The sequence below is a fragment of the Rissa tridactyla genome, chromosome 9 (assembly GCF_028500815.1).
Source record: "Rissa tridactyla isolate bRisTri1 chromosome 9, bRisTri1.patW.cur.20221130, whole genome shotgun sequence".
Taxonomy (NCBI): domain Eukaryota; kingdom Metazoa; phylum Chordata; class Aves; order Charadriiformes; family Laridae; genus Rissa; species Rissa tridactyla.
The window spans coordinates 6862940-7151297 of NC_071474.1; the positions used below are offsets into that span (position 1 = coordinate 6862940).

General features: G+C 42.8%; 1 protein-coding gene and 2 long non-coding RNA genes across 7 annotated transcripts in view; all 3 read right to left on the bottom strand.

The window, feature by feature from the left end:
* LOC128915134 (uncharacterized) overlaps nucleotides 1–2479 on the bottom strand; it is a 4293-nt gene extending 1814 nt beyond the window's left edge. Inside the window, exon 1 of the long non-coding RNA XR_008468534.1 lies at nucleotides 2239–2479. This is a non-coding gene — a long non-coding RNA (uncharacterized LOC128915134). The remainder of the gene's footprint in view (nucleotides 1–2238) is intronic.
* A 2155-nt stretch (nucleotides 2480–4634) lies between these two features.
* Nucleotides 4635–7480, bottom strand: LOC128915137 (uncharacterized). The gene is made up of 3 exons (XR_008468535.1): nucleotides 6949–7480; nucleotides 5239–5362; nucleotides 4635–4743 (listed from the first exon to the last, which is right to left on the bottom strand). It is a non-coding gene; the product is annotated as an uncharacterized LOC128915137 (long non-coding RNA).
* A 14127-nt stretch (nucleotides 7481–21607) lies between these two features.
* Nucleotides 21608–147848, bottom strand: MCTP2 (multiple C2 and transmembrane domain containing 2). 5 transcript variants are annotated; one of them, XM_054214601.1, is made up of 24 exons: nucleotides 147726–147848; nucleotides 130632–130738; nucleotides 129291–129827; nucleotides 124496–124558; nucleotides 123230–123338; nucleotides 110564–110706; nucleotides 109691–109767; nucleotides 108360–108471; nucleotides 106269–106304; nucleotides 97574–97738; nucleotides 95604–95734; nucleotides 88577–88763; nucleotides 87548–87641; nucleotides 83685–83787; nucleotides 80719–80821; nucleotides 71631–71732; nucleotides 70810–70884; nucleotides 69881–70000; nucleotides 45619–45741; nucleotides 42804–42845; nucleotides 31894–32003; nucleotides 29017–29126; nucleotides 26580–26677; nucleotides 21608–24299 (listed from the first exon to the last, which is right to left on the bottom strand). In XM_054214601.1, exons 3-24 carry the CDS (start codon nucleotides 129762–129764, stop codon nucleotides 24231–24233), a joined length of 2646 nt encoding a protein of 881 aa, XP_054070576.1. In that variant the 5' UTR covers nucleotides 129765–129827; nucleotides 130632–130738; nucleotides 147726–147848; the 3' UTR covers nucleotides 21608–24230. The 5 variants fall into 5 exon arrangements, with proteins under 5 accessions (XP_054070576.1, XP_054070575.1, XP_054070577.1 ...); XM_054214600.1 differs by lacking the exon at nucleotides 147726–147848 and adding an exon at nucleotides 147056–147136; XM_054214602.1 differs by lacking the exons at nucleotides 129291–129827; nucleotides 130632–130738; nucleotides 147726–147848 and adding an exon at nucleotides 126938–126990 and having other exon boundaries at nucleotides 21610–24299.
* Nucleotides 147849–288358: the final 140510 nt, after the last annotated feature.

Here is a 288358-nt window from a genome sequence, read left to right on the forward strand (position 1 = left end):
CTAGGGGGAAAAAGCTAACTTTAATTTGGCACCTGAGGGTTGTAGCATACACTGTTTGACAACTAGCTCCAGACCCCAGCTGATACTATGGCCTTTTTGCTTGAGATGAGGAGATGCTGCATTCCCAGAGCTCCTGCAGCCTCACAGGCTGGACTTCACGTGGTCCAGTGGGACCTTACATACTTCCTTCAGCACGCTGTTTTCCTTGCCAAAGAAGGCAAGACGGTTCTTCAGTGAAAAGTTGCTGTTTCACTGTTTATTAATCACCACTTAATTTACCTTTTTGAGTTTATTCAGTGCAAGTAGTTTCATATAACGTTTTCACTAGTAGGTTTCTATATCTGCAGACATATACTTAGTGAATCCCTAACCAAACGTGGTTGGAATAGGCTTTAGTGCAGGTCCATCTCATAAAAAAGGGTCTGTCTTTGCCCTCTGATTTCACGCTGCAATCAGCATACACAACAGTCTTCCATAGACATGAATTTGGCAGGGAATTTTGAGTATTTTGGAAGTTGTATGTTATGATTGACAAATATCTGAAAAGATATTCTGAGATTAACATTTAGGTCCTAGGTAGAAGTTGTTCATTTTCCTTACGTGGGAAAATGGAGCAGAAACCAGGAGAAGAACCCAAGGACAAACAGACCCCACTATACTAAATATCCAAATCATTCAATATTCAGGTGTTGCTAATTATTACGAATAGATGTCAAATTTGATAATGGAACATATTTTGAAACTTTATTGGCCTTTATATGTCCTGTTTGACTTCCAGTGAGGGGGTTCGTACCTCTTCATTGCCCTGGGGAAGAGAAATAAGGAGTCCTGCATCCTCTAAAGAAACTCCTGTTAAAGGGCACGTACAACTCAGTGACCGCGGTGCCAGTGAGAACTCATCCACAGGGAAAGACTTTGTGAACTGTTTGGGGCAAGGACAGTACATGGTTGTGTAGCACCTGATGCAAGGGAGGCATGACATGTGACCCTTATCACAAATGGAAAAATAAACATCAACAAGACAGATTGAAGAACACATCAGAAACAGTAAAAATAAAGTTAAAAATAATCACTGATAACATTTAGCCTGGAGTGCTTTTCGCTTTGTTATTCTATATTGACAATCCCACCTAGAAATGGGTCTCAGACTTTTTGACTCGTAGACAACCCATTTTGCTCTACAGACCCCAGTGTATTCATTGTCACCCATGGGAGGGCCCCAGGGCCCTTGCTACGCTGCGTCTTTGGGGACAGATCAAATGGCTCCCAGACGAGAACAGAACCAGACATTTTCCAACCAAATACCTCTCAGGTCACTGAGCAATGCTCTGGTGGCTCTGCCTTGCCAGCAAATGCCCATGCTGAGGCACATCAATAAGTAGCTTTGCCTGAGGAACCTTCCTCCTCTGGGGTTTTTGTGCTGACGGCGGGAGGAGGTGCGTGCCCCGGCCTCGGCCAGCACCATGCATGGTCCAGCGAGCTGGCTGAAACCGCTGACGCGGGCTGGGCATCTGCTGAGATCCCGACCTGCGAAGTGGGGCACTGGTGGCAGGCACATGGGCTTTGATCCACCAGCACTGCTCGTGAGGAAGGTAGAGAGGGCAGAGTTGTAGCTGGCTGAGGGAGAGCAAACGAGGAAGAGCAGAAGCCCCCCGAATTGCCACAGCTCCTCAATCATTGCTGATGGTGCTACCAGACTTTGCAGAGCAGGAACACAGGAAGATTTCACATGAAGGGGTTTCAAAGTGGACTTTGGGGTGAATTGCACCAGCACCTGCCTGTTGCTGTACTGAAGTCCCAGAGACCAGAGCCCCCATGCAAATGCTGTAAAACCAAAACAAAGCCCTGACTATAACAACTTACAACCTCGGGATATATAATCATTCTTTCAGACAAGGCTTTATGTCAACAGCTACCGCTTTAGAAGGCAATCGGACGATTGCCACGGCAAGGATACTTGGGGAATCTCTCAAGATCACCCAGTGAGTGCTGCCATAGGATCCAGAGCACAGCTGCTTCGACTCTCCATTCCTGGCTCTCATGTCAAAGGGCAGTAAAATAATATCACATAGTTGCTCGTACTCCATGGAAATAAGCCGTAATACCTCTACAGGGAAACAAATCTCTTCTACAGCTAAATCACACGGCATGGATGCATGTAGAGTGACTCCTAGAGCTCCTCACGAAAGAACAGCAAGGTTTTACAGGGCATCAAATCCTTGTCCCCAGACATCTCACCTGACAGACTGGACAGTGGCAGTTGTACCATGCCCACGCTCCACGTTACGGGATCCCAGACAGACTCTAAGAACCACTGCTGGCTTTTCTTTCTTTGTGTCCTGGAAAATCCACCAACAGTGGCTGATGGATTGGAATTGCCTACTCTGGATGGGCGAAGCTGATCAAAGGATACTTTGAACATTGGGCAGCTTTTCCATCTCTTCTAAGCAGCTCCAGGACACCAGTGGCGCAAAGATGAACTGCCCGAGTCCCTCAGTGTGAAAGTCTCCAGGTTAATTTTTGAAGCTTTTTCGAAGCAGTGAAAGAGAAGTTTACTGAGGTGGCAGGCACTGAAAACCATCTCAGACCAACAACATTCCTTTTCCCCTTCATCTCTTGCCTGCCCCACCACAGCCAGTGGCTTCAACATCTCTCCTTCCTCACCATCCACGGCACGAGCAGCAGACCACGTACCCAGCAAACCCAGAAAGGGGCAGCTCCAAATCTTTGTCCAAAGCCAGGCGGTTTCTCCTTCCCCAGTCAGAATCGGCATGACTTTAATATGATAATGATGTTCTGCATTAACTTGTTCTCCAAACAAGGACCAGTTTGTCATCAGACAGAAATGGAAAAGGGTCAACCTTTCCTGCCCCTTCCGCACATAACAATTCCTCCTTTCAGGGGCGAATGGCTTGAAAGCTCCAGTTATCTAAGTCTGTTTTCGACAAAGAGCGACACCTCCACAACCAGACTCCTCCTCGCCCTTTTTTAGGCTATGAACAAGTCCTTGGTGTTCTGACCAGGCCATTTCTCCAATACCACTTCTGTCATTATGAAAAAATAGAGGGGGGAAAAAAAAAGAGAGAAAAAGAAAAAAATCTGCTTTTTTTGGAAAGTTCTGCAAATATTTTATGCCCCCTCTTTCTTCCTTTTTTTTTTTTTATTTTATTTTTTTTTATTTTTTCCCCCTTCTTACATTCACATGAGCGAAACAACAAGAGGGTCCTCTGATGAATGTGGCGGATCGCCATGGTTACGGTTCAGAGATGCGGCAAAAAGCAATTATGGTAGGACATAGCGGAGAAGGAAAAAAAAAAAAGAGAGAGAAGAGGAGAGAAATGCACCTCTTTGTCAGAATTTCAGAACAGCTGTAATAACACTTCTGCACCCCAACCAGTGCAAAGTAACTGAAATATTGTGGCATGTTAAATGCCAACGCATTAAATACCGGGATTTCAATGTCACATTATTTAAAAAGACAGGAAGCATTAATTTCCAGCTGCACTTTCAGCTTGTTAAGTCATCTAGGGGGAATAGGGAAAAAGGAGCAAGTCCGTGGCACAGGGCCTCACATTTTGAGGTGTGAAATAAAACACTGTTCAGCGAGGCAGTGGAATGCACTTGTAACAGATTTAATCTGACAGCAGCTGCGGTTTCCTATTTAAGCTTTGTGTGATTTATTTTTCCCCTTGGTGTTGGAGCTCCTGAAAGAGATGGCGATGCTCTCCTGACCTTTCCCCACCGGAGGATCTCAAAGCGCTTTCCCCCCACGCGCTCGTTTTCACAGCCCGCGGTGGGCGAGGGAGGTGGGTTCTCGCTGTTCTCACGCAGTAGGTGAGACTCGCCCGGGTCTGATCTTCCTAGCCCTGGGGTCACAGATGAGCTGTCTTGGCTTGGACCTCCGCAAGGACTGGGAGAAGCGGGAAATTCTCATTTTACACACTGTTATTTTAAGATTATACTGAAAACAAAACCTGCATATCACAGGCTGGGATTATCTGTGAAGCACACGTATGTCTGTAACATTTATTCCTCTGCTGCCAGCAAAAAAGTAAGATTTACTTCTGCTCTTTCTTATCTGCCTTTAATCTTGAGGGTTTCTATCATTGGTCTTAAAGATCTATTTCTGGTGACAACAGCAGCATAAAGCGTCCCCCTTCCTTCTCATACCTGTTGCACACCGCAGCCGCGAGCTGTGCTCTTGTCTTCCAGGCTAGGAATCCTGCCAGGGATGAGATCCTGCTGAATTTTAACCCACGGAAAGAGGTAGAAAGTGAGGAACTACTGAAATGGATCTGTCTTCTCATCCTGTTCACCAAGAGGTTCTGCAAGCTGTAGTGCCAACGGCTGTGGAAAATGTGAAAGGTATAAGCGGCGATGCGCATGGTACACCTTCTTCCAGCAAAGAAGGACGGGCAGAGAAATACAGCGATGAATTCACAAAACAGCCCAAAAAGGACAAAGATTAACCACTTCACAGTTTATTTACCTCTTCGCTGAACGCTTCCCTCCAGTTATGTTTCCTGCCTCTTCACGGAAAAGAGCTCTCCGATTGCACATCCCGGTTCCAGCTTTCCTCCATCTGGTCACGAGAACAAGCTCCTCCATCCAGCCAGCACTGACTCACCGATGGACGGAGACAAAAATTAGTTTTCCCAGTCATGGCAATGGCCCACCGTTCCTCTCTTCAGCAAAGCTGAAGGCTCCAGGCTGCTTCCTCAAGCAAAAGAAATCTGAGGAAACCTGTGTGTGAAAAGAAGGTGCCAAAATTTGAAGGAAAATGAAGTATTGCCAAGTCTTGTGGTTATGTATCACAAGTGTCATGATATTTTGATTTAATTTTTTTTTTTATTTTTTTTTAGCACTGGCTTCCAAAAGCAAAAAACACTATGAACATCTTAGTATGAGAACAGTAGAGAAATCGTGAAAAATTGAAAGAAGGGACTGCTAAAGGTTCAGTAGTGAGATGGAGCCTAAAAGAAGCCCCACAGAGCCTTAAATTCTTTTGTTGTTTTGTTGGGTTTTTTTTAAAGTAATCCGTGATTTAGATGATCCTGTCGCAACTCCTGAACACTGGGGCTGCGCCATGTCCCGGTACGTACTTGCGAAGGACCGAGTAGTTGGGTTTTAGGAGAATTTGTCACAGGAGAAGAGCTCTGTGGAGTGAAACCGCGATGAGATGTTGCAAGGTTGTGCCTTTATTGACAGCAACAGCAGAAGTCTCAAGAGCAAACTCACCTGCAAAATAAACTCTCCTCCAAATCCAACAGATGGATGCCCACGACAGTTGCGGTGTCTCAGAGCACTTCCCTGCTCATGCACCTTTCAAGGCTTGTAATCTCTCAGCACTGGAAATGTAAATCTGAAAAGAAATAATAAAATTTACTTCCAGTTTACATTTGCACAGGAAAAAAAAAAAAAAGAAAAGACAGCCTCAATTTCCCTAGGCAACTTGATGAAATGTGGTGTTTGAACCCATTAAAGCATTTTCCTGTATAGCTACGTATTGAGAATGGAAAGGATAAACGAAACGCCATTGGAGACTGTTTTCCGGTTAAATTAAATTTTGGCCCAAAGCAGCTTCTTTTTATAAACTCTCGGAGGAATTATCAACAACCCACATGCCAGGGAGGTGGGTTTAACCTTTCCTTTGATAATTCATACCTTTGGAAATTTGATTTCCACTCCATTTTCTCCCATGTTCTGAGCGGTTCCCAAACCAGAGGTAACCAGTGGGGCTGGATGACCATCTCACCCATCCTGGGGCTTCACCAGGAGCATGGTACCTTGTCGGCAAACGCCAGAGCCAAAAATCAACTGATGAGGTTCCAAGCAAGAAGAGTGGCCAAGGTGGGTGAAAGAAGCTCAGCTTCTAAGTGAGGCTCAAAACTGGGAGAAAGCAGAGGGCGTTTGCAGAACATGGGTCTGAAAGGCTGAAAGTAGGAGCTGTTTTAAAAGTTTCAAAATCCAAAATCTCCTTCCAAAAGAGATGAGACATACCAAAGACTGGAAACCTCACAAGTGGGCAATTTAGGAAGCTCTGGTTTTGAACGTGGTTGTGCTTCAGCTCAGCCCCTGAACCGACCGCAGGGGGCTCCAAGAGGAAAGGATCATTGAGCTGACTGAATGCCAAGTTGCAGCAGCAGACCCAGCCCTGCAAGGTGCTGAAATACCCGAAATCGGTAGGATCTAGAAGCACACAGAGCCATTTCTGACCAAACGCCCAGGGTCCGAGTGGGTAACTCCCTAGGGATGGAGTCTGGAGACGGAAAGCCGATCAGAATAACCAAAAGCGCCACAACCCTCTGCAGCAGCCAGTACCATTGTGAAGGCATCCTTTGTGCTGGCTGCGCTCGACATTTATACGAGAGAGAGATAAAAGAAGGAATTTTAAAACAAAGGTTTCATTGCAGATTGCTATTTTCTCATTGCTTTATTATTTGCTCTTTGCACATGTCAGATAAGTGGGCTTGCGAATAGCCTTAATTAGAAATGCGGATTACGCTGGGCCAGAATACAGTGGACACTGTTTCCCTCCAGCAATCCTGCTGGGAATACACATGGCCAATTCGCTAAGAAACAAACTGAAAGTCAAAGTTAGCTTCATTTTTAGGCTACACGGGACGCTCAGTTGCTGTGCCGGGTTCATAAATCCCCCAGCTGTGAATAATTCCTCATTCTTGAAGAATTTAACGGAAGAAAAAAACCCCTGCATTTCCAGTAGAAAGGCCCACTAAAAGAGGTGTGCAGCTTCTGGTAGTGGTTTTGTCCCCCGGGGTAGGATCAGACATGACCGATGCCGGGTTGGAGAGCTGCAACCAGAAAAGCAGCGTGCTGTCTCAGACCTGGCAACGGGCTCAAATACCTGAAAAGCTTGTGTCCCCACCCACAACTGAGATCAGTTTGTCGAATTAAAGATATTAGGTTTCTCCACGCCCCTTGGCTTACTTGGTTTACTAACGCTCCTCCTACGAGTTGGACTTTTCCCTCTGAGCACGACAGTCCGTGTAAGCACAATTATCCACAAGCGGGGCTGCAAGCCGTTGAAAGCAATAGCCATTTTAATTCCCACCGGCCGTTTGAAGTTTTGCAGGGGAGTTCTTTGAGGGTGGCCCATAGCTTCTTTTGATTTTAGCAATGCTTAAAATCCTCCTCGTATTCCTCAAGAAGTGTGCCTGTTTCCCTAGCTGCTGCTTCACGGTCGTTGTCGAGCTCTGAAGCAAAGAAAACCGGACAAAAGTAAGGGATGAAAACAAGATGTTTTCCACGGTACTCACCTGCAGAATTAAAACGGCTCCAGCCAAAGCCAGGTCCATTTGCTTCCGAGGCAGAAGCTGTTCGGTGTTGCGCTCCCGTGCATCACGTGGCAGAGCTGCAAGGTGGGACCAAACCCCAGTGGAGTCCTGGCTTAATCTGAAGATTGAACCTGGGAGAAAAAAAAAAAGCCCTGGCAAAGAGGCTGTATAAATAGAATCATAGAATCATAGAATTGCTGAGGTTGGAAGGGACCTTTAAGATCATCGAGTCCAACCTTTAACCTACCCTGACAAAAGCCACTTCTAAACCATGTCCCTAAGTGCCCCATCTACCCTTTTTTGAAACACCTCCAGGGATGGTGAATCCACCACCTCCCTGGGCAGCCAGGGAGGTGTTATGCTGAAAAGAAAAAGTTGCTTGGAATGACCGGCTATCCGTATTTGGGGGGCATTTTTGCTTTTGTTAAGTGCTTATTAATTGTTGTGACTTTGCTGAAGAAAGGTAGACCTTTCCTTAAAGGCAAGGATAAAAGCTGGTTTCAAATAAGCCGTGGAACATTTCAAGCCGAAGGGAGCTGTGGATGCACATCCAAAAAGTCTGCAAAGGTTCTTGCGAAGATCGAGCCCGTTCTCACAGGTTCCCATTTATAGAGGAATCCTCCTCTCCACTGGTAACATTTTATGGGTCCACAAGTTGAAAAAAGATCAGCAATCTGCTCAAAAGGAGAGTATAATGGTTACAGCACTGGGCTGACTGTCAGGAGGCCACAACTCCATCCCTAGCCAGGTTACAGCCCCGCCGCGTGACCACGGATAAGTCGGTCAGACCTGGCCCAGGAGGAGTTAACCCTGCTACGTACCCAGCTCCTCAGGCAGATAGTGCAGCCTGCACCGAGCTCCCGCAGCAAAAGTATAAAATAGCGATTTGATGCTTTCAGGTAAGGCTGAAATTCAGATGAGAGCTGGTGTCCTCCATTTATCAAATTTGCACCTGAGTTGACACAATTTTGCAGACACTAATCAGAGAGCAACTCTTAAATTTTTAAATGCGGCGGATTAAATTTCAGACCTAAACCTGGTCAATCACACCTTGTAAACGCTGCAATTTAAGCAACACATGTGAGCAGAACTGGCAGGTACACAGGGGATGGGAAAGGCATTAGCAAATCATTTCAGAAAAAGGAAAGGTACAAACCTTTCAGAGTAGAAAGGAGAGCTGCTCGAGAGAGCTCAGTGGCCCAGAGTGGTCTTCGTGCTCCAAAATACCTCTCCTTCCATAAGGTTTTGAAGGACATTTCTGACTTTGAAACTTTCCTCATTTATTTACTTATTACATTTTTGTCCAGGAAGGTCTGTTGAGAGGATGCATTTGCTCCAGAGGGGTATGGAAAGGAAAGAACAGACCAGGAGAAGGGAATGGAACGAGCGCTGGAAATGCACAGACACGCTATTGAAACTCTGACCTTTCTGACAGCTCCTGGCTTCCCGTCGGCGTTGTGTCAGGGCCACGGCTATCGCGTTTCAGCCTGTGCATTGCCTGCAGCAGAGTGTGAACATTTCTTTACAATCAGGGGATATTTTTTTCTCATTGCATCACGATGGCACTTGAGCAGAGATTTTCGGGGGGGTGCGAGCAGAGGGTGAGAACCTCCACTGAGGTGAACTGGGAGCTGCCCAATTCAGGTTAGAAGGAGCTGGGCTTATTTATAACAACTACATTTCAGCCCAAGATCCACTAACAGCTGAACTACTCCTCTCTGCTAATGCAAAAATTAAGGGGTTAAACGTTGCTTCTCTTCGAGTCAATGATAAAACTCCCTTTGGCAATAGTGGGAGTAAAATGCCATTAAAAATTTCTAATGCTGCTTCTAAGAAAAGGTTTGGGTGGGAAGGATAATTGTTGAGAATTTTTTTTTTTTTTTCCCCTATGATACCTTAGGTTGACTTATTATAAGAACTATTGCACTGTCACAAAATATTTTCCGAAGTCCCGTAATGAAACATAGCTGGAGATTTAAATAAAACATATGAAATGTGATTAGAAGTTTTACCTGACAGTTCGCCACTTTCCATTTGGGAAATGGCAAAAAAAAAGACCTTGGAATTTCAGAGCAACACGTAAAGCTGTATTTGTATCACAGCACTTACTATCAGGTTACGAACCGATTTGCTCCTCATACGTAACTGCCTGGACACCTGCAAATTTAGAAGTAAAAGAGAAAAAAACTGGAAGCATTACTGATAAAACTATGTGATATAAAGTCAAGACCTGTAACTATAAAGACACAGAGGTAACTTCTAGCAGCACGTGCCTGTATGTCACTGCTGCGTTACCAGGAGCTCCTTAAGAGAAACAACTTACTGAGTAGCAAGAGATGAGATTTCTTGATAATGCTTGTTCTCCAATAAATTTCACAAAGTATTAGACCTAGGTAAGGGTTTTAAACAATGTTTTCCAGATATTCGAATTAAGCTGAATTGCTTCAGTGGTGCTGATGCTTCGGTGTTTTGTATGGCCAGTGTAACAGGGAAAGAATTTGATATGTAGTAAGAAAATTCAAGATACTTGGAAAATATGAGCAACCACAAGTGAACATCTGTATCAGAAACACGACTTCAAAAATACGCTCAAGAAGCCAAAAAGCTCCACAGGTAAGAACGCACTGGAAATGATGTGAAATACAAGCGGAACTGGCTATGAACTTCTCAAGAACTTCATTACCTCAGAGTCCAGGACCACGACCATCTTGCAGGCTGCTAGGGACGAGGCACCGGGACAAGGTCTCCATGCGACATCATTCAGCATTTTCAACTGTTCATTTGAAAAAGTTCAGAACAATATTTTCCAAGCTTTATGAACAGAAAATGTAGAAGAAAAAAAATAAATCTAAACTATACTCTAAGTATTCATTTTTGTGGACCATGCCAGCAAAACTTCATCATCCTCTCTCTAGACACCACCTCTGCCCTGGCTGATGTCAGTAATTCTCTCGTCCTTCCATCTGTGAGCATCCAGACCCGTTTCTTTTCAAGGAGGTGTTCAGGTCTCTGAAGTCTATCTCTGCCACCATCCTCTGCTCCCAGTGTGACCTTGCAGACGAGCCCCAGCAAGTACTCAAGTGTACACAACTAAGGAAACACAGAAACTCTAATCCCACTGGATTTCTAGAGCAAGAGACACAAAACTCTTCCATCTCCCACCTACCAGAAACATTAATTCTCTTGCACTATAAAATCACCCATTAGCTTCTATAACTAAGAATTAGCCAGGACCAAACAATCAAATCCCTGTGTATTAACTGGTTTCTTAAAAGTCACATTATTTCGTACATCTTCCTGTCTCTAACCTTTCATTTTCTTCTATTCTGTGATTTCAGTGTTTTAATATTTCAGGAGGAAACTCACAGTAAATATGAGGTTTTAAGCAAGTTGTGTTATTGCATTAATGACCTCAGTAATATTTTTTTTTTTTTAAAGGAGGACCAAAAGCAAACAAGCATTTTTCCCCAGGTCTCCTCTGTAAATCAGGAAAGTGAGTTTATAATAATGAAACATTCTATTTCGGTGGTCCTTTTGGCACTTTTCCAAAACTCCAATGCCTAATATAAGGCACACGGCCACGGATTGCCAAAAGCACTAAAGTTTCACTCCTAAAAGCTGGCATTAAACTTGATTGGGCAGCTATCTCCAATCTTCAGTTTAATCTATAACTCTAGGATTAAGGAGGCAAACTTGCATAAATTTGGTCCCCAAATGTTAGGACCATAACAAGTATCCAGTTCCGCTTGCAGAAAGGTGGCCTCACTTGGGCGGGTGCTCATCAACACGTACGTCCAAGCTTGGAATTCAAATATTCATGGGCTTGCTCTACTGGTTGAAGTAGGAGAAATAGCCCCGAAAATGTAAAGGCAAGTGAATCTCCCCCGCAACAAAACAAAAAATGAAAACCAAAGACAAGATTCTAACTCCAGGCTCTATTAAGGAGCAGAAAAAATCTTTTTCTTACCATTTCGCACAAGGCCAGATGTGAATGTGCTACAGATTTTGCGCAAGGGGTATTGGGTGACAACCTTCATTGACTATCTTGGACTTGCAAAACTGGGGCAGAAAAATGGCCTGAATCTGTTTTGGCAGCTCCTTGGGACTCCAGGTCCCTGAAGTTTTTCTGTCCTCAGCTCTGACCTTGTCAGCGTTTTCCTTCTATTTGGAAAGGACAGTTAAAACAAGTGCTGCAGTGTTGCAGTCTGCAGTCTGGAACGCTGGGATATTTTAATGCAACAGGCTGCACTTTGGTGGCAGCGGTGGTTGGGGAGGGAATTGTCACATCCCTCCGAAGGTACGTCACCCCCACTCACAGGTCCAAACCCTTCGATCCACCAGCTCCAAAGGATGCAAATTCATTTCTCAGCGGTATTGCTTGAGACGAAGTTTTGCCCCGTGATGTCAGTCATTGGATTTCCAGACGATAGACTCCCACCAGGGGTCAGCTGCTCTCAGTGCTGGTATTTTACCTCGCAGAGGATGGAAAACACACTAGCAGAGGGTTTGTTTTGGCCCCACAAGACAGGGCCGGTCGCGTTCTGCATCCAGCAGAAGATTGTTGTTCCGACAATGGAAAACGGAAGGGGGGGAAGGGATGAACTCGGAGCACGCAGCGCACCGAAGCCAAAACACGCATTGCAGACGTTTCTGCTACAGTGGGATACGCAGGTTAAGCCAAGTCAACGCTCTGCAAGTCTAAAAACTCACAGCCCAGCAAGCACCAGCCCTCGGCGGATCCTGACAGAGCAAAGGCATGTTACTCTGGCAAAGCAACCAGTAGAGGGGAAGCTTGAGGTTTTTTAATAAGTTGCTCGAAAGAAGACTTAATATTATATCTCCTTCCCTGATGCATTCCCGTCCTACAGCCAAGCCCTCCCAGAGTTAAGTCATTTGGCTGCGAGACGAAGTAAGAGGAGGGTAAAGAGCAACTGAGGGAGCGAAAGACGGGAGAGGTGGGAAGGCAAGGCACGGCAAAGGAGAGCGCTCTGCCGGCTGCGCGAGGGAGCTGCTGAGGGCAAAGACGGGAGGGAGCGGGATCACGCAAGAGAAGCCACTGGCACAGGCAGGTTTGTCCTCCCCTGACTCTGCACATCAGTTACAACCCAAGGATGTCTGGAGCGAGTCCCTCCGGATTCCAAAGGCGCTCAGATTCGCTCGTGGCGAAACCAGAGGAGCTACACTCGGCTGCGGTTTACCCAGCCTTGTCAGCGGGAGAAAATATAGCCGTGCGTAGCCCCAGCTCGTTGCAGGGAGGTGCAAACGGCCGGAGGCTGCGTCCCGGTGCTGGCTCAGCCGCAGGCAGCGGGAGGTTTGCCAAAGCATCCTCACCGAGCGCGTCAGCACACCAACACCACCCCGCCGCATCTGCACACCCCGTTACGCATCTGAAGGCCCGAACCAGCAGTACCCTTTGACTAGGACGTCTCAGCCCCTCCCTTACCCAGCTGAAGCTCCAGAGAGATAATTAAAGCAGAACAGTTTTGGGGTTTTTTTTCCTATCTCTGACTTCTAGGCAAAGGGTGGGAGCTGGACCGTGGAGATATAAACTGCTCCATCCCAAACACTGAGGACAGGCCCGTATGTCTGCTTTAGCACTGCACATACCCTGGATTTTATACCACACCTCTTTCTTTGCTTTTTTTCCCTCCCTACCTCACTCCCCTTTCATCTTTTCCACCGGCACAGGCTGAAATCAGCCCCCCTTCTACCCCACACTCCCTCAGCGTCCTTTCTTTGCGCTGTGATCACTCCTGTTTGTCCGCTGGCTTTGTCCTCCATGCTCTCCCCAAGCCCAGTGCAACATCCCAGCGTCAGCTGAGTTCAATCTAAAGCGCTCAAATATACCATCTTGGACTGGATGCAAACTCAAGCTTGGGAATTCTGCATATCCTCCACGTACTCAGCTTGTACAAACAGCAGTGGATATTTCTGTCCCTTCCACACAGGCACACGCTTGCTCCTGCGGCTCCCGTCCCTACGGGCGTTCCCCAAAAGCCATCTGAAAATTATTGTAAATGCAACACCACATTATGTCTTCTAAAAAATAAAATAAAATAAAATAAAAGAGTCAACCCCTGGCGTATCTCCAGAGAGGAAAGCGTCAGATCTCAGCTGGTAAATAAGATGTTACTGCGAAGCTTGTAAAGGCAACGTTATTTCTCCTTTGTAAAGGCTCTACCTGCATAACATGAAGGGGGCTCAGTGACAGACACATTAAAACACCATTAAACTGTGAAATAGAACACAGTGTGAAAATAGATTTAACCTTCACAGCATATTGATCTCTACCCTGCGCCGTGCCTAAGTTCTTGGACAACTGTTTTATAATAGGTTTTACTTATTTTCCTGTTGCTATTCTGACTTCCTCAGAGGAGGGTGTTATTTCTAAAAGCTCCTGACAGCTAAGGGAAAAGTGGGCTTGTTTCTTAGTCATTGCTCAGCGCTCGAGCGTCGCTGCTGCCAGCTGCTCCATAAACAGAAATCAGTTTTGTGCGAGTGAAGGATGGGTCTGGGCAGCAGTGATTGCGGTGGGATGGGAGGAGGAGGAAGGGGAAGCGGAAAGGGAAGAGGAGATGGGCTGTTTGCAAGGACTCTGCTGAACAAAACCCTGCAGGATGCAGGCCACCAGGCTGAACCCGAAATGCCTTCTGAGAGGGACAGCGCCAAGATTTATTTAAGCGTGCAGGGACGTGGGCTGTGTTTGTGAAGATAGGTAAAATAATTGTGCACACATCTGCATATTCGGACGGGAAATCCTTCTGATGAATTGACTGCTAGGGGTCACGCTGCTGCCGGCCAGTCCTCGTACTTTCACTGTGAGACAGGGACTTCTCGCGGCCATGAGTTATGCTGTAGGACCTTTGACCCCCCCTCCCCGTCACCTCCCCTCCGACCATCCATCCATCTCCCAGAGCCTTATGCTAAGAGTTCAAAGCCTTCCAAACGGCCAGGTATTTTTCACATCAGTTCAACAAAAACGTTCCACCCGCCTCTACGCCGGGATTTCCTTTCTGACCACCCCAAAATAAACCCAGCCGGAACACGGGACAGATAGTGTCCAGCCACGTCCCGTAGCCATGAATGAGGGTTTTGTAACACCCGTGCCCAAACTAGATAAATTTTTAGGGGTGGGGAGGGGTTATATTTACGGAAATATTTCTGATGCCTTCCCCACCGTGGTCATCTGGCAAATCCTGGCCTGGCTGGAGATCTCTAAACACATGCGAAGGGGAGGCCGAGCCCATCCGTCAGCCGTCCCTGACACGCCGCAGAGAAATCAAATCTCTAAACCGGCTGCCGGGCACGGCTGAAGCTCTCCCCGAGCAGCGTGTTGGATCTGCGCACCCAGACCTTGCCAGTAAATTAGCACCATACCAGACACGTTTGTACACAAGGTTCACGGACAATTTGCAAATTATCTACGCGGCAACCACGCAAGCGCCACAGAGCTGACCACCCAGCAACGCTGTCACGGGCTAATTTCAGAGCAACGGGCGAGTCGCGTCGACTTCGGCAGGAGTGGGATGGTGCCTCATGAATTTAAGGCGACTGCCCACTGAATATCTCCATATACGTCCCCTTTGGTTAGGTATTCCAGTTTTCCATAACATTGCACATTTTGACATAGCATGGATGCCAACCGCCGCCAACCCCCCAAACCTGCAGTCAATTAAAATGTACAGCAAGGTTAAAGTTATCCCATAGACACTTGAACTATAACGATAATAATAATGAAAGTAACAACAATCCAAAAAATGGGAAGGCTGATGGGAAGCAAACTGACCTTAAGAGCTGGCAGGGGAAGAATTATTTCTGGCAAAAAATTCTGGGGCAAGCATATATTTTATAGAAGGAGTCTCCTGTTCTGAATTACCTTAATCCAAGTCAAGCGGTGAGGATGGAAAAGACTGAGCACAGGGGAAAATGGAAAATAACGATTTGGAAAGGAACTCCCTGTAAAAAAAAAAAAGCCTAATGCTATGTATGCGGAATGGAAAAGTTGCAGAAAGCCCACTCGCGTCCCCAGGCTCCTCGCTTTCTGAGCACGTCTGTGCGCTGCCTCTGGCGAGCGGCAGCTCTGCAGAGCTTCAGGGGACAACCAAAACCCCTCAGCGCCCCTTTCCCAGGAAGGAGGGAGGTGACAACCTGAAAAGCAGCAAGCTTGAATTGTGTGTCGCGCAGAGGTAAGGCCAGGACCGAGGGCTGAAATCGCCAGGGCCCTGCGGGCACAGGCAGGAGAGATGCAGTCCCTTCTGGCAGCGCACAGCGCCGCGGTGGGGCAGAAAACGGGCCACGCCTGCACAATTTGAGCTGTGCAACAGCTCTCTCCTGGCTGACCCCGCGCGAAGAGGCTCGTTCAGAGGGTTCAGAGCAAGGGGTTTTAAGCCAGAGGTGTTTTCGGGGGCTGCCAGCTCTTCTCCTGCGCTGCCACCTGCAAATCCGGGGCAGATCGGTTTGGTCTGGCTGACACGATCCTGCATCGCGTCACATTCTGGGTACGGTCAACTTCTCTGCGTGGGCACGGTGGCAGGCACCTGCCATGCAAAGCTTGTTTTCACAGCCCCGGCCTATCGGGGGTGGCAGGGGGATTTGCGGAGTTTTGTGCTCCCCAAAACCCCGTCGCCTACGGAGAGGTTCTGCTCTGCTGGTTCGCGATGCGAGCGGAAGGCAGGCAATAGGCTCACGGGGCCTTGGATCCCGATGGGTCCAAATTAAATATTTAACCTCTTGGCTGCAGCAGGTCCTACCCCTGCCTTTGGGTGAAGCTCCACCCAAATGAGCATCTTTCTTAAGCTTGGGGCTCTTGAGGATCCCTGCGCCCTTTGAAGCACAGCTGCTGCCCAATTCTTCGCCACTGGATCGAGGCGAAGTTTTTCCGCTCTTCAGAAAACGGGGATGCCCTGGCACAGTGACAGCAGGCCTGGCCACTAACTGAGACCCAATTAGCCTTCACCCCCTTGAAGCATAAGGTGGACAGAAGGACTGAGAGCAGAGCACAAGCTCCAGCCCTCTCCTCCATGCTGGCAGGAACACAGGGGAGAGCTCCTTACAGCAACGTCTGCTCCTCCTCCCTCATTCGGCAGCCGGCACCGCCCAATTAGAAGAATCATTTCCAAGGAGCACCACCTTGCATTCAGGAAAGCTCTTCCAGGGCATCACCATCCTCTCCGCATTAGGTGCACCTAATTTATCAGCAGCAAATTTGGCCACCATTTATCCCTTTCATAGAAGCAGCCAGACCGATCCAAAGCCTTTGAGCTCAGCAGGCGTTTGACTCCAGCGCACTTCAGGTGCAGCTCATAAAGAACGACACTTCAGTGCAGCAAAGCAATTGCAAAACACTCAACTCTTAATTTCTTTTTCATGTAGAGAGGTGGCTGTATTTCCCTACAGGAATCCTGACGCTGCTTCTGTTCCCTAAAAGGAATTTACCCCCGAGGTCTTTGAGAGAGCAAACGCTCCTCCCCAGCACAGCTGAAGGAGCCATTTCCATTTTTGATGATGCTGGATGAGAAGGACATGGCCCTCAGCCATTTGACTGAAGGGCAGTGAAAATGAAGACCTTCACCTTTTCCCTGTGCTTCATCCATTTGCGGACACCACCATTCCGTTTTCAGAAACTCCCCAGAAACTTCTGTCTCACTGTGGTGTCCTTCACAGTTGGTCCACAGCCTCTATCCGTGTACCCAGTCAATACGATATAATTCCAACACTTTCTAGCTTACCCCGTTCCCAAACAGACACCCCAATTGACTTTTTTGGGGTTACCCGCTTTTTAAAGAGCTCTTTCAAATAATCCTATCCTTCTTTATCTGTTGCAACTTTTACCTGCTGTTACCTCTACAGCCAGTGGGGCTGGAGGGCCTTTCCCGGGGTCTGCACCCACTTGTCCCAGCAGGACTCGGGCGCGAGGCTGTTGCTAACCCTGGACTTCCCCGTGGGTAGCACAGGCCAGCAGACAGCGAGGGGCAGCAGATCCTGATGTTGGATCAACGCCCCATGGAGGACGATAAAACCGGTTTGGCACATAAGTAGGAGAAAATGTAAGAAGAAGACAAAGGAAAGTAGACAGCTTGGAACAGGAAAGCATAACCCACAATAACCCAGGGTGTTAGTTCTTTTTTTGCCAGACTTGCTCTGCCACCTCGGGGCAAACGATTCCTCGGTAAATGGCTCAAGTTTCTCCACTTGCCCTCTGGTCTTCTGAGCGAAATGCCACAATCTTCAGGGTAGCACCTGAAGGTTACTCATTGTATTTGGATCTCCGAGCTCAACCACTTAATGAACCCATTTAACCGTAATCTCAAGTGCAAAGCCCGAGACGCAAATATGTCATTCAGAAACATATTTTGAAGCAATGGTCGCACATGACTATGGGAAGAGGACGATAATAGTGGCTGCTTACAGCAAATGGCATTGCTCAAATTGATATCATATCATACTCAAAAGGTCTGAACAGAAGCATCTGGGCCATCATGGTAGAGTTAAAAACAAGCCCATCGAAAATGGATAAACAATTAAAAATGTATTGAAAGAAGAAAGAAAAAGAGAAATCATTCCTAATTAATTCTAGTGCCCTGTACAACCCCAGACTATTTGTAATCCTACAGGGAACATCTTTATTGATCTGGGGGACGCTGCAGCAGACTTCTGATGCTTATCTCAGCATAAAAATAGGCTCTTGTGATGAGCAGTGATTTAATTACATGACAATCACTGCTAACAATGCATGGCGAATACCAAAAATATGCAGAGCAAGAGTGGCATTGATAAATGCAAGGGAATGGCATTGACTTTCAGTAAAGTCGTCTATTGCCGGAGATGGAGGGAGACTTCCCCCCCTCCCTGCCCCGTCTTCTAAGGTTGTAGCTGCTGTGCTGCTCCAGATACTCCCTCTGTGGAGTGAGCCAACCACAGGCAGACAGAAGGTGGAGGGAGAAATCAGACAGCCATGATCAAAGCAAAATTTAGCACACAAGTCAATGAAGCTAAGTCGTCTTTTTTTTTTTTTTTTTTTTTTAATGTCTGTAGGAACATATGCTCTTTCCGCTGTGCATCTCCACTTGGAAATGAAGGCAAGGTTTGTACTCTGCTTTGGGAGGTGGCGGTACTGAGCAAGTGAATAAAACATGGGGTTGCTATGCACAGACTTAGAACCTTAGAAGCAGTCAAATCCCATCTTCCACATACAGCAACTAGAAGTAGAAGCAAGTATTTGCTAAAGACATAAAAATAAAAAAAACACTTTTTTTTTTTTTCTGCTTCTTTTCAGTTGATCTCCTTCAAAAAATACCCACAGTAGGAATAAAGAGTAGTGTCATTAAGAAAAAAAACCCTTTTATTCACTTACCCCTATTGAGGATGCAACTGAAGTGTTTGCTAGTGTCTTTGAAACCACTGTAACGCTACTGCTGAGCAGACTTCACGCTTCTCTGAAGAAGTTTGGTTCCAGCACCATTTTATCCCCACATGCCTTTGGGACTGAGGGAGAATCCAGGCCGACCACGCATTTGGACGTGTAAGTCCCAAGTCTTTAGGTTTTGTCATCTCCAGTTGGTAGACAATAGTTAAACATTTAATATTCTTCCCAGTTACAAAAGTAACTTACCAAAAATGCAGAGATCAAGAGCAGAAACATTATTCGTTCATCTGCTAGAAATTTGATCGCAACAAATCAGGTGTCGAGGAGAAATCCCTGCTAAGCAGTCCCAGTGCCCTGGGGAAGCACTCCTTAGCACAGGCTCCCTACTCATACCCATCCATCTACCCCACACATCATTGAAGCCCAGCGACTTACCCTTCCATCGTGGGCTGAAGGCCGCTCTTTAAATGCGCTAGCTGGGGGCACGTGGCTTCACGGAGCCATTCTAGCAGCCAATGAGCACTAGTACAAGGCACAATCTGTTGACCATCTAAATCTGACCACAGTTGGCCCTGGAAGACCCAGAACCAGATTTATGTGCCCAGTCTATGAGCCTGTCCCACCTTCCTTCTGCAGGAAGTCCTCAAGAGGTTAGAAGGCTGATTGCACTAGGACATCAGCTCAAATGAAGTTTACATCAGCATGTCTTCCAGTTCTTACTTTCTTTCCCTGCAAGAGGTGTATCATCTTGTTGAGCCAAGAGGGAAATCGCAGGTGTTCAATCCAACATGCAGGAACCGATTGGCAACATTCCTTCACGTAAAATTTAACAAGAATCACCAGCCCTCAGGTTAAAGCCACACTGAGAACTTGAACTCATGCCCGCCCAGGTGCTGCTGCTGTTGCGAACACCGAGACCTGAATGCCACCTCCTGCTTCCCCAAGCTCAGTTTCATGATTCATGTCAGAAGAGCATGTCTTTTATTCAAAACAAAATGACCTTCTAAATTCTCTTGAAATACTGCACTGTTTTAAGTCAAAGCATCCCAGAGAAAAGTAGATTAAAAATGGTATAATCTCAAGAGGCTTTTTTTCTTTTTACTGTTATTTCTAAATGCTTGCGAATATTTACATTAATCATAAACATATCTTTTGCTCACGTATTCCCTGAACTATATAATTACTGTTGCCGCTAAGAGTCTTCCCCACTGATAAACTGTCAGGCAGATATTTTGTCCCAAAATTGTGGAATTTCATCTGGCTTCATTTACCCCAACTTGAGAATGATTAAAACACTCCATCTGCAATACAGCAGATTAACAATCACTTGTAGTATCTCAGCTTCCTTCTGAGCTGCTAACTTTTACGGATGCTGAAGAGCAGATATTCTTATCATGTCCCCGTGCGATTTGAAGGGGTAGATGCACCAGGGCCCTGACACACGTAGCTTTACAGATAAAACACACACACACACAGTATTAAGCCAGAACAGGATTCACTTCTAACACACGCCATAGTCTCTAAAGTCAAAGCTAACATTTCCCAAACAGTCTATCAGCTTAGTTTAAAGGACGGAGAATCTAAAGGTTAAGGTTTGATTAGAATGTATTTTGCCGATTTTTTTTCTTAACACATCAGAGCCGCCAAATTCCTTCCTGGTCGGAACCTACCGGTCTAATAGGAAAACAACTCCAGTTCCACTTGTGGCAATGCCTGCAGGATCAGGCCCTCCAAATTAAAAAAAAAAAACAAAAAAAAAAAACATAGCCCCATGTAGAGTACAGGAAATTAAATGGCAAGTCTCTGTTTTCTAGGGGGACAGGCCGATTCAGGGAGTTGTTAGTACTCTTACCCCAGGCAGGGAATTAGCAGCAGCCAGTCGGATTTCCAGGGGAGAAGCGCTTTCCCATGCAATCGGGGGCAGGGCGGCTGGTCTTGGTGGGAGCCCCCGGTCGGCGGGGCAGAGCCTGGGCTCTCCACCGCTTTGTGGGTGGCTGGGGAGAGGACTGAGGGGGAAGCAGAGGGAGGAAGGGCTACAGCTGAAGGTTAAAATCTTTGCAAGCAGAAAGAAAAAAAAAAAAGGTACATGACATTTCCACCGACTTTGCTTTATTCAGCTGTTTGCTTGCTTTCCACGAGGTGCGTTTCAGTGACTGAGTTTTACTGACGGTGATCCATAGGGGAGCTGCGTCCTCAGCCCTGTTCATGAGTATTCAAGAAACCAACCTTCAGCAGCGGCTTATGTTTGGGCAAGCATGAGTACGTATTGCATTTGCATGTATATGTCAAATCCAGTTATTTACACACTGTACAAGTAGTGGACATGTTCGGCCATATTCTGGTATCTCCATCGTATCATCCACATAATCCACAGTCATCCAAAAGACCCATAGTTAGACTTAAATTTCCGACTGCCTCCTGGTCTTACAGACTTCAGAATACAAACGTATAGATTGTTGCGCTGAAATGACTACCTTAAACTGCAAATGTAAGTTTATCATTTCCATGCTCTCCACTGAATTGATTAACAACGTAAAAACCAATCATTTGCATGGGCAAATGGACACACGGAGATATATATCAATGTTCTCGCTTTAACAATCAAATGAAAAATCTGAATAAAGAGTTTGATTACTGGAGCGTGCAGTAAATGCACAGAACCCTCCTTTCCTTTAGGTAGGGCCTAGGAAATCCCACTAAATAGGTGTAAGCAGGCGGGGTAAGACTTTACATCTCCTGCTGCAGCACCGTCTCCATTTCAAGTAACCTCCAGCATTAGTTACTTCACTGCACTGTAAAGAAATGTATTTGCCTACCTAGTCAGATATTAAATATTATAGCACAGTAAGCATTTTGAAGAAAAAAAAAAAAAAAAAAAAAAAAAAAAAGGGAAACATATCTCCTAATCCAGATAAATTAAAAGCATCCGCTTAACCTGAAATGTTTATTGCACTTCAAAGAGCATTTATCAAAACAAAGAGCTCATTACAACCTATATAGGTACTGGACCACCCAAACCCCTTCATTTGGTACGTCTCCAGCATAACAATCTAATACAAGTTATTGTGAAACACAACCTATCTACGTTGAAAAAAAAAATAATAAAAAAAGAAGACATCACCCTGTCTCCTGAACAGAAATCAGTTCCACGTGGAAAAATCTATAGGAAAAAAATTAAAGTATCAGTCCCAACTTCTGAATAAATAAACAATTTTTCCTGCAGTTGAATGTTTTCACTCAAATCAACAATCAGATCTCACATGCCTGCTTAAATATGTCTGACTTTGGTCCTTATGAAATGACGAGACTACAGTATGATAAACCAGATGATAGTTTAAAGCGAGACAATGAGGCATTGTTTACACAGAAGATTGAGAAACTGGTTTAACAAAAGGAGTCCGTGGACATCTATTGTATGTACAAGGAGGAGATTTACTGGAGATTTTATAATTTCTACAAGGCTCTTTCCAACCAGCTTCATTAACTTGAAGTAAATCAAATCATGCAGAGATCTGGCTCAGCCAGAGAGACATGCCGGGAAAGATACAAAATGAAGAAGAACAGACGCAAGATGATAAGCTTTAGAATCTTTGGCATTTTTCATAAACATTTTCAAGGTTTTTAAATCCGTATATTCACCCATTTTCCCACACACGCTCGCCTATAAATACATTATACATGTACTCTTCTTTATACACAACTCTGTATATGCATGGGCACACAAGCACACGTGCACACAAAGAGGCATTTTTGTGGCTTTTTAAACAGGGATAATCTTTTTTCTGTCTTTCCATTGCAGCTACGCACAGCTTTGCAGGAGCAAAATACATTTTTTATCCAATCAAGTGTATGAAAATGTGCCTCTCCTTATTCAAAGGCACAGTGGGGCTTGTTACTTTGAAAAATAAACTTCTTGAAAAATCTCTGAATCTGGCTAATAATCCAGCAGAAGATACTCTGGTGTTAGTTCTCCTTCTGCAAAATTCATGCAGCAGGCCCACAAGATTGCATTACTGAACCGCGCAGCGTGGCTCTGTTTGGATAGCCGACCCCTCAGCAAGGTTTTATGTGTTTTACCTTCAATTAGATGACTTCCAAAGTCTTTTGTTAAAAAGAATCCTGTCTCTCCGAATTCTCTATTTCTTTGTACTGCGAACTAACCGGGGGATGCAGGTGGTAACCCCTGGCTTGGCAATCACAAGAAGCAACTCCAGCTCTCGTGCTACCAATGAATTCTTGTGGTGGCAAGTCACTCCCCCAATCTTCTACAGCACCTAAAGGACCGAGGGCCACACTCTCACCAAAATTAAGCAGGTTTGCACAAGACTCTGTGTTTCAGTTTCCCCAGTCAAACAAGAGTAAAGCTAGTTATCTGAATTGCATAAAGCAAAAGCACAACAGCTAAAAGACTGGTAAGCAAGCAAGGAATCACATTCTCCTCAGAACAGAAAACAAGGTCCTTTCTTCTGTCTCTTCATTGCTCAGTTTCCATATGACTCCACTTTCCGATCCTCTCCTTGTGAACCACCAGGAAAGACTCCAGGAAGACGTCAGTGGTGGACCAAAGCCTGCACACTATTGCACAACCACGTCTTTTGGCATGGTGCTCTCTATCTGCACAAGCACTTATTTCTTTAAGGCTATAAAGTGTTTTTTTTCTCTTGGATCTGTAGTGTTGATCCCTCTGGATTTAGACCGGAAAACAACAGCTATGCTGAAAATATCTGATAAGATGGAATTATAAAAGGCAAGTCAACGGAGTCTTTTCAGGTCAGTGAGTTAGGCTTTTCTACAGTCTCTTAATCCTTTCATGGCAGAGGGTTCTCATGCATCCATTGCCAGCAATGGATCTCCGATGATTCCAGCATCCAAAGAGTTAACCACAGGGTGGGCTTTAAAAAAAAAGAAGAAAAAAAGAAGAAAAAGGAAAAAGAAAAACCCACAAGTGCTGGATGAAATATTGAGATACTGTTGGAGCTCCTAGCTCTTTCTGCTAATTATGATAAAAAACTTTTTAAAATGTACACTGCTTGAACAGAAGATGGGTATCAAAGGCTCGTTAATTCAGAGCTTAAACCTTTCTAGGCACAGTGATTTAACTCAGAAAAGAATAGCTTTCATATCTTAATGTAAATCTGTTGGATATGTTAAAAACTGGTTCAGAGCATCTCCTCACATCAGCTCAGCTGATCTGCTACACTAAGCGGAATTATCTCTTCCTACATAAAACCCGGAGTGCTGCCACATCCAGCCTTGCCTCTGCAATCGGGGGGAAAAATAAGAAAAGAAAAAAGAAAAAGGTGCAGTCGCACCATCCTCACCCGCTCTCCTCCCCACCCCACAAACTAGTTCATACGTTCCACCTTGCTCTTTTTTGGGCTACGACTCCATGCCCAAAAGAGAACCCAAGATAGGTGTTTATCAGAAACCATGTCTTCCAGGAAAAAAAAAAAAGTCTGTGGCAGTGATTATAGTGTTGTTCTGAACCAAGAAGAAGGGGAGGGGAGCAGCGCGTGTGCACGCACGGGGGGTACGGAGGGAGATGCTGCATTCCAAAATCACGCTGCATCCTATAGCGCACTCCGCTTCCTCCTAATGGGACTGGAGCTGCTGTATGGTTTCAATTCAGCACGCTGCACCTGTAAAAACAAATAGACATGACGTTTGCAGTTAGGTAACTCTAGCTCACTACAGTGTGTGTTAATGGCTCCCCGAGGACAAACCAAGGGAAACTAGGAAGGTTCAAAAGTAATGAATCATTTTCTAAACACAGGAACATGGGGGATTAATTGCAGGAAGGATTTGAGAAGTCATGCATCATTTCTTGAAACGAAAATATTAAAAGCAGATTTTTCTAATGAGATACATGGGGTTCTACCTGATTTCAGCAACATAGGATAGACCCTTTAGGTTTGTTTTGGTTTGGGAGTTGTTTTTCTTCTTCTTCTGTCATTAACCTAGAAGTTTAATAAACTTCTCTCAGGAGTTTCAATTCAAGAAGATCCCAATACATGGTAAGATGACAGTCGTCAAAACCACACACGGATCTTGGGATGCTGACATATTTAATCATTTCCAAAAAAGGAAAATATTTTCCCAAATAGAACCTGGACAAAGCTGCCTCCACCTTTAAAAAAAATTCCATATACAATATAATGGTTAAAACACGTGTGATAAACTGACTAGGACGGTGTAATCTCCAAATTGTCTGTTGTGCTACAGAAAAGTACTCCCGTCGAAATCACGGGTAAACTTTTGCTGAACATGCCATCTTTTTCACTCCTCCTCTGCCTTTTGTCCAACACATGTGCATTGCAAATGGCTAACGTATAGACAGAGGTAATTTCTAACTCATTGCAGTGCCCCAGCGAAAGGATGATGCATTGATAGCACGTAAAATGAAGCAGACAGAGGGGCAGACAGAGCCGCCGTGGACGACTTTGCACTAGAGTGCGTGGCTGACACAGGATCACTATTTTTAGCACTGGTGGAAAAGTCTGAGGTTTGTCCCATCCGAGGAACTTTTACCACTCCTCCCTCATAGAAAATGGTTATCATTTTCCTCAGAGAGCTCAAAAATGATAGAAACCACTCAAGGAAATGTTATAAATGTACACGTTAAATAAAGCATAAATAGAAAAGCAGCTTATCTTTAAACATAAACACTAAGAGGGCATATGCAAACCATCACTGCAAATCCAGCGCGCTCTACCAGAGCAATGACAAAAAATAAAAATACAGTGAAGCTTAATGTCTCTATGATCATTTCTGCTTAGCTTTTTTTCCTCCCACCAGTCTATGGCAAGATTTCTCTCAAGTTATTAGTCCTGCCACCAACCAATCTGGAGGCCTCTTGAGATAAATGTCACCAGAAGCTTTTTCCAACCTTGTTTCTACCAGATGCCTCGACACTGCATGTGGGCAATTATTTTTCTGTCTCCAACAGAGTAAAAACACTACAGGCGAGATTGTGATCCCCTTATTCACAGTGAGCAGCACCTCACTGTGAGAGTACCACGATTCACAGAGGAAGGTGCAATGTCAGTGGGATCCGGGGCATCGGGATCAGGGCCCGAGGACACAGATTCCAGTTGATTAAAACAAAAGAAAGAATCCTTTATATCGTGTGGCTTCGTTACCCAGCAAGACTATTTTCCTTCCTCCAAGAGAAATAAACAGATCTTGACATTCTAAAGGACTTATTGTTCAAATAATTTCCAGGAAGATAGGCGAGATTACTGAAGACAGTGTTGTTGTTTAAAAGAAACATGAGAAGAGACGAGACTTGACTGAAATTGAGGGAGGACAGATTCTGGTTAGATTAAAAGTTATAATTCCATAATGGCAGAAGATTGATCTGATTGACCACAGCGTATTTTATACACATCTCAAGGCTTTCTCTGAAGAAAAAGACGAGCGGAGCATTGTCCAAGAGAGGACTGCAGCTCAAAGTGGGTGAGGAGGAAGAATTTTGAAGGACAGCTGATGTGAAAAAAAATACAGCAAGCACAAAGTCAAGGAAATAATGCCCACTCCTCCATCTTGAGAAAAGTGAGAATTCAGCAAATCCCTTTGGATGGTTATCTCTATCAAAGAGACTACTTTTCTCTCCCCTCCGCACAAATACCGGAGCAGAAAGGTGACAGAAACCATAGTTCAGTAACCACGCTGGGTGATTTTCCAGATCATTTTTAAGTAGGTCTTTTCAGGATAATTTTTCTGCAATCATTTTATCCTTCTGACAAAGGATTTTGGCTCCTCTCTCCTCTAACACCCTCCCCCTCCTCCCTGTGTGGGTTCTTCCCAGTTCCTTATCCGCGTTATTCAAACATGCGCTGGCATCGTATCCCCAAGCAGAGCACCCAGCCGCTCTCCGTGCCGCTTGTTGCCTCTGTTGGCGGTGGCCATTCATTACCTACCTTTTGAACATCAGATGGTACCCTGGAGAGGAAATCTAGTAGCTCATTATTGTCGATGGCATAGGGATTTCTAAGCTTCTTAGTAAATTTATTTATGCCTAGGAAATAAAAAAAGCAAACAAAATAATACAACCCCTTTCTATTCCCTCTCTCCTAAATTGTTCAGGTAAGGTGAAAAAGGGAAGAGGAATTCACAAGTGAAAATTAGTGTGAAAACAGTGCCTTGGACCTAAAGCCATGCACACGTTCCCTGTCATGGGGAACCATTCACAAGTGCCTGCTGAAGGAAGTAGAGGGCATTATTTCTAATGGTATTTCTCTACTTTGGGGATCATCTGTTGTCAACAACATGGCAAAAAAAGATTGCAGCTTGCATCCATTCTGGAGGATACTGCGGGGAGAATATACAAATTTGCAGCTGAGACTACTGTTAAATCTGCTATTCTATGTGACCAAAGATATTCCCTCTCCTCTTGCCCAGGGAACTGCAGGGCTCTGAAAATAATTGGGCAGGATAAAGGCTTTTTTTATTTCCATTTCTTCTCAAAATGAAAGCCTCCCTTCCCCATCATGTCTTATAGCTTGTCCTCTCTTTGCAGAACCAGATTTGACAAGCTGGTCATACTACGATGCTGTGGGAAACTAAAAACTTATCGTAAGGTTTATTTTATTTTGATCTCAGGGCAAATAATTTGGCTTATTAACTGCAGCGACAGTGCTACTAGTGTTCTCCATGGACTTAGTTATGCTTCAGCTGTCAGAGGTGATCCCTGGTGGGAGAAGATCCATAGGACTGTATTGTTTACAGTATTGTGGGGATCGTGAGCCCTTGTCTTCTCCTACCTTTGAGAAAGGGGAGTGATGAGTAGCCCTCAGCCAGCGCCATCTCTATGGACCGGGACGAGAAAGCGAGCGACCTGAGCACCCTTCCCAGCTCTCCCCTTGTGCCAGTGCAGCCACTTGACACTCTGCTGCCACCACTTCCCCACTGAGAAATAGCAACTAGGCATTGAGACGTAAAGGTGTGGTAGAAGAGCAAAGGATCATTAGGCGAAGAAAGTCAGCGAACCCATTTTAAAGAACAGCAAAAATTCCAATGTTGGTTGCCTCCGAGGATCATAATACAACATTCAATTCCATCATGCCCCTGTCCAAAATCTCATAGTAGTCTCCCTGAAAGTGATTTCAAATGTGATGGCTGCTCCAGCCTTCTCCTCTCTCTGAAATGTACCTGCTTCACATCTGAGATTCAGCTTTTAAGCCATACACTTGTAGCAAAATGCCAACACAATTTTCTGTGTACTTGATTTTTAAAAAACAGAAAATACCATAAGGTCTTTCAAGGCCTTGCCACAGGGTAGTTGTTTAACATGTATCATATTTGAAGGCCCTGTCAGTCTAGATGATGTTGAACGGATGTATAGTTCTCATGTACTCACCGTGTCTTCCATGCAAGAACAGCAATATTTTGTTACTGAACTTTTTACTCCTAGCAATTTCTCTCCTTCCTTTTTGCCCTTTCTTTCATTGGATTTAATCCTTTATTTCATTTATTTTTTGCCCAACAGTGGCTTTTTGTACTGCCACCTTCTCATTCCCTCCCTTTTCTGCATCCAGGAGAGCCAAGGCGGCAGCAGCAGCAGATGGCTCAGCCCTGGAAGGGTGACGGGGGGTCCCTACAGCCCAGATCCACGCTGGGGCTGAGCTTCAGTGCTTCGGTGAGGATTACTTGCACTATGTTCTCAGGCATTGTACCTCCAGGCCGAGATAAAAACTATCCCCCTAAATGAGACAGAAGACCATTTTGAGATGAAGAAAGTCTTCAGCAGGTGGAATGCCATTTCCTTGTGTGAAAGACATCATTATGTCATCTTACTCTTCTTCGAAACACAACCAGGAAGGTTTTCATTTTCAAAAGCTCCTCTTTTACTTCATGATGCACCTCATACAAATACTTTGCAACCCACAACACAAAGAGATGCTCAGTGCCTCCAGCTGGACCACGGGGTCCTGGGCACATTGCTCCTCCTGATTGCAGGGGAGTTAAGACCCAAAAGGCTCCTGGGGTCCAGGCCTCCGTGGTCCAGCTCTTCAAACACACCTTGTCCACTCCCTACCATTTCCCAACTGGAGGGCTTCAGAATGAGGAAGCTAATTACTCTCCTGCAGAATAATAATATTGAAAGTAGCTTATCTAGACTAATACTCTTCTTGTGGTGCTCTTGGAAACTTATAAAGAACCCTAAGAAAAGCAGATCATTGTATCACCCGGGGGGAAAAAATTGGTAATTTTAAGAAGTTCACAGCATATTTATTTACCTCTGAGCAACAGCACTTGATTGTCTGTGTAACAGGTCTTTTAAAAGCTTGTTTGATTTCATTCTGCAGATATATATTGTATTGATTGCATGCAAATGAGACACCATGGAGTACTTACCCCAGATTAAAACAATGTACCTCAGTGGTATAAAATACAAAACGACTGTTGCAGCTGCCAGGACCAAGCAGGCCAGGACAGAGAGGAAAGGCACCGTCCAGTTGAACGTGCTGTAAAGAAAAGCAATAATCCTTCTTAACATTTCTGCTCTTGGACGCTGCTTGTACTCTGCTACCCAATAATAATTTAATGACTTTGCAGTGCTCGGCTCTTTAAAACGCACTGTAAATTGCAGGCCCTTTGGAAGGTGGATAAGCAGATTCCCGCATCTGGATGCTATAATGGATTAAGGGAGATATCCGAGAGGCAGATATCATGATAAGGAGAGAGAAGATAGTCTCTGGGGAGCTCAGTGAAGTTGTTAGGCATGTAGCGAGTTGTTTTTGTTTCTTCTTATACGTGTCACACTTGTTACACATCTCTGCTCACCAGTCAGCTCTCCATTATTCATGGGCAGATTATCTGATCGGGAGACGAGGCCATGCCGCAGGTGCAAGCCACCGGAGCTGGCTCCACCGCGGAGCTGACATGGCATGTGTGTCTGTGCACGACCCAAATGTGGCAGGTAGCCCAGATTCAACCCCGCCAATAACTTGGAATGGATTAATTATGATTGATGCTAAACCTTAAAAGAGCAGCTAAAGTCATTTCTCTGTATACTATTAGGGAATAATATTATACATAAATCTCTCTTAATATTTATATATTTGCTTCTATTTCCTTACGTATTCAACAGTTCCTTACTACACTGTCTATCGGAAGCTGTCTTGGGTAAGCTACAGTATTGCCAGCAGCAGTCCAAGCTTCTGCAGACCACCAGCCTGCATCAGACTTTTCCCAAGGGGAGCGCTCTCAAGAGGCTCAGTTACTACGGTCATTCAGACTTTTGCAGCATTATAGCACAAAACAGGACTTCCTCAGACCACTCATCTGTAAAGCCCACAATGGACTTAAGGTGAACAGCTATTGCTAACACATCTTTGAAGTTATTTTGTCCCCCTGTGCCCTTGTAAAATACATCTCCACAGCATGCGCCAAATATCGAGATACCTGGACTGCAATGAACGCTGATTAGCCCACAGGTGGATTTACAGATCTGGGCATCTCTTTCACACAATCTGCCTGCTAACTACATCACATCATGATGATGGGGAGTAGGAACAAGAGAGAATGCATGTGGTCCACTTATCAGACTATAGAATAAGACTAACTTCCCTTGACAGATAAAATTAATAAGACGCTAAAAGAATTACTTTTAAGCTTCAATAGACGTATTAAATATTAAGTAAAGATAGGTGGGAAAGGGACCCATCATTATCAATCAATGTAGCTTAAGTTAAAGTAAAAAAAAATAGCAAAACAGCTCAATTCAGTTAAACTATTAAAACTCCCTATGATTGTATAACTAGAGTGACAGACGGAAACTGTAGCACAATTCAGTCTGTCACTTACAGAAAAACTTTGGTGGCAATTCTTTAATGGTACATTACTGTTGAGTTACAATGGAATTCTTCTGAAATTACATCGGGCACCCACATTAATACCCAATGTGTTCTCTAAGACCATTGTTACCAAAATGAATACAAGAATTAATAGTGCTTAAGCACTCTGAGTCTTCCTGCCATGCAGCTGGGCAGAACAGTGCCCTGTTCATAGACTGGAATACATCTCTGGGCCACTTCCACCCCAGCTGGGGTGTCCAGCATGGAACCACAGCACATGCGTTTGCTGTATTTTTAGCTTGAACCCAACTCCTCATTAAAGTGTGACTCGATCACAAACCATCACTGTATTCAAAACAGAAAACAATGTGGGTCAACTAAGCTCCAATAAAGATTGGGTTATAAAAGTTTGTGTGTGTTTGTGTGTGGGATTTTATTTTTTTCTCTAGGCTTTTCACCTCCCTTCTTTGTAAGGTCAGGAATACCCTATGTGCCTCCCCTTACGATGAGACCCAGAAAACCCCCTTCGGGCTTCCTTGTGGCACCAGCAGGAAGCAGACAGATCAAAATCAATGTGATGGGCAGGGAAATAAGTGACTGGTAACCTCTGTAACCAGACCGGGATGGGGAGGGCGTGGGAAAGGCAACATCAACCATCCATTCCTACCTACATTCTGTGAAGGAAATGAAAAGAAATGCCTGATACTTCTGTGCCCAAATGTTCAAGCAATATCTTCCCTCGTGTGGCATCATGACTCTCTACCCCACCATAGACAAGACCAGAAATCCCGGCAAATGTGGGAGCTACAGCAGTGGAGCACATGGCTTTTCTCCTCTACGCTTTGGAAAGGTTTTTGGAGTAAGAAACTCCTAGAGAAGAAGCAGCGGTGGGACTGGCCAGGTTCTCCTGCTGCACCTTTCAGTCATTTTTGGAGCAAGACATTCATTCTGCCTTAATCCTCCTGGCTCTGCTTCATTGCAAATGGGCCTAGAGAACAAATCTTATGGGGATTGATTGAAGGAGCTGGGACTGTTTAGTTTGAGGAAGAGGAGGCTGAGGGGAGACCTCATCACTCTCTACCACTACTTGAAAGGCCATTGTAGAGAGGTTGGTGCTGGTCTCTTCTCACAGGTAATTAGCGATAGAAGAAGAGGGAATGGCTTCAAGCTGCAACAGGGTCGGTTTAGACTGGACATTAGGAAAAAATTCTTCACAGAAAGAGTGGTCAGACACTGGAATAGGCTGCCCAGGGAGGTGGTGGAGTCACCATCCCTGAATGTGTTTAAGACTCGTTTAGATGTGGTGTTAAGGGATATGGTGTAAGGGAGAACTTTGTAGAGTGGGGCTGATGGTTGGACTTGATGATCCCAAGGGTCTTTTCCAACCTAAATGATTCTATGATTCTATGGCTAAGCAAAAAAAATTATCACTTACTTTTTAATCCTCTCTCCAAATGATGCTATTTCCTCTAGGATGCCTTGAACAGCTATGATGATCTCTTGGACCATGTGGATTCTGTCAATTAACCCCTTTTTCTCAGATTCCTAGCCAAAAAAAAAAAAAAAAAAAGGAAAACCAAAACTTTTTATACATTCGGTATTTGTTAACACGTTCCCATGAAGGGAGTAAGATTCCCAGTACCGCTGATTCATCCATGAACTCAAGTATATCACTGAAGGAAGGACAGAACACACCCCCTGGGTTTATCACATACAATTAACACAAAGACGTACAGTTCCCTACATTTTCTTTCTCTTCCTCAGCACATGGGCAGAGGTTTCTACATCTTTGAACACAAATCGACTGCAGGATCTCAAACCAAGCTTTCACTGAAGAACCCAGCTGTATGCCAGACCAGAAGAGACGCTGAGCACCCCTGAGTCCAGCTGACCTGCAGGGGAGCGCTGGGTGCTCAGCGCTTCTCGAGAACAAGAGTATTCTTGTGCAGAACTTGTGAATATCACTTTTCTGAGCTTTGCAGGCTCCCAACAGCCATGTTGTTTTCTGTATATAAATTAGCAGCAAGATAGTGAATGCAACATTTTTTTGAACTTTCTGTATACAGAGACCTATTCTTTTAGTGGGGGGAAAAAAAAAAGAATCAAAGGAAAAAATGTCATTTTCCTTTTACAGCAGCCATCTCACAACTTCATTTCGTACTGCTTATTTTAGGCAACAACATTACAGGACATTACTACACATGTGCAGAAATAAAAAGGAAGCACAGAATGAATTAAAAATCAAAATGACTTAAATCAGCCTTGGAAATCAGTATACAATTATCAGCATTCAGCATTTCTTTGCCAGCAATCTAACACACATACAGGCATGCAAATTGGTGTGGTTGCAGATATTCTAGCAAGAAATCAGCAAAACATTCACTTATTACAAAATGCAGAGCCCTGGACACTGATTTTACATCACATTTAGACTCTCCAAAAATCAGCCCAATTTAGGGAAAAAAAAGACATTTTAAGTTGTGTTTTAACCAGTCAGTGCCCAGAGAGGGGAGATGCTGGTAAAAAGCAAGTTGCATCCGTGTTCTCTGTGGTCCTCACCAGCCGGGGCAGGGGAAAGGGTGGGTGGGAATAAGCAGGGGCCGGAGACAGTTGGATCAACACTGCCGCAATCCTGCTTCTGTGTTGTGAACCCACGTTATTTCTCCGTGCAGGAGAGAAGGTCAGAGGGTACTTAAAGTCCTGCTGGGCCAGGGAGGTGGAGGCTCGTTGCTACAGCCTTTTGGCACTGCTCTGCTGTGAGAGGGTCTGGGTGCATTGGAGAGGGCACCGCACTACGTCGTCGTGTGCTGGAAGAACATGTGAACCATCCTTGGATGCTGAGAGGCAGACATGACAGTACAGCCCTTGTAACCCTTTGAATTACTTACCGCCCGTTTCTCTTCACAGTAATTTTTGAGTTTAAAAAGCCAGCCAAAACCACCGCGGAGTTATCGAGCTGCAGACATCTGAATATTTGCCTTTAGGTTGCAAGTGAGTACACAATGAATAGAGGCAGCATTTTAAATAATCACACATTTGGGTGTGAAAATGAGTATTTTTACATTAATAAAACAACCAACAAAAATGAAACCCTTGGGGTGTGAAACAACCCCAGAACAAAATAAATAAATAAATAGTCAGTTTATGTGAAAATAGCACCAAAAAGTCATTTTCACACAACTCCAGTTATAACCTTGTTAGGCTCAAATGTAAATGACACATTAAGATTATATTTAACTATTCACTCACTAGAATGGTACAACGGCCCCTTAGCCACAGTTGGCTTTTTTGCACCAAACTTGGAAGTAGAAGTTGGGGAGCAGTTCACAGAAAACCAGCCAGTGGGAATTTCAATTCTGTCCAAATTCAGAGGAGGTGAAAAAACCACTTTATCTAAAGTGATATTCCAGGGCAAGCCTACTCTTGCTACCCAGAGCCGCCAGGAAGATCATCTTTCAGCTCTATCTGCATCATGCTGACTTCATTTACACGTCTTCGATTGAGCTTAGAACGGTGGGGATAATGCAGTTTAACCAATACAACGTAACTTCTGCTGCAGCCACCAAGCAGACCAAGAAAATAAAACAGAAACTACCACTTTCCAGGAAATAATGACAATTGCATGCATATTCTTACCTAGCATGCATGCTAAAATCACCCTTAGACAAAGGCATTTTCAATTCATAACACAAAATATGCCCAATCAAGAAAAAGGCAGAGACAGACAGGGATTAGAAAGCCTTGTAAATGAAATCAGTTATTAGAGAGTAAAATAGGCTAGCAACTGTCCTTGCAGCGTGCACTGCAATATGTGTGTGCAGAATCATTTGAAAATCCTGGAAATTTGTCAACATCTTTTCTTTGTTATTATTGTCTTGTTCTGGAAACCTGCAGATTAATCACATCTACAGGATGATTAGGTCACTGGTTAAGCAAGAGAGAAGCAGACAAATGAAGTACGACAAACGGGATTTTCCAAATTATTTAGGTTTTGGAGTGCTGTTTATGCTTTCTGAAGTCAGCACCTCACAAAACACTGTTGGAGGCAGTAAGAGAGTTCATAGTCCATCAAAACGACAGTGACTGGTCCATATTTGTTAGCGAATGAGCAACTGTCATGCAGAAAGCTGTATTTGAATGTTACCATATTTATGGAAGATGTAAAAAACGATCCTAAATACATCTTCCACTAAACACACTTTCCCATCTGTGCAAGGTCCCACTACCCGGACAATTTTTCTCCATCCTCCTCAGGTATCATTCCTTTCTGATTTCTTTTGTATTCAACGTATTATGCTGCTTGAAAACAGGATTTGGATACCCACGGTTCAAAATCACAGCTCAGAAGCTTTTGCTTGAATTAAAAATAAAATATCCTGCGTGTTTCTGGCATTTTTTTTTCCCTAAAACCGGTCGTGAAACTTCCATTCCCTCAAGACCTTTTTCTTCTTTATTTCTTAGCTGATTACAGCACTGTGGGTGGACCAAAACTAGTCTTCAGCCTCTGGGAAAGAATTAACTCCATCAAAATGAATTTACAACTGAGAATTAATTATATAATCAGTGTGCTACTTCAAATCTTCCTTGCATATCCTGATTTAAGAAACCTTCATTTCTACATTAATTGCCTGAACAAAAACACCAAAGGGGTCTTACACAAGATTAAGCATGTCAGGGGAAGAAGGAAAAAAAAAAAAAACACAACACCCAGCAAATTCCGAAATTACGTCTTTTGTGTCCACCTAATGTACATCAACTTAAACTTGTAAATGAAGACACCAAATCTCTGCCATACTGAATGAAAGGTACTTCTAGATTTTTCTATTTCTGAAATACGTAAGAGTTAATAAACAGGATGTGTAAGCGCACCCAAAGGGTTAATACAGGTCTGTGATCTTCCTTCCCTTCCCTACGACATTATGCTGCTCTGAGACATTCAGGGACAGTTGCAAAAGCAGCTGTCACACGACCGCAAAATTGAGGTACTTCCAACAATGAAGACTTGGAAAGTGCGTGAACTATGGGGCAGCCAGGAGGGGACGTCTCCAGCATTAACGCGGCAATTCACGAGGGGCGAGCTGCAATTGTCAGAGCTGGGCTTGCAAGGGGAAATGATAAGACCTATGGAGGTAGAGACTGAAGGCAAAAATTACCCATCGTCTGCTCTGCAACAAAGACCAAATAATGCTAGCTCCTGCTTCTGCTCTAGCAAAGCATCCCTTACTGAATTGAAAACCTGGATGGTGGAGATCTCCTAACTTCTTGTGATCCATTTGCTTCAATGATAAACAGCTTTCATCTTTACAAAAAGCTGTTCCCTATATTTTAAATCTGTCCTTCAGATATTCTTCATCTGGATACATCCAAACCAGTAAGCAACGCTCCAAACGCACAGACAATTTTTTGTTATTCTCTAAGTGTATTTCTGATGTATACTGCAAACATCACATACACACAACTAAAAACTTAGGCTTGAAGTCATGAGCAAGTTCTAAATACTTGCTCATTTGGATTTCATATAAAACACTCGCACAAATAGAAATCTTGCATGCAACTTCCAAACAAGTGGTATTCATCAGCAGATTTTTGGCATGCCAAGGGAAACTCAATATGTAAAGCTGAGGAACGCTTTGGGGCAAGGACAAGGAAAAGAGAAGGAAAAAATTAAATAGGGATTAATCAAAAAGGAGGAAGAAAACAGGATACAGGCAACTAAGTCAGGAATGAAAATCTTGAGTATCTTCAGGAATCCAAAGAGTTAGGCTGCCTAGCCCTGGGCCCGCCGAACTTTCGGGATTAGCTTTTTCACAGTAGCTATCTCATCATGCCACTGATGCTACAAGCACATTAGGGCAATGTTTTCCCAAGATTTATCCCACGTACCAGATATGAATTCTCCAGTGTATTAGCAACAAACAAGATTGCTGGAAAGGGGAAAGAAAGGAAAAAAGCTCAGGCATGCATGCCTTTTGGCTCCACTATTATTCTGCTTGGGTTTGTTTTAAAAAAAACCATGCTGTAGTTATTTGGAGAAAAGGAGACTTAGCCAAAGTTGGATTTAACTTGCAACTTGCTTTGTGCTAGACTACAAAACCCTGACCTTACCGGTGTCCAGCACAACCTGTGCCAAACAACATCCTAAGGCCAAAACGCTCATAGATGAAGAACTTCTGAAACCAAAAAGATTTTATTGGGTATAAACAGCAGACCACTGGCCTCTATTGTCTGCAGGGAACCGTTCACTAACAGCTTCAGTCTAGCAGCAGAATGAAGCTCTTGTGGGAGGTGGTAGCCATGGAGTGACAGACAGTCTCTTGGTAGCTAAAATGAATTCCAGGCAGAGCTTTGAAAATAGTCACCACAGCAACCTTGAACTGGATCCTGCCTTCGATGGGAGCCAAAGGCGGCTTGAAACAATCCCAGCAATCTGCCTTGCTGAGTCACTGTCTCGCCCTGCGCTGCGATGTCTGCTGAGGGTCGAGGAGGGCTTCTCGGCACTTCCAGGAGGATGGGTACCCAGAGAGGATGGCTGCCAAACTCTCAGCGATTGCCTCGTGCAGTCCCGAAACTGTGCATCACAGGATCTTTTTGTTTATTAACACCATGCTGCAAATGTGCCTGCCTGGCTGTGGAAATTTAGCGAATCTGAATGTACTTGAAATAATTACCAAATAGAGGAAATGCAACACATACAGGTCAATTTATGCTCTCAGTTAAAAAGGTGTGAAATCTGGAATAATTCCACCAGAGCCAATAGAATTACTTCAGACTGATATGAAGGAGAGCACCATCAGCTTTAAAAGGACACGTTTTAAAAGCAGGGCACAACATCCTGCTTTTAAGGCTGGAGGACCACTGGCTAAAAGGCAGAAGACGACCACTTCACGCCTTGTTCAGCAATGCTTACACTTTCTTTGCTTACATTAGACAAATTTCATCTGTACCCAGAGGACCAGCAAAAGTCTCCTAAGCCCAACCCAGGAAAAAGATTATGTGGAGAGGCTTAGGTCATAATTCTGTTGCTCTCTCTCTGCACAGGCGTGAAATGTAGAGGGTTTAAGAAGCATTTTCTGTACTTGTTCACGTTTGCATAGGGATGTAAAGTAACGCAAAGTCTGGCGGTATGGCTCCAAGTCTTAAAGCAATACTAGTAGTCACAGCAAAATAAAACAGCATTCAGGTGAGGAACATGTGTGTAAGAAGCAACAAGAAAGAAGCGTGAATGGAGATTAAAAGTCATCAGTCATCTTTGATTTAAAAAAGGGAAGGGGAAAGAAAAAAGCTTTGGTCAAAATAAGTGCTTTCTCCTGGAGATACACGAGACCTAAGAACAACCACATGGTGATTAGACCTAAACTACAGGATCATCATCTGTAATCTAGGTAATGATCTTCAGCAATTTGGGGTACAGGAGAAAGATAGACCTATTCATACATCTGGCCAATTCAAAATAAATTTTAACAACATTTTAAATAGTCGGAATGTTTAAGGGGCAAGAACTCCCTGAGGTGTAGGTGCTCAGTCCGGCGGCCTGCCTAGTGCTACTTCGTATTTCTCCAGAGATTTAGAGAAGCTACACTGTTGGCTTACCCACCTCCAGGACGAGACGGAGAATTTCAGACCGCCATAGGGCTGCTAAGGTTTCTATGGGGAGAGAGCCATACCACAGTCCGCTGGATATCTAAAAGCCCTCTGCGAATCCCTCCTTTCACCTCCTCTTTCCCACCACTCCTAAACCTATGAATCATGAACCTAGGGCATGATGCTGGGACAAGGATTGTGCCAGTTTATGGGATGCCTACGGATAAGAGCAGTCCTAAACAATGCTGCAGCGTAAATAAGACAACAGACCATTTATCTTCAGCTTCTTGCACACAGGAGGCTCCCAAACAAAGAGAAAAGCACAACCAGAGGAACTCCTGCACTCTGTCTTAACCAGACATTGATCAGGTTAATAAGAAGCTTGGAGAAAACTTACAGAAGCTATAATTGTGTTTTAAGTGATACCTGGAAACACTCTAGTCAAGATGGTTGCAAGACCAGATGATTAGGTGTGCCATCCTCCAGCTTTGCACCAAGCATAACTCAGGCAAGCAGCAGAATCTGTCCCTTAGGCTTCTCCATCACTAACGTATGCCTGGTCTGTGAGTAGACTCATTAGGAAGCAGCGAGAGAGAAGCCACAAAGAACTGAAAGACTGAAGCCACAAAGACTGAAGAAAGAGCAGCAATTTAAGGGAGTCCATGCCTACACAAACGCACACCTTGTGGCTTTTTCTAGGACATGATCTTGCCCATAATTTTGTGGAGGAGATAGGTGCCCCTTGTTAGCCTGAACATATCCTGTGTATCATGGGGTATTTTCAAGTCTTTACCATCATTTCTCTTCAGCAATCTTAATGGGAGATGTTGAAATATTATATTGCAATTGTTGTACTGAGGAGAAAAAGAAAAACTAATGAAATTATTTATACTTCCAGGGAAGAAAACAATGAGATGATATTGTCTTCAATGACCTTTCCTAAGTATGGGGATATAGCATCTTACACAATAGACTCTTGGTTCATGTTTCAATTACTGACCTTTACTGTGGAGAAAATTAATGCAATTTTCATCGTAATCCACCCGTACAAATAAGATCCATACGGAAGGTTTCCACATGCTGAATCTAACTCAAATGGAAAATGTCAGCTGTTTGCTACTGGATGAATTTGACTTTAATTTGTTCGGCTGAAGTCTTTTTGAACTCTGTTCATAAAACTTTGTATATTTTTGGTAGCTATTTTTGACAGAGAATTTCCTACATTAGAAACATTGGATGTTTCTTCTTTGGGGATTTTTTTCCCCACTTTTCTTTTTTCCAATACACGAGATACTAAACATTTCTTGGAAGCTGCCAAATAACTTGGCTTAAAGCCACAGTGTCATCTGATCCTTCCCTATTACATCCCACTAGCCAAGCAGGGCTAGATTGGCTCACCACTGGATAGACACCCCCCCCACCCCAAAAAAAAAAAAAAAAAAAGACAAAAAAAACCCAAAACAAAACAGGAATTTTTGCTGATTTAGTTTGTGTCTCTGATTTTCTTTTGAATGAGTTACCAGACCTGGAAATAGTAGTAATTTCAGTTTTGTCTGTTTTAGAGTAGCTGCAAACTTTTATCCAGGCAACTTAAGATCATGAGAAGACTCCAAGACCCCTCCCAGTCGGATGCTACGATACATTCATTCAACAGGCTAACTGTCTGCTCTTGAAGCTCTACAGTCGTTGTCAAAAAAAGGAGAAAAAAAGTAAAATAAATAGAAATGGTCAACGATCAGACAACTTACATTGAGCTGCATGTAACTTGTCTATACCTTTCTACTGGCAGGCGAAAGATGTTTCAGTGATGTAATTTTAAAACAATCTTTATTCGGACAGCTTGACAGACCCCAGAGCTGACACGACACAGCCTGAACTCTATGTCCAAGATGGCACAAATCCGAGAAGGCATTCATCCACCAAAGAGCTTGTGCCAAAGGGACAGAGCTCTCTTATCTCTTACAGTCCTCCATGCTGGTATTTGGGGAGGGAAGAGGGGGGAAAAAAGGGGGAGTTGGCAATTAAGCCCTGTCATTTGAGACAGATAGTTTAGGTGGAGGGAGTTAATCTGCTCTTGGGTTTTTGAACTAAGCGTCTGTGTATTTATAATTTGTAAACAGTTCATCTCTTAGAGGGTGCGTTACAATTCCCAGAAGCATGGTCTGTTATGTCTAACATGCAGCAGAACCCAGAAAGGCTATGTGTGTGAGTATTTTGATACAGCATGATGATAGGAAACAGAAACAGTGACCTCGTATACCACAACCCAACTAGCAGATTTCAACTTTAGGAGCTCTTGTGTTAGAGAGGGGGAAAAAAAAAAACCCACACAGACTTCTTTTTAAAGTATAGTTGTCTGTTTAAATGTTGACATTGCCATGAGATAATGTCATAAAATTACATTTTTCTTACACTCCCTAGAGAGCATTGGCCACCCTCAGACTTGGAAAAGTCCCTCAGAATAACCTAATGTACTGAAAGATGCAAGTCATCAGAGTGCAAGCCTGGTCCATCACTGATGCAAGGGGGACACAGCCAGGACAGGATGGAGACACTAAGGTAGTGCTGCGCAGAGATTGACATGGGACACATGTAGTGACTGTCGATTCTCTCTCCCGGTAATCCTGTGTCAGAATCCCATAGACTCATAACACTATTAAATCAATTAATACAAGTTATGAATTATTATTAATACAAGTTATGAATTACGATGGGGTTTTGAGTAACCTGGTCCAGTGGGAGGTGTCCCTGCCCATGGCAGGGGGTTGGAACTAGATGATCTTTAAGGTCCCTTCCAACCCAAACCATTCTATGATTCTATGATTATTGCTGTAGTGTTGGGATATAAAGTGTTATCTTGATGAGAAAGCCTGCTGGAATTGTGAGTATTGTGAGTAGCTTTAGCCAGTTCTACCAGTTCTCCATTTCAAAGAGTCATGAAATGGAGACAGAGGCAACGCTGATTAAAAAATGGTAGGGCCAAGTTATCACCAGCTCAACATTGACTCTCAGGAGTATTCCCAAACCTGCATACTTGGTCAAAAGAAACCAAGGAAGAAAATGACAGTGAAGTTGTTTGGCTGGGGGAGGGGGGGGAAGGGAGGAGAGGGGACGTGGCAAAAATGCAAAGTGGTTAAATCCATATTTAAGTTACATAGTTGTATTTATAGAGAGAGCCAAAGTCATCAGAGCTATATCTAGGGTAAACTCAACCTAGAATATTTCGTCTGTGCAGCAATGATTCTGTTGCACAGCACATGAAATAGAGGATTAAATACCTATTTAATAAATTTTTTACCTTTTTTTTCCCACCTCAGCACTTGCAAATGAAAAAGAGGAATATTAAAAATGAAGAATGTAAATGGATTTGTTCCAGTGAATAATTTACACCTTTAGGCATCACACAAATAAGACGTAGGGTCAACATTTACAGGTGTTTAGCTTTGGGTACCCACAAAACAGAAATTACTGACTTTTAGAGATACACAGTATTCTTTTGAAAAGGGTGCAACTTTCATTTAGCACCTTCTGATGAGTTCCAGATATTGGTCCACGTAGTTGACCAATTTCACGATGCAAAGAGTGAATTATAAATGAGAACATTTAAACAATTATCGTGTGTTGCAAGAAATCTGTAATTCAACTAAATTGTCTAAAGTTCAGCTTTATAACTTTGATGAACTTCTGGTTGCTCATTAAAATATAACCACCACAGAAGAGCAGGTTAAATTTAAATAACTATTCCCAGCAATTAGTCTGCTGAGCTTCAATTCTAGCAGCTGTGACTGAGAGAAGCTAAGGTGCACTTGCTAACTGTGGTATTGATTTACTTCTCAATGATCAACAATTTCACTGTAACAAGTCTTAAAACATAGAATATTCAAGAAGAGGCTTATTAACTTAGTATGCAATTTGAAAGTTTCACATTGCCGTGTGAACATTTTTTTCCTAACAGCTAATGTTCCTTTGCATGCTGTTGCTCGTTAAATAATTCCTCACCTTTTAGCTTTAAAGTATTTATAGATTATCAGATCCTCCTGCACTTACTTATGTTTTTTCAAGCTGTATACATTAAGTTCTCTTAATCTTTCTTCATATGTCATGCCCTCTAATCCTTTTATCATTTGTCACTGTGGTTTGATAAACTTGAAAAAAATCCAATGAATTTTTCATAGTGAGAAGAGTAAGTAAGTACACTCCAATAAAATAAGAAACAGGCCTTGCCAATTCCAATTCTTTTTACATTTCATCCGATGAACTAAAACTATTTCTCTTCCAGGCTTTGAAAGAAATGTAGAGAAAATTCTAACCAGTCCTCCACAAATAACACCAATTCTGGCCTACAGAAATGGAAATGCCAAACCATTTGGGGAAAACCATTCGTACAGAATGTCATCCAGCACTTGAAATGGAAGCAATGGGGGATTTTACGTACTCAGGCATGTCTTTGCACCTCATCCACCCATATACACACACCCGGCAGTGCACACACGTGAACATGTGCCTGTTATGATTTCAAGCACAAACTGGGGACTGCTCAGATTCAATCCATGTTGAGAGGTCTCATGTAGGTAACGCCATTGTTGACTGATAGACAAACCAAGCTTTTTCATACATTCAAATTTGCCAATCAGCAAACTGGTAACAATTGCTTTCCCAGTTAATACAGATAAATAATGAAGATCTCATGAGGACAGAATGGGGGGTTTGTGCTCTCCCATGTTCCTTCTGAATGTAGCTAAAGCAATCATGAGATACGCTTACCTTATCATCTTCATCCTCATCTTCATCCAAGCCCATAAGTTCCTGCAAAAGCAGATGTCCATATTACAAAACATTACACTTATTTTTCAGTGACAGGCAGTGTTCAAAAAGCTTATGATACTCCCACAACATTTCACTACATGTTTTCTCCCACTTCTATTGCAAGTCATCAAAAAAACCCACCACTTTCACCTTTCAGAAACAACATTTTGTGTTCAAGGACTTTTATATTTTTTTTTTGTGATAACATGAACAAAGCATGCAAGACCCTATACAAATTTTAATTCTAAATAAAGCATTAGTGGCTGTGTCCAGTAGTTTGAAGGCAACAGGCTTTCTTACTGTCTGTAAACAGCTTTGTTCGTAGTTTGATAAATGAACCAGGCGGTACGTTAAGGCTGAGGACTCTAAAGCCAGTTTGTTCCATCCTCACTGCCACAATGACTGCTCCCTCCCTTTAGGGCCACTACTGAAACACTAGACGTTAGGAAATACATTAGTATGAAAGTACTCTCATGAATAACAGTCAGATTTCTATGCAGCATTATTTCCTCCCTGTAAGTTCTATGCTGACAGGTAGGGGAGAAAACAAAAGACTTGGCTAAGGCTTGAAATGAGGAGGCACTTGGCCTTCAATTCAGCTATTTCATAAGCTGAGCCTTTAACACAGTCCTCCAAGTTTTTCTTGGTTATTTAATAGGTACATTTGAATCAGTGTACTACAAGTTTAAATACAGCAAACATGCAAAGAATGTGAAGAATCATAATAAAAGGTGTTTTGGATTTGGGGTTTTTTGTAGGGCTGGGTGTTTCTGTTTTGGTTTGGGTTGGTTTCTTCCCTGGGTTTTTTTGTTTGTTTGTTTGTTTTCCCCAGAAAAGCAGTTGCATCTAGAACACAGAAGGTACTGAGAGCTCAGACACCCAGGGAATACCCTGAGCAGCTGAATTAATACCAATCATGGTCTACATTTCTATAGAAGCTCCCCATCTGTAAATCATAAACCATTTTACCAATATTCACGAATTTAGCCTCCTGGCAACTGGATCATGCGTACAAGGTTAATACTGTTATTCCCATTTTATAGCGCAGAAATCAGAGAGTATTAGAGGTCTACTTTTGCAAATACCGTTGCTCACATTCTTCTATGTACACGAAATGTGCGTGCTGGCACACAAAAACCAAAGGCAGTGCACATGCAGCCAAGGTCTGAAGAAGCGAAAAACAAATAAATGACTGTGTAAAAAGCGTCAGTATTTTGAAGAAAACATTTTCTCATCTGCAGGACAGATGTGGCTAAGGGTAGCACCTGATTGTCTATTTTTGACCTACAGATGGTTAGAATCATAGGCACACATAAAAAAGAAATCAGGTAATATTAAAGGCACTTTGACTACTTGTTCCATATGATCCCAATCCTGCAAAGCACTTAGGCAGATGTGTAACTTTGCTTATGCAAAATACACCCCTGAATTTCACGGGATTGCATTGCTCACAGGATGTGTGACAGCAAAAGGGCCAACTTTCTGATGGACCTTTCTTCAGCATCACTACAATTAACTTGTATTTTCAGATACAGCCTTTTTGCAGTATCCACCTAAATGATGTATTGCTCAATTTTGCTGACTTATGTGAGACTCTCCTCACTTGAACATGCAACAAACTCACCATAGGATGAGTGATGGGTGCTGGAAGGTGTTCTCTCTGTATTTTTTCCTGGGTAAATCATTATTATTTTATCTCGTCTTTTGTACTAAAATCAAAAACACCCGTTTGCCTGTGGTTCTCCCACATGGGAAGTTCTTATTTTCTTGATGAAATAAAGTAGTCACTGAAGACACAGAATATCTTTCTACGTTATTCTGGACTTGGCTAAAATTGGAGAAAAACATTTATTTTGCCTTTTTTTTTTCAACTCAAGTCTATTTCCTAGTCTGGATAATGCAACTTTCCCTACTTTCTAACAATCTTTCCATTTGAGAATGGATGAAAACTGAGCAAGGAGTAACTTTTCTTGCTAAAACTAATAAAGCAGCTATTGACCTTTTTAATTCTAGAACATTATTTCTTTATATAAAATCCATGTGATTCGTTTGAGTAAAGGTATTCTTCACGGGTACAAATGTCAACCATCTTTTTATCAAAAGTTAGAAAGGTGCTGTAATTTGGCCTGCACTTCATTACTGTACTTGTTACACATTTAAAAACAGAATATTATGGATATCCATTAATTTACTAATTTCTAAATGTAATTATCATTGTTATGCAAGTAAAGACAGCGGTCAACATCAAACAGTATCTCGTACCCCAAGAGTAGTGCTTTGCCACACATGCGGAAATTATTTTTGTTTTTAAATCTTTTTTTCTCCCAGATCAAGTTAAAAAAACGGACGTTAAGTTTCAGGGGGGGAAAAGCATTTGTCATTTAACAGTGAGGCATCGGGAGGAGTAATAAGGGCTTCTTGAATTCTCAGAACGCAGGACAAGGTTTAAAAACAACTAACTTCTCTCTTGGCTTCTATTGACTTTCCTCTTCTGTGAATCATGAATTATCAGTGTTTGTAAAGTGTTTGTAGTTATTTAGTAAGTGAAATCCCCCTCCTACACACTCTCTTCATCTTCTCCTACTACTCTGAATGGTTTATTGCTTGAATTGAATCCTCAGAATTGAGAGGCTTAAGGTTTCTTTTCAGTAACTTTGAAACAAAAATGCTGTTAGCTACACAACTAGCTTAATACCATTAAAATGCATGACATTTTGCTCAAGGGCAAATTCAAGCTGGGGGCTGCCAGAAATGTTACTGCCACTTTACTTGCCTGGGCATCTTGGGTGTTGTTGACCTTCCCTGTTGTGACGAGGGAGAAGTTGTATGCAAAGAGCACCAGCAGAGCCAGCGGCACCATGTACAGTTCCACGCTCCAGACGGTGACCACGAATACCTGGGAGAAATAAAGCAGCAGAAGGGAACACAAACAAGTGTTTAAAGCGAAAGCCATATAAGAAAGCCTTTCAGTCATTATCCCTATATACATTCATCCTTGAATCTCTGTTAACCTCATTCATATTATCATTTTGGCAATGAAAATCTGCTCGCAAAGCATGCTCTCCTATTCTGTTTGAATCCATTAGGCTGCCATTTGTTAGCTTCTCCTCCCCTGTTTCTGGCGAAGCACAAGGCCACAAACATAAGGTTAGTCTGAAGGCTTTATTCACTCCTTCTCGGGACCCCCTGAAGCCTGAAAGCCTTTTGTCCTTAGTGTATAACAGACCCACTTACAGAGGTAAACCTGCTCATCCGCTTCATCAAACCCTAATTACCAGGGGGTCTTTCACAGGCTAGAGGAGAGTTTCTTCCTCTTGTGCAACAGGAGCCATCCAGCTCCCTCGTCACTCCACAGGGGACTCAGCAAATGCATCTTCGCCATTAATCCACCCATGTTCTTGGCACAGCAGCACAGAGAAAGGACCATCACCTTCCAGGAGGCAAGGCTCTAGGATGCATGTGATGCACTATTTTGGAAAGGGATCCCAGTAAGCCTAGTCTCCATTCCCATACCCTTGCCATTTTTCAGCACAGCATATTCTGATTTCACCAGTTGCTCGGAGCGTCTCTGCCCAGAAACGGTATGAGTTTGTGCATTTGGAGCGGTATCTGACAAAATCCGCTAATAGCAAAACCAGAAGCCAAATTCTGAAGGTCTGTTCTGCAAATCATATCAGCAGAACATTTAACTAACATGATGGGGATTTAAAAAGCACTTAGGATTTAAAAAAAAAAAAAAAAAAAAAGATACCAAGCCAAACTGCAATCCTATCTTACAAGTACCAACGATACCTGAACAGACTTCAAACTTAGAGTGGTTGGCAATGCAAAGTTAATAAACTAAATCCAGAACTGCCATAAAATGCATGTTGTGATCCCATTTCCTTTTCTACTCATACATAGTGTTTCCAGAAGAACTGCCTAATGCTGGTAGTAACTTGAAGCTATTTTAAACACTCTCCTTTAAAGACAAGGCACAAACACATTTATCTGATTTTTCTTTCCCCAAAGGAACCTGGAACGATCAGAAACAAAAAAATACATTTTTAGAATAATAGAGGTAGGAGAAAATTAGTCAGATCCAGTTAATGTATCTCAAACTGCAACGAATGGAAAACTCTAGGGGTGATCAGAAAGCTAAATCTCTACCTCGCTTCATCTTTGGCCTGTCAGACACTACACATAAAGGCAACGCTGGCACTTGCAGAATGGGATATTTATGGCAATGTATTTTGTGTTATGGACCTGAAAGTCTAACCACACTGTACCGAAGCAGCACTTCCCACTACATTCAGTGGGGTGAGAATTTATACCCCTACAAAACAGCAGCTGTTGTAACTTTTCAACAAAAAGACTTGTCTGACGTGGGACGAATGGACAGTTAATATCTACCAGGGGCTAAACATAAACCAAGAAACAATGACTGTATCCATAATCCTGCCCAAACAGCAGCTGCATTTTCTAGAGCGAACGTGATTTTATGTTAGCTGTTGCTATGCAAGGAATTAGACTGTCATCCTGTTCTTGGCATTTGTAGGCCAGTAAAACAATCTTTGAGATATATTCATTTATAAAATGGGCTGACATCCAGACAATATATCCCCATACTATTGATTTGCAGCATAGGAACACAGAAGAAGATTTGGGTTTGATTTTTTTTTTTATTTTTGATCCTCCTGTTCAACACACTAAAAAATTAGAAGTGATAATGATTCCAACAGCCACATTTCACATGTAAGCAAAGCAACAGAAACACAAGAATCCTGGCCAAGAAGGCGCAGTACTTGATCTGTCTTACAGGAGTCTTGCATGGCTTCAGTTAATAAAGACTTCAAAAACCGTGATATTCCAAGCTAAAGAGTTTTCCATAAATGAAAAGTTCTAACCTGAATGAGTTCCTCTGAAGCTATTCCAGCTCCCTTGGATGAATCTCTACTTGCTTTGTAAGACAAACTGAAGGTGATACCATCTTCTGTCCTACCTCAAATGTCACTCTAAAGAACAAGGACCTGTCATTGTACGTATCTACAGAGATATCTATCTCAGGTATATATAGACAGATAAAAATAGACACACGCATATATACATACATTTGATCCTTATGTAAACCCCTTCATGGAAATTCATATTGCCAGGTACTAATTCAAAACATTTGCTTCAGCCTGCTGGAGGAGGTTGCATTTACATCATCTCCCTGGGTATTAGCAAACTCAGTCTTCTCTTAACGCAGCAAAAACACTCCACTGGCAGGCAGCTAGGCAAAGTCCTACAGGAGTCAATGAAGCTCTTGAGGAACCTCTCTTCATTCATTCACTTGCAGGACTTGAACCAATTTTAGTGCATCTGCCACCATCCTATATGAACACCATTCTGCTCAGTCGCAAGTATAATACAAACTTGCAATCACAGGTCATTTAGGCAAGATACAAAATCAAGACCTTGGTGATTTTCGATCCAACAGTACATTTCGTGTATTATTAAGTTTCAGATCTTAAATAAAACTCAAAACTGAACTACAAAATCTCACTGCAGTCTCAACTGATAGCTGAGGCATGCTGCCGCTTCCTTTCTAATGCTGACTGGTTCATCAGTTGCTGAGTTATAACTCAGACAGCGATGCTTTGATAGAGTTCCCACATCCCCTGAAGAAGAGTTGCTTTACTGCTGCCATGGCAGTGGAGAGAACTTTCATTACCGTGACACAACACAGACACAAGACAAATTGATTTTGCTATTCAGAAATTATTTAGCCTCGGAGGTATGGGAAATGATTGCTATGAACATACAGTACATAATAAAAGTTCTGAGGGTGTTTACACAGCGAATAGAAATATTTCTGCATTCTAACAGCCTTTTGAGTACTTCTGCAGCATCAGCTTTCCAAGCAGTTCTCCAACAGGCCCATGTCCTATTTTATCAACTCTCGTGAAGCTCCTTGACACTGACTACAGCATCAGCAGCCCTGTGATATAGACACACACCCCAAATTACAAGCGCCTCAATCACGCATGTTTTTATTTTCTCCCCAGTGATACCTTATGCCTGGGAGAAGCTCTGGCATTATCCTCCCTAAATTATTTTCTGAGCAGTACCTTTTGCCAAAACTCAAGAACGGTTCACCCACTGATGTATATGATGGCTATCGTAAGGAACAATTTCTTCTTGATTTCTTGTAATCCCTAGAGTATCTTTTGCCTAAATACACAGGCTGGTAAGGGAAGTCATTAATAGGTTCAGATCACTTGCTCAATATTACAGAAGTCAGGGACAGAATCCAAGTCCCCATTTCAAATGATCCAGTTTTAACAAACCGTAAGTTTTTCAATGTTTCACATCATCGTTAGACCAAGTTCTGTCAGATATAATCCATTACATCACTGACACCTTTTCTGTTGGGCTTCATACTGTGCATGAGAGAATTTAAAAGGACGGTAGCCAACTTCTAAAAAAAAAAAAAAAAAGTCAAACAAGTGGAAGCTAGTTTTCTGCGTTACTTCTTTTAATGCAATTTGAGAGTATAAAAGCCTATTATAGAACTGAACGATTTAATTCACAGCATTGTAAAGCAATGATCAAAATAGAAACAGAAATGAGATAGACAGATCTAGAGGGGGGAAAAAAAAAGAGCTCTTGAAACTAATATTTAGACTAGAGTTCTACCTAGAAGAGAACAGCAATATCACAGCCTTGGAGAAAGGACCACTTGATTTCAGCTGATTAATGTGTTGCTATTTCAAAGGGCCTAATAACTACAAGTTAAAGCTCTGGAGGTTTGGAAGCCGTTTCATCTGAAAATCATTGAAGAGGGGTCCAACTGTTCCTGTCAAGAAGCATGGAGTTTGAACAACCATGAGAGTGGCCCTTTTGACAGCAGTACAAAAGATGAGAGAAGGCAGTCTCAACTGAAAGTAAAAACAAACCCTTAGAAACACGTTTCAAATCTGGTTTTTCTGCCCCTCTGGTTTCCATTTAGGATCTGACTATTAAGAACAGATTTTAGACGGGTGTCTACTAAAGTATGCCCATAAAACATTTGTCACCAGCAAACCCACAGTCGTGGGATAGAACAGTTTTAAGAGGTTTAGAAACCTAGCATTAGATAGGATTTTCTGTGTAATGTTTCTACACAGTAATTATAACTTTTTTAACTCTACGAAACAAGCTCTTTTTGACCTGGTATGTCTTCGTGGAAAAGTAAGAGATACTGTGTTGTGGGACAGAATAACTCTTGGAAAACAACAGTGATGGGAGAAGGAGAGGGATACATTCCATCAGATGGAAAAAATAAAAGTGAAAGGAGATTAAATGCATGCAAGGAACCTATGGTAAAAGGTTATTTTCTCAGCCAGTGTAGGCTCCAATGCTAATGAAATGCCTCATCAGCGGAGCTGTGAAAAATATTATTTGAGACTCCAAGTTTCAAAACCACACACAATTTAACTGAACTCTAAACTACTAACAGCTTCGTCAAAAGTTTCCTTGCAATTTATAAACACGGTCTATGCAATTCCTGAAGCCAGGAGAAAAACCTGAGCTGATACTGCTCTGAATGTCCGAGTTATGTTTTTAATTAAACCAAAACATTGATTTTGATTTGAGACAAAGACGTGCTCCCCTTTATTTACAGGGGAGAGGAATTACAAATTTTTAACTTATCTCTGGTTATGTAGCCTCAAGTTGCCGTGTACACACAAACGGTCTCTATAAAAAAGAAGAAATTTCTGCAGCTAAATATTCAGGGACAAACTCTTGAGCGTTTTTTTTTTCTTAAGCTTTCAATCCCTCTGCCCCAAACAAAATACAGAATATTAGCCAATAACGTAAGATACTGGCTCCCCAAAAAGGGCATTCAAATCCCTTGGAGGCAATAAGCCTGTCAACAACAAATTATTTCTGACAGATACTTATTCCTGCCCTCAGAAAGGGAGAGTAAAAGAGTAAAGAGGAGAATGAACACGCTGACATAGAGCAGGACATTCGTGTACATGCGTATATATATCTGTATATACAGAGGTATCTCTTCCAGCTACCGGCAATATGGATGCATGAATACGGTGGTGTTGGGCCAACACAATCAGAAATCAGGGTACACGGTGTGGGCTCAGCCTGGTGTTGAGTGCAGTAACGAGGCTCTTGAGCTGGCTTGTGCACTGGACTAGTGAGAATATTTTAAAAAAGAAGCCTATAACAATTATGGAAATTAGTCTAATATAGCCCCACCTCAGGGCATGGCAGATAAAGGTTGAGGCAGTCACGTAGCCTGTATTTCCCACTGAAGTCCCTCTCCCAAAGATTTCTTTTTTAAGAACAGATCCTTTTCCAAAGATGCATTTCAGAATCGCTCTTACCAATACTCTCCTTCCAGCATCCGTACAATGCTTTCTCACTGCACCATGCTCACCTACACCACTCATAGCCACCAAGCTGGAGCTCAAGGAGGGGTCAGTTGTGAGCAGAGTCGCTCCCTCATTGTGATGCAATAACGAAGAACATGGCAGGAAAAGAAATTATACTTAAATAAACCGGCACTGTCAGAAGAAACCTATTTACTTTAGATTCAATTTGCTTTTTGTGTCCCCAGCAAAAGAACACAGAGCATCTCGACGGCGGTATGAAACGTGTGCTGTATTGAATGGCGATGACCAAAATCAAAAATGACCTGCAGGAAGAGAGATCTTTAAATATTTATGCCACATTACAAATTATCTCTGCATTGCTCCACACATACAACTTCCTAATTTTTTAAGGGTGTACCACAGGCAAAAAGCTTAGCTCTTCTACACAAGCTCCCTGTTGCAAGCACAAACACAATTGGAATCTAAAAACACAGACTGACACACATAAAAAATCCACCTATACAACACAAAGCTAAACCAAAACATCGAATATTCTGCCCCAAAATAACTCAATCTGTATTACATGCATGAGTGCACAGAAGTGAGAAGTAGCAATAAAGGATGTGTTTGTACAATTTGCTGTTATGTAGATCTACCTGATTTTTTATTTTCAGAAGATGCTTTGGGTTAACAGAAACAACGTGGCCACGTTTGCCCACCTCAGTTACCTGCGTGGGCTGAATGTCCTGCTGCCATACCCATGTGTCTCACATGCCTGCTTGTCCCATCTGCAGCTTGCTGAGAAAGTGGCCCAGGATGAGGTTGGGGGAGGGAGGAAACCCAAGACACCCAACTTCGGCGTCACAATTTACATTACATGTGAGGATGCAACAAGGGAAAGGTGCACTAGAATAAAGCCTTCGAAGGATAGGAACTATGGTCATCAGGGTCACAACTTTAACACCAGTTTGAACATTCGAAAAGAAAAGAAAAAACCCATCATCCCCCACTCCAACAAAATAAGGCATAAAACAATCAACAACAAAAAAAATCCCCAAAGAACTTACGAAAAATCTCATACTGTTTAAGTCAATATGTGTTAGGGCCGTTTTTATCACTGTCTGGTTTAGACTCTTCAGGGGGATCTCATTTTCTTTGCTGCTGCTAGGAAGTAGAAACTCATTTGTGTTTTAAATGAAAGCTGTGATTCATGTGCAATCACAGGACTCTAAGAAATGGCGCTTTAAGAAAAAGCATGTTAGTCTGCAAAAGTTGCAGTGAAATCAGAAGAGTTGACAATATTACAATCTGTTCTCCACCATCCTCTTGGGACACTGCCGTTGGTAATTTCATCAGGGAAGGTTTGGATGCTACGCTTAAGACTGCAAACACTTAGAAAATGTCCTCACTCTGATCCTGAATTACTTGTGTCATTACCACGTTCGATGGATTTATTCTTTATTCAAAACAATGCTTGGAATCAGTAAGAGAGAAACAGCAAGAAAATAAAATCAAAGCAACTAAGAAGTGAGGGTTTTCCTTTATTTTTATTGTTTTGGTTACATTAATGAGACTGGCCAGCCTAGGAAATTAAAAACAAGATCCTGAGAGATCTTTCTTCCGTGAGAGGTCAGGGAAGAGCTGCTCGGTTCACGTTTATTTTGCCGAACTCATCCCCTGTTAAATTTATAAGTTAAGATTTATACAGTGCTTTCCAGATATTTGAAGATTATCCATCAAATTGGTGCGGATGACAAATTTCAGCACCAAAAGGTGCGTGTCTGGGGGTGTCGTCTTTGTCCTTTACGACACATACATTTAGATCCCAAAGCCAATCAGCCCATCCCCAAGTCTAACGGGGTGCCCTTATCCAGTTTTCTTGTGGCTGCTACTTTCTCTTTATCCCTAACCCCAAAAGGGGTTAATCAAAACAAAACCGACTACAACAACACAGGGTTTGGGTTCCATATTTATGTAGGTACAACAGTTTCAGAGTCAAAGACTTCAAATCCTTTCAGGCTGCAGACACTGAATAAGGAGCTGTTTGCTAGCATGCTGACTGGTCTAATTTTTCCCTCATGTTTTTATCTAACATTATTTTACACTTCCTGTGCCAAGTAAAATACAGTTAAGACCCTCAAGCAATAAAGCTTAAGATTGAAAAAACAGGGAAAAGAAATATTCCAACAGTTTTCTATCTTTTGGGGTAATCCGCTGGGAGTGGGTCAGGGGAATAAATCTGCATGTTATTCCTAAAGAGGTAACTATCACAGACAACGGCAATGAGGGAAGATCCTAAAACAAAGAGGGGTGGCATGCCAAAAAAAAAAAACCCCTCTGTTGTTTTATATCGTAGCTAAATTAAATGGTCATTTTTATCTCGAATGTTTTGGTTTGTTTATCAGCAGGGTCGTAGTTTTGGAATTACTTTCATACAGAAAGTTATGATCCATTTGCGGGGAAGACAAGCATTATGCAAGTTAAAAGCCTGATCTTATAGTAAATAATTCTTCCCAAAAGTGTCAGAAAAAAAATATCCGTGCTATTTAAAAGGAGGCAAAAACGTAGGTTAATTTTATTTATTCTGGATAAGGTGAATACCTTAAAAGGGTCACGAAAAAATTTATCATTAGCTGAGCTGATAAATGTCCACTTACTTCGGAGACGTATTTGTTAACATTGTGAGAAACATCAGCAGTGAGGGTCAGGCGGTGACGTAATTGTACAGCGCCTGGAAAGAGACTTTGGTGGAAGCGTTCCTTGACTTTGGGCTCCCAACACAGGGTTACAATTGGTAGCAAATGGGAGGCATAAACGATATGTTTAAACTACTTTAATGACTTCCTCCTTGACGTACATGGCGTCTATTAGAGCCGAATAAGTAAAGGAAAAAGGGCTCTCTAATAAAGCAAATATGTTTAATTAGACTTAATTCAGTGTTCAGTGGCAGGAGGATCACACACGAGGTTACTTCCCTGGCAGTCTCCAGCTATGGCATAAAAAAAAAAGAAAAAAATCAGGTTGCAGTAAACTCACATTAATGAGAAATGGATGCTGGTACACACTAATGCTGCAAAACAGTCTGGTACCCTCTTTTCCAAAACCTCCAGCCCTAAAGAAATGTTTCCATACTGAAACAGAGCAGAAGGAGCAAAAAAATTCAATTAAAAAAATTAAATTAAAAAAAAATTCCAGTAAACCCAGATCACAAATGCAGACATCTAAAAACACCCATAAAGCACATATAAAGCAATAAAATGACATCCTTTCAGGCAAAGAATTTCAGATTATTCTCATTCCTTATGCTGTACATGGGATTCCCCACCACAGCCCGGTGCCGGAGCCCAGAAGGTCTCTTCACCTACCGGAGACCCATCTCCCACAGCCAATAGTAGAGCAAAAATCGTAACTGAACCCCAGCCCTTGCCATTCCCGACACACACCCCGAACACGAGAACAGTGAGTGCGATTACAACACACTTAAACCATTTCAGCAGGTTCATCATCTGCAGTGTGACAAAACTGCTGCATTACAGAACAAATGCATGAAGATGACTGGGAGACTCACTGTAATTATACCCTAAATACATTACTATTGTAAGCTAGCAACAACAGCGGTGACACAAAAAAATCCTAAGCATTGACAGCATGACTATGTCATAGAGATTTTCCACTAGCAGACCTATAGCATCTTGCTTTCCAAAATACAGAACAATCTTAAAAAAAAAAAAAAAAAAAAAAGTTGCAAGAGTCTTGCAATTTCAAGCAGCTGTTCAGGTAAAACCAAAGCCAGAAGATTGTTTATTTTAATAAAGCTATTATATGTGTAGCTCCAAATTGGGAATGGCAGGAGACTAAGGGATGCCTAAACCATCACCACCTGTTTGCCCTGAAAATCAATTAAAGTCACACTATCACAGCAATCCCTTCTTAGCTAATAAAAGTTATACAGCTTCAACGTGCGACTTTAGGTGTTTTGTGGGAATGTGCCTGAAATCTAAATCCTTAGTCTCACGTTACTTCGATACTAAACACAACTCTGAACTAACCACTGTAAAACTTGCCTTTTTGGGGTTAGAGAAGGTGTTAAGGGAAAAGAGATCCCAAACTGCTGTTTTGATGCAGTGGATTGAACTAATATTCGGTAAATTCTAACAATCCAGCCAAGAACATTATATAGAGTTTTAAGTAGGAGAAAACTGAAGTCCTTTATGACACATGCCTGTTCAACATATTCTGTGCTGCAGAACAGATCCAACTTTACAAGTTGAAAGCAAGGGCAGTAGAGACATCCCAAGTGTTTTAGTAATTAAACGAATATGCATAATGAACCATATGCCCAAAGGGCCTGTTCTTCATGTGGGCCAGATTTTTGTTTGAATTTTTAATTTTTATATACAGATGAAACATTTCATGTAATATAGCAACAGTGCAAAGGAACATGCTATGCAGGAAGGGAAGGAGGAACTACCCATGTGAGAACGATCAGAATACACTTGATGAATTCTGCTCCTCAATTTCCGATTCAGAGCCAAGAGGGCTTTTTCTTAAAAAAAAAAAAAAAAAAAAAAAGATAAAAAAATATCCTTTTCTCCTTTGAACAGCTGCATTAGTCATCTGCTCAGAGTCTAGAAAAGAGGCATTAAATGTATGTATATTTATATAGGTCATATTTATACATTTATATGTGTGAAATGGATTATATACACCAACACATTTAGATGCTGCAAGACTAGCAAAAACACAGACACTATCTCAAATTAAAAAGCTTCTGATCCACCAGAAAAAATAACTACAGGCCGGCTCTCTGTTCGGCAGGACCTGGCATGTTGAGTGAGCTGCAGGGAAACGGCACACTCACACGTGTCTGCAAAACAGGAACGGACATTTTTAAAAAGATGGGTCAAATTCCACTCTCGTTACAATAATATTACCCTACTGTCAACGTTAGGATACCACGGCCCCGTCGCAGAAATATTACATCTTCCAAATTCTCTGGGGGTTGAGTCGTGCTGCTCCTTTCTCAGTAACATTCACCCTTTTTCATCCCTTGCTCTTAAAGTGCTTTCCCAAGCAGAAGCAGCACCCTTTACAAACGTAAGCCATTACAGTAGGTTAGTCTTCCAAACCAGCAACAAAACTATTTGGTGCTTCAAAGTGATTTTCAAATAGCTAAGGCTGCACAGTAACAGTCTGGTTCTTTTAAGTGGTTCTGATCCATTGGATGTAAAACCAGTGATGGGAGCCGGCACTTGACAGCACGGGCAGGCTGGTTAAGCAGCAGAAAAACTTCCCTGCATGAGCTTTAGCAGATTTCTGAGCTGGTGTTTTTTGGGTTTTTTTTAATACGTGATTTAGGCTCTATGAACCAGGAGAAATCAAATCGTTATGAGACTTAGCGAGGGAATGGAAAATTTTGGGGTAAATAGCAACGAGAACCTGGCAGCAGCTCAGAGCGAGCACTGCGCCTGGGTACACGAGCACTGGTAGATACAACTGCAGTGGCTCTCGCATGCCCTGACTCCGTACTGCAGAGATGCGGTGGGAAAGCACCAGCCGTGCTCCAAGGGAGGCAGACAATAACCTGATCCACTTCAGAACCCAAAGGGTGCCTTTTCATCCAACTCAGCCAGTTAAACTTTTCGTGGGACTTTGGGATTTCCCATCACCAAATGTAAATGCAATGGCATGTAAGAGCAATCTGCTCCCTGATCCTTAAAGTATTTAAAAGCTGAAATAATGAAGTTGTAAATAATGGCATTCGTTGGTCTCAGTCCTAATTCAGGGTTCATGCTTTTGACACTGCCTGCTTTACGTGATCTAGTGGTCTCTGTGGAAAGACAGATAAACTTCAACGGCTGTCAGAAGACAAAAATTGACAAGGAGCATCACCTTTCCTGACTGTTTAAATCCTTTAAGGAAGTGTTGGAGCAATTAGAGAGGGAGTCTAATCTTTGCAGAGTGCATTAACACTCTCCGACCTCCCAGACAATAGATCAGACCTCAGACACATAATGCTTCCCTAAGGCTTTTTAACCAGAGCATTTGATCTCATAGTCACTCCGTGCGTGTTACTGTAGGTATCCGTGTGTAAGACAGCATTCACTGGGCACTAAAGGATCACTATCTCTGCTACTATTCATACAACTTTTAAAATAGAAAGCAGGAAAGCCATTGCAATGCATGCTGTTACTGAAGTAGTACTTCCCAGCAAAAAAGAAAACAAAGAAAAGAAAAAAAAAAAAGATTAAAACAATCCAGAGTAGCTCTGCAAAATGTCTTCATTTTTATTAATCTCATATTTTCTTTCTACCACCACTATTTATTTCCCAGCTTTGGAATAGAAATCTATTTTTAAAAAAAGCAGAGATTAGGTTTTTATTCATAGAAACAGTTATCTGATCATAATTTTAAAATACTTCATTTCTTAACCCCCCGTGGAGGGACTTGAAGGGAGGGGAATTAGGAGGACAGGTCTAGTTTATAAAGGAAATTGAAATATATCATTGCAAATAATTTTCCCAAATGTGTACATGGAGGTATCTGGGGAAGTTTTCTTAACCGCTAGAACAAGTCATCATCTAATTCCTGATGGGCGTGTTTGGGTAAAAAAAAAAAAACAAAAATGCTAATATCACTGTATCAATTATGCATTTCCCATTTAATATTCTAAACATTTTAAGAAAATTTGCTCTGTGCATTTTTTTTAATGGAATTAGACTTCCCTGTTATCGTGTTCTGACAGAGGCCATGTCTGAACCGGTCTCGTATGGTCAATGAATAATGGGGTTTTAAAACCAGCTAACTGGATTCCCACCCACTGCAAAAATCGGGTGCTGCAGCCTCACTAATCAGTGGTTTTTTTCCCCCCCATACAATGTATTTGAGGTACAGTGCTAGCTAACAATACTTTATATGAATCTATCAATGTTTTGTATTAGCTGCAGGATTTTGTTTCACTTTTCTAGATGTACAAAACCTGCCTTTTGTGAAGTACCTGCATCACAAATAGTTTTTGCTGCTCTTTAAATGGGTATCTCAAATTTGTCAAGCCAAGTGCATCACAAATGACAAAAAGGTCACATATACCTAGTATATTTAAAAACAAACAAGCCTTCAAAGTCAAAGTGTAATGCAGTTATTTCTAATCTGAACAAACAATAGACTGCATCTAATGAAAGTTGACAACTGGCTTTGATACAGAGCTGTGCAGCTCCTCTGTTCCATTAAAAGATGAAAGCTGAAGGAAAGCGCAGAAGACAGCGACTTCTCCCAAAAAGCAAGTAGAAAGTTCTGAACCGGAGCTAGTAGAATAGATTTTTAGTGGAGACATATGACACTCATCTTTCAGTAAACACGCTGACTTTACATGGGTTATGTTAAGGCTTAAAAAAAAAAATAATCAGCATAATAGACTAGGACAAAACACTGCATGTTTTACATATTTATTAAACTTCTCAAAAATCACAGCACTGCCTTTAAAACGGAAAAGCACCTGAAACCAAGCTATGCTTGACTACAACGTGGATATTACAATTAAGATTAATAGATTTAATTTTAATGAAGTGGTGGGGGAAGAGATCAAAACTCTATTGATGCTACTTTACCAGTGTAACCCATTACTGTGGCAGTAGTCACATTTATTTATTATTAATAGGACATATTCTTTTTAAATCAAATTTATGGGATTTTGTAGTCATCCCATTGCTCCAGCTTTATTTCCTGATGAACGCTAAAAAAAACTAAAAATGGAAGGGAAATATCCTGACTTAAGTATTTTTATTACTATTGCTATCCTTAAACAACCCAAGAACTTCCTGGTTACTTAAGACTAAGTCAAAGAAAAGTAAAACTAAAAGAAAACAGGCTTTTAAAAAATGTATTTGCTCTGTAGCTTCTCTACTAAGCCCCTTTTATTTCAGATCTTATAAAGCATCCAACTCTTATTTAAAAAAAAAAAAAAAAGGCAAAAGTAGCCCCACAAGAAGTAGAATGCCTTAAGAGAAACCCCTCAAGGTGCATCTGTCTCCATCATAAAACCAAAATGTTGCATTACCTTCAAATAGGAAATTTCTTCCAGTTGTCAAGATTTCTGCAACTAGTGTTAGATTAGAGCTGAGAGAACGGGGGGAATTAAATTAAAAATAAAATAGTTCAAGCAAGAGAAAGAAAATCTGCCAGAAAAAATCTGACAAAAGCCTGAATGCCAGAGCTGGCTCATTCATGGGGGTCCATCGCCACCTACAGGATTTTCCTCCTCCAGGAAACCTGCTACTCCTATTCACACAGGATTTGCCCCAAGATGAGGATGGAGATTTTTAACGCATGTTAAATAACGTAGGTTTTCTAAAGTCAATGGAGTTGCAGTGATTTAAACCACCTACAGACATGTCTTCACTTATTCCCCCATTTTAGAAGAATAAAAACTGACTATAACTTTCAAGGGAATGCACTGTTCTAAGCTTGTATCTGTGTTAAAAATAAAGGATTTGCCTTTTTAAAGGTAAAAAAAAAAAAGGATGAAAAGAACACAAAATACTGATAGGATTTCTCCACCAATGACAGGGGAGATAAGAGTCAAGTCTACAATCTTCCTGTAAAACTAAGTGCTTTAAAGTACTTTCTAAGAGGTGCCAGGTCAAAGTAATGTGAATAATGAGACAAAACCAAGCAGATCCTGACTGAAAGAAAATCAATACACCTGGGGTTCTGGAGAAAAAAGCACACCCTAAGAAAGGAAAAGAATTTTTACTTTTCGTGACAATTTCACTTCCTAATACATACCTTTTTCATATTAGATGCCACGGGTTTCCTACCTTTTTCTTTTTTTTTGTTTGGGCGGAGCTGCATACCTTCTTCTAAACGGCTTGCATAGTGCAAACCCATGCCAAACTTTGGGAATTTTACACATAAGCTTCTCAAATTCTGGTATTTCCAATAGTGGTGGGTAAGTAGCTTCTCTCACGCTCCTGTTTCATGCGTATCACACAGATGCAGTATTCATTAAACTTAGAATACTAATTTCATCTTTGTTTATGCAATTTCTAATCTATGAATACAGTGAACTTTCAGAAAAGGCACCAGGCAAATTGGGAAAATAAAAGTGACTGGATTCTGATTTGGAACATTGTCTCTTTAGGACCAGACAAGCTAGCAAATGGTTACAAATAAATTCCTCTTGTTTTTCAACCTACCAGTCAATTGATAAGAATTACAAATTACTTCTTTCTCACAAATTCAGAGATTCTTGAGACATTTAATCTTAAATTCCTCTAAAGAATCTAAAACTGGAAAGTAAATACACCAAAACAAAACAAAACAAACAAACAACAAAAAACCAGCTTTCAGACAGTGTAGACTTCAGTCTTTCCCACATGTTTTGTAGCAAATTCCTAACATTGGGATGTGGATTTGTAAGGCAACAGTAAAGAATCGTGAGCTGAATTCACCTTTGGCATACGCAAGTATTGCAATTCCAGGGGGAGCAAAGGAACCAGCGCTGCCCTTTGGGGATAGTGAATTTGATCTTTTATAAAACAGTTAAATAATGGTCAAAGACAAGAAAAACCATAATTAAATGCTAATCTGTGATTAGTGTCACAACTAGGAGAACACAGCATACCTGCTAACATGTGGTTAGAGAAAGGAGTTCAATGATGTTAAATATACAAATAAAACCGGCAACAGGCATTTTACCCTGCCGGCCAAAGCAAAATAAATACAAGATATGCAAAAGTAAAGAGAAAATGTGCAAAACGGCATAAGATCTACACTAATCTCTCACAAAACTTCAGAACTTCAAAAGACACAAGATGTTATATATCAGGACGGGGCGGGGGGGGGGGAATCAAACCAAAAAACGGGCTTCATAAATCAAACTGCTAAAGTACAAAACAATATAGCAAACTCCAGCCAGACCACAAAGAGGGTTCGCTCTTCATAAACATCAGATCAGGCAGCTAAAATTATTACCAAAGCTCTCTTGTAACTGTCACCTGTGGTGGGTATAATTACAGGCTACTGCTGCAAGCACGCCCACGTCATATGGCAATAAAAGGACCTACAGCTTGCCAAGACCAGGCAGACAATGGAGAACATACACCACCTGACGAGAGCCCAAAAAGATCAGCCAGGGAGACTAATAAAAATGACAGCTTCGAAACAAATGACAACGCTTCGACCACAAAAAAAAAAAAAAAAAAAACCAAAAAAAAACCGGTTATCAAATTAGCTGGAAACGCAAACGCCGAGCAGCGTTCTCCAACAGGTCACAACTGGAGCAGAAAGGCAATGAGAACTCTTTGCGGATGTATTTAGTTCGGGTTTTAGCTATAAAGATTCCTTTTTTTCCATCAGTTTTGTTTTGTTTTTTTTGTTTTATTAGATAAAATGTTTGCACATTTGGGCTTGGCTTTGTGGGCTGTCATGAGATAGCCAAACAGCTGAAAACTATGTATTTCTAATTCAGTTCCGGAGACAGACGGATCACTAGATAAATATGCGTATCTTAATGCAGGCACCTTCTAGGGATACATCTATATACTATAACAAACCTGAATTTCTTTCTCATTGCCTTAATTCTCAACTGGATGCCTGCGTACACATTCCTGCTGACCAGCTGTACAGAGGCTTATCCTCCAGCAGGACTGCGCTTTTACCTGTATGCTTAGTCTACGGAGCTTAACACATATTAAAAGGCTTTATCATCAACTAAAAACAACATAATGCAATTAAAGAGCGAGAGGCAATGATTTAGGTCTCTCTCATTACCGGGGGGGAAGGAATCATTCCTATGTGATGCATGCAAGTTTTGAGTCTGCTCAAAAATACGAGCGCAGCACAGGCTTAATTTAAGAGGAAGCTTCCCGATCCCAAAAGCCGGGGACTCTCTATACAGGGCAAGCGCCTTGTTAAACAGGCCCACAGGAAATAAGTATTATTCCTCAGACGCAAAACATAGTTTTGCTTTTATTTTTATTTTGGAACATTTCACTGGTAAAGAGCAAATCCCCAAAATCCCTGAGCGGCAAACATAAGATCATCTATGTTTTTTCCAAAGTTAAAAGGGATATTTGTACCGGTCTCTGCTCAGCTCCATCTCACCCCGACTCCAAAGCTTCAAACTTTGCTTTTTAAATCTTGTTTACCGTGTTGTCAAGCTCCTAAGTGGTTATTTCCCTATTAACTTTGTCCTTGTTTGTTCTTGCATTTTTGAAAGAGCTGGAAATAACATGTGTTTACTTTGCTGTGTGTCTCTCAGCATCATCAATATCACTGTTGCTATTCCAGGAATTTTAACTGCTGCAGCAAAGCAGAGCCTGGGATCTCAAGCTTAAATCGTATTCCCCTCGACCACAGAAGAATAATACTGGAAATGTAAAAATTGCTGGGAGAAAGGTAAAACCATCTCCTTGAATTGTCTAGAGAAGCCTGTTTCTCATCTGAGCAGTGACTTGCATGTGTCAGGTAACGTGCTCCTAACGGCTTTGAATTCAGAAATAGGGAATTTTCACAGGCGCTGCCGTGAGCAGCGTGGAGGAAGGAGGATGTAAACGTTTCCTCCGTCATTAGGAAAACGCTTTTACTGGGATATAATAGCTTGAAGTAAAAACATACCTCCGATCCAGCCTTTCCACTGGAGTTTAAGACAGTAATTTTAAAGATGTGCCTTTGCCAGGGATTTACAGAGGGAAAGAGAGGAGGAAATATTAGGGGCTCTGAAGAATTACTAGGTCAAATTCCTGGAACCCTGCCTTTCACTGCTCCTCCAGCACTAGCTCTGGCCTTAAATATGAACAAATTTTTGTACCAGAGTGTTATTTTACAGCTTCCCTATTTAAATAGGAACTGCATTTGTCCCTTTGCCGGCTGCTTCTTTAAAACTGTAGCAAAACACAAGCTGCAAATGGGCTGAGAAAAGCCCTTAGCAAAAGCTCTACAGTAAAGTGGAAGTAAAGACCATCTCTTTTGCATTAATACTTTTTTTTCTTTTTTTAAAGCTTTTTCTTTTTCCAAGTTCCCTATTCAGTGTTTGAAGAATACTCATTCTTCTCTCTTTAGGATTACATCTATTCATTTTATTTAGCTTTTTAATGTGGAGACATTTTAATCTACCATTACTTTAATGCTGTTCCCGAATAGTTTGGGAACAATGATTTATATTTCGTCTTCAGCTACGAGGATGAAAAAAAAAGGGGGGGGGGGGGGAGAAAAAAAGACTATACCCTTCTCATCAGTTACACATGTAGTCATGGCGGGGTGGTTTGTGCTTTGCATCAGGGAACTGCTTGTTCAAAATTAGCGGACAATTCATGGGGAAAATAAGAAAGATTTTAGGGAAGCTCATGTGAGAGCACATCTTCCTTCCCCACTCTATAGAAAAGTGAATTATTATCATCTACTGGTAAATCACAAGCAAAGTCTCAGTGAAAATTTTCCTCTGTCCTCTGCTTGGTTGGCCAGAGGTCCAAGAGATGCTTGGTGACTCGGCCTCTGTCCTAAGCTGTTTGGACTTCATAGCTGTTACTGGTTTCCCTTCTCCATAGGTTCCTCATGTTCCCTATTAGACTTTTGTCCCAAGAATTTCCCTTTATTGATCTATAACTTTCCTCCCATCAAGGAAAATAAAATAAAAAAAAAAAAATCACTGTGTTACAAAACAACGCATGAGTTAAACTGGATGTTTTACCCGTATATTATTGTCATGTCCAGGGTTGAATTATGCTTAGAACAAACAGGACTGGAACATTTTGTGTTTTGCTTGGGAAAGTCTAACCATAACATGCAGAAAACACTTTTCCACATGCAAAATAAAAGATTTACCCCAAGTAAACTCCAGAAGGCTTAGAATTTGAGTTAAGAAACATCTTTCCTGAGGGAAAAGAACATTTCCTTCTTACTGATACGCAATTAGCAATTTTAGAGGATACTGTCAACAAGCTAATGGCCTTTTCCCTGTAGGTCATCGGTATAAATATAGCCCAGCTCAACAGGGATTAAAAATTGTTCATGTCTAATAAGGCGGTTGGTGTCTCCTCTATGAGATGAGTTTAACTGGGCTCAGATCCAGCTCCCGTATCACAAGCTTAAGCGGCAGCGTGTTAAACGGCACACTCAGCAGAGATGCCCAGAAGTTCATGGGCTGCAGAGTCTAACCTATCTCTCTGCTGCTATCCCAGATTAGGACTGAAGCAAACGGGCCCAGTAATGCACATATGTGCAGCCTCACCCAGTTTACCCTGTGACTCCTCAGGCTTCCAGTTCCCACGGCCCAAGATGCCAGCACCAAAAAATGGGGCGTCCTCCAGCCCTCTCTGGATTTGAAAAGCTTTGGAGATCTTAATGGAGAAAGGTGCCAAAATCTCACCTCTGCAGCAAGGAGCTCCAAAGCTTAAGTCTGGGTTTCCTGCTGTATCCACAACTCCAAGCAGCTCTGCTGGGCATCCAGAAAACCCAGGGCTTCCCTACTTTTGCATCAGCTGTTTTTTTGGGAAGCCCAAACTGCTCCAAAATAATCCCACGCCTGTCATTTTCCCAGCTGCCCACCATTAAATAACCGCAGTCAGTTTGACCAGAAACTCTACATTCCCCACACATTACATTGCATCACCACATATTCCTTCCTTTCCTCCCGGTACTAACCCATCATAAAATAATTATCAGGCACACTGCAATGTCACTACAAAATAAATAAATACTGCCTGTGCATGCTGCATTCCTTCTCTGGCTGACCCAGGCTGCCAGATAGGGCTGAACCTGAAAAATAGCTCCCACCTGTACCCACCCTGGCAGCAGCCTTGATTAGCAGGAAGCCTAAACCTGATATAGTGGGACATGCTGCCAGTAAAAATGAAGTATGCTGGCATGGGTGAGTGTGCAGGGACCCTGAAGCAAATCAGCAGCGAGCACTGCCAGTCACACCGGAGGTGCGACGGTGGCTGGTTTCCCGTCGTTTGCCTGATCCTGTCAATGTCTCTTGCAACTATCGTGCAAACTTTAAAAAAAAAAAAAAAAGACGGTAAAAATTCCAGTCAATATATCCTTTTAATTTGCACCAGATTATAGTGGGTTTTTTAATGCAATTACTGTAATTTCATTAAATGACATAATTATCATTAATGCAGAAAAAACTGTCAATAGAAGGTGCAATTATGTTGTACAAAATCACAAGCACAATGTGCAATGATGCATAATTCCTCATGAAAATCATTCTGTGACTAAAATTAACTTTTAAAATATTTTTAAAATACATATTGTACAGTAAGAATGATTCAGTTATTACGGACTTAACTTCCACGACCAGGGAAGAAGGGGGAGCAGAGCAAGCAGGGAGTGTTTGCACACAGAAGGAAGGGCCAGAAATTCAGTTTAAAAGTGGATCAGAAAGGTAAAAACACAAGTTTTTGTATGCACAAGGGGGGAAAACAGCTTATAATCACACAGATATACAAGATGACTTGTGAGCAGGTATTCCCCTAGGCACATTTCACCACGCAACTCCAGCTTTTTGGACACCAATAACAGAGCACGGAAGTGATGTCTCAATGGAGAAAGGTGTGACAAGAGGAAGGAGTGATGAGGACCAGGCTAAAAACACAACATTCACCCTGGAAACTGGGAGCAAACTGTCCAGGGTAGGAGATCAAGAATGTCAGACACACGAGAACCACCATACAAGGATGTACTAGAGTATGTCTCTGAGTGTCTTCAAAATAAAGCCCTTTTTGAGTGGCATGTTTCAGTCAGAATGCAAAATATTTGGTTGAATACAGAGGTAACTACACCAAAATTAAATAAACAGATTAGAATGCCTGAAGAGTTTTTGGTCTACAAATCCCCTCAAATCCTGAACTGATGGAGGAGAACACACGGACAAAGTCGTTTAAGATCTCTCCTGGTATATGAACACTATTAACTCTACAGGCAACATTTTCCACATGTGGGAATATTCCTGATATTCGCAGGCAGGCACAAAGATGTGTGTCCATTTTTCACACAAGAGCAATGATGAAATGTACACTATAAAGAATCCAGAAAACCTAAGTGTGACTACTTCGTCCAAGCCAGGATGTTATTTCTAGAATTTGTGTAACACAATTTCCACCAAACTCTGCGTGCACAGGGCAAACATCACCAAAAGCGCAATTCTGCTTTTCACCTCACCTCCCTTTTCAACCCTCTTTCCAAAACTTCTAAACCTGAAAAATTTCTGATTTTACTTGTGCTTGAGCAGGCCCGATCTGTGTCCTCTGTGCCTATACAATTAACTCAGACTGAAAATCATCAGATTAAAAACCCAGAATGCCGATGAAAAATATGATTTCATTTTTATAACACAAAAAAATTAATCTGCTCACATGTTCTTGGATTGTCTCCTTTCACCACTACAAAGTAATAAAGAAATTTAGCTTGGGATGATGTATCTTACAAATGAGAAAACATGGTGACACCATTTTTCTCATTCACTTGTGTCCTGCCTGGGCTGTCCCCTGTTTCCTCCCTCTTTATCTGTCCCTCTCTTTCCCTTGTGCACCCAGAAGTAGCAGCTAATGTCCTTGTCACACTCCAGAGCTGTCAGCACTAATGGGGAGGGAGGTGCGCTGTAATGAAGACTAAACCAGGAAGGTGTAAGATACCACGTCCTTGCCTACTGCCATGCTCTGATGATCTCACAAATATTTTCTTCTGTCTGGCAGTGGTTTTTGTCGGATTGCTTAAGAAAACAAGGTTCACATGATTATACTGTCTGCTTGTCTTTCTCCTCCTCCCTCCCTTTACTTCCCCTTGGAGGAAGGGGCATGGGCTACTTGCAGAGGGAAACCAAGGGCAATACAACAGTCTCTGGGATTATCACAGTGAAGATACATGGATTATGTAGAATATGGTCACAAGAGTTACTGCCAGTGGCCCAAGAGATAACGTCTGTAAGAAAAAAAGAAAAAAAAAAAAAAAAAGGCATTTTATGGTTTCAGGGCCTGGCTGGCACCTAAGCTACCAGCCATGGTTTTACAAACCCAGCTGAAAAACGGATGAGAAGCTTTGTGCATCTTCCTCACGTCTGGTAGTCAGTGTCAACTGCAAGCAAGTCATCAATAAGGACAAATTTGGTACAGGCTAAGCTGATACAAAACCAGGTACTGAACGTACATAGATGTTGCTTGCCAGGGAACGATGATTTTAAAATTGTGATATTTGGTATACCTTTTATTTAACCTGTGGATTTTACATACAGATTGGGGCTGGGAGGGATGCTGCACCTGCCATGCTGTGTGAGTATTTTCAATACTATTAAGACACACGCTGGAAATAGTGAGAGAGAGAGATATAATTAGCACTTCATTTTAAGTGCCAAAGCTGAATTATTTCCATGTGGAAAAAGTCAGACAGACTTACATTTTGGTTTGTAGAAGAAACCAGCTGTAATTATTCTTAGAATCATACATTTTTACTCTTTTCCCATTACCCGCTTTCTTTCAGGAAACCGGGAGCGTTATGGTATCCAGTAAAGACAATAATAATCTGAAACTTGTAACCTTTTGTAATCCTTTTCATTAGGAATCCATTCCTTTTTCTGTTGTCGTGGGTTGGGCCGGGTTGGCCAATGACAAGATGACAGATGCTCTACCCCACCTCTCGCTCCAAGGAGAGGAAGACGAAAGATAAAGAGATTTATGAGTTTAGGAAAAACTGAACTCCCTTAATGAAATATTAATAATAAAATGAAAAGGAAACAATGAAATAGATACAATACATACAAGTATACACAAAACCGGATCAAGTTCCTTGTAAGACATCACTGACAGGGACTGGGAAAGTTCCAGACTGGACTCAGGGACAAATGGGAGCCGGAACACACTGACCAGAATCAAAAGGCAGACGAGGTGACGGGGTCTTCCTCAGACGCCAGTCATCAAAGACAAGCAGGCCATTGGAGAAGGGCCAACAGAGAAGACCCAAAGACGAAGAGCCAACCTGACCCCTTTGGTCCCTCGGCTTCTATACTGGGCATGGCGGATGGGATGGAGCACCCCATTGGTCAGTTTGGGTCACCTGACCTGTCCGCCCCGCCACAGGGTAAACACCTGAGTCAGCTGACCCTGGTCGCCACGGCAACGAGCGTGCGCAGGGCTCTGCCTGAGCAGAAGTTGTCCCCGCTCCACCCCAAACCAGGACATCTCTAGACCCACTCTCCCACCGCCTTCTTTTTCTGCCTCGCCACCACTTCCAAACTTTTCCTAAATCTACGAAAATGAACTTCACGGCTATAACTTTGCAAGTATTTTGGTGCAAAATCTCTTAAGTGCGTGCCTGGATTCTTGCTGGGCGGTGATGGCAGGACTTCAGCACTGGGATTTTAATTACGTCCCTCCCTTTCCAGCCCCAGCGCGGATGACCATCCAATTCCCCTGTGCACAATCATAGAGCTGCCCTGCACAGCCGTACCTGCTTCAGCGAGGGACCGTCTGCTCTGCTCTCCAGCAGCTCTTCAACCATTAACTCCAGATATGGTCTAAATAAACTTCAAGCAACGGGAGAAAAAAAAGTACAGAGAAAAGACCCTCTTGTCTTCCCTACTCCTACGTGCTAGTCATCCCTCTAACCTGCAGGGTGAAAGACAGCTCCTCTGTCTTTGCTCTGGAGCTTCTGTCAACCAGACATGATCCATTTTACTCATCTGTAGCGAATACACTGGGAAGTGTTTTCCTGAAAAGAACCTTTAAGAGACTTATAATTCACAGACAGTAAAAGTGGGGGGGGAAATCTTGGAGATGTGGCTGTTATTTTGCTTAATAAACACTGAACTCAAAAACTTTCTTTCTGCATGCTGGACCACCACAAAACGATTTTGCAACCTTTAATGGCATGCCAAACATTTCAAGCATGAAGAAAATGTCACACCGCAGAATAAAAAGCAGGCAAAACCTTTTTGTGCTTGAGTGGATTATGAGAAAACTGCAAATGGGGTGTTTACTACCAAGAGGAAAAAGGAGAGAGCTGAAAAGTGGGACAGGCAGGTGGAGAACTTGGCTTTTTGTTCACAGAGCGCAGCACAACTCACTGACCAGTGAGTTTTGCTTTTTTCCTTTAAAGCAACGTATTATTACCATCAAGAGAATAGATTTGCAACGGGCAATGTCAACAGAGCTGTTTAGGTGCCATAGGGACACAGGCATAGCAGACATCAATAACCTACAGCAAAGTGCCACCGAATTGCAATGGGAGATGGAAGGGACAAGACCCATCAGCTCACTGCATCAGCCAAATCAAAGTCATCTCCCTGCATCAGCCAAATCAAAGTCATCTCCCTGCACTGCGCTCTTGGCCACCACCTCCCTCCTTTCCTACCACCCAGTTGCCATGTTTTTTAAAAAAAAAAAAAAAAAAAAAAAAAAACAAAACAGAATCATCACATGGTCACAGCCTTTACAGGGTGGCATCGCCCACCACGGACATGAGCATCCTAGGTGCAGGTTGGTGAACATCTCTGCACCAAAGCTATTCCTGAAGGTCTAATTTCCGTGCCCGTCAGGCCCAACGTGGCCCAAGCTGCCTTGAAACCCGCAGCCTTGCAGCTACGAAATACCAATAACGGCAAATGATAAAGGGCTTTGTGGAGAGGAGGAGTGGAGAGGAAGGCATTGTAACACTCAAGATCTTATATCACTTAGCCTCATGCAATAAAAGAAGAAATCCACTTACCACAAATGCTATCACGCTCTTTACCGTGGACTCCCAGAGAAAGCAGCTCCGAAGGAATTGTATTGTATTCCATATTGCCATGGTGATTTTTTTCACGCGATCAACATTTCTTGATAAGATCTGATAAATATTGAGTGGGAGGAGGGGAGGAGAAAAGGAGTTTAATCAAACACTCTAATATCCTACTATTGCTTCAGAAACAGGGGTAATTTAAGCTAGAAACGCATGCCAGGGCACATATTACAAATAAAGCCTCTGTTTCAGAGACACGCTCCAGCTCCTGCCTGCTTTCTGATTACACCCAAACCTTCCAGATTTTCCTCATCCCTTAGAAAAAAAAAAAGAAAAAGGAAAAAAGAAAACAACGCATCTTGATGTCAAAACTAAATAAAACTGTAACACAAACCTCCCTTCGTTCACCTCCAATTCTCAAAATATAACGTCGTCTTAGGAAAAGGAACAGAGAGAATGTAATCAAAACACTGAATCTCTTCTCTACGTGTTTGGGATTAGTCCGTAGAAATAAATATGGAATTTTAGCCTTATTATAGGGCACCTTTATTTAAAAAAAAAAAAAATGGCCATTTTTCTAAAATCCTATGGACTTTTAAAATAAATAATTTAGAACTGGTTTCTTCCTTCCCAATGAAGGGAATAAGGCTCTCATTGAGCTTTAGATGCTGCGAACCGCGCAACAGCCACAGCTACCTTTTTCACTCTGAAGCATGAAGCAGAACTACTGCTGCAAACTAGATCAGAAAGCAATTTTGTGTTAACACAAACAAACCTTTTAATATATACAGAAATACACAGAATTTACACGTGTTCAGCATTTTATGCGTAAATAGGGTTTGTTCTTGCAACTGTACTACAGCAATTCAAATCTTTGCAAAAGAGATGCGAGAGCTGAGCCCAGACACAATGTTCACCTTTTTGGAAAATTTGCGGTTCTCCTCAGTAAAGCGCTTTTCTCGGGGCCTGAATGTTCTAATACTTGCTTTAATCTAATAAAAAAAAAAAAAAAGAAAAGAAAAGAAATTAAAAAGGTATCATGTAGTTTTAAGTGCATTATTTCAGCTTTGTATCACCAGTGTTGACGAGGAATTTCTTTCACTCTTTTCAGCCTCTGTGTGACTTAGGAGAAGCTGCTAGGACAAACATGGATGGGTTAAATTGGGCAAGGCTGGACTCACTTCAGCAAGAGCAGGGCTGCAGTGTAGCCCACGTTGGCCTTAATAAATAGGATTTAACTCGGTAAAAGGCTGTAGGGCATAAACAATTGAGACTGACTCAGCCACCTAAAAACTAAGTGCACCAGGTACATGCCTCATTAATTTTCCTGTCAACACCCTGGGAAGAGAACATCGTGGGTCAGCTTTTTGGGAGGAAGTAGGTGTTAAAAGTAATGTATAATAATCTAAACATTAAGCCCTTTTTTGGCTGTTGCAAATGAAGCTGTGGTGTACAGCAATCAGCATCTTCTTCTTAAGGCGTCTGTGGTCACTTGTCAGTCCCAAAACGCCCCTGCATTGTCCCATCCACCTGGATCGGCCATCAGAGAGCTCTGATGCCCCAGTACTTCTCCACCCACGGCGTGAAACCCCCCTCCACCACCAGATGCAACCGGGTCGGGACTTTTCTTGCTTGGCTCCTGGTTTTCACCGGATCACCCTCTCCGCCCACCCCCATCCTTGCAGATTCGCACATTTCTTCCACCAGCAATAAACAAAGAGAAAATATTTCAACTTACAGGATTAAATAGAACATCCAGCTCCAAGTAAATTACTCCTTTTGAAGCACGTTCCAAGTCTTTATTCTTCAGCGTGTAACAACTTTGTTTACCATTTCTAATCTATAGTTTGGGGGGGGGGAGGAAAAAGCATCAATATTTTCCCAGCTGTAATACACAATATAGTTGAAAGACACTACAAACAAATAAATAAATAAATAAATCCCAAGCACAACAAAACCCCTCCCCAAACCCTGATAATGTACTTGGAGCCTGAAATACAAAATGACCGTTGGATTAGAGACCTATAAAATTGCAGATTAAATCTCTTATGGTCCAACTTTAATTTACAGACCTTGTACTTTATAGTAGAGCAGTGCACGCAATAACCAGTCAGAAAATTCTGCCCTGGAAGCCAGTGAGTTGATGGGAAGTAATCAGCCTCAGTTATTACAGGTTTAAAATGGTTTTTTTCTTCCAAAGTTCAGGAAAAGAGCCACAAACAACAGTTTACCTACCTATTGCACACTCCAGTACACGAACCCACTTCTTAACGCTTAGTTTATTGCAAGGTTGTCAAATTATTACCCAGGAAACAAACGCAATCCAAAGAAATTAATCAGCTTAAGTGGAGCAAATGCTAATGTAACAAATGCTCAAAATTAACTAATTCATGTAAAAGACTTCTCCCCCCACCCCACCCCTGAATTTCAATACCATTTCTATGCTCTAATCTGCCGGTTGGCCCTATCGCATTAAACGTCTATTAAAAAAAAAAACCTCCCTCACCATTTTGTAAACTATTTGGCTCAAATCAAAAGCATTCTCTCTTCAAAAAGTGATGGCAGAAATATATTTATTATACACAGTAGGATATGTATTGATTAAACATTTGGCTTTTTAGGAAGCAGACCAGTTAATTCTAAACAGCAGTAACATAAAAAACTGCAGCTTACCAAAAAGCTACATTCAGGGACTGTAATGATCAAAGATTAAAGATAACGGAGGAAATTTGGGGGCATGAAATTGCAACCATATTTAAAACGGCTATTGCTGCTGCGGCATTTAGAAGAGGCACTCATATAAACCACGGCAGAAATGAGTAAGGGGAAGAAAAAAAAAAAAAAAGGCATAATGGGAACCAAGTGATTTCACGAGACAAGGGAAAGGTCACTTCCATTCCCAATGCTGCTCCACCCTTTCTGCACCAAGTAGCTCGTCAAAGGCTAGATGGGTTTTCTGGCTAACGGTTGAAAGGGAAGAGGGCTCTCCACAAGGACCAACTTTGCATTCTCTGTGGTGTCCAACCAGGAGCTCCAGCAAATGAACTCTGCTTTCACTGCAAGAGAGTACATGCAGGGTTGGAGCTGATGGCAAAGGATGCTGCAGCTCCCAAGAAAGGGGCAGGCAAAAAACTATTTTGCAGACCAGCAGGCTCAGACAACCTGCAGCCCCAAAACAGAAGAGCTGCTGAAGTGGCTGGCCCCTCTTCTAGGGCCAAATGAACTGGCATCAGAAGGTCCTCAGGCCAACTGCCACACACAGTATTGTCGGCCCATCATAAAGGATTCTGCTGTTTCAGCAGTTTGCTTTCCCCCTCCTCAAGCAAAAGCAAAAAATAATTTTAAAAGCTACTGAAAGAAAACAAAACCAAAATTTATTCAGAAATTCAAGATTTTGTTCAGTTTCCCGAATTGAGTGAAAAATGGATTTACTGATGTAGAGATACAGGACCAGAAGGACATGGTTTGCAGTTGTTGTCCCTTTGGATCAAGGGGGTGCCACCAGCAGCAGATTTAGACTGAGTTTTGATTCACGGACTCTCCTGCAACAGGATAGAAGGTATGTTGTTCCCAGTGTGTCTGCAGAGATGTAGGTGTCCAATACATGTCACAATATCATAATTCTGCGTTCTCCGTAGTTATTAATTCGGGGGCTGAATTTCCATATATTTCAATTAATTACACCTATTTCTCATAACATTTCATCTTATTACCCTAGGAGCAACGACTAGTGGGAAGTTCTCTTTACATTCCTTGCGATACACTTCTTTCTTACATCTTTCAAGAGCGTTAACAAACAAGGAAAAAAAGGTCACATGCTGCTAAACTGATAGAAAACCAAAAAGAAATGGTGTCACTACTGAGAAGGTCCGCGTGTGATATCGTGGTCTTCCGTGCTCAAAAAATACTTCTGACTTTGGGGAAAAGACTCTTCATTTTAAGAGCTGGAGCTGAATCAAACATTTTGGGTGTGTCTGCAGGTGTGTTCGCACAGCAAGTTTCTAATCAGCAACAATAACTTCCATCTCTGTCTTTGGAAATGGGGGTTGTTAGTTGCTTGGAAAATAATTTTTAAATTGTGTCCTTATTATTGTTGCTGCTGTTTTAAAATTGAACAGGCAGAAAGTAATGCAGTGCAAATACAGCTTTATAGTCAGCTTCATCTGGCATCTTTAATTCTAAGTGTTTGACTTGTCTGGTAAAAGATGTGCAATTATAACTCAGCCTAAGACTAAACATTCATGCAGATATCCTAGCTTTTGACCTTCTTCAGAGTCAAAAAAGCACATCAGAGAACAACTGGCTATGAAACGGTGTTTCTCCATTGCATTTGCATTTGGATAAAAAGAAAAAACCCTGCAAAAAAGTCAAGGGAAAATATCTCTTACAGTTTTGGCAGTGTGCTAATCCAGTGCGGTTCAACAAAAGGTGTAGGGTAATTCTAACACCCATGACTGCATGGAGATTAGATCGGTGGCATGTCTCAACTGTGCCCAGAAGAAAACATCCAAAAGAGCTTTTAGTACTCTACGTTTTCATTGCATGCTGTTCTTGGGCAAGAGTTCAGATTCTGTTCAACGTCTCCCTCAGTCTCGAGAGACAGCCAGTCATATTAATTTCATTTTGGATCTCTCTCTTTCTCCTCTCTGGGTTCTCTTCCCTAAGTCTCTGCTGTTCGCAAAGACTGCTGAAACGCTTTCTCCAGCTGTGGAAAAGGTGAGCAGCCAGGACTGGGATCCTAGGATGAACCTAAATGTCAGAAAGATCAGTTTTCTTCTATCACCCAAACATCTTTTGCTACATACCTGATCTCACGTGGATTTCACTCAATAGATATCCCTGACAGTTGTATCTAAAATAGGTTATCTTTCCCATGAATGTTTACATCTACTTATGGGGAAAGGAACGTTCAAATTAAAAGTGAAAATATCTGCAGGTGAGGTCCTTAAAGAGACGTAATCAATATTATTCCTCTATTGATGATGTTTTATATCCTCACTGAATACTAATGCCTGCATTCTCTGAAAGCGTCTTAATAGCATACAACACACCAGGGCTCAATCGCCAACCACGAGTGCCCGTAACCACATGATTAACATGAGGACAGTAGTGCCTACCCCGCTGACATGCTTCATTTTGCAAGGTCACCATCATAAAAAAAAGTCAGGATTTTGATCCCGTGGGAATTTCTGATATTTGAGGCCTTTCCCTGTTCTGAATCAATTCAGAAAGACAAGAGATCAGTATCAGTTTTTTCACAGAGCAACTCATATATTCTGTATCACAGTCTCTTCTCCATACAGGACCATGCAAAGGAAATTATCAGTTGAAAGGAAAAGCTAAAATTCTTTGTGCATTAAATATTTCGACCTACAGAGGCACTTCAGACAGAGGCAACTTCTGGCAGTGCTTTAGCTGAAGAAAACGTTCAGGTACGCGAGACCACCGTACAGTCAAGGCCCAAAGTGCACCAGGTTCCTTTCAAATGAATGAATATTATTTGCTAAACTCTTCCCACAGATGTCCCCAGTAAAACAAATGTGACTAAACACAGTATTGATGTAGCCAGCCAATGCTAAATCTATTAAGCAACAACCTTCTGACCGCTTGGGAATTTTAATGAAATAGCGAAAGCCGAGATTGATATGACATGAAACACGGAGAAGACAGGACCCTTACGCAGCAAAGGGTGTTTTTTCATTGCTCTTGTCTCAAAGAAATATGGTTTAGTGGCTTTTTTTTTTACATTGATTTTAAGAAAACTTCACTCTGTATCCAGCTTTGATGCAGATTCAATGTCACATATTGATGACCTGACAGAAGAACGCTGGGTTAAACCTCTGTACATCAACACCCGTGACGTGTGGAAAGGGTAATGGCTACTCTCCAAGGGTAATTCATCTAAAGCATTTGGAACCTCTGATATTCCTGCTTGAGCTCATTGCTGATGCACAATGTCATACCATTTGCCCTGAATAACATAAAGCTGTCTTGTAATAGACACACACCTACCCTTATTCAAAGGACATATTTCCCCAGGAAAAGATGAAAGCAAGCCACATATTTGATCCACCTGGACATGAATAAAGAGGTTTTTTGTTTCTCTCCAGTCTTGCAATATATATTGATCGGATTTTCTACGAAATGCCTATTCATTCATCCCAAAACTCTTTGCCCCAAACATTTCACTTGTAACAACATTCTGTGGGATCCAATGTTGAATGGACATTTGGATTCTTGGCAAAGGATTGGTATCTAAAGACCAAATAGATACGGAGCTGACGGTCTGAAAGAAATCAGGCAGCCACGCGTGGGCCTCCAGGCAATCTGAGGAGGAGCTGAAAACCTCACAAGGTTCCCAGGTGCTACTTGAGAAAAACATTCCTGTTGTTTCCATTTCAGTGAGTAGTACACGGTCAGGGGAGAATTTAATTTCAAAAACAAGGTGTAATTTTTTCCAGAAGAGATACTGTGTTTTTTCCCTATTCCAAAATTTCTGCTTCATGACAGGGATAAAAGTCAGAATGGACTATCCACTTCACAGCTGCCTCCATCGAATAAATGCAGCATTTTCACTTTTCTCAAACTCTAAAGCTTTCTCCTGGAAAAGGCTGTGCACTTATGGTCAAGTGCTAAGTAATTGCAATCGTCAGGTGTCTGCTCTCTGAATCCAGGCCATGTTTTAGATAATTAAGCTTGCAAAAGTCATACTGCTTGTTTTCACTGTGTCGTTGGCTACCGACCTTGCTTGGCACTTGAAAACATTTCATAGACCTCTTCCTGTTTGCTGAAAAAAGGGTGCAGCTGAAGACTACTCTGAGCTGATAATTCAGCAGATAAAAAACATTCCATTCTGCGATACCGCTCTTCACTCAAAGGTCTTTCTATGTGAGGATATTTGATATACTCTGCTTTCGAATTCATTGAAGCACACTACATGCTCCCATGTCTCTAATAACTTGGGGCCTTCTAGGAGACAGGAGTCTCTTGAAGCAAAACAAAAAAGACAGACCCTCACAAAGAGAAACACGGTTACTTTTGCTAAGATCTAGGGCACAAAGGAACACAGAGATGGAAAGGACTTCTTTGATAATTAGTTCAAGTCCCCCAAAACCTACAAAACTTCTAAACCTATCAAACTCCTTTCTTGAAGCAATGAAGTTTTTGCCCTACTTCTTCTTTCCCCAGGATCATCTTCAGTGTCTAGCACAAAAGCCTGCTCTGTTCAGTGGTGTAAATGGTCTTCTCTTTCATTCCCCAGACTCTGTATGTCACCTCTGGCAAGAAAGGGATCCATTTTGTTGAATATCTTGGCAGCACTAATCTGTCTTTTCCACTTTAAATTCTGCTTTTGTGAACGTGGCTGACCAGAGCTGTATTTGAGATGAGGTCTCTTATACATGGAGGACAGTAGTTTGATGTAAAGATGGGCAGGAGAAATAAAATACAATAGGTTGATTAACACGGAAAAGCTAAAGATAAAATGCAAGCAAATAACCACTTCTCTCCCTCTGTCCCCCACCTACCTACAAATAGAGAAAATTCCATATTCACTGTAATGCTATCAAAATCAATGTCTCTACAGTGCATTAATAGAGATGTATGAGACACAAATCAAATTGTGTATTCATCCAATATTACTTCATCATGCCTATCAAAATAACATGAAGTTTTCAGCTTTATTCATCATCTGACGCTTTAAAACTCTTCCCATGCTGCCCAGTTTTTTATGTTTCTTATTTGGTGCCTGCAATGAGCCTAGATCACAGTCAAGGATGAATGGAAAGCATAAGTAATTTCCCTGTCTCTGAATTTTTGTGTAGTAAGGTTATTCGAGTGTTAATGTGATGATGAACGTGTACACTAGTTTGCAAAACGCCGATGTAAAACTCCTGTACACATTTAAACCAAAATTCATTGTCAAATTAATTAAACATTTCATATCCCTCAAACATATACTTTATTCAAGGCAGTTTTTCATTAAGAAAAGAATTTAGTCATCCATGAACAATTCCTGAAGTAAACTTACTTCATGTGCTGACAGCTCACGAGTCAAATTTGTGCGTTTTTAACAGGGAATAAAAACGCGGGTACTTCTATTTTCGAAAGGGAGTTTAATGCAAGGCAAATATTAGGCCTGATTACCTAGGAGAAATTAAACCTATATGATTTGTGACGCTTCCTTGAGTCTTTAACTATTGTTCTCTTTCAGCATATTTATCTAAATGGTTCAAAGAATACATTCAAATTTATAGTGAAAATTATAACATACATTAAAATTCCCATTTCAAGAAAAAGAGCTTAGAAAATTACAGTTCTCTGTCTCAGCAGACTAAGTTAATAGGTGCAAAATGTTTTTTAATCAGAAGCAGAGACGAATATATTTACACTAGATTTGACTGAAATAGGAGGCAGAGAAGTTTGGACGAGACGGAAGAAGATCAATTGGCAAGGGGAAGCATAAACAATTTTTTTCTTTTTTTATTTTTTTTTTTGTCTCAAACCTTGGACAAAAAACCTACGCTGAATAGTTTGGACATTACCACACACATGCACTCCCCTCCTCTGCCTTGTTACATGCTTCCTAAGGGATACTTGACAAATGCCTATAAAATCAACAGAAAATCCAAATCTAACATCTTCTCACTGTGAGCCCACACAGCCTGCTGCCGATCATGCCGACCATTTGGCAAGGACTGGATCTGCAGGAGAGCAGCTGCTCCAGCCACTCTCTTCCAGTAACATCAGAGATACGAGGACTTGGGGAAAAATTAACCAAGTGATCAAAAATGGAATAAAAGATGTTAAGAGGTTTTTTCCTCCCTGTAAACATCAAATCATCCTCCATGCCCAACTGACTCTAATATTGTTCTAAAACTGGAGATATCGACAACTCAAGCCACTAAAATAGACAAACAATCTAAAATATACCCAGCCTCAAAAAGAGCTTGCAGTCCGAGCCACGGAGGGAAGACGGTTGCAAAGCACACAAGAGTGTGTGGGCTACCAAAAGCCCAGTATTTACTCCTCAGCTTCTATAGCTTAGGCTTTTCTTACCCCCAAATTGCAGGGGCTCCCCTGTTCTGGACTCCAGTATAACTTGGAAAGAGCACACAGTGGATGAAAACAAACACACTTTCGCGAAGAGATTCAGAAGCTACATTGCTTTTAATTCGCGTATACAAGAAATACACTTATTTAGACAAAATAATAACAAAACTGGAGCACCCTGGCCTATTTCTTTACCGCTATAAAGCATTCCTTAGGTTGGGTTCATATCCTCTAAGAGTTTTCTGGGCAGTTCGTTATTTATTTGGAAACATCAAATATTTGCAGTTCCCCTCTCTGATCTTGATTGGTCCCTTACCTAAACTATGCTGACTCCGTCGGGCTTATATTGCCTGCTTTGATCAGATGGGACTTTTGCTTTTCCTCAAGAAACCTCCCATTTCTCCAGTCTCTGCTACGACAGAGCCGCACTAAACCGTTATTGCAACGTTGCCTTTCCTGCAGCAGCCCACCTCTAAAACTCAAAGACAAACTCTTGCCTTAACCATAAGAGAAGCGTGCCAGCCTTTCTGCAGAGGTGAATATGCTTTCACAGAGATGTTTCCAAACAATACTGCAGTTTTTTTACTCTGTAATTTCAGTCAGGATTCACCGGCTGCCTATTCGAGAGTGCTGTTACTCACAGGATCACACTGTGTGTCACCGAAAGCATTGCACTACTGCGTGTATCGCTTGAATCACGTTCTGTATTGCAAGTGTGAATGTTTGTACAAGGTTCGACGTGGTACTCACCGCATAAATATCTGACACACCCTCTCCTCTGCCTATGGAGCCTACTGCAAAATGGCAGTGCCCCAAAACTCAAGGAAACCCCCACACTTAGATGTGTTTACACGACTTGACTGATCCGAGCACGAGAGTCCTGTATCGTTTCACGCCTCATCTACTAACTGATTTAATAAAAGCCACAGCCTAGAAAGTTCTCAAACTTTACTGCGAAAGTTACCAGAATCTTCTGTGATACTGCACATACACATGGAGCTGTTTACATCCTCTTCATCTGGTTTACTCATTCTATTACCACCAGCCTTGTTCCAAAATTAAATCAGCCTTACCAAACACAAAGCTGCTTTTCCCCTATTTCTCTATTAATGTCTTTTAATGACCCTTTTATGGCCCCCTCTCTTTAGCCTGGCCTTTTTTGGCCATTTCTGAAAAAGCTTCAACTCTCCTTAATCTCCAGAGCAACCACTTTCCCCTGAGCTCGCTTTGTTTCCAGTTTTGATTTTATACTCCCATGGTAGCGCTCACTCTTCACATATTTGTTTACAGAACAAAAGCCACCAGTCTTTAAAAGCACTGTGGAGTAGAAAACACCCCTTTTAGGTAATTTTATTCAGCTGTGCCAATAACAACAGCTATCTCTAGTCAATCCTACTGTGATGTGCAATTACTTTCTTGGAGTAAAAAGAAGCAAGACAGAACAAAGACATGCTTAAAATGTTACCTTCAGAAGATGATGTGGAAACATACAGAACAACTCAATTATGTTTTCAGACCTACACGGCATATAGTACTGATGAAGTACAGACACTTCTGCAATTTTCTTTCCAATCAACCAAATTTGTACTAAAATGGGTTGGCAACGCTCGTTACACTAAGGAGAACTATAAACACTGCCAACTAAAGCATATATAGATCACAAAGCCTGTTTATCTCTAAATCTGTGTTGCTTTGTGCTATGGGGAAAAGAAATGAAGCTCGTTCCCAGCGAAACCATCAATGTTTGAATGATATGCGTGGCAAAGGTAACTTACAGACAGCAAAGGGATGGCAACTTTTCCAAGGAAATCAGGGGGTTTATCTCCATCTTCATCAAACACTGTCACTTCCAGAACATCATGAATATCTTTAATAGGGCTGGAACAAAAAGTGCAGACACATAAAAAAATAACATTCGATACACATGCATACAGTCTCCTCCACAAAGATCTGAGAATACTGTTTTACTAATTAAGTTTGTATTACCTTGGAGTATAAAACTAGCATTTAATTAAATTCCCCTAAAAAAGGAATCAAATTATGGGTATTCCCCAAGCTTTCCCCTCATGTTTCAGTCCCATAACTAGATGAAGAAAATAACTACCAGACAGTGACACTTTTTGTGCGTCGATATTGATGCCAACGGTGTAGAACTCAGCTCTCCAACAGGGAAAGCTGGTGACTGGGAGAGGTCAAGGCCTGAATTCAAAACCAGGCTTCAGGACATTAAAGAAATAATACAGGAAACAAAACTTACGCAAGTTCATTTGACCTGAACAATTATTGAAAAATTGTCTCCCTTTTTAAGGTTCTAACAAAACTAATTACTTTAATATAAACCTAACAACCCTAATTAAGGACCAAATGTACAATATTTTTGTTTTGTTCAGTGCAAATGCTCTACTGAGGTGACAGTGGGGACGATCCTGAGCATTTATTAGGTCATTAATAAATCAGTCTCATCTTAGAAAAATTGTGTGCCTGCAAAAGCACGTGTAACTGGAGACGACTTATGAGTTGCATTCATTATCTCCTCTTTTCCTTTTTCCATGGGCAAGAGTTAAAGAAAGAGTTACATGGTACAGTGCGTGTTTCTTATTTAACTAAATGCAGCCGTTCTGCTCGAAAGAAGGTTGTTTCAGAGCTGTCCTGCTCCCAGAACCTCTGCCTGCAACACAGTGGAGTTGCTCCTCGCGTAGCAAGTCTGAACCTCAAAGCCACCTGGTTGCCTCTCCAGCTGGCAGCCACAGCATGTTCTGTGATGTGACCAGCAGCCGAACCACCATGAAAGGCACTGTTTTCAAGACATTATAGCTTTAAAATACACTGAAACCTGCCACTTCTGCAACTAGATATCCACATTCCTCACCAAGGCATTATCATTTCCCATATGATAAAGCTACCAGTGGTATAAAATATTAAAACCCCTACAGTGACACACGCAGATAAGTGTGTTGCAGAAAATCTGAGTATGATGGGAAGGGCTCTCTGGTGGTCTTGAACACTCTGGCTGAAATGCATTCGTTCACTCAAAATAATCCACTCTGCTCCAAAATAAATCTAAATCATCAATAGCTTTTAAGGTGCTTAATTGAAATTTTTTTAAATGGCCAAAAATCTAAGGAGAGCTGTGAGAGCCTGACTGGCTCTGCAGATTTGGTGCTTGGACTAGCCGTGCAACAGCAATGAGAAAGTTAGAGGGAGTCCACAGCTGACATTTCTGAGACCCACAGGAAGTACAGACACAGCTTTCTTTTTAAATGAAATAATTCTGAATTCTTGTTAGGTCTATTTTTTTGTATGAACATCCGACAAGACTCAGCTGCTGGCACAATCTCAGAATAAACAGTGATGAGTGGAAGCTTCTTGAGAACAGACAAAGTAAGAGAAAGGACTCGGAGAGAGACGCATTCAGCTGCAGCCATGAATTAAACAGAAATCTGGCAAGGTACTTCTATCAAAGAGACCAGATACTTTTTATTGTGTTCCCATCCAGCCCAGTATTTATGAATGTTGCTTTTGCAAGATGTCCATCATTCTCAAACTGCTCTTCCAGCGGACAGGTGCAAATGTCATAAACGCTCCGTTGCCAGCCCTCGCGATTGCCTTCCTTGCCACAGACTACCACAGTCTTGGAGACGTTTATCTCACTCAGTCATTGGGCTGTTGGGGGTTGTTCAGCCTGAAGAAGAGGAGGCTCCGGGGAGACCTTATAGCATGAAGGGGGCTACAGGAAGGCCGGGGAGGGGCTGTTTGCAAGGGCACGTAGCGATAGGACGAGGGGCAGTGGCTTTAAACTAGAGCAGGGCAGGTTTAGATCAGACATTAGGAAGAAGTTCTTTACGCTGAGGGTGGTGAGACACTGGCCCAGGTTGCCCAGAGAGGTGGTGGAGGCCCCATCCCTGGAGACATTCAAGGCCAGGCTTGATGAGGCTCTGAGCAACCTGATCTAGTTGAAGATGTCCCTGCTTACTGCAGGGGGGTTGGACTAGGTGACCTTTAAAGGTCCCTTCCAACCCAACACATTCTATGATTCTATGATTCACAAAAATCTTTGTCAGCGTAAATCAAGATGAAAAAATTGTGCTTTTTTTGCTTTTTATAGTTTATACATAAAATATATATAAGTATATATATGTATTGTATATATATTTTATATATATATTATATATATATTGTGTGTATATATATATAATGCTTTTTACAGCATTTTTGCTATTAATAAAGTCACCAAAAAAGAATACTTTGATTTCCATAAAAATTTAAGCTTCTAATTTGGGGTAAACTGCGTTTGGCTAGTTTAAATTCAGAAAGTACACCAGGAACAACATGAGCTCTAATTTTCTGCTTACTTACAAATTAAACAAGGATTCTACCATGGTTCAATGAAACATTTTTCATTTTAAATTACGGAAAATGTAGGCGTGAGTATCTGCTCTCTACTTTCTGTTATATTATCTCTTGGATCCAGCTATGACTCCATTATGTCTAGTCATGATTCTTCCTATAAATATCACAGTAATTTTTCTTTTAATGACTTCTATTAATAAACTCCATGTAAGAACTAGTAAAAGGCAAAAGGCTTTAATTGAGTTATATTTGATATTTCTCCTACATCCTCTCTGACTGTGAAAAAATGACATGTCTTAAACTTGACCTTTGTATTTTCCCAAAGTCGATAGCTTTTATAGTTACGCTGCTGTTTGGTGTTGCAGCATGTTTTCAAAATCAATCCACTTACAATGTGAAAACTTTGTTCCACTCTGGATTGAGGTTCTTGTAAACGGTGTGTGTTTGAAGACTGTCGTTTCCCAGCTCTAATACACAGAAAGGATCGCTTTTACCTAGGGAAGGATCAGATAGACAAGAAAGGAAAAAAAAAAAAAAATGAAGTGGACCAGTTATTGTATTTAGTATGCCTGCTCTTTCTTTGCAATAGGGCTGAGGAAGTGATTGGTCGAATAAAATAAGATCCGTTAATACAACTGCAAACTGCCTCGCTCTGTTGGAATGACTCGCTAAATAAACAATACCTCCAAGGCATCCTCAGTTCTGGAAACTCCAATACTTACTTTGCAACACATTCAGGTAGCTTCATTCTAATACCCGAAACCTGAGACTTAGTCATCTCTAAGTCTTTATAGCAAGAAAAATCTGCTCATGTTGGTAATTACTCAGGTAACATTACAAAAGGACTACCATCACTCTGACCCAGGTAAGCATCAGTGCTGCAGCTCTCTGTTTTATCCTCTGCTTAGGGTCTGTTGTCTTCCTCAGTTTATTACAGGATTAAATACCCACGCCATGAGAAAAGCAGCACAGCACTGTCTGTATCAGCAGCATTTCTTCAGTCAGTTCCACGTGAGCAAGTCCTTGGAACTATGAAGGCCCTACACAGTGCCACAGTTTAAACAAAACCCAACATCAACTGGAGAATCCGTGCGCGAACCAGGTATCGTACTTAAAGTGAACAAACAAAACAAATGCCCAAAACCCCACAAAACCCAAACTCCTCTCAAAAGAAGGATGTTAACGTGGAACTTACTATGGTGAAGACGTGTTTGCTAATGTAATTTTTTGATAACTCACATCACATGAATTTGTAGCTTTCACAACTTATTGCAGCTCAGCAGTTCCCATCGTGAACGGAGTACCCTTTATCAGCACGTCTGTCTCACTATCTGATTTAATCTCATCTTCAGTGTTCATGTATAACTTGGCCATAGACACTCCAGCCTAACTGCTATGTAGGCAACTAAATACCTCAGCAATGCAGGGATTTAGATAGCAGACCAAAAAAAAAAAAAAATATACGTATATTTAAGCAAAAGCTCTCTTCTTCTTAATCCTTCTTTTCGGTGTTATTAATGCAGCCCTTTTAAGGTCCTTACTCTGAGAAGTTTATAAACTAAACAGGAATCTTTCCAGTATGTAAACAGTGAGTATTAACTAGTCAATATTGGTAAAGTTTAAAGACCATGTGTATTACTGGAATCTATTTGTCTTCTCCTTTTCAGCTTACATGCCCATTCCCTGATAAGCGTGGAAACGCGTGTAGCCTTTCAGAGAAACTGCTTGAAATGCAAACTGGTATATGCCAAAAACAATCCCACTGTATAATTTGGTATTCTGAATGCTATTTTTTTTGGTCAGTGAGCAAATGCAGTGTTTGAGAAGAACTCTCATGCGTACACAGAAAACATCCAACAAAGCAGAAAAAGTCATTTTCACGTCAACAAAACTATTATCTGGGAATACAAAAGTATGGAAGGCTCAAACTGGGTGAGCAATGGCTGAAAATCTTCTACATATTTGATATAGCTGCATGGAAACTAGCCTAAAATTTATGTCAAATGGCAAAATATGGATTTTCAAAACACTGTTCAAAACCAAAGCAGATACCATGTTGTTTTCCGATAACTATTATTATAGTAGGCTAAAAACTTACAATTAAAGTTTGTATTGCCAACATATAATCATCTGACAACAGAAATCCCAATTGCACCAAAACCCAATCTTTACTGTGGGAATAAGGTATAAGGTGGCATTTCACGTGTCATCAGATGACTGGGCTGCAGAAGCCAACAGGAGACTCACGGCTGCTCTGGGACAGGACAGGGAGGGAACTCTACCTGCTCATCCTGCTCCTCTATTAACCCTTGGAAAACCTTGTACCTCTTATTGTCTCTGTGATTTTCTCTTTATCAGATTTTTTAGCTAGACTTCGAATTTACTTATATCAATAACAATAAATCTGAGCAGTCTCTCTGGCAATGCAGGAAATATGGCACTACTCTAGGAGGGCTCTATTATGGAAGCCCATAATTGCTGCACTAATCATTTATGAATGGCTCAGAACAGATAATTAATCTTTATGTCTCTCATTTCACGATCAGAAATTATGCTATTTTTACCTAAAATGGCTGCATCCTTTTGCAATTTGGTGGGTCTATTACAGCATAATACTAGGATATTTTCAGCACTGCCATTGAAAAACAATTTGTCATTTGCTTCATGAATCAGGCTCAAAGCCTGGGTTATTTTGAATATAATGACAGACTGAGTAACCTTTTACTTAAGCAGAATTTCATTCTGTGCTATGCACAAGGAATGTGTGTCACATACTCTGCATGAAAAGTCTTTGAATTGCAGAATCAAGAACCTGCGCGTCTCTTCCAATGTTCATTATCCACCCACATGCTGCTGTTTAAGTATTGAGGGAAAGGGGGCCAAATCCATCACTGATTCAAACACATTAGCATCAGTGAAGTCTTCCAAAGGGTAGATAACCTTCTGGGCTCAGCTCTTTCCCTGGACACTGTCTGTATTAAAGCCTCACACATTTCTAGATAGCCTTAGCCTTGCCATTTGCCAAAGGTTCTGCTTTGCTGTGGTACACTACTTATTTAATTTGTTAGTAAAGTGCAGTTACATGCCTAATTCCGTATAGACTTATACATTATGTCAATTTAGAAATGCATTTCTGTACAAGCTGCCTTTCGTTATTGGCAGATTTTTTGTTTGTTTTCAAATTAAGTTCCTCAGTCCTTTAAAGTACTGCTCTCTGCACTAACTTTTTTTTTCCCCCATTGCAGGGTTAAGTAGATAATTGAAGCTGGAATAGTATTGTGATTCATACTGGGCTTTCTCCTTTGGTCCTTAGTTTAGGAGCAACGTTCTCTTATGTCACAATGTCCTCATGAATACCAGGGTATGGGGCAAGAGTGTTTTCTCTCTAGCATCCTTCCTGCCTTTATCAACAAGTTATCTTAAAAAATGACTGTGTCAGCAAATATACAACACACAATGCTCTGTCTGTGAATTACGAGCTGCTCAAGATACAGAGGGGAATTAAAAGGTCTCCAGAATCCTGGAGAAAATCATAATAAAAATAATAATATCCGGGCAGTCGCTGCAGAGAAGTATCAATTCCCTAGACCTTCCCTGAAGAAACAATATAAAGTTGTCTTTTTAAACGGTGTTACTGTCCATTGCTGTCAGGACCAAACACAATTTGAGGGAAAGCCCGATGAAAAATCCATCCTTTTCTTGGAGTAAGAGTGCCAAAAAGATCACCCCAAATCGAATCCTGAAACGAGCTGTAAGAGAAACCATCACACTCGCACCCCCATCGCTTTCTTTTTCGGGTGACAGCCTGCAGCACCACCCAAACCCACACACTCAGCACCGTGTCAGATGCCCCCAAAATCCTTCAGTCTTGTTCACGAACTCACAAGGCACCCGACAAAAGATGCAGAGGCTGCTTTGAAGGCACCATCACTTTATACTGACTCTTATTTTATATATTCCTGCTGGAAAATACAACAGCACATCATGCTAACTGCTAAGTTACTGGTCACACTGCTCAGATCTAAAGGGGAAATCGGATCTCCATCCACCGGACCTTCCCACATACTTTTGGGAGTCAAAACCATTTGGTATCGCAGTTCCCTGAGGCAGGTTTCGCCACTGGGGAAATGATGAGCTATTTATTTTCCTTGATCAACTGACAGTACTGAACAAAGTCTAAGTAGCACTCACAATGTATTATGGCACTCACAATATATTATAGCATCTTATACTGGAAAAATAGAAATAAAATACCTGCAAAATCTGCTGCCAACAGGTCCACCGCCTTTAAAACTTTGACTTGTAAGAAGCCAACATCCTTTATGTCTCTAAAGGAATTCTTTATACACTGCAAGGAGGAAAGCATAAAGATATATTTAATTCACTAAGAAACAGAAAATAATGAACTACTAAAAGACTTACATTTTTATATCCATCGCTATTTCTGTGGTGTTTCAGTTCAGGAGCTGATAACACCCATAAATACATCTCCACTATCCCAGTCTCACTGCATCATGACCCCGAGGTTCACAACTTCATAAGCTACCTGCTCCCAAGGAAATTCTCCATTCGCATAAGTTACACGTTAACTTCATGGTGGAGACTGAAAGAAGCCCTGCATGTTCATGCAAGTATCAGCTGCCAATTAAAACAGAAAATGGGACGTAGGTAGACCTGGAGAAGCAGCATGGGTCAGGAGGGCAGCACATTCAATCAGGAGTGAGGAATCTGTCCTCAAAAGTAACTTTGACTTGTGTTGTTCAAATTCCTTAGACTTGCACTCTATTTTCGAGATATACATGCTTATTTCTTCTTGCCCCATTTTCGAGAGATAGACACTTATTTCTTCTTGCCCAGGTTTTCAGGACTGAGGTGTGGAAGCCATCATTGGCTTTATCCTCCAAAAGTTGGAAGTCCAGAACATATCCTCCCCAAAGGAAGAACAAAAGCTAAGCATACTATAAGCTCTCTGTGGTGCTCAATGTCTCTTATTCCCCACGATAATCTCTTAATACAATTCAAGTTTGCAAAGAAAAGTATTAGTTTAAAACTCAACAAATACAAGCAGCCAAATCGCTTGGGTCTATCTGCCCTGCAAACCTCCTTGTCATTCGAAACGTAATAACTGTTCCGTGTGATAGTTTTCTCTGGTAGGAGACATGTTATTGTGACTGGCCAAATCTTTTTTTTTATTTTTATTTTTCCCTGCAATTTTGACTACTTTCAAAACTAAAGGAGGAAAAAAAAAAAAAAAAAGGAAGGAAAAAAAAACCGCAAACTCACATAGCGCTGTGAAATCTGTTGCCTTTCACTGGGGTCTCCCAAAGGGCAGACACACAGATCAGAGATAGACACTCCCGTACACGGGGAAACCACGATCAGCATTAGCAGGGACCCTGGATATTTTTCCAGAGGCAGCTCTAAGCAATTGGTTCGCTTCATCGGCAGGGCAGTAATATCAACTTGGCACCTAGAATGACATGACCAACGGGTTAATAAGAAGAAGGAGCTGGAAAAAAAAAATAAAGTGATATTTATATTGATTTCAGTAGCAAGCAGGCACCAAAACTTATTGGTTGTTCAGGATGGAAAAGAACGCAAGAAAAAGTATCTCAAAATTAAACATGGAAAACCAATTAGCCAGTTTCTGTTGCACTTATTGTCAAGTTTTGCTTTCTGGTTCACCTATTGGTAAGCAGAGGTAAAAGGTTTGGGCTACAAGTACAGTAGGAAAACTTAACTCTGGCCTGCCTCACTTCCCCTCTAAAATCCCCTAGTGCTTTGTGATGGATTCGAAACACAACTTGTATTTCACCTGGGGGAAAAGAAAAGAGGCAAACGCAAAATTTAAAACATTAGCCTAAAATAGATTAGTTTCTTTAAAGTCACATACTCCATTTTATGCTACATTATACTGTATGCCCCAATCTCTTTTACAAGCCTTACTCAAGCTGCATTTTCGGTGTACTACTTCCCAAAGGGAAGGATTGTCTTAAAAAGTCCCCCTCCCATCCCCTGCATGTAATATGTATCATTAACCTGATACTTCACCAAAAAATAAAAGTAAGGAGGAAAAAAGAGAAACATTTATAAAGAGACAATAATAAAAGACGAGCACGGGCTAAAGCAGAGAGATATCACTAGACAGCCAGTTACATGTGAAGGGAGCGGTTAAATGCAAGAGAAAGCCTAATCACTTGGCTCGGCTAAATGCCTTCTATTTAGCAGTCCAGTAAATGGAGTGGAACTTTTTTGAACCTCCGTAGGGCTTGGCTTTTAAGATCAGGCTGAACAAAAGTCACAGATGAAAAAGGGAAAAACAAAACTAAGGAAGGAGAAGCTTTGTTGCCACAGTGCAAGGGGAGTCGCATTTCTCAAAGGGACGGCGAGCGGATGACGGAGAGGGAGAGCTTTCGCTCCGCTTAATGCCTGCCGACAAGTTTTTATTTAAACTAAACTTGTTAAGGTGTTGCCTTAATAGGCTAAAATTCCACAGGGTTCCCCCAGGTGGGTTTCTTCTGGGTAAATGGTGCATGTAGTGTTCCTGATTGATCCCATTCCAGTAGTAGAGCTGGAGCGGTTTATACCCATCTGCTATAAATTGCATGCTTTCCGCTTCTTAACAGCCTATTTTCTGTGAATGCTAAGGGGGGTGAAAAAAAAAAAAAAAATCCCAAAACATTTCAGCCTGAAAAGCCAAGAAGCTGTGTTACGAAGTAAAAGTCATTGCTCTGATGAGTTTGTAAGTCATCCAGTAGCTCCGTGTATTAAAACACAGCTCTTTGTGTAAGTTTCTTCTGACCAGAATCAATGGGAATGACTCTGCCTTAAGTGTGCTCTTTGCTATTCACTGCACCGAATGTACAACAGGTTGCAAGTTTACTCTTATTAACTGCTTTCAAGTGCTTTGAAAGAGGAAGAAAATAAACCAGGAAGAGTACCAACACTGCTCGGCGCGTAGGCTGCCTCTCAACACAGTTTCCAAGTGTGAGAGGCTGCATTTAAAGCTCATTGCTACGCCTAGACTCTTCAGAAAGATATGACAAGAGAAGTTACAGCAGAAAGGAAAATAAAACAACAACAAAAAAAGGCAAACATTTGAGAAAAAGACCTTATCACTTCCACACTGGAGGTCAACACCACCTTGGCTGCATTAACAGAGTTGCTTCTCAGACTGCAGCAGTTTTGCACTGATACCTAAAGTATCATTAAAAGGGGGGATGTATCGTTATCTTGGGGTTTTTTGTTTGGTTGGGGTTTCTTTGGGGTTTTTTTGTTTTGGTTTTTTTTTTTTTTTTTTTTACAGATGAAGAAACTGAAGAAAGGAGAGGGGAAAATTCAGGGTCACCCAGCTGGTCTGCAGTTCTGCTGGCAACAGAGGCCACATCTCCCACATCAGCATTTCATCCACCACCCACTCAACACAGCCCGCAACTGGGAAAAGCTGCATTTGCTTTTTTATATTAAGAACTTTCCACAGGGTAAGAGAGAAAAGACAACTCGTTCAGACAATGGTGTATCTCCCACCTATAGATAACCTCAGAAATCTCTCGTATCTCACAGGCAAAGTTAAATATAATTGTAGCTTGTTTTGGCAAATTGGAATTGTTTCTCTTATTAAAAGAATTTGATTAGCCAAAGGTCAAAGAAAAGATTGAATATAAGGGTGTGGGGGTAGGAGAGATGCACATGTGGAGGGGAAGACAGCAGGAGGTGGAGTATAAGCATTTCTTCCTCAAATCATGTCTGATTTCCGTGCAAACTAACTTCCTTAAAACATCTGTGTTCACTCAAGGTGATGGTATGCCTCTGTATTTTCTTTTGAGGAGCTGAAAAGAAAATCTGCATTTGCACTTGCAAATGGCAAAAGGCTTAAGAAAAGAAAAGACAATCTGTTTCATTTTGGTTATACAACATAATTGATCAGACTGCAAAGAATGCAGCTTGGTAGAACAATTAGACGTTCAATTTACTATATAAATTCTGCAGTTTCCACACAAACGCTTCTACGCTATTAACACGAGTCTAATGATTTCCAAACTACTTCCCCCATCCTCTTGAAACTCTTCCTTTCCTTCTTTCTCAGCTTTCTATATGCAAGACCTTATTACAGGTAAGTATTTCACAGGAAAGTGGTAAGAGACTACGGTGACGGGCACAGTATGAAGCTAATGGAAGCAATCCACTGTTTGCTCAAAAGTTGCCCGATCTGAATGCAAAGGGCAAGACTCTCGGGTTATATTTTAGGTAACGCAAACGACCTCCTGAGTTAAATTCTCAACATAGTATTCCTATCTCAGAATAGGATAGCTCTGCTTGTTATCTGTTGCTACATTACATATTAAATCCAGGTATAGACCTTCACACACATGGCTACATTCATGATCTGGACGGGATACGGTTCTGTAAGTTAAGAGTGCCTTGTGCACACAAATGTATCGCTTTTTTTTAACCACAATTAAATGCTTTCCTTCCGCCTCCTGATCAATATCGAGGTCTACACCTCTATGTTAACCTCTCGTCCCATAAAGGATTACACCACAGCTTTAGTTTTCATTTAAGACTGTTATTTTTACTTACAGCCCTCATCTTTAGCTGCCAGACTTCCCCACACACACCCCCCTTTTTTATTCAATTTGAAGAGAAATATTACTTGAGAGCCCTACATAGTAAATTTGGGGGTAAAATTATTTGTTTATCAGGGAATCAAGTGTTAAAGTTTCACTAAAAAGTGCAGAGCTTAGCCTCTTACCAGTAATTATAGAGTTGTATTTTATTACCCAATCCACAGTTCATCAAATTATAAGTAGCTTTAAATATATATAAATACATATGAAAAAATCCACACACAACATTGCCATTTTTTCCGCCTGCGGAATTCTTGAAAGCCCTTCACAAAGGAGGTCAGAATCATTATCACAGTATACAGTAAGATACACCTATGATTAATATTTGGAAAGGAATTTCAAATACCACAGGTGTAAAGGAGACAATTAAATAAGGTCTTATTCTGACTTATTCTACAGGTGAGTTTTGGTTGTCTGATTCTTCCTATAGCTCGGTGAAATTTAAATGAAAGGTTTGTACGCAGTCATAGTCGATTTTACTGCTCCATCCCAACAGCATGGCCTTTAAAATACGGATTGTTTCTTGTTGCAAAGACACTGTTTCCTGGAGACATTCATCATAAAGCTATTGGATGCACTCCAATCCCATAGCTCACGGTCTTAACTCTAGCAGGTTTTGTAAAATCTCTTTCTTGAGGTAAATATGTGAAGGAAAAAAAAACCCCAACATTTTGCAGCATCTCTTTTTCAAAACATATCCCTTAATGCAGAAACACTCTGTAACCACTTGGCATAAACAATTTAACTCTGCCTGGACAAATTCTGCACACGTTAACACCTTTGTTATATTAATATACATTAACATCATCTCCTGTTTATAGCATGCCTCTTATCCCAAAGGACACAAAAAGCACTCAATAAATGTTACTAACAGTTCTGCGCAGACCAAATAGAGGGATTATCTCATCCAGCACCAAAACACAGCCACCCCTCGGTGTCGCAGCTGAACCATTCAATGCCGCGGGATTTTAAGCGAGGAAGAGAAACTGGATCCAGTTGAAAACCTAAGAAGGACGCGGGTAGGCTGAACGTAATAATTTAGCTTGCGATGTGCACTGACAGCGAGGGTTTGTTTCGTGATAGAAGGGTGACACAAAATCACACCGAATGTTTCCTTACTAATTCAGAAGCAGACAAAGGCCCCAGGTGTTAGTGTTTAGTACCGGAGGTCCAACACATTTCTTATTGTACATGTTCCATAGTCTCCACAGACGCTTCAGGTCCTATTTCAAGAACAATATTTTACCCGGAAACCAAATTATGCCTGGCAGAAGAAGAGCCATGTTCCAGGGGCTTAAGGCATCCATCCTGCATGAACTCCTGGGTCTAAAGGAATTAACAGAAGTCTTATTCCACAGAAGGTCAGCAGTCTGGATTATAAAACGTGACTCCACCTTGTGCATCTTCTCAACTTCATTTAAATATTTTATATCTATATACGCACACATATATACACATATACATACATAAATACATATACACATAGTATATGTATTTAAAGGTCTAACCAGCACAGATCAACCTACGTGGCCCCGAGGGAGCACAGAGGGGCACAGATCAACCAACGTGGCCCCGAGGGAGCATAATGAATCCTAACTGTACCCACAAATTGACCACAGAATTATTTACTAAGATCCAGCAAATTTTGCCTTTTCCTCAAAACCATGCAAATTATTTGAGGGCAGCTGGGCTGTACTGCTATATGTAGTAATGGAACATAACCCACGAACATTTCACTAAAGGATCTTTCTTATCGTGATGGTGTGAAACCCAGGAATCTGAAAACTCAACTTGGAAATCATGGGGACAATAAACATGGCACCTCATAATGTTGTTTTGCCTACAGAATCCTTTTCCAGATTACACTGCACTTGAACCCTTCATAAAATATTATTTATTGGGTGTCAAAAGTTTCTATGCTGTACAAACAAGGCTTGTTATTACGCATTTGGTGTTTACCTATTCTTGCAATCAACCTTTAAAATCTAGTACAGTTTTTTTCCTGTTTTGATGCTACAGCGAATTTGATGTGCTTAAGGCAACAACAGTAATATTTTCTCTCCACATAGACAGCAACAATAACTTTAAGGTAAATCTAACACACGCAGGCTTTCCCCTTGCTGAAGTCTTTAATAATAGAATAAGCATTTTGCTGATAATTTTTTTGCCACGTTGAACACCACCTGCCAGAAACCAGTGGAAGAAAAAAAAAAGAAGAAAAAAAAAAACCAAACAAAAGGGGCAGAAAATCCTAAGGAAGAATTTCTCCAGCATCAGGGAGATTGAACAGAGGCAAGCTGCAAACACTGCTACATTTCCTGACTCTAAAGAGAATATCAGAAGTAATAAAAGTAACTGTGAGAATGGAAGGAACAGATTCATCTTCAGCCACTTCTCCATGTGATGAGCAATAGCATTCAGCCAGAAAGCATTTCCTGCTCTGCAAAACCACAAACATTTGTAGAGCCAAAGGGCATTGTTCTTCTCAGTGAATAGTTTCAAACTATTTGAATGCTTAAAGTAAGAGAATGTTCTTATGAGTTACTGTTACTTAGTTAGCAAGTTGTGAAAGGCTCGCCAGGTGAGAACGGCAAACGAGGGCAGACAGGATCCCTGCCCCTAAGAATTCAGGGGTTGTGGCACCGATCCTGCAAGCAGATAAGCAAGGACAGAGCCAAGAGGGGCTCCAGTAAATTAAATGGTTCTTGGTGCTGCTGCATGTAGCCAACTGTGCAGATGCATTTTGGGGAGATGGGTCTAGATGACAATGCTGCAAGCCAGAAGAAGATACAGTTACTACTAGGAAACCAAGACTGTACTAATACTGTACAAAATAAGATGGAGTTAGAGTGGAGAGGAAAGAGCAGGACTTAAGAGTGGGAACCATATTCTATCCCCATTAAGAAATTAAAATGAAAGGTTCAACTGCTAACCCAAAAAAAGTCTCATCTGCTAACGTGGCATAAGATCATTACTTGAGAATTTGAAGCTGTAACGAAATAATGCAGTGGGACAAAATCTGGTATCAGTCAGGAGATGGGTCGACCACCTGTGAGGCTACCTCTAAAAATGGTGCTTTAAACAACACGAGCTTGTGCAATATCATGAGGCGCCAAACCCACTGAGATCAGTCCTTTGTGGCAATGGGGAAGAGATTACCCAAATAAAGCAAAGCCAGGTTAGGAGGATCCACAAACAAGGCTACAAGAAGACACCACCAAGGCGCAAACTGAGAAAAGGGACACCAGTGCCACTCAAAAGGAACACAACGATCCCTAAACTGGCACCAGCCTGAAGCCACAAATCAGCCCCGCAGAGCACAGCGGGGCTGGGGCGGTATCACCATGCAAATGCAGACAAGTACTGCCTCCTTGCTGCCACCGGCCCTCCCAGAAACGGCTGCCACTGAGCTCACGGAGTATTCTGGATTTTACAGTTGGCATGCGTAGGGTCAGCTTGCACGTCTCTGCATTCAGGTTGTGGTTAATCAATAACCCCGTAATATATTTTAATAAACAGACCCTTCCAGAGGCGTCTGGACATGACTGGAATAAGGAGAGAAACACACAGTATGATGCTGATAATGAAAATAAATTGATCAGTTTAAGAAATCATAATAAAAATCATATTATCTTTTGTACTTACCCCACCCCCCCACCCCCCCAAAAAAAGAAAAAACTTACGTTCCCAAAAGCTCCTCGTGCTTTTTGTTATCCTTTCTCCAGACCTCAATGTCCAACATATCCTTCCTGTCAGAGAAGTAGTGAAAATCAAACTGTTCCCTCCACTGAGGATTTGCACTCTTACACAGTGTCTAGAAAACATGCAGTTATAATATTTACTTTTCTTAAATAGTACTTATTTCCACAGAAAAGCACATATCAATTCTAGATGTTAGGGCATCAAGTCCTAAGGTCATTCCAACCAAAGCTCCCCAGCCCATCATGCACAGCCTCCTCTTCCTTAAAAACTCTCTTTCCCCTCTCCCAGTAACGATAAATATGCAAGTGTGATGTGAATGAACGGCTGGAGAAATTCTGAAATGCAAAATGGATCCACCAGCTCCACTTTCAGTGGACTGTGGTCATCATTCAACACCACACACTGGAAAAAGGAAAAAAAAAAATCAAGAATAAACCTTTTGAGGACAATCACCTGAAAACAGGTTTGAATGAATTCAGGAACCCAAACCAGTCTTTTTTACCCTTCTGTGTTAACGTATAGGCAAAGAAGGAGCAGCCTTGAAATTATTAACAGCCAGTTAATTTGGTATCTGTAAACGGCCCCTCTGAGTTCGGTGAGATTGTTCGTGTGTTCAGGTTACTCTGAGTATTCTCTGGATTGGGGCTTAAATCACTTGCAATTCAGATCACACTACGCTACCCACCATCAATACCAGCACGGCCACTGAGAGAACAGGAGATAGGATTAGCTGGACCATGACTGAGATTTCTCCCACTTTGTCTGCTTTTCTGGACTATGAGAGATCATACTTCATAAATCGAATAAACTCCAGGAAAGAATGTGAAGCACTGCCTATGTGAAGTCCTATTAGGGTGTAAAAGCAGCGCTCCCCAACTCCTGCTGGACCCCAGACAGAAATACTAAGCAATTAACTCACTGCCCGCAACATTGTACTTGACTCCCCATTTTAAACTTCTTAATTTTCTGTGACTGCAAACAGTGCAGTCTTGCAGATTCATGACACAAGCTATGGACCGTGAAAGAGAAACATAAAAAAGGATCTTAACTGGAATAACGTATATTTATTCTAAAATAACTAACCCATTTGTTATTTTTCAAAGCTGCTTTTCTAAATAAAAAGCATTATATCATGACCTTGGTTTGAGGTCCGATGTGGGGGACAGAGTGCAGGTTTCAGCTGCGCCTACACTGAACGTTATGTTCTGTGAACTTGCTCTGCACATTTTGTACAGAAGGGGGTTGGTTTGTTTCCTCCTCCTCCTCCCTCCACACTTCCAGTTCATGACATGCAAAGCTCTTGCTTTCTCAACAGAATATTATTTTAATTATAGGCTCTCGCCTTATTGGAGTTTGGAGATGAAATGCGTATCTTTGGGAACCCCATTCATTTCTTAGGTTCCCATGAAACGGTACTGGATACAAGCAAACACAGCCTAGAAGAATAAAATTTCAAATCAAACCATGGAATATTCCATGTGTTTAGGGCGGAGGGGGTGGGTTCTGCTATACGTAACATATTTTTCAAGAAAGGTTCTTTAAAAAAAAAATAAATAAATAATTCCCCTGCACTGGGAACCGTTTCAGCTCTGCTTTTCCAGCATACCTAACGTTGCAAACCTAACTTCTGTATTGGCAGGGAACAAAACACATGTGTGATGCACATAGCTTTATTTCATTTCATATTAATGTCAAACATCCATCAATATGATGAGTACGTTAAATGCACAAAAACAGATACACACAGTATTCCTGACTTCCTATTTCTATATTGGCATGTAAAACATATTAGTAAAATGTTAATGTCCCTGATCTGATCTCCTGGTTTTGATCTCACTTATATAAAGGGGATTCAAGAATAGTTCCATCTGAGGTTGCAACACTGGCAAAAAAAAACCCCACCAGGTACCTTATTGGCTTCAGCAAACTTAAGGAAATCCTTAATACTTACCTTACTCTTGTATCTTTGATCTCCCAGTTTGAGGAGAATAAAAATCTCTGCCAAGCCCCCTCCGGGGATGTTCTTCCCCTCCAAGAGCGTGATGGTGACCAGCCCGTTCCACAACTGGTTCTTGCGCAAAGAGTCGGAGAGTCGCACGCTCCGTATGAAACTCGACTGAAAAGCAAGTCAGCAACACAAAACATTTATACGCCAAACCCCACATTTTTATGCTCAAACTGACTGTGATATGAAAGCACCAGAAGTGAGAGAGGTACCATGGAGTAAGCAGAGAATGGAGGGCAATAGGATGCTATGGATTTTCTCCCTGCACTGTACCGTGGCTGGCCCTGTGAAGGGATGTCATTCAGCATGAGAGCAAAATCAGCAGGGTTAGCTTGAACCACCAGAGAAGTCGACTTCAGCTAACCTGGCTGAGCTTTGGTAAGCGTAGACCTTAAGCATCGAGAGCAATCTGTTACGTTGGCTCAGGGAAAGCCACAGGAGAGTGCTGGGGAGGAGAGGCGGAAGAGGGGAGAAACTAAAGTAAACTCTTGGATGTCTCTAGCTCTGTCCATAAAACGCATGCCTGTCCTTTCCCGGGAGACAGCCCACAATCATAAAGTCGATGGCCAGGTGAAAGGCTGAGCACCCATCTTCCACCCCCTCAATCACTCAACCGCCTGTCGTCCGCGTTCGCTCTTCGCCTGCTGCCTTTGGAGCTCCTGCTCCCAGAAACCGAGCTCACGAATCAAAAATACTGATGCCTGCTGAAAAAACACTGACACCACCGGGCTCTTTATCTGGAGTTATGGTTACCTGGTAGCCACATTTGTTACCTTCGCAGCTTCATCCTACATAGCACGGCTGTGCTAACAGTTTGCTAACTGGCAATATTTTATTGGACAGAGGATGATTAAGTAGGCCTTTATTTGGGGGGAGTGAGCTGGAAACATTAAAACTCAAGGCTACACTCCTCTTCTCGCAGTAAAAATCCTGCCATATTTTATTCTCGTGAAGCAACTTTTAACTCGCCACACTTCGAAGCTTCAATCATGTCATATACAGGTGGGAGCAAGACGGAGGAGAAGATTTCACAAGTCACTTTAAAACAGGACGTGTTAGCTTTAAAAGCAAGTAAGAAATGTTGTTGCTAAATAAAACGATTGCAAAAGCACCTGATGTCTGAAGATTACTTTTTATGGATCAATTACCCAGCAACAAAATTCTTAAATCATGGGTGGTGAACTCACAAATTCTTTTACTCGCTTTTTGCTGGTTAAAAAGCCCAACTCTTTGAATCCCACAAGCATATTAATATACTTCTATTTAAACACCCCGTTTGGCTTTCCTGGCACACTGATTAAAAATTCCTACCTTTAAAAAGAAAACGAGATTTTTGATTCATAAATCCAGCTGCAATGTAATTTCTTTTTTTCTAAAGTTCGTCTTTTAGGCCAAAAAGCTAAAGCATGACTGTTCCCATGGACATACTTCAAAGTCCCGGCAGATATATTCCTCCCTAAACACTGAACTATTTCAAAATCCTTTTTATAAAAAAGGGAGTAATGTCCACAAGGGATCAAAGGGCATCCTACAGTCTGGCAATCGCCTCAGAAAAATGGCAGTGCTTCCATGAAATATGCCCTAAAATAATTTTGCAGCTTGGTATGTCCTAATTTCGAATTGGATGTTTATCTTGGAAAGGCTTCTATCTAACTTGTCCATAAAACAGCTCCACTTAGCTCTATGAGCCCTGTGAAAATGGAATCCAAAGCTGGCTATTAAAGGGGCCTGGAGATTGCTTCCATATGGCGTAACAGCATGGGAGTGGAGGGCTAAGGCCTACAGCAGGCGCTGCTTGGCTTGAGCTCCCCATCTATCCATGGACACTCGTTGCATTACACCATAACATCTGGATTATTGCTTGTAATGTCCCTGGGAAATATCCACTTCCCATCAAAGCCTTTATCTATCTCAGTTGTACTTTGAACATTTTCGTATTTAACATAGTCATGTTTGATGTGATGGACTCGCTGCTTTAGGACCAAGGATTCTCCCTCCCCCCCGGCTCCTTCCTCAGAGGAGGAAGAGGTATTTGATGTTAGTTCACAAAAAAAAAAAAAAAAAAAAAAAAAAAACAAAAAACCCAAAACAGACAAAGTTTATTATCCGCGTTACAATTTCTTTTAAAAACAAAGCATCCAGTTCTCTTCAAAGCTTCCAGGCTGAACGCGAAAGACAGTTGTTATCACTCAGTTTTCAAGTCAAATTTGGATTCTTTTCATTTTCTAACCAGGGCAGTATTTTAGGGAGTTGCTCAGCGTTGGGGGCCTTCCTGCCCAAGTTCTGTAGCGTACATAACCCCACCCTTTTAGCCACTGACCTGACAGTTCAAAGGACTTTTGGGAGTTACCCAAACCGGCCCGGATTCCACGCGGTCCCAGGAAAAAATCAGCGCCTGCAGCTCAGTGTTACTAGAGCACGTTGCAATGCATCAACTCTGACCTTCCAAAACAGGTGGCCCCCACCAAATGGCCTTGTGCACCCCCTTTCCAGATGGCTGTGCAGCTGCCAAAGTGCTCTGTGCTCATCTCAGAAGAGGCGTATGTTGGTCTCCAGCTAACAGGACCTGGCTACTTTCTGGACAAGATCTAGCATCACTTTAGAGCATCGCACTGGATAGAGAGGCCAAGATGTTTGCAACGGGTTTAGGGCACAGTGCTGATCTGCAGCACCCCACCACAGGTTCAATGGCTGCAGTCTGCTTCCTACCTCCCCCAGCCCAGCTCTGCCACCACCACAAGCCTCTCTCCAAACGGAGCAGCACGGAGCTCAGGACGGCTGCTTGCCTCACGCCCCCACAAGACATCCCGTCACATTAGGAATGCTTTGGATTTCCTGGACATGCCCACATTGCTCCCACAGTGTGTGCTCAGCAGGTCTGGCATGTCTCCTGTGCCTTGTATCATCTACGTGGACGGCAAAGAACCACTCTGTGCATGCTCTGCAGCCACCTCTCCGGCCTCCCCGGGTATTTGGCAGGTTGTTCCTCTGACCACCCTGATGGAAATCCCAGCCAAACAGGCAGTGGCTCAGATTCCACTCAGTTCCTGGAAGGAAGCACGTCTGGGGAAACCCAGACGTGTGGTAGACCCACAGACCTGGACCATCAATGAGTCAACTTTAGTGTCGCCTGGGGAAGTCTGCACTACAGAAAACGCCTCCCAGGCGACAAGAAAATGCTATTGCGCTATTTATTTTAAAAGTCTTACCTCCTCTCTGATACTCCGCACCTACTCGTTTCAAACTGATTTACACAGAGTTAATTGATTAAACTTCACAGCCTCCCCCTGAGTTGGAAAAACTATTACCCAGAACAGAGCAGAGAGAAGTGCAGTGATTAGTCCAACAAAGTTACTCGGGGGCAAAACAAGCACTGAAAAAAACCACCCCAAACACTTTCCCTCCCTCCAGCCATCACTAACACTAACCCGCCTTCGCAATGAGACCAGAAAAGTCAAAGCCCCTGTCTATACTGGCCAGAAAAGGAGGACATAACTGCTTAATCAGTGACAATTTTAAAGTGTTTTTATCTATTCAGCTCTTTCCTTTCCCTGTTACCTCTCAGGCTACAGACGCCTCCGCACTTGGGTACTTCAGCTCCTCTTGCTGCTGAACCCGAGCTCTTTCCAGCCGTGCTCCCAGACTGGATGCCAGGTCCTTCAGGCCTCTCCTGCTATATTTTCCTGTAAACTCTCTGCAGTCAGCCAGCTCACACTCTGGCTACGTCCCAGACCAAAGTAAAGGTGCCTTGCAGAGGTACAGAAAAGTTGGCTGCAGCTAGTATCAGGCTATAGGGCTGGAAATTAGGAAGCACATGCTTTATGATGGAAGCTGGCACATGTCCCAAGCACAAGACATTGCACAAGTTTGCTTATTTCTTCCTACCCCCACCCCCAATCACTTCTGAAATCAAGATAGTCGTAAGACCAGAATTCGAGGGGTTTTCTCCAGATAAGGCTCTGATTTTGGCTGGGCTCTGGATGCAAATAACCAGTGATACCATAAAGGTTACCTTTATGAGCAGTTCACTACTGTAAAATGGCTAACAGCTTGAATAAAAAGCATCCCTCGGACAAGCCAGACAGAAAGAAAATAGTAAGCACAAGAATACCCAGAAAGCTTTACTCTTAAAAGAATTTTTAACTTTTTAAAGTCCAAAAGACCATGTTCACTGCAGATTTAGGGACTGTGCAACACCAGGTAAGTAATGAGTAATCTTTTCTGAAGCAAAAGTGTGGCCTGGACATAGAACACAACCCTGCCACGTGAGGAACAGAAGACGGTTCTTCTCCCTACGGCTTAGAAAGAACATTTCCCCAGAAAACATCCCGTACCTGTAAACAGGAAAACTAAAAATCAGTGCTCACAATACCATTTTCAGAATCTAGTTCCTGGTTTCAAAATCAATATAGAAGCTTCTCACACCAACTTTCAATTTTTTATTATTTTCTGGTTCTGGTTTGGAGAACAAGAATGAGCAGGTGGGCCATGTTCTGCCTTCACAGAGCAAACAGAGGAGACAAGCAAGAATGACGGAGCTTTGGAGGGGAAAGAACCGGCTCATTGACCCAGCTTCACAAAATCCTTTAGGAGCTCAAGTCTCCCTGCTAACACCATTTGTATATAATCTCCCTCTATAGGCACCCAGCGAATCCCCTCTGGTGCATCAGGGCTGCTTTCAAATCTGTCTCTCTTCCTGACACACACATACATGCCCCAAGTTCAAACTTGTTTTTGAAGCAATAAAGAGATGCAGAAAAATCGTACATTTAAATGACACGGCGAGGTGGCCAAGTGTGAAGCGAGCCCATCTCTCACATCTTTCATTTAAAAGGATGAGACAGGACAACAGAAAGCCTGCTGCAATCCCTGTGAAGAGGTCAACGTCGAAACTGGGCCACGTAATTTGCCATTTGAGAAAACAACAACACGCAAATAGGAAGACACTTTGGACCTCTCCTCATTAGGCAGGGAAACCATTTTGCAGAGGCAGTCTCCCCTTGGGAAAGAGGAGAGGGCAGCAAGAAAGGCAAGTGAACCGACACAAGATTGCCGCCACGATGCGTGACCCTGTGGCAACCGAGTCCCTTCGCTCCACGAAACGCTCGGAGAGCGCTGCTGCCCACAGGGTATTGTGGGAGAAAGCCAAATACAATGAGGCAGGCAAAAATGAAACCTAACAGCCCACGCAGAAAAAAAAAAGAAAAAGGAGAACGAGGGATTTTCCCCTGCGATGAGATGCTGAGGAGCGCTTGGGTCCGGTCAGCCTTTCAGCCAATTTATTCAATCAGCTTAGGCTATCAAGGTGGCAATTGCGTCGCTTTTGTTTCAGGACCAAACTGCTGCGGGTCAATCCACCCCAAGCAAACCTGCTTATTTGCTTCATAGATGTTCAACACTTAAAGGTTATTCAGCTGTACAAATGCTGGAAATAGCGTGCGGGGCACTCAGGGTGAGACTTAAGCCACCCGGGACAAACAAGGCTACGGAGCATCACCCTGTTGGGCTCCAGCAGAGATAGCTACCAACTCCCTCTGCGCCCCAGAAAGAAAAGCAGGAAAGAGGGGAGAGCTTGCCAATACACAGATATGAGTACCTATATTAATAGTGCCTAATAGTATCTTCTTCCCTTCTCAATGCCACCCTCCATGAGAAAAAGAAGAAAGCTGGGCTCTTGGAGACAGCTCCCACAGAGGACAATGCTGTTCTCAGCTCCCATAAAAAATGAGGAATCTGGATGTGCTGCCCATGTCTTGGGAGTCTGCCCAAATGTGCGATGACTCCCCTTCTCGCAGCAGTGAAAAATATATACTGTGTAATCAACAGATAGCTAAATCATCCAGTTCAACAGCTCTTGCACCAAAATGATTTAAAAGACAACATTCAGTCGCTGAAATCCTTCTTGCATACTGTATGCAATGGCTGTGAAACAACCGTAACTGGACAGGAGATCATCTACTGCTGCTGGTTCTGTTGTTGTTTGAAATGTAGCTTTTTCTTCGAAAAGCAAAGGAGCTCAGAGAACACACACGAAGAATGCACGGTATCCACGGCCGCCCACGTGAACCCCTTCGCCAGCCTGCCATGGGGTCACATCAGGCATTAATGCCATCAGCAGGGGTACTAACCATTTGGGGTGAATTTGGGACGCCTCCAAGAACCCCGTGACTGGTGTGACAAGACTCATTTAGGACGCTGATGTGCCAAATCTTCACTAAGATAACATTAAACGGTCAACTTAAGAGTATAACCAGATTTCTTTCATATAGGCAATACAGATTTAAAAAAAAAAAAAAAAAGCTGTGAAAGTTATATTCATTTTATCCATCCTTAAAATAAGTGTTTTTCCCTGTATTTGTAGAAGAAAAGCTAAATATCACAATAGAGGTCAGCTATAGTTCAGCGTAAAAACCCAGGAAAACCATTTCAAATGGAAAACTATTTGCCTAAACCTACAGAGATGAATTCTAGATCTGTCTCTGTTCAGCTGCTCAAATGGAACGTATGTGGCCTTTCTCTCCTGCAATGACCAACCAGAGTCAGCTCAGTAGCCAAAAAAGAGACGAGTTCGTGTATCCATTAGAGAGCTCTCTCCATTTCCCCTACTCCCCTTATTCCTGTATCTTTATCTCGTCCAGCAACATTGTTTTCTACCCCATCACACTCTCTGGCTATTCTTCCGTAACCTCTTGTGCCTTCCCTCGACGCCTATATTCCCCATGCACACAATTTTTCTTTCTAGCATTTATGTTCTGCCACAAACTGCTAGTACTGCTTCCACAGACCAGAGTTCCCTAACTAAAGATGGTTATTGATGTACAGTACTAGTGTTTTAGTGCAGTAGCAGAATCAATAAACCAGGAAATACTGCTTTGTCAGATTTTTCCAGCGCATGCCGGGAAATATTTTTACTGCCTTTGGATGGTCACAGAGCTTTTCTTTAGAGATCACAGTGGAGCATGAACTGTGTCTTCCCTGGGAAGAACTGAAGCTCTCCTACCCTCTAGTGACTGGAACAGAATAGAGCACAGGGTTGCAGCTCTGCTCTTTTTTTTTTTCTTCCTCTTTTAAACAATACTTTCACTTCTCCTAACTCACTACCATGCTTCAGCATCTCTCAATTTTATTTGACAAGATGCTAATGCACCAGCCAGAGCCGTGAGAACTGAACGTCCTGCCCGTATGGCTTACGGCTAAAGGTCTAAAAACCTGTATATAAAAAAAAAAAATATTCAAAATAAATGAGATATAGTGTACAACAGAAAAAAAAAAAAATAATCCAGTAACAGCAACCAAGACAGAAGTTTGGCTATTCTGGACAAAAAGAACCAGAGTTTTAAAACCTGGCTCCCTTTCCCAGGACCCAAAGCCAACCAGCGTCAAGAGACAGCTGTGCGTGCATGCGTGAGCAAAAGGGGGAATCAAGCTACACGGATTGAGTGAGGGCACAGTAATTTCCAGAGCTTTAGTTAAAAAACTAAAGTGCTGAGCTCTTCAATTATTCCATCGCTTTCTGTCACACGGCATTCAGGGATGCCTGGCGACTCTCCGCACCGAGCGCCGTGGGAAGGGCTGTGTTATCCCTGGATCCAGGGCTCGCCAAGCTGCCGTCCAGCTCCAAGAGCTGTACTTTGCACTTCTTCTGTTGACAAAAGTATACTTGCTGGCACAATACCTGAGGGGGTTGGCTCCTCTACATAGCACACTACAGTTGTAACGAATAAAACAAGAGGAGGTTAATTATTCCATTTATTTAGGCACAAACCAATAGTTATATAGGGAAAATATCAAGATGCATATGTGTCCTCGTAAGAGCCAAATTCTGCTTTTCAGAAAGTTAGACTGTATGGCTCTCAAGCCGGGTTCTGGAGCCTGCAGTTTCTCTTTGTTATTTACTCAATAGCAAATTAAAGCTTTACAGAACAACTAAAAAGCCACAGTCTGTTCCCTGAACAAGTTAAAATCTAATGCAAAAGTGGAACAGTACAGGAATATAAAAGTAATGGAAGCCTGCAGGGATACTACAGAAGACCAAGGCCAGCAAGTTATGCAGATACGTAGCAACACACAAATCTTGGAAATCGTGTTACATTGCTGGTAATGAAAACCCTGCTCGGTCTCCATCCCAAGAACAAAAGGAATTTCAAAACCCACAGGAGTGACCAGAAGAAATACTGCCTTACAAAATTCCACCTCTGGTGAGAGGTGACCCAAACGATTAGACTGGGATCCAGGAGACCCATGTCCAACTCCAGTACCGAGTATCGGCCACCTTTTGGGTACCCTTAAACAACTCAAATCCTCCACAGCTCCTTTTTGTTGGTTGTATTTACACCCATTTCCTTAGTACAGACAGTTTTTCTCTCTTTCTACAGGTCTTTGCTGAATGAAGTCTTACTCTTGCTTGCCCCTAGACGCTACTGAGGTCATACAATAAAGAAAAATAGCAGCACTTTCTCATCACATTAAAAAAAAAAAAAGCAAAAAAGCAAAGGGTATCACAGCTACCACGTTAAGACAGACTGCACCTATACTTCAGAGTTTTCCTATGTTTACCCTTTCTATTTCAGAGGAGGGTGAGGGTACAGATTTTGGGAGGGGACTTTTTTTTTTTTTGGAAGAGAAAAAAAATATGGATTACCTTGGATGAAGTTCTCTTCTTCCGACTTGACCATCTCTGCTCATGAGTCCCCACCACCGTACCAAAGAGAACCCAGAGAGAGGAAAGAGAGAAGGAGTAAAACGGAGAAAACGTTTAGTTAAAATAATTCAAACAGCAGCTTGTCAAACGTGTTAGAAAAGCTTAGTAATAAGTAGGGGGCTGGATCTACGACTGAATTCATCTACCTTCCTCCCTCATGGAACATAACAACAAACTCAAAATACCTGCATTGCACCACAAAAAAAAAAAAGAAATAAAAAAAGTAATTAAGAATAAAAAGTGGAGGGACCCAGAGCCATTAGTAAGAAACATGGCTTATACTTCTGGTGCCATCTGGTTCTACAGTAAGCTAATTTAAAAAGGAAAAAAAAAATCATCTTGCTGTTAAGTGCTAATGTGGACAGAGCCATTTCACTACTCAAATTCCACTGGAAATGGCTCAGCAATTTGCATTTGAAATATGAGGGCTTAAAACACCAACTTTAAAAAAAAATTACAGCGTGCACCAACTCTTCTATCATCTGCACTCTGAATGTTAACTAAGCACCCAAGAGTACCAAAAGCTGCTACTTTAAACCGATGTATTTTCCATCTCACTGGCTAGGTCCACTTTAGCCCGTGCATCCCTAAAAACCCCAGAAGAGTTCCTGAGGTCATTTTGGCCAAACTGCTTTTTTGCTAAAGAAACTTTCTGTCTTTGCTTTCCCCCTTCCTGCAGTCCAGTGACACGTGTGCCAACAACACTCTTGCGCAAGTTAGAGGGGGATTCACATCCCAGGTCAAAGTCATCTTATAATGTAGATATATAGATACGGCAATAGTGTTTTGAATAATGTCATTAAGCTTTTAAATAATCACATATTGAAGCTTTTAAATAATCACATGCTGAGGTAGAAATAACTCTGCAATTGTCTTAATATCAATTGAGATTTTACAATTCCCAAAAAAGGCAACTATTTGAAAAATCAATAGTGAACAGCAGACATCCCACATAAGCTTTTTCTCATTTTGCTTTCCAATCCATCGAAACATTTATGTTTCTATAAATAATCCCATTCAGAGTGGAATTCCATACCTATAATTCAACAATGTGCTGTAAACAGCAACTTTCATACTAGGCTACATTGAAGACCTGTAGGAAGATTTTCTCTTTACATATTTATTACACACATTTAAAATTAGCTCTGGTTTTCAAGCCAATCCAAGAAAATGCCTGATCTTAGCTTTTCCCTCCCCTTGCTTGAGGAGTTCACCAACACAGGTATGCTCCACACTCTGTGTAAAACACTAGTACAAATCTTAAAAGATGAAAACAAAAAAAAAAAAAACAACAACAACAAAAACCATACACAACACATGCAGGACCTGAAATTTAAAAGCTGTCAGCTTTAATTGCGTCGTTCCCAGTCTCTGCCCAGGTTGTTCCAGTTTTCCAGCACCACTAAATGCACCACATTTCAGCATCAGGAGCCAAGTTCAATTGAACTCAGTCAAGAAACTGTCAGTGGCAAAAATCAGGGTTTTTACAAGCAATCTCTTCGTCTAAGGCAGTGTGCTCCTCGACAGGATCGGTGCAGTTTAAGTCCTAACATCAAATTCCTGCTTTTAGATTTCACACAGATATATTTTTTTTCATTGACAAGGGGAAAAAAAAAAAAAACAAAAAAACTTTTTTTCTTTTTTCTTTAAGTGCTAAAATCTAAACTCCTAGGTGGAAATCGCAAAATAGAATGCTCTGGAATAGCAATCGCAGCAGGTACGGTTCATACACTCACTTCAGGAACCTGTGGGTTGCAGCGATGGACACCGCTCCCCGCTGCAGGGAGAGCACTGCCACGCCGCCCGTCACGACTTCGAGACAGAACCATCCAGCTACAGGTGTCTGCCCAACCTTTACCCAGTTAAACATGGGCCTTTTTTTAAAAGTTATGATCTATCTCAATTTCAATATTGAGTCTCAGAGGATGAAAATAAAGGTGGCACTTCCCAGTAAATCAGATTATGCCAGCTCTTTTTTTTTTTTCCTCCCTACACATTCCAGCTAGAAATTTGATTTCCTAAGCCACTTACATTTCTCTTGAAGTCTCCTTGCTTGACTGCTAGACTCAAGTTTAATACAATCACTCCCATGTCATCTTCTAAACTGTTGGGATCTTCCAGTTTTAAAACCTGTTCAGTAGTTCTACAAGCAAAAAAAAAAAAAAAAAAAAAAAAAAAGACATGCATTTATTGACTCCGGTTAACTCGAGTTGATTATTAAAGGTCACACTGAGCTGTGCAAATTTCAGCTTCTTCTCTGAAATTCCCAATATTGAGTTTAAATGTTAAAACGGGAAATCTGGAGGGTTCCATCTCAGTTCTGACAAAATATAACCCCCTTTTAATAACGCAGCCTAGCATCTATATAGCATTGCTTAATACTCATAACTCTCCATGTGCAGATATGGGCTGAATTAAGTTACTACTACCTCCGCTTCACAGGGAAGAAGACTGACAGGGAAACTCATCCCAGTGAATTTTCTAACATTAATGGCTGGGATTTGGATCACAAGACCTGTATTCTGCCTTATCTCCGCCTGCGTTTAAACTCCCTCCATGACTCAGTTCCCTCCCTGCAAACGGGAATGCTGGTATTTACCTGGTGGCACTATCTCCCGGATAAATTCATTAATGTTACTAGAAATTCGGATACAGCAGTCATGGGAGCTATAATAAACCCACACAGGGAAAACTCATTTTCTCCAAAAGGAAAAAAAAAAAAAAAAAAGTCATCCAGTGAGGGAGTATAAAAGAGAACTCAAACTGGAATTCCTGGCTTCCAGCTCCACATTGAGCCCAAGCAGCGGCAGCAGACAAAAGGCGCAGGGTTTGCCTCCGCGCTAAATCAGGGCCAGATGCAGCTGCCGCGGGGAGGGATGGCTGCAGGAGGGGGGGGGCTGGAAACAGGGCACCCGCAGCCAGCTAGCCAAAACGCCCCCCAGCCCACTGCTATACGGAAAAAGGCACCCCGCGCTACGTGGGGCTAAGAAGGGGTCTCAACCTTCTCCTCCCCTTTTCTTCTTCCACCTCCATAAATTATTCCGGTGTCGCTCTCCCTAAACAATGCCGCATATAGAAACTCTTCTTCTTATTGCTGGACACGAAAAGCAAAAGGCGCCTTCTGCTGAGCTGGGCTCGTCCAGGTTGGATTTGAATCCGGTACGTAACACTGGATAAAAACATGCGCGTACAGGATTTATCTCAAGTGATTTCTTTTTTTTTTTTTTTTTTTTTAAAATGTGCTCCCCACCCTTCTGTCAAAAGAGGTTCTCATGAATAGACAAATTCCAAAGCATTTCATTATTTCCCCATGTTTCTCAATTAAGCTGCATTAACGACCTTTAGTTAAATAAACATATTACCTATTGAGCTCAAGTTCAGTGAGTGCTACAAATGCCGACCCCATGAAGTCTGAAGATGTTAAATCTCTATCGTACACCTGGTAGCAAAATAAAATAAACATTTATAATTTTCACATCATAAGCCAGTTTTATCCCAGCCGATAAAAGAACGGATATTTTAAGCCCTTCCAGTTCAATTTCGTATTTGAAAGATCAAAGCTGAGATATAATTCAGGCATAATTTTCCATCTCCCTGCTCTAATTTGTATTTTTAGCTAAATATTTAAACAGCATTTTGAAAGTATCTTCTTAATATTATGTAAACAGAGACATGTGTGCCGCTATGGCTTGTGCCTGTTCCTTTATGCTCGGCGCGATGGTATAATGAAACGCTGCACAAAAATCAGGTACTTCTGGCTACAGATGTTTTAGCAATTAGTGCTCGCAACTGGTAGCTTGCAGTTCTGGTAACTGTAACGTTACTCATAATGAGAAAAGGCTTTGCTACTTGTCACGGCTGCATCCCAGGTAATAATTCTGTTCAGCCCAGCCAAATTACACTCTTAAAACGTGCTTATGAAACCGCGATCGGTTTCACTGAGTTTGCACGAGCACAGAAAGAGCGAGCAGAATTTAGCTCCGTAGCTTTAAACATATCCAGTCAAGGAGTTTTATTTCAACGCGGGGTTTTTTGCGGACGGAAAGCAAAACATGCGAGTGAAATCTGGAAAAGACATACGTGCATTTTAATTTGAAATTGCTGTAACTCTTAAACCGGATCATGTTTTACGTTACGCTGCTACAGTGAATAAAAGTCAATACGTTTTTAAAGTAGAAAATAATTGCTTAAATAAATACTTGCTCATCTTTCAAAAATCTGAAAGCAAAACTTACCTTGATCCAGAGTTTTTGATGGAGGGTCTGCACAGGCAGCACCACAGTTTCATCCCAAACGGGGTTGAGGTTCTTGTAGACTACCTTACTTTTGTACAGAGTTTTCCCGTTCAGTTTAAACTTCACATAGGGGTCACTTGTACCTGTGATAATTAACAAAAAATAAATTAGCACTGCTCCCACCTTAAATTATATTTTCATAAAACAATAAATAACAATAATGAACGGCAATGAGTTATTTTATATCTAGACACATATACTTAATTACTTATATAAAAATTGCTAGTTCATACAGGAAATGTATTGAACAGAACTAGAAAGTTGTCTGAAAGCAGGAAACAAAAATCCTTCGTAGTTTACTTGACCTCTGCTGTGTTATTCTTAAAGAACGTGAATTATTCTTTACTAGCTTAGTTAACATTTTAATTTGGGAAAAGAGCAAACAGAAGCAGGGATAAAGGACGATTTACAGGCCAACTAACACCACAGACAGTGCAAGAGAGAAAATGCGATCCTGTGACTATGGATATATAAAAAGACCAAAACTCAAAAGCATCGTAACTTGGATAGGAGCTCCGAGGAAACCAGTAACAATAGCTAAAATACCCGTCAGGATTTCATCACTGGTGTCACTTGCCAATTTACTTAAAACCAAATTTGACATCTCAGTGAAAAAATACTGACGTTATTCAGCAGCTCAGGCTAAAAACCACGCGCAGAACAGGCTCCATAAAGACAACAAACAATATTCAGGTAACACGTTTTTTAATCCAAGTGGCACATTTTGCCATGGCAATACTGTCCCATATTTTTATGGAGCAGATGTCCATAGACAGAGTGTGAGGCCTCGTGCCACTCGGCAGCAATGGAAAACTTGCAGCTGTCAAAGGAAAAGAGAAGAGGGAATCAACTTTTTATTATTGTTATTAAACCAGTGGCATCCGCACCAACACCAAGCACCGTGCAGGACACCACACGAAAGGGGGAAGAATGTACAGGAAGGATTTAACTGGATGGTTGATTTAGTAACACATACAGACTTTGCAAGGAAAAAATAAAAAAAAAAAATCTCACAAGGTGCTGCAAATAAGGGAAAGAATAAAACTGAGATGTAGCAGCATATATAATTAACTTATCCCAGGTGCCGTTTATCTGCCATAATCGATATTGTCTGTATTATACCTTATATTTGGAATTAAACTTCCCTACTTAGAGTTCAGTTTCATTAGAAGGATAACAGCTGATGCGATGGCGGTGGCTGCCCCCAGCCTGCAGCGTGGGCTGCCGGCAGGGGACGGCGATTCCTACACCAGGCTTCACATATTCAGAAATAACCTGAATTTGTCCCCCCTGGTTCCCACTGAGATACCGGCCGACAAACGCACGGCAGTAGGATAACCCAGACGTAAGACCAACGCTCAGTATGGTCAGTAGTTTGGTGAAACAGTGAGAACGTGAAAAATCCATATTTAAACATCCAAAGATCTCATCAGTGTTACGTGAAGGCAGACTTAGACTCAAAAACCAGCTACGTGCTAGCATCTATTTGGAATTACGTAGTAAAGAACTGCGCTCCTGCGACATACGGGCTCATTTTTAAGAATTATAGAAAGTTTTTATCCCATTTTACTTGCAAAAGGGAAGAGTTTTGGGAAGAATTGGGAAGAATTTGGGAAGAATTGGCCCTGGCCAATTCTGCACACAAGGGGTGTTTCATTCACAGAAGGAAAATATCGGCTGGTTTTCAAATACTGCCTGCAGCTGATCCTTTTCCTAAATAGTAATTGCTGAAATCAACGCCTTTTTATGAAAAAAGAAAAAAAAAATGCTGCAAACTTAAAAAGAAGTTTATTTTCCTTCTCCTCTAAGAGAGAATAATAATAAGGGCCTGATCCAAAGCCAGGGAAGTCAAAGGGCAACTCCTCATTGTTTTCAATGGGTTCGCACTAGACCTTTCCCTAGAATACTTCTCAGAACTGTGATTATTCTCTTATATAAAAGGTACAGGTTAAAACCAGCACACTTTCCACAACGAGTGCGAACACACAGGTAAAACAGCCTCACAGGACGGGCAGTAGCCCTGAGAAGACGGAGAAGTTAAGAAATAAGAGCACTGAGCTCTTTGGAGTTAGTTTCTTCTAGTTCCTTTAAAAAGAGAAGAAAAAAAAGAAAAAAAAAGAACTGGCTTTTATTTACAGGATAAGCAGAAGCAAGCTGCATTATTAAAAATAGCCATAGGAGTAATAATAATGTCTGTGCATGAAACAGCAACTGGCCAAGACAAGGGAACCAACTGATGACATGAAAGCATGAAGAGGGCGATGGAGGCAGGTGGTCTATGGCCATCACTCATCTGCTTTTGGCACAGAAACCCCGTGAGCGAGGGCAAAACCCGAAAAAACAAAAAAAAAAAAAAAGGGAGAAAGAGGAGACAGAGAAAGCAAACAGCCAGCAAGTTCAATGTCTACAAATATAAAAGTCCAAGTCCTTTCTCGGAGGATGGGAAACAAGAAGGCTATAGCTAAGTAAGCATCCCACTAGCATTATTGCTCTGAAAGCTTTCCAGGTTGTTACACAGTAAAGGAAAATACAGGAGGGGGAAGGGCTGCCCAGCACTGCTCACGTGAGCCAGGCTTTAGCAATCGTTCTCATATATATACACATATAAAAGAACGCCTTCCTTTATATTTACATATATATATTTTTATATATAAAAACACATGTATGTATATAAAAAGAATATATAAATTTATATACAACCTATATATGTATATATAAAAATATCTAAAAAAGGGGGGGGGGGGGGGGAGCTATAATAAAAAGAGGCCTTTAATTAAATAAGATTGCCACTCTGGGATCAGGCCTTCATGCTTGTCAGCTTACTCTCAAAATAAACATCTCAAACCGGGGCCTCAGTGGTGTCACTTACTCCGGCAAGGCACACTGGGTAATCCCTCGCTTTCTTGACAGCTACATAATGTTCAAACTGTTTCACGGGTGAACGGCGGCACTTGCGCGAAAGAAAATATTAATGCCGGGAATTAATAGAAAAAGGGATGATGGTTTACAAAAGCCAAACAAGGAAAAGGTGTCAAGTTAGTACCGGCGTTAATTGTTAGGGAAAATAATTGCGGAGGGGCGGGGGGTTTCGGCGGCGCTCGCCTGTCTGGCTGTCAGAGGGGTAACATCTCAACTAGGCAGGCGGGGGAAAGGGGTCGGCGGCGCGGGATCATACAAATGACGGGCTGACACCTCCGCAGTGGCAAACAGATGGACTTTCACCTCGGCAGCGGGAGACAGCGTGTCCCGGGGCTCGGTGGCATTCACTGGGGTGGACCTGGATGGCCACGACGGGGGTGGATATGGTACCACGGCCCATTTTGGGGCTTTCAAGGTTTCCCCCAGGTTGCTCCTGGGATGTTGATGAAGCTCCTATACCTCCCTGGGTCATTGTGTCCATTTACGGTTTTCTTTAAGACGTCCCAGATTGCATCCAGGTGATCAAAATAGGTTAAAAAGGAGGCAGGGAATGAGAAATAAGCCAGGTGGACAAACCCCGGCTGATGGGACAAACAGCACAGACTGCAAATTATTAACTGCATTTGAATTCAAGGCTTAAAGCCTTCTGGATTCAAGATCGGAAAGACGTCTGCATCGATTAAAAGCTATGTATTAGAGACAATCTACAATCTAGCCAGAAAAGCATAACTAACTCAAAAAAGTGCCAAGTAATTTTAGGGATGAATGGGTCTAAAAAAAAACCTGATGGGTTTTTTTTTTTTGTAATTTTGCTTTAAACATGATAGGAACTTATAATTTTCTGAAGAATTCAGATCATTAAAAAAAAAAAAACCTTTTTAGCAGCCATTTCCTAGGGAAGGCATCCAAGCCAACAACTTTTAAGCACATAGACCCAGGATCCTCTGTAATGCAAGGTCTGAACCTGTTCATCTCGGTCACATCAGCTGCAGCAATGTCAGCGGGGTAACGCAAGAAGACCGGTTCTTCTTGAAATCAGTTGAGAATTTAGCCCGAGAAAACCCACTTTTCTGGTGGGAAAAGCAAGGTGTGATGCTTTGAGGTTATTTTACATGTTACTCAATGACAAGAAGGTTCTCACATGGTAAAATATACGGACAAAAATATATAAACCAAAAGGATTAACTGCTTTTCAGCCTAAAACAAAGCAATAAGAGTAAAAAGAAAGGATGACCTCTAAAAAAAAAAAAAAATCATTCCATCAGCTGTTTTCTCATTAGAGAAAGAACATGAATCTCAATAGTGACGCTCCCTCAAATTCATTTCCGTAATATCTATTTCACTTCTATTTTCTGTCCCTAACACACACGCAAAAAACAATGTCTGAAGGCAGACCGAACATCAGCTAAAATCTGAGCGAGCTTCAGCGAGCAAAAGTTGCTGGGACACAGCAGCAGGAGAGGGTTTAGTAGCCCAAGAAACTGTTAATGGTGTTTTTAAATGGATACTGCCGCCCTCTAGCAGCTACCGAGAGGTATGTCGCACCAACTGTGTTCAACACCACTACACTCTTGCTTCATAATAAGAAAAAGAAAAAGAAAAAAAAAAAAACCAAAAACCAGAAGACTCGATAAAATTTCAAGCCACACACTATTTTATAGGGGTAAACTTACTGGAAATGTAGCATGTGAAACAAGTTTCATTACATAAATACATAAATAAAAAATTCCACCAAGTTGCCCTAAAAATCCTGGAAAAAAAAAAAAGTAATCGAAGAACAGTGTGATATATAACCTAGGCCATCTTAAGTTTTGGTTAAAAATGTATGTTTTAATCTGAAGAAGGAAATGAAGGATTTCTTTTATATGCATGTAAAGAATAAATTTCTTAAAATCTTCCTAGAAATAGAATTACTGGAGTTATTTACAGCAAGGACTAAAAGACATTTTAAAATGGAACACACACTTTTCTTTTTAAATGGAAAACCACAATGTTCTTGTAGGGAAATAGCCAAGATCAAGGCTTAAAGGGGAAATTAGAAAAAAAAAGTATTCTGCTGGCAGGAAATTCAGGTAAATTTGGAAAGTTTTGCGCTCAGCTAGTTTTACGTGGCCAGATGCAAGTGAAATATTGCTTGGAAACAAGCATCACCAATAGGTTCCACGGGAAAATAAACCAACAAGCAAAAAAAAAAAAAGAAAATAATCCACTAACAAAAAACCCCACCCCAACAAAAACCCAATAAATGAAAAAGATCAGAGAAGTGTTGTGAAGAATGGATGCAAACCCACAGCAGACGGGGAAAAAAAAGAGAGGAAAAGGCCTGAACTGAACATTGATAGAAGGAAAGAAGCAAATACAGGATGTTCTATGCAAGGAACTTCAGAAATAGTGTTTAAAAAAACAAACTAAAACAAATAAACCAAGAAAAAAAAACCCGAGACCCTACCAAAAGACCATTAGTCCAACTGAACATTGCATTCCCCGTTGGGGCTCGGGTATGAACACACAAGGAGAGCATGAGGACAGGGCAGAAGCCACTGTCTTCTGCCAGTGTCTTCATGCTGGCTTACTAGCCAGCACCGAGGACCTTTGATGTAAATAGTTGCATCTTCTTGTATTCTCAGTCGTTGGCCTTACAAAATCTCGTTACAGGGGTCCCAGAAAGACCCAGCACGAGCTCTTAACGCAGACGGCTGCCCCCAAGAGCCAGCTCTGACAACTGATAGAGCTTGATCAGCTTAAGAAACCCGCTATCTAAATTACAGTTATCTACTGAAGAGTCGTCGTATGTATCCTCTGGGTCCTGTGTATTCTCTTCCAGTGCTGCCATCCCTATATTTCTTAATTTAACATTAATTTACCGAAGGTGACTATGCGTATAATGGATTCACTGCTTTTGTTCCAACTCAGTCTGTTTTCCTGAGGTTCCTCTCTCTGTGGATTCATTGCCCATGGCCAGGCTGGGAGGGATGCTCACTTGGATCACTGTGTGTAAGGACAAAGTTTCAGCCACACGTGTTGCGCTTCCAGAAAGGAGACTTGGCGCAGACGAACGCTCACAGCCCAAGCCCTTGTACGCAGAGCTACACAGGATCCAGAAAACATCAAAACAAGCACCCAGCACCATTCAAATTCTTAGCAGTTGTAAATTAGCCATGATTACGCCTTTCAAAAAGTGTGAAAAGTTGCCTAATACATCTCAATAATTAATAAATCTGAAGGACTAATGATCTAATTGCAGACACCCTGAAAACAGAGAAAGTCTAAATTAATCAGCGTGTTTGCAGGGAGCCATTCAGCCTAATTGCTTTGAGCATTTGCTTTCCAAATAATGGACTTGCTGTAAGCTGATGGACGCCCTGACGAACAGCACAAACACGTCCCTTCCTCCAGCACCCGGGCATCAGCGTGGACCCAGGCAGGGGGTAGCCCAGAGCTACCAGCGGTGGGCTACTGCAGCTTCATTGCCGCTTCAAGTTAAAAGGACACGTCATTCTGTCCTCTTTCTTTTTATTTTGCCCTTGGGAGACTGAGGTTTGGCACAGCTCACACTGATGTTGGGAGCTGCCTACGCCAGCTCCAGGAGCCCGCCGGGACCCTCTGGCAGTGGGTGGTGGTTAGATGTGAGAGCAGATGATGGCGTGCTTTGGATGACAGAGGTGGCGTGCCCCCAGAAAGGTGACAGAACTTTCTGTGCTCCTACAGCCCACCCTGCTCCTTTCACACGTTCAAGCTGTACCACGAGAGGACAGAAATGAGAGAAAGAAACCAAAATGCATCAACAGGAAGCAACAAGGGAAACCTGAAAGAAAGAGCGAGCAAGATGGGGCACAAAGTGTAAAAATCTAGAAAACACAAGACCTCATGGAAAAGAAACACACAAAAATCAGGCTGGAGCAACACAGCTTGGGGTGGGAGGGCGAGAGACAGCAGCCACAGCCCCTCACCAGCTGACATCACATCCAAGAAATACATTTTTTGTAACCACACCATTTAACAGATGAAAAAAATATACTCAAACTCTGAAAGTACAGGATTTAGAAACAGAAGGGGCTTCCCACCCGTACAGACGCTCAAAACCCAGTTTCCGTTTTTTCTTATAGCGGTAGAGCTGGGTTTGTCAACTCAAGGAACGTAACCCTTCCTTACAGCTGCGGTGGCATCACGTTGCTGCTCGGTGTCACAGCGTCACTGCTGTGCAAAGGCGCCTCGTACAGGCGCAACGCGCACAGTCAGAGCACCTCAGGGCCACAAGGCAGCAGGACGTTTCAGATTTCGTTAGACTGATCCAAATGAACATGAGGCATCATCCTGAATGAAAGTGAACCATTTCACCATCCTGGTGAAAGTGAACCAGCAAATAGGAATGGGCTCCAGCCTCTCCCAGTTCGAAGCATGGGGAGCTGGAAGTTGTGATCTTAAAAAAAAAAAAGGCCACAAAACCACGAAGAGCAACAAAATGACAACACTCAGAGTACTGGTGATTAAGAATGCATACATTTTTTTTCAAGCCAAATAAGATACAGAGTAATTCCCTCTCTCTCTTTTTTTTTTTGCTGAAGTACCAGTGCTCCACAGATGTTTAACTGATAAAGTAAATTTCTGCTTTCTTACTACTTACGATATTAAAATTACATGTATCACAAACTCCTCGCCATCACCAAGACACACCATGTCATCTAGTAACAGCAATACTATAAAAAATATACAGGAACCAAACTTTTGTGTATTAATATTGTGTATATTTACCCTTCAGTGTATATATCCATAACCTTCAGTGTTTGGCTAATTAATTACAAGGACTATAAATACGGAACCCATGCACCATCTAACACCAGGCACCTGCAGGCGATGTGAATGTCACTTGCCAAGTGCCCCTTACCATCTGTGTAGGCAGTTTCTAACGTATGGCTGGGTTCGGCTGCAGCCCACGAAGCAGTGAGAAGCAAGTCAAGTCAGACTCCAAACAAGCTGATGAGCAACAGGTAACACCTCTCTCATCCTCCATCCCTAACAATTTTGACCCAAAGAGGGATTTTTTGGAGCCTCTCCCCTTTCAACCAGAACCAAGATGGTTCCGGTGCACGCTTGCAGCCCAGAAAGCCAACCGCATCCTGGACTGCACCAAAAGAAGTGTGGCCAGCAGGTCGAGGGAGGTGATTCTGCCCCTCTACTCTGCTCTGGTGAGACCCCACCTGGAGTACTGCATCCAGCTCTGGAGTCCTCAGCACAAGAAGGACATGGACCTGTTGGAACGGGTCCAGAGGAGGGCCATGAAGGTGATCAGAGGGCTGGAGCACCTCTGCTATGAGGACAGGCTGAGAGAGTTGGGGTTGTTCAGCCTGGAGAAGAGAAGGCTCCAGGGAGACCTTATAGCGGCTTTCCAGTACCTGAAGGGGGCCTATAAGAAAGGTGGCGAGGGACTCTTTATCAGGGAGTATAATGATAGGACAAGGGATAATGGTTTTAAAGTGAAAGAGGGCAGATTTAGGTTAGGTATTAGGAAGAAATTCTTTACTGTGAGGGTGGTGAGGCACTGGAACAGGTTGCCCAGGGAGGTTGTGGCTGCCCCATCCCTGGAGGGGTTCAAGGCCAGGCTGGACGGGGCTTGGAGCAGCCTGGGCTAGTGGGAGGTGTCCCTGCCCAGGGCAGGGGGGTTGGAACTAGATGATCTTTAAGGTCCCTTCCAACCCGAACCATTCTGTGATTCTATAAGATGCTGCTCTAATAAGCACGCTGCTTCCTTGGCTGGAGTATATGTATCGGGTGGTGGTGTGGGGAGGCTTTTCCTTTACCTTACACTTCAAAAAAAAAAAAAAAAAAAAAATAGAAGAAAACACTGGAACTCTGACTTTTTTTTTCCTGCAGAGAGCACACGCGGCTGAGCCAGGCTCCTGGGCTGATGCACTGCAACCCTCACTACAGAGCGGGTATGAGGAGAGGAGCTACAGAAAGTCAGGGACTAGAGAAACACAACAGAGAGACAAAAAAAAACCAAAAACAAACAAACAAACAAAAAAACTAAGTGCAAGAGGCAAAAGATGAAAAGAAAAGTAGGAAAGAGCAAATGTTAACAGGGATAATATTATGAAGGGGAAAAAAATAAAAGAGAGTAATAAGAATCTGGTAAAGTGAAGGAGGAATTTATATCACACCAGAGAGAACATATCCTAGAAAGAACAGTACATGGTGAGTCAAAAAGTCTGGAAAAACACCTGGAAAGTTGGGAAGAAGTAAAGTCACATGTTGGCCTTATAGCCTGCGGTTATCAACAGAACTACTGCTCACCTTTACTCAGCCAAGTGTAATTAATCCCTACTTAATACCTGTTAAGCATATAATGAGTAAATTCAGCGAGAGCCCTGTGAATTTGCCGAATGGAACCAGGACCTTCCAGCAACAGCTGTTTCCAATGGCAGAAATATTTCTCCTTTGTCACGTATCTTAGATTTATTCTTATATACTTCTATTTGCACACCAGTACAGACTGCTTATACTGGGACGAAACGGAGGCGGTAACGAAGACGGAGCCTTTCCTTGGTCCGCTCGAATTTCAGGGACATCTTGTTCATCACTGCTAAAAGTTGCTGTAGGGCTGAGATGCCCAATGCAGCCTAGAGCCCTGGCACTTTTTGGCCGGAGGGGGTGATGCGGAGGGACGGCCCCGGTCCCCCCACCTCGCGGAACCCCCGGGCCGGGGCTCGGCCGGCGGCGGCAGCGGCCACCAGAGGGCGCCAGTCGCACGGTGCCGGGGCTGCCTCCGCCCGCGACAATTCAAACTCGGACCTTGAAATTAAGGGGGAAAGCGGGTGCGTGTGAGGAGGAGGGAGGACAGGACGCTCCACGTGTGAGAAGGGGGAAGGACGCCACATTAAAGTGTCATTGTCTTTGAGAAGATGCAGGGCTTCCTCCCTCCCCCCCAAAAAAAAAAGAAAAAAAGTAAACTGGTGGGTCTGATGACTGCTTTGAGACCCTTTTTTCAGAGCAATTGCTGAGATCATAACTGAATATTCAAATTTAGGAAATTTACAAAAAAAAAAGAAACTTACGTTAAGCCTGATTCAGGCTAAAGATGCTGGTAGTCATTCTCCACTTTGTGGTTTTCATGTGAACAGGGAACTGGGGGTTGTTTAGTCTGGAGAAAAGGAGGGGAGACCTTATCGCTCTCTACAGCTACCTGAAAGGGTAGTTGTAGAAAAAGAACTTTTTATCTTTTGCCTCTTGCACTTGTTTTTTTCATCCCTCTGTCGAGTCTCTCTAGTCCCTGACTTTCTGTAGCTCCTCTCCTCGTACCTGCTCTACAGAGAGGGGTGCAGTGCATCGGCCCAGACAGCCTTCCAACCTAGGCAATTCTATGATTCTATTCTATGATTTTGGCATTTAGCATATCACATAGTCCACACAGTATTTGGAGTTCGTTTCCATCAATGAAGTTGTTACTTCAAGCACTTACGGCTGGCTATGACCCCTTTACTTGAATAAAAGCAGGACATTGCTACTCCTACCTACGAACTCCAACACTCTGCATCCACTCCTACCTAACCGGGGCATTTTTGCAGTTGCACAAGGTGGAGGTTTCAAACTCCAGCACACACATAAAGCGCAGGACCAGCAACTCAGCATTACCCACCGGAGAGGCTCCAGCACCTCTTTGCACACAGAAAACCATGGGGAAGAGGGACCGAAACCCTCTCACAGCTGCGTCAGGCAGCATCGCTTGGTTAGTTCTAGGGGTTTGCTGTCCCCAAAAGGTGAATGAGGACGACTTGGCCTTCAGTCCAAGCCACAGTCTGACTTGCAGGATATGCCAGCTGCTGACAACCTGTTCCTATATTCAGATTATTCAAAGCAGGCTGATATGCCCCAGCACAGCAGCTGTATCCGGCATCGTGGTGGAGGGAGAAGGGGGAAGTCTCATCCTCCTGGCCCACGAGCTTTCTCTGAGGTTTTTCTCACATTGGAGAGATGAGCAAAGCAGACAACTTCCCGCTTTTAAAAGTGCATTGCAAAAAGCACAGTGGTTGCAGGACAGGCCTGAGTGTCACGCAAAGATCCTAAGTAACCAGCACGACAGCAGAGACCTATAAAGCTAGGCATCAGCAGCACGCTTTTGGGTGGGTTTTTTTTTTTTTATGGATGACTGAAGAATAATCATTACGTCACTACTTTTCCCCCTCCTAATGTCTGGGCAAAAAAAAAAAAAAAAAAAGCAGTAATTTTATTGAATGATGCACCACCTCACATACTTAGTTTATTAAATGAGTGGTCATTCACCACAAAGCAAGAGAGACCCATCAGAAAGCTTTCTTTCCCCTTGTTTATATTGTTTCACTGTGTTGTCCAATGCTTCACTAAGACAAGCATTTGCTTTCTTACGCAACAAAACACAGCCTAGAGTAAACTATGCTTTGTCTTTAGAAACACTACTCTGCTGGAATTGCTCATTTACAGCATCTTTTCCATACAAGCAACTGGATGTGTCCTGGCTTGTGCAGCTTGCTAGTAAATCCGACAAAGTGCTACACTGTCAGGGCATACATACTTTTGTTTAAAGAGAAAAGATTTTAATCTAAGTATTCATTCACTCCTTCCGAAAGCTGGCAGGAAAAAGTAGCGTACACTTGGCCAAGAGTTACTGTTTGGTGAAGACATGAAAAACCAGCATGGAAGAAGTTAACTGAGATAATAAGATAATGGAAATCCCAACAAGCACTGCACGCGAGAAGGTTTCTAAATCCATACATGTCCCTCCAGATGCAAACTTGCACAGGCTTTTAGCCTTTGCAAGCTTATTTTCTTTAAACCTGCATGAATAAACCCTATTGCTTCATCTCAAAAGAAAGAAATTCCTCATACATTTTGCAACGCGAAAGTATCAGAACTGTTTCCACAGGCAGAAAAAAAAAAATAGGAAATTAACAATCAATCTAAAACGTAGAAAGACTGGACATATGGAAGAGCTCTCTGTCAAGCTCAGACCAAAGGCAGAGCCCTCCAAGCCTCCACAGAGCCTCCCCCAGCACGTGGAGAAAATACCAACTGGCTGCTTATAAGCACTTTTACGCCCTGTTGCAACAGCCTCAACAAGAGCCAGGCTCACAGCGGGCACTTTCTGACAGTTTTTCTTCTAGGAATTCCCCAAATCTTTTCTAATTCCTTTGATACATCATTTGGAATTTTTCCTTTTTTATTTACCCCCCCCCCTTTTTTTTTTTAAGAGTTGTCCTCCTTAGTTTGCATCCCACACTAGAGGGGATTGTTGGCTTGCAGCCCTGCTCCTATGGTTTGCCTTGTATTAAAATCTTTGCAGATAACCCAAAAAAGCACTCCTAGAGCAGCTCCGTCATTTCATAAATTCCAAGATACTCCTTGGCTTTTCTTTCTTAAGCTCAAATAGAGTTTCTCAAGATTAATGCCTCTGTAGATCCTGAATAGACACAGATGCTAAGTCCCTTTGCGGCTGCGCAGTCAGACAGGAGGAGCAGCAGGCGGAGGGCAGCTCCCTCCCCTGTGTATCCAAGGTGGATAAACCCAATCGTGGAGTGCTCTGACCCAGGCAAGGGACACAAATCAATGACTTGTTGCATCAGAGATAAGAAAAGAAGCCAACCATTGCCAAACTGAAGCCAGTGAAAGGAGAGCGGTGTGAATTGTGAAGGAAATCGGCTGAAAGGTGGGGCTCACCACAACGATCTCTGATAACCAGGTTCCGGCCTTCCTTCAGGTGGATGGTCAGCAGGTAGGCAAAGGGGCTGGGCAGGTCACTCAAGCAATCGTTTGCTTCCTCTAGAGCCTGAGGAGAACAAAGAAACCAGTCACCGCTGCACACCTGAAGCGGACCACGGACAAAGCAGGTGTTCTCTCGAGTTTGCAGAGACAAAGTTCTCCTCTTTCCTTAGGGCAATCTTTTACAGAAAGAAAAAAAAATCCAAAGATTTCTTTCCCAGGCTTTGTTTTATTATGTGCATAACTAATGATCAGCATCGGGTATGTTCAACAAATCAAGGGGCAACACAAGGAGGGTTATACCTGAAAACACATGGTAATATTAACAATTGGGAAAGCATGCACAAGTTTTCCAAATCCTACCAATCCTTCCTGCATCTCTTCTAGCTGTTTCCTGTGCATTCATAGAATATCTCAAGTTGGAAGGGACCCATAAGGGTCATCGAGTCCATTTCATACTCATCTGATGACCTCACGAGGAAGTACACTTTTCGTATAACTACTGAGAGGACAGCATTTCTTTATACAGTTCTAAAAGAGAGAAACGCAGCAGTGGGCAATGCTAGTTGTGAGGTCTTGCAGAAGCGAACTCAAGAGGTTTCTTGTTCATTAGAGACGCTGCCAGGGTTACACACCTCAGCATCATCATCCAGCCCGCACATTCGGTGACAACAGCCACTGGACAGCACTTGAGATGCTATCACAGGTCACAGGTAGAGAAGTTCATCCAGAACAGGTAAATATGCTTTACGTGAGAAGAGCACATGTCAAAACTGCCTTTTTGTGCTGCCATAAAACTGGACTTTTGCTGTCTGTCAAACCCTACAGTTGTGTGAAGGTATTTGCAGTCTTTATTTTAATCCAGTTTGTTCCTGGGCTGCTACTTGAGTATTTATGCCAATGCCTTCATCAGTTACCAGCGCAACATAGAAATTATAGAATACTTTAAAAAAAAATCCAGAACATCCGGGTCTATTTAAAACATTAGCAACTGCTTCGCTCTACTGGGGAAAAAAAAAAAAAAAAAAAAACACACAGAAGCCAAAAAACACTAAACAAACAAAAAACCCCAACAAATAAAAAAAAAAAACCACACTGGACAAACCTATAGAAGGCTTCTTCACCTTCTGGGTTTTTTTCATTTGTAAGAAGCAAAGAACCTAAGTCTAAAATAAATTGTGCTTGTAATCAAGTTTCAAAATGCTTTAAAATGAAAGGACTTACCATCTGATCATCAAAAATTTGAGATGATACGGAAGAGTCTAGATCCATTTCTCCACATGGGTACTACAAAAACAAGATACAATGAATTAGACAACAGTAATATAGAGATCCAGAAAATACTCCTAGTATCAGTCAAGAAAACGCTCATACATATGCGTAACCTGTGAAATTCTTTGCTAAAATATAATTATACGTCTGCTTATAGAACCCTCCCCTCCATAATTTAGATATACTTTTCTTTTTCGCATTTTACAGTAACTGCACTTAGTCTCTTGAGTCTAATCAAGAGTGTTGCTTCCAGCTATCAGAATAAATTCTCCTCCACAGCAGAGACCTGTGCTTTCAGTGCTGAAGGTCCTGATGCCTGAAGGCTATTGCATCTGGTGACTTACCAGTCATCATTACAATGCTGACCCCCGCTCCCGAGCAGAATTTTATTTGTTTGTTGAATCTCCAAGTGTCCTCGCTAAGATAAAATAAAAAAAAGCCAGAAGTGGTGGCAGCAGTAGCAATATCCTGGGACTGGAGAGCAGGCTACTCTCTCAACTTGACTACAATTTCTCCTTCATCATCCAAAAGGCAAGGTCCAGGAGAAGTTTTGGGGTTGGTTTGTTTGGTTTGGTTGGTTTGGTTTGTTTCCCAGCTCAGGGAAAAAGTTAGAAAGTGGTCAAAGGGAAAAAAGGATATTGAACATGTACTTCCCCCCACTTTCTGCTGTAACTGGACGATCCAAAGGATTTTTATCCAGTGCGCAGCATAGGAGCAGTCGTCAAACATTTCTTCTTAAGTACTGACTCACCCAAAAATTTGAGGCTATGGTGGCACGGCATCTAGACTGTCTGGACACACAGAAGGGGTTTATCAGTCAAGACACCTCTGACGCTATTTTGACTGCTAGGAGAGTCTACGATCATCATTTTAGCTGAGGAGGACCTACGTGCCTGGGAAACTCTTTTGGTCTAAAGTTGGGCAACCACAGCCCATTTAAATACAAAGATTTATGCTAAGAATAACCCCAGTCTACAGAAATGCACACAAGGTGGAATTCGATCCTCATGTGAAAACGTTATTACGTGCAGTGTGGTAACATCCAAATCGCTCAGATGAGAGCTGCATTGTGTGGAGCACTACACAAACATTAAAAAAAAAGAATCAGCTCCTGCACCAGAGATCATAAATCTTAGAGATATTGATATGCCGAAATAAATATAAATATGCTTTTGCGTAATTCTCCTCCTCCCCCCCCCCAAATACATATATTACATATGAGGAAGTACAGTAATCCAGCATTGCAAGTAAAATTTCACTTGCATGACAGTCGAAATTTAACATTATGGTTCCCACAGTAATCATAACTCGGCCACCTTGCAAAAACACATTAAAAGTAGAAAAAATTATCATCATAAAGAGCAGCAGAAGAGTTTTCTCGCACAACAGAGCTGAGTTACAGCTGCTAGGGGAACCCTAACTTGGAATTTCCTGACTAGTATGCATAAAATCTCACTTGTGTGCATTAAACCTAGTACTTCTGATCGTCTCCAGCTTCACAGGAATCTCCTTCAGGCACCATCACTGGCACTGATAATGGTTTCTCTTTACAGCTTGTTTTGCATGGCATAAACACAGAATCAAAGAACTCTATTGAAATTATAATAATAAAAAAGTATTCTCTCTGCTAGCTTGATACCATTTACAATAAAAAAATACCCTCAAAGTTATGATTTTTTTATTTGTGCTGCTGTTTACTTGCATTATATAGACAGATTTTAAACAAAAATGGTAATTTTAAATAAAAAAGCTTGTTAACTCTGTGTAACGTAAATTGCTATTAGTCTAGGTAGCTAATTGCAATGAGATCACTGAACATAGATAGAAGCCTTGCTGAAAATATAGTCCTGAAGTCTTGACTTTATCTAATCACAGTGACTTTTCTGAAATTTGAAGTATAAACAAATACGGCCACATCCACCAAGCGGGTTGTAGTTACAAATGCATTTGTCTAAAAATAAATCAAACATGAGTATATGTATGAATATACATATATATATATACACACACACACACACACACGTAAATAAATCAAGTTTTCCCTCCTGGCAAGATCTACATCTTCTATCTCCTCCTGTTTTCTGCAGAAGAATGATTCAAAATACAAGGGCACTGAGTTCATCAGCGACGGGATGAGGCTTTGGTTCTCAGTGACTCACTGCAAGGTGTTAGCAAGAAGAAGTGGTGTGAGAGCACTTGAGCAATGACGCGTGACCATGGGCAAAACCTGACTGCAAAACGTGGCATTAATGCCGTCCTTTGCAACCTGAATCAAGCAGGGAGGGGCTCAACGCGACTTCAGTTGTTCCTTCACCCTTCCAATTTGCCTAGCTGGGCTGCAATAGAGAACAGATAATGTAAAAGTAAACGTCTTAGCAAATGGAAACATGGTACCTGTGGCAAGAGTCTTTACTGATGGCACGCTCCAAGCACCGACTGCTCTGTACTGAGCGTTCAGATGAGCATAAAAACCACAAGCCCACGCTGAGCTCACGCATGCGGCTCAGAAAGTATCTGATATTGGGTGACCAAAGATAACAAGGAAATGCGTAGGTGGCATGTGACAAGCCATTCAGGGGGAAAAAAAAAAAAGCTCAACCTACATTTTTGCTTTTTTTAGTTTGTTTTGTTCCAGGGATCTGCCTTCCTTCTGATTTACCTCAGTGATCTGTGAATGATGCTCACAAGAGTGATGCAAACTATTGTCATGCTCTCTCCAACAACCCCACCCAGCATTTAGGAGACCAATAACATCTGCAATAAACTATCCCCGTCCAAGGCACACAGAATGCAAATTCTGTAGCTATTCAATAAAGTACAAGAAGAGACGAGTATTGAAGCTTTCACCAAATTCAACTTAAAAATAACTACATTTGTTCAATAGGCCTTATCTATTTCTACTTTCCTTCGCTTCACTCTGCTATGGAGCCTTTAGGAGGAAAAAAGAAAATATCTCTTTCCACATTTAGAAGTTGTAATTGGAGGCAGACTATAGCAGGTAGGATATTCACATAACAAGATACTTTGCCATAAAAGTAATACTAAATGATTTATAATACAAACACGCATTATAAACACGTACTTTGGGAAAGATTTAAACGCTGCAGAGAATAAGCCAGACTCAGACTGTGCGTCTGAGGGAAACTTGAAGTTAAACTATTCCATCACCATACAGGCACCTCCTTCTCCTAAAGCACTTTGCCCAAAGTCAAAGCAGGATTTAGGATTAATCTGTGTTGTTGCTGCGGCAGATTTCAGATTAGAGTTTCTGGTCTACAACAGCAGGAAAGAACTGCAGCTATCATTAAAACAACATGGAAAAACTCCTAAAATAATAACCTGTTCATAATGTCCAAACTATCATAACTCTGAGTTGTACAACTTCTGAGTAAAGTTTAAGCACAGAAACAAAATTATATGCTATTTTAGCTATTTTTCTTATGCAGACCTCTGAATAATGGTTCACTCCGGTGAGGTGGAGCCAATGTGTTAACAATTTAGCAACCCTGAACTGGAAGCGATGGTCAGTAACTGCCAGTCTGACACTTTGCATCACAACAGACCAAGAGCTAACACTGATTTGGTAACAGTACACAGACCTTCCAGATGCAAAACAAGGAGTTTTATATCAGCAAGGACCATTTTCCCCACAGCAGCACTAACCATCGTTTTGAACATGCAGTTAAAAAATGTTAATTAGCCTGTGAAATCACCGTTCCCAAAGAACGACTTTAAACCAAAATGTCCACTTCCCATTTTTGCACCTCGGATGACTACAGAAAGCAGCTACCATAACTGTAACATCTAGGTTATGGGTGAAAAGGCCTCAAAACAGAGTTCAAAATCTAACTTTCCCAGTGAAAACTCAACAGGAGGAGATACACTGCCTCAAAATGTAAATAAACCAAATTTTGCCTCAAATGTTTCGTGCAGCCACAACCTTCACCTGCTGTCTACATTACAAAGCCATCACGCAACTCCCCAGGATTCCCCACTTTGCTCAGGCCGGGCAGGAATTACTGCTTCCACGTCAGATTTGAGGCATATTGGACTCTGATCCTCCCGTTCATGGGACGTTATGTCCAGCCACTGACACTGATCCCCCCCTGCAGAGGCAGGGGGCAAAGGAAGAAGGGGGACAAGATGGGGAATGCAGAGGAAACGTTTTGGTTTTGCAACCCTCTCTATCTAATCACAATGCAAACCCAAAGGACAGCCCTGAGCATGATGCTACATGTTTGCTGTGCTCCATCACGTGCTTGGTTTGATTAATTCCAGGTACAGGCAGAGTTCACCTCGCACGCTCGTCATCTTTCACCTCTTGCCTTCAGCTGCATCTTAAGTAGGTGGATGGTAAGTTGATTTTGCTACACAGAAATCCTGGTAAAGCTATACTAACTAAAAAGAATAACTACGGCAAATGTATCAGCAGCACATTTCAGAGCTCAAAGGGTTGCAACAACTTTTGACTTAAGCAAGCAATTCCAACAAATCTGAAAAATCTGAAGTATCATAACCTTGTCAATAAAAAAATGGGTTACTTTTTGCAATTCAAGACTGACAGAAAGGTATCTGAGTTAGCCTCCAGTAATTCATATATCATGTATTATGGTTTATGCGTATTTTTATCTCGCATTCATTACTTGAATAGGGTCCCCTCCTCCACCCCTTTGTAACCCAGCCAATTAAGGGGGAGCACGACAAGCCTGATACTGCCACTGAGCCTGGCTGGTGCCCAAGCACCTACCTCTGCCCCCTCTTCCGACAGAGCAGCGCTCAGGCGGGCGCCCTGCAGCAGCTCAAAAAGGTCCTCGCTGGATTTCCTCTTCATCTCAGGCACTGGGTTGCCCGCAACTTGCGTGTCCTGGTGGGTGACCATCATCTCTGAGCGCATCTCCTGCTGCGGCGCCCATGGCCAGTCCTCTCCCGTCGGCCTCACGGAACTGCTTCTGCTTTTCAGAGACACCACAGACCTGGAGAAGCTCTTGGGGGAACAGCCCGACAACACCTGAGTACTCGAATAAGTCGTTTCTTCTTCCGTAAGAGTCTCTACCTCCAACATGTCAGGCACTGACACGCTGAGGCGTCGGTCCAAGGAACGGACCTTCCTCTCCACCATTTTGCTAGACCTCTTCCTTGTCTTCTTCACGCTCAGGTTCTGCAGGAACGGTCTAGTTTTCTGCTTCAGGGATCCCCAGACGGATGGTTTATCCAAGTCCATTGCTGCAAGGGGAATCTCAGCAACGTCTCCTGCACGAAACGGCTTCAGCGATTCCCAGGGTGACTAAAAGGAACGTAGGAAGAAGGAAAGTCAATCACGGAAGTGAACAGCCGCTGAAGATTATGATTCACGTTGTCTCATCTTGAAACTTTCAGTCATTTTTCTAAACAGTTAAAACAAAGCACGCCACATTAGTAAGTGCTTCCAAATACAATCTGGTGGGTAGGTTTGATTATTTAGGAGGAAAACAGCCGGAACAAGTATTTAATCCTACACTAAAACGCAATGTCTGCCCACTACTTTATGATTGCTAAGAGGAGACATATTTCTTCTTTTGCCAAGTCCTGATTTGCCAAAATTTGAGATTTATCCACTTTGAAACTGTTTCTGTACAAAACTTACTGATGGGAGTTAAATCGCGATAATGCTAGCACATGAAAAATGCTGGCAAAGCTGGCCCTATAATTTCTGCTGATGCTTTTCCAGCACATGTAGGGGATTTTTTTGTCTACTTCCTAGGCTACATGGATTCTTACATGGCGTGTTAGTGGATGAACACAACATGAAAAACAGCTCCACAACCTTAGTGGCTGAGGCTGAACGGGACACATCGGACATCCCAGAAATCCCAGCTGAGACCTCAAAACACTCCCTTACGTTAACCCACTGCCAGGAAAAGTCGCCGCTGCAGAATTAATTTCCCTCATAAAGAAGGCAATTGAGAGAAAATGAGGACAAAAATGGACGGATGGATTACTTACAGATTTTGAAAACCTACTGGTGGACTCTGTCTTTGCGTTGATTCATACTGAGCATTTATACTGCAGGGAGGGACAAGAAAAAGAGAGTCAAAACAAAACCACCTACTTTATCTGCATCATAAGGGAGCAGTTGAACAGCCACCTCTTCTGTGCACAGGAATATCCTCGTGGACAGTGTCTTTCGTGGTTAACAGCTGCGCAACCATCCTTATTCTGTGAGGCAGAGACAGTCAAATCATCATCAAAACTCATGAAGAAAAAAGCTGATGAAACCTGCAGATTTACTCCTTTATAGTCTCAAAGACACACACACAGAGCTTACAGCATATACCTATATCCTTAGAAATGTATACCATTAACTACATGACTACTGCTTCCAAAACTCGTAGCGCATTTACATTTTAATGTTTGTATAGTTGACCAAAAAATGACTTATCTCATTGTTTTCCTGACCACTAGGGAAAACGCCATAAGAGGCAACAGAAATACAACTGTCGGATGAATCCAGATAGAGAAATCAACGTCTGCTTTCAAAGAAATCTACTCTTACATTCAGTAATTTGAATGAGGTTGTATAGCCAGTTACTTAATAACTTATTTAAATAAAATTATGACTAACCCCATTGTACTTGCAGAGCGTTCAGGCATCTACAAAAAACTGCTTTAACTGTCTTACTGCATAACTAAAGTTGCACAATCCTCCCCCCATTTACAGTGGTATATAAGTGATTAATATCAGCATCGTCATATTTGGCAGGGCTTTTTTTTTTTTCCTCACTGAACTCGGGGTGAAGTGCAAGATGATCAGATTTACAGGGGGAGGAGAAAAGAAATAAGTGCCAACCCTAACACATTTGACTGGAGAGGCAGGAATGCCCATGCTGGAGCAGCACGTGATGCCCTGCGCAAGTTCACCAGAGACGTGGCCAAATTTGCTCTCATCAGCTGATAGCTTTCACTTGGACTCTTCCCTCTTTAAATAAAAACTTGACAAGGCAGCCGCAGGCCTCCTCGGTAGCGTTACATCACATGCCAATAACAGAAATTATTAGGCTAAACACGTTTGCACAAAACATTATGAAACACACTGTTGGGACTCATTTAAACAACTCATCTACTGCCAGTGCTCTCCGCTTTGCTTGCCTACATGCACAGAAACCTCCTGAAGTAAAGACCCTGTAAATAAAGGCAGGACCCAGCTCACAACATCCACTTCCCAAGGCTCTTACTGCTTCCGATTCCCTTCCTGTTATTCTCCACCCCTCTCATTTTGACGACCCACTGCTGTCGTTTTTATTTTGTTTGCTTTGAGATTTTGTTTCCTAGCAGCGGGCTTGTTCCTGTAGGTTTTTCCAGTTACTTTCCCCCAATTGAATGGTTTTTTTCCAGCTCCATTCCTTCTTTGCTGAAGGAATTCTTCCTTGCTGAAGAACTACTGTGAAGAAGTAATGAAGAAATGCTCATTTAGCAAGGATGGTGCAGGGACCATACTACATCTCTGAGAGCCGCTTGTATTTAACCTAGAACGGCAGAGTCCTCAAGCCAGGCAAGAATCACAGTGGAAGTAAAGAAAAAAAATCAGGGGAAAGGTTTCTGGGTTTTGGTCAGGACAGTGGGGATGGCTCCAGCTACCTGCCACCTAACAGGTTCCACGCCAGGGCAACACGGTGGTGGTATTTGCTGCACAGGGATCACCAGGTTGCCTGAACTGAGGCCACAGAAGCAGCAAGCTCACCCTTGGATTGCCACGGAGTTTGGCCATACTCCACCTCTGAACCTTCACATCCACGCTCCTGCAGCGGTTACAACTTTTCTTTCATAAATACTGCACTTACAAAGAAATTAACCCAAATGATGGTTATAATACACACATAAAAATAAATACACAATCTGTTCTAATCTTAGAAAAGGGTAAACACAGTCTGAAGGGCACGTGCACTCTGACACCAGCCATCCAAGCCTGGCATTTTTTTCATTTCCCCCGTTCAAGCATAAAAAAGCACATCACCGCCATGACCAGAAATCTGTTCCCCAGAGAGGCCACTGGAAATCAGGGATGGGGACCGCCCCTGCCATCCAGCGCGGTGCTGGAGCCAGGGCTGCCAGGTTCTCTGGGGTATCCCCCTGCCACACCAGAATGTATTCACACGCACAACTGGCACTCCTAACCGAGGCATCAGTTCCTCATAAAACCAGTCTGTTCTTTCTGCCTACATCAATTTTTCTCCGCTTTTCTTTTCCATACTGAGCAACGACAATAGAAACACATAATTTTCAGGAGAAATTCTCCACTGCTTGTAAAAGAACACGTTCTCAGTACCAGCATGTTTTTCATACGCTCCTTATCCTCCACAGGCCAGAAGTTTTCCCTCTTCCTTCCACAGCCTCAGAAGTCCAGTGCCAACCATATTGCCAAATATTCCCTAAGCAACCACAGGGAAAAGCGTACTTTGCCAAATTCTTGGTATAAGCTTGGTCTCTATTTTTCCCTGGCATCAAACGGCACATTGTAGCAAACGGCTGCAAACAGTAATTATTCAAAGAGAAACATTTCCTGTTATCAATTTTAACGCTGTTTTTCATTTATTTGAATGCCTCCTTGGTCTTATGTAATAAGAAAAAAAATATTTTTAGCCTGTCTTCTCCAGCCTTCTCTTTAATATGCTGCTAAATCTCAAACGCTCAGAAGAATCCATATAGTTTAATCTCTTCCTTCAGAGAGATGGCTTTTGATCGCACCTGTCATTTTTACTGTATCCTTTTCTTTTGCTGTGCCTCCCCCGTCCTCTTTTGGGGGCCACAGGGGCCAGAAGAAAAGGATTAGTGACAAAAAAGTTGGTCACAGCTCACCATCTGACTGCTAAAACACGTTTTTCTAGCATTTTATCCTCCCTTAAGTAACTTCTAATTATGGTCCTTGGGATTTCTTTTGTAACGTGCCTTGGTTTCTCTCACTATAACACTCCCTACTTACTCCCTTAAATTGTTACAATATTTAGAGCTAAGGTATTTTTCAGATGTTCTAACAGGTGTCTATACGAGGTATTTCAAATGCCACTGAAAGCCTAGAGAAGTCATTCTGCTATTCTACTTCACTTACCGTCTTGTTAGGAAGCCAGAAAAGCCGCAAGTGAGAAATACTGCAAGACACTGAAAACACTGTAAAAGTGCACAATATAACTAAACTGGCAAACAAAACCAAACTGATTTACATATTGGAAATTATAGAACACATTGTCTTTCTGCATTAAGTAATCATTCCCTGCACGCCCAGAAGTGCACAATGCTCACTGAAGCACCCCAAAACGCTCCCTGCTAATGCTTCTAAGAAGCATCCCCAAAGCCAGCAAGAAGATAAAAATGCATCTTAGCACGAGAACACCGCTATTACAACTTCCATAAATCTACTAATCACAGTGCTCAATTTGCTCATCCAATTAAAGCGAAAACATCGGGTCAGTCTGCATGCCATCCATCTTCATAACGCGTGATTCAGTCAGTATGTTTTCAGCTACAACCAAATGCTAGCCGACATTCACACCCATCGCAGCTGACGAGACTAACGTGCATTGGAGGCTGTTAGGAAGATGTTCTTCAGTTGCATGCATCTTCACGTAGGTTCAAACTGGGAGGTACTAATTAAGGTCCCTCATTTGTAAAACCTCTATTTATTCTGGCTGTTGTGGCACAGGACATTCACCCCCATCTCCACCTGCCCGGCACAGATTCACTGCCTTAAAACCTAACACACGAGACGTTGCACAAGTTAGAAGCAAAGCTAATTACACTTCTGCTCTGCAGCACAGCATTTGGCTATTGAAAGTTATAATAAGAGCATAACCCCCTTTAGATTTACAATTTTTCAATTCAGTGCGCTGAGAAACAAGAGTGACATCAGGAAGGGGGGTAAGGGAGCAGGGGGGAAGAGACTGGGATCCTCTTTTCATACTCTTCTCCCGTTTTTTTTTGCTATAAATCCCACCTTCTGCACCTAGAAACCATAAGTTAAACCATTCCTCCTTGGGGGGGCAAGGGGAGCAGGGGGGGAGAAAAATATTAGGAAAATACCTCTGGGATGGCTGAACAACTGTATGTACTAGGTGGTTATTCCTACAACAGATCATATTCAGTACCCCGTGTTTTTCTCATCACTGTGTCTAGAACCCAGTCAAACATGACTCATTACTAGTAAGAGTGGAATTACTTTAGCAAAAGAAACCTACGCTTCCTTCTTTGCAATGACTTATTTCAGTACCTTATCTGGAAAAGCAGTAGCTTTATGATAAGCATCAACAGCCACAGAGATAAGAAAATATCATCCAAATAAAGCCACTCTTTGTTCACAGTTACCAGTTTCTCCTGAAGCATTACAGAGCCAGCACAAGTTATATTCATATATGATATTTAAAACATTTAAAAGAAAAGGGAATACCTTACCATGGGCAGGATGTCCCTTGGATTAGTAACACCTTCAAGAGTTGCGCTTCTTTTGTAGCAAAAAACAAGTCTGAAACCAAAGACTGATCTGGGTGGGCCTGAGGCCATTCCTCTGGGTGCGATCACATAACACTAACAAGGGACACTGCATTCGATACCTACATCGCAATATTGAGAAAGACAGCCTTTTCTTCCTGCAGCTGTGTCTTACAGCATATGGTAAATACCTGAGCTTAAGTTTGATAAGGCACCAGAAAAAGTCTAATCTCAGTCTGATTCTGCATGGGCTAATTACCCTGGGGAAATCAGCTCTAGAATTATTTTTAGTGCTAACAAGCACAGGGAGCGCACTGCTGGAGTGTAGCTAACGTCGTCATTGCATAGGCGACGCGCTGCAAAAGCAGGGTCATGTCCTGCCCAGCTTCCAAACCTCGCCATTGCATTTGAGCCTCAGCTTCCCTGTAGGGCTTCAAACGATGCCAGTCCGGTGACACGGATCCTGTTCTGCTATTGCTCTATTGTTGGAGATTCATTTGCAAAGCATAGCGGGATGCTAAACTTAAACATAAAATTAAATAAAAACTTGACCTGTTGCTGTCAACCGCGTTAGTACAAATGCTTCATAAAAGAGAATTTTACATGCTTCAATGCTTGAATAGAAATAAGATGATCAAGAGAAACTAACCTTATTTTTTGATATAAGCTGAAAGAAATCTGCAATCCTTGCAGAAACTCACAAATACTATCTAGGGTAAATACAAAGCTTAAGAAAAGCCCGTTTATTATATGCAGATTGTGCAGGCATTTTAAGATTTTTATTTTTTTTCTTAGGTTTTGTGTTTGTAGGCATTTTTTTACAGATCCCTGATTTTTTAGGTGCTGGGCTTACAGATCCCACGCTTGGCTTTTCATTTTTTAATTGGTTTAAATGGGATGATCTCCATCTTTCACAAACACCTGAAACGAGCACACGCCTTCCTCCACTTATCACACAAGAGAGGAACAGGGATGCTCTAACTCCTTAGAGACTCTTTTGCACAATCTGGAGAGCTTTTTTCTCAACATTTATGAGCAGACAGTAACTATGAGAAGTAACAGAAGGACCAGCTGCTACAAGCATCTTAAAATAGCATCTAATAGTGAAAGTTACTGAAAAAAAAAAAAAACCCTGCACCTGCCTCCAGCTTATAAAAGTATTGCTTTCGGTTTGTTCCTGTCTATTCTAAAACAGCAGAAAAATGATGAGTATGTAGAGGGGAAATGAAGGAGGAAGTGTTTGGGTGTATTTTTATAAAGATATTTCACAAGTTCCTTCCACTTTTTCAGCTTCCTTCAAAATATTGTAGCTCGTAATTGTACCTGTGCAAGCCAGAAGGCCCCTTCAATCTTTTCAGTCTAATTCATGGGACTGTACCAAGCCGGTACAATCAAATATGATCTTTACAGTGTAATCACAGCTCCTGAGCATCAGACCTCTCCGGGGACACCTGTGCATGAAGATCTGATTCCTGCAGCCCTGCACTGCTGGGGATCTCTCCTTCAATCCAAGCCCTTCTTCACCTCTCATAACAAAAGGTATATTTTTGTAACAAGAGGTGCACAGAAATAGATCATCCCTTTTCATAACTCTCAGGGAAAACAAACCTAGGAAGGAAATTGGAGACTCATTTCCACTGGAGGCCAAGTCAGCCAGTCCCTTTTACTAGCACTTGAGTGACATTTAAATAAAAGAAGTTTGTGTTTATATGCAAATTACTTGTGCCTGTGCCAGCATTGCTCCCTAAATAACTATTATTGTCACACTACTAATCAAAACTCAGTGACTAAAGGAGAGAGATCTATTAAAAGCTCTGCGTGATTCTTTATTTAAACACAGTTTACCAAAGTGGCACAAACAGAACACTTTTGATCCATAGGAATGGCCTGGTGCTAACTTGACGAGGACAAAAGCCTGCACTAAGCAGGTTGCTAACAGTTTGCCCTCTTTTCTTCCTTACTACAGCACCTTCCTCTTCCCAACAGCAACATGGCACGTGCCGGGGCCAGAGCTCACGGAGAACGTCGGGTACACAGGAGAGTTCAGGTTACCTTGAATCTGTATTGACCTGTGCGATTAAATGTTCTTTTCGCATTTAACATCCACACGGTTTGGGTGTATCCATAGATAAAATAACCCAGTGTTTTTACAGTCTCTTAACTGACAAAGGCAGGAGGCTGAAGGCGACTGCCCCTAAAGAAAACAGAGGTTGGTGTGTTGTAGCGCATCACTGAATGAGGGAATTGCACCAGTACTAGCCCTCATTTTCTGCAAGAACCACAAGTCTCCTTACAGAAAATCACTGCACTTAGACATCTGGTGTTGAGCGTTGCCACTGGGAAACCTGAAAGGGAGACTAGAAAACCCACATACAAATAAAGCCTTTAGGAAGCTCTTGGTGAAGCCAAACGTTTGAGGGTTTCGGTGGCATCTCCTGCGCTGTCACACAATCATCAGTACAACTGACTTGTACCTAGTTAACAGCACAGAGCCTGATGATGGATGGGGACCCACGGCCACAACTGAAATGGAGAGCCTGGGAGAGGCACGGGGGAGTTTAAACGAAGAATAAAACAAATATTTAGCATTCAAAGCAGTGGTCAGATCCTCAGCCTCTGAATAGCCACAATGAATCCGTGTCTGACCTCCCGGTTACAAATGGTAAACAAGTGTTTATTTGGGTGGAGACAAAAACCCCTCCTTGTCACTGGCATCTTTTCCTAGGGCAGTAATGCTGAAAGACACACAGTATTTCTTAAATCTCCAAGAAATCACCTATGAGTATGGAGAACTACTGCACACACAAGCCCACGTTACAGGCATGATAACTTAAGCACAAAGTTCCCCACTTCAGTTTTTTTCAAAATACACGAACATTTTAGTGGGCTTCATGGATCCTCAGCTCCTCCAAAATTCAGTTACAAAGGATCCTGAGATAAGACACTCAGAAAAATACTGAAGCAGGAGCAGATAATTACTAGGGAATAACTCCTGAAAGTAAAAATCTTTCAAAAACATAGTTTTGCATTGGCTAAATGTAACAACGTCGAGAAGAGATGCATACAAACTAATCACTAATGCCAAGAAAACTTCTGCTTATGCCAGCCTGTCTTCTGGGTAAGATTAGCAATAGCAAGATTCTGTTATACACAGAAAAGCAAGCAAATGTATCAATATACCTTTTTCCTGGACTAAAGGAGCTTCATTCTGCTTATTCATAGCTGTGATTCCGATGAATAAATTTCACCCTGGACAATAACATAGTACTTTAAATATGAAGCCAATGCACGCAACTAAAATCAGCCACACTGTTCCCCTGAAGTCAAGACAGTAAAATGTTCAGTACACAAATGGTAGCATAAACCTAAAGGTTCCTTTAATATTTTTTTTTTTAATGCTATATATTAAATGTATACCAGCACACATCTCTAAATGCCAGTCATTTCTCATAGAAGAGAACCAGCTTTGAGGTTTATCTTTCCACACACCGTTTGAGTTTTCAGCCTCCTGGCACTAGAATTATTCACCTTGTTCTCCGAGTTCTGTTACAGCATTATTTTCCCACTGAGAAGATCAGATAAAGTTGGTAAATTTAACCCATGTTCATCGCTAATTACAATTCGGCATTTCCCAAGTCTTAACGCTGGGGTTTCACTTTGCTGAAGCCCCTGAACACCAACATAATTTTTGAGAAAATCACAAACTGTGATTCTGGTAACTATTTTAACTTTGAATAAAAAGGTCAAAAACGAAAATGTAAGAACTTGCTGCAATCCCATGCAGGGATGAATATTAAGGGACCTGTTGAGGATTTTACCTGCAGAAGTTCAAAGAACCTTAACTCTATAATAAAGCCTGGTTTTTCTGGTGCATTCCTGAAAGTGATCTGATCAGAAAAGCTCCCCAAAACAGAAATACTGGCATTGCTGAGTTAGGATGATGCCTCTTTTACTTGCACTTGATGAAGTAATTTAAAATTCACTTGCAGCTCCTCTAAAATACTTGGTTTATGTGGCAAACCTGCTCCATAGCTTTCATTTTGCACATCTTTGCCCTCACTGTAGTTACAGGCAGTTTTTACGCAGGAATTAGGCTCATTGGTGTTACACTCGTCACTTGATCTGATGCCACAGACAATTTTCTTCAGTGCTTTCTGTTTCTAACCCAGAATTTTCCAAAATGCCCCGTCCTCTCTGGGCCCCAGTGAGGGCTTCTTTGATATTACACTGCTCTGACTGCATGCCCTTGTCAGAGACCAGGTCCTGGGGACGTGGACCTTTGATCTCACGCAGTATGGCCATGCTCACATGGCACAGAACCAGTTGACACGGGTATCACACAATGCCTGCCTCACTTCAGCATCTGCAGCACAGCGCATCGCTCATTCAGGCCTCCATTAAATGCATTTTGGGAAGAAGGAAACACCCCACGCTTTGAGAAACGCTGTTCTGGACCGGTGATTCATGGCAGAACTTCACGCATCTTTAACCACTTTATTCAATCCCACTGCACACCGTCAAATGATTCCATGATCCTCATCTCCTTTCCTTTATCCTATGAAATATCCACTGAAATTCTTCACTGACAGGGAGATGGGACTCATTAGTTAAGGTTGGATCCAATTGTGAATGAGAATGCCTCAAATGACAGGGTGATTACCTTATCTGTTGGCATGAGACACCCAAACCTCAACTTAAAATTATTTTAAATAGAATTCAAGAGATGCACCATTTAGAGACGGAGTTTGCTGGTTTTTATTCCATTTAATTGCTTCAGACTGAAAACCACAAATCCTAGATCCCAGCAGAGAGCTTCTGGCCTGCTACCTCCAAGTGGCAGACCCACGAAGACAGTAACTTCTGTCCAAATCAAACTACTCTTATTGTGAAGAACTGCAGACGTATTACACAGTCCTTAAAAACACTTTAGTCCTGATTCATCCAAGGTAAATTTGCCATAGGCAGGGTGGGGTAGTCTGCTAAACTTTAAATACCTTCCCCTAAGCATATCTACAGGTCCTTGCTCGTGCTGCCAACCGCATTTGTACACTGTGACCACAGTGGGTTGGGGTTTTTTTTTTGTTTTTAATTCTCCTTTCATGCACGCAGAGCTCCAGGCGGAATAGTTTAGAACAGATCAAACTGACCACTACACCTGTCATTATCATGCCATTGAGAATACGTTCACGTATTCTCAAACTAAGTGTTAAGTGCATAAACGACGACCACTTAGCCCATAATTAACAAACAAAACTCAGAGTTTATTAATCATGGATGTTTAGTTCTGGTGAATACTAACTAGAAGGCATTTTAATTCAGCTATCATGATTATACAATCTCCTGTATTTGTTCACGGATTAAAACCACTTAGAGCTCAAACACAAAACTTTGTCAATAAAAGGTGTCAATAAAAAAAAACTTTCAAGATGTAGTAATGTTTTTGAATGGATTTAAGAGCTACCCACGTTCCAGTTACCTGTGTCTAGCAGACATGGGCAAGAATGACTAATTTGGCAAGTGTCCTGAAACACAAACTGCTCCCCATCAGCAAAACAAATTAGGAGGTTTTCTGGTTCAAACACCTTTTGCACCTAAATTGTAGCCTTCAGCTTTCATTTGCTTAGTGCGTAAGGCTGGACAGATTTATTTATTTTTTTTTTTGCTAAAAGTTTCTATGAGGCATCCAAGGTTGTTTGGTGGATGTTAGGAACCAGAAATCTTCCTGAACTGGAGGAAACAGGTTGCATTTCAAAAGTCAAATGTCTTCCCCTAGCTTGTACTAAATTACAGTTTTACAAAGTTAAACGCAATTCAGCTATTTATACATTAAATTAAAAAAAAAAAAAAAATCACACCCCAACTACAAAGGTACTATCACAATTACCACTATCTGAATTTAGGTGAGGAGTGTGTATTCTAAAATAACTACAAACAATCCCAAATAGCAGGACTTCTACAAAATCCACTAGAATATATAACTGGAATTAAATGTTTGCATTCAAAGAGAAAAACAAGACAAAACAAAATTCTACAGTTAATTGTTTCCAAGTACAAGAAACTGGGAACAAAGCCTGCTATTGAATGAGCATTAATGATTTGCCGTTTGGTTCTGCAGATGTTTCCCATGAGGGAAGACAGCAAAAAACATTCCACTTGAAACCCAGGGAAACAAGCGCCAAGGAGCCGAGTTATGTTACTTCATTCATTTGGATATTTTTAATTGAAATTGTCAAAACCATTAGGTTCAACAGGATTTTACTTTAAGGGGAATTTGTATCCAACAGAATTTCAAAAAACAGAGCTTCATAATCCCTTCCCACTTAAAACTCAAGTGAGCCAGGCTTTAAAAAAAAAATATTTCACAGCCGTGATAACGTGAGCTAAGAGACTCTGCCCCATCCTTGCTGACAGGTCCAGATCATCGCCACCTCCTCATCCATGGCGACAAAGACAAATGCCTGCTCAAATAAATTAGTATGGCCATCTAATTTCCATTCTGGTCCATCAAGAGATTATCAAACAATATAGATTATATACCCCATCCTGGCTAGTACTAACTTCTAGAGCAGGGCTTATCTATTTAGGAGCAAAGAATGAAAGCACACGTTTATAAATCCCCAAAAGACAGAGCTACTTCTGTGTCTTAATTTATGGAGTTACACAGAGCTGGAAATCTTTTCTTTCCAAATTAGCTCTTATCTCTGATCTTAAGGCAGCAAAGCTATACAATTCAAAGAATTTCCAAAACAATGAAGTCTGCGCAAACCTAAAGTTTCCAGTAAAGCAAAATTCACTTTGCAAACTACAAATGTAGTTCTTAGGAATGGGCAACAGGAAGAACTGTCAAGGGTACAAGTACTTCCCAGAAAGGAAGGATATGAATAAGAGATCTTCTTTTTTTTTCCCCCATCTCAAAAAGCCAACAAAACAAAACAAAGATCTCAAAACCTACATTACTATTTTGCTTGTATTTTTGCAAGTTGTTTTTGTGGGAAAGTGAAAACAAGCTAGCAAAGGAGCATCTGTGTAAATACACATGAAACAGGCAGCCACGACAGCAGGCAAAAAAGTCACCCTCCGGGTCACTTAGCTCCAGCTCTCACCATACGCTAACCAAGAAACCAGAAGCAAGCAATCAAGCTAACTTGTTTTAACTGGGGACCACCAGAAAGTGTTACCAAGATGCTCTCCTGTAAGAGCAACGGTGGTCACACTGTGCATCCTACCCACAAACACAAGGATCCCAATTTGTCACCATCAGCCCTGCTTCGGGATCTAAGAGGAGGCGATGCAAACACCAAAACCAAAGGTTAAAAAAATGCCAAAAGGTCAGCAGACTGTTTATGCAAAGATAATAAAAACAGGAGCCTGCCTCAAAAAAAATACAGCAATATACATTTAGGGAAATAGAAGTCAAAAGCAAAATCCTAGCATCCTCCAGATTTTCACACAATAATCCAATTATTTCACGAGTGATAAAACAACGAAGCCTTGCAGCAGTAGTGTAGCCTGGTGAAATGTCAGATCAATCCGCATTCTTAACAGAAGATTACGAGTAGCCAGTAAATCAAAACTTAAGGAAATACAGCATTAAGCACACTAGTTCCTGCAGGTTTTTCTCCAAGTGTGAAAACTGAAGTGACATCTAAACATTCACCTGCTTGGAACTGTTTTGGACAATGTCGCAGTGATCTAAGAAAAACCTATCCAAATTTTTTTATCCTATCTAGCATGTAAGTGGCCTGCATCACTCCAAATGTCGATTTAGCCCGATAAACTGCCTCTAACTCTGACCAAAAGCAGATGCTCAGGGCAAGAATATAAGGTCAGGAAATTATATGGTGATTCTGCCTGCAAAATAATCTCCTGGTTTCCAGGAATCCCTGATTTAAGGGCTGCTTCAGTCAGAAATTGTATCTGCATCTTTGTGATTATCAGTCCTAACATACTTTTTCTCTAGTAATTTGCCTAACAATTTTTAAAATTCATTTATATCTTAAGCAACAGGAGGACACTGCGGTAATGAGTTCCATAGATAAATCATGCTTGTGTGAAACACTATCTCCTTTTATTGAAATGTACCTCCAAAAAAAAAACCACATTGAAATTTGATAATTTCTTTTCACTTCTAAAATCTTGAGTTATATGAAATTATGAATATTGTTCTCTGTTTACTCCATATCACTCAGATTTTGCCCCCTTCTACGTTATCCTCTCCACTGACCTCTCTTAATTGAAAAGCACAGACCATTCAAGGAGCCTGGTTAATGTTCTACCATCCAAACTTCTTAACTGGCACACACAACAGGCATACAAAATCTTTTCTTTTTTTTATTGATTTGTCTGATAATGTCGTGCAAAACATTCGAAATTCAAAACCATCTAGGCATGTTTCAAGAAGAGTTAATTAACATCCTATTTTCCGCAGTCCTATCATTAGGAGTAACTAACCACATGGGTTTTTATGTTGAAAGAATAGGTTAAAGGGTTTTAAAATGACCTGTGATTGGTTGTGCAGCTTTTTTTAAAGGTCTGCGTTTTTTGATAAAGAAGAGAACTACTAATTCCTAAACCCGTCTTAAACTTATAGCAGAAGCCTCCTTTACAGGATGAGTTAGTGGAAATAAAATTACATGTGTGCAGGTACTTCCCCCGGCAGAGTGAGTCGTGCTGCGATGCGGGTGCCAAAAGCAGAGCTTGCTTTAGGAGGTGGCATCCTCAGGGCAGGACAGCCAGACTGCACATCCCCAGTGCCTTACTATTCACAAGGTACCCAAAATCCAGGGAAGCTGGGAGCAAATCTATCAGAAATGAAGCCTCCATTAACAAAGCTTCCTTATTACCGATCCTTAAATGAGACCAACGCTGCCTGCCCACACAGCGATCACCCCGCTCCGCAATGCTGGTAAACCTGTAGTTACACCTGAACTAATTTTGTCAAGAAATTGCCAGGCATATTATAAGGTGATCAATCACTTGATCAAACACAAGAGACTTGTCCCAGTTTCTCTTAATGCTCTTGGTCTTCATTAGGACCCTCACGCAGAAGACAATGGGGAGAATGGAGAGTTAATCCTTACGTGGAATGCAGAAAGCCTAGCTAGTCAGTGACACAAATTACCTAAATATTAATATATCTCCTCTGCTTCTGCGATTTGATTTTGTAGCAGCGGCAGCTTAGAAAATAGAGGTGCACTCAGGTAGAGCTGTTATGCTGATACTCATTTTGAAATCAGAGTTCGAGGCTTCTGACATCCTCATAATCCTGCAAAGACCAATTTAGTCTTGAGAAACAGCCCCCTGGGACTGAGGGAACATTTAACTGCTTAACTTCGGTAGAAAAAAAAAGAAAACGTTCCTTTTGCTTATAAACAAGCTTCTATGCAAGTCTATTATCTAATAAATACAACTGGAAGTAAGACGGGAATGTGGGAAGGGTGCCAACATAAATCCTCCAAATCTGAGGAAATCGGGAGCAGTTTTCCACTCAAGGATGGAAACGGCGTGGAGGAAATGCAGAGCATATTTAGCATGCTTTGCTCCCCTCTGCTAAGGTAAAGCTTCCCTCTCTCCCACGCCAGCAGGCTGCTGCCCGGGCAGAGGGACCCCAACCAGCATGGAGGTGATGAGAGACCCCACATCTCTGTACCTTGGGAGACTGGAATTCAAAGTCCCATACTAAAATTAGTTCATGGTACAGGAGTGAGTCACCAAAAGGGATAAAACCTGAGATTCTCCTAACTAAGTGACAGCACAAGGTGTTCCACGTGTCTTGCATGAATTTCACCGCTGCTGGTGGAGGCCTCATGGCAAGCCTCAGTTATCAATAAGAAATTAGTTTTAGAGATGAAACAGACAAAATCAGCACAAAAGCAGCAGAAGCAGACACTCAATATTGCCTGGAAATCTCAGTGGGAGAAACTGAGAAGCTTCTGGGATGAGGTTTATCCCCTGCCCCAGGCCCACCCTGGCCACACAAACGGCCCGACTCTGGCTTCATCACGGGCAGCCCCAAATCCCAGTGAACTTCAGCATTCAAAGCACAATCACTGTTCTCCTCAAGAAGCATTCCTTGCCTGAGCAGGTACATTTTGAATAATTACCTGCTCAAGTAAGAGGAATTTCATCAGTGCAGTTAGTTGGAAAGCAGCTGCTTGTATTACTAAATGCAGAAGCCACTGGGAAACAAAAACTTGCAGTGAAGTTGAGCCAGTTATGGTAGTAATTACCTCAAAAGACATGATAAGCAATGCTTCTAGCCCTCTGTTATGGTCTTATGCACTGGCCAAAGAGGGGATGATTACAGGAACCCAGGTGCTACTTAGACACACACCTTCTACCACCTGACAACAACAGCGGTGCCCCTCCTCATGCCCTTGTTTCTTAATCGACACCTTAAATACACACATCTACAAACTATTCTATTGCTTAATATAATCAAAATTCAGTATTTCTTAACAGCACAAAATTTACCATCCTTATGAAAAAATGAAAAGTGCCAAAATTTTTTTAAGAAATAAAATGAGTTTCCTCTCTGCACCATTTTCTCCAAATTGTTCTTCCCACAGCTACTGCAAAGTGAAACTACACACACTGAATCCATCTTCAGACTACATCATATGAAAGTCTATTTGCTTTACAATAAGCTATTTTCTGATGGTATTGAAAAGCAGCAAGAAATCAAACAAATAAGATTATTAGTCAAATACACCCATTCATCCTGACAGCTAAATCTACCCACTCAACAGTCCCGTCTTCTGAGAATGAATCAAGATCACTGCAAAATACGTGACAAATTCTACAGCTTAATCATGGAAAATTAATACAAAAATATTCAGGTGAGATTTTCTATTTTCATAACGCCATGTAGTAGTAATTCAGCTTCCAGCGTGCTTTGAGCTGTCATAAAACTTAAGGGCACCAACTGGTTTCTTGTCAGTTGCCATAATTGTGCTACACTAACATCACTAAAAAATTAAGACTATTTCTCATTAAAAATATCTGTTCATGAGCTTGTAAAGAACTATACCTTACTTCTTAAATTTCCGTTAAAAGTACCCTTAAAACAACTTTGCTACATTGATGTACTTGTGTGAATGGTTTGTTGTTGTTATTGTTTGTTCGGGGGTTGGTTTGTTTGTTTTTATTCTACAGATTGCCTTATTATTAAGTGGGTTATTTCTTTAACTAAAGTCAATAATCAAACAACTCAAATTCAGTGAGCAAGTACACGTAGGGATGAATGAGTTCAGTGAAAGCCCGTTGGGAAAGGATTTCTCCAGCACAGTTTTCTCATACGGATAACAAAAAATATTCACACAAGGTCCAGGTATCTTGGGCAGCATCATTAAAGCAATACACAGCAAAGCAAAGCACAGAGTAACTTTGAGCCTCCCACTGCAAAGTTAGTTCCTCCTGGATAGCTAGGAAAGTACAAAAAAAATGATAGCAATTGGGCTGGCACAAAACAGGAAGAATCCACCAAGTCTCCAAAAAAAAAGAAGGAAGGAAAAAAAAAAAAGAAGGAAAAAAAAAAAGAAGGAAAAAAAAAAAGAAGGAAAAAAAAAAAGAAGGAAAAAAAAAAAGAAGGAAAAAAAAAAGAAGGAAAAAAAAAAGAAGGAAAAAAAAAAGAAGGAAAAAAAAAAGAAGGAAAAAAAAAAGAAGGAAAAAAAAAAGAAGGAAAAAAAAAAGAAGGAAAAAAAAAAGAAGGAAAAAAAAAAGAAGGAAAAAAAAAAGAAGGAAAAAAAAAAGAAGGAAAAAAAAAGAAGGAAAAAAAGAAGAAAAAAAAAGAAGAAAAAAAAAAAGAAGGAAAAAAAAAGAAGGAAAAAAGCAAGAAAGAAGGAAAAAAGCACTTAAACCCCCCACTCCTACCACCAGCTGAGATTTTTCTTTTAAAGAAAATCCACTCTGTGTTGAAACCGGCGGGACAGGACGCGCTGAAGACCGAAGCAGAGGGGAGCAGCGAGCGCCGCCGCAGCCCCGGCGGGCGGACGGACGGGAGGAGCCCCCCCCAACCCGGGGAACCCAAACCGGGGGGCGCCGGGTCGCTGGGGTTACCTGCGCTCCGGGCAGAGCCCGCCGGGAGCCCGCAGCCACCCATCGCCGCCGGAGCCGCTCCGCCAACGCCGCCGGTCGCGGGGCGGGCACGTGTGGCTGTGGCTGTCACTGTCACCGCCGCCCGCCCCCCGCTCCGCCCTGCGCCCTTCCCGCCCGCCTCCCCCGCGGCCCGGAACCCTCCGGGCTTTACCGCAACCCGCCCCCGCCAGCATCCCCTTCTCAGCATCCATCCCCCCAGGGCATCCCACCTTAGAGCATCCGCCCCCCCGGATCATTTCCCTCGGAGCACCCCCAGCAGCATCCCCGCCCAGAACTTCTCTTCCCCGTCCCCCAGGGCATCCCCCGACCAAATCCCAAACCCCGATGGTTTTGTCCCAAAGGCCCAGGGGCGGAGGGGAAGGTGGTGGCAGAGGGCGGGGGTGGGGGGGCTGGCAGCACTCCCCTGGAGAGCCCTGGGTGAGGGTGGAGCTGGAAAGGAAACTACGTGAATGACTACAGGCGAAGGGAAATAAAAGCAACAGCAGCGCTGCCACGTAACAATTTTTCTTGGCTGCATCCCCTAACACTTTCTTGGCTGCATCTCCTGGTGCCTAACAAGGGAGCCAAGTATCACAGCTGTGTGTTTCAGGCAAGGAAACTGAGGCAGGATTGGGTAAGAGGACTTGCTTACCTGGCATGCCTGCAGCCGAAACAAGCTCCCACACGTGTTTCTCCATGAGTTTGCCACAGCATAGAAAGGCAAGTGCTACCCAGCAGCCCCTTCAACAGCAGCTTGTTTCTGGAGCACCCTGGGTTTCGCACGCCACCACGCACCCTCCCGGAGATCTCATGCACGTCACACATCACCACTCCCACCAGTGATGCTTAACGTCCATTGAGCGTGGTATCACTACATGAAGCACAGAGCAACGAGGGGGGGGGCTGAAAAAAGCTTAGTGATGGAATTTATTTACATCCCATGCCTATCATTCTGATTAACAGGAATTGCATGATATCTAAGAGCACCGCTGACGTAGTGACACTCACCTCATATCATCTACTGAAACTTGGTGATGCAACCATGTTATGCCATTGCAAAATAGAAATTGCCATGCACATGTGGTAAGGGTTTGTCATAGTGCAAAGAATCGTTTCACTAACCACTGAATAAAAACACGCAGAAAACATTAGAAAAGCCACTACCCCGATTCTTTCAACCAAATCTGGAGAGGAGGAATTTACACATGTGCACAGTCCCACATGGATCCGTGAGATCAGCAGCAAGGAGGATTATTGCTTGGACACGTGAGCAATTTTACAAGATCGGGGCAAAAAAATTGACAAAGCTTTATTCAGGCTCCTGACTTAAAGATCGCGTTTGAGTGGCCAGATCCTAATGTTCCAGCACAGCCTCAGCGACAACATCAGTTACTATGGTTAATAGTATATCCGCATATATTATTATGCAGCGACTCCTAAAGTGACTAAGTTTTGCTAAATGCTGAGCAGGCCAGTTTCACTCAGCTCGTGCAATCAAAAATTTAAGGGGAAGTTGGCCGAGAACAGAAAACTAATCAACCACCTAAACTGAAAACAGAGAAGAAAGAAAATTTGTGCCGCTAATATTTTCGCCATCCTTTCATCTAAACCAGAAAAGGTATCGGATTCAGATAATTAGGTAAGTTTGGAACAAGAACAACATAGCCTTTAAAATACTTTTCTGTTAGTTCTGTGATCGCACAAAATGTGTATCAAAAGTAGTTCAGTGCATGTTCTGTCAAAGACTACAGCCAAGAGAGAAAAAACACGTAAACGTGCCCAAGGGTAATCTAATAGAAAAGGCTGCTGATTTTCGGAATAGCAAAAAAAAAAAAAAAAAAAAAAAAAAAAGAAAGTAGCTTGTGTGTGTGTCTGCCAAAATAAACTGTAACAGTGCTCCTTGGATGCAACAGAAGGAAGACAGATACAAAAATTAAATTCTTGTACCCCGTATCCACCAAAATGAGAAGAGCTTGCCCAGTGTTGGTGGCAAGAAAAAGATAAATCAATTAACCATTAAAAGACTACCCAAATGTGGTCTCTTAAAAAGATTCGCTTGATTTTCTTCCTTTGGACACCATCTAACTGCATCAAGTTCTGAGTAAATACTAAGGTGTCTTTGGTGAGAACTGCTGCAGCTGCCCTGGAACATGGCATTTACCAGAGCTGCGTGACCTTTGTGTTTTACCCCATCAGGACCATGTCACGGCTTATATTCACCCTCCAACAGTGCGTATGCAACAGGTGGGAAACCAGTGCACGTTCACTGTGTGCCATCATGGAAAAATCGTATAATGATGGGAACTAGAGTAAAAAGATTATTTAGCAGGGATGAACAGAACTAGGGGAAAAGCAAGCAAACAAACAAACTTGTTCTAGAACAGTTTTTTTTGCTTGTTCACGGAAAACATGTCGCTGCAAAAGGATACTCAGAGTGAGAAGTCGCATCTGGTTTCTAGTTCCTGTGATGGCCAGTGGATGTGGTGACTCATTACTACTCTTCAGCCCCTGTAGATGCTTTCCTTGTTTGATCTATTCATGGTCCTCTTTCCTCTATTTGCTATATTCATAGTAATCTAAAAGACTTTTTTCTAGAACACCCAATTATAGCAAATAGGCAAGAAACCAGAACTATTGAGAACTTGTCCTATCATTATCTTATACTTGAACGAATCCACCTATTTACTAGCATTCATGTTAACTCTTCCTGGTTTTATCAAATACTAGTGCATATTTTACTTATTCCAAAAAATAGCCTTTAACAATTCCTGGAGATCATTTACTATGTTATATGGGTATAGTATGTCTGGAAAAAAAAACCTATAAAATGGGGAGACTTCCAATTTGGTGGCTTACTGGAGATATTTCTCAGCTAACTAAAGTTTCTCTGCTGTGTGCTGACTTTTTTTTCAGAGAGAGTGTGCCTCACTTTCTGAAGTGGAGTTGCAAAGAAAATCCTCACCGCGTGAATGAAAGGGAAGCGATGGGAGCAATCAGCCCAAATTCAGTGAGAAAGCTACTGCGAGGACTGTGGTGGGATGCTACATGAGCCCACAGAATGCTGAATGTCCACGCTCTTCACGGCTATGCTAGAAATGTCAAGGCCCTTTGCTTATTCACTTGCTGACCAAGAAAGGAAAGGGAGGATGATACTGGGCAGATCCTCTGGGAAAAACTTTACATCACTGGTAGGCTGGAGCGAAGGGAGAAGGGGACACAATACTTCGGAAACATCACCAAAATCCTAGCAAAATATCAATGTAAAACATGAGGGGGATATGAGATTATCTTATGAATATATCCAATGCGCTGCAAAGCCATCAAGAGCCAAGATATTCATTATTATAACGTTAAGTCATTAAGTATAGGACTTGAAGATAAACACTGGTTATATCCCACTGTAGAACGCATCATCAAAAGAACTAATGCACAGCTAAAAACACAGCGAACAAAAACATATCAACAGGAGACATTTTAGTGTGTATAAGAGTTCTTATTACCCTTTCCAGGAATACTCAGAGGGAGCCACTGTACACCTTCCCTTCATGCACGCAAATGTTTTTCTTCTAGATTTTATTAAGGATGGCATTATCAGTTCCTGCGAGGGAAGAAAAGAGAAAAATATGTAATTGACAACTACAGTTGGCATTATCAAATCCTACTTGTCTTTTGTGTGGATATCTCACTTTCTCATAAGGGAAGGAAAAGTTCTCTTCTCAGAAAAGAAAAATTGCCACTTTTCTTCTTTGCCCTGATTTTCTTCCCTGTAGTTTGCCTGCTGAAAGAAAAAATTACCTCATCAGCCTTTATCAAAACCTGGCCAATATGGATCAATGTAAGGCTAATTAAGATATTGCTTTTAGCTGCATTCCTAATCACAGGTTCAGCTGCAGCCCTTCAGGCTTGTAACAAGTGAAGCATTAGTACCCAGCCCACCCCTCTGCAAAGCTCGTTTCCAGCAGCACATCTCCCAGGAAGAGACTTGAGGGTACAGGGGCATGAGAAGATCAAATCACAGAAGAAAACAGTTCTTCCATGAATGTTAAAACACCCTTTCTCCTGACCTCATAGGTAAGGTAGTAGTAACACAAGTCTCTGGAACTCAATTAAATAAAATGCATTTGAGTGATTCCTCCTCTTGTCTCCTATCTCACCTACAGGTAGATGTTCACCGGAAACACCACCAGAAGCTTTGAAGATCCCCTTACTATTATTCTGAGCAATTCTGTTTGCACCCACTTATTCACCACCAACTTTAACGACTTGTTTACAGAAGTTTGCTTGATAGATTGCTTTTGCCATCTGTTAGCCTTGGGCACAAACCCCTCAGGCATGCAACTGACAAAGTCTTTTCAAAAACCCGGGCAAGAGTTAAGTGTTGTGTTTTATTCCTTTTATTCCAAAATTGGACAGTTGGGACCCAGGAGTCCTCATGACCCCAACATAGAGAATTACAAGTCTCTAAGATGCAGCTCATTTTCCTTGCAGCTGAGCACCTGGTTTACAAGCAGAATTTGGAGCAGGACCAAGGGTGTGCTTGCTCTCCAGGTCTGTGAGCATTAAGCCATTCCCAGAATGCAAACCAAGAGCTGCAAGGTTTAAGTCATTCTGTGCAGCTACGCAAATAAATGTACTGAAGACCTGAGGAGACTTATGCATGTCAGTAACCCGGGATTAAGACATGAATGATGATAATTAGTTATGGTTTGAGTACTCACTTCCAATTCCAGCAGATTACCCTGAAAAAACACGTATTTTTATCCCACTTAATGTCATTATGATTCACCTTATAGGCTAAAGGTGTTATATTGTTTAGGGCTGGATTCTCTGCTCTGAAATGGCACTGACCATTTTTTGTCTGAACAGCGGAAGTGCTGCATAGTGAAACCTGAGCTTAAACTTCAAAGAAAAGAAACCATCACAACCTCAAGTTTCCTCTTCTCCCCTTTTCAGTCACATGCCCATGTTTGTGTGCAACTCAAGCATTTCAAGCCATTCAGTGCTGACTACATTTTGAACAGCTGTACCTGGTGAGAAAGCATGAAGATGCGCGACAATAGTTTCAACCACTCAGGATTTATTAACAGCTTTTAAAAATTATCTAAGCAGGCTGAATTTTGTGACAGATCTTATAATTTATGATCTGTGTAGTCATTTTCCTGATAATTCATTGAGCAGCAATGCAGAGGACTGTTTCTTGTGCAAACAATGAACTTAAAGAACATTTGAAGATTCAGCTATTTAGCTTCTGATTCATCGCCAAAGTAGTGCAGAGCTGCGTAGCGGATCTACACTCTCCTAAGAGCAGCTGACAACTTCTAGAACGAGAATGTACTCAGGGAGTTGAATAAGGAACTGTATCCAAGAATCTCCAAGGAATTGACGAAGAGCATTCGTCAATTCATCCTCATACATCTCAGAAGTATTGTCATGAAAATGACTAATGCGAGCTGATTTTTTGTTTTATGGTTGTCTCAAGGTTAGATAGGAAACCAGTGACAGTCAGGAATAGAATATGAAATTCTGATCCTTCCAGTAACACCAAAGTGTTTGGTAGGGAAGGAAAAGATGAGTGACTTGTTTGGGTTTTCTGCTTGTACTTCTTGAAAACTGGGTCCCTGTAGTTTTCAGCTTACAGCCTTGTGCCCTTACCAGAGCTGCAGTGAGGCATTCGGTCCTCGAAATCCATGAGGTACATTCCCTTGCTGCTTCCCTGTCCCTTGTTGCTGTTTAGTAGGTGCTTCAGGCAATAGTGAGACCTTGCCATGAGACAAGGAAGGTGGTCCCAGCTCCCGCTGAGCTCCAAACCCAGGAGGAACCCAGAGCCAGAGTTTGTATCTCCCATATTCAACCCACTTTTGCTTTGACCCCAGCTAAACTGCTTTGCACCTATCGCTTGTTCCTCTGTCAGCTTTAAACATTAAGCCAAAAGGCAACTACAGCTTAAAACATACCACTGACACAGTATTAATTGTCTTGTGACAGATAGACAATACCGAGGGCCCTGGTCAGTGACATGTTAAGATTTATTATTTTTACCCCCCAGCAGTCTCTTGCCAAGCTAACTTCTCTCTAAATCTTCGTATTGACTTCTCCTGTAACCTATGGCACTGAGAAACATCACCACTGTGATGATTTGAACACATCTACTGAAGTCAGAGGATCTTTGCTATTTGGAGCCATGCTTTTCCTTTCTAGTCTTCCATTTCTGTTCTTTTAAAGTGTTTGAAGAATAACTTCAGCAATGGAAAACACAAGCTATAGAGACTCTGAACAATGCAAATAAGTTATGAAGAAACACAAGGTTGGAAAAATGAAAAATAGTCTTTCAATATTTTCATAAAATTTCCCCGAATATCCTCTCTCCGTACCTTCATGTATGGAGTTATTAAAAGCAGATTATTGGTGTACATCCTCGCTTTCTCACAAAGTGACCCTCATGGGAAGAGCATGCAAACACAAACTAGAAGAGTAATACAGTGTGCTGTAGATAAGCCCTGGATCTAGAGAACAGGAACATGAATTTAAGGGTTGTACTCTGTTCCAGATTCTACCAAGTAACATTTTTCCTTTAGATCTATTTTCAGAAAAGTGCATGTTCAAGGGAGTATTCTCCTACCTTGCACCACCTCTGTGGGAACTGGCATTTGCTCAAAAATTGTCATCTGAGGTAGCTAAAGGAAGGAAAAGTTACACATGAAAAGTTTTAACACAGGAGAGTCTTCAACTGTGTTTATTAATAATTGATAGTTAAGAAGCAAGGTTGCATTCCTCAAAAGTAACTCGAATGAGGAAAGTTAGCTACTTGCTTTCATTTCTGCTGCTAATGTTTTTCTATTACAGCACTTATCACTTTCTTATAGTACAAAATTTCATTAAGCCTAAATGCAAACACTAAAACTGGGAGAAAAGCAGGCTCCATCCATGTTAATAATACATATTTCCAGTACGTTGTTTAATTAGACTAACTAGAGTTGTTGACTCTGAGGGATATTAGTCTTGCACATATTTCTAGATGTTGAATGAACTATGCAATATTAAGGGTCCTGGAACAGAACAAGTATTTACATGCAGACATGGCCACAAGCCTATTTAGAGCTTAACTTAGTGATGCTTTCCAAGTGTTATCCCATAAGCAAATAGAAAGACGTAGTTCTAAAAACCACTGACCTATGGACTCTTTAGTCTTTTAATTTCAATTACTTTTTAATGTTTAAGACTCAGAAATGACCAAAGGTGAGCTGAGAACTACCATAACAAAGCTTACCAAGGTTTGATGGTGATAAACTAAAAGTCTGCAAAGCCCACACAGCTGTCACATACACCCTCAGAGCCATTAGTACATAGAGCCCTAAAGGTCTTGACGGGGATATTAAAGGCTATCATGCTTCCTACGCCAAGGACAGCTGTGCTTGCCAAAGAGGTTACCAATTCCATCTGCTCACTACCACCCCGTGCCAGACATTATCGCACACAGATCTGTCAGCAGAGCTGCAGCTGTGAGATCTCATTAATCCTCTCTTCTGTCAAGATAAACTGCACTAAGAGAACCTTGTTAATTGAACTAGCTCACCTTCCTCCCTTGTCTGCTGCAGCCATGTCCTAACTAGCTTGTACAGGAGCATCTCTGTGGCCCCTGTGGCCCTCTCCCATTCTAAGCTGCTCCAAGATGGTTGTAGATCACAAAATCTGTAGGAGGCATAATAAAACTCATCAAGCAAAGCACCGTTCCTAGGCTTTAGTGCGATATGATCAGAAACATTAAAAACAAGCAATGCCCACAGCAGGCACTAGTTGGATCCATGCCAAATGTGATCAAAGGCTGTTAACATCGGCACGGCTTCTCACCCTGCTCCCAGCCGTTGTTCTTCAAGACAGCTATTTCTAACAAGAGGGGTACTTTGCAAAGGGGTTTGACAGTCTTCAAAGCAGATCTGTCATCCTGGCGATCTTCGGAACAGCCTAATGGGCGGGCAGGAAATTGTGTCAGAACAAGGAAATGATAAGAATAACTGCCTATTTATGTAACTATGGATTTGTTGGTGCTGGATCATTCCACTAATCCATAATTTCCCTGCCTTGCCTCTGGCAGGGACCAATATTTGTCAGAGCTGAGGAAAGTGGAAACCCCAGCGAAGGCATATGGTCGATTGCACAATGCTGGAAGTTCAGGGAAATTGTCCTCAGCAGCTTCAGGAATGGTTAAGTTTGCATCTGAAAGCCCAATACCCAGGAGCAATTATTCTAGCTGTGTTTTTTCCTACTTCGTCTGTCTATGTGCTTCAGAATATAAACAGCAATGCTGAGTTACAGTAACTGGTGATTGCCTATTTCCCGGAAAAGCTAGTGGGTTCAGTTTCTCATTCTCTTTGCTTATTGTAAAGCAGATATGACGATTTCCCAGCCTAGGAAAACCTATCAGTGACGCAAAGCAAAGAGTTTTCTCTGTGAAAAGGGCAAGATCTGAGGTTATTGTAGAGTGTGTCGGTGGAAGAGGGACAGGGTGGAGCATGAAGTGCTGGGGTAAGGCCTCAGATGCTATGATTTAAAACAGCCCCCGAGGCTGCTCTAATTTACTTTGGAGCCTTTCCTAGAACAAGGTTGAACATTTTGCAGACAGGACATGAAACACAAAGGCCTTTTGCACAGGCAAAAGTAAATGAAACAATCCCTGAGCACGAGATGCCAGTATCTCCTCTTTAAAAGCCCAGGTGTTTTGACTGAGAGTTTAAACCCTTGCTTAAGTGAGGCCAGGTGAAAACCCCACCTCTGTGTACACAGCTACGTTCCCTTTCCTCTGGGTTTGACAGAATCCAGCTTGAGTGGAGATAATTAGGGGAAAAGCATAGAGCAGCCTCTGATAGAACATAAAAGTAAAAAATGAGTGAATTCGAGGTGTAGAAGTGAGAGGTAGCACTTAGCTTTGAGAGCACTCATTAAAATTCATCTTCCGCATGTCTGAATTGTTTATGGAGGATCACCACAGCCACTCAGCCCCTATAAACTACAAGTGCCAGTCTAGAGATTTATGGTGCTGCAGCCTCAAAAAAAAATGCCTAATCCGTGTCTCAGCAGTTTGAAGCTGATATAAAATAAATATATATAAAGTATTTCAAGCTTTCTCCTCCACTCCACACCCCCCCCTGCCAATAAACCCAACAAGTTACCTTTAAGGTTTTTAATAGAAATTATTTACCTAAGGACTAGGTGGGTAAAAGGGGAGAAAGAGCTCTAAAAGTTGATAGTGATGTTTCTAGGTAACAGCCGGAGATGACAACCAGGTGTTCTATACATCCGGCTTCAGCACTGCTGATAAGAGATATGCAAGAATCAATAAATTGGGAATAAAAGCATATTCTGCTTTGCATAGGGATACAAATAAAAGGTTATAGTACAGAATTACCAAAGCAGATTCTTATGTCTGTACATTTACCATCCTCAATATTTAGAGCTAAAATACAGCAAAAGAAAACAGGAAGAGAAAAGCAACCTGTTGAGTGTGGGTGTTTTAAAGGGCTTTCTAATGCTTAGCATAATACATGCACTTTCATGGCATTTCTATAAATCACATGGCAAGATGTTCCAATTTTATGTATCATTTAAGCGTCTTGTTATTTCTTTTCTTTATGAATCTCAAATTGATGCAAATAATTTAGTATCTGAGAAAGATTATAGACAGATAGACAGCCAAATTAGGAGAGATTTGTTTCTCCAAAAAACCAAGATTTTTACCACTGTAGAAAAATACTTGCTCCTTAACTCCTCTGAACATTTGTAGGTACCTAAACATTTTCCAAATTTGGTAAGAAAAGATTTGCAAGTTATCCCCTCACAAAAGCTGTGCTGCTACTTTGGCAAATACAAATTCTCATCTCACTCCATGACCATTTAGAGGACAAACTCCAGAAGTTCCACCACTGTAGTACAAGTGTGCCGTTGTACTGTTTGCTTTATAAAGCTTATTAAGTCCCTGCAACGCAGACTATCGCAGCACAGCCTTAGCACCAGAGTCTTATTTTTACCAAATCCTGGAGACAACTGAAGGCGATTCCATTGTTTGTCCAGTTTAGAAGAAAGCAGAGACACAAATCTCCCATGGTTTCAGGGAAAAGTATTCCCCCACCTTAACTTTTAAAACTTTCTTTCAACACAGCCAGCATTTCCATTTTGCAAGCTGTGACCTAGCAGCTGGTGAAGGAAGTTGTGACATGACGCTTCTTACACCAGGAGGATAAGACCAAAGCATTCTTGGTTTCCTTTCAACCCTCACAGACAATTTTTAAAGTCACTTGCTGGGTGATTGGAGAGGAGGAGGATAGAGGGGACAAACAGAAAGAGGAAGAGTTGTCCAGCAGCAAGACAAAAGGGTTAAGAGCTGACAGCAAGCAGGCAAATCGCACCACATCTCCTCCTTGCTGGAATCACACTGCAATCAAGGCATTTCTGGCAGCCAGCTGCCGCTACAGATTGTCTCCACCTACGTTTTATGAGAAGAGAACTATAGAGACCAATTCTGTAGGATCAAGAATCAACCTAGACTATTTAGTGGCAAGAAGAGAAGAGATCAAGTATCTAGAGGGAACAAGGAAAGTTCATGAGAGCTTAAATATCTTTTTCACGTGGCAAGATAGAAACTACACTAGTATATGTATGTCTGAATATAGTGCTAGAAAGGGTCAAATGGTGCAAGTCAAACATCCACATGAATGGCAATCAAGCAAGCACTATTCTCAATATCCTTGAACTCCAAACAGTATAATTCACCAGGCACCAGCTGGTAAGTGCTTTTATTTGTTTTCTTATGCATATTCCTTTCCAAGAGATGAGGCACTCAATTCTGCTGAAGGCCAAGTGTAAAATTATGATTACAATGGTGTCTAAGTGTAGCAAACTGGGAATCCTTGCAGACTCTGATCTTGAAAGCATGCAAGTAATCTGTAAAGTTAGATTGCGGACCACGGGGAGAAAGGGGATATGTATTGGTTAAAGGAAACAGGTATTTGTTTTCTGAAAACGTACAAAGTTCTTTTCCCTCCCCAACAGTAAACATCTTAAAATGTAGTTTCGGAAAGAAGGTTGATCATCGTGACCCAGCTTTGCAGACACAGGCAACCTACTACAGTTGATGAATCTACAGGGATCTCCACAACTTCCTTGCTATTCCAGATGCCACAAAACACCCTCATGGTACCTTAGGACCAATCTAGATAGGAGACCACAAGCTACAGAAAAAGGGCTTCCTCAGAAAAACATCAGACAAGAGCATCAAGAATATTTTCTCTTCTTCTAGATTCCTTTAACAGGAAGAGGCTAGCTTTGTAAAAATAGCAGATAGCCCCTCAAAGCAGACCCTTCTGCCACATCAAAATAAATAAAAGACTCTAAAGGTCCATGCCAATACTGGCACCAAACCTAGCATCTTCCACAAAAGCAAGCAATATTCTCCAGTTAGTACCTGAATTATTTTCCATGACCAGCCTGGCTCACCTTATATCATTTCTCTGCCTGTGGCCAATACTCCAGGATGTTCTAGAATAAGATGGGAAGGAAAAAATTCAAGACTGATATAATCCTGATGGAAAAAGCAGATACTGTAAGCAGCAGAACTGAAATGAGCAGGGCATTCAGCATCCCGACACTTACCTGCTCCACCTGGAGGAGTGGAGAGGACACAGCTCCCACCATCCAATGCCCTAGTCTGAGGCAGGGGGACACTCAGGAACAGATGGTTCTCCTGCTCAGTGGTCTAGGACAGCACAAGGTGAGTTACTGCAATACATTGCAGTTCCTTTTCATACTGATGCAGCTCGACTTAGTTGATTAAAAAAATGCCTTCAGGTTACCTTCCCATCCCCTCTAATTCTGTACTCAAGCACCCAACATATATCTTCCTCCCCAGATCACTGCACTTGGCAGTAATTTTGCTAAACAATTACATTATATGGGGAGAAAAAACTTTATTCTAGAGCCTTTGCTTCTCCGAGCACTCATACAAAACTCTTCCCAAACAGCCTGGCCTTTGAGTTCTGCTCTTTACTCAGCTCTGGAAACCGTGTCAGTGAGGCTGTCCCACTTTGCCTTGTTTTGCATCACTTGGAAAAACCTGAACTGGTTGCATAAATTTGAGTGGCTATTTTGTCTGGTGCAAGCTGAGAATCAGGTTTGCCTGAAACCATCTCCTCTGTAGCTATCAAAAAACAGCTGAGGTTCACAGCCTTTTCGACACTGGTGTCAGCAGAAGGGGACTCTGCCTCCTCCCCAGCCCCCTTCAGATGCCCCTGCAACCTGCTGCTCACCCAGCTCAGTCCACCTGGGGAGCAGGTCACTCTGCCACGGCCTCCAAGGAGGTAACCACTTCCAGCAGTGAGACGCAACATGGACAGCCTGGGGTGCAGTAATAATTTCCAGCAGCTTAGTACACAGTGGACCTCACTGATCACACCCTATGTCCCATAAGGTCATTATGGTTTCTTCAAATCACACCTTCTCAGTACAATTATTGCTTTTATCTTGGCTACCAAAGACAGAGAAGATCAACTAGGTCAGAAGTGGTCAGAGCAAGTCCCTTCCCATCTGAAGTCAGTTTCCTTTCTAAATATTATGGATTAATACTTGGATTGAATTTGCCTGTCTGAAAAAAAGTGCATGCTTAAAGTATTTCCCCTTTTTGGTTCATAGTACATGGGAAAGGAAAACACACAGGTGTGGACTACTGCTTCATTTGCCTTTATGAATATTTCTCACAGCTGTATTTTACATAGCTGTAAGTCCTAGTATGAAGGAGTGGGAATGCTGAGAAAGTCTTATACAGAATGAACATTCTTATTGCTTGCAAACTGACTCTAATTTGTGGCCTATCCAAAGAGCAACTGTTTCACCAGCACCTTTTGTATTTTTAGAAGAAAAAGTGAAAATCTGCATGAGTATTGAATTTACAGAGTTCTTAGAGAAATTAAATCTAGGACTACATTTACTTTTTTTTTTTTAAGTATCAAAATGTCACATTTCCAGAAGGAAATAACCTTTCTCTAAAAGTCTAGAACCTCAAAAACTAGGAAAACCACGAGAAAGGAATGAAGCCTAATCTAAAAATGAAGATGATTACACTGATTTTCACAAATACAACAGTAAATGTGAAGGAAAATGCCACTTCTTTACAAGTCTGTCACTTCTAACAGCTGATATAGCAGTGATGTACACTGAGAATCTTGTTTATAACACAGGTAGTTAAATAGACAGTGTCTTTAGGAAATTTCCAAATTTCATTACAAAACCCAAAATCCTCTTTATGAGGACTCCGTTTAATTGAAACTGGGAAAGTTATTTTTATACCACTACAAGCATTCCAAACATCCTGTTCAGACTACAACATTCATTTCCTCCAATAGCCGTAGTAAGTCAGGGACTTCAAGGATAAACTCTTAAGAGCAGGGAAAACAGTTTCAGGAATAGTACGTGCAACACAGTTTAACTGTGCTTTCAGTAAGACAGATCACCTTTTGAGTCATTCTTTTCCTCCATGCTATTCTTTATTCAGAGTCTGATGTTCCCGTATGATTTAGTAAAGTTATAAAAAAAGCATGAAATATTTCTCTCCAGTGTTGGCAATACAGGACAGACTTGATGTAAGTCTTCTCCTCCTCCTCCTGAAATAAATATTTTCCCTCTTCCTTTGCTCCTCACTGACAAGAAAACACCACATCATAGTCTTGTTATAGCATATTAATTCCTCCTGGTTATAGAAGACCATAGACTCTGTTGCAAGTATAAGTGGCAAGTGGATGTGTCAAATACACATTTCCACCATTCACTGTCTTTCCATTGTAGATGATCAGAGCATCTGAACTCTGCGAAAAATAGCTGCTGTTATTGAAATGAAAGTTCAGATTCTTCCCGTGTTTGTCTTGAACAGGAATTGCTTTATACCTGAGTAAATAAGATCAGAAAGGTTTGTTAGCCTATACTAATTAGCATCACCTGATTTCTTCTTTCACTTTATCACTCAGCTCCATGCCCATGGTACTCGGGAAAGCAGCACCACTCTTAACATGAGGAAGCTAAATAGAAACACATCTGGAGCATCTGCTGGCATAAGGCTCTAAAGCCCTCGGCACAGGCCGGTTTCTGGGTACCTCTACATTTTGGCAGATTTGTGTCCGTGGTTTGCTCTTCATACTGGAAGATGGCCATTTCTGCACTGTGCATCAAGCAAATGGGCTTAGGCAGTCCTGGTCTCAGCATCAAGCAAAGACTCCTTCCTTGTGGTTCAACTGTTCAGCCTCAGATGAGCTGAAAGGTCCAAAACCAAGATAATGCAGGGCTGATGACAAAAGAGACAAAAGGTACAGTGACTGAGGAAAATGCAGTTGTGTAGCTGTGGTATTGAATGGCCATTAGGTCTCAACAAAAAAAATAGCAAGAACAGGAGGGAAAAGCAAAGAAATACTGTCTTCTGACTTGCCTGAGACACGGAAGATAATCAGTTGACACTCAATGGACAGATGACTTGAGAGGAAGAATTGTAGTCTGCAAGAAATCCACAGTGAATCTGAAAATCAGATAAGGAGGAAAACTGTGCTAACAAATGGATATAGAGAAATATCAAAAGCTTGAACCCAAAGCGCAGCTAAGGCATCATTAGCCTTCAGACTCCAAAAGTGGTTCCGCGTCCTGGAAAGCTGGCTTTCAAGACAGCCTTAGTTTACAGTTGCATGGTGAGAAGGTAGATAATGTTTAGACACTTGAGAGGAACTGAACTAGGCAATGTGGTACCAGTCACATCAGAACACCAGGATCAAATCTAGGAATCTTATATTTGCATATGCTCCAATATTTGGGGTGAGGGACAGGACAGAAAGCAAATCAAGTCACAAGCTGACTTTAAGTGAGACTAGGAGTTAAACCCCTGTGAGACTCTGCAGAGCACATGAAGCATGAGTCTACAGCTCTAAATACCAACTCACCCCCATCCAAGACTACTGCTAATAAACAGATCCCAGGGCCGTACGCCAGCCAGGAAATACACTCCTGGTTATGCAAACAGCCAGCAAAAGTTCAGAGAACATGTGCAAGCAGGAATGACACCAAATAGCAGGATCTGGGCATATTCAGGGAAAAAGCCCAACCGCAGACTTACTGAGCTGACTGAACCGGATCCTGGAGAAAGGGAGGTGCATCGGCAGCTCACCCAAACCCTTCATGCTCCAAACTTGGCATTGCGCTGAGGGAGATGAAAGTCTGACTGCCAAAGGAGGGAGGTAAATAAAAGATTTATGATGGAAGTTAAGAGTACACATATAAGAGGTAGAAAAACAGTGAGACTCACGAAAATGTATCAGGTAATGTCCAGAGTATTTGTGCTGTCTACTGTACAAGTGTTTGTACCTAGCCAAGAACAGCAAGTGGCTGGTCGGAGGATTCCTCAGACTTGCTTAGGAACAGGGTTGCAAAGTTTATCTCTAATTCCTTTCTCCAGCAAAAAGGCATTACACACAAGCAGCTGGATAAAAGAGAACAAAGATGTCTGGAAAAAAAGCAAATTGACCAAAGAGAAAAGTACCACCCCCTCTGTTGCCACAAAGATTGTTAAATCTTAGGTTGATGTCTAAAAAATCAGCAAGTTTCAGGAGATGCTGGGGAGGGGGTGGTGGTGCAGGTGGAGGATACATCTGGGGAAACAGCCGCTGCTCATTTTTCTGAAAGGAAAAAAATCACCAGAAAGTTTGACTTACCTTCACCATACAAGCTGCATGCCCACTGATGGCCAATTTGTCAGATACCACAGCTCACCTCAGTGACCAGAAAAACAGTGAGAAAGGGAAGAGGAGCACAGAGACCCAGACAAGCATGAGATGGTGACTGGGTACCCAGTAATTTTTCAGGAACTATGCAATACATGCTGGCACGCATCAGCCTTCCTCTCTTCCATGTAGGGGAGAAGAGGCTGCTTCTGACAGGGATTTTTACTCATCCTTAACACAGTTTTTGGCTTCCCTCTGCAGCATTGAGTCCCAAGGCACTAGGACAGGACATTGGGCTGTAGCAGCCATACATGGCACCAGTTTGCCCATGCATATGCTCCTCTTTTTCACACTAGTGAATGATGACCCTGCTTGAACACAAGCCTTTCAGAAGACACTTCCAAGCACTCCTCCATGCCCCAGTGTCCATGTCCTCCTGCTGGTGAGCTCTGGGGAATCCTGGGATTAGCAGACAAGCACATACATATGAGTCAGGTGAGCACATCTGCACCCAGCGGTCTGAGAATCTGAACTTTAAGCCTTGTATGAAGGATTCATTTAAATACCTAACCTTCCAGGATTATCTTCACGGTCAGACTAGCACTCCAAGAGCTACTTGCAGTGAAATAATGACAAATCTCATGCTAGAACATGTCATTTGCAAAGTATAGTAGAAAATTATAAATAGTCTGCAGAGGCTTAGTCAGTGTTCAGGTCTTGTGTTCAGCCTTGGATACAGATAAGCATTAATCTTGATCTATAGCACCTCACAAAGAAGCTCCCCTCCTTCTAGACAAGGAGAGAAACCATAAAGATTTATGGACCAGGAGGTAAAAATCCATTTTGGGTTGCTCGATTTTTCTTTTATAATAAACGATTAGTGAGAAAAAGAAAAGTTTAAAATTGGCAACAGGCTCTTCATTCCATCCAACTGTTGTTAGCTGCAAGACAAATACATCGCAACCGTAATACATCATTTCTGATGAACTTGAAAAGACAAGAGAACAAAAGTGTTAAACAGGCCTGTGGCGATATGCAAGAGCTACAGCCAAGAGCTACAGCCTGTACTATAGGGGTACAGCACATCTGTAGCTTCAGATACCCCTTCCGACAGGACAGGCTTAAACCAGTGAGCTGAATCAGTCTTACTTTACTTGATGAGTCATTTAAATAAACTGTACTATATTATTTCCTATTTAAGCTAGTAAATTACTCCATATATAGGAAATGGTGATAATTAAGGAAGATATTCAGATTATCTCCCTTAATCCACGTACAAGGAAGGCAAAAAAAATTGCTTCAGAGTTTGCACGCCCGGTGGTGTTTTGCCCTGCTTTCCTGTATGACCACATTCCTTCTTTGCAAGTGCTCTGCCCATGCTGCTCCCAGAGCCTCATATCTCGCTTGATGATTGCTTATCAAACGACTCCTCCTTTAACTACTGTCCTTAACTAATTATGGCTGCGCGTAATGCACAGACTTTTCCCTTCTGCTGAGCTGGGCACGCTACAGACACTGCCAATATCTTTTTCTGGTTGCAAAGAAACTCCCATCCTTCTAGACAAGGAGAGAAACTGTGAAGATTTATGGACCAGGAGGTAAAAACCCATTTTGGGTTGCACTGTTTTTCTCTTTTATAACAAACAATTATTTGCCTTTCAGCCTTGTCATCATTCGTTGGTTATGGCTCAGGCCATGGGGCAGCAAGCGGGTCTTAGAACCAGGGCTGATGTGGTGCCAGAGGGCCATGATAAAAATTTGCTTTCCACTCCAATTTGAAGCAAGAAGCAGTCAAGCACTTGAAAACATCATCCCAAGGGAATTTGGCTCTTTAAAAAGAGATTCATCTCCTTAGCTGTCACCAGATAAATCCTTAGCCATAAAAAAAAAGAAGTGATTCTTTGCCTCCATGCTTTGGTACCTTATCTGTAGGGAAAGTGTCCTTTCCTTATTGCTTTTTATTTAGACTTCAAGGATTAGTTAAGAGATGGTTTCATACTACGTTTGTAGAGTACACAGCCTAATAGGACCCTGAAGCAGTATATGACCAGATAGATTGAAGGAAAGCACATATGCTTCCAAACTAGACTGATTTCCTCTATGCCTTTAATTCATCCTCAGAGAGATGCTAAAAACTCCGTTATGAATTTCCTTGAAAATGCATGCAACTCGACCAAAACTTATTAAAAGTGTCTAGAAAAGTTTGTGTCATTCCTAGCCTGTGTGATTCCTCCAGGAGCGGAGCACAAGAGGACACAAATACTGCTAGAAGTGAACCCCATCAGGCTTTCCCTGCAGCAGGATTCATCTCAGTCAAGTCTTATAATCGGACAGCATGGCCTCAAGTTCTCCCCTCCGTGACCCATAGACAGAAAAGGTTTTTTTTTTTACTTAAATTCACCTTATCAGCACTATCTGCATCTTGTACAGCCACGGAGTCATTCCTCCTTCTACCACACTAATTTAGGATGGGGAAACCTGTTTGGTTTTTGCTGCCACCGTGTGGCCATCGAGAGCAAAGATCTTGAAGGAAGATGCTGTAAACTGTCACGCAACTCCACAGCCAGGATCACAGACTACGGCCCCTCTATTTTCTTATACAGGGGATTTATGTATCATACTCTTCTGAAGAAATATACATTTTTCCTGAGGGGAAAGCTGAGAAATTCTTACCTCAGCATGAATCTCCAAGTGAGAATAAAGTAAAGTCTGATATTGATGGAAGCTCTTGGAATTCCCAAGGATCGTAGTTTTCTGCAGCCCTCAGCTCCACAGGTCAAAGTGGTGCCTGAGGGACTCAAAATGAGCACAAAACCCCCATCATGTCTTCTCTCTGCAGTAGAGTTGTTAAATAAGGGTCCTCATTGTGACACTGCTCTGGCAGGGGGGTCGGACTAGGCGATCTCCAGAGGTCCTTTCCAACCCCTATCATTTTGTGATTCTGTGATTGTCTTCCTGTAGCACTTCCTATTTTGTATCCACTAAGCAGTTCAGCATTTTTATAATTCAAAGAGGTAAACCCTCTCCCATCACCAAATATAGCCATTTCTGGGGTAAACCACATGAAAATTTTGAGCAAGCCCAAAAAACAAATTAATTGAGTGCATAACAGTGCAGAGGCAAAATAAAAACATGAAATGCAAAAACTCTCTGTCTCTTTCCAGAGAATATTAGCATAGATGCATGGAAACACATAAAGGCTTTTTCCAGATCCCATTTTGGCTCTGTCATCGAGGTTTATCCTCCTGCGAACTTGAAGGCTCAGTCTAAACCTCCATGAAGCACCTGAGCAGCAGTCACTCACCAATTCACAGATAACTGCTGACTACAGAGGAACAGCATGAAGCAAAGGGCAGCATCTCAAAGCCATCCCGTTCCCAGGTCCTGGGGGCATACATGGGGTCGACAGAAATGTAGAAAATTGCAGGCAATAAGAACAGACAAAGTGAGAGTTTCCAAGGGCAGCTGCTTCTATTTGGCTTCTGAACTTTTGCTTCTATTTTAATAGCAAAGCAAACCTTTGCGTTTCATACAGCTGTAAGCAACCAGAGCATCCCTCCAGCTTTGTTAAACTCCCTCACAGCTCGTTAGCTGTCATGCAACAGAAGTGGGTAGAAGATGCCATTTCAAATCCCCCGAGTTTAGGATCAACGGAACTTGCCCCCATTCCTTCCCATGATTTAGAGCAGTCCGAAATGTGCTTTAATTTACACTGTCTGTACCTGACAGGCCAACCCAGAGCGAGCTACAGGAGCTCTTCCACCGATCACTGCCATCCAAGGTTTGCTGCTCTAGTGGGGCAAACTTCTTTGGACCCCAACATCCGAGCACAGGGGCTTGTGTTAGAGACCCATTCGTTACCCTGTCTTCTGTGGTGTCAACTCCTGTTTATTTAGGAAACAAGCTGCGGCTTGAAATCCCTTCATACAGCTTTGATGCTCCCTCATTTAATCCTGCCTGTTAAACAGCTTCTGAAGACGATACTCATTGCAAGGTCTGATCACTTACTCCAAGTATTTACTGCACTTTTATTTTTTATTGCATGGCCTAGAAGAACTGACAACATCCCTATATCACCGATTCCAAGACCCAGGATACATATATATACACACATCCTTGTAGGTATTCAAATTACAAATTGCCTCTAAGATGGAATCAAAAGAGTTCTGTCTTAAAGCAACCTTGTTCCATTAATGCACACAACTTGCTGGCAGTTTATCATTTTCCCTGAAAGCTAAAGCTTACTGTTACAATCAGTCTGTTCCTGTCAAAACAATGTTTTGCATGCAACCTGCAAGCAAATTTTAAGGAAGAAAGGAGGAAGAATGAAAAGCTTAATTTGCAGAGACCTTGTAAGTCTTAAAAGCAGCAATTTTGTGCATCATCTCCCATCTGGACAATGTTTAAACCCTGAAAGTGCTGTGCCTGAAACACTACAGAACCTAAAATGCTTGATCATTACCTTTTCCAGGGTTAAATACTGGCCCAAATTCAACATGCAGGCAGTATGTCAGCTACTGCTGTGTTTTTACACTGCATTATTCAGAGAAAAACATTTTAGGTTACTTTGTAGAAAGCCAACACCCGCAGTTCCACTATGAACTGCTCAGCTCCCGTCATCCTACAGCAATGTCGGAACATCTGAGATTCCTATATCCAGTAGGAGTTTGTAAGCAAGGAGACATCCCCACCCCACTCCCCCCAATAACAGGAGGACAATATCTTTTGTATCCAGCCCTCTCAAAAAAAGATGCAATCCATTATAATTTACGGTTTATGAACACTTTTTACTGATAAATAATCTGCATTTAATGGCATCATTTTGAGAAGCATGACAGTGGGCGCAAGTACTAATTTCCCCCAGCACAAACTGGGGGGAAAAAAACTGGTTTATATATGTGCAAGATAGAACATCTCTCAAATTTAACCACTTATTGGCCAATAAAAGGAAAAAATCCTCTACTGCAACGTTGTGCTTCTGCTTTGGCAGTAGCCATTATGAAGATGGAGAATTTTACAATATTTCCCCCAGTTAAGAAGCTGCCTCTGGAAGACCTGTCTAGCAGGATTACTAGACTTGCTTGGTAAAACTAAATTACTTCATTGATCCTCATAGACATCCTCTTTCCCTTTAAAGTCCACATGAAGAGGAAGGCATAAGGGCTGAAAAATTGGAGCCTAGATGTAACTGGAAAACAGACTAGGAGGCTTGATTACATTTTCCATCAAGTTACTCTGTTTTATTGCATTGCAGCCCTCAAGAATTTGATTAGCAATTTCTCCTCTTCATTCATCCTCATGACATCTGTATTTCAAACCTCTGATTCATATCTGCAAACATGCTAATACAGATTCCAGCTAGGTCTTGCCGCTACCCACTCCTGACATATTAAAATTTAAGTGTCAAAAACTCCACTTTATCAGTGGTTAACTGGTCCAAGTTCCAAGTTCCCCACAGGCAGAAATAAGGGAAGCTGAGGGCAAACCTGGATTGAAGTCTAAGTGAGGTGCATGAAGCATGTGTTGGAGTGTTGGGGTTTTTTTGTCGTGTTTACGTAAATTGAAATATTACTTCTAAAAAAAAAAAAAAAAGGAAGCTTTAAAAGTTAATGTCATGACTTTTTCTTTGACAGAGATCCTGTCTTTAGGCTCGTGCAGTGCACATGGGCACAGCCAGGTCTTTCGCGCCTGCCAAGGAGCACTTACCCGCAGCTGAGCTGTGCTTGCTTGGAATCGGAAGAAGGTTCAGAGATCAGGTCCCCTGCAGCACACATCAGCCCAGAGCAAATGCTGTGCTCGAGACATTGATGTTAGTTTAAAACAGCTCTACCAGGATATCAAGAGTGCTAACACCAAAACCCAAGGAATATCATCAACTAATAGCTATCACAGTGCATCTTTGCTTGTCACAGGGCCCTTTTGCAAGACTGCAAGACAGAAAAAGGACAAGATCCCCCATATCCTCTACCACCTGTATATTAATATTTTTTTTCAGGCCATTTCAGGGATTTATACATAGATCAAACTTCCATTGCTCCCAAAGCTGTCTAGCAGTAGCTTTTTGACCTTTCCCTCATGCAGTATTACTGGTACCACTGTCACACTGAAGACAAATCCGCTCCCTCAAAACCACATGGATTTTTGAAGGTTTAGACTGGTAGGCTAGGAAAAAAAAAAAAAAAATCCAGCTGCAGATCCCCTTGCATCTGTGGCTGCTCTCATGGAGCATACATGGAGCATTCCGGCAGGCAAAAAGGGAGGTGTGGAAAGCCTGCAGGGCACCCAGCTGAAGAGCAGCTCCAGGAGGGACCATGAGCTGAGTGGTTGTACAGGTACTCAGTTGCAGGGACCATTTGCTTTGCAAAGCTCCAGAAATCACCAAGAAAGGGTGGTTTGAGGTTACACCCCCTACAAAGACATGGGGAGCTGCCGCACCTGCTTATGGGAGGGAGAAGTTGGAGGGCTTCACTGCTCAGTGCACAAGCAAGGTCCATGCCAGCAGATGGCACCGGGAAACCATAAATCCACCTGCAGGGTGGACGATCACAGCTGGTCCTTCTGCCTCCAGCTCTGCAACCATCCTTCGCTCACCTAGACAGCACAGCATTGGATGCAACTCACCGATAAGTACAATTATTCTGCATTAACTTGTGCACAGGGGTTTCTGCTGCGGCATAAAAATGCTTCAGCTGCGTTTATTTACACCCTGTCCCTGCTGTGGGAAGGCTGATAATAGCTAGCTGCAGAGAGGGAAGAAACTAAGTGGAAATTTGATGGGCTGCCTGTTGATACATAGAAAAAGTGGCATGGCAAGGGCAAGTATTATTCTCCTCAGCCAGCCCAGCACTCTGCTCTCTTCTCTCAGCTGGAGGAAACTCATGATGTGAATTTGGTCTCAGCATAACTGCATATATGGGCAGGTGGAGAGGTTTGTAAATATTGTGGTTGAATTTTAATCCAATTATTTTTCTTTATTTGCACCGTATTTAGGCACTCCCTCATGAAAATTCCTCTCCCATTTATCATATCGCAGAGCACCTGAAATTCAGCTCTCATTTCCACAACCTTCTCAGAAAAATTACACCAGTTACTGACAAAAGGTGGGAGGGACTCACTTTGCTAAGTAAGAGGAATATTTTGTTTCCAACTGTTGTCCCACAGCAAGAGGCCAGCACAGTTTGTCCAGCAAAGTCCCTAAAAACTGTTCCCAGAAACTGCTTCAGAGGCTGGGGTATGGGAAAGTGCTGCCTTAGTGACAGCAAAGGGTGACACTGGGAAACAGAAGAGAGCAGCTGCCACTGCAGGGCTAAGCCTTGGCCAAGAGAAGCTGTATTTACAATATCGCTGAATTTTTGACTTTTACCTGCTTCAGGTACTGTTCTGTAGTCTTCACCTCCAAATCTTACAAAGTCTTTTCCTCATATTACTATTTCCTTCTATAGATTACTTGGAGGGCTTCCAGTTTTAAGGACAGCAATATTTACATTTGCTGCTGCATACCTCCTTCCAGAGCCATGTCTTGGGGCTTTTAGGAGTATGCCTGAGCAAACATGACTCTTTATATAGACTTCAAGAAGAGGTAACTCAAGTAAACGCGGTGTGACTTAAACCCTTGAAAGCTAATATTTGGCAAGCTCTTGTGTTCACAACTTTGGAAAGGCTTGCCTCTGGAAATAAAGCAAGAATATCTTCTCCTTGAAAAAAGTCAGAGTGGCAAATCCACTCCCAGTACTAACGCTGGAATTTCTGACTTCATACATTATCCTATGCTGGGAACAACCGTACCCAAATGCTAGTTTTATAGAGCCAGGTTTTACAGATGCAGACCCCCAGGACAAGACTTTCAAGAGTAGTCTTTGTACCTGCCTGATCTGTATGGGCAAGTTGCCCCATGGCTTGTGAAAAAGCTGAGTCTCAGCACAGCAAAAGTGGGAGGACTGGAGGCAGTCAGGGATTGAGGAAAGAAAACTGAGCACTTGACATGGAAGGGAAGCAGCTGTAAGCGTGTTGTGGACCATAAAAGGTGCTCCAGCCCTAACCCCCTTGTTCCCAGTAAGCCAGCACTGGTCCCCCACAGCTTTAGCAGCTGCTCTGTGAAAGGCTCCATTTGTAAGAGTGGCCCTGAACTTTTTTTACAAACTCACATGATTTCACAGCTTTTCATATGATAGCCCAGTACTGCAACAAAGCTTCTAATTATGTACATTAGGGATAAGGAAGGAGAAACCACAGCAAAGAAATCCCATCACCTAAGCAATGCTCAGACAGTACCTTCGTGTTCCAGACATCTACTTATCAGCAGCTTGCAAAGTAATGCAAAGATCAGTAGCATCATCCCACTTTTCAAACATGAAAACTAAGGCACAGAAAAGGGGATGAGCTGTGCCCAGCAGCCTGGATGACAATCTTTCCAGGTTACATTAACTGCGCATTTGCTTGGTCCCTCTGTATCTTTCAGAAGGAGCAAAGCCCAGTTACCTTTCTTCTGCCTCTGCTTCCAAACTCCTCAGCAGAAAACAAACACAAAGATTGTTTTCACAGGAGGATACTAGAAATAACACAGTAAACACAATTCTCTTGAGCTATGTGGCTCAATGTACAAACCAAAGGGATCATAATTTGCCAAACAGCTGCACTCAGCTCCATAAAGGTCTCAGGGATTAATTTTGCACAAATGCTGGAGTGGATATTTATCTGAATTTCTCCCACACTTCAATGGACTTTGGACTCAGTTCCAGCTTTCCCACTATCCATTTAGGAATTTCTCACAAATTGCAGGTGGTCCTACTCTGCAGAGAATGTCACTGCCACAGGGACACTGGCTGTGGGATACCATAACCAAAAGCACGGAGCGTGGTATTGAGGTCTATATCGGGGCAACACAAACTATCGCAATGTCAGATCTCTGTCAGGCTCTCCAGGGACCTTCACAGATGTTTTGGAAGTTATTTTGCAGCAATAGCTTCATTAGGAGAGCTCAGCAGGAACTCTGTGGTCTCATCTCCTTGAAACCCCTTCCTGCCACATTGTAGCAATGATAATTCTTACTTTTGTTCGTTGATCGTGTGACAGGAAAAGACAAAGAGTTGATCATATCGAGGCACTGCTAAAAATCCCATGTGTAGATAGCTTTATGCAGCATTCACTTTCATTCCCCAGAGGCACCAGCATTTGAAAATGCAAAGTGATTTCCAACGTGATAAGCAGCCCCACGCCACCATTTGCATTCAGGCACTGAGATAATGGTAGTAAAACCTTACTCATGAGCAAAGGTTTTAATCTTTCCAACCTGCAATAAGGGAGCACTAGCAGCAATGAGAAAAATCTCAGTGCATGCAGGTATTTGGATAAGCACAAAAAGCTCCTGGCATCGATCCAACACAAACTGCACTCTCCTTTGATGTTGGATTCCATCTACCTCATGTAATGGCCCATTGGTTTGGTTGTCAGCAAGAACTGGACCTGAGGCACATACCTTTGGAGGCAGACAACTAATTCAATTAAGTGGAAGCAACAGAAAGTGAGATCCCTCTTGTATTCTGGACGTGAGAGGGAAAGAGGCATGAAACAAGGGAATTTTACTTACTGAAAAAAGTTATTTCAAGAGTCCAGTTTGGGAAACTTGCCACAGACAATCATGGAAGTGATTTTACTAGTATAATTAATAACTTTCCATCAGCTTATCTCCACATGTTTTCATGGTAGCTTGTATCACTGCTTTGATTTTACAGAAAATCAAAGACAGATGAAATATCTTCTCCACATACCTTCTTCTTTCCAGGCCAGTAGGAGAGCCTGGAACAAAACACAGGTCTTGAGTAATACCTGTACGTTTAGATCATGCCAGGCTCACCTTCTGATCCACTTTGAGGTTTGTGTTCAGACAAGCTCTTCAGAAGCAGCTAAATAAACCCGAAGAGATTGTTTCTGGATTACTTCACTTATCCACACCTGTTTTGATGCAATTCCTTTTTTGCAGACCAATTTGGTATCCCTTTTTCCCCAGCTACCTTTCTGTAAGTACGGCAAAGCCACCCACATAGTGCCTGTTTCATGGTGAACGAGACTTTCTTAGGTGGCCCCACTCCTTCACTGCACAAGAGCAGCCTTGCTGCAAGTGTACTCTCAAGCTCTTATATATAAATCCTGGGAACCTCATTTGCTCTTTATCCTCCTTGAATTATTGATATTCAGAGCATCAATAAAACCTCTTCCCTGGATGCCCTTCTCATAAGACAAAGCTGTTTGTTAAACACTCAGTGATCCTTCCATCAAAACTGCAGCCTAGACACATAAGAAAACTTTCCATTCCCTGTTCCCTTAGCTGAGGAAGGATGCTGTCAGGGATACGAGTCAAAAGCAGCAGCTGCTTGGCAGCAATCACTTACAATGCTGGACACGCTCACAAGAGTAGTGTCCTTGGGGTAGTTACAAGGATCCCACTAGGAAGACGGTACCTGAATATCAAAGACAAAACTACAGCGTTGAAGTACCATGGTACCAAGGGACAGGTGAGAGCCCGTACACTTACATCATGAGTTCATAGCTGTTAAGAGCAGTGATTATTTGGCCCTTAAAGAACATACAAGGGAGGAACAATAGTGGAATCTGCTTTCTTGGATATAACTTTTTACCTTTCTGTTGAATGCAGGCTGTTATTGACACACTTTCATTTTTGCCTGCCCAGCCCCTCTGGCAACCCTAGATCTGGTTTCCCTTCTCCTGATGCTGGAAGGGATTGGGAACTCCTTGAACACCAGTACAAGATGCACTGCTTAGAAGGGACATAGACCGTGTCCTAATGCAGTGGTAGTTGACCTCTGCATTGCATGCTAATGCAAAATGCTAGCAGCACCAAGAAACACCAAAACAGTCAAAAAACAAAACAGAATTGCCACATTTTTCTGAACACTTCTTTATAGGTCCACAGGAAATCAGTGTCCTAAAATACCATACAGCCTCACTGCCCCCTTGGAGGCAACGGGATTGCAATAAACAGCCGCTTCACCTCAAACATAGTCACTCATCTCAGCTACCCCGCTGTCACAGCCTCCCCCAAATACTCCCATGTTAGCCTTCACTCTCATCACTGCTTTTCAACAAGTTGAATTTCTTTTACTCCTCAAAAAGCACATCCCTGCAGCTTCGGGCCCTGACAATTCACACACTCTTTATAGGATAACTAGTACAGCTACTGTGTGCTTACAAGCTTGGGTAGATGCTCCGTTAAAAGACTTATCAAATTTAAAAGTGGAGCATTATCATAGGAAAAATAAAACTTCACATCAGACAAAGAAACAGCAACGTGAGGCCTGAATGGGAAGTTCCTTTCAATAAGGACTTTTAATAAGTAACTCAAGTTCACATAAATCAGTCTCCATTTTTATGCCCACACACTTCTGACTCTGCCAGGGGAATCCATAACCATCACTGCAAATATTAGCCTTTAACAATCTGCTCCAATGAATGGGAAGACAATCAGCAACCACAGGTAATTGAGAGCTAAACTGCCAGCTGCACCTGCAAATCAAACTTTCACATTTTCCCTGTGACCTACATTTTGAGATACAACCCAGAAATTTTGAGAAGATCCTTTCATAGTGTTTCTGCAAGAAATCTTTAACCAATTAATCCATCATCTCTGGCTGTAATCCTGCTATTTCTGAACAGAGTTTATACACATGTAGAGAAGCTGGACACAGGGCAAATTTTAATTTCACATTTTAGACCCTGGGACAAAAGATTCCCAGGAGGAACATCATGAGATTTTCACACCACCAGCCCTTCTCTCAGTATTTATAACAGCAGAAGAACTGGGTAGAGGGTTGGGAATAGGAAATGAATCCTCTGTGGCCCTGACCTATAACTTACACCTCCAAATACAGCCACATTCTCTGCCTCAAAGCAAGTAAAAATATAAGCCCCAGCTTGAGCAGAAGATTTTTTTTCTATGTTTTTGTCTTGCTTTGACTTGGTTAGAATTTCTGGGGTCTAAAAAATCATCCCCCAATTGAAGCTCTTCCAGTACACAGTGAATCCTTGACATTTTTGCATGAGCAGCCTGATACAGCAGCTCTCCCTTCATGGGAGTACTAGGCTTCTTGGGCACCTGACTTTACAGAATTGTTCAAAACTCCCTGAAAACTTATGCCAGGTAACCCCTAGCCACATATCCAAGCTCACCTTTCACTCTCAAAATTGCGCTCTCCAGTAATCCCAGCTCTCTGAGAATAACCGGCTTCTGGGTTGGGATTACCCTCTCTGGCCAAAATAGTCAGCTACCTTTTTGTTCAGCCTGTTTTGGGGATATTGCTCATTAAGGAATTTGTTTAAAGAGATGGGAAAGAATCTCCCTTTCCTTTGTTTTTAAATGGATCAAATGCAACATAACCCCAAGCTCTTTCTGTGGCTAAACCCAGTAAGTACAGGTAGCCAAGGTGCGCTGGCAGGCAGCAGATCACTGCTCAGTAAACACATGTTACTCACCTCACAGCAACCAAGTAACCCAACTCTTCATTTCAGCTTTCAAACAGTAATTAATGACAACAGCATGAAAAATGTAATCTAATGATCCTTCCATAAGTCATCACATGTCTACAGAGGGGAAGAAGGAAAGTTCTAACAGAGCTGGACAAAGGTAGTCCCCACTCCACACCCAAGTTTCTGCTCTGCCTCCCAAAAATCTGCTTTTATTTCCCTTTTCTCATCACCATGTGTTTACACCAGAAGCGTCTAGGTGGGAAACAAAGGCCAAAAACCGTAATGTCTTTTTAGCAATAAGAATGGATCACAAAACTATCAGAACCGAATCAATCTCCAGTTTCTAACTACCCTTTGATAGTTTACTACTATCATCGACTCTGTATTCAGATCCAGAATTGCACCCAGTCACTGCTGAGTTTGTAAAACCTGATAAACCCTGGCCAGCGTTACCAGCAACTGACAACCGTCAGGCTCAGGACTTCAGAGCCAGGCTGTGAACCAAAAAAAAATTCTGATGAAAGCAAGAAAAGCCAGACCAGGGATCCCCTCCCCTGGGTGAGACGACTTAGTGCCTTTGTTTCTTCTCGCTACACAGCCCAAAGGAGGAAGGTCTTTGCAAATTCAAGAGAAGAGAGGAATTCTGGCTCTGTCGTTCCCACAAACAGCTCTGCCGATGCACCAGCACCTGGTCCAATTCTCAGCAGACAGAAGTTTGCTGCAGAAAAATCTCCTCCACACTGGCACCTCGTTGGCAGCCTCACCAGGACTCACAGCCCAAAGGCTGTAACAAGCCATCCCGATTAAACTGCTGTCACCCCTAGAGAGCCTTCTTTTTCTGAAGGAAGAAAATAGGCTCCAATTCCACTGTCAGGAAAGCTGGCATCTTTGCCATGAATAAGCAGCCAGCTTTTTTGTCCGCAGGTGCCAACTTTGCCCCCACATACAAAAAATTCAGCTTTTTTTGATCTTATTCTGTCATCACAACTCCCTGCCAGTAGTGCTTTGTTTCATCCCATTTTATGGCTCACATGTGCAGCATTGTCTTGTTCAAATTATGAAGGCACAAACACCACCTGCCACTGGTTTGTGGGTCTTTAATCTGCCTTTTCTCTGTGTTCAGGTAATCCATGCTGCCATTTTCTAGGCAGCAACAACTCCATGATTTCTGGTTGTTTTACCCAAAGCTCCATATCCTGAAATCTTGCAGTTATGAGAACCCTAGTTTTGATTTAAGAGAGAACTGAGTTCTGTAGCAAGTTACAGAAATTACTTGTAGTAACTAAGTGTAATATGAGCGTCCCTGTGCTAAACCCAGGAATAATTAAAGAGAAAGCAATAGGCAAAAGGAAGAGACAGGGAGACCAAACACCACCACCAGGAGGATACATACAGACAAGGGCAAAACTAAAAAGTCCAGAGACAAGGTGCTTCAACCTAAGCTTCATTCCCAAGGAAGTTTCCAAACCCTGCAAAGGGTACATTTGCCTCTTACATGTACACTCCTACCAGCACAACTCCTCTGGATGTTGGAACAGTTTCACATCACTAAAGGCCACAGGATCAGGCCCTACAGGAGATATGAATAGCATTCAACTGTTCACAATTCCTCTTTCTCCTCTGGCTGGATTTCCTGTGGCATTTTTCTGGGATTAGTGTGATATGCCCGGGTTTCCAGAAACGTGCACTGGACATGTGTACAGCTGATATGTGCATTTTCTTCAAGGATGTGTAAATAGTGGCAGCCTTGCCAGAAGTACTTTCAGCTTCCTAAGTTTTGGGCCCAAACCTTTTCCTGCAGAAATGTCCCCTATCCATGCTTCCTCTCCCACCCCCTGCATGCACTTCCCTAAAAGTATGCCCATAATATTTTCAGATAAATTTACAGGAACCAATCCTCCAGCTGAACATGTTTCCATAAAGGAACAAAGACACATTTACCCAAGCAAAAGAAATATTTGAAAATTCAGATGATTAAATGCAGCCTGCTGTTCATTTTACCTCTGTGGTCTCCAGTAAGTACCATAAATCCTGGTTTCACTCCGAGACAAATTGTCACATTATAGCCCTGCTATACAGGCATACACACATTCCTTGCTATAAAGAGAAGGAGAGAAATCCACGCCAGATTAGGACATATGGAATCTCTGTTTATGGATAAATCATTTTTAAAACCTCTCTCTCCATGAGTCATATGTGAATTGCTGAAAGTGTCCTGTCAACAATAGTTTATTTACATACAGAACTAATTAGCATTATTATGGCAGACTGGAGAAGCAGGATTATAGCTAGGAGACATCATAAAATGAGCGATGCCATTTTAGGAAGGTTGGGGAACAGAGGTTTGCAGATCTCTAACCCAGAAGTATATAAATTGGCCACCTTCCAAGGACTTCAAGATGAAACTCATTTTTAACGTATCTTCCATTACCAATAATATTACTTCAAAATTAAAAGCCTGAGTCCTCATTTGTATTAGCTTGATGAATATGCATTGCAGAGTAGAGCCTGGTCAGCTTCTTTTGCTTACAGTCCACTTCCTCAGTTTCATGTGTTAGCACCACAATCTTAAGTTTATATTTGCAGTAATACATATCCATTTATAATTTTGAAAAGTTTTAAATGCCCCAAAACATTTATATTCCATATTTAAAGATTAAAGTCAGCAACTAAATTTCAAACTAAATTAAATTTATACAGCCTCTTTAAACTACTGAGCGTAGTACGTACCGCTACTCTGGGACTTGCATAGACCTTTCATCATTAATAAGTGGAACAAGATAATTACATGCTCCAGTAGCTCATGGGGTCTAGAAGTTATCACCACATAACCTGCTTTATAATGGAGGAAGAAATCATCTCTACTAGAGCTGGGAGTGTAATTCAAAGACATTTCCATAAATATATAAACACTGTGAAATGAATTTATGTGATGTGTAGGCATTTCATTTTCAGAGCTGCTAATGTGTTTGCTCATTAATTTGTCAGGAACGTTCACTTTGATTTGCTCCATTTACCTTAGGAGGGTGTTCAACAGCAAAACATTCAAAACTGCAAAATCAGACTGTGCAAAATAAGGACATCTTAGATGATAAGCGTTGCTAACGCAGCTCTAACTGGGCCTTGCACTGATGTCTTCCCACCCGGAACAGCCAACTGCAGAAAAACCAAGGACGAGAAGCTACTTTGAAGGCTGGAGAGGATCTCCCACCCTGATGGAGATGCCTCCTCCTTTGCTGCATAGGGAGAAGAACCCCTTACTTCTTCTGGCAGGATCACTCCCCAGGGGAACAGCCTGCTCCCCGCTTACGGCCTACCTCCCGGGGCTCAGCCTCCTTACGTCAGCACACAGAGGCCTCTGGAAAAGCTCTCAAATTCTTTGCAATTTTAGTGAATAAACGCTTTCGGGCAGGTTCCAGGTTTCCCTTAAATTATTTCCAGCAATTTCAAACTGTAACATGCAAGTTTTCCTTGCGGAGCTTTGCCGAAGCTGGCTTTTTCCCTGCGGAGCGTCTCCTTTAGAGGGCACTGCCGCCCCAGCAGCCGCCCCGAGCCCGGCGGCCCCGCCGCCTCCCGGGGGGACGGAGAGGCAGTTTGTTGCCACTGCCCTGCCGGGGGTAAAACACTGACACCTCAAGCCTTCCACAGCCTTTGGCGGGGGGCAAAGCCAGCTACAGGACACATGAGCTCCTCCGCTTCCGCAGGTGTCAGTTAGGCTGTCACAGTCATAGAATCGTCTAGTTGGAAAGGACGTTTAAGATCACCGAGTCCAACCATTAACGTAACACTGCCAAAAACCACCACTAAACCATGTCCCTCAGCATTCCATCTTTTAAATGCCTCCAGGAATGGTGACTCTGCCACTTCCCTGGGCAACCTTTTGTGATAACTCTTTCTGTGACAAAATTTTTCTTAATATCCATCCTAAACCTCCCCTGGTGCAACTTGAGGCGGTTTCCTCTTGTCCTGTCGCTTGTTACTTGTGAGAAGAGACCGACCCCCACCTCACTACAACCCCCTTTCACAACACAGCATGCTCGCTTTGCTTTCGGCCCCCCTTTAACCACCTGCAGCTTTCACACACCCGCTGGCGCAGCTGGCTACCGGAGTTTGCAGGTGGGCTTGCCCCGTTGCCACATGCCCAGCCTGTGCGGGCAGGTCGGCACCGCTGGCTTGGGAGCATGCACCGAACCCTAGCATGGGAACAAGGGCTGGCAAGCAAAAAGTGTGGCCAAGCTTTCGGGCAAGCAAGTGAAAACTTGCACAGCCCTGGGTGTCTAGAAGTGGTCTGAAGAGGTATTAGATAAGCACAGAGTGTTTTTGCCATCTGAGCAACTCTTCTGTTTGATGCAGCTGTATAACATTTGGGATGTTTGGGTTTGTTTTTTGTTTTTTTTTTGCAAGCATGTTCATAATATTTCCCCTTGTCTGGAGTTTTCCTGTTTCTGGCCAGTTTTAATGGTCAACAACAGCTGAGCAATAAAAAGATTTGGAGCTGGAGAAGTTGCATTGCTCAGAAGCCAAAGAATGAAGTTTTACCCTTGCTAAGAACTGAATTTGACGGAAGCGAGGGACAGAGCCCGTTCCAGCACTGTGAGCCTTTCTGTGGGCATTACAGGAATACACTGTTTTTTCCTCAGTGAAAGAGGACCGACACACAAGTCCTGGGCTGGAGGCAAGGGCAGTGAATACTGGCAAGAGTACTAGCAGCCCTTGCTTACCAACTTTGAGATATAGAGAGTGATCCCGCCATTGGGGACAGGAACGGGTAGGTGGGGAACGAAAACAAATAGTGGGAACCTCAAGAAAGTGTTTGTATTTCCTAAGTGAGGTTTAGCAAAGCCTGCCAGGTGAGATAAGCATTTCCACACAAGCTAACAGAAACAGATGATCTTAAGGTACTTCCTTCCCAGCTCCACCCCACAGATCCATTTGGGAGGGCAGCTCCCCCAGATTCTCCCTCCCAAGAGGGGAAGCCAGCATCCCCCAGCTCTGCTCTGGGGTCAGAAGATCTGTCCTGCAGGACAGATGATCTGTCCCAGTACGTGTGCTGGGCTGTGCTTCCACAGCAAGCACCGCTACTGTTTGCCTTGCGCTCTCCCCAAACTGCGAATTGAAACTCCAGCTTCCACTTATTCATATCTTTGGAGGGATATTTTTGCTCCTTTCCTCTCGGCATTTTGATCTTTAAACACTTGAATAAGTAAGATTTTGATTGTATAACAACGGGGGCAGCAGGGATATTCTCCTGTCACTGCAGCACATGCGCTTAATACACAAGAGGCTCTCAGTGAGTCAGGTTTCACTCCTGACATTGTTTTTTTCTGTGTGAACTATTTATTTTGCTGAGTTGGCATTTGTACACTCTCCTCCTCCCCCTTTCAACATTTGAAATCTGAAGCAAATATAAGCTTGTAGTCATAACTTTTCTTTTTTTGCCCAGAAAGCTAAGCTCACTGGTGTTTATATGTGGCCACCCAAATTCCAGACCAAGCTGCTGAAACCTTGTTTCGCTGTTCATAAACCATGTAAGGCCTGGCTGGTGCCGGTTCCCACATTCCCGATCCGGGCAAACCGGATTAAAGCTCCTCGCTCGCAGCCTGCACTTCTCCCCCATGCATCTAAATTCACAGGGATGAATCGACACAAAGGGAAGCCTGAACAAGTGCAAACTGATTTTTTTTTTTCCCCCCCCACAAATGTAAGTGCAGTATAGCCTCCCCTTCCTGCCTTCTCTCACCCTCATCCAGCTGTGCCCATAAACCAGAGCCTGAGGAACCAATGCGGGAGCTGAAGGGAGCTATTAAATCTGCTCCCTGGAGCTTTAACACTGGCAGCAATTTGTAGTGGAATTATTCTCCCAGCTCGGTTTGCAGCCTACCTCCAGGCAGGGTTCCATCTTGGGGTCAAGCAACCTGTGAGCATCTGCAAACGCCTCCGCTCCGGCTGCAGCCAGGCCCGGGGGGCCATGGATGGCTCCAATGGGCACACGTTCCCCCCACTGGCATTCCAGCTGGGCAGTGAAGGCCAAGTTCAGCCTCTTCTCCTTCTTGAAATGCGGCATTGTTAGTGTTAGCTAATCGGCAAGACGTGCCAACTGTCTGGCAAGCAATTCCAGGCAGCACTGTTTGTTTAGGATAGGACTGGGCTCTGTGAATCCAAATTAGACATTTTTTTTTTTTTATATCTACCTCAGCCAGGAATGTTTGAAGGTGTGCTGGGCTTCAGGAGGCAGGGAAACAGCAAAACAGGCCACGGGCCTGGAGCTTTATGAGGGTTTGTGTGTGTTTCTTTTTTTAGTTATTTCCTCGCCTCTTCTTTAGATTCTTTGGGAAGCCAGAAACCAAAGTGTATTTGTGTACTAAATTTTCCTTATCACCGCAGAACAGATACACTGATTTGTTTTTCAGCAATGGACTACAGAAACCAGTTTGCGCTTTTTTTCCCCTCCCCTCCTCTGGAGGGGCCCTCAATCGCTTGAGCGAGCACTTGAGTGAGCACTGGAAAAACATTAAGGGGGCCTTTATCAGTACTCCAGCCCTCCTTCATTGCCACCACTGCTCCAGAGGAAAAGCAGACCCTCAAGCCTCGGCAACGACCGGAGGATGAAATGGTGGGTTCCTCAGCTGAGCATCAAACTGTTCTGGAGCCCTGGACCCACCCCACAATGCCGCTTCCACAGCTTTCAGATGTTCACATTCAGATACCCACACCAAGCACCCCGACAGCTGGACCAAAGCACATGAAAGCTCACAAAAAGCCCAGGCAGATGAAGAGCTGTTGCTATTTCTCTCTTGTCCCAATATTGCCATGGAAGGGGAATAAGTTGGGAAGAGCTGGGGCACCTGTTGTGTCCCCCCTCACACAGTAGCAAACCTGAGAAATCTCAAACAGCCACATAAACACAGACTAGGCCAGGCCTCAGCTCAAGGGCTAGAAAACAGCTCTATCATAGCTATAGAAGAAGAACATCGTATTTAAGCCTTATAATTACGCACTGATAAAAGAACAGCCATTCTCAGCTCCTCGCCACAGAGCAGCTGCCCTCAGGATAGGGCAGGACAGCTGATGGTGCCAGTCCAGGAGACCTCCCAGCCTTCCTCCAAGGAACACAGCCCGCAGACTCACCCTCCAGGCAAACTGAAGCTAACTCTTGCCACAGCCCTTAAGGCCTAATCAATATCTGGTTAATTATGCCTCTCAGCTGCTTGATTGCAGATTAACTGGTGCTCTTTAACCCTTTCCAGTCTGATGACATGGGGGGGTGTCATCATTACATCTCTCCTGCCCACAAGTCTGAGCTATCATTATTTTCACACTAGCCATTTATATGATGTCCCTGTTCACCCTCCCTCAGAGTACCTCAAAGAGGAAATGATTGGCAAGATGAAAAAAAAAACAACCCAACCTCATAAAAGCATGAAAACATAATTTTATCATCTTGTATGTTTTCAGTGATATTTGCTATGGATTTGGAGTTTTCATTCCATTTTTAGAAAATCTAGATATTTTAGCTCTCATCCCACACATCTGGGGGAAGGGCAGGAAACGAAGATTCCCTAGGATGTAAATGATGTGAAATATTGAGATTTCAAGTAAAAAGTGATACTTTTGGAGAAAGAAATGATGGTGAATAAAAATTCCAGGTTCCTGTCAACAAGAACATTTTCAAAGTACCCAAGTTCATATTTTTCTCCTTGTTACCTCTACAGCAAACATGGTTATGTGTATTTTTCCATTTTATTTCCTCCTGCTTCTCTCTTTTTGCTACCTGCTCCAGCTGTTCCTTTTCTCTCTCCCCTCTTGCCTCCAGTTTGTGCTTATAATTAATTGCTTCTGTAGTAGATTGTGAGTAAAAAAAATTGAGACTGCTTTCAAATCTTTGACCCTTGATAGCGAATATCACATATCAGTGGAACAATTAATATGCTTAATCCTAAAACTTCTGTTCTCATTTTTAAATCAAAAGGTTAAGACATTGATCAGTCCAGTTTTTAATAATGCATTCACAGCTTTGTTTTCCAATGAGGAGCAACAGATTTGAGTACTCAGGCAGGGGAAAGAAGAAAGGCTGCTCCCTGGAAGGGATTCTTGTTTGTATTTATATTTTTTTTCCGTTCTTTTTGTTGCCCTGGCCATTAACCCCAAAGTTAAGCCCTTTCATCTAAAAAGTTGCTGTGCTTCTTACGGATTTTTTAACTTGTGCTACTTATTCCCAGCCTGTAGTCTCTGCAGTGACTTGGAGACATGTAACACCCAGTAAGTGATGTGTTTCTACTCAGCCCACTTTCATACCTGTGTTTCTCCAGTACTGGACATCTAATGTACCCACACCTGATTTATCCTGGAGTCAGCAAGAGAGGAAAAAGGCCTACAGCTTCACGTACAGCAGAGAAAAAAGTGAGAGGCATGAATAACCTCAGCTCCAGATGCTTTCATTTTCACAGAAACACCCCCTGTAATGAAAATGGAGGGTCGGGAAAAAAAAAAAAAAGCCAGGAAACATGCTGAATCATCCAAAATGTTGCAGATAATGATTCAGACCTTGCTGAAATGAGATACTCATTTCTCTATGTCGTTCTCATTCTTTCTTACAGATTGCCTGAACCTTGGACATAGACGGAAATTTTTTTTTCCTTAACTGCAGTTTCTCTTCTGTCAGAGAAGGCGGCATAAACCAGTGAATGCTCTCTGTTAGAGTAATCAGAATAAATGGACAAGACATTTATATTATTTCTGCTTTAATACATTACCCGGAAAATACCCTGGCATGCTGGCACTTTGATGTTTTCTTTTCTTGTCCCAAAGAAAGGGCGAAGATTTTGGAGTGCATGACTTCCAACACAACTCCAGGAAAGAAAAAAGGGGCTAGTATTGCAATAAATAATAATACCAATGTTTATTTGGTTTAGGGAAAGATACCTGGGGGTATTTTTTCCCAATGAAAATAACCACAAGCACCAGGATCTGCTTTGTTTTCTTCCATTTTCTGTCCTCAGTTTTTGTTTTCCTTTTTCTTTCTGTTGAGAAAACAAAGAGCATAGGAGAAAAAAAAAAAAGGGGAAATACGGATTGAGAAAACTTTAAAAACTACACTTGGGATGAGTCGTTTTTCTGAAGTTCGATTTTGATTTTCATGGGGCTTTTTCACCGGAATATCAAAATATATGGGGAAAGAAAGTTAATAATGCTTGGACTATAATAGAATATTGATCTATTTTACTTCTGAGAGAGGGGAGGAATAAATCCAGGAATAAATCTAACTCATAGTACATCCTGTTGCCGTCAGCTCTTTTCCTGCAGCAAATAGGTGGGAAGCTGTGGCCATCGTTATCATCATGATCATTATTATGATACTTAGAAATGTTGATCGTAGTTACAGTGCATGCCAGAGAGAGCTGTGAAATGCATTTTAAGTTCTCACAAAACACCCTAGAGGTATAAATTAGACAAGAATGGGATTAAGTCTCTATTTTCTGTGTATTTCTATGCTGATTCTAGACATTTTTGAATTTAACTTTTAGAAAATCATCATCAATGATAGCAAGGTATGTTTGTGACACAAAAACATTTTTTTTAATTAAGTCACTTACAGGAATACCTTTCCTGCTTGATCTAGAAGATGTTCTTGGTGCGCCAGAAGGACTCTGTGCTGTGTAAGGCTTTGTGCTGCGAGATACAAACATTTAACCAAGATAAAATGATTTTTTCATGAACAAACACATCTGTTAATTGTTTTCTGTGATATAAGGGTAATGGATGTAGTAACAAACTCCAGATTCAATAAAGAAGAGGAGATAAGCTTCTCGTGTTGATAACAGTGTAATTCATGCGCACAGAGGATACAGAGGAACAACAGGTGAATTAAATACCGGGTACTAGAGACCATTTAGGAAAGGATGAGACTGAGGGAAAGAAGTAAAATAGTGGGAGTAGAAATGGAAACAGACTGGGGGTAGGGAGTCATGTCAGCTTGTTACTTGTAAAGAGCTGCTATCAGAAATTATCCTCCTTAACCTGTGTGCCACAGGTGGGCCCTTTACCCTACCCAGCAGTCGTCAACATACATCCAGAGAGGTAAGACTGTTACAAAGATGGAGAAATGAAGTTGCCTTGCCAGAAGCCTTGGGACAGCATTGCCAGTGGGGCCAGAAGGTATCTAGAGGAAACACAGGAATAGCTCCAGGGATGTCCCAGCCTAGATAGTCTTGCTTTCCCCTGCTCATCTTCAGGTAGGTTTTTGATTGATTAGTTGGTTGGTTGGTTAGGATACATAGGACACCTATACAAGAACTATCACCATCTGTGAGTGGCCAGTGCATGAGTTACCCTGTACTTCTCATCTACTGCAAACACGAAGATTAAAGAGGCTTTGCCAACCCACCAGGAATAAAACTATGGTCAGCAGAGAGGGAGGAGGGACTTTAAAAGATGAGGAGATGCTATTACATCTTGCCATGGTCATGTATGTGCATAACATATCACAGTTATACAAATATTTTACATCATTGCAGACGATGAAGGGTTTTCTTGGGAAAACTGTCAGAGAGGAGACTGGTACAGAAAGGAGCCTGAAAACAAAGATGCTGCCATGGTCTGGTAGTACACTAAGAGAAGAGGAATCAAGTATCCAGGATTTTGTCATCTAAAGAGTTTATTAGGGCAGAATTGCTCAAAATGTTGCCTGTGGAGAGATGCTCCACTGAGCTGCGGTTGAGATGTATGAGCGTCCAGTCTCTCCCTCCATTCGGCTCTCTACAATCAACTTAACATCTCATGACATGAAGAGACTTGAAGATCTTAATATATGGCCCATAAGATAAGGTCAGCACGTTTGTCGCAGCAAATATCTTGGTTGCTTTGCCATTCTGTACTGTGAGCACATAGTCTTTTCTTTGCCCCCTCTCTAAACCTGTTTCCCAGATATTCTTGGCATTCTTCTTTGTTTGCTGAAACTTTGAATTCAAACCCGGGGAAGTTCACACCACATTTTCTCTTGAACTTTTAATCCAGTATCATCACGTTATGGGTTTTCTTTTACACTGGGGTGTTTGTGATAATTGAATTAACTTAACCTGAGTCAGTTTTGATTTCATGTCAACATAAAGACTCAGCAGGCCTTCGTGAATCAGGCTTCCTTCTTCTCCTCCACTTTTTCCTAAGTCCCTTCTGACAACCAAGGACCCTTGGGCAATATTTCCTATTTATTTCACTGTCTGAAGCTAATTTGAACAGATGCACTGAGAATAACAAAAGTTAAACAGCCTGAAAAATAGGTTTCCAGCCCTTGAGGCAAAAGTTTAAACTATTCTTTTCTTTTTTTTTTTAACTTTTTTTTTTCTTCACTCAAAGCAGCCTGAGAAAACCCTGCTGCTAAGCTAATGGTTAATGTAGAAATTGATGTATTCTCTTGTTTTATTCTTTAACTGGTTTTAAAGTGAAGGCTTTGTGTTTCAGATACAACAAAACAACTAGGACATGAAGTGACTGTACATCACTGTCAGGTATCAACAGTCAAAGAAGGTGAAACCATTTGTAAAGTGTTTCTATTTTCCAGAGCTGATGTACCCTGTAAGCCATTTTATTCTTTCGTTATTTCTCTCCTTAAAGCTCAGTCATGCAGTTCAGGCAATTCACGTGCAATAAGAGCTCTGGTCCTGCTGCTTTTTTGAACATCTCATGGTAATTTCTGAAGCGTTCCCTCCCAAGTCAAATTCTTCCTCTCTGTCCAGTTCTCCTTTCCTGATTTTCCTTCTTTGTCTAAGGCACAGATCTGATTTGCTTCTGTGCTGGAGTTAACCAGAAGTGCTTCACCCCAGAGACAGTTAAATTACAGCAAAGGTCATTTAGTTCCTATGAAAATCATCAGACCAAGAAATGAGTAAAGGTAAAGTATCTCTGAACATGCATTATGCCATTAAAAATGAACTAAAACATCATCATAATTTGGAAAAAAAAAAACACATTTATGAGGGATTAAAACCACCCATTCCTTTTTACTAAAGCAACACTGGGTCATGCTGTCCACTCTTGCGTCCTGGCAGCAATTTAGGCAAGTGCCTATGTGATCACCTAGACATCTCTGATTTTTTCACTCTCTGTTTCGTGGTGTTTTCAGCTGTCCAAGTATAAGCATATACAGCACCACATGATTTACAAGACCTACTGAATGGCACACAAATACTAACAGCCCTGAATACAGCTAAAAACTGCTTTACTACCAGTGTGTTGAAACATGTTTATACAAAATACGTTTTTAAAAATTTCAAAGAATATAAATACCTACAAACCTAAAGCCTGTTTGCAGGATACTGAGAAAAGTTAGACAGCTCTAAAATCGTCAAATGTTTGCAATGACTAATTTACCCAGTTCTACTCCTAACCACTGACAAATGGGTAGCAAGCCTCCATCAACCACTTTGTGTTCTTTTGGTTGTTTTGTTTGGCTTTTATTCTAATTAAAGACGTCCAGAAATGTTTGGGGGTTTATTGGTCTTCAGAATATAATTAAAGATCAGATCTAATGATGTCATTCTTTTGTGGACATAAAGGGATAGTGCTATTAAAAACCCACAGCCATTCAGGAAATGCACTGATAAACGAACATAGTTACGTTACATAGGTGTTGTATCCACACACATGTACATAAGTGTGTATGTGTATAAGAACATGTGAATATTGAATATTAAAATGAGTATTACTCCTTTAGCTTTGTAATGTGCTGTTATAATGCTTCAGAGCTGAGCCATAAGCAAAGAAGAGGCAGGTGGCAGTAGCTAGCTCATGCTTCTGCTTATGTCAAGGCTATGGCTTCTCCCCAAGCCCACCGCGAGCAATCTCTGGAGGAGCTGCATGTGATACACTCCTGATTACAGTCAGTATCTCTGAACAGTCGGCCAAAAAAGACCAAAGACAACAACACATGGCATAGATCAGGTGTCGGGGTCTGCCAAGGTACCTTGGTAGCACCACTGCAATTATTCCCATATCTGGTCCTTTCCAGCCACTCAGATCTCACACAACTTGTTCAAACTCTTTGAAGGTTAAAACAGCCCAGACGCAACCTGCTATTGTCAAAAGATGACCTTGCCCCAGGGACACTGAAGTCACTTGTCGTCACCAGTGATGATGATGCAGAGCAGCTTGATTTGGCTCCTGCTCTGAACCAACCTTTGAAGCCCATTCATTTTCAGTCTCTCTCCAGCTGTGGGCCTCTGTAATGTCCTGCTGGAGGAGGTGTAGTAATGTAATGTCTGTCAATAACAGACTTGTTTTTCTTAGTTACGTTCCATGTGCCTTGTCTGAGTAGCTCCTGGATTCCCGGCACCAGCAATGTGAAAATCACTGCGGTGGAGGCTCAGGTTCACCTCTGCAAATCCTCCTCTGGAGAGCAGGCACTGCGTCTCAGTGCTGAATCAGCACCTGGCAGCTCAACACGTTTGATTAGACCTGATGGGAGATCCTGTATTATTCCTATCAGTAAATGTTTGAGACAAGCCCGTACAGCCTTCTCACGGTTTGCTCCATTTCTTATTTCCTTCATCCCTTATATTGTTCTGCTCCCGCTTCATTCATATTGTAGCTGCACTCCTCTTTCACTGTAAGTGAAGGAAACGCATGTTCAGTAGAAAAAAGACCTGTTCTGCTAGTTAGGTACTATCTGTTACAGATAGTTTTGTTCCTTCTTCATGCCTGAGCTAGTGCTCCTATAGCTAAATATCTGACAACAGCATCACAGGAGAAACGCTGAGGCCACCAAGCTTCAAGTCACTCCTGCTGCTTCAGCAAGAAGCTGAGCCTAAACCACATGGCCGGAGCTGGTGGAGTGAAATCTGGGGCTTCAGAACGAATCCTGAAGCACCATCGCATCTGAACGCGGCACGCCTGGTAGTCCCCGTGACTGGGTAAATGCCTTTCAAGCTGAAGCAGCGTAGCAAATTTGAACGCTTCACCTCTCTGATAGGAAGTCGATGCCTACTTTTAGTATTCAGCTTCCAGACTAGATTTTTCCCTTTCCCTTTTTCCATGCCAAGTCCTTGTCCTTCAGGCATCTGCCTTCTGCCTTCCCCGAAGGGTTCAAGAAAGGGCTGGAGTGCAGGGGAGGTGGGGAGGAAAACGATCATCGACGTTTATGTCACCGTGAGCGGATGCAGGTTAATGACAGATTGGTGACAGCCCTCACATGGCAGGTTCCTGCCTGCACTGTTAACTTGTAGCCTATGAAGGAGATGCTGTTAATGGCACTCATGGGTCAGCTTTGCAATTTAAAACACTTCGCGATTCTGTTTTCAAAATCTTCACGCTCGGTGCCAAGTGAAAAGAAAGCAGGGAATCAAACGTTAAATGTCTGCGAGGCTCATGACAGCAATGTCTGCGCCAAAGAAATCTGGCGTGTCTGAACTCCTCAGCCTGAGAAGGTGTTTTTTTTCCCTTTCTCCCCCACTCTCTATCTTTCTTTTCTTCTCAGCTTCCCACCACATCCTGAGGTTTGAGTCACTGTGGGTTGTACTTTTATCAACAATGAAACACAGAGACACCTTTCACAGCTGCTGAGCTGGTTTCTTGCTTGGAATTTGGCTTTATAAAGGCTAGTTGTTTGCTTTTGGAGAGTCCACGCACATGTGTACACAGCCTCAGACTTGCACACAAAGAATCCTCCATTTGCTCATGCTGTAGCACAACAGCAGAGCCGTACACCGCTGAATCCGTCATCAGAGGCGATTGCTGCTGGCCTGTCACCCTGGGGTAATGAGGTGATGCCACACAGGCTAGCAGGTAGGCCAGTATTTAATTAGATCCCTGCAAAATAAATATTAATAAAAAAACAATGGGTGACGAGCCTTTTCAGGATGCCAGATGCACTGCGCAGCGACAACAGCATCGAGATTAATGTTACTGATTTGGGATCCTCACAAGGAAAATTCTTTTTAGAGCTGCATTTGCAGCTTCTCATTTCAACGAAGTTTCTCATCCTGCTGCATTCCCCAATCACAGGGCAATGTCATTACCTGGGCTGCACCAACGAGTGGGGCGAGTCGCTCTTCCAGAAGCACATCCCACTACCGCCCGGCACAGTAGCCCCTTCCCACGTGTGCTGATGCCTCTCAAGCCTAGCCTGTTAGCTTGATGAACTTTCCTTCTCGATATCCTTTCTCCCCCCTCGCCCCCACGCTGGTTTTCATTTTCGCGCTGCCTCTGCACTTCCTGATGCCCTCTCGTACCGAAAATGATGAACTCCAGCGAAAAAGGCTCTTCTGATGGTATTTCCTGCCTGTCAAACAGCAGGAAACATCGGAAACCTTGTGAGAAAACCATTTCTCATGACACTACGAGGTTAATAAGCGGGGCGCAGATGGCTTGGATAGGTTTGGAGAGTGTTCATGTTAGTATCTGAGCGTTAGGATGTTTATCTGAACTTTTGATCCTGTCAAGGTCTGGCTCTCTCTTTCAGGTTCCACGTAAACTTTTGTGTTGTCTACTGTGCATTCTCTGGCCAAATGTGTTTCACGAGGAGGGTTATTTATACCTCCTGATCACCTCTGGCTTTGAGCTGCTCTAATTGCATAAGGACACTCTCTCATAGCGTTGTTTCTTGTAGTTTGCTCTGACTTGCGGGGTTTTAGCTCACACGTATCCTGACAAGTGGGGATCTGTGCGAGTGCGTTGATAAATCCCTTCGCTAATCCCTTTGACATGAGCAACCGCTCATTCAAAACTCTTCCAAGCAAACAAAGTGAAAATTTTCTCCTTCAGTGTGTTTCAGTCATCTAAAACTGGGCAAAGGCATTATATTGTGCAGTTTAGTTCACCCATCACAGAAATTGAAAAGGAAATGGCTGAATCAGAGCATACATCGTCCAAACTTGTTAATGAATATTGGAAGTAAAGACTTGAAAGAATCTAGGTTCACTTCCCAAATAATTCACGAACCAGAAAAGGAGCTACGGTCCTGCTCAGAAAAGCTGTGGGTTCCCGTTGAATCTAGAATCTACCCTTAACAATAAACACATGCTTAAATCCACGTAAGACAAGTGAGACTAAAGAGTGCTGAGCTGGGACACTATCATGGAACATTTTCAGCTGTTTTCAACCCTGGAATTTTTTCCCCCGCATCCTGCAGACGCTGCCGGAAATCCTCAAGGCAGCCGAGGGCATTTGGGTATTCGTTTCTGCATGTCAAAATTTCCCTGTAGGCTGTGCAAAACTTGAACCAGCTCTGCTTTGTATTTGTCTGAGTGACAATGTTAGCTACTGATTTCTCTTGGAGACAGTATAGTTCCAAAAATCAAAGGTTCAATTTCGCTGTAGTGGTAAATGGAAATAAAAGACAGGCAAACTACCAATTTCCTGCCTGAAATGAAAATAGCTACCGAGATGCAATAAAAAAAGTCAAAGATTCAAACTGCGTTATTCAGCAGAGCTTCTCAGGACATACCTGAAAGTGTCTTTTCACTTTATTTTTCTCATCTATTCCCAGGTAGACCAGACTTTCTTTACTGTGATGTGTTGGCAGCAAATAACATTTCATGAGACAGATACAGTCTGCCCTGTCCTGTCTGCTGTTCTTATTAACAATTTTTCCCCCTCATCTGTGTCTGCTTTGTCTGAAACAAACAGTCTACATGTCAGATGTTCATTATATTGATGATGTCCCAATGACAACCAATTTATTTTCCTGCCTGCACCTCCAAGAATTGTATTAGTAATGATGTCTATCTGCTCTAGAGATGCTTTGTAAAAACTGATGGTCTGCCATGAGGATACTTAATTACATCTTCTTAAAGGAATACAATTAAGTTTGCAGGTAAAAGATTGCTCTGGGGTTAAAAATGTATTTTCAAATTAGTTTTCCTGGTGGGTGGGATGTTTAATTTTCATTTCGGTAGCCAAACTAGAGAACTGATCTGAGAGATTTGGTTAGATGGATGCTCTCACGAGCAGAGATGACACCCATCAGAGCTGTCTGTCAGCCCTTAGCCAATGTGATATTTGGTGGTAAAACCAGGAAAACAACATACCTATACGACAGTGCATCTGGTCATGAGGGACCCCCTGCGGTGTAGACGCTGTATGCTGGTGGGGACAGGGCAGGCATCCCCCAGGACCCTCAGCCAGTTATACAGGGCACTGCTGAAAATGCAACTGTTGATTTGCATTTCTATCAAGGCTTCCTGGACTGACAATAAGGAAACTTCAGCTTCTGCAGAGATCTCCAATATTGCTAAAGCCTGTAGAGAAGGTCACTCAAAATGCTTATCCTAGCCACAGGTATGTGTTTGCCACTGAAACTATAAGTCCATGGCATTCCCAGCTTGCACGAGCTTCCATGGGACACTTGGCCACCCCATAACGAGAGTGCAGGGCTTGGGGCACCACTGGCATCTGGATCCTTCACCCATAAAGGGGCGACGTGAGGATATGTTGGCCAGGCAGTGACAGACTCATCCACTCAAGCCAGCAGAAAGTCTCTTGGCTCTCCTGAAGCCTCCATGGGAAGCAAGGGTCTTTCATCTGTGGTTTTCAAACTGTCCCGACTCTGGTAAAAGTTGGACTTTCTGCTCAGTCTGCTCCAAAGTTTTCCACATCACCTCTGACATATTTAGTTTCCACATTAGCTATAACATATTTATTATTTTTAGCTGAGCAATTCCTTTCTGAAAGCAAATCACTTTTTCGTAGCATTTTGGAAACGAACTCAAAAAGATGCCTGAAAGGAATGTCATGAAAATACATGTAGCAATACTTCCCTACAATACAAAACATAACTCATTTAACGTGCAGATCTCTTCAAATGCTGGAAACCACCTGCTTCCCAAAGCACACAATTCTGTAGTCCAAACCAGAAAATTAATAAATAAAAGTGTCTACATGCGTAAATACACACACACACTCTCATATAAATCCTTATCCAAATCTATTTTAGCACGTCAGAAACCAGAAACTGTTGATGTGAAAAAGGACATAAAGAAGAAACTCCTTTGTATAGTACTAATTTAAAAATAGTCTATCATAGTTATTTCCAGAATATGTCAGCATATAATTTAAAACAAATGTTTTGGATGAAAACGGAGCTTTTCCAATTACTTGTGGCAAATAATATTTATAATAATATTGATTTTATTTGTGGTCTTTTCTCTCCTGTTTTCTGCTAAGCCACTCATTACTGGAACATATTTACCATACAGTTTGGACAAGCAATTGCCAATCTGTTGTCTTTTTGCAAATTGTACAGTATGATATTTTGTTAGTTGATTTTAATAATAATGATGATACTGGTTGGTTCAATCACATTCTAATAGTTCTGTTTCTCGACTGGAGAGACTGGAGAACTTAAAACTAAACAAAACCCCCAAAAATAGTAAATTATAATAAATGCACTTCCAGGTGCAAACATCTGGTTAAGAACAATGAGTTTAATGAGTTACAACTCATTTAAAGAAAAAAAAAAAAACCCAAACCCAAAACCAACCTACAGAAATTGGGCAAGTATTAATCACAATGTGACCAAAATCTTCGTGCTGACTAATGTTTCCAGCCTATTCATGGGAGCATTTGTGAATCAGGTTTTAAGTACTATACCTGCTTCAGCTGACCAAACAACCAAAAAAACCCAGACTGTTCTGGAAAAAAGCTAGATGAGACATTTGAGCTGGGCAATGTTTGGGAACTCTGGGAATATTCTTTGCCTTCCTGGTTCCCATGGCTGGAGACCCCTCTCCCTCGCAAGCGCTGCTGCTGCTGCTGCTGCTGCTCAGGCCACTCTCTTCCCAGGTTAAAAGTCTCCTCACCAACTCAGTCACCCCAGAACGCCAGATCCGATAGATCTTATCCATTGAGAAAAACCGTACTCCAGTACTATGGATTTTCCATGCACGTACAAGAGATTAAGTGAAACCTCCAGATACAAAAAAAAACCCCCACCTCCTATTCTCTAGCAAAGTTTGGATCAGGGTTGTAGATCTAAACTCCATGGCTCGGGATCGTTGCCAATTCTGTCGTGTCTTTCCATTCCTCTTTCTGGACACGATCAATAGCGGCCGTGCCAGTAGAAACGAGAGTTAGAAGCTGTTTTTAGAACTCTGTTAATTTGTGTGAAAGCAAAAAAGGAGCAAGAATACCCAAATTGAAGCCTCGCTTCATGAAATTTCCGTCTCCATTCTGCAGACTTGGGGTTTGGATGAGGTTCAGTTTTAAGGTGCTTAGCACACAGCTCACCGCCTAACGACTGCCCCGCCGGCCAAGACCTGGTCTTGCTCCATTTCAGCACAGTTTAAACTCATCACTGAAATCAATTGATGAACTTGGGATTTCACCATAGTAACACGCAAAAAAAAAAAAAAAGAATTAAGTACCCTGGGAGTTTGCTCCTTTTGCTACATTTTGAATGCTTTAGTCTAATTCTTGACTGCGTTGTATTGACCCTTGCACTAAACCTCTTGAAATCAATGGATGGAGCAGCTTTGATAAGCTCGGCATTCAGCCTATTCCAAGAAAAGCAGCAGTCCTTCACGTTACAAAAGGAATGAAAGTGTGTGGGTAGGTATGCCTGTGAGAAAAACGTTTAAAATTATTCTTGTTCTCTTACTCATTTCAGACATTAACCACAGAATTCATTCACTCTTTATAAGCAAACTATCTATGAGACTTTCATATGCATGAGCCATAAATATTGCATGTAGTCAGGTTCCTGCCACATTATTAATAGGTATTCTGTTTACACCCACCAGATTTGATAGAAAACATTGCCTGCTCTGTCAGGAACAAATAAGAACTAGTTGGCACCCATGAAATAAATATTACTTGATGAATATTGCTTCAGACCTAGACTTACAAAGTGTTTATTCAAGGCCTTGCAACAATCTGTTTGGATACACCGCAGCTAGGGAACGTGTCACCTACGGTGCTGCTGAGCAGAGGTTCCAGTTAAATCATTTTAATGGTAATATAAGCCATGCTGCAAAGAACCCCTTAGAGGTACTGCAAACCGTGCCATGTTTAAGAAAAGCTGATTTGTTATTTGTTATTCTTTAAGGTGGGCTGATAAACTGAGGCGTTTGCTGGATACCCTCAGCAGAACCGCATGGGGCCCTTTGATGACAGCACGTCCCTGGGGGCGAAAAGCTGGGTGCAAATGGCTGGAGACACCCCCCAATCACCTCCCCACCGCAGCGCCTCCACCTGCCTTCAGCACTTCACCGTTTTGTCTATAATATAATAAATAAAATTTATTTTAAAGGTCTTTTGGGATTAAAAGAGAAAAAAAATCACTATATGATATTAATTATTTGTTTATCTTGGGTGTGGGGGACAGGGACCGAAAAGTCACCTTCCCATATACAAACTAGGAACAGACTTTGCCACCTGAGCATTGTATCACACCTGAATGACAACCAACAGGTAAGCTTTCTGTTCTCCAGCAGCAGGAACATCTAGGGCACGGCCTTATTATTGTCATTTATTTATTTGCCCGGAGGCAGTCTCCCGAGAAGCTAATCAAATAGCCCATTAGAGAGTCTGCACACAGTGAAGAGATCCTGACTCCTGGCACTCGCAGCCGGGAGCTGCCCAGGAGACAACCAGGTGACGCAAAGCAGCGGTGACAGGAACCCGATGTCCCCACCAGACCGTGCTGAGTGGTGTAATTGGCCTGTGACTGGTGTCGTGGCACACTGGTTGCCAGTCACAACTAGAGCAAGCCGCTGGTGAGGTGCAAAGGGAAAAAGCACTGGTCCGTAATGAGCCCCGACTACACCGTGGGAGAGATCACAGATTTTTTTTCTTTGTTTCTAAACTTGACTCAGCACAGAGCAGGTGCCGAGCTGGCAGCCAGGAGCAGTAAAGCCTAGAAAATGTTGAGCTGAGCAAGGAGAAAATGATGGTGACCTACCATATAATTGCTCCATGGATAATCTTTCCTCCCCAAAGAGCCTGCAGCGCTGTCTGCAGGTGAGCTCTCTCTTCAGTCACTCACAAACTGAGTTCATAGGATTGAAGAGATCCATGGAAATCAGTGCAGCCTCCAAGTTTTAGGCAACAGTACTACCTATGATGGCCCTACCCCATTCTGTGCAGCTATCAGACATATGGTTGCTACGGGGCTAGAGCCACATCTATCTCCTCAGCTGTTTTTGTTCTGATCTCCTGATTTTTCTGTTCCCCACTGCCTTTAAATCACGGTCTCCTGTTAAACTGATGGACAGGCTTGGCAACCATGCCCTCTTAAAAAAAGGGAATAAAAAACCCCAGTGTCTTGCCAGGCAGATTTTAAAGACGATTCTCCATGCATCTGAAACGTAGCAAACCGTGAAACGTCTGTGTCTGCTTAAAGCTGCACTTTAACCAGCCCAAGGGCACGCAAAGACAGTGCTGTAAAGGACCAACCCAATTGCCCTGTAGGTAATATACCAACGTTGAAGGAAGGACATTTTTAAAAGGCTAGATCACTCTGTTCCTTAAGCTCCCTTGTATTCTCCCTGTAAATCTGGCCACACTCACCATGACTGATCTAAAATATTCCATTTTTAATTAGTTCCAGGCTCGCAAATGTGATTGCTACATCTGCACGACATAGCAGTGCCAAATCAAAGTCTGAGGCTGATGAACGAGTGCTGCACAGTTTAAAGACCTGTTGAAGGAGAAAATAGGGCTACTCTACCATTGGAAGTGCCTTTTGGAAAGTTTGGAACAGCCAGGTCTCCACCTCGATCTTGCAGCCCCATTAAAAATGAGCAACTGGGGGATATTCTTCGACTTCCCCCAGATTCAAAAAACAGCTCTCAGAAATAATCCAAATTCAGAAATGCTATGCTGTTCTGAAGATGTCTCTCTGCAGACATACCACCAGTAATTGTATCTGGAGGCTGGGGAAAACCGTGATTCACTGAAGTCATGTTCTGAAGCTGTCACTGTGTCGGGGTCTGGGGTACTTTCTTAAGTGGGGATCCCACAACACAGGGATGGAACAACTATCCCATTTACTCCCAGGCGACACACCAAATTTCCTTTGCTCTCTTTGGCACTGTAAATCTCTACCTTCAGTGTCCTCTTTTGGCAGCATCTAACTTGATACTTTCCCCCCCCGCCCCGTCAAAGCCATAAACTCTTAATAAGGATGAGACCTAAACGGTGATAAGGAGGCACGTTATCCTGATACCAGGGTGAAAACTTTTCTCCATAAATACAAGTCCCTTTATCATCGAGCTCTGTTAAGCAGCCACCTGAAATGCAAGGCACTTAAGGGGCAAGTTAAAGAATTCCTTGAGAAATTATCTTATAAGGAAGACAATAACATGAGAAGGAATGCATCACTAATAATAAAGCATACGAGCGCAACTGATAGACAGAGAGACAGATAGACTGAGAGATAGTCGCGAGTGTTATTCTGTGGAATTTTATGCCAACTGAAACTAACATTTTTGCGGTTCACAGAAATCACTGCTGTCCCTAATTAGATGTCATGACTAAGCCACCATAAGTCTGTGCATATGCTATTCTTTTCTTTTTTCTTTTGTAAATGTTCTATGTTACTCTCTTGAGAACAAGGCTGAAACTCTCTCACAAGGAATAGGAGGGTAAATCTAAACCATTACAAACTGTGGCTTACATAAATCTAACCATATGCACTTTTGGAATGTCTCATATTTAAAACTACAGGTCTGTGTGTAACTGTTCTTGCTTTCAAGTCTCAAGTCCAAGAAAATACAACTCTGGATGTGTCTCCGCTCTAAGATGACCTCTTGTGCAAGGATACTAGCACCTGGCTTCCCATTCCATCAGAGCAGGTCACAAAGTCATTTTGCTTGCAACGGCTTTACGGACCATGGCCATGGGTTGCTTACAAAGAGGTGCTAAGTATAAGACTGGAGGTTGAGACCCTGAAGGTGAATTATCTAGAGGCAAAATGCCTTTGCTTTCCCAAAGACTGAGTCTCTGGCTAGCTGGAAAACAAGCCTGGTGTCTGTTTCTGCCTTGCCTTGTCAGGATTAGCAGTACCTACCTGGGATCTGCAGTGTTGACCATGGCTGTCAATTAAAACTAAACACATTTCAGCGTGGCTGCCAGCCAAAAACACAGAACCTGCCAAATAGTAAACACAGAAGATCTGCCTAGTTTCAAAACAATTGTGCCACCGCTGCGAGAAGAGTGTGCTTATAATTCCACTGTAATCCAAGGGCTGCCTGTGCCAATTCCTAGTTGATAGACGAGGTCTTCAAATAGAGCCATCCAGAGCTCAGCCTGCCTGCTATCAGATCCTCTTTCCTCAATTTGAGGATCTCCAGAATTTTTTATTTTGTAATAACCTTTCCCAAAACGCACTTGATTTACAGCGGAGTCTTTGCTCAGGAAGCAATGAGGGCACTAACATGCATCAGACACAAAGAAAACCAAAGGGCTCGGTCAAAGACCACAAGTGGATTTAGATTTCTAGAACGGGTATCTATTTGTGACATTCCATAAAAGAACCAATTAAGCCTGTGTGATTAATTAATAAGGGAAATTCATTTTGGTAAAACTATTACTAAGGGCAAAACTTTCCCATAAACTGTATTCTGAAGGGCTCACAACAATCATCACAAAGTGGTTCAAACTAACAAAAAGGAGTATCAACTATAAAAAAGTTCTCCGCAGTTTCTAAACTGGAAATGGATACTCACCGAAAGAAATATGCTTGAAATAACAGCGATGACTGAAAAAGATCTCAGAGTATGGAAACAGATTGAGTTTTGCCTGAAAGTTTTGGAACATTTTGACCTTCAAAAGAGAATGTCTCAAAGCTACTTGTGCTTGTGGCAGCAGCGAAGAAATGGGGCTCAAGGAAAATCCTCTCATCCCACTTCCATAGGCCTCCAATCCAAAACTTGGCCCTAATCCTTTGGAACCTGGATGCAAACAGTTTATATTTCCTGAACTATTCAAAAGCATTAGGAAGTCCATAAGAAGAGATCACAGGTGCCATGAGGAATGGTGACAACTATACCAGCTGCCTATAGGGTGGTATGTAAGCAGGCTTGTACGAAGAGTTACGGGGATGATATTAATATGAGTGGAGACTTCTTTTCTGGCATCACAAGAACCAGACCTTGGAGTACTGTTGAGTTCTTTTTTTGGTTTGTAAATCATCCTTAAAACCTACAACAGAGGAAATATGTCTTTAATTTTATATTTAAAATGGAAACCAAACAAAGATGCCAGAGCACATTCTACTGTGTTAAACTGAACTTGGTAAAGCCTATGACAGCCATGTTTTCTTTTGCCAGCGATATCCACTTGCCTTTTCAATTAGGCTGAGATTCAGTCCAGAAATATGATGGTGCCGGGCCTAAACAGAGCTCACATGTTCCAGCTTTCACCATTATTGCCTCAAATCTTGACTGTGAAGATCTGACAACACAATGGGACAGGTAGATCAAGGGAAAGAAATATGGAGACACTAATAACTAAATACTCTACTTCAATCCCTGCCTTTCATTATGAAAGCCCCTAAAGCACATTACAAATTGGGTTCTTTAGCTCTCCAAACCATTTAATTCACCCATGAAATAAAACCATCTCAGGAGGTGGGATAGGGAGGAGGGCAGAGAAAAAGGCAGATATTTAACGTCAGCCCAACAGAATAATTTTAAGTCAGGAAAAAGAAAACTAACAAACCCAAAGACTTATTTATGAAAACACCAGATACTAGGAGCCTCACCTCTTTACTTTGAGTTTTCTATAATGCAGGTAATGGTTCTAAGATTCATAATTTACAAAGTTTTCAAAGTGCTTTGGCAGCCCATAGGGAGTAAAATGTTACATATGACTGGCAGGTCTTCACTGAACGCTCCTCTTCCTATCCAGGAAAGATCAGGACTGGCTTGCTGCAACAGCTTTTCTTCAGGGAAGCGCTGTAATATAAACTCTCAATCCGGGCATCATCAGGGTATAGCAGGATGCCATAGTCACCCCAGCCTCTCTAATTTTCTGAGTGGGAAAAGCATCATTAAGGAGGGGATAGTGTTAGAATCAGGAGCAAAAGATGTTTTTCTATCTGTACATACCCGTATAGCAACAATTTCTTTACTATGAAGGTACTTACCATCTGTCCTTCCATTTGAGCACGATGGGCAGCAGTGGCATGGTATTTTTGGCAACAAACAGAAAAACAGGTTGGCTGTCTCTGGACTTGCCCACCTTCTTGCAGCAGCAGCCTCAAACGCTGTTTTGTTTTGACACATGTTTCCAATAAAAACACAAGGTTCGTATTGACAAGAGGAATGCTGGACCAGACCACTGGCATTTCAGAGCAGCCACAAATCCTGCTTTCTCTGAGCCCCCAAGGGTCAATTCCACGCAGCAAGAATCCCCACTCCCTAATTATTCACGTTCTTCCACAACCAGCCTCATTATCTGTTGAGCTACTGTCAGCTGAGGCTGATTTTTCAATTATTTAAAGAGACATTGTCAACTCAACTATGCTCTATCTAAATACATAAAATCAATAATCTCTTTTCCATTACCTGTGCTATGTCTGCTTTAAGTGCTCCTCTGAAGTTTGGATAGGGGCAGTGGAGGTTTTCTTTTTTACAGCAAATACCCCAGAGAGATGCTCCGGAGACCCATGTAGGGGCTGGGATACTAAGACATGTGAATGAAGATAAAGTGTTGCCACTGGGGTATGTTGATGGAACGTCCTTAGTTTCATGGCTTACCTAGAAGGTCAAAGATAGATGTATACGTATATTAAATTTTTTCTCAGAGCTGCCATCCAAGAGTTAGAAATTTAGAAAATGCTTTGCTCCTGACTTAGTAAATGGCTCTTCCTGTAACCTAGCAAGGGACAGAAGATCATTTAAGTGAGGGAAATAGTGCCAAAGAACTGTGGTTCCTGGCTCCCCCTAATAATGCCAAACAATCAGGTTATTAAAGAATCAAAGTCCAACTTTGTGTTTCTCCCCCACTTCCTCTTACAAACCATTGAGGACCAGGAAAGGCTGGGAGGGTCCCTTGCAGTTTCTCTCTCTGGAGGAGGTATGTGTAAGGTCCGTGTGGTCTGGGAAGGCAACATGGCCTTAGGTTAGGTAGAAGGGAATCCCAGCTTCCTCCACCTATGCATCTCAAAAATGCCCCTTGTAAACCCTGCAGCAGGAATTACAATGCCATGAGCTGGATTTTCCTCCATGTGTCCAGAGACCATCATCCTTCTTAATCTGGACCATCGTCCAGATTAAGAAGAAATGCAGCCAGCGTGAGCTGAATGTCTCCAAGAGTCCCACAAAATCCTAGCAGAATAACTGGGAAAAGGGCATTAGCTCCTACTCATCTCCTGCAGGGGCAAGATAGACATTTGTAGCGAGTCTCTTTTATTCATCGATCTCAAAGAAATGATCCATGTGTTAAGAATCATGTCTACATAGGGAATAAGGAGTATAGCCAAGATGACTGATATAACGGGCCTTTTCCTCTCGTCTTCCAGACAAATAAAATAAGTATGATGTTGTGGAGTTTGTTTTTTAAAAGAAGTTCTACTCAAATTCCCAAAACAAACCAAAGGAAAACAATTGTAAAGGACTCAGAAGAAACCCACTCCTAATACACATTGGTATTACGTGCTGTGAATTGCCATGTCTTCACATTTCATCACACACTCCACAGCGATAATAGAAGCCTGAACAAATTTCTTGAACCAGCAAGTCAGGCTCTCAGTAGAACGCTTCAGATCACTTGGTGTCCTTCTGCTTTGATGTACTCTACAATCTCACATGAAATCAGGCTTCAGTGGGAACGGCCAGGCTCAACGTACCAAAGGCAATGGGCTCCCCTCCTAGGAAGCTAATCAAAACCATCCACTGTGAGCAGAGGGAAGGGAAAAGCAAAGAACCAGCAAATAACTAAATAAATACAATTGCCACCCCTTAAATAACCTTGTCACCGAAACACAGAAGTACACAGATAAGTCGATCCCTCTTCTGAGCAAACATGCTGTGCGTATTTAACTTGACAGGTTTTTCAAGACTCATGTTCCATAGCTTTCCATATTGTCCTCAGCAGGACACAGCCAACAGTCTGGAAAATAATATCTTCTCTAACTTCACTACTCCCTCCCCCACTTTTTTTTTTTTCTTGTAATCATCCATATTATTAATAGGAGGCAGCTGGTTCCCATTAATGTTGGGAAAAGTGGTCTATCTCAGGAATTATGGTTTAAATTGGCTTGTAGTCTGGGGGAATTAGCCATCTGCACCTGGCCTAACATGGATATTTTCAGCCATACTAATCATAAACAGGGCTTTGTTCTAGTTGTGTCCACTTGGGTCTCTCACTCTGTCTTTTTTTCCCCCTTAGAGGGTGAAAAAAGAAGAAGAAAAAAATAATCCCATTAACCCTTTCACAGAATTAATCAAAACCTAACTGCTTTGTTAGTATCCTGCGTTTTATTTAGTGTTTGTAACTGAGCACATCATTTAAGTTTGAATGAGGCCCAGCACAAGTCCTGTAGCTTTTCAGAGGCTGAACAAAATTGGCAAGAGGAAGAGCCAGTTGTTTGGCAAGACAGCAGTGATTTAGCAATATCTTCATGACGTCCACACGAAGCGTAATACCATGTGGGCAGGAAGGGCTGCACACCAGGATAAAGCTGGAGAGAGGGAGGGTTGCAGTATGTAAAGCAAAAACACCAGGACATTGCACATTGCTCTGAAGAACATGCTATAATATAACGAGAATGTAGGGTTTGGGGGTTTCTTTTTTCCCTTCCCATCTAATGTCCATGTTTGGCAAAATCATTTTGTTTATCCAGTGCGTTTGGGCTGAGATAAGAAAAATGGATTAAAGGTGAGTGAAAATAAATGACATCATCAGGTCAGAGGATTGCTTTCTTTGTCTCATGGACTTGGCAGTGCAGGTATAAACTCTACCCCATCCCGAAACTCTGTAGGGAATCCATCCACAACTGCAGCTATAGGAATACGGGGTTTATTCTACAGAAGAACCTACCCAAATCTTTGAATCTTTGACCACCTTTTTTTTCTTTTTTTTTTTAAACGGCTGGATATTTATAGAGATTTGTAAAAGACTGGACTTTCTCTCCCTCCACATCAAACTTTCAAACTTAATAATTATAAATCGCCAGCGTTAATGTGTTTAAAAACTGTATAGACAAAGTCTGGGAGGATAGGTTCATCGGTGGCTATTAAATACAATGATCTGGACATGATTTTTGGCTTGAAAATCACTGAACTACTGCACACTGGAACCTGTGAGGCTCTGCCAAGGAACTGCTCGGTCTCCTCACATCCAAATCTCCTACCCGCCCTACAGACAGGGTGTTGCCTTAGCCATGACACTATAGATGGTTGTACATACATGGTTATGAGGGGTTGTATTGCAAGCAAAAATGCATGCTTTAATCAAACAGTCACACCTTCATCTATCGTTTTGGTTTTTTCTACACAAAGCCATCTCCACTGGCCACTTTTTGTGGCACAGCATCCCTCCTTCACCCAGACTTACCCCTGGACTGAGGTGCCAAATCTCATTTTGTGCCAATAGAGAATCTCTCCAGTCCTCTCTCTATCAAATGCCAACCTACGGGTCCTGGTGAGGTATGTCTCAAGCACGAGGAACCAGAGCGCTCCTTACAATCCCCTCATGCTCCTACCTGGCTAAGAGCTGTCTCTAATGGGCTTGTTTGCTTGCTCACTCATTTTGCAGCGTCCAGCTGAGACAAGAGGCAGAAATGCTGACCTCTCATGCAAGAGCCTGTTGCCATGCTATTTGCAGCTTCTCTGGGATCAGGATGTGCCAAAATCTCAGAAAGCAGCCTGGATCTTCCAGGCCAATTTAGAGTCTCAAGAGGCCCAGATCGTTTGGATAACCTACAGTCAAGTGTTACAATTTATGGGAGCTTATCCAAACCAAACTCTGAATCAAGTCACTCCCCCACCAGTAACCGAAACACCTCTCAGAACAAGGTGTGCTGCCAAGTACTAGCAACCAGCCATGAGGTGGGGCCAGGCAGCATGGAGATGGGCTAGAGTCAGCTGGAGATGGACTTCTGGAGCCAGGGCTTGGTGGGCAGCGAAGGTGCAATCACCCTTGCATTCAAATATGAGCAAATGGGTGGCAGCAGAAGGGAACGGAGAACAACGGAAGTCGTTTTTAATAAGCAACTCTGTGGAACTAGTTTGGCTGCCCCCACACAGGTGTAAATCAGAAGGGACTGGTTCATGAGAGCAGGGAAAAGCGCTGGACACACAAAGGGGAGAAATGCAAACTACATCCCCCGTGAAGGTCAGTGTAGGTCCCAGGGGTCTGCAGCTGAACGTCTGTGCTCCATCCTCTGCTGAACGGCTCTACGTGAGCACCTTGTCTGCCTGAATGTAGGGTTTAGTAAAACAGAGTGAAAGGGAGGAGGTGGGGGCATAAAGTCATCCTTAACCTTGGTGAGCTCTTAAGAGTTTACTGAGACAGCCACAAATTCCTCGAAATGAGATTTCCCACCTCTTCGGGGAGCAGGATTTAGGTATAGAAGCCAGAATAATGAATCTTGCACAGGAAAGGTATATTAAAAACAAAAGAATAGCAATGACACAACTTCAATAACTGAGAGAAAAGGCACCTGCAATCCCCAGATGTGTCTGCATTGGAGCTGTGTACAGGGTCCGCAATTCAGACACAACATCTCAAGGCAAATACAAACCGAAAGCAAGGACGCCCCTGTGACTTGCTCCTTTGCCTGACAAACCAGTCCATGACTTCCATCTGCTCTTAGTCTGCCTCTCTTCCTAATTGAGGTCCTCAGAGCTAATCTTCAGAGCAGTTAGTGCAGTGCCTGGTACACTGCAAACCTCCTCTCCATCTGTACACAGGCTGGGCAGTTATTCTTGCTTCTTCTCCATGACAGTGCAAATCACAAAGTCCAGAACAAAGAGTGCAAAAGCCAGAGACAAAGTCTCCTGGCTGAAGAGATGCAGCTGTGGAACGAGCTCGCAGAGGAAATGAGACAAATCCAGTTAGAGCACCTTTGGGAAACAATGAAAACCGTTCCCCATTTCCATCATAAGCAGGATGACATTCACAGCATCACCATCCCTCCACATCTGAAGGAAAGAGAACTTTTTAACCATAAAGACGACAAGAAGCAGAGATATCCCAACCTTACTTTTGCTGACTTTTTTTTTTTCCCCCTCTGCTCTCGTGAGAGACAGTTAGATATTGTATCTCTGTGATAACCAGAAGGATAAACCATCAGGAAGCTCAGTATAAGAACAAGGAAAATACTGGCAGGAAATATTTCAGGAGGTTGTGGAGCTGCACAGTTCCTTAAACCTGCACGGGATATGAAGCGAGAGTGGGGAGCGTACAGACAAGGGAACTGTTTGCAAAGATTCATTTCTGTATCATAGCTGTGGAAAGAGCCCATGGGTTTAATGCAGTACACGAGGATTCACAGAAAGGCAGAACTGTAACCCGTGCTAAGGGCAGCACAAGCGCGGTGTGATCTGGAGTGTACCACAGGTCCCTGCTACGGGCCTTTGTCTTCCTGAGCCCTGCTTCTGACCTCGGCGCTGCACTCCAGGTTTTTTCCAAGCATGGTATCTCCCCTCTGGGCCTAAAGGGATGGAAACCTAGGCCCTTAGGCTTGTTTCTCCTCGAGAGAAAAAGCCCTAAGACTCATGTTCATAATACTCTTTGCCTTCCCCTCCTCCCCAATCCAAAACATGAACATCTTTTTAGGCATCTCAAAAGTCACCGCTACTTTTGGCTATTTTTTTCCCCAAAGCTTTACTGGCTGTCTTGACACTGCTTGCAATTGTTTATGTAGCTGTAAACAAATTAGAATCCTGTTGCCATTCTCAATCCTGTCTAGCTGCCTACGTACCCCTTCTTCTACGATGCCAGCAGCGCTTTCCTTCTTTTCCCCCCGTGAAGTTACCTCTCAGGAACATGCTTTTTCAAATGTGGTTTCCAGTCTTGCAGGCACTAAAGGAGGTGCCAGACTAATGGATATCCACCAAGCCAGGGCTCCTGTGTGACGCTAATTTGACCGTGGAATGTGTAGTTATTTCTATTCTTCCTTCTTGATCCATACTGTCTTTATAGGGAAACTGAGCTGATAAATTCAGTCTTCTTCCAGATGCCGTAGCTAGCTGAAGGGCTCTGTGCCGCCACCAAGCTCTGGGCAGGGCTATCACTCTGGGGAAGAAACCCCGAAGAAAGACTTGCTTTGTAAGAGTGAAAGCAGAAAAGATGGATAGGTGCTCAGCAGCACCCAGGGTTGGGAAGCCTATGAAATCTGTTAGCTGCATACATCCAGGGTCAGGATACCTGCGCAAACCCAGGGAAAGGCATTCCTGAGCTTATGGGAGCAAACCACAAAGCCTTAAATGTCAGGCTGGTCAGAGGAAGATAAAATGTGGCAGGGATTTGACTGGGGCAAGTGCTCTAAGGAAATAGGAAATAAACGGCTGACCTTGAGATCGAGTGTGTATGGTATAGCCCAGATGCCAAAGTGGAGATTTTAAATGAGTTTCAGTGGAGATGGAGATGAAGAAAGGATGAAAGAGATGAAAGAAAGGAAATCCACACACAGATGGGGTTAGGGGGGCTTTTACTTTTGGTTGGGGTTTTTCATTTTGCTCCCTCTGTTCAGGAAAAGCTTGAAACAAATGGGTAATAAGCTGATGAATTCATGAAGCCCAACATTTATTCTCTGTTGTGACAAGGATATCTCAGCTTCAAAGCAAAGGCAGATGGGCCACAGCTCAGCAGCAAGTAGGGACTGCCACGGAAAAATTAACTTACTGAAATTAAGGTGGAGAAATTAAGAGCCCAAAGGGTCACTGACTCCTTAAGGTCATGGAAGACCTGCTAAAACTTATTTCTCTATGTCGTGATGAACAAATAGAACAGAGAAAGCTCTTATGTGCACATTTAATTAAGGATAGGGAAAAAAAAAATAGCTAAAGGGGTTTGGAACACAATTTATAGCTTTTGAGTGCTACATCTCCTTCCATTTTTCCCTATGTATTGCTCTCAGGGAGTCGCCATCACCCAACAGCTACTTAATGACCTACCTGTAACGAATGTACTTGTTTCCATCCTATTCCTGCATTGTTGTGCACATCACCATCACAAATAGCCCTTACGGGTGCAACACAAAACCAACCACGGTGGAACACCCTGGGTCTTGGAGGCTGAGCTTACCCTCTGATCATACGCGGTTGGTGCTTCAAGAGAGGGCTTCATGTCGCCAGCCTCGTCACGCAAAGGCCTCTGAAAATCGTGCTGCTCGGCTCCAGCAAAAATGCAATCTTGTAGCAAAATAAACAGAAGAAAAATGCCCTAATAACGCAAGGACCTAATTCAGGGAGTAGATTTCATTATGGGAATAGCGCATGTCTCTCTTACAGACCTTAAAGTATCCCACACGCTTTGCTTATTTCAGGACCCGATTCCATGAAACGGAACACTGCAGGATAATCATATTTATTTGTTTGGCTTTCCACTTTGTGCAGTTATCCCGGCTTAAATCTAAGCCAAATGTTACACTAACAAAACCCCATGGATCTACATGTTTTTTGATTTACTAACAGGAGTAAGAAAATAGGTTACAACAGCCAAGACCAGAGGCCCTCATTTGCAACCGTTTATCCTCATGTAGTTAAAGGTCACCCACAAATTATAGACTGTGGGTTCTAGCACCATTTTATGTATATAAATATACGTGTGTATTTACAACTGCTACGTACTTATTTTCCACAGTGTGGTGCCCAACGTTTCTGCTACAGCCTGAAACGGAGCTGCCGTGCGGGAGGGCCGACTGCTGCTGTATTTAACGCAGAGAAAGTTTTTTCCTTGGGTGGAAGTGGGGTGGGAGGAGGAGGAGAAGGAGAGGTAACATGGTAAAATCGGTTGCGCCCCAGACAACCAAAGGTAACTGTTGTGGTTTCTGAGCCAAATGGCCGCTGGTGTCCCAGATGAAATAGAGAAACAAACCTAGAAAGCCACCCCATTAAGAAACCACTCACCAAAACAGGGGAAAAAAAAAAAAAACCAACCTAGTTTACAACAATTCCTATCCTTTTTTTTTTTAAATGGAGAAATTAGAATTGCGAGCTGAAGCTCTAAACATCAGAATGTCTAAATAACAACCAGATTTGTGAAGAATTATAAAATTGAGGGGATATTACTTTCATTCTCGTTTATGATTCTTTAGGCATGAGCCTTTCAACATTCCTCTGTAGCTCCTGCCATTCGGAAAACCGAAAACCTGCATTCGCAGGAAAATACGCGACGCCGGGAATCAACACTTTAAGAAAAACTGCAAATACTCTGGGACTAGCACTAGAACTGTGAAACTGGGCAATAAGCCTGTATAAATTGATTACCCAGCAAGTTTATGTGGTTGGTGAAATTATTAATGAGTAATTTGTAGTCACCTACAGAAAAAAGAAGAGATATCAGGTTAAGCAGGTGGCGTGTTACCGTGCAGTGAACACTTATGCAAGTGAGATGTAACCTCTAGGTTATTTATAACTTGCCATTTGAAATTAGACTTCAAAGCTGACCATACTTTGAGCAAGGGCTGGTCTAGATGACCTCTAGAGGTCTCTTCCAACCTGAAATATTCTGTGATTTTAAGATTTTGGCATATATCTCTCTTCAAGTGTGTGTGTGGGGGGGGGGGGAGGGAAGTCTTTGCAAAACGCACAAAAAAGGCAATCCTGGTTGAAGAGCAAGAGGTGAGAAAAAAATGAGTTCTTTATGTTTGAGGTCTAAATAATATCCTCCCTGCAAAACATTTTTTGAAGTTTTGACATTTTCTAAGCAGTTCTTCGCTGAAATGGTATAGCACCTTCACTTCTATGCTGTTCGGTGAGGTTTATTGCAGGATTGCTCGCTATTGGAAGGGTGTGCACGTACTCTGCGCTGTTAGAGCCTGCTGCAGTGGGTACAGACTGATGCTGTGTCCCTTTGAACTCCTCCAGCTGCTTCTCGTAGCCTCTAGTTTTATTTCTGCTCAGGCTATTCGTGAAAACTCACAGCACCCTTCCTGAGTCCCTAAAGGTAATTCAGGTTTTCAACTGTCCTGCATACTCTCCTCGGGAAGAATAGCTGGAGGAAATACCGAACCTTGCATTTCTTACGAAAGAAGCAGATTTGTCTCATTTAAAAATCATATTTCATATTCGAGATTTAAGTGGGCATTTCTCACTTTCCTTCTTCCTTGCTCTCGCCCTCCATTCCTGTGCAAGCGCAGGGGCCCCAGGAGATCTGAGATGAGGTGGTCAGAGAGCAGCTCAGCAGCTGGGTGGGAGCACGGACAGTCCCACACCGTGGTCTGTGCTGCTCGCGGACTGAGCTGGCAGCCCGAGCACCACGCAAATCCAGAGGGCAAAGAGGTAAAGACATGGCACTCCACCCCAACGGTGGGAAATCAAAGCACAGCAGGCAGAGGGCAAAGAGAGAAGAAGCCAAGCCCCACTTCTCCTGGCTTTCTGCTCCCTTGGAGAATCACACAAGTACAAACCCATGAAAACAATAACCCCAGCTGCAAAGGCAATGAAGCAATTTGTTAGGGAGATGACATTTTTAATGAGAAACACTTGCTGGAAGAGAACAAAAGGCCCTGTTTGGTCAGAGAGATGCTCTTGATACTCTTCTGAAGTGCATGAAAAAGTAATTTCATTTAAGCGTCATACACAGAGCAGCTGAATTTCCTGAGGCTCCAGATGTTGTCCTGTGCAGATGCTGAACAAATGGAACTCTGTCCTGATGAAATGAAAAGAAAAAAGCGAGCCTTCCTAAACCAAAACCCATGCACCAGAGTATTTCACATCTTAAAAGAAAAGAAAGGAAAAAAAGAGAGAAAACCATGCAAATCAGGGAGAAAGGAAGTTCTGGAAAGCAGCAATGTTTTATAGGACATAGGATAAACTGTTCTTAATTGCCCTATAGATAATTGAAGGAGACGAGAATCTAGATTTGCAAAATACCAAGTTCTGGCTCTGTCGCCTCTTTTTCTTGGCTTTGCACTGTTTCTCTTTGACAGTTATCTGGCTGTGATTATGCTGATTTTGTTCCCTAGGAAGGGGCAGATTCTGCAAACTTTCACTGGGCCAGAAGTTACGGGAACTTTCCTGGGGTGAGCGACAGAATCAGAATCAACAACTGAAAAAAACTATAATCAATATTTTACCGTATTGCTCATATGCTAAAAGCACAAGCTTGCTTCTTAATTTGAGATTACACAAGTTTATTTCCTGAACTTTGGGGAGGATGAGGGGCTTAGTGCCTCAGTGGTAAAAGCTTTTGAAATAAGAGATGAGACCAAGATCAGCGCTCATGTTAATGAAGACTAATGAAATATAATGACCTTGATACTCAGATACTTCGTTCCTGAACTTTGGGATGGGTGACAGAAGTAGATGTAGATGATCACTAGGCTTTGTAAGCCATACAGGGCCTATACAGATTCTGATGTAAGTCGGAATAGCCTTAGGCCTGCTGGCTTACACTCTGATTTTTTTTCCCCCCCTGCCCTTTTAGGCTCGGAAAAATGGAGACTATTCACTCTTTCTTCTAAAGCACAAGTCTCCTTCTGACACAGCATTATCCTTTTGCTAAGTGGTAGCAGATGACAGAGTCTAAAGCACTGCACGAACACAAGAGCATTCCTACCTCTTACATAGGGCCCCTTGCTAAGAAGCGAGGCTGTCACAGGCAACTCTGCCTTTGAAAAAAAAAAAAAAGCAGTAATAAAAGCCAGGTTTGTGATGCTGGTCCATCAGCAGGTGGTACTGTGTAGTCAGTTTATGGTGAACAAAGTGAGAACGATATTGTTTTAAAGTGGAATTTGGAACAGGCGGTTAGCATCACGTCTGACACCAACCCGATGGGCAAAGCTAAGGGACTGACACACCAGAGTACACACTAAACGAGAAGGAAGCAAGCCAATGGGTGTGTTAAGTAGATCTGAACAAGAATAGAGCTAAGAACTTCTAAAAAGAAAACAGCTTAGTGCATGCAAGTTATGAGAAACTGGGGACTGAGCTTTTGGTTTTCCCTGTTGAGAGGTAGACGTAACACCAGGCTGCGAGCACGGGAAGAAGATGCTTCCAATACAGTCTCACCAGTCAGGGAGAAGTGGTCTTAGAATTCAGACAAGAAAACAGATCACAGGACTGAGAAAGAGCATTCCTGGGCTAGTTTGTTTTTAAAGAAATTCAACATAGGTCAAATGAGCTAGTTTTGTCCAAATTCAGTCAAACCTGATGCTTAGATGACCTAATGTAAGCATCAGCAAACCAGGTAACAGGCACGGTGCTGGTGGCTCACAGAGGAGCATTGTGCTTTGGAGAAACCTGCTTGAAGCAATTCAATAGAAGTGAATTGACTTTAGGATGGAAAAATCAATTTTTACAGAATTATTGGGTGCGATCTAATGACTGTACTGAATAACCCAAATTCCAACAATAGGTAATGCTTTTAAGCATGTTACCAGGTTTTGTTTCATGCGTACGTTGCCAAAATAATCCCTTTGCATACTTAGAATGTAGTCAGTGAAACTTAACTTCTAGTAAGCACTTATGAGACTTCTACGGGCAAGCAATCTTTTATTTCATATTCTAAAGAGGTTTGTGTTAAGGCCTGCCCTTACCAGTCTTCGTCAGTATACTGACAATCTCCAAGTCTGGACTGTTAATGAGGAAGAAAATCACCGGGGTAGAGAGAAACTAAATAGAAATAAGATTTTTTGCACTCATTTTCTCTCTGAGAACACCCTACAGAAGAGCATGTTTGAGCCACGTGGGATACAGGAGGCTTAATCCCACATAATTTTTGCTGTGAGGGTTTGGGTGAAGAGGGAGCACTTGTGCATTCCCACACCACCAGCAAAGTCACCATAAAGGAGACAAGCAGGGAGCGGTGCTGAGGGACTGAGAGCTTCAGGGCAAGAAGAGAGCCCAAGTGAACAAGGCAGCGTATTTTTTAAGGATGAGCATATTTTTAAGGATAACACCATTCCAGAGCAAGCGCCGTGAACTCCTGCTCCTGGGACTAAGTAACGCGGAATCTCACTGCAGCCCCATGTTGCCTCTCTCCTGCGTCATTTTCCCCAGCAATCCAAGGATCATCTGCACGGCAGATGCTACGTCTTCACCCGACAGAGAAGGCAGTGGAGATGGGTTTTGCTGAAGCACACCAATTGCTGAGTGCCCTTTGATGCTCAGGCTGAAAGGGGAAGCTGGCATAGGGCACAGAGAGGGCAGGTTCCCTCAACTTGTGCATCTCCAAGCCACGGGGAGCCAGATGAACCTTTGGTGGAGTAGCAGCATCCAGGGTATCATTAGAAACAACCTGGGGTCAAAATCCCAAGCGTCCATATCCATTTTTTAAGGCATTTCTTGGACTTCTTGGTATATGATTTGATATTTCAGAACAATAAAAAAACCTGTCCTGGGCATAAATATAAACTAATTCCTTAAAATTATCTGGAATACCTAGCTTCCTCATGGATTACTAAGTGAACACACTTACCCCCTTGAAAACACCAAGGAATGATGACTTCCTCATTGAGGAATCGAATGTTTGTTTTCACGGGTCATTAGAGATGGATAGCTCTAAAGGTAGTCTCAGCCTTTAAACTCCTCTGTCTTTTAGCAATGGGAGAAAACCAGGAGAAAGGCGAAGAGAAAGGAAATAATGAACATTTGCAAGGCCAATAACGAGCTATTGCAGGTCATTACTTTTATTTCCAATCGGAATTTAAATTACAAACTGTTTTGAGAATCACTTGCATTAGGCATTGACTTCATAATGAATGTGGCTGCAATTTTAAAAAGCTGGTGTACGGGATGGTAGAGAGGCTATAAAAAACCCAAGTTACATATTGAATTGTGTGTACACATAATGACTGTATTATTTCTAGGGAATTAACTTTTTTTCTCCCCTCTAACTTTCCAGACTCTGAATCATTTTCTAATAGGATCTCAACAGGCAATAGTATTAAAAATGTGTTAGATGTTAGCGTCTGGGCCAGGAAAAGCATGACAATCTAATAGAGAGAATCTAACCAGGGCATTCATCCAAGCCTGCCATCCATCTTTCCATTCTCTGCGGTGTCTCTCCTACTTCAGGGTACGTAGATTGAGCAAGTCCTTGGAATAATGGCATTTAAATGAGGTAAAACCTACCTGACCTTGTTTCCTTGCCAGGCAGGTTGCAGGTCCCAGGGAACTGATATCCAAAACTACAGTTGTCTTCCTCTCAGTAATGGCAATTTGAATTGAGAAGTCATTTCAATACATGGAGGCAGACTAAAAACAGCAATCTCATTCCATTAAAGGGAAAAGTGAACCCCAAAGCCCCAGGCGTCATGATTTTAACACTCGATTTTCCTTCCACAGTGGAACAGAAATGAAACCTTTCAACAATTCTCATGAAAACTTTCAGGAGAGAGGGAGAAGCCAGAGTAATGAACTCGCTGGGTGGGTAGGATCAGCAAACTGGAACAGCAACGTTGGGAAATGTGAAAGAGAGTCTGACTCCACGTCTTTGTACTTGATACAGAAGACTCAGTTTCAAGATCCTCCTCTAAATTAAACAAATCTCATTGTAGCTATAAGCAGTCTGATCAGCAAAGCTTACTCTCTTGCAGTTTTTGATAAAATGGCTTAACACAAAGTTTTTTAGCTATAATTTTTTCTTGACTGATTCTAATCCTTGGGATTGTGGAGAAAAAAAATGAAATCTGGTTTTGACCAGCATGAAATTCAACGTCTAGATTTAGGATGTCCATTTACCCTCTTCCTATTTATCACAGCAGAGCAGATGAGGTCACATCGGGAAAAGAAAAGACAAGACCTAAATGAAAAATACCTGCTATTTCCAAGTATGCCTACTTTTCCTAAGGTATCCAGGGTAGTTAAAAATTAATCAGTCAGCTGCACAGTGTATCATATTTGGATGTTAGTGTGCTCAATTAAGGTCTTGCTTCAGTAACGCAGACTGTCAGGAAAACTGTTAAGAAACTGTTAGCTGTCTTTGAAGGCTTAAAATTGCCAAAGGCAATATAAAGAGAGAAGGAAGAAAAGGCATTTTAAAGAAATTATCCTGTTCCCTTTTTATAGCTTAGGAATCTTTGTCTGCAGAGAATGAAAGGAAACAAATTGCATTGCTATAGTGCTCTTCCAGCGGGTTCGGTAGGCAAAGGTTAAGCTCCCTCTGTTTGGGATAAATTTGAGTAAAAGAGCTGAACTCAAGTTTTGTTCAAAACTTAAACTAGAGCTTTAGCTCTTAGAAGTGTTTTGTTTTCCTTCTCAAATATGCAGAATGTGGTAAGAACAATGAACAGGACCAGATCTCTTTGGACACTGTGCCCATCCCTTTATACTGCAGGTACATATCGCATCGTCGTATTATAATCTGAAAAAAACTTTACCTTAAAACAAGGTCGTATGCTTTGGTGAGTCCTGACAAGAGACTTTTCCAGAAGCTCATTTCACTGATGGTGAGATGCTGCCGGTCTCACTGATGTCACAGGCTTTCTCATTTCCTTCCCCACTGTGTTCACAGGCAGGTTCTGACTTTGCTGGAAGTGGCATTTCATATGGCAGCTCCGATGAGGCTTGCAGCAACTTGGCTCACAGCCAACTGGGATGATAACTTCATCTGATGCTTCTTGATGTTGTCGCCAGCCTGATGTCTTCCTTTTCATTTTCAATCTCTTCTTGCAGTAACATGGACCAAGTGTTGCTTTACATTACACTCATTACCGTGGTCCTTGGAATTTCCAGCAAATCTGGGAACACGCGAGACACTTCCGGCTCAGGAGGGTTTGTAGTCTATATAGAGGAGAAAAAAAAAATAATTGGAGAGGAAAAGAGAGGCAGAAAATAACGAAAGTATTGAACAGAAAACCTATCCACCAAACTTTTCCAGTGCAATGTCATGCCTCCATAGGCCTCACTATCCCTTTGGGAAAGGTCATCGTCCTGCTTTCTAAAAAAGTCAAAGATGATCTCTGAGGACTTGGATATCTTCAAATATTTAGAGATTACCGTAATTATTTTATTGTGTAATCCGTTCTCGCATTAAGTAGGCAAATGGTTGCTGAAATAGAACATTTCAGAAAGTATTGCTACTGCAGCCCAGTAAATCTACTCTATCAAAAAAAGACAAAAATTTCCAGCTCTAGTTTCCTGCTTATCCCTATCGGGCTGTGCGGAATTGTCTACGTGTCAGCCAAGCTGTATACAATTTCCACCACCTGTTCTAAAGACATACTTGTTTCTTTGAAAAGCCACTTAAAAAGACAATATAACATCAAGATGCTGTTTCTTTTTCTAACGTGGACATTCCACTCATGCCCATCAACTCGTCCTATGTCAACCCGGAAATGTCTTGCAATTATTCAATCCGTAGGGTGACATGAAATGTGTGCATTTGGAAAAGATCTCTCTTCCAATTGATGGGCTTCACTTATAGTCTGTATGTCCGTTTGGATGACCCCATGAATACGTCAGTCCTTCCAGCAACCACACAGCCACTGCACCTCAGCGTCACAGCTCTACATCAAAGTGGCAAAACAACAGTTTGACCTGCAATGAAAATTTGGTCTAGATGTAATGCTTACAGCAAAGCGTAGATTAATCTATCTCAAATAATCACCAAGGAGCAAATTCCAATCAGGATATCAGGATGAGGCAGGATTAAAAAAAAAAGAAAAAAAAAGATTAATGAAAAGGTGAGTAGCAGGATTCGTGTTTTTGTATAATGTTGTCCAAAATCATAGAATCATAGAATCTTCATGGTTGGAAGGGACCTTTGAGATCGAGTCCAACCATACACACAAAAAACCCCCTACAATCTCTGCCACTAGAGCATTCCCTGAAGTGTCAAATTTACACGTTTCTTAAATCCCTCTAGGGATGGTGACTCAACCCCCTCCCTGGGCAGGCTGTTCCTTCAGTAAAGTAATTCTTCCTAATATCTAATCTAAACCTCCCCTGCCACAACTTCAGACCATTTCTTCTGGTCCTGTCATTATTCACCTGGGAGAAGAGGCCAACACCCACCTCTCTCCAACCTCCTTTCAGGGAGTTGTAGAGGGCGATGAGGTCTCACCTCAGCCTCCTCTTCTCCAATATAGATACCCACTGGAGAACAAAGTCAGTCTTGTACTGTGAGATCAGATCTCGGCCAAACAGAAGCTTTAGAAGTGTCTCTACCGCGTGGCCCACACAAAATTGTCCGTTGACAATATTACTACGGCTCTCGCTTCCTGTAAACTGCGCAGCCATCAAAGCCGAGGTGGTCTTTGCATTACCCTGCTGAATGAACCTGACATGATTTGGAAATCTGATACAGAAGGGCAGTCGCCGTTTTATTGCCGATCAAATTATAAGCATCTCTCTAAAGTCCTGTCTAGCGTATGTGTTTCCAGTCAGGCTGGGGGTGCTCTAAAGACCAACAAGGATTTAACCAAGTACATTTTGCACCTAGTATAGGGACACCTCTGTGTTTCCAAGAACTCCGGCTGCCTACAGAAAGGCATTTCTGTGTTTAGTTTAGTACTAACTTGGGAAATGCCTAACCAAGACAGTATGGGTTTTATTATTATTATTGTTTTAAGCAAGAGACAAAACAAGAGGGAACAAAAGTTAAAGCTGTTGTGACTGAATGGTGTTTATTTTAATTCCAAAGAAAAAAGATTTACTTCCAAGGCTTGAGTATTTCCAATGTCCTTATTAGTTAGAGTGCATAAAAACACAAGCGAGAGGAAATAGCATCTGTAAGGGACAAATGGGGCTACCCAGATGTTACAGGACTTTCACAGAATTGCTATCTGAATGTGATTATTAAAGCCGCTAAGGTATGAAGCAGAGCAGTGCTCATTTTTATTACAAGAGAGACTATGTGTAAGCATGCCTGCATATTATGCTGTTGCATATTGCATCCATTATTCACTGGTTATTTTTGACCTACGACTTTGCTTTTGGCCATGAATGTTTACCTCCAAACAATTTCTGCAGAAGCTGCTATATAAATTACTCAAATTACTGAGAGTCACAGGAGACATCAAACATTTGGTTCTGCATTTTGTTTAGAATATTTTCAGAAAAGCTCCATTTTTGGCTCGGTATTCTCATCTGAAATCATTCCGTTTCATAATATTTCATAACAACATTTATACAGAGCTGCTTTGAGAAAGAGAGGCATGAAAATGAGCAATAGAGACTTCATTTTGATTTTAATTAAGCATATTATTGCAGATCCAGGGATATTAAAAGTAGTCCACTGCAGATGGATTCATGCTTATACATCGAATCACAGGTTCTCTCAAAGTGAAATATTTCATTGGCAAGTTGCTCGTAACTACTTATTGCTGCACCACAGGGCAAGCCGATCAGGAAGACAAAAATCTATTAAAAACACTTTCTAAGGTTTTCACTCTGGAAGTAAAGTACAGTCCTAATTTTCTTGTATTAGTTTTGCATAAATACAAAGGCTGGAACCTTCTCCCTAGAAAAGTCTTAAGGTTTTATGAGACTCTTTGCAGAACCTTTTAGGAGCACAATGCCATGTTCACACCGGTGTCAAGGAGGGGAGGAAAGGAAAAAGTGGTTTTGAACCATTTCTTTCACCCTCCTGAATGTAGACTGCAGGACTTGGACAGTCGGAAAGTAGAACAAAACTCTACGGTAGAGTAGTAAATATCATCTCACTGGGATCTCTCTGCAAACCATCTGTTATGGGAGGAGCTTGTTCATTCTCATGGGCTCTTGGATGGTTATTTATGGGGTTTATCTCCCAGCTGAGCAATCCCATAGCATAACAAAGCATTGATTGATCAAATAACTGGTAGATCTGGCTCTTAGAACCTCTTTCCAATTTTAGTTTTCATTTCCAGTGCGGAAGACAGAAGACAGCAACCATGGGCCTTGTCCACAGGTTTTTTTTCTACAATTAAGCTACTTCCCTTCACCAAGAGGTCTTTGCACAGCGAACATTTGCGCAAAGGCACGGATGAGCAACGGAAACCACTGCCACCCCTCTGCTCCCGGAGAATGGCCCTTTAAATTGTCCCTTACAAACTTGAGTAGCTGGCCCAAAGTGAAACAAATAGCTGTTATTCCAAACTTCATTAGAGGAGCAGTGGATGAGAGTTAAATGGGTAAGAGAATGGATTGAACATGCCGAGGTATATGAGGATTTAAAGGAAAATAATTTTGTTGTGATTGAGAGATTTGCTCTGGTAGGAAGGTCCAAAGACAGGGCCAGAAGAAGAAGTCTGGAAGGTTATTTTAGCAGCAGTAATTTCAGCAGATTGAAATAGCCAGACCAAGCCGTTCAGCCCGGAGGAACAGTTGGATGGAGCAACCGGAGAAGTAACTGTGGATTTGTAAAACGAAGGGGTTAAGTTCTCTCTCCTCCTGTGACCAGCCTGCTGATGAGATTTTGTATGTTCGCTGTCGTGCCCAAGTGCATGTGGAGTGCAGTCAGAGGCAAAGAGGAGGGGGGAGAGGCAGTGGGAAGTCAAACAAAAGTCCTATGAAAAGAAAGTCTGGAGTAAAAATAGCATGAAAGCCCCATTCTGCTAGCATGGAGCCAGATGTGGCAATGCAACGTAGCTAGAAATAGTATGGGTCTCAGATGGCGTTTTTGTGTCCAGTTCTGTTTATACTGATGCTATATTACTATTATTACTGCACACTAATGCAGGCACTGCACATGTAGAGGGGACACTCTGAGCTATAGTGCAAAGCTGAGTAATTACATTAATTTATCACACGCCTTTGGCTGCTTCACCACCTCCTCCCTCCTGAATACTCTCAGCCTTCCAAACAACCCTTTATGGTAGAAAATCTTAAAGTGTTTAAGAGGGAGGAAACCAGTAGGGTTCTATAAAACCTGAATAAGGTATTACAGAAAATATCTTGAAGCTGCGTTGGCTCCATTCTTCTTTTCCAGCAGTGCAAATCAGGAGCAACACCAGCGTAGTTACACTGCTGGTCTGCTAGAAGACAGCAACACAGGCCAGGTCCAAGATCCAGTGGAATTGTCTCCAGCACGAATCAGCCTTAATATCTCTTGTGAAGTTGTTAACCCTAGTTAAGGTCACTACAGATCTTTAGCACTAGCGTCTCGTTCATTTAATTGATCTATGTCTTAAAAGCAGTTCAGTTTTTGTCACCACTTCAGAGGTTACTCCAGAACATCTTGTCTCTGTCAGTGAGCAGCTCCCTTATTTTTTTCCAGCCTAAAATCAAACATTGGTTTGTCTGTTCCCCACCATGAGATGAGGTGAAAGAGTGTGCTAAGCTCTCTTGCAAAAAAAATAAAAAATCCCACCCCAAGCAGGGCAGCCCCTCAGCTTGTGACGTCTCAGGACAGATTCTGATCCCATCCATCCCCAGCAGAGCCATTCTGCCAGGTGGTAAGGACCTGAGGAGGGGAGCAGGAGATGAAGCTTTGCTGAGGCCGGTTCCCCTGTTGACAAGGATTTTAATAATCCTCTTGTGCTTCATCGCAGCCACTCACACCCATCCTTTGTGTCAGAGGGATACTTGGATTCATAGCTGATTAACAGACTTTCTGTCAAAAAATGGCAGGGTTTCAGAACCATAAGCCAACACGTTGGAATCATTTTAAAAACAAAAACCAAACCAGAATAACAACAGATAACAGCGCTGTGTTTTTACTTTGATGGGGTTTAGGCAGTGGGATCCACAAGTAACTACCATGCTCCTCTAGGATGGATAGATAATGTTTGTTATTTTCAAGAGTCTCCCCTCCCCGGCCCCCCACTAGCTCTTTTGTGTGGTTGCTGGTACTCACAGCTTCTTCATGAGACGGGAGCATGAAATAGATTTTGCTGTTGCTGTCACATCTGCACCACAGAAACTTCCTGGATACTCACAACAAGAAGGCAGCTTGCTTCTGGTGGGATGTCCTCACCTCCCGTGGCTTCCCTTCCACATCCATCAGGTGAAGGAGATTTCGAAATCGCCTCCCATCTCATGCAGCCACAGGCACACCTGCAGTGCGTGAGAGTCACAGCTATTTCTTACTTTCATAAATAACTGATTGCTGTTGAAGGGTTCAGGTTGTTCAGAGCAATTCTGTGAATAAGCAGCATTGAGTTAACACATCCACACACACAGACACAAAAGGTTTATTTGGGTGCACGGGGGAATGTTCGATTGATCTATTTCTTTAACTGAATGCAAGATTACCTACAGACTCTTAGATCTGCGTTAAACATTCAAGCCACCTTCCATACAGGCACATCCTAAATTTTGTTTTCCTCTGGATCAACATAAACTCCCAAGAATCCGTAATTCTGCCTATCCTGTTCCCTCACTGACCAGCTTCAGATTTTTCACTTCAAAAACCAAATAAGCAGCAGCTTCAGATATCACTGCGTTTTCCCCATATCACATCTCTCCCTCATCCCTTTTTGAAAGAGTCCTTTTATCTGCTTTTAACGGACACGAATGCAAACACAGAGGGAGTATGATTCAGCGCTCTGTACTCATGCCAACCTGACTCACGCCACTTTTAACGAAGTTCGCTTCCACCGGTCGCTATCTGCTTCCAGGTTACGCGGCTGAAACCCTGTGATCAGAACCAGCCCTAGGAGCAGCTTACTCAGCAAAGCAAGCAAACAAAAAACCCTTCGCACACTCCAATATGCGGCGCCGAGTGATTTTTGCTTTTCTCTAGTTTTATATCAACATATGAACATCTATAAATCTACACTGATTTAATGTACAAGCCTATATAGCAGCAGTAGCAGAGCACTAAGGTAAGGCCAATACTTGAATAAAAAACAAATCTAACAGAGAACGCGATTAGGTATCCAGGGTTATGTCGCACAGCGGGAAAGAAGATTGAATAGTAAGGATTTTGCATCTGAAATATATTGGTAATTTAAAAGTCTTTGGGATTTGATAGCTTGGCATATTTGCGTATAATTCACCTCAGTTTGGCAGTTCCAGGACAGTCTGAAATTAAAGGAGTCATCCTATAAGAAAGTAAGATTTAGTGATTTCCATCAGTTTGAAGGGGAGTTAAAGGCTCTTCGAGCTACCAGTGACAACTTGGCAGCTCGGAGACAACCAAGCACTTGGTTTAACATCGGTGCAGGGAGACCTGCCTCTGCTGATGCTGCAGAGTCACCTGCAGAGCACGGCCCCATCCAGGAATTTCCTCCTGTTTGAAAGCTCTTTGGGGATATTCAAAAGGTGAGTGCTGCTGCCAGCTCAGCTCTCAGGGGAAAATACCCACATGGCAGAATCAGACACGCTGGAGCTGTCAGCCTAATGACCCCAGGCAGTGAGAGAGGCTACAGACTGAATTATCCTTTGGGTACTACGTGGAAATACAGATGCCACGTGAAAACAGGAGGGTTGTTTGACTAGTGGCAGGACAGAATGGCTCTGAGTGCTAACTGCAATAGATCTTTTAAAAACATAAGCTTTGGGAATCTGAAAATTTTAAATCTTGGCTAGTAAGTTTCAAAGCTGGTCAGACAGAACCGAGAAGTTGTTTGATGCCTGAAATACCTGACATAAATCCCCGCACCCCCACTTTGTCATTGGCTACTCAACACGTTTCTCCCCATTTCTGGTTCTGTTTAGACATTAAGCAAGTGAAATGCCCTTCAGTGATGCCATCCTACTGTTAAATCACGCTGCTTACCTGCAGTACCGTGTGAATAAAACCTGGTTTCATGGGTTCTAATAAATCAGCTGTATACAGATGAATCCGGTCCCTGATACCTTTGATATGCAGAATGTGCACATAGCAGAGGGGAAGCCTGGCAGTGAGTTTCTATTGCTCAAGGTCTGATCTCAATGCACAAAGCAAAGTCCTGAGATCAGAAAAATGCATTTGCTTCTGGGAAATATTCTACATGCACGAACATGTTAGGAAGATAGCTTCTCCTAGCGCTGGATTGTGATCTCTATCTGCGGCCCTTTGTTCAGGAGCAGAAGAGAAGGGAGAGACTGAAGACGATTTGAGTAAGAGGCTTAAAACTTACTGATATAACTCCAAAGCAAAGGCGGCTAAACTCTGCCCGTTTCTCCAAACTCTGAAAAGCTCTGCACAACAGATTGAGCAGTCAAAGGCAAGAACTGACTCAAATATCAGGCATGGAGAAATCTGAGGTAACAGATAACTTGCTTTTGTTGATGCTTTTGCTGATGCAGCAGAGAATTACATAGGGGGGGAAAGAAATAATCTGTGTTTTACAGGAGCTGCGGTTGTTGCTACATTTGCAAAGTTTTCAAAGCAGCCACGTGACCTTAGTTATGGAAAAATAAAATCTCATCTGACTTCCTGGCAAAGCTAGCTGGCTCGGGAGAGCAGAAAGCAGAGCTTCCTCCAGCTCTCAAGGCTACACACCAGCCAGGTCTCATCTTCTTCTTTGTCACTGGCACCTCTATACTGCTTTCCCCTCCTTCTGGCCCGTGGCCCTGGGCTGGCCACAGTGTGCCATGTGAGGCAGCCACACTCTCCCTTTTCCACCCCAAGGTTCTTACGTGCCCACCCAAACTCCCTGGCCCCAGCCAGCTCAAACCTCTTGCCATCTCCCTGCTTTCATAACTTGCTCCCGCTCCTGCATAGGCAAAAGACCCACAGAAGCCATTCTGCAAATAAATAATCCCTCAGAAGTCACTTCATCGTCTAATAGCATCTCTTATGACCCACTTAACCAAAGGATAGAGCACTACTGTCTGCTTGTTTTAATGGATAAGCGAAACCGGAGCAGAAGACAGTTCAAATGAAGATTTCCAAATACAGGTTTATCCCAGGGTTCTACCAGGTAATTCCTAAAGGTTGATCTAATCAGGGCGGACAGCCTTTTAAGGATCCAGTCAACCTTCCTTAAATCATACAAAATACAGAGGGGCAAAAATTTCACATTAATCTGAAACTGAACCCATAGACTTTATGAAAGTTGACATCCGCATACGAAAAAATTACACATGGGTGATCAAAGTTTCTCTCTGACTGGATCTGCTTCCACCCATATAGATCTGGGGATTTTATGTTTACCAACAGACACACGTACCTCATGCATACTGGACAGACTTCTCAAGGGTCATCCTGAAAACGTGCTCCGTAGACTCCAGGCCTGTATCTCCACGCATTGCGTGAACTGGGGACCAGGATTTGCCAAGCGAAGCTCTCATGGTCACTTCACGACAGCGTCGCTGAAGGTCAGAGTTCTGCTGGGGGTTCTGCAAAAGGGCTCAAAGTGCAAATGCAGCAGTCCCCAGCAGTTCACCTCCTTCAGGGAATAACAGCAAACAATAACCGTTGCCTGCAGAGGTTTATATTCCCCAAACAGTGGCTAACTACCTTTAATTGCTGCCAGGCTCCCAATGCCAATGATGATATCTGAGAGACCAAACCCTTGCAGCTAGGAATTATTGCTGATTTCCTTACCCTGGAGACAATTAACTCCCATTAGCTGAGGAGGATCCCAGGAAAGCAGGCAAGGTGAAAGGGAGGTTAAGAAAGGTTGCCCTGTGACGATGGGATTCATTGGCTTCTTAGGGCACGATGCCCCACCAGTCAGGTAAAAAGCTCATCCCAAGTCCCTTGAATGGCAGAAAGATAAATGAAGGCAAGCACCCGTACCTATCCTTCTCCTCCCGAGCAGAAACTGTATGTCCTTCTGGTACCTTGACCCTATATTCTGAGCAGCCCTAGGAAGCACACACGTTATCTCAGAGATCTTCCAATACCTGGCCATCCACATGAACAAGACAGAAGCAACCTGATGAAACGCGCTGAAACTGGCCTTTCTAAAGGGCTCACGAACACAGATGTTTTGATAAATATGTGCTGTGACTGGCAAAGTTGTTTCATCTGCCTTCAGCATCACCAGCTCTGGAATTACTTCCATATTATTCTCCTGGCTGTTAAACCAAGATCTTGAGGGAGCAATAGAAGGGGAGAAGCAGGGGGAGCGTAGTAGTCTCTTATGTTAAATCCACCTCATGTGCAAGCACATAAAGCCAGAGGAGTTTGCTGCCTCATGCTGAGAGTCTACGTCTCAGCTTTTGGCAGTGGAACAAAACCCTGGGAGCAGTCTGGAGGCATTTGCATGTTTTGCTGCTTGCTTTGGCTACTGTCGAAGCATCCTAAGCCCTGTGTTGTCTTCGTAGAAATATGTTTGCAAGGCATTTTTCTGAAAATGGTCACAATGAAAACATGCACAATTTAGATTCCTGCACCTCTGGAAGCCTTTTCAGAGCGCTTCTGGTGTATTTTGTAGTTATGCAAACTGAAAAGTTTTATGTTGCTTTCTGGTGCCATGCAGAATACATTTGGTTCTGGCTTTCTGTAGTGCCCATCCTGCAAATGGAGCTGTGATCAGCCGCTTAATTACCCTCAATACCTGACACCTCAACTCTAGGCTTTTTCTTGGCAATTCAGAGATAGGAATCGTCTCCAGTTATCTGTGTTAGATTCCATTTGGAAAGCTCTCTGAGGACAATGAGAGCACACGGGAGAGGGAGGAGTTTAATCATGAACCAGACTACGAGCTGAACAGCAAACCAATCACTCTAGTTAGCTGTCCTGAGAGGGGCAGAAGTAAGGAAGCAAAGCAAGAGTACATCACTTTGGAGACTTCCATCGTAGAATCATAAAATGTGTTGGGTTGAAGGGGACCTTTAAAGGCCATCTAGTCCAACGCCCCTGCAGTAAGCAGGGACATCTTCAACTAGATCAGGTTGCTCAGAGCCTCATCAAGCCTGGCCTTGAGTGTCTCCAGGGATGGGGCCTCCTCCACCTCTCTGGGCAACCTGGGCCAGGGGATGACCACCCTCATTGTAAAGAACTTCTTCCTAATGTCTGATCTAAACCTGCCCTGCTCTAGTTTAAAGCCATTGCCCCTCGTCCTATCGCTACATGCCCTTGCAAACAGCCCCTCCCCATCCTTCCTGTAGCCCCCTTCAGGTACTGGAAGGGGCTCTAAGGTCTCCCTGGAGCCTTCTCTTCTCCAGGCTGAACAACCCCAACTCTCTCAGCCTGTCTTCATAGGAGAGGTGCTCCAGCCCTCGGATCATCTTCGTGGCCCGCCTCCTCTGAAATCACTGAATCATCACTGAAATCACTTTACACCCGAAGCGACAGGGATGAAATTAACCTGATGATATTCCCCCAGGAGATGGATCAGAAAGAGCTGCTGAAATTTGCCCGAGTCTGAGTCCAGTTACTCTCAATCCCAGTCACTCCTGCAACGCTGCAAGTTTGCTCCGGTTTCCATTGGCTCAAACTCTCTCCCGGTGGTGTATGAAGATGTGAAGTATGGCATGAAGGGCAAAGGGGCTGAATTTGACTGTTCTGGGTCCTTGCTCATGGTCTGATTGAAATGTGAGGTATTATCTACTTTTCCTTCACATCAGAACAGCCTCAAACCACTAGCTCTGAAATGAAGCCCCTTTGAGGCTCCCTGATAATGCGCTTCAGCAAGTATTTCACAATCAAAATGAGTCTTGGTATTTCTGAAAGACGCCAGAATCATGCCAGCACATCTGTTTAGGCTGAATGACTGACTCATTTGGGCAAGTCCTTCTGCCTCTGTTTCCCCTTCCTAATAAAATAAGGATAAAAATTAAACCCTCAGTAGACCGAAGTTCTCGTCCCGGTTCCAAATATTTTTTCTCTGTTTCTTTTAATGCCCTTCAAGATAGAAGGAGAATGCTTGATTTATTTTTTTTTCACTGCTGTCATTCTCATCTGTTGTTCATCACAATGCAGACTGGGGGATTTATTTTTTTTTTGATACTGATATATGTCTTATCTTTACATGTCAAAAACAAAAGCAGAATAATATTTTGGAATGTGAAAAATATGGAAAATATAAGGAGGAAAGGGAAGGGAATGGAAGAGGGAAAACGCTAAATGAAGAAAAGTGCTAAGAGAACTTATCCCCACCTTGGGATTACAATATGTATTAAACAAAATAAAGTGGTCTCTGCAAGCAAAATACAATAGAAATTGCTCTAGGACCTTTTCTAATATATCGGCTATTTCAGAAAAGGACTGGAAGATGTCACTGAATTAAATGGGTAGGAGACTGTTAAAGCAGCATGTAACTGTCAGAGTTTTGATTTAATTAGATCATGGGCTGATGACGGCCACTGGACCTTCATCTGCACACTGTCTTGGTTTTAAATTCTCTCTGGAAAGCAGAGAGTAGGCCAGCAAGGGAGAATGGATCGGGGAGGTGGTCTCTAAAGCAAGCCACAGACGGAAAGAGCAATGGCACATGTGAAAAAAATCAGAAGTGCAACAACCGCAAGAGTGTCTTGGTTTTCCCCAAACCTGCTGAAGCTGTGGCATGTTTGACACATTAACCGATCTGTCCCACGAGCAGCACGGGGCCAGACAATAGCGAGGTGACAGGTCACCGAAGCAATAAAGCAACGCTTTATTAATGTCTGTGCTCCTAAAAATGCAACCCCAAATTCCTTCCAGATATTCAACTGGCTGATGGAAGTTTTATTTGTGAGTTAAACCATAGAGCAAACTGCAACTCTGATGCCCTCTTAAATCATGCAGCCTCTGTGGAATGACTAAAATTCCCTCTGAGTTGCATTACCCAGAGTTTGTAAATGTCTGGGAGGCATAAACCACTAATGCATGTAATTTTTCTTTTCCCTCCCGCCATTTCTCCAGCTTTCCCACACAGATCGCTGCTTTCTCCCAGCCACTTCAAGAACGGGATATATTTCTGTCTCAAAAACCATGCACTATCTCTCCTGATCCAGAGAGTCAGATTACACTGAGATTCAAAACATACTTCCTCGCTGAGCAAATTAGACATTCATTTTTTTTTCCCCTACAAGAAGGTATCTGCTTGCAAACCAGGTGTGACTTGGCGTGGTCACCTCCAGGGGTTCCTTCAGGGGGAGTTTGCAGGCCTTGGACAGGAGTTATTGATCGTCGCAGCCTGACTGCAGACAGGAGGAAACAGCGCCCCAGTGCACACACAGCACGGAGCTGTGCTGGAGACAGAGCTGGGTCCAGTTTCTTTGGATCACACCCTCGGACAAAGCGTTCCCACACGGAGCTGGCTCTGCCTCTTCCTCCACTTCGCCGCCGGCTCCCATTTGCCCAGCGCTGAAGGCTTCCTCCTGCAGGAGGCACGTGTTAGGCCACAACAAACCTGCTCAGCAGTTCTGTTCTGCTCCCCGTCGTTTCTGCCAGATTTACTTTGCATCCAGCGCTGGTTCCCAAGGATATTTTTCACGTACAACAAGCTTCTCTCCCCTTCAAATACTCTCGAGTTAATAGCGTATTCAGAAGGCACTTATTTCTGCACTTCTTTTCAAAGTAAGGCACTCAAAACCATGAAATGCCAAAGCCAGGGTGATCTGGGCCACTTCACCTTTAATTTTCCGTCTCTCCAGCTCACTAACGCGATGCGCTCTGTGTCAAAAGTAGATTGGTTGTTCTTGGATTAATTTTTTGCATAAGCTATACCTGGAGCTCTCTCAAAAACATTTTTACAGTCCTCCTGCGAAGGAGCTTAGCGTGAGCTCAGTCGTTGTTTCTCATCCTCGCTTAGTGCAAACAGCGGTACGTCTCAGAGGTGTGGGCATCCAAGGCCTTCTCTATTAGTCACCGAATCTGTGCTTCCACGCAAGAATTTTTCACAACCACCACACTGAAGTTGCTCTCATCTTTGAACAGCACACCTAACAATACTGGTATGAAATACCTGTGGCAAAGGGCCGAGGCAGAAAAAAGTCCCCCTCTGCTCAATTTTACACTCAGAGTGACGGTAATTTTCTTATAGATCTATGTAACACTATAACTGTCTCAGATACTTATCCTTGCTATTTAAAACTCCACTTATATTTTGTTCCGGGCTTGACCTCCAGAAACCTTTGCAAGAAATGGACTTTTCTTGACTTCTCGTGCTGTTTACCTCTGTAAGGCTGACGACTATAAGGCTGGCAGCATCTCCAAGAGTTAAAAACAGAATAATCGCTTAACATTCATAGGCTGAATTCAGATAAGGATGCGAAAATCAATGCGCTTTTCAAAACTCACATTGACTAGCCGTGACTTCTTCCGTTTATAAAACTGATTCAAAAATGTAAAAAAACCAGGGATATTCAGACTGCTTCTGGTTGGGACAGGAATACACAATTTTTGTCACGGTCTTCCAAAAAACCCAAAGATAATATTGAAAGTGGGTGAGGGAGGAAAGAAATGCAACCCAAAATTTCTCACGCTAAAGTAGCGTGATATAAATGTAGCTCCGTGAAGCTTGCGGGAGATTGTTTCCAGCGTGTATTTGTTTGCTCCTGAATCTTTTTACCCGTCTTCCCAAGGCCATTGACTTGCAACCACACATTATAGCGTCGGCTTTTGAACCCTTAAAAACCCATCTGTAGGATTTGGATTTTGTTCACTCTAGGTACAGCACTGCAGCTCCTGCCTGGGATTTCACGTGCCTCCGCTGCCAGGTGACGAATACCTGCGTGCCAATACGTTTCTGTGTCTGTTTTCATACCTGAGACTCTTGTAGTGGATAAATAAACACTGAAGTGGCACAACTAGTTCTGCACGAAATCCGTGAAGAGGCCTGAACCGGTGTTTGTTAACAAATCCCCGCTCCATTCATTTCCCCCTTCTGTTAGGAATCCTCCCTCCTTGGGCTCTTTTTTTTAAAAAAAACAACACTATTATCCTTACTTTTAAAACAAGTTAGAATATCTCTCAGTACGGCGTATTTCTTTGAACCTCTGATCATGGCAATGAATTGCTTAATTGTGGGTTGGTTGGAGACACCAGGCGTTCCAAATAAGCTTTTTCAGGTAGCGGGCAAGCAAACCCTGCCAGATTTCCCAACTGCGCTCAGCTCGGTGGAGTGAATCCAAGTGGGTTTGGCAAGTCAGCTGCTCCCACCACCCACACACGCACACCTCCTGGTATTTGATTCGCTGAGCAACTCTTTCTTCTCCCCTTCGTCCCACCCGCCACGGTTGCTTGGCCAGGAGGGGAATTTGTAGTTCAGCAGTTCAAAAGAAAACTCATCCATCCTGCACGGAAAACTGTGGCAGGGGCACGGCTGCTCTGTTCTGACTTGTCTGGAGCGATCGAGATGCTCCGGCGCCGAGTTCCCATCTGAAAAGACATGTGGAAGTCCTCCTGCTCTCGCACCAAGCAGTGCCTGGCTTTAGCAGGGTTCCAGCTTGCTTTTAAGCCTGGAGATGAGCGGGATTCTCTGCTGACATCTGAAGGAGCTTCTTGCTGCCAGGCAGCTGGGAGCCACGGCATCAAAAAATCCACCCTCTCAGCTTTTCCAAAGCAACACAATAACACCATGCAAGCTCCATGGCCACCTAAAGCTCCAGTAAATAAGATATAAGAAACTAAATAAAAGCAAAGGCCTTCAGCATTACAAGAACCTCAAACAATGTAAGGACTTATTTTTTCTTGTTTTATTACTTCCATCACTGGTTTGATTCTCCTTGCAAAACGCTTAGCATTCAGGCAATATTACAAGCACCCGAACAGTAAACTTTCAAAAAGGACACAGCCGACACTCAAAAGTTTGTTTTCTCCCCTTTTATCTACACCTATGAAGAAAAAAACTGAACAAAACCACAAGTTAGTGCTTCTGGAGAACCAACAAAAACACTTTTCTGCCTCCCGACTCCCAGCTACCTTTTTCACAGGAATCAGATACAAAACTGCGCCCCCTGAAGTCCTGCTGACACTGTTTGATGATTATAGTGCACAGGGATTATCTGACCTGATAAAGGTGGTCTGTCCCCCCCCCCCCCGCCGCCCTCCAAACAGGGCAGTGCTCGTTTCAGGAGGCAAATGGCGTTTTTCAAAAGAAGCAGGGCAGAGGCAGGGAGAAATATTGAATGCTGTGTTTCTTCATTGATCGTGGAAAATAAAGAGGATATCTAACTGGAAGCTCTATATTTCCTCCCACCCCTCGCAAAGCATCTGCATCTGAGGCGAACTCAATATTTCAGTTGGTAGGTAGTCAAAATGCTGCTCAAGGAAAGGTGGTGCCCTGGTCCCAATATCACCTGCACCTTTTGTGCCAGGAGGTTCAGGAGTTGCTCTAAGATCAGACACGGTCCGTGTGAAACAAATACAGGAAGGTTGGAGTCCTGCATTCTTCCACCTCACTCACCCTGGCTTGGAAATAAATGCAATTGAAACCCAGGGAAGGAGCTAATTCAACTTTGTTGTTCCATGTGATGCCTCTTTAGTGCTCGGCAACGCGCCCGTCCACTGCTGCTCCCTGCAAAGGGCACTCTCCCACAGCTTCTTTACCAGCCCATGGGATAAACAGAGACCCAGGGATAGCGAGAAATCTGACCGGAGCAAGCTTGGGTTTCTTACATCCTCCTCTTACCTCCTGCCTTATCTGTAATTAATACCTGTAAAAGGCTTTGAACTTTCTTTTTCTCTTATCTCAGCTGCAGCGCAGCCCCTGGATGCAATGAGTTGAAATGGTCTCCTGGAGAGATCTAGGCTGGCAAACAGGATGAATCTCAACCTGCTTATCATTTGTGTTTTGCGGTATTAAACATGACTGTAGTCAAGCACTTTGTGCGAACTTTAATATTAATGTGGTTTAATGGGAACTTTAAAATCAACGTGGTTTATTTTGGTCAACAGGCTAAGTCTATTCAGTTCTGGTTCGGAACAAGCTGTGATTTTCCGAAGTGACTGACCAAGTTTCTCTCCCCGGCTGTCTTCTGCAATGACTCAGGTGATAAGTACGTGCCTGTGTAACACAAGAAACTTCAGGGAGGTATAAGGAAGGGTTTATGAACCCAACCAATCTGAGGCAATGGTGTTCTCAGCGGCGTCAAAATATGACCGATGTGGCTAGTTTGATTCCTCGGTATGTCTACAAATTTCCTTCCACGAGGAGTATAAAGTACAAACCACGGTTTTAATTTGTGACAAACAGTTGCACAAAGTAATTTACTATGGAAAGATCCAAAATAATTCAGCACCAGCTCCCTTCTTAATTTTTTTTTAATTTCTACTATCTCTAATTACAGGCATGAAATCCAGGTAATAAGTGGGTTACATTTTCTGCTAAGAAAATGATGTCTATAATTATAGGCACATGTTCAACTGAGATATTGTGGCATCCAGTACTTCCACAAAGATGATAATTGTCAACCTTTGCACTGTAATTAAGTCTAAATGGGAATCCTAATCATTTTCCAAATGAGCAAACAGTAAGCCTATCTTGATTGGCTCTGTTGTGGCAATGAATGAAACTGATTTACTCTGTGAGTTAATTAAGTTTTATGAAAGCCCATGCCCCCCTCTCCTCAAAACCCACATTGTCAGCAAATATTTGAGCTAATTAGTTCTGTATTGTTTTAGTGCCTTGTGATAGCATTACCTGCATTATCCTATTAGGAGCCCTGATTTTCTGCAACCTTGATTTCAAGTTTCCCCCCTCGGAGCGACTACTTTGCCTTTGATTCACCTGTTTCTTGGGTTCATGGCCTTCTTTTTCCTTTGAGGCTTATGATTTCAGCAAGGCTCATGAACAAAAGAGGACGCTATGCAGTGTGGTGCTCAGCTTTCCTTGCAAAATGCTCTTTATGCCTAACCGTGACCTAACAGGCTCAGTGTAAGCGATCTCGTCTCGCAGGCTTTCTTTTCACTGCTATTCATGTGGGATACTTTTTCCTATGCAATGCCTGTGCAGCCAGCTCAGCAGGACTCTGCTAAGCACGGACCACACGGGGAGGTCCTGTGCATTGCTGGGTGCCGTGTATCATCCTGGGTAAAACATTAAACTTCACGGGCCAACCATAACCAACGTGACACGCTCTTGCCTTCTGTTCCCGCATTCAACACAACGTAATCATCCACTACAGTTAAAGTGATCGTTTGAACTCAGGTTGGTTTACTCAATTCCTACAAAGTCAACAGTCGCATATAGCTATGCAGCAGAAGAGTCAGGAAACTCTTCCACATCGCTTAACACCCTGGTCTCCCAAGGAAGCCACAGTCGTGTCCAGGAGACCCAGACATGGCTTCAAGTAGCGGCTGCTAGGAGCTGCCACAGCTGGGCATGGAGAAGGGGGGAAATTTTGGATCCACACTTCATCTCATACCAATCAGCGCAGGCACATTAAGTCAGTGCAGATACATTGATTTATTACATGTGAAGACCAGGTTTTGTTTCCCTACTATCTGCTCTCTCTCTGCTTTCTCACCTCAGTTGTTTGCCTAGAAGAACATATTTATTCTTCCTTTCATGAAGGACTTGAGCTGCAAAATAAATGCAGAGTAAAATGTTTCCAATGCACTTGCCCAAATGTAATGATTTGTGCAATTTAGTGGAAAAAATCACAGAGCTGAAAAAATATATGTGCTTCCTGTGGCGAGAGCACCTGAAAGGCAATGAAATTCCATTACCTGAAACAAGCCTATAAACAGCATTACAGAGCAGCCACTTGTCAGTGCTAGATGCTATTTGTGGGAAGCCACTAATTGCAGCTTTCATAAAACGGTTTGACTCCCTTCCAGGCTGATGCACAGTGCATTCCAAGTGGGTGATTTAGAAGCTGCAGAAAGCCAAATGCCCCAGCCACAGGGGAAAGCTGCCACTTTTGGACTCCCTAAGGAGAGCTCCCCAGCTGAGCAAGATGTTGGCCACTTCTTGTCAGCTGCCTTCCCTGCTGTCAATGTCTCCTCCTCCACCACAGCAACCGGGAAAATCAGGGACCTATGGGAGCAGGAATGGTAGCACACATTGTAAGGGGCAGCCTCTGTCTCCAGCAGGTTCCTGAGATTTACTATCACAGGAAAACTAGGAAGAAAGACTAAGATTGCAATCCATTTGCCTAAACAGAGAGAGTTAATGCCTCTTGGGATGTAATACTCAAGGCCTCATGGTACTAGTGGACACAATGCTGGACCTACAGGAGCCCTCTGTCCTCCTGGAAGGACATCTGAAGGTCAGGTGGGGCATAGCGAGCATCCCAAGTAGTTTGAGAAGACTACAGTTAGGCAACAGAATCATGGCACAAATGACATTTTCATGACCATGCGACAAGCCCACGGCAGAATTAGCTCGTTCCAGTCTAATGCTTTAGCAAAAGACCTTTCTTCCTAATTACCCTTTCTTCTTAAGTAACCTGGTCTCCCTTATAGAACAAAGAAGGGAAATGAAATTTAAGTCAGACTTCTCATCTTCGTTCTGAATCCAAAACACACGTGCTTCACCTCCGACCTTAGGATTGCTTCATATCTTGCCCCATGAATCCATACAGATGACACAATAGGACACGCTTGATTGGCAGGTAGGAAAACTGGCATGCAGCAGTGTGATTCATCAGTCCTTTCAGAGCACACAGAGAAGACAATCTGCTGATGTTTGGATAGTTTGCATGTTCTTATCTCAGTGGAACTTGTTCACACAAGCAAGGTTTGATTTTATGTTATCCTAAGCCTTGCCCTATACTTGTCCTAGTAGCTGAAAACAAGTTATTTTAGCCAAAGGCTCCAAAATTCTCACTCCTTGTTTTAATAAAAATAAACTGATCAGTGAATTTAAAAAAAGGGAAAAAATAAAAGGGAAGAGAAAAAAACAGAACAGTATTTTCAGTGGCTCATGAGCTGGAAAAACAACATTTTTTAATGAGGGAAAAAAAAAAGATTAAGGCCTCTCAGCAGCTGAAAAAGCAAGCACTTATTAAAACAAAATATTTAATGTTCACAGCCATTCAATGGTTGGAAAAGCATGTTCTAATGACCACGTTTAATAATGTTTAGAGCCACCCAGGGCCTTGAAAAGCAACTTCTTGCCTAACCTTACAGAGCTGCTGATTCTAACAAATAACATGCATGTTGAACCCACATGTAGTGAATTAAATTCCCTACCACTTCTGGGGAGAAAGGGGTTAAAAACCCAAAGCTCAAAGTATCCCTCTACTGTGAACTGAGGGAAGTTAGCAGATGGGCAACTGGTGGGAGAAGAGGGGAGGGAAAGGGAGAGAGTTCTGCAGAAAGGAGCTGGGCTCTCTGCGGTTCTTCCCAGTGGGGAACATCCAGCGTCCAGAGGGTGACCACATTGTCCCAGTATGAGAAGGTGGAGAATGAGAAGGTGGAGAACAAATACAGGTTTCCCATTGCCAGGAAAAGAGGGGAGATTGTGCCACTGCAGACAGCCCTCACATCTCCACAAACTGAAGGCACTGGAGATTGCAGCTGGGCGAAAGAAGCCAGGGGCAAAGGTGTGACTCAAGCACGCTGTAACATAAGCTATTCTTCTTCGGTTTGATAATCTAATGGCTTGTCCCGAGGCAGCATCGCAGATTTATTCAAAAGTTCATCCTACTAGCCCGGGTTATATTTGTTGGGGAACGGTCCTACTTCCGCTGTTCCCTTCTCAGAAATGGCCCGTGCATATTGAAAGATGGTCTTAATTGCTGCATTTAAAACAAGAAGTACTCAGGGGCTAGTCCTAGGAGAGCTGAGGTGGTGTGAACTAGCCCTCTGAGCCTTGCGGCAGCGTGACTGCCGTGAATTTGAAACAGTGCTGCAATTTGTTGTCAGTATTCCACACTCCTCTAATTTTCATACGTGGAAAATAAGCGCTTGGGGTCATTTCGCCTTGCTGACGGGGATTCAGGGAGTCGTTCTGAATCCCTCTGTGCGTTTGGAGCCTTTCCAGAAGCTCAGCACGGTACCTGCAAAGCAATTTGTCTTTGCAAAAATATTTTGCCATTTAAAGCCACTAAGTGGCAGGGAAAAGCAAGTCCTGAAAATATATGTTGTGCTTAGCGCTGGTTCATAGCTGTACATGCTGAGAGTTTTAAATGCAATGCAATAACCCCTCCTAAAGAAACCAGTTCCTAGGCTGCCGTTAAGAGTACCCTTTCCACCCAGCAGAAACAGGAGAAATCAGTGTACGTTAATCAAGGTATCAGATATAAGAGAGATCTATCAACAAATAGAAACAGGACCAGTCTGCCGGCATGGTGCCAGGCATCTGGCCAAGACTTTGTGCAAATAAAGATGCCGTGAGCTACAGCGAAGGCTCCCAGCACAGCGACGAGATGACAATCAACTGCAGTGTTTCAGCTCGGGCTTGCAGAAGTCTGTTGTGCCCATCTGACCCTACATCAATGACCATCGCCAAGCTCAGGCTGTAATTAAGATGATGACAGGAATTGCTCCGAACATTTGACTTCAGCTGCCTCAAAGGAACAACTGACATTTCTTGGGTAAAACTGGAAGCTTCAGCTGCTTAATTTTAGATGACATTCATTTGCAATGTCCCAGCTCATAGCAGTGTGATCTCCAGCTGAAGGAAGGTCTCCATTAAGGGCACACGAACCTGAATGCTCGCAACGTGACAACCTTACCCTTCATCCTCAGTGAAATAGTTTTCTATTCAGAAGAAAAACATACTGGTTAGTTTTACGATGCTGAAATGCTGGCGTTTATGTTCCCAGCTAAAAGACACGTGCAGCGTTGGTAAAAAAACATGTCTGCCAAGCAACATCAGGTAATTTGAATCTGTTGGCCACTCCAGATGCCGGCTGTGATCAGTAATGGGAATGCTTCTGTGGCAGGATTTGGGGGTCTGGAGCTCGGAGCAGAGGGACACCAGTAGATCAGCAAGCTGTACAGTGATACGAGGAGTTGGATGAAGCTTTTAGAGTGAAGCGTGATGGATGATCAGAGCTGGGAGCCACACATCTGTCTCAAAGCCTACGCTATTTATTAAGAGATATCATTTACACTAGTTGTATGTACATCACAGTGTCCTGCCTGGTCCACAGGTGCCCTTTACAGTCTCCTACCACTGTGCCAACCCCCCACCTCCAACCGTCAGACCTTCTGCCAAGGGATGACACGACTCTGCCCCGGTGGACTCTGACCTGTGTCCAGCTCAGCTCGCAGCACAGTGAATATTCAGAGCATGGCTTGGAGACGCAGTCCTGCCCCACCACCGGCCCAGGGCACCCAGTCACCAGACAGCAGCCAGCCAACCAGTAAACTTGGGTTTCCATTTCGCTCCATAAAGACAATTACGACACCGCACACCCCCTGCCTCAGACACATCCTCTGTTGGGAGAAACCCTTGGCGTCAAGGAGAGAAAGGGATCCTTCTCCCTCCTCAGCATTCAGAGATCATGATTTCGATCATCTTTTGGCTCCTGCACCCAGCTGGGTTGCCTTCTCCTTCCTGCTGGGCCCAAAATAAGGTTTTCCTAAAAATCCTGAGAGCTTTCAATTAATGGCATCGCTTAGGTATAACTTTTTTATTTTTTCTGGATACTATGAAGTTGAGAAACTGTCCTTTCCTCCCTCTTCTTCCCCTGAAAAATCATTTTTAATTGGAGCTGACATGGAAGTTAGACTGATCTTAAAAGACCAGGCAGGGAAGGCTGCAAAAAATAAATGTGGGGAAGGTATTGATCACTGGGGATCAGCCCAGAAGAAGGATCCTGGGACAAAAAAACCCGAACAAAACCCACAAAGGATCGAAGGTAGCAGTTCAATGGGACACATCTGTTGCTCCTCCCAGCAACGTTCAGGCATTCTGTAAGAAACGAGTGGTCACTTCTCATGGGACGTTTTCCCATTTTCTGCAAACATCCTGATAAAATCCTACAGCTTAGCGTCCCCAGCAGCTCCCACCACCTGCTCTTTCCAGCCTCCAGCCCCGGGTTTGTCCAAGCTCTCACAGATACTGTGCAGATGAGAGCAGGCTACAAGAATCCTGGGGAGGAAGCACATGTCTTTCTGTATGTCTAAATGAAAAATGCCCCGGATCCAGTTTCCTCCTCTTAAGATCGTACGAAACACGCGTTCTGTTTTCTGACGAGGAGCTGCAGGGAACCACCTTAAGCCCCATGACAGGTTTGACAACAGCTGCAGCAAGATTAATGTTTTAACTACATTAGTATCCTTATTAGTACTAAGTGGTTTTTCATATATTTGTTCTTCCACAGTGGTACTACAGGATATTTACCCATTGGGAATGCTATACTTTAAACAAGGAAAGGACACGATTCCTTTCTTTCCTATACCTAATTTTCACTCAACTCCCAATTAATTTATTGGGATTGCTCACAATCTTAAGTAGTGCAAAGACAGCAAAAGAGAAACAAAACTCCAGACCTAGGAGTGAGGATGGTGACGTTCAGCAAAGGGGAGGGCTGGCTGGGCAGGGCAGGTGACGAGGAATACTCTGCTACAAAAGGACACCCCAGCGTCCTCTGAATTTCTCCTACTGAGTTTTATGGGGTGAGAGCTGATGAGTAAACGGTATGTGACAAGTCGAGAAGTGTAGATCTGACATCAAGAGAAGCCAAATACAGCAAAGCGAAGCTTGCGTGGTTAAGGGAAATGGAGATGGAGGGATGTGGGCGTCGACGTGAAACCTTGCCTTGAGCTCCACTGATAATTAAAAAGGGGGAATGGGGTCTGGCTGTGGTGGGAGATGACTGGAAACAAGTAGGATTCACCTTGCCCTGAGGAACAAGAAAATAACCAAAATGAAGTCAGTAATTAATCCACTTACTTCCTAGCGCAGTCCTGAAATGTAATTATAACCATTTCTTTTAGGATTATGATGATTTGTTTCATTGAATCTTTGTTTAACGATTTCTGTAAGAGAAAGAAAGACGCTCTGTCTGCAGAGCTATGTTGAAATATCCTTATATTTGGTCTGTCTGCCTTCGTCGGCTGTGCTAAGCTGCAGAGATAGAGCTTTCCCTGACGATGCTGTCACCTCTCTTCTTTGCAAAGAGAATAATAGAGGGACTAAAACTTTTTAGGAGATGCTGATGACAATGGTTTTCTCAGCTGCTTTTGTTCTCAAAACCATTCCAAAGGTACTTACCTCCAAGGCGGGGTTTCACAGTCAAAACTTTTTGGGGAGGGAAAGGGAAAAGGGAGAGGGGAATCTTTCAGGAATTTAGCCACATCTGCTGCTCCAAATTTACTGCCTCGCATATGAAAACGTCCCTGTAAAGCAAGACAGAACAATCGCTCTGTAAAAAATATTCACCAGGCTTGTAGGGCAGCTGTTGGAGTGGACACATTTATAACCGCGTCTTAACAGTCCAAGAGCAATGTGATTGCAGCTTGTGCATCATCAGCCCGGTGTCTAATAGGATGACTGTAAATTGGCTAAAGGCACTGAGAAGAACAGAGGCCTTGTCTGTCATTCTCATTCAAACTGGGCTGGTGGTACCGAAGGCAACGCGCAGGAGTGGTATGGAGCGAGCTTCTAGTTGCAACTCATTTGGGGGCGAATTCAAGTTTGTGCCCTGAAAAACATTTTTAAACTATACAGAAAAAATATGAATTGGGCTTTTAGTAAAGGACCGCTGTAAGTTAAAAAACATCTAAGTGGCTTTAGTGAAAATAAATCCTGATTTCAGAAAGTGTTGTTCATTAAAAAAATGAAGAGACTTCAAGTTGTTCACGGGTTAAGCTCAAATTACCAGGAACACAGTGAGAAACTTTAAAGCCTGGGCTCGGAAGGTGGAGTGGGAAAATAGTGAGATGTTATTTAAACATCAAGCGAAAGGGTTGATGAAAAAAGCCAAACCTTTGCAGTGAATGTACCAAGACTTGTGTTGGAAAATGGAAGGCTCCGAATCTGCAAGTATCATTGCAGTGCAAGAACATGAGGAGTTAAATCTTTCTTTCCCTTGACAGGACTATTTTTTCTCCTGCTCTGGGAAATAACCTGGTTAGACTTCTTGGAACAGCTGTTTTCTACCATCCTTGTCATCTGTTTTTCAAATTACCCAGATATTAAGTGATTATTTCTTATTATTTCAGCCTGAGAGCATCTGGAATTCTTGAAAACTCCCATCATTTCAGGTTTCTCTTCCACCTCCTTTACATCCTGTCTTCCTCTCTTTGGTCTCCAAATTAATTTTTGCCCTAACATGCTGATATTCTTGAACTTAGAAATCTGGCAAGTTCTCAATTCAGAGGGTACAGGGACGCACGCAGATGAAAGGGTATTAATTATTCTCATGAATCCTGACTATTTTCCAAATCTTGTCCTTTTAGTAATAATTCCAAGGCAAAAGACCATCTGAGTTGTTCATAAAATGGCTGCTGTTGTAAGATAATTCCTCAAAATTCCTTAGGGAACAGAAACTACATGACCAGTGCTCAGGCTCTTGCTGAAATAAGGAAATTGCTCTCCTTCTTCTTCCACCTACTGGATCTCCATCGTGATGGCAATCCATGATCTTGTTGCCTGACCTGAGGTGTATTCCAAAGATGCAGACCACAGGTCTGAAGAACTTGGTGGTGGAACATTAACCAGTAAGTGTTTGACCTGAAAGTTAACATCAAACCGCAGGTAAGGAGGGAGAGCGTGGCTGTAAAGGAGTCAAAGGAGAGAATGACTGAATACATTAAAGAAGTGAAACGTGATGTCCCACTTCACAGCACGATGCACTTTACAGATCTGTGACAGCACAGAATCTCAAGGCTTTAAATGTAGCAAATATATTTTGCTGGTTTTGTAATAAGATATCGCATATTCTTTAATTTGCCACCTGCTGCCTGTGTTATGCAATGTGCATCCTAAATCAGGTATCCCTCACTGTAATTGCACTTGGCTTCCCGCTCTCCAAATCATCAAACACACCTCTGCTCCCCTTGCACCACCCTAAACCACTTCAACAGGGCTCAGCGCTGTGTGCTCCTCTGCAGCGCGGCAATAACACAGGACCTGTGATTTCTCATTCGGTTTCCCCATACAGATTCCTCGATGGAATACACCAGGGACCCGAGATGAGTTTTATTTGTCTGCCTTCGGGTCATGTGTGGTGATTGCTTACTCTTTGTAAAGGTTACAACTGTCAGCACCGTGCCGCTCTGATGTAGCGGTCTGCCAGAACAGCACACGCGGGCAACACATAGATGTTTGCAGTCTCTCCTGCTGCCACAACATCTCATCCTCATGATATCGCCAAGGCTTAGAGGGACCTTATCTTGCAAGTCAGTCTTTCTCCCTGTGAATAAACAGTGATGAATTACGTGGCCTGGGTCTTCACCTGCAATATGAAAGAGCAGAAGGGTGCGTGATCCCTGCCTGTGCAAACCACACAACGGCCTCGGCGTTACACGTTACAGGTTGGGTCCCACTCCACAGGTGTGAGGATGATGAGTTGATGGTCTGCTGAGGAATGGGGTAGTTTTGAACCTGCCTGTGAACACGACTGAGAGGGAAACGCGTGCGTGATGTGCAGGGTGTGGGAGTGCTGTTATCTCACCCACTCTGACACAAAAGTCTTCACTACACCCTCACCATGCTGTGGCCAACCCTGCTTGGAGCCATCAGTGGCAGATAATCGAGGGAAAAAGCTGTACCAGTGCAGTCACCCATCTTTTAGGGTCTAAGGTGGGATCTCTATGTGGCAGGTGTACTGACTTGCTTGAAATGAGATTTAGCACCTGTAGCACATCATTGCAGACAGCCCTTAATGAAAACGTCCCGAGTGAGCAGCCAGAGGTTGATCTTTGACCTAGGACCACTGTGACCTATAGACTCATAAGCAACTAAAATGAAATAAGAGCAGTGTCCAGCAAGAATCGCAGATTGGAGAAGGACCTTGAGAAGTATTCATCTACCTGATCGATCTGGAATGGACGATGCTGAGCTTGGGAAGTAACTCAGGACTGAAGTTATACTGCTTTCTAAAGCTACCTGACACCGTTGCTGCTGAATTGGCACCGCTGAGGTCATTGAATGATGGGTTGAATTTTTGTCCCACCTGGATTTTGAACACTCAGCAGCTCCCAGGCACCAACGCCCTTCCTCACAAGCACATCCATCATGACTGGCATTGATGGATTAGCCAAGGAGTGACTGGACATGAACTAATGAACACCATTCGGCTAAAGCAGACGCATGCTAAAAGGGCAGCATAATGGGAGCTTTCATTCCACAGGATGCATCTGCACTGGAGACCTTGTCTGGCCACAGCTTTGCAAACCCACAAGCCTCTAGTCTGTTTGGGATGCAGAACATTGTACAGCTTCTGAGAGCAACTAAGCGTAGGTAATGTCCTCGCCCTGCTGTGTGGCCTCCCCGTGGCCCATGGAGCCAAACCAGCACAGCAGCGTCTGTGGAGGTGCCCAAACCCACCCACACCTGTTGGGATAGGATCAGGGCATGCCATGAGTGTTAGTAAAATATCTACAGACGTTGACGCCAGGACCATGGCTGGGTGGAAGCTGTGACAGTTAGATCTAAACTAAAAGACGGCGTAAGATGAAGAGACAAGTGGGTCGAGACAGTTCCCAGGATCACAGGGTAAGACGAGACTCATAGGACACCCAACAGCCCCTCAGGATTAAGAGCAGATCTCTAGCATATTAGTGTCTGTCTGCAAGGGCAGGTCCTTCCTACAGCCTGAGGCAGCCGTTTCCCTTCAGCTGTACCCTCGGATGAGCTCCCAGTTACCATTCTCAGACTTGCTCTAGTCCTGCCTCACTCCTCCTTCTCTCTTCTGTCTTACTGTCCTCTCTTCCAGGTCTACATTCATGGATCAACAATCTCCACACGCTATGGTAAAAATCTCCCTGTTTGAAAATTTCTCTGATCTAGAATTACTTAGAAACCTCAGAAGTGGCCAGTTTTATCCGTGAAAGGACAAATTTTCCCTCTTAAGATGTGCTCCAGAATATTTTATTTAACATCCTGGAGCCTGCGGCAACTGTTTCCCATTTGTAGCATCTTCTTTTCCATATGACACATGTGACCAAAACCCTGATGTAAATACTGTGGCATTGCATATCTTCATGAGTACACACTGTCACATTCTCTTTTGAAGATAACTGGCAGCATACTGGATGCAAAGAACAGCTGGAAGCAGGGAAGCAAGAAGGAGATCGGATGAAACTGCGAGGGAATACCATAGGAATTGTGTAGTGTGGGTGTTGGCTGGGAGATTCCTAGAAAACAGCACTAAAATGACAGCCCCTTGGCTTTAAACATTATTTACTTGTTCTTCTAGACCCAAATATCAACGGGCAGAGAGCTGCTAGGGGCAAATAAGGATATAGCCAATGTAGATTTGATGGTTGCTTCTTATCAGAAAGGTACATTTCATACCCATCAAATACTTAATTAATACCAACACAGTTTCAGGAATCCGCCACAGGGTTTCTCTTCCCAGAGTTTCGGTCTGGGAGAGGCAGCTCCGCAGGGCACGTTGCTGCACAGATCTTCCTCAGTGCAACATCTGGCGACAGAATGGTAATTGATGTTGTATGAAAAATAGATCATCTGTATGCTATTTTCCACCCTCCTCAGGAGGGAACCTTTTAATTGGCTGATAATATCCCCCCTTTAGTCTGTCCTCTGAGAGGATTATATAAATCAGGCATCTAAAAGGTCAAGGGATTCCCAGGGGAGGATCCATAAAGAACAGAAAGTTTATGCCACAGCTGTCCTACCGCCTCCCCCCGAGATAGAACCACAGAGGTCCAAATCCACCCCTCGCGTGGCCACAAAGCTCCTGTTGAGCAAATATTCTCACTAATGAACTTTTGATTCTGTCTCACCAGGAAAATGCCAGTGAGCGGCACCATCCAGCCACGAGTTCTGGCTGTAAACTTGCAGGGGAGGCGAGTTTGGGCTCCCCTCCCTTCTCTGCAGCTCCTGCAGCAGGAGGTGGCTGCCACACGGCCCCCCTTCCCGATGGGGTCTGTGCACGGCGTGTTTGCTCCAGACACCATCCATCCTCCTGGCTGCTTCAGGAGTGACCATTCTCAGCTCCCGCTCAACTGTGTTTATAATGTGCCCTGAGACACGTACTGAGTTTGTTCTTCCTCTGAGCGGCCAGGTTTCTCCAGCACCCCAGATGAATCTGCAACCCGGCTTTCCCCATGACACACACCTATTGCTTTCTGCAGTGCCAGAAGTCCACCGCCAGCTTTCACAGCAAGCACGGACCATTCTCCCCATGCCCCTGTTTGCACAAGCCAGCGAGCAGCTCGTCGCTCAGGGTGCGCTGAACGGCCCCGGCACTGCACTTGCTGCTGGAGCTGCACGGGGAAAGAGGAATCTCATCCCTGCCCCAGCAGAGATCGGTGCCCAGAGGCTGCAAGCGGTGGGCAACTGCTGTTTCCTCCATCTCTTGACTCCTGGTGCCCTCTTCCCTGTCAGGCATGGGCTGTCCTTTTCCGATTCTTAAGGCTACAGCTGTTTGAAGGCGGCAGCATCCCTGCTGTGATTCCCTGCATCGCATTCAAGTGCTTTGACCTTCTCGCTCTTCCACACTTCGGCTGTTCTGGTTTTTCTCTGGTTTGCAAATTCATGAAGCCAAAAAGAGGGAGAGCGCACAACCGTAACACGGAAAGGGGGAGCTGCATGCGGCTGGGGCTTGCCACTCAAAGGCACAGACAGGGGCATGCACATTAAATGGTGAGCAGCCGGGCCACGGTAAGGGTAAGGTGGGAGGAAATTAAAGGTGGGAAGTGAAAGAGCATTTGTAAAGGTGATGCTGCAGCATAACTGCACCCACTGCCATGGGACCCCAGGCAGGAAGAAAACTGGTACCCTTCCCCGGAGACCAGATTATTTCACTAACTCAAATTAGCATGAGGATGGGTTACAGATAACAATTTACTTAACTAAGCAAACCCAAAGCTTGGACAGAATCGCTTTGCAACCAGCTGCATCTGACCATGTGACTATATCGTGGTGGGTTAATGACAGAACCCAGAAGTCGGATCAATTCGTGGTCTTTGTCTTCAAAAGGGAAATCAAAACAGAAAGAAAGAGAGAAAAAGAGCATCTATTTGCCTTCATTTCCTGCATTGATGAAGTTGCTTCCAATACTTGCAATTACTCTCTTCTTGAGAAAGGAATTAATTAGCATCATAATATATCTTCAAAGTTCCAAGACGAATAAAGGGATCTGGCACAAAGCGGGATTGCTGGCATGGAAATCAGCCCCCTCATCTAAACAGCAGGGGTGATTGTACAGGCATATTAGTGTGAAACAGGGGGATGCATTTCTATTTGCTGCTGGAAGAATGTTGATGAATAAATCAGAACCCCTACCACGTCTGGAGGCGCGAGCAAGGCACCTAGTGCTTGAGGAGGATGGATAATTGCCGTGTGCTAAGGGGCTCTATTCAGCTCCATAGAAAGCAACGGGAATGTTGTCACGGAGTTTGGGGGGACAGAGATCAGACACCAAGCCTGTGCTTTGGCTGAGAACACGCCGCATTCTCCCAAGCACTAATTCAGTTGCCTCCACGCAAAACATGCATCTCCCTTCTGAGCCACCAAAGTCCAACACGTTTTAAGTTAGGCAAAAAAACGTTCATTTATATCCTCAGACAATTTCAGCTACTGGCGCTACCGCTGAAATATTGCATTCTTTATGCCCTATTTATTGAGGCATCTTGATAGCGTATCTGGAGACACCCTGTAGACACATTGGAAAAGGCATCCCTGTGTCAGACAGCACGGGCTGCAGAAATGAAAGACGATGTAACGACAGATGAAGGCACTTCATCATAGATCCACCGTTTGCGAAATTCAGAAGGGTAATAAAGTGACAGGCAGCAAGAGTCACAACCTGCCACACATCTAAATGCCGCTGTAGCAGTACGAGCACGCTGTAAATCATGGCAGAAGATGACTCGGAGGTGGTATCTGAAGGACAAATAGCCATTGCTTCATCGGCCATTGACACTCAGGCAAGCTGTGGCCACGGTGGGCTGTGTCACTCGGAAAATGATGAGCCAGATAATGCCAAACCTGAAACATAATCCTTACAGCCCTACCTGACTTGAATGGAAAAATCTGAAATCAAACAGATGTTGGAAACAAAGAATGATTTTATGTATTCTTTAAAAACAGTGAGTGGCATCTGTCACTGCGCCTCACGTTCTTCCTTGAAGGTTTTTGCTGACATTAAACAAGCGTGTAGATAATTCTAATCTCATACTTAATAGAAGGGAGGATGGGAACAAAAGAGGTGACTTGAAACGCAATTACGTTTTGCAGTCGAGGTTGAGCAGGCGGGTGCAGGCGGTTACTGAGCGACCCGCTGCTTCGGCCAGAGCCGTTTGAGATGGCTGCACTTGTTATCTCCAATCTGTTTACAGAGGAGTAATTGAAAGTAGAGATGTCTATCAGGCCGAGTGTAACAGTTTGTTCATGCTTTTCTGCCCTTTCAGTGTCCGTGAAACGATGGCAGGAGCGATAAAGGACGAGGATCCACAAGGTGTGAAACCTATCTGATTGGCAGCAGGAGATGTTGTGATGGGCGCACGCTCAAGTTCTCCACCACAACGATGTTATTTTTACAGCTTGTGACTCATTTCGGTTTGTGCAACTGTTACAAAGCTGCTCCTGGCCACGGGGGCGCACGCGTGACCGGCGTGGGATTCAGGATGGATTTTGCTCAGGTTTCGGTATCTTGAAAAGACAACCCTGGGAGCAGAGCTCCCAAACCCACTGGTGCGCTGTGCCCACAGCAGAAGGGGGAGGCAGCAGGGCCATTAGTCGTGCGCCCAGGACGTGCCCAGGAAAGAGAGGCTTCTACCTTCACTTTGCTACTTCATTTACTCCATTTTACAGTTTCACCTACTGTTTTCTTAGTGCTGTAATAGGAAAACTCTGTATTAGGCACTTTCAAACAAAAATTGGTGGTGAGTGAAACACGCAATTATTTTCTCTCCCTTTTCAGACCGAGAGCTGTGCGCTGGGCAGACTTCCTAGAGTGTGCTGCAGATTCCCAGAGTGAGACCTAAAATGACCATTCCTGCAAAAATACGTGCTGCCACAACCAATTTAATCCTGACGCATGTGAAAATGCAGCGAGGAAAAGAATATTTCTGGTGTATGATTTTTTTTTTTCCCCAATTCAGAAACTTTCCTACTTAGAAGATCCCTTGAAGCCAGTAAAGATAAAGTGTAAGATGGAAAGTGTCAGGAAGTGGGCTGAGGGTAAGCCCAGCTCAAGCCATAAAAAAAGCCTCTCCGCATGCAGCTCTGTCAATACTTCTCACTACAGAAGGGGAAAAAGAAAATAATCCTATTTCTATTGCGTTTCCTCCTGCCCCATGTGCATAAATTGTTCACGGCGTAATCTACCTTGGAGAAGTAACAGGAAAACCCCAAAAATGCTTAGTATTCTCCTGTTTTAGCTGCTTTGTGCTAGTCAAGGACAACAGTTTGGAAAATTAGCTTGAAAGTCACGGCAAGGCTGCGCGTTAAGTCAGAGCTGTTAAGTGAGCGTGGGAACAACATCATGCTCACAGGGTAGCGACGGCAAAAGCCAAGGGGAAAAATAAAATCCTGACTTCTCACCTGATGCAAAGCGCCAGCCACGTAGTAGGGGAGCTAATGAACATTTGGGAAGAGCTGGCATGGAGAGGGTAAAACTACTGCTCTAGCTGCAGACTGCTAAACGCCACAGCAGGCACTCGCTCCGTCCCACGATTACTGGGGAACATCACTCAGAAATGAAAATCTAGAAAGTAGCACTGAATACTGGAAGAAATAAGGAAAAGTAGGCTTTTCTATCCCCCCCCACCGGATTTAGAAGAACAAAGTCAGGCACAAAAAAACTTCATACTATCTCGTCACTCGTTGCACTGTTTAATTAATTGCTAAAAGAGTGTTTGAAGGTTATTTGTTACTTGGAAGAAGAGAAAAAAATGACACAAGGAGAAAAGGAGGAGGGCTCACAGTGGTCCTGGTCCTAAAGAAATAAATCCAACAACACTTTTTGAGAAACACAGAGATGTATGAAGTTTGGACTAAGCTCCAAGTATCTCCTGGCTTTTTGGGATGATCTTATCATCAGATTTGATTCTGGGCTGTGTTTGGTAGAAAACAGCTTAAAACCGAAAAATGTATAGAGAAGAAAACACCGTCCTAGGTCTCAAACCTTCCAAGTAAAGTTTGTTAGAGGTTGCTTAATGATTCAGACATTCCCTGCATGCACATACGTAAAACAAAACCCACCGGCCACGCTACCCTCAAATCCCGTTTAGTCATTTTCATGCTCTTTTGTCCTTGACGCTCCAGCTGGCACCAGCAGTGGCCACGGCAAGTAGCGGGGAGCATCCCCCATGCCTCGGCAGCTCTGGAGGAAGGGCTGTGAGAAATCTCAGTAGGAAGCCTGCACGGCAAAGATTTTTTTTTTTTTTCACCCCTTTTTCAAGGCACAATGTGACTGAAGAACTTAGATAAGGCTCCAAATGCATCTGTCCTTTGGGGTGAGCACTTGCAGCCAGAGCCTGTTGTACAGACCAAGACTGAAGATTCCCACTGTCACAGACAGGAACTGGATTAGGATATGATTTCTCCCCTCTTTTCCATAACTAAGAAGCAGTTCCAGCTATGGGGTTGCGTTCCCTGCTGGCACAGATGATTGTACCGCACTGGATTGCCCCACAGCCAGCTTACTGGAGAAGGAAAAGCGGTGAAGAGAACCCCTGGAGTTTAAATGGTTTATAAAAAAAAAAAATAAAAATAGCATAGATGGATGTGACTCCTGGTGTCCTAATAAACAAACAATACAAAATGCTGCCAAATCTACTAGAGGCTTGAACCCGGGGCTGAGATTTGTGGCTAGCCAGAACCCAAATCCAAACCAAGGCCTGGCTCCCTCCCAAGTGAGTCCGAATTTCATGTCTTTAGCTTTTCTAACGCTGTTGCTTATGCGGGGCCTGAAACTATCCAACATCCTCACGGTAAGTTTGGTTTCTTTCTTGCTCTGAGAGCCAGGGAATGGCAGAGCAGAGCAGAGAGGGCTGTTTGTCTTGTGCTACCTATCTTCAGCTCCATAGATCAATTTGCGAAATTAAATTCAAGGCGTGAATGGCCCCCGCCGCCCGACCGCTCCCGTATCGATTTAGCCCACGCTGTCTGTGCCCCGCACAATATTTATGCCAAAGAGCATGGAAAGAAAAAAAAAAAAAAAAAGAAAAAAAAAGAAGTGCTGCTTCTTCAATATACTGTGACATTCAGCAGAAAAAGAAATGAAGGCGAGGAGGGGAGGGGGAAGGAAAGGGGAAAACAGTCAATTTCCAGAATGAAAAGCACAGACGTTGTGTGTGTCAAACGGTTTTGTCTGGAGCAGCGGGACCAGGTGGCGGGAGGATGCTGCAGTTAGGAAAATACTCGGCTTTCCTTCCTAGCAGACGCGCCTGCATAATTGCAATTCGGTCAGGCCGTGATGGTCCCCCGCAAGCTTTGCTGAGGCAAAACTCCCTCAGAGGTTAAATTATTTAGCGTGGCAGGAATGAAGAGGAGAAAACGCGGCTCAAAGTTGCCTGTGGGGGGATATTTTGATAGAGAAGAGTCAATCAGTAGGGAAATCAGTATAAATAAAGCCCCCTCTCAAATTTTTCTCAGGGCCTGGATGCTAATCTCACCTTGCAAGGATTACGCGGATAATCTGAGCGGGCAGATCCCCAGCTGAATTTAACGAGGCTGCTCTTCACAGTGTTTTTGAAGCTTAGCCCTGTAGTGGCCACGCTCGGACTCTGGTGAGCTGGAAGCTGCACACAAACCTGGAGCCGGTGGGCAAGGACCTGTGTCAGCGCCCAGAAACCAAACCTGCAAACGAGGACATGTGGTAAATCTTTGCAGGACTTGCTCCAAGCTCATACATCTGAGCCAACGCTCACCAGGATATCCAACACAACCAGGAGATACTGTCATATTTCCCATTTACCCCCCCACAACTCACGAGCTGGTTTTACCAGGGAGAAGAAATGTCCAAAGCAGCTTCTTCCCCAGCCCAGGTGAGGGGCTGAACAGATTCGTTCATTAGCTTGGTGGCACAGTTATCTGTCTTTTTCTCTCTTGCCCTCAGTTTGCCGTCTGGGATATTGCAATTCACTCCGAGCTTTCAACCACTTCCCCTTTGTTCACCCCTCTTTTGTATTTCCTTTTCTGCAAATACTCCAGCAAATGAGCTCCCCGCCAAGAACAAAGGCATTTAAAGCTAACGTTGCTACCCCTGCAGGAAAAATGGTTTTCAAATCTATCATGTACAGAGCTAGCAAATATTTCATAGACTAGACATTTTTTTTTTTTTCTTTTTGCTGATACAGGTCATCCAAAACATTTCACAAGTTTGGGTTGATTAATGTGAAATTGTTTTGGTAGAAGAACAGGTAGTGAAGGGGGAATAAGAATGTTTGTCTCTCACATCCAGAGAATAAAAAACTTCTGGCTTTCAGCTACACCTAGTTTTATATTTACATCAGTTTTATATAGCAAATCTTTTAAAGCCTCAGAAATAATAAAAAAACCCAAACACTTTAATTTGGTAAAAAAATAATCCCTTTCTTATCTGACTTCTGTTTTTCTTAAATAATACAAAAATTACTTCCAGTTGAAAGGAGTTATTCTTCCTTTTCTCATAACGGTTATATGTCATTAATGGCTTACAAGAGCTACATTTAGCCAATGAGCTAATAGAAATAAGCCATGTGATTGGCAAAGACAGCTCTAATTAGAAAGACTTCCAACAAATTGACCACAGATGAGATAAAGGGCAGGATAAGTAAAAGTGCTATATAAATTACTTGCCATGAATTATCTGCCAGCTCAAGCAAACTGACAGTAATAGACCTAGGCAGCATATTCTGTCACCTTTCATTTCAGATCCTGATTTTTCCAGTGAAATCAGTAGCAAAGATCCCGCTCCGCTCACTAGAGAAAGGTATAAGAAATTTAACTTCTAGGAGGTCGTTTTGTATGTCAGAGATGGCTTTTGTGTCTCCATGTGTGATTGCTCTCTCCTTGCCTTGTACCTTGAATCCTGCGCTCCTGAGGATTTTAGCATGTTCCATAAGGGAGCCAGATTTGGCTGCTGAGCATGAAGGACCACAGCAAGCGCGTCATCAGGGATGCAGGTAAGAGAGATAAGAGCATCCTCGCCAGAGATCATTGCTTGCTGTTACCACAACTGTCTTGAAAACAAGGAAAGGGGACTATTTCTCCACGGACCTACCAAAGCAGAGAGATGGCCAAGCTGAGACCCTGCGCCCGGACAAGGGGCAGCACCACCGTGGCCACCCCAGCACCTCGGTGCTTGCGGGAGCAGCTCTGGAAGCCAACCTGTCTGCAAGGCTCTCGCTGCCTCCCTCTGCCAGCTCCTTGTGTCTGCCAACGGCCTGGGGATTTGGAAAGTACTTCATCAATTTCCAATGGAGCATATTAAAAAATAAATAAATAAATAAATAAATTAAAAAAAGACTCTTAAAACCATCAGAAGTCAATATTCAGGATGACATGTATTGATGTGTTCATCCAGGGAAACAAAGGCCTCAGAGACTGCTCTCAGCTGAAAGCAAGGCTGGTGTGCAAGAAAAGGCAGGAAAAGACTCTTAAGGATGGTTTCCAAATCTTTGGCTTTCGTGTTGCCAAGAACATTTTCTGCGCTGGACAAGGGTGCGTACGGCATGTTAAACAAGGCCTCGTAACAGCTATCTGCAGGGATTGTATCAGACGGCATGATAAATCATTTCAAATAAAGGTATGGGATGATATCCAGAGACTTCGGGCTTCAATCTAATTAGGCGTCTGGCAGCGGCGCTGGGCTGCTGGATGAGCAGGGGGCCGTGCGCAGATCCAGGGCACCATGCCCAGCACTTACATTTAGGGAACATCCAGACCTCCCACCCCATGTGGGTACGACGCTGCGGGGTGCCGTCGAGGTGGCCAGCAGAATTAGTGATGGTGGTGGTCTCGGTGGGGAGGGAGGAGTGGGATAAGCACGCTACCTACCCGTACATGGGTGTACGGGGGAACAAAAATCACCTTGTAATAAGGTTCCAGCACCAGGAAGCTTGTATTTTTTCTGGTGACACGTCAAGGCCCATGACATCATGCCTCGGTGTCGTGGCCCCACATCATTTTATCGTGAGGTAATCAGGTCAGCCCCAGAGTAAGGGCCCCTTAAATCAAGCGGCGAGAGTCAGGGGCTGTTTCTGATGGAATGACAGCCCTGGGGAGAAGGTGCCATTCACAGCCTCCAGAAAGGGCCTGTCATGCAGCTGCAGATCTCAGGAGGGAGGGAGGGGAAAAAAAAAAAAAACCCTCCAACACCCAGGTGTTGGCAGTTTGTCCTTGCTTGGAGGCAGCCAGATGCTTTAGCATTTCAGAAAGAGAATAGGAGGTGGGGGAAGGGGAAGGGAAAGAAATACCCTCTGGTTTTCCCAAGGAGACAGACAGAAACGAGAGAGTCCATTAGATGTTAATAAATTATCCTGCAATACGCCGGGCAGGCGAGGCCAGCTCCTTAACTCCAGAGCTGGCAGCTCTAGGCAGAGATGCCAGTTTATATGCGTCTGACACACATAGACTGCAATATTTTAGTATTTTGCAATAACATGCCAGGCTACGTGGTGCTTTGCCTCACTGCACCAAATACTTCCTAAGGGTCCACCGCTGGCAGCACCGTGATTTAAGACCAGAGTGAATCTGTGACCTGCAAGGCTAGTTAAAGTGCTAAAATAAATTGCCAGAGGAGGGTACGGAACCATCATCACCGGGGATTTTTAACAGCAGGTTCATCATCCTGCCTTGCAACCAGAGCCATGGAGCAAATAACCTTGCAAAGTCCTCTCCAACGTAGTTTATATGATTTCATGGTTTAGGGAAGCACCATTGAGAGCTCTGAGCCCTGTTCCACATGTTTGCTGCTGCCTAACCAGGAAAAAACAGAAAAAACTTAAATATTAGGATATCCTTTACGCTTATTTTGTTTCTCTTAATCTTGGTCTATGAAGTGGCCTTCAAATCCAATTTTAGAGGTCTTCCTGCTTCACAGCTCTCAACATATGGTAGGCCAAGAAAGAGGTTGTGCCTTCACCAAGAGAGATGTTTCCAATTGTGAAGGTTTGTAGTGCTTATATCAGCCTTGTCTGGGGCAAATATCCTGGCAATGGGCTCAGTAGACTCTCTGCTGCGTAGACCTGCACAAGCATCTCAGTCCCAACCCACCGTCTGGGGACTGTCCTCTTCCAAATCCACCAGACACAAAGCTAAATCCTGGAAAGGGCCCTTGCCACCTCGCACAAAGTTTGATGGAGGTAAGTGTCTAGGTAACAGCCTGAACAGGTAAATTAAAAATAGTTTTTACTTGTGATCAGAACATCCCTGCAGGCTTCAAAGCCAGGAGGTGAACTGCAAGCCAACCAATGTGCTATTTTTTAATCACCTCAGAACTTTTAAGATGATCTCCTGAGTTTTGCCAGGTGGATGTATAAGATTTGAAGGTCTGAGTCTGGCAGAATTGAAACGGTGCCGGATCTGAGCCCGATAGTTGAGGTACAAAGTGTTTCCCCGGAGAATGGTTAAGCACCCTCACCTCGGGTCTAAATCATGTTGCTGGTGGGGGCTTACTCTTGTCACTGGGTACACTCGGAGCCTCCCAGGACTGAGTCAGCAGTGCGTCGGTTACACCATTTACCCAAATGAAGATAATGACATGACAAGCAAAATCAATTTTCATATGGTCTCTAAGCTGAGATTTGCTTCCAGAGGTTAAAGACACAGGGCAATACCCTTCGATGAAGCTAGACAATTTATAGCAGCTGAGGATCTATCCTTCAGAGCTTAACTGCTAAGAGCAGGGAGAAATTAATTTCTGAATCCAGTGTATGTTCAGCCAGGCTTAAAGTAAATGGGGATTATTATTCTTTTCAGGTGGAAAGCAGATTATAGAAATAAATATACATTGTAGGTTTAAAAGAAAGCCCCCAGGGAGATAGCTGGATTCAGAAAGAAATTAGTCAGAGAGCATCTTCTGAAAGCACTGAATATTCTTTGCCATTTCCCCAATCGATTCTTAACTCAGAAAGCAAGAAAACAGCCGACACCTCTAATAGCTGCTTTTGGAAGCTGCACTCTGCCCGGCAGCATGATTTGTGGGGCTTGCTTGAGTTCCTGGCAGTCGCTGCAGATGAATCAGTGGTTTCTTTTTTAACATCTTCTGTGATAATAGTCTGGCAGCGAGACGGAGTGTTGCTTTCCTGCAATTCAGCTTTGCAGGATGCTGTCCTCTTTGGTAAAGCAAGCATTAAGGTTCAAAATCCGAGAAGGCCCTAATGTAGAGAATATGTCCTAAAAATACCCGCGCCGCGGATCGATTTCCCCATTGCCAACGTGTTTACACATTTTCTTTTTTTTTTTTAAAATCTGAGATCAGTGCCACATTCCCAAGCACTTGGCCAAATGAATAATACCCTTTCTTTGCTCCAGGTCCCTGCAGTTTTAACTCTCTGGTTTCCCTTCTCAAAGTGCATGCAGAGACGCTGCCTCAGCGCAGCCTGACTCTGGGGTAGGAGAGGAGCTGGGAATCAGACACGTTGCCTCCCCTTCAGCTCCATCAGGATATTTTCAATTCAAACCCTGCTTTCTTACCCTCCTAGAATGGGTAAGCGGGGTCTTGCTATAAAAAAGTGCATAGCTCCAGAAAAACAAATAGCCAAATAAATAAAAGATTTCTGGAAGACCGCTGATCACCAGCAATCTTTCTATCAACCGGTCTTCCTGGCACAATCTTCTCATTAATTAACAGCCACACAGTTTGGACCACTAAGGCAAATCACAGTGCAGCACCCAAAATGTTGGCCTGAGACCTCTCCTTGTGGACGCTCCCACTAATCTCTCAGGAAAGGGGCTCAGATCAGTCTGAGCGATCAAGCCTCGATGATTCCTCAACGACTACTGAAATCTGTCAAGGAAAAAGAGGATAAATGGGGGGAAAAAACAAACCAAACCTGAACAAAACCCTTGCCAGTGCGCAGGGAAGTTTCTCGAGGTCTCTGCATTAAGAGACAAAAGCCTCTCACGCGCTCAGCTCCGCCTGACGCTACCGACAGCCGAACCTTTGCAGCGGACTTCTCTCAGCGTGAATTCCTGTCCCTGAAGCGTGCTTTATCCCCTCTAAACACCAAACAACGAACGAAGTTGGCGGAGGGGCCACTTCAGCTCTTGAAGGTATAGCCATTGACTACAGACTTTACCCTCCACCTCCGCATAAATGCCAGCCAGTCCTGCACAAACAAATCATCTGGAGAAAGGATTGGGAAAAAAAAAAACCACAGCAAAACACTAAACACGGCCTTCTTTTCACCTCCGCCAGCACTCCAGCACTCAGCCGGGCACAGCAAATGGATGTCTCCCTAGGGCTGAGTAAGGAGGGTGGAACTGGTGCTTTACAAACAGGCGGAGTACGTACGCAAACCTGTAGTTTCTCAGGTTAAGGGTAAAAGGGTTGGTAATATAACAGTCCGTATAGGGTGGATTTAGATTGGATATCAGGAAGAAATTCTTTACGGTGAGGGTGGTGAGGCACTGGAACAGGTTGCCCAGAGAAGCTGTGGCTGCCCCATCCCTGGAGGTGTTCAAGGCCAGGCTGGATGGGGCTTTGAGCAGCCTGGGCTGGTGGGAGGTGTCCCTGCCCAGGGCAGGGGGGTTGGAACTAGATGATCTTTACGGTCCCTTCCAACCCGAACCATTCTGTGATTCTGTGATTCCCAGTATTGCTCACGCGTAAGCAGGACTGACGAAGCATGTGCATAAAAGCAGCTGCTAACTTGCTTTTCCCTTTCAAACACTTCAGCGTTTGACACTTTCTGCATGACTTGCTACAGCAGCGAATCAATATTTTCTTGTCTTTATGCTTTCTTTAGTTTACTGCTAACAAATAACGGGGAAGATCCGTTACAGTTCATCATTTGGCCCAGCTCATTTAGAAATTCAAGGGATGGGCAAGTGTCTTCTGATCCTTTCTTCAAACACTGAACCTGACCCACTTTTGAGGCCTCTCAAACATTACAAAGGTCCTTCCTAGCTCTCATCATAAAGAAGTTACGGCAGGTGCTGCCTTGCTGGCCCTCATCAGTCCTTCACTGAGTCAAAGCCTCACACAGTATGTCTTCCCATACATTATCCCTACCTTGAAAACTGAAAATAGAAACCATGGGTGTCGTGGCATTGATCCCCCAAAATACTTATACTTTCTCTGACTGGTGCTTTGGTCATTCGGTGCTTTACATTTGGAGATGAAAGCCTTTGTCATGCTGGGCCCAGCTCAATGCCACGGACAGCTGAACCTTTGATTAGCCCCAACCGATGTGAGACAAATTTTGGCTTCTCTGTACAGCTGTTCTGGCCTTCCTTTACACTGCACCTGGGATCTGGGATCCTGAAATTATTTAGGGTTCCTGAGAGCAAAGACATCTTAGTTTAATTCAACTTTTGGCTTGACATTAGCTGCCCTGGCTCGCACTGACCAACGTGTTTCTCTGCATGGCACAAATGGACGCAACAGGGAGAGAAACGTGATCTCGCTGCCCTCTTTCCCTGTGCTGTTAATGTATTAACTCCCTGTGCTGCCATTTTTATCACTTGAAGCCCAAAAAGTGAGAGGTGGAAAGGACCTTGCTAGGCATCCAGCATGGTACCTTAGGGTGTGATTCAAGCTTCTTGCTCAACCACAGCAAACGTGATTTGCGTGGAGTACGGAAGACCGGGACTAGCAGGATAAAAGGCTGTCCCCTTCTCTTGGTGGGCTTACACTGACATAGAGCCACAGGGATCAGTGCAGTTCAGATAGTCACTCTCTTCACTGACACATTCTCAAGTGGTCACACATGGCGCCTGGATGGACCCCTCGCTCCATCCCTTGTGTTCAAGAGGCTTTGGCAGATGCAGCCGCTGAGCCCTTTCACAGAGCTTTGTGCAGCAACTATTTATGGTCCTGAAGGAACGTAAGTGAGAGCACTGGAAAGGATGTCCAGAGATGGAAAGTGCACAAGAAGAATGTGCACTTGACCTGCATCTTGAGCAACAACATGACCTGCATCTTGAGCAACAAGCCTACCCTCCGCTCCCCTGCCAAGAAAAGCCACAGTGAAGTCAATAATGCTCACTGAGCTGAGACCAACACTTCCAGACCAGAGAATAAACTGATCCTTCCTTAAGCCATGTCTTTTCCCTGTGTTTTTCCAAGAGCAAAACAACTTGTGTGCATTAACGATGCACACCTCCTGAAGTCAAATGCTGTTCTTTTCCAGCAGTACCTGGTGTTTCAGCTGATATCTGGGGAGGGTTCCTGCAGGCAGGAGACTCCCCCTGCAAAGCAAGTGCCAGCTACGGGTGTAAGGAAATAAGGCGTTATTCCTTCACCTTCTGGTATATCAGAATAAGTAAAGGCTAAGACCCAGTCCTGATCCTGGAACCAGTCTACTGCTTCTAGTCAGGACCTCTGGTCTCTACCAGAAAGATTAGAAAGCTGTTATGAGTACTAGAAAAATCCAGGTCCCAACACACCAGCTCAGGGATTTTCCCCTTAACCAAGGTAGATAGTGAAGATGGAAAATCCAGATTTTAAACAGAACCAAGAACGGCTGTTGTTCAGTTATCTGTTTTGGATTTTTTCAATGCCTTATTAGGAGTTGATTGACAAAGGAAAAAAAAAAAAGGAATAACAAATCCATAGCCAGACTAGAAGGGAGGAGGCAAGAATGCAATAATTTTACAAGATGGATAAATTGAAATGAACAGAAACTTCACAGCCATGACCTTTTAAGGTGTCACTTATACTGAGAGCACTGGCATGGAACAGTGCTTTTGATTTGTGCTGTGATCAGAAACACTGAGAAAATTCGATCTGCACTTTGTCATCAGCTGTGGCCGATCAACCTTTGCCAGTGTAATTTAGAAAACCCCAGGATTTTTTGTGCTGCCAGGTAAGAGTGAATGTCTGCCCTCCATCCCCTTGGTTACCCACTGGATCCTCAAGACCTCTTTAGGGGCTACATAACATAGATGTGATTTTTCCAATTACTCTCTGGCCTAACATCAATTTCTCCAATTGCGTGTATAGGGGTAGTATGGGGGGGTGTCATTGCCAACACTGCTGCCTTCTGTCAAACTGGTCCTTCAGAAATATCTGCCAGCTTGGTAGCCCCTCCATCAGAAAGCAGCACTTCTGTTTTCTCTTACCATCATCTACTTGACTGCCCTATGCTAAGGAGACCCACCAACCAACCAGCAAAGCCTCCCCTCTGCTTAACACTACATGTCGTTTGTGCTGTTTGGAAGAGATCTTATGCTGTCCAAAAAGTGTTTTAGATGAGATCACTTCCCTCCGAAGGTATCTTCTTCAAAGACAGGCAGGGTTTGATTAGCTATGAGTGTATACGCTTGCCCAAGCCCGACCCTATACAGTTAGATTATGTCCACAATGTAAAGTCGGTCTTCTCACAGATCCACCTTTTACACAACGATGCATGGAGTTATATCAAGGATGACAACATTAATATAGACATGTGCTAAAAGTGGTAACGGGGAGGTAACATGAGCCATAGAGTCCTTGAAGAACCTGCCTGTATCACACATTGTCTAGCTAAAAAGGAAAACACTTCCAACATCACGTTTTACAAGGATTCAGCAAGTGAACAGACAATCCAAGGGAAGCATCATTGCAAGGTACCAATTCTGGCCCAAGAAGTCATCTCTTCCTCTACTTTTTCCTAGCTGTTAACCAGACATGGGACCTTCCCAGAAATGAAGGTTTTAACCTATTAATTTATTCTAACCTAGTGTGACTAGTTTCAGCTGAAGATAGTTTGTATTACTCCCTTGCATAAGCCCAGAAGCTGCATAAAATAGAAGGGAAAGCTGGTATTTCTAACCAGGCAATCAATATGCCTTGGAGAAAGCCAACGAGGGTATCTTGCGGCCTGATTTTGCCAGCCCGTAAACTATGACTTACACAAGTCTCGGTTCATTTGGGAAAGCTTTTCTAGGCTGAACAGCAGCTCCATAGCTTTTGAAGTTGAAGGACGATTCTTTCTGATAATGAAGAAATAGAAAACTGAAAAGCACATGTCCCTGTGAAGATTAAGTAACATGACTGCTTTCCATTAATAGAGTACAGGAGAGAGGGGAGTAGGGCAGAAGTACTGGCAAAGGAGAAGGGCTGTTAAGCTAATAGACAAAGCTGGTACAAGAACACGGGAGACATAACTGGCCAGAAACTGGAAAGCAGAAATTAGATTACAAAATTCCTCATTGTTAAAGCACATTGTTCTGGAAGGGCCATTTCATCAGGCCATGTAAGACCTTTTGGCCCTCAATTCCCAAGTAATTTCTTAAAGAATTGCAGCCTTGTAGGGGATTAAATGCAGCTCTGCCATGGATGAGCTCGGCTGCATGGGCATAGCTATCAGCTGGGAAGGGTAGAGAGAGTTTTTGCAAGAAGCCCATTGCATTGGGGATCATTTTAGCAAGAATATGGAAAAATTTCCTTGCCCTCTTCCCCTACAGCCAACTTTGTCTCAGCCAGCACGAATCTTCCCCTCTCATCTACATTAAGTTGTTGCCAGGATAATAAACAATGAATTGATTTCTCAGAGGAGTTGTCACACTTGTCAGTCTGGAAGACTAAAACTAATTCAACCCCAAATTAAAGCAAAGGGGCTGCTGATGCCTAGAGAGCCCTGGAAATGTATCTTTCAGAACCCTTTTTCTGCTCTTTACAGACTTGATGAAGCTGCCCATCATTTCAAAAGATTTGAAAAATTGTGGGCTTTTTCCAATCACCAGACAGTTGTCTTTATCCCACAGATTTTCTCTGCCCTCTTTCAGATTACCTAAAAAACGGAATAAAATTGCAGTATTACAGCCTACTGTGGCTTCAAGACCCCATCCTCCAAACCCTCTGTTGCGTCCAAATGACTTTGCCCACAGCACTACAAGTAATCCCTTTCTAAATTAAAAGGCAGGTGAGATATAAGGTTTTTCCCCCTTTTTTTGTGCTCCTGAAGTATGAATAAAGACAAATTTCTTAGCACCAGTAGATAATGCATGAATAATTCATCGGCCCCGTGTTCTCTTCCAGATGTAGAGACCCATGTGCAGATTCCTGTGCCTTTGAGCTGCCGGGAGGGCTTGGATACGATTGAGACACAGACTTCTCTGATGCTAAATCTTATTTCAGCTCTTAGACCTGTGCTAGCAGCTTTCTCAGGCTGCAAGCAGACTCCCTGATGAATTCCCTCATCCCCTTCTCTTTGTTTGTTCTTCCTCTCATTTGCTTTGTCCGAGATGCTTACACAAAATCACCCCCTACTTCACAACTCTTGCAGAAAGGAATAAAACCTAGAGAAATGTTTTACATTTACCCCCAGAAATATGCCTCTCTTATCATAGATGCGTGTTGCCTCAGGTTTAACTGTGTGGACACACATCTGATTGCACAAAGGAGCTTTTTGCATCTGGAAGGTCAGAAAAAGTCCAGAGTCCTTCCCTGGCCAATTTACTCTTTCATTTTAAAGAAAGACGTTGGTTTGCATTAAAGGAATGGCAGAACAACACTGATAAAGTATTCCTTCAGTTTTTAAGCTGCCTAATATAATCGAGAATATTAGTCAAAGCCCAAAAGAGAATCATATGTTTCCCCAGTCACAAATGTCATTAGAATCACTTTCCAGCTTTAGAAAGTTCTTTCCAAGTTATATCTTGAGTGGTAGTTATTAAAATTAGGCTGAAAGTCTTCCATCTATTCTATTTTCTCCACAGAAAATACATTATTTTAAATTTATCTCAGAATGATTTTTTTTAATCTCTTTTTAATATTGATAGGGAAAAGAAAGGGGGGTGTGTGTTTTGGTTTTCATCCAACAGCATTCACATTTGGGTCCTTTTCCACTGCATTTAAAACTGGAAATTTTAGAGGTCTGTTTTTTCAATGAGAAATGTAATTTTTCTACAAAAAATAGAGTTACAAGTGTTTCAACTGGTTCAAGGGAGAAAACATATGTTGAAGCGCTGAAAGTTAGGTCCAGCCGCTGCTCACTCCCAGCACAGCCAAGGGGGTCACCTAAAGATTTCCCTTTGCCACGGGGCTCACATAGTCGAGAAATCTCCACAACGGCGATAAGAGTGCCGCGAGAAGGACATTGTATGGTGAGAAAAACACAACACAACACAGTACTCAGCTGAACCCTTGTCCAAAGGGTAGTCTTGCAATTTAGACTCAATCACAAAGTGACTCTCAATTTACAGCACGAATTGCTATCGAATTCCAAATAGACCAGGATTGGTAATGTTTGCTTCCAACTTTTTCGATGCGTCTACTGTATTGACTCAAATGATGATGTTGCCCTGGGTCACAACATTATGCAAACACCTCAAGCCAGGACGTTATACTGGAGGGAGCACCTTACTCCTTGCTCTCCCTGAAGTTTTATTCACGTTTCTTAGGGACTCGTGTAAAAAAAACTCCTCGTGCAGCAATCCAAGAGAGCAGCAGGACCGTAGAGACAGAAAACAGAACAACCGGCCATGCACAAGGGCTGTCAACTGCGGAAAGAAAAATTGAGAACAGATACAGAAAAATATTTCTCTTCATGCTCATTTATAGTCTTCTTTAGGCAGTACAAGGAAAGCCAGCACGCACGCAAAAAAGTCAGCCGCATGTGTGCCTTTCCCGCTGACTTTATCTTGCTAATAACAGTGCTCACACCACCACCAAATACTTGGAAGGTTTTAGCACTCTCCTCACCCCATGTGGAGGGCTTGTGAGGTCATCAGCTTTCATACATGAAAAAAAAAATAAAAAAAAAATGAATCTGAATTCAGCACAATTAAGTTCATTTGGGAGCATGCCAGTTCAGGGAAGGAAGATGGATCTTGTTTTAAGATGTGTTTATTTGCGATCCTCACACCTACGCACACGTTCGATTATTAATGGGGGTATCATAAACAGGGCTCTGTGCATGCCTGTTTCTCTGCGAAGAAGCTGAAGGGAAAGGAAATGACAAAACATTTTCTAAAGTCCCTACTATGCTTATAAAATAACTATTCCAACTGTGAAATAACCCTTCGACTACTCCTGGATACCACAGATAAAAATTGTGGGTGTAAATGTACTACCAGAACGTGTTTAAGTGTTAATTTCTATACAACATTAACACCAACAAATTGCCTTTACTCATACTTGAATCAGGCCCACTGGGTCTACATCACCAGGGCACCTCCGCCGACCGGAGCCACGCTTGGTCCTCAGCCTGGCCGTCCACATTGCCATGAGCAAGGGCAGCCGCTAGCACTTGGCACCTGGTTATTAGCGTTTATTAGTGGAAATATTCCATGCCGTATGAGTCAGCCCTACTGAGCGCATGGGTATATTTAGGTGTATTACACCATGGCGTAAGCCGGCTTGATCAAGACTCTGTTGCTGCTTATCCTGCCAGAGCATCATTCACTCGTGAAAGCAGAGATGATTTGGGGCTGTGCGGGCGACCCTTAGGAACAGTCGCTGGAGGTGCTCACAGCCAGGCTAACACATAACTCATTTAGCGCATTGCAAGTTTTACACGGTAAAAGGAGAATTGTTATTTGAGAAAATCAGCAGGACGTCAACAGGTACTCAGGGTTTGACCTCCGCGTGCACTTCTGAAACCCCCAGGAGAGCCCCCAGCTGCAATTTAAGGCACCTAATTACTGTAGACACTCCTGGGTGACTCTGTGAGAAGCAAATAAAGATACACTTTCCTTTCCTCCCTGGCTTGGAAATTAAACAAACACTTGATCAGCTGAATCAGAAGAGAACAATAACATGGAACATTTTCCAAGGGTCCATTTCAAAACTGCCTATACCTCCCAATAAATAAAGACTGTCTCACGCCTTGCAGTTTTTCTAATTTACCACTGTATTTTGATAATCAAATTGTCAAACATTTGACGTGGGATTTAAAGCAAGAGAATTACAACAAGAGAAAGCCAGGCAGGAGGGAAAGGAAAAAATTGGAGACAGCTAGTACATCGACAGGAATGACACCCCAGAGAAAGAATCTAAAATATCCGTCTATATTTCACCATCTCGTGATACATCATTTCGCAATTAATTCTGAGCGCTAAAAACATTGAGTATTGATTCCAATTAGCTCTGAGGTCTAATTAATTGTTTTCTTTCCTGAAGATCTCCAATGCAAAACCAGCAGTTTACAAGACTCTTGGGCAAAAACACAACAGCTGGTAAGAGCAGAGCAGCTTCGGACATTAAGGAGAATCCAGTATATTTAGTCTGGTTGGGAACTTTTCCCTCCTTGTTATTTAATTACATGCAGAACAAATTTCCATTTTATTTGCTTTTTAGCTGCATTAAATCTGTAGTCTCAGGGAAGGGCCAAGCGATCCAAATAAACAATTCTGAGAGTTTTCCGCTGAGCTCATTGACACAGAAAGAAAAAAAAAAAATGTATTTTTATAGTTGCACACCAGGAAGGTTTGCCCAGTGGTCGGGGTGTTAGTCCAGGTCTCAGAATCTCTGCAGTGAACTCCTCGCCGTGTTATGGACCTCTTGCTCATCTCCCATCAATACTGACTCCATCTAGCATGGTACCTCGGTCCCAAGGGACACGTTGCTATTCCGAGTCACCTGCCTCTTTACTCTCCTTTACTGCTCCATTCTTCAATTTAAGGTCCAGAAACATAAGGGTGGTGACTAAAGCAATGTCTTTTCCCGAACCTGTGTCAGGGCAAGCATGTAATTCAAGCTACAAATAGGAACCTTGTGCCTTGCAATTTCAAAAGACTTGGGCCAAGCCTCAGGTGTTGTAAATCCGCAGAGCTTCATTGACTTGCACGCCATAGAAGTATCCTGCATCTGTTTTCTGCTCACCACAACTACACCAAATTACCAAGCAACCCCTGGCACTAGGTGATTAATTGTATAATTAGCAGTGATTTAGACAGCTGGAATCTGCATGTGGATGTATGTTTAATGGGAGACTGCACTGGAGCAAAGGGGTCTGATTTGAATTCCAGTATTCTTCAGCTATTCCGCAAAGGTAAAGCCCATCTCAGCAGCAGCATTCCCACGGACTTGCCCTTTGGAGGAGAGCAGGGAAGTAAAGCAGGTGAAGAAACCCAACAGAAGTTTCCACATTAGTGCCTCAAGTGCTCGGATCCTTCATCTCCTGGTTGCAGTTTTCCCAAGACCGTTGTTCTCATAATGAACAGTTGACTCAGAAACATTGCAAAAGATTTCAAATAAAGCATTCCCGCCCCATCCCCTGCTGCTCTCTTCCCAATACACAGAGATGCTTAAAACAAACCAGATGTGCCACATAAGGCTGTTTTGTGATAAAATCCTCAGAAGGCTCTTGCTCTCCCAGCCTGTCCTCGAGTATTAGAAGTGGCCAGTTCATTTCCGTAAGTTATTATGCAAAATAGCCTGACAGGCCAGGGTGCTGGGGAGCTGATTTCCCTTCTCTAATGTGACTTTCACACTCTCCTGATGATATACAACTTTAATAAAAAGCATAAGAAGAAAGTACAGCTGAGTTGGGCATGTGGTGCAGAACTCAATCCCATTTCCCCTTCGGGCACTAATCTAAAACATATCCCAGGATGCTGATAGTCATCCAGTGTGCTGAGAGCCTGGTGAAAACACACACAAGTTCATGTGCTGGAAGGTCGTAAACGGGCAATGTTGTTTTGCATACAGATTCCCAGGTGAGCTTCATTTCCAACACAAAGGTAGGATGCATTTGACTCGGTTGATAAAAAGACATGAGATAATACAAATTGGTTCTGTAGTAGGGCTTTTAATCCCTTAAACTTTTAGATAGGCATGCACTTTACAAATGGGGGAGGCCCAAGCGGCCTGAGAAGTCCCTGACACTGCGCAGAGATGGACGCTCTGAATCTCAAGGTGTTATCAAGCAGTACCAGACTCAAACCACCACTGCCAGCGCACCGTGAGCTCTCTCAGGGCTCGACCAACCTACAGAAGCAGCTACAACTACCCCGCGGCCCTTCACAGCTCTTTCAAAAGCCCTGGGAAGCACAGCTATATCACAACTATACCATAACTGCCCCCATCAGCCCAAGCACCCCGAGTGCACGGGGACAAGTTGGGTATGAGAGCAGAAAAGGAGATGACAGAAAAGGAGAAGGAAAGGGGAAAAGGGTGTAACATAAGTAAGCGCAATATCTGCTTGTAATTGCTCAAATTATCTGAACTGCCCTTTGCTGAAAGCTACCGTTCCCTGTAGTCCTCCCCTCCATCACTCCATCATCCAACCTTAATATTGCTAAATTCTTCATGCGTGTGTCTGCTCAGGTGTAAAGACCTTCAGGACAAAGCACGGGCCAGGCACACTCTGTGCGTGGCTTCTCATCCTACAGCACCCCCACCTCTACAACCAGCCATGCAGAAGGCTCCCATTTGTCAGTGATTCAAATCCCTCATCAAAATTCAGCCAAATGGCGTTTGCAAAGTGACGACCCTCCTTTGGGTCATTATTATGTAAGGAAATAAATTGGAAAGAGAGAATGAAAAGACCCAGGTGAATGGTCACACAATGGGAAGACTCAGTGATCCCAGCGCTGCCGTGTGCTTCACGTTCATCCTCGATGCTTTAAGTAACCGTCTTCTCTCCCCTTTCCAAAAACCACAGCTCCCTTTAATAGAAGAGAAGCTTATGAGCTTTCCCACAGAGAGAAAAGAAGGAAATTGTTTCATAAGAGGGAAGCCGATTTTCACTTTAGCTCCAGTAGCACCAGGAATTAATAATTTCTGTGATATCACCTAATGCAGGGGTTATACTGAAGCAACCATGCTGAGGGAAAGGCTGCTGCCTCAAATTTCTTCCCCCCTCCCCCAGTGCGGCAGTCCTGGCACCCTGAGCAACACCACATTGCACTGGGCATTATACAAACCTACGTGGAAATAAGGATCCTTGTCCCCAGCCCAAGACGTGCGATACCAAGCGGACGCTCTCGTTGGGGATGGGGAAAAAGAAATGGTGAAGTCACTGTAGGCTGCCATCAGGGTACAGCGGTGAGGATGTTTTCTGGTTTTCAGGTAATAAAAGACATCTATTTCAATAGATAATCTCTTTAATGAATCACAGTGGGTGAAGTCACAGATGCTCAAGCTGAGGGGTACAGAGGGTTAAGATCACAAAGCAGTCTCATGCTGTTTCTAGTGACAGCATTTGTCTTTGCTTCACATCACATTGGATTGAGCAGTGAAACATGCAACTAAAATAATTTCCAAGAAATTAATAGCTTTGTGGGTTTGGTTTTTTGTTTGGTTGGTTGGTTTTTTTTTTCCCCCCCAAATTAAAAAAACTTATTTCTTTTGGAAATAGAGCCTGGGAAAGAAAAAAAAAAAAAAACCAGTTCAGCTAGAGTTCACTTATGTCCCCAAAAAAATACAGTTTGTTCTCCTGAGTCCCTTTTGAAAGGGCACCTTGACATTTGAAAGGGAAAGTATTTAGAGATGTGAATGCCATTACTTGCATTCTGCAAAACTGAGAGTTCCCAGTTGTGAAGAGAGACAGTAGGTGCGGTACAAAACACAGAACGGACCGGCCTCTATCCTGGAGGCTGTAGCAGAGGCCAGAGAGAAGAGGACAGATGAGAACCAGACAGAGAGACAGAGGATAAGAAACAAAGAGAGAGGGTTATGGAGCGCAGGCACGGCGGGCTCACGTGGCAGCTCACCAGCAGCTGCCCAGCGCGGGCTCAAAACCTCAGTCCTGACAAACTGGAAATCATGACATTATCTTTGGTGTTCGAAAGAGCCAGGGAGCTAAATAAGGATGAAAAATTCACAAGGCGGGAAGAAAAAAGGGTGACGAGCCAAGTGATGTTAATTGTTCTCTATATTTTGGCCTTTCCCATGGCACAGAGGACACAAAAGAGACGCAGCTGGTCAAGGGGCCGGTGTTCCACACCTTGCGTTTGTTTTCACACTAAGCCAAGGAAAGAAGAAAATGGGCTGACAGCAAAGCCACCTTATCACTCTCTCTTCACCCCTCTCCCTTTCCTCCCCTGTCCTGAGGCTATCTGGGGACATTCGTACCCAAAAATACACAGGCACAGCACACACACAAAAAAAAAAAAGTCGAGGATCCAATATCATTCATCAAAGAGACAGCCCGTGCTCGTTCTGATGACAATGGTGCTAATCTTATCCCCTGGCTGCTGCCCAGAAGTGACATAACGCTTAGAAATGTGTGTTTGTTTTAGAGGCTATTTACCGCGGGGTCGCGGGGGGGTGGAGAGAGAGGGGGAGCAATGGGAAGGCAGGAAAGTAGCTGGATTTGTGGGCACCACGAACCGGATCCTCTCTCTATCGCAGTCCATTTACACTGCTCTGTGTCACTTCTAAGACCCATCAGTGCCGAGAGCGCTGAGCAAAAGGGTCTTTGTGCAAAGGACTTTAAGCCCTTTTGGATCCCAAACATACAGGAGATGTATATGCGCGTGAGAATTACACAAAGGGGGAGCAAAGTATCAACGATTCCCTCTTCAATACCTGGACTGAGGTGACCCCATCTCGCAGGAGGAGGTACCCTCTTCTAGACATCTTTTCTCTCAAGACTGACTTTGTTTCTTCAGCACGAACTCTGGAGTGGTTTAAAAGCAACGGGACCTGCTTTTTAAGCATTGCTACGGTCAAATGAAGTGGTTGACTGGAGAGACATCAATCTGCATGAACTTCGGTCTAAATTAAGAACACTCCCATCAGAAATCCCAAACGCAGACATGCTGTACTCATGCAAAGCAAAGCCAGACTCCTAATAGGAAAATTACTTCAGCATCTCACCAGGTTAATCTATGCCACTAATAAGCCTTCCTGCCAAGTATAGGCCCCTCATCCAGATCTGTGTTGGAGGCGGCGTAGTCAAACCAGTTGTTAAAATCGCAGCCAGCTCCCAAACCGCTTGTCAAAGGCTAATTTCAGAGCACCCAAGTCCTGCTGGCCCCAACGCGGGGCTTGCTGAGCTGCTCATCTTAGAGCAGGTGGGGGAAGAACTGAGCCCCGCTGGCCTGCCACCCCACCCCAGGGACGGGGGGCGCAGGGACACCCTGCCCACGCTAACGCAAACACAGCACAGCTGAGAAAATTCAGTTATTTTAAAAATGGATCTGAATTTTACATATGTTTATCTATACTCACATACATATGCGTGTGTATGTATATATATATAAGTTGCGCTACTGTCAGATACCGCATAAGGGGTAGTCTGTAGTCTCAGGGGCCATCGAACAGGAAAAGAGGTTTGCGCTATTTGTCCTGAAATAGATATATAGGGACTGAGGAAGCAAGGGAAACCATTTAAAAATCATGATTCTAAACGCACATTTCATGCAGCTATTACTAATCCACTGGTTCCTAATTAGTACCATGCGAGAACAGAGAACGCTATTTTGAAACTTAACAATATAATAACTTAATCACCATTACATAGTGATTTAAGCTCCAATATGTTTGCAACCAATAAATATGCAGAAAGCATAAAATGATGGCCTGATTAGATCTAAAATAAACATATTTCATTTAGTGCCTCACTGTCTTGATACGAGCAAAAAGGAGACCCCACACGGAGTTGCATCAAAGCATGTTGGCTCTCAAGGAAAATACACTCACCACTTCCCCTCCCTGATTCTTGCACCCCTCTCTGCTAGCCGGAGGAACAGCTACCAAGACATGACGTATTGTCCCCTCCCTCTTTTAGGGGGATGCTGGCATATCTGGGTTCCAAACCTTACCAGCAGGAAGGCCTGAGGCTAAATCTGATATGGGCAACAAAGTGATGGGAGACCCTTCAGAGCACTTGCAGATTACTTTGCGCACCTTGAGCCATACTTTCTGCAAACGGACTATGAGGAGGAAAAGCAAGAGCTATTAGGAAGCCAAGGCAAGCAGAGCGGGACATAGCAGCACCAAAAAGAGAACCCGCCCCTTGACTCTAGGATTCACCAGGCTGCTCCTGGCTCGGCATCTCCATCAGTATGCAACACATCAGGACACAGTCAAGCACAAAAAAAACCAAAACCCTGGTAATTCTTGACTTCTAATCACAGATGGGCAATGCACTGGGGCTTATTCTTTTAGGAGGAGTGTTTTCCACTACGAATTTCATTGGAAAACAGAATGAAAAGATGGAAGTGAGTGAGCCAACTTCTTCAGTTACAACCCTGGCAAGATTAATAGCTAGCCTCATTGTCCTAGGCTCCACAAAGAGAAATGGGCTGGATAAACTCTGACTTATTGCCTTATCCTCCCATTGCCTTTCAGAACAGTTTTGCCCGGCTTTGTCCAAATAGACTGATATGACATGTAAAAATTACTTTTTTTTTTTTTCTCTGAAGGCTTTGTGTAAGACTCTTCAAATCTGGCTTAAAAGTAGGCCAGAGGAAAAAAAAAACAAAACAAAACAATCCATCCTTCAGAGAACAGAAGTCAATCACTGAATTCAGCCTATTTTGGGTACACAGGCTGTAGAAGGTTAAAGAAGGCAAGTGTAACATACAAAATCTCCCTAGAACACTAATCTGTGCCTAGCAATTCGATGAGATAAAAATTTGATAACACATTGGCTGGCTGTGATTGCCCAGGGAAAAACATCTCCTTCATAATAATCTTATTATAGGCTAGTAGAGCTATTTTTGTGCCTATTCTTTGTGCGGAGCAATTTATTTTTATGGCTAGTAAAAGGAAATAAATTTCTCAGAAATGGCTCCTCGGTGAATTGGGGTCTGTGTAGCTCATTTTACGTTTATAGATAAGCAAAAGGTCAATTGAATGTTATGTCTTTTATTGCATGGCCTGCTAAGTCTTCACGTAACAGGAAGAAATAATACAACCACTCTACCATTCCCTTCCAGGAGCCTTGCTTGAGGGAAGCCTTCTGTTTTGGGAGGTCGGAGCAAGGCATGGAAGATAAGCCACTCGTCACCGGGCATTTGTCTTGCTTGCGAGATTTCATAGAGCGCACAAGATCAGATATAGTAGGTATTGCTATTGTGAAGAAAACCTGGTAAGAAATGGGCTGGGACCCTCTAGCATTCTCAGCACGCACAGATGTACCCAATAACATTCACTTACTAGACAGAGCTCGGTGTCTTCTGTAGAGTTTCCATCCCTGGCTGGAAGAAGCTACAGTGTATGGAAGCACATCCCCTCTCACATACGTTAGATATAAAGCTCGGATCCTGACAGCGCTACCCCGCTCCAGTTTTACCTGCTGAGAGTCACCCTACTGAATTAGGTCTCACTCTTTCCCCTCTTTGCCTTTTCTTGTGCTGCACTTGGCGTAACAGGGGCCGTGATCTCAACTGACCTTTAAGAGAACGGATTAACATGAAAACAGTTAATGCGGCAAGTGTGGCTGCAAAACCTCACAGCATGTTACATCTGGGGAAAAAAAAACAAACCACTTTCTGGAAAGAGCGGCTCCTGTGAACACCCAGCAGCACGTTCTTGACATTTTGAGTGTGTTCACAGGCGTAACACTGTGCAGAGGGCAGCGAATGCCAGAGCCCGGTATTTCTAAGCTGTACTGCATTTTCCTTGTGGGCAAGAAACAAAAATACATGCTGAACAGATCCAAACAGTTGCTCATTACACATGCACAGCTCTCCACTTTCACCCTATCTTCCTTTTAGGAATCCTTGCTATGAGCCCTCTCCTTTGCCCTTAGGCTCTCTTCTCTTTAGAGTTGTCTCATCCTCTTCACGCACCAGCACCCATGGTCTACAGAAATAAGGCACAGCCTATTAGTGCTCACTGAATCCTCGCATCCACTGTTTGTCCAAGCCCAGTCGGAGAAACAGCACAGACAAAAAAGGTCTGGGATATTTTTGGAGAGTTGGTAAACCCATCTCCTTCATGATCTTGTTGCACTGCTGAAAGAGCAAGTCCCAACTCTGTCTTTCAGAAGTTCTGCCAGTTTGATAAACGCAATGATTCCCCTGCTAATAAAACTGTTTGAGGAAGACAAGCCTTGTGCTTCCACCTTTGCTCCGATAGATTTGACCTGCGTCTATAGAGACACAGGGAAACCAAATGAACTATGACTGAGCCCCCAATTTCTGAACAAATCGCACCCTAACCTCACTTTAGGTGTACTTAAATATCACTACCGGGTATTTAAAGTTAATCAGAGAGAGCATTACTCAAATACCTTTTTAGCAGTGATTCTGCCCTAGAACTTCTGTTGCGTTTGTGTGTGTAATTGCCCACATGGCTCAGCATCTGCACCCTGCATCCTTCCTGCTCTCCTTTCTCATTTAGCGCTTGATATCTGAATTATGTGCCAGTTATGCTGCTAAAATGAGCTCTTTGAAATAACCTTTTCCTCATCCACTGAAGCAGTTACAATTCCCTGACATAACTCATCTAATCACCACCTCAATGAGCAGGGCTTAATCTAAATGCATGTACTGAGCACCTGCCACATGTACTCTTCATTTGTCTTACATGGCTTTACATTAAAACCTAGCATGGGCCTTTGATACATTATAGATGACTATATCAGGCTGTACACAGCGTAAATTAGGACCAGCCACTCAAAGGACATTACAATTATCTCCTCACCGATACATAGCTTTAATTAAGCTACTGCCACCTTGAGGGATTAACAATCAGATCCCAGGCCATATAAGGCAAGAACGTGAAGTGCAAAGCCTTGATTATTTTGGCACCCTCAGAGCACTTGAGCTGTAAAAATTAAAATGCCTTGGAAGGAAGAGCTCGTTGTAGCTGAGAGATTGTATTACCTGCCAATGCAACTGCCTGCATGTTCGCTGCAGTCAAGAAACGTCCCTGAGACAAGCCTGAATTTTTTAGCAGGGGGAGAGCAGACAGAGTTCACTGTTGACTTGGCGAAGTTGACTGTATTTCACACAAGAGGTAACTGGAAGTTCAGCCATTTGTGGTTTGTTTTTTTTTTTCCCCCCCTCTTCTCTTTGTTTTAAAGATAATCTGTAAGTGACAGAGTTTAGCTTGTCTAATCTCTTAAGATTTTTTTTCCACGCATCTTATATTCTGCCGTTGACTTACCAAGAAGCGTTCATTTCCTTAGGGAACAAAAATGGCTGAGGTCTAATGGGCTTGTTTTTCCAGCTCTCACCACTGAGGGAAGAAGCCTGGCTGCGGTCTCTGTATCTGCCGTAGGGCTGCAGATTGCACTGCAATTTTTCAATTCTGTCCTTAGAATAATGACCGTGACTCATGGTAACAGGCTTTCCACAATGCACATCTGGAACTAAGAACTCCAACTAAAAACCAAGCCCACAAAAGCCTCCAAAGGTTTTTAAGAAGACTGTGTGTCCATCCTCTCCTTTCACTTGACTCCTTGTCACTGGTGCTGTTGTAGCACCAATAGACAGGACACAGCAGGAGCCCAGGGTGGCTTTTGGGCTGCGCATTGGCCTGTTGAAGCAAACACACAGTTTTATACACCACGTTGAACAGCAGAAGTGAATATCTTTGTTCTCTTTCCAACTGTAGAGTCCTGTTCCCCCCAGGCTCTTTGCAACTTGTGGTTGCCCATCAGCCACGTCAGGTTGGAGACACCACGCTGTTCTGAAAAGGGATTCCAAAACAGGGTCTGAAATACAACTGCTAGGAGTAACATCCATGAACTCAGCCTCAGAGAAGACACCTCATGACACCGTCTAACAGACCGCCATTCAGTAAAGGCATTCATGTACCTTGGAGTTTAGCTCAGGCCCCAGCAATCAGTTGAACTCCCTGCACTTCAGCCTGGACGTAAGCACGGTCACTGCCCAGCTCTACCTCTGTCATACATGCTTTCCCCCATTCCCCATAGATGACAGCCAATAAAGCTTTTTCTTTAATGAGGGGTTTAATTTCATGAAGCTGTAGTCATAGGATGTAATGGGAAACGCAACGCAAATTCTATGGCAGCACCATTTATTAACTGCATGAATTTACTGTTCATAAAAATCTGTAAAAGCTACCAACAGCAGCGTAATGGACTAAGGAAACTCACAGATTGGGAGAAAATAAAGTTCTCCCAAGCGATACCGCCAGCTACTACCATAAGATTAAACCTAGTTTATGTTCTTTGGCACTCAAACCAGGACACGTCAAACCGAAGCAACAAGCTGGTTCCTCTCAGACTTGCCCCTTCAGCATCCCTCCCAGGTCTCTCCCAGCCTGCCTCCTCCCTGCCCAAGAACCTCCTAAGTACTCTGCCTTCGACTTGATTCCCCTCTTTTCTAGGTACCTCAGTGTCCTTAATAGGGCCTTAATCACACATTCCTTAGTCACATTAGTTAATGTCCTTCATCTGGAGACAAACAGCCTTTGGAACAGAGGAGAACTGGTATCTGAGACCTTCCTCAGTCCACTGTTGCTCCAAGCCAGGAGACAGAATTTCCACATATTTTCTGCATGTTGAATAGTGAAGGAAGTCCACAGGATCACTCACAACAAATACAGAGAAGTGTTCACACCCTCAGGGTACTGCTCAGGGCTGACTGTGTTTTTTGGTTCCTTCAGCATAATACAGGAAAGATGAAGCATCCCTTTTTACTAGAATGGTGTTTGGGGTGGATGCGAGGCAAAACAAAACAGTGAACGCACATGGAAAAAAGTTCACTTATTTTTCAAATTTAAGCTTAACCACAAACCCGAGGACTAGCTTTGGAGGGTATGGGAGCTGAGCTCCTACCGTCTCCTTTGAGGAACCCATCCCAAAACACATAAAAACACTTTCACTTCTCTAATAAAGGATTTTTTCTAATAGGATCTCTATTCTGTTCTAGAGGATCTCTAAGAGGATCCTCTAATAAAGGATCTCCCCCAAAGAAGGGGATATTGCACGTGCCTGTATATTTAGCCCACTTTTAGAAATGTGCTAAAACCAGTTTGGTTTAATGATCCCAGTACAATATAAGTGATATATGTCTCCGGATATTTAGAATGTATACCTTAGACGGGCAAGAGGTAAGCAATTTTTTTGGCGATAGGGGCCAGCCGGGTGTAATTTGGAAGAGCATGCAAGCAGAGGGAGGGGGGAAAAAAAAAAAAAGAAAAAAGAAAAGAAAAAAACCCAACTAAATCCCCAAAACCCCAAGATATTTCTTAGCTGTGAATTTCCATGGCCAGCAGAGCTGTGTAAATACTACTGGTTCTGACTAGCTGGTCTCTGTGGCAGTGCTGGAAATTAAACATAACGCTAGTGATGCTAATGACTTTCTGTTAATTTGCAGTAGCGCCACAGGATTTAAAACCTTCTTTCTCACATCAGTGACTACATGTACCTCTCATCACTATGAAAGCCCAGTATGGACTCCTCCCAAAATAAATGGAGCAGAAAAAACATGGGCTTCAAAAGGGTCAACTCTGCATTTTCCAATATACACATGAATTCATAAAGGCAACAAAATGGATTATTTTTTTAATTTTCATTTATAATAAATGCAATAAAAAAATTCTTTCTCGCCTCAAACAATATTTTTAATTACATAAGAGAAAGAATATTAAAAAGGAACGGAAACTGAAGACAAAGCCACGTTATTTTGACAAAAGCAGCTATTACACAGATTGCCAAAATTGAAGTCAGCAAATCCTATACATAAACAAGCTGAATACACTTCCACCTTCTCTAAGTAGACATCTGGACACACATCACAGACATTAGCACCGCCAGATGTGCAGAATTCTCTAAATTTAGTGCAGGATTGGGTTTTTTGTTGCTGTTTTGGGGTGGGGATTTTGGGGGGGGGTTTGGTATCTGTTTTCTAAGCTCATTTGCTTTGCTTAAGAAGTAGACAAGAAGGTTCTGAAAGGTTTCTGAACTGAGTGGTTGTCAAATGCCCAGCATAAATCAAACTTGACAGGGCAACATGGAATGCTGATTTTACACCACCCCACCCCCAGCACCAGCTTCTACTCAGATCAATATAAATTTCCAAACGTTTAGAGCAAATGTAAGTAAAATTGTTCCAGTACCATAAACATTCCTTTCATTTTTTTTCCCCCACTTTTTTCCCCCCACCCCAGATGCCATTTGGATGGGGCTCTGCGAGCCCTCCTCCATTTGACACTCTCCTTCCCCAAGCAGGCTGTCACTATTTGATTAATGGTTCAGATCATGCACACCACATTTGCCAAAGACATGAAATACTCCGTTCAGCTCTGACTTCGCAAGGCGCGTTCTCCCTCTGATAAGCTGCCTGCAAGCCCACAATATATTTTCATGCCTTGCTTTCCACAAGACCTGTGAAATTTCTCCCCAGCAGTCAAGCCACAAGCTGAGGTTTTTCATGGCAGGTGGCCCAACTTTGTTATTGTTTCAATTGCACGATGATGTGGATGGAACCACATTGGTCACGTATCGTACAAGAGTGTTATATACATAAAAAAAGATAACCTTCCCATGGTGCTGGAGTTCCTCTTGAAATTGTATATGGAAAATGAATATGTGTGTGTGCCTCTAGAATAGTCTTTATGTACAGAAAAACATACAGGGTTATTGTAGAAGAAATATCTGGGCTGATACGTATGTTTATTGCTGCTCAGTCTCCAGGGATTTTCATCTAAGACTTTCCCTTTAGGCAGCAATCTAGTAAATGAGATTAGTCAGAGTCCTTGAAAACAATAGTTCGGATGGCAGGTGAAGAAGAGCTGCTGCCCTGAACCTGAGCAATAACCCAGTCCAGGTTTTCATGAGATACCCTCCCTTCCCAGTCAGGTCAGAAGCAGAGAGTGTGGGAACAGCTTTTGGGTTTTTTTTAGGATGCTGCAAGGATTTTTACTTCTGGACACATGTACTTGTCTAAGGCATCTTTTATTCCAGAAGGTCAGACAACCAAGTGAGTAAATCCAGCTGGAATAAGCTTTGGAGCTTGGATAGGTACCGTCTGGCTTGACATAAAAGGGACTGAACTCCACAATTAAAGTTCCGAATGTTGATTACACTAAAATCATTTTAGCTAGGAACCTCACAGGGTTGCTATTTCTAAAGCAGACACAAGGCAAGGGCCAATAATTTGCTGGAGAACCACTTTACAGCTGCAGAGGGGAAGATTGCGGCGCAGAAAAGGGAGAAAAGTCATTGATTTTTCCTTTTCTTCCTCACTGTCGTCCCTCATAGCTTTAATGGAAACAAAAAAAAAATCTAAAGGCCTAATCTGTGCTATAAAGCCAGCTCCAGTACAAACATTTAAAGACAGAGAAGTCACAAACATTTAACGCTAACAAGCCTGAGCACAGCCCCATCCTCACGCTGCTCAAACAGCTGGATTAAATTCTCTTTTGTGCTTGATACAGAGCATTTTGAATCCCTCCTATTCTTTAATTTTCACTAGCTCTTAAGTTTCTAGGAGCCATCTAGTACAAGTGTGAGCAGGACCTAATATCTCCAAGCCAGAAAAGTCAAGCAGTAGCCACTGAAAACATGTACGTGCTCTTCTTATTTACTTCTTTATGCGCAGTGGTGGCCCAGAAGGTCACAAGCACGTTTTACTAACTGCTGTAGAAGTACATAAGAGCAAAACTGCAGCTTTGAAAGCTATTCTGTTGGAAAGCAAGAATGGCTGTTCGTTGTTTTTTCAAAACAAAACAGCTAAAGAACATTAATTTAATTTATCAAGGTGCTGATTTAACATTTATAGTAAAAGGGCACATTTCTACACAAGTCTCTATCTTCAAGTGCGGAACTCATTGCCACAGGTTATTTTACAGAGCAAAGCAGCAAGGATTACAACTTTTGGCATTCATAAATCAAACGCTATTTATTTTTCTGAATCTCCTTAGTTTTCATCATCCCTTTGGTAGCCTGAGCCAACTCAGCCATCTCAGAAAACAATGGCAGGAATGCTGCGAGTTTCCAGCTCTCCCCTGCAGTCTTTTCCACCCTTCAGTTCCAGAAACTCACCTAGACTAAATGTTTACAGGATAGGAGAGTTGTCAGACACTTACCCTTCACCATCTGGCCGTAATTTGCGTCCCCCCCCCCAAAATAATCTCTTTTTAGGAGTTCAAACACAAAGTTCAAAGGAAAACCTAAGAATAAACAACATATTTCACCTGGTATTGAAACCCCAGGAGAATTTCAGCATTACCTGGTTTCATCTTGAAACCATAAATCTCCCCAGGTTTACACCAAGGTTCAGGACTTTGCTGGGACAAACTGAGACTTTTCACGGGTTTTTCACACCGGCTTCACATGATCCTCATCAACAGCACTGATGAGTTTTTCAGAAGGAGAAGAGAGACCTGAAAAATCCCAGCTTTTGAGGACACTTATAGTTTAATTCTCAGCCTGCATTTGAATGGCTTCTATTCACCTTCTGCTCTATAACAGGCTAAGACAAATCAGTCTGTGCTCAAGAGCACAGGTAGAAGTCCGGATAAAGGTGTATCTCTTGGGAGGCAGATTCAAACTCTGTGCAACTCAGCGTGGGAATAGAAGTACTACACTAGCTAACAAATTTCACAGGAACAAAGGTCATTATTTGAAGAGGAAATATTTCAAAGAATAAAACACAAGCCAGCCCGAACCCTACAACCCTGGCCTTCCTGCATGTGCCGTTTTATCATTCATTAGGATCCGCACTATTCAGACTGAAGTCTGAATTAGAAATGTTACAGGTCTTCAAGAAGGAGTCATTCTCACTTTGCTCAATGGCCATAGGTAGGGGTATGAGAGCCCTGCGAGACACTTATTCTTGAAGATCTACTTAGAGAATTAAAATCCGAAGTTTACAGTCTCTTTTTTCAAGCAAACTGCCACTTTGTCATCTGCCTATCGCTCCCAGCTATTAGAGTTTATGCCTACTTTGATTTACTATCACAAAAAGACACTGTGTGGACAAAAAGGCTCCTAAAGTAAGGGTTTATTAATATTCACATCACTTGACATTTGTGCAGAAACGTTGTCCTAAGCTAACAGAACATGATCAAGTTTAACCTTCTGATTTTATGCTTTTAGCAAGTGAAGAAGTTTAATGCTTTTAAACCCTTATCAACTGCTCTTCAGTCCCTGCCTTCAGAGCATAATCTCCATCAAATGCTGCTGCAAAAGTCCTCCAAGTGACCTTGAAAGGAATCAGAATATGCAGAAAGTCCATTTTGAGGAGCACAACAACTTGTTTTGAGGACTCAAATGAAAACGGATGTCAAAACCAAAGAGGATTATCTGGGGTTGCCCGGGGAGGGTGATGCCTCAGTCACCTCCTACCAACCAATTTCTCTGAGAACACAATACAGTCTGAATTTACCACTGAAATAAATGCCCTGTCCTACATACTTTGAAGGGGAAAGAGCAGTCAGCTGTGTCATATGTATCAAATGAAGAATCTCAAGGTGGTTTTTTTTCAGGAAACAGGAGCCTCAGGGGATTGGGGGGGGGAGAAATTATTTCCCATATGGGTTCCCAACCTGCTTATTGAGCAGATCCGTATCAACAAAACCTGTTTTCCAAGCTGTAGCAACTTAAAATGAGTTGTATAAGCTTAGTTTCTAAAGCCCCGATAATTAGGTATACAAGCCCAATTGGCATCTACTCGTTGGTACGCTCAGTAAAAGCAGCAAGAGTTTAATTATTTTGGAGCACTGGTAGACAGTTGGGGCTGTTCACCCTGGAGAGAGAAGGCTCTGGGGAGACCTTAGAGCCCCTTCCAGAACCTTAGAGGGGGCCTACAAGAAAGATGGGAAGGGACTCTCTATCAGGGAGCAAAGAGATAGGACGAGGGGTAATGAAAGAAGCTAGATTTAGATTAAATATCAGGAAGAAATTCTTTACTGTGAGGGTGGTGAGGCGCTGGCACAGGTTGCCCAGGGAGGTTGTGGATGCTCCATCCCTGGAGGTGTTCAAGGCCAGGCTGGATGGGGCTTAGAGCAGCCTGGTCTAGTGGGAGGTGTCCCTGCCCAGGACAGGGGGGTTGGGACTAGATGATCTTTAAGGTCCCTTCCAATTTGATGATTCTATGACTTTTAGGCCAGAAGGAAAGTAGTCGCAGCTGCATTGTTCTCTTGAAGAACAGAAGTCAGCAAACTGTAGACAGTCACTTCTCTATCAAAGTCACAGCTACTGTTCAAGTCGGTGCATTTTACATGGAGGAGGGAAAATCCCCGGTGGGTTTGGGTGAGTGAGTGGTCAGTTGCCTTCAGCGTCAAAAATAGCAGTGTTCTACTCCAGCCGGCTTTACCTTCCAACCACTGGATCTCATTACATGCTTTACTTACCACCTCTAGATTAATGGAGCTGTCTATTATCTATTAGTGGATCAAATCACCTCTTAACCTCCTCTTCAATAAACTTAATAGATTGAAGGAAAGGAACATTTAGCTTTCTCAAAAGGGTGTGAAAGAATAGCAGTCCTTCAACATCCCCAGAACGGGGTTTGTGCAGGAGACGTGATCGGTGGCAGGTGTTGTACCAGTCCCCAGGGGCAGGGTATTCAATCCAGGCTGGTCGAGAAAAATACAGATTTGAATGGAAAACTTAAGGTCACCTAATGAAGATTCCTTCCTTCCAGCCTTAGTTGGCTCCCAATACAATATTGTCTTTGATACTTCCCAATGCTTGGCTTTTCCAGCAAAGGCAGGTTTTTGGGGGTGTTTCTTTTTTCTTTTTAAAAACAAAAAAAACACCAAAAAAACCCCAAAACCACTATATATCAATTTGAAAAAGCAAAAATAATGGCGATGCACCATCACTATAAAAGTGGAAAGAGAAAAAAAAGAAAAATCTATCCCTTCGGTCCATTCCAGTAATCTATAGAACCGTATCAAGCAATAAGCAATTATGCCATGCACATTGTAATAGAGATGCACTGTGTATGATCCAAAAAGCCTACAGCAACAGTATCCCTTTAGACTCGAGGGGAACCAATCTCCGCTCACTTGCTTGCTAAAATTGCAAACAGTTGGCTGGACTATAAGCCACCTGCGGCTCAGCTGTGCACGAATCTAGGGGCTGTTACTGTTTTTTTAGACAAATACATTCACAAAACCTCAGACTATCTAATATGAAATCACCTTTCAAAGCAAAGAAAACAAAAAACTATAATATTATTACCATTTAGGAGAGCCTGCTTGTTTCATGGTTGTTTTGAATACTGGTGAATCCAAGAGAATAGGCTGGTTTCCAAGAATTTTCACAGTTATCTTCTGTTATTGGCACAAATAAGACCAATTGCCAACTTCAGAACTAACCTCGCAATTTACTTATAAGATTTTGCCACCATTGTGTAAACACAGCTGAGAACCAATTATCAGAATTAATAATCAAGTTCCTGCTGTATGAATATGCATACAGTTTTCATTGCTTTAATATTCTAGTCTTATCAGTCACTGAGTCCCAGAACGTTTCTGCCAATAAACATGTTCATTCAAGTACTTGCAGGGAGCCAGCACGCAAGGGGCATGAGAACCGGTGAAGTAAATTAATTTAGAAAGAGGAACAAGGAGAAGGAAAACCAGCTTGCTTGCTGAGCTCTCATCTCACCGTTTACTCTTCCTTCCACTTCTCCCAAAGTATTTATCACGTCCCTTGATTTTCTTGTTATAGCAGAATCTCAGAAGTAGCAACATCATCAAAAGTAGCAGCAGGGGGGCGGGGAGGGAAAAGCAGGAGGTGGAAAAAGCCCCGGCACTGTATGATTTGTTTCAAGCTAGGGTTGCTTCCGAGGATTAATGAGTAGGTCCTGCTCAAAGATGAGACTCATCACGATTGTTACCTTTAATAACCCCGCTTCCTCAGAAGAGCCCTCGGTGCTGAGGATGAGACTGTGAGCCGGCAGCTTGAATCATTCATGAGGGCTGGTGGAAAACAATCATCTGCCCTGGCATTAATGGGCTGTAAAGAGTTGCTTTTGACAAAACCATTTAACACCAGCAATAAAATAAATAAGTTAATAAGGGGGAGGGGACAGGGAGCACAATAATGATGTACTGATGTAACACACCCTGGAAAATATTGGTTTCTTACATTGCAGATCGCAGGCTCTTCCATCAAGTCCCCCTCATAAGAAAGGAAAAAAAAAAAGGAATAAAAAGGAATCTTCTTGCACTGAAACAGTGAAATGTTGCAGGGGTAACTTTGGTCTGCGGTTGGACAAACAACAGATCTTGCAGAGGAAAACGTGTGTAGAGGCCAAAGGAAGATATTCCAGGCAATTACATCTCTGCTCTGAGCAGAGGAGGAGGCATGGAAATTCTGGAGTGGTTTTCTAATTTCTTCTTAATACAGCAGCAGGAAAGAGATTCAGAGGGGGAATGACAACAGATCTTCTGGCTCCACCTCCATCATGGTCTGGGTGGATTTCCACGGCTGATTTCTACACATAAAAGTGACACCTGTTCTCTCCTAATTAAAATAAGCTCGCATACCACACCAGGGCATGCAGGTGTCCAGGTAAGAGTTTGCCTGCCTGCACTTGAGTCCAGGTAAGAGTTTGATATTATTAAGTGAAAATTATTTTACTTGTTACACAATTATCTAGACTAGGCAGTTGAATTGTATCGGTCAGATCCGCTTCGTAGCGGCATACAGAAGACCAGCTTTGGAGACAGTTTCACACTGCTTTCTTTTATCCAGCACATTCCAACCCTTTTGGGAAGTGGGCCTTTTTTGAGAAAAAAAAAAAAGTACTATTTCACAATGCTATTGTGGCCTTTGAGTTTCTTACTTCTTGTCAGGAAATAATGTCAGATTTAATTTTTATTTTGATCTGCACAAAACATTCTACAATTGGGAGGTAAGGTTACAACGAGACAAAGAAAATAAATATTAAACGTTTGCTTGGCTAAAACTCAAGTCTACACTTACCCTACTGCTCATGTCACGTTTCATTTATTTCCTAGTAGACCTCTTTTGTAAAAAAGGAAAAAACTTATCCGAAATATTTGTGCTATTTCTTTAACGATAAAACCAGTGGCATGGGACTTGCTCAGATATTTATCAGTGAAACTTTTCCTGGGTTCAGGAACCAGAGGCCAGAGTCTTTCAGAGGTCACCCTGTTCATCCCCTACTCCAGAGCAGAGCTGATCGTCGCTGTCATCCACGGGGACATGGTTTGTCCTGCTCTCAGAGACCTCCGATGGCAAGAGCGCTAACATCTCCTCAGCTTATGTTTTCTCATATTTTCCAGCTTTCTGATCAATCTTCTTGCCTTTTTTTAAGTCAACTGATCCACAAGCAAAAACGGTACTGATTATCACAAGTGCCACAACAATTACCACCAAGAGTAAATTATAGCACCCATATCAGGTCATTTGTGCCATTGACCAAATTATAGATACGTGGCCCTCTGAATCTTACTCCAACAGACCTGGATCCAGTAAAGCTTTCCAGCATGTAGTTAATTTAATAGGCTATTTTTCATCACCATCCAGGGAAAGCAATTGAACGCATGCTTAATTTCAAGCACACACCTAAAACTTACAGCTTATAGGGAGACTAAAGCGTTTATTGTGTTTTGATGAACCAAGCTGTTATGCACAGATCTAACCATAAGCATGTGAGCCAGCAGGATTATTCGTGTTCCAAAGTCATACACCTGTTAAGTGCTTTATTGGACTGAGGGCATAATTAGTGCAAAATGTAGCTATATTTATTTAATAAAAAGCAAGACTAATGACTAAAATTATTTTTAAAACAGCAGGATATTTCCAGAGGCCAACTGTGAAACTAACTCATACTCCAAGATCTAATTTTGCATCCTCTTTGAATCCAAAGAGAGACAAAACAATTGCTGTGTTTTTCTCAGTCCCACAGAAATCATACTTGAATCAAATTATCTTTTGTATTTATCAGCTAAATAATTCTGTCAACTGTCCAACAACTGCAGCAGCCCCAGGAGCTTTTGTAAACTAGCTGATGAATGATTGGTTAAATAAATCTGCAACAATTATTCTGGTAATGAAAAACAAAAACGACAGCATGTCTTCTCCAACACAAGCTAAATCCTATTTGCTGCTTTTTGGTAATGGGAGATATTGTGTTTCTTTAATAGTGAGGATTTATTTGTGCGGGTAATTGCAGAACTCAAAATAGCTAAAGAATCTTTTTTTTTTTTTCCTGAGATAGGATCTTAAAAAGCCAACATTCATACTGCCCGGTCTTATCATAATGTAACGTTTCACTTAATGAAACTCAAGAATGACTCAAGCATCCCTGAATTTATGGACTCTTTGTGCGTTAAGAAACAGACATGAGCTCAGACTTCGACCATAATGAATAGGAGAAAGAGCATGAACAAACAGCTATTTATATGAGGGCAGTGTCTCCACAAAAAGCTACAAGGTCTTTGGGTCAAACTCTCGGCTGATGTAAATACCTCTTTGCATTTTATTAGAAATATGCTTTAATAAAAACACAGCAAGGTGTCAAAACAGACCCATCAAACTCATCTCTTCCAGAATCCTTCCATAATCCATCTATAAGCTGAGTCGCGTGTCTGGAAGAGACAGAAAAATTAAGATGTCTTTCATCCTACTGGAATAAGTTTCCAATGAGGCCTAAAATACTGACCATCGGCAAGTCAAGAACTGGTACGATCCTGCCATTCCAGTATCGTAAAAACCTGCCCTCAGTCATCAGGTCCAAGAGGTTCACCTCAGGGAAAGCTCTTGTTTCTCCACCCTCTGGGTTGGATGGCTTGATTTCAATTCTCTTTAGTTGTCAGAAAAAGAAATAAAGGGTGAAAGAAAGAAACCGCTTTGGCTCTTGTATGGAGCTGGGTTTTCTCCAGCAATGATACACATGGAAATCCATCCTCTGTGGAGGAAATAAAAAGAGCGTTGAGATAATGATTTAATTTTTTTTTTTTTTTTTGCACCCAATCCAGACACTACAATCTTTGTGAATCTTTGAATCCAGAAGGAAAGGTATCCAGGATCGCCTAAAGCATATTCTGACATATGTTTTGGTTCAGCACTTGTGCCTTGTGCTTTTGTGTGCTTTGCGAGCGTTTCTACAAGCCAGGCTGTATTTAAACAGAACAGCAGAAAACAAGATTCGTAGGCCTTATTTTAAAACTGAAGTCATTTTATCAAGAGAAGAAAGCTCTCCTGCAGTTTAGAAAAGGTACGTGCTAAGAATGCAGAAGTAAGGCATAAGCAACGGTTAACTGAATCCTATTGAAGGGATAAGGGAATTTCAGATCTTCTATGTGAACAAGCAATCACAGCAAACCTTTTGCAAGCAGAAAAGACTTTGAAATTTGCTCAAACACACTTGTCTGGCAATTTTGTATAGGCAGCAACCCATAAAAACCGTGATCTGATCACAGGCAATTCATGGAGTGAGAAGTCCCTGGATGAATGCCACCCAGGTATACTCAGTTCATGAGAAGGTGACGTTATTTGGTCTGTAAAGTGTTTAGGAAGGTCTTAGTTAGTGATCTTACAGTCCTTGAGGAATAAATTTGTTTGTTTTAGTGGGTGGACGGTTACATTTACGTGCGATGAATGCTGCAACACCATGGCCAGAGCACGTGCCTTGAGGAAAACGGGGGAGAAAAAAGGTTGATCACAGTCCGAATGACCTGGTCACTTCTTCCTATGCTCTTTTGGGACTCGGGGAAATGTTAGTGTCACTAGTAAATTCTGAAGCAGTGTTATTTTACTATCACCAGTAAAATTGTGGCCACATAAAAGCAAAGAAAAAGTTGTGATTGACTTCACTAAGGCTAGTGAATTCCCTAAAGGGAATTTCTAAGCCACAGACACAAAAATACTCAAGCACAGAGAAGAGCTGACAAAGCATTCACAGCACAGACATAGGTGAGACGGACTGAAGAATTCAAGCTTCTGCAATTTAATGTTACAGAGAGACAAAGGCTCTGGCACAATCACCGCCTCTAAAGGGAGCACGGTATAACACCAGCTACACAAATGAGTTTACATTAAAACACGGAGACTTTTTTTTCCCGTTTCAAACAATTGAAAAACCCCTTAAATTTTAATATACATAGACGCATGGGTTTGTGTATTGTTGTCAGGTGGTAGTTGGTGGTTTGTAGGGTGTTTTTTTTTTTCTTCTTCCAAGGATGATCAAGGTCAGTCTGCAAGGTCTGGGGAGCTAAATCAAATGCAAATTAAAACATGAACGCACAGAAGATCATAATATTCAATAAGGCAACGTTGGAAATAGTGTAAGTGAATTAGAGGGCTGAAGACATAATTCATTTTCAATGGATAATGTAAAGCTATGTGGGAAGAGCACAGAGTAGGCTCAGAGTCAGAAACCAGATAGATGGATTTAGCAGGTAACACAACACGTCCCTGAGGTGACTAAATTTCCCTGAAGAATGAACCAATTCTTGCACCTGTGCAACAGGGTTACGAAACTCTGGGGAATGAAGGACCCTGCCTAGAAGTTACAATTTGTTATTACATGTGCGAGATGTAATTCTTGAATATCTGTGCAAAGAGAACTGTTTTCCATAAAACGTCGGCCGCGTTCCGAGAATAGCATCCCAACAAAACAGAGAAACTCCAGCGGATCAGGGAGAATAACCTGCCTCCTGATGGCCTCATGCCGACACACAGCCCCTTACAAGAGCAAAAATGAAAGCGCGTCTGCACCCACAGCAAGGCACAGGACTACTGAGAGGCAAAGTGATAGTAATAGCGGCATAAGATAATGTCTAAAGACTTGCCTGGTACTGAATTCCCCCACTATTCATATGTTTAAAAAAAAAAGAAACCAACAAAACAACCACACAAAAAAAACCAAACCCAAAACTGCCACACAAATGAAAATAAGCAAGAAGAAAATGATCAAAAAAGAGTCTTGGAGCAATAACTATTTGGCTCTCCCTAGAAAAACAGGTAAGAAGTGAAGTTTGTGTGTGTTTGTTTCCAGAGAGATATTTTATGAAATTAAGGCCACAGAGCTGATGTCAATCAGTTTGCAGTCTCAGTTCTCTCGCTTGCAGTTTTCCCAGACTCAAAACTGATACCCAACTCCTTACCAACCCTTGATGACATCAGCTGAGTGGAATAATAGAACAGACAAATAGATTATTTATTTTTTTTTCTTTTTAAATATGCATTTTGAGACCATCAGAGGCTCTCACTGACTCCAAAAGGCACAAGCTTGTACCGCCAGCCTATGAATTTCTCAGAGATCTACGCTGAAACAGCCGCTCTGCTCAGGTAGCTGCTCAGGTGGCTGCACAGACGATGCTCTCCCCCCGTCAGACTGAGCGTAGCACGGAGGACAAGGTGTAAAAAAAATCACACCATGGCAGACAGAGCCCCCAAGACAAGCGAGATGCTGTTTGTTCCCTGGCAGCAGCAATCCTTAAGTAGACAACGGTCGCTTTGTAAATTTGGTCCTCGTTAAAACGGGCGATTCCCTAATCTCATGCTAATTCTCGCAGTAATTCCCTTGCACACAGCTTTCATATTTCTGGGTAATTAGAAGAAAGTGTAATCCATTCGTAGAGACACATTGCTCTTAACGTTTTATTTTCTTTAATAAAGATTCTACAATTAGACTTCCTTGGCAAACAGCCCAGTTCAGTGACCTTGCGTCTTTTACCTGTAGGATAATAAGCAACAGGAAGGGAACACAAATAGCTATTAGCATTATGGCTGGCATTTAAATATTTGGAGGAAATAGGAAGCTTGTTAGAGCAGGGGTGGCCTTTGTGAACACTCCACCGCTGACGTCCCCAGTTATTTAACACGTATCATTAACAATACCAGCTCCTCTTCTCCCCTCTGCCACTCAGCCATAATTAAATTGCTCACATCAGAGTGCATTAAACAGCGCAAGTTTCCCTGATTTGCTAGTAATCTTATTTCGGAAGTGTCAGCTTTCCAATTTAACAGACTTACTCGTTCTCCTGAAACCACTGTCAGCACCAAACCATCTCCATTTCTCTTATAAACTTCAGCGCCTAGAAGTCTCTACAGCACTGAGGAAAATAAAACTACATGTGAACCCCAGAGTCAGGGATACCCCCACTCTACCTCCCCTGCTTTCCCTGGGGAGAAAGTGGGGGGGAAAAAAAGACTAATTTTTAAAATATTTTTTTAAATGAGACGTGATGGCAAGATTAAAAACCTGGGATATCCAGCGGACAGTCAAAGCGTATTTGATTCAGTAATAATGTATTTATATCAGTCTACATACGTGCACTGCACACCCACAAAGCAACTTGGGAGATTATCTCAAAATGAGCCGGTGAGGACCCCCGCACAACAACAGTTTGCCTCTGAGCCTGTGACAGAAATAAAGCACTTCTCATCTGTGAATCTAGAAATACTTTGCAGAGAGTAACCAACCTTGGCATCGCCCCTGAAAGGCAGGTCCGATATTGTTTCCCTGCTTTGGAACTGGAGAACGGAGGTGCAGAGAAGCTCAATGACCACTAACCGTCGCATGGCATCGTAGCGTCGGAAGAGGCAATAAAACTGAGGTGGGAGAACCATTGCAGACCTCCTAAGGTCATGAGGACACCTTACGGAGATGTGCACATTGGGAGGCTGGTTGGCCACAGCATTAACGCAATTTTATCCTGGTGCAGCTGATGATTTTTGTGGAACATGGGAAGGAAAGACATGACCGATGCCTCATGTTTCTTACTATCCAACTCAGTTCCTCAAAGGCAGAGCAGGAAGAGACCTACAGACATCAGATCAACTATCAACTGCCCGTTTCCACTGCTCGGAGTGTAATTAAATTATAAACCAAAGGAGCAGTTATTAATCAGTTTAAAATATTTCACCAAGAGAGCAGCTTGTTTTGAGCTGGGGCATCCTGAGAGATTTGCAAGCCTCAACTGCAGCGATCGATCACAACTCTGCCCTAAAACTCCTTTAGCACATCGAAAAAGGAAAAAAAACAACCAACCAACCCACCCACCCACCCCAAATGCTGACTTATCCTTTCCCTTTTCCACTAACGATCCACTTGGGGTCCACAAAACTTTCTTTTTTTCCTTTACATTATAAGCCGAAGTGACCTCCAAACTTGCTTCTCTCCCTGGGTCAAGAGAGGATTTTTTTACTAACACTGTGGTAACATCTCAGCTATTAAATCAAGGTTCAGGCACCGAACACACAGAGGCAAAGGATTCAGGAGAGAGCTTGCAAGGTTAACAGCTGACAACAGGCTGGAATGGCACAAAGGTTAATTGCTATTTGCAAAGCACTTTTCAGGTCTCTTCAGATAAAAGGTTTTCTGTCCCCATTAAGAAACTTTGAAGTAAACTGCAACCAGCGAGTAACCGGTGTTCGGCATCTCAAAATGCTCAAGACTTATCAGATCCGAAATGCGGTCAGATGAGTAATATTTTTCGAGAAATAACAAGACAATGGAGTCTGTACCATGGCTAGCTGAAGGTAGAATGGCACCAAGAAATTCTGCGTGCTAAACCTTCCCCAGAAAGCCTCAGTCCAGACAATAAAGTCAGTTTAGCCTTTATCTGGGCAAAAGCCCTCCAAATGAAAAGACATACACTAATCTAACTAGCGTGAAGGCTTCATCCTTTATTCATCAGTATAAAGGGCAACGCCAGGGAAAAGCAAACAGCGTGAGGGAGGAAGAAAAGAGAGCTCTGCGGAACTGACAATTTCCTAAATCCCATTCCTTCCTCCGCTTTGTAGATTTACTTAATTAGTTTAGCAGGGAGGTGAGCGTAGCTGATGATTTTATTCATTTAATTATTCTAAGGAGGCCAGTAAATTATTTTAGAAACGTTAAGGGCTCTAGTCATTTTATCTCTGGGAGGGATTAATGGTGAAGGCCAGGCAGTGGGTTAAACAGCTGCAAAAGGTAGAACTTTGGTTTTCCATTTTTACTTTGATTGCGCTCCAAGACATCTTCCCATGCCCGCTTCATCAGCACACGTGGGACGCGCCACACTGGGTGAACTCAGTAACTCATCCTACCCTGGATACTTGCCACCGCTGGAGAAAAGGATAAACTGCTCCAGAGGAAAGCAGGAGAAGTGGATAATTACCTGAGAAAAGCTTCTAGTTAACATTCACCAGTCAGATATTAGTTTATGGCTGGTATAACTTACCTTTAGTCCTGTGAACTCCCTATGTTCAGGGTTTTTGAACTCCGCTAAGCTTTGCTAATGCCCTCTGGCAGCGAGTTTCTTAAGCTAATTCACTACCGCAGCGAATAACCTTTAGGACGTGCGCGTGCTGGGATTGCCCACCCCAAAACACATCACAGGAGATTCCCGATGAGATCACGTCTGGCGTTTTGAAAGGCAAAATTAAGGCACAA

What these genes read in the sequence shown, in the direction of transcription:
- MCTP2 (XM_054214601.1), bottom strand. Translation starts at nt 129,764, where the DNA reads ATGGACTTGGATAAACCATCCGTCTGGGGATCCCTGAAGCAGAAAACT. An exon ending in TTGCCATCCCTTTGCTGTCT is followed by an intron (nt 71,733 to 80,718) that starts GTAAGTTACCTT and finishes CCCAAACTATAG; the next exon opens with ATTAGAAATGGTAAACAAAG. An exon ending in ACCGCAAATTTTCCAAAAAG is followed by an intron (nt 70,001 to 70,809) that starts GTGAACATTGTG and finishes AATATTTATCAG; the next exon opens with ATCTTATCAAGAAATGTTGA.